Below are 288,358 nucleotides of genomic sequence, written 5' to 3'. Positions count from 1 at the left end.
AGAGTGCGTAGAGTTTAACAGAGAAGACATTTTACAGGCAAATATCCTGGTCGATGGCGTGAAAACCGGTGATTTTACCACTACGTTATTGAAGCCTTTAAAAAAAAATATATAAGCGCTGTTCGATGCGAAGCAGCCGATGTCGTGGAATGAGCAACGGAAGTGGACGGCTTCTGCTGCGAACTGGAGGGCTTGATCATTTGAAGCGGGGGGTTTACTCGTGCGCGGTTTGTTATTCGTTGTCCAGGACAATTACAACTTGGGATATCACAATAATTGCGGTTCTACTGTCCGCAGGGAAATGTGCGGCGAGGTGTCTTTTCAGCCGGTGCATTCCATTTGCTTGGTGCAGGGGCGGATCCAGCCACTCATTTTAGGGGGGGCGGTCACTTGAAGTACAAATGAAGAGGGGGAGGGTGACTTTTGTTTTTAGTAGTTACTATTATCAAAGGAACCCCGTCAGAGCATAAATACTGTTAATTTTTGCTCACAGTGGTTCTACTCATTTGTTCTAATCAGTTTTATAATCTTAATGAATTTCAAGAAATACTACAAATATCCGGCTACCATACTTCAGATGTAGGCACATTTTGCTGTGCTAAGCCTTTGTTAGGAATCGGGTTGCGTGGCCGGTGCGAACACGTGTTGGTGTCGTGCCGGGAAGTCATCAGGACAAGTCGATGTGAGAAAGAACGCTGTCTTTATACAAGTATTTACATTATCCGGATCACAGTGAACAGGCACGGCGCTTTCCGGTGCACCGGCACCATATTAAATGAGCCGATTGACGTCCAATCATTTTCCCTCTTTCGACGTGGCCACCAGAATTCCACTAATTCTTGGATATTTCCGGGGTCATAATGATGAGCACATACCTGCACTTCAAAAGTGAATGTCCGATTGATAACCAAGCATTACTGCAGATACAATGGGAGTTCATGTACGAGACTGCAGAAACAATGCCACAGAAATATGTGCAGCTAGAGCACCACGACGTCTGGTTGGTAGATTTGGGAACTTCTACTGAAAGTTCTAATGTGAGCGATCCAATGCTACAACACAAATTCCAACCTCCGTCGTCCACGATTTCCGTTGGCGAAGCGATCAACAACTTTTTCACAGTCAACAGGGATGTCTCTGTGCGTATGTAGCAAGGCGAGGCCGGTCAGGCGTGTCTCACTCATCTGTGATCGCAGCCATGTCTTTAAGCGGCGGAGCATAGAGAAGGATCTTTCGGCGCTGGCGACGCTGACAGGGAGAGTGGCCAGTATTTGTAGTAGTGCTTTGATCGAAGGAAAGATGTCGACGTCGCACATGCAGAATGCTTCAACAGCAGTTGCAGGGATGTCGGCTCCTTGTTCTCTTTCACGCTTCCACTTTTCCCGCCATAGCCGCAGTTCTGCTGCAATAACACTAGCACTTATTGGGCCGTGCCTTATGAGCGATCCATACCGCTGGGAAATCTGCTTGACTACTTTTGCTTCGTCTTCTGATGCTATGGTTCAGCAGCTGGGACGGCAAAAATAGGAAGAGCTCACAAACTCCAAAAGTATCATAATTGAATCTCCATTGAATCTCCAAGAAAATTCTTCGAACAATAAATGGATACACACAGGAGATTGCGCAATCACTGCTCCACTTTCTCATCTTCAATCGTGCGTGGCATCGTTTTAACAAGTAAAACAGCGAGAGCAACTTCAACGTGCAGAAGCATCATAGACGACGAAAATTAGCAAACGGCGCAGTGCTTAGCCATATTTACGTAAACCCTACAGGGGACTTTCAGCGGAATACTTTAAAAAGAACTGTTCATCGTGTAATCGAAAGAATGAATCACAAAGCGCGTAGCGACATGATGTTGTGCTAAGCTTGAGCAAGAGATGCTGTATCGGCTTGCGATAATCAAATCGCTTGTACTTTAGCAAAATTATTTCAGTCATTGTGACATTGCTTCACTACCTTTGAAACTCCCCAGCATAAAATCGTGGGAAGTGTTCATTTCATCAATATGAAACAACACATGCTCGTGTTCTTTGTGAACGCATGTTTAGAAAAACGTACCTTGAAGTTTTATCATATGAATAACCTATACTTGCTGCAAAAAGTACTTAATTCAATCACTGATGCATATCGTCGTAGCGGGTTCTATAGGATTTTGGTACATTGCTCGTAACTGCGTTAGAATGGTCAGTATAGTAATTACAACATCCAGGGTATGCTTGGCTAAATACTGGCGTGACTGGCATCTCGAATACTGCAGCTAGCAATGATAGGCACTTTTCAAGTCTTCATGCGGATATCAAATCTAAAGTTCTAAACGCAAGCTATATATTTGCGCGTGGCCAACGCTTACCTCGAGTCGTCAGGATGGGTCAAGTGGCTACTACAGTACCAGTCGTCAGATTCATGCGACTCGGCCGACGAAATCACGTGCTGGTCATGTAGTGAGCACGTGAGTGTTTCGTCACCTTCGACTACATGTCACATCTCCTTCAACTTGTGCCGCAGTACTGAACCAACTGAACCACCGAACCTTCTTGCCTCGTCGGCTGACGAATGACGATAAAAGCGTACACACCGATCGGTTGCTGGAACTCAAGTATCTTTATTAAGCGAAGAGAAATGGTGACCCCCCCGCCCCCCCTTCCCCTTCCTCCATGGCGGCAGCGCAGGCGTGGAACACGATATCTCACGTGTCATACATCCGGCGGGTCAGGTAACGCGAACCGCCCGAGCAAGCGTGAGAAAGGCACCTTCAGTGAGCCGTGAAGTGCGCGTCCACTACACTTCTGTTTATTTTGATAGAAACAAAATTGGCCGCGTATCTGCTCCTTTCGTTGCAAATGCCGTCAAAAGACGATAGTCTTTATCGGCTTTTGCGAAGTAAATGCCTCCCTTCGCTTTCCCTCTCACCGCTCATGTTGTTCCTCTTGCGTCGCGCTCCTCCCAAGGTAAAGATGACAAAGGTGTGCTTAAATAATTTGAAATTTCGCGCGTTCCACTGCTCCAAACCGGGTGTCTCGATGCGAACGCTGCCGTATGGCGAAGACGGGCGTTAATCCAGGCGCCCTACTTCAACGTTTATAGAACCGCGTTTCCCGACTCCACGTGCGTTGCAAGCAGAACGTGGAACCTATCTAGTGGACCTTGCGTAACTGTTGCCGGTTGATTTCTTAAAATGTCGCCAGAAGCTATAGTGGCGCGGGTGACAGCAGGCGACGGCGGAGTGAATTCTTTTTCTGCAGTTGATGAAGTATTTAATTTCGCAAAATCAAGCATGTTTGATTTTTTTATAAAGGAACACTGCAAATATCACTTCTGTATTGATTTGTTGTCTCATATTTGCGTAATGTCTTGTTCTTCTTCAACAATGTTGGAAAGTATGAACATTACACCGGACATAGACGGGTAGATGTAGCTGTGACTATATAAGACTATTGCGCAGGGATTGCTTTGCTTTGGCCGGGTGGCTGTATCGAGTCACAGACAGACAGACGGACAGACAGACAGACATACAGACACACAGACAGTAAATTGGGGAAAATGACATAGACCACGTTTTTATACACTGCTGGATGGCGGTTCACCTCTGGGATGTTATGCAGCGAACTTTACACAAAGACTTCCCACTTACCCCGCATGGTATACGGTATTTACCTACAGAGAATAATAAAGGAGTCCCCTACGATTCAATAATGCTCCTGGGCCTTCACAGCATATGGAGGGCGCGCATGGCGTGGCTCCATGGCGACGTGGATGCCCGACCGGACCGGCAGTTTCTACGGGAGAGTGTCACGCAGTTCGTTGAGGGGCTGAGAGTCCAGCAGCCAGTACCAGATTGGTTGGATTTTCTAGAGCCGTTAATTTCTCTGAAGTGATGAGTAAATGACAAAGCCTAGCCGGAGGCACGGCTGGTATGTTAATGTCGGTGTGTGTTGTGCCAAATGCAGTGTGGTTATTTTTGGGTTGTAAGTGTGTGTCTGAAGACTGGTAATAAAGAAAAAAAATTGGTTTCTGGCATGGCGAATGGCAATCCACCCCCAGCGTTTTTGCCAACGTAGCCTGGACAACAACCCCAGTTAGGTATCTGGGAGCCCCCCTACAGTTTTATAGGGATAGCGAACCATATTGGCGAGAACAGACAAAAGGAACTCGCGCGAAAGCGGACAAATGGAAAGGGGCTTATTTGTCCACGTTTGCTAGGGCGACCGTGTGTAATTTGTTCTTAGTATGCAAACTGTGGTATGTGATGCAGGTGTTGCACTGCTCACGCACAAACGTGCAAAAGTTGCATAGAGTGTTCGCTGTTTTTGTTTGGGCCTCTAATTGGGAGAGGTGCAGTCGTAACAACCTTTTTAGGCGTGTGAAAGATGGAGGAGTGGGACTAGCGCATTTATTTGTGCGACAACTAATAAATAGATTTCTTTTTTTAGAGAAGTAAGGGACCCTTTTCTTCGTACAGTGTGTCAATTAAGGCTAGGCAGGGTTCTCCCCGATTTTGTGATTACGACTGAATACATGACGGGAGGTATCTTTGGATATTTTAAGGAGGTCGTGGCCAGCGTAAAGTTTTTAAACGCAAGATTTTCAAAAGAGTATTTAAGTACGGTTGCGCTTAAGAAATTGTACCATGATATTGTCGATGTTGTGTTTCCTGTTCCCATGTACAGGGCTATGTACTTTGGAAGGCCCGGTAGCGATGTGCTTAAGAGGGTTAAAAGAATGCAGATTCAACCAGGGGTCAAATCCTTTATGTTTAGGTTACATACAGGAACATTATTAGTATGAACATTTATGGAAGAAAGGGGGTTATTCGTACCATGGGGGACAAATTGTTTTAGTTGTAAATCCCCCGAGACAATAGATCATGTATTTTTGCATTGTTGGGAGGGAGTATATTTTTGGGATGTGCTACAGAGGACATTACACAAAGATTTTCCACTAGATCCTCACGGCATACGTTTCCTTGCAATAGACAATGAGGATGGAGTGCCTTACGATTTAGTCACGGCACTGGGTCTCCATAGTATATGGCGCTCTCGTACAGCAAGGTTGTACAGTGATGTTGATGCGCGATGTGCAAGGGAGTATTTCAAAGAGAGCATTGGGCGATTTGTTGAAGTTATTAAGTTCCACCAGGAACTACCTGATTGGCTGCCGCAAATAGAGCAACTAATCAATATGAGGGCATTTTAAATGGGCAAAGTCAGCCCTGTAGTGGCTGGCAACTCCACCTCTTGTATGTGTACATATTTGCAATGTTGAGGTGTAATCTGTTGTGAATTGTCAAAGACAGGCAATAAATACAAAAAAATACATACAGACCAAAATTTCTGGGTTTAAGTAGCCCAAGAAAGACTATCTCTCGTCTTTAAAAACAGAGCGGTCTGAGTGGCTGTAGCAATCCCGGCTACGCAGCGGCGGCCGCGGCTTATTGCACCGTCTGAATAAATACAAAAACACACAAAAATGTGGGAGGTAACTGCTTTTTTTGTTTCAATCTCCTGAACGACAGCATGCTCGAAGAAAACGGGGGCAGAGAGAAAGCCAAGCACGGCTGCTCACCCCGCCGCTCCGCGTAGCTGTCGATTAACTTGCGCCGGTTCACGGCTGGTGCACCTGCAGCTCCTCGGTTTGTGAGGGTAAACCGTGCTTGCCTAGCTCGGTTTGCGATAACCACAGTTAGGAGACTAACTTCGGTTATGCCTGCCGTGTAGCTACCTCTCAATCCGTGAAGGCCGATCATAACAGCCGTTCTAGCCATTCGGCTTCCTCTGCGGTTAGGGCAGTCGTGCCGGGGCAACCTGACCAAGGAGGTGGCCACAGGCACTGAAGGGAGGGGGGAGAGGGGGGATGTCGACACAGGCTTTGGGGGGGGGGGGGGGGGCGATCGCCCCTACCGCCCCCCCTCTGGATCCGCCACTGGCTTGGTGTTGGAGTAGGCGGTGAACAGGGACATTAGTTACGAATGTGACCCTGGTCCAGGCATTGGTAGCAGAATACTGGCCTCTTATTGTGAAAATGCAGTCAAATGATGTACATATTACAGATGAAGCGACGGCGGGTCTGGCGGAATGAAGAACACTGACGTGGCTTTTACGTTGTACGACGGTTGCGGACATATGGGGCCAGAAGCACGTAGTGTGTCTCGGATTACGTGATGTTTCGGGGCACGCTAGATTACTCGCCGCATCGACGCCAGTGAAAGAGCAGAAATCAGTGCCACATAGAAGGGGGGCGTGTACCAGGAGTAGTATTTCCGAAGTGACAGGGATATGAGTGAGGTCGTAAAGCTAGTGTTGTGTTCGTGCTTCGGTGGCAGGGACCAATGTGATGAAAGCAAACCTATATATTTTTAGAAAAGCTATCATACTGATATGTGGGATATTCGAATTCTGTTGTTTTGTAGCTACCTTGACAGATGTAATTGGCATTGGCACATGATTGAAATGAAGTGAAATTCAGGCTGCAGAACAGCGGATGCGATTGTCTGTTGGCTATTCCATTGGGGGAGTATCGTCTGCAGGTTCTTGCTGCACTGAAATGTAAGAGTCGGTGTGAAGGCGCTTGCCGTAAGTGAAGGCAACCCGCCAAGTTGTATTGTAGAGTCCTTGCGGGACAGGAGGTCCGATGCTATCGTTCATGGTGCAACTGTCGTGGACCTGAGTCACCAGGGGTAAAGGCGTTTGAAGAGCAATGTCGGACACCAATGGTGATGCCGCACCAGTTTGCTCAAGCAGCTGTTGTTGCACAAGAACTTGTTTGTATGCTCTGAGGAGGCCTTGTGCGCTCGGCACTTCCCTACCGAAGTAGAAGCTAGGCCTAACCGCGAATAAGAGGCTGTGCGGTTGGCATGCTTGCCTTTTGGACATTGCAGTATTGCTTTTTAGCCCGTTCTTCGGTGAATAAAGGTATACCTGTAGTGACGGCTACGATGGCTTTGTAGGACCCGACGTTCAAGATACGTCTTGTGGGCCAGGAGAGCAACTACAGACTTGGTTATTCCATCAGGATTCATCGACATACCCTAGGCCAGCCCATTAATGGCAGATAACTCGAAACCCACGTTTCGGGGCAACCATGGCACTACGTTCTTCGTCCCTACAGGGAAGAATCTCATCAGTGGAATAGCAAAAGGAACCCAAAATCACGGACAAGGAATGAATGGCCCATGTATACACATTAGATGCAAACAACCTAACGAAACTTCAATGAAGCATGACACATCAAAGTGCCAAGAGTCACATAAAGTTTTTCACAAAGGTTCACGCGCACAACCGCAACGCCATGCATCACCACCTACCTACTTTTTTTCTTAAGTGAAGAGGTGGCATCAGAAAACAACGCTTGTCTGTTTTTTAGTAGTTTTGTATACCGCTCAACTTCATTGGACAGCTGATATAATTTTTGGTTGACTGCAGGTTGCTTACAAAATCTTTCTACATACTTTTTGCCTTCGCGCAGACGAATCTACAGTAGCACCGGTCCATGGTTCATACCTTCCAGGGACACTTGGTTGTGCTTTAAGTGTACCTACCAGATTCGCCGAGATGACATCAGGATGATCTTAGGGGGGGGGGGGGGGGTAAAGGACAGAAAGTTCAGGAGAAAGCGAATGCAACGAATTATAGGCATTTTAATTTAGTTACAGCACAGTAGAAATTAAACTGTTTCGTCCAAACTACTTTCAAGCTACACCACTGGTCAGTCGCTAAATCTTCAACCGGGCTGACACCGCTCTTTTAAGGAAGTTCTGGGAACACTGGCGAGCGTACGATGTTGGCTCCTGCGACACTTCGCGGAAAGAACGCCACTGAGCGTCGTGTTGGACATGGATGCTCGGAACTGCGTGCAATTTTCTTCACTATGCTGAACTACCTCTTGCATTCATCGTTTCTGTGGTACTGAGCATTCCAACTGCGCGAATGGCCGGCTATGTTTTTTGAGCTCTTCTCTGATAAAGATCTCAATTGGAGTTAGATTGGATTGGGTTGGCACGTAGCTGCGGCCAAAAGGTTTTGGCCCCAACACGGGTGAGTATTGGGCATATTTTTATTTCATTCGTACACTCGTACAAAAACATCGAAATTCGCGAGTCTCGCGGATAATTCGGGAAATCTGTCACGTATGTTTCCTGTTTTTATCTGCAGTGTTGTCTTTCAGCAGCTCCGATTGTTGATGCCTGCCTGCTTCATTTCCCTGCGTGGTAGCTGTGGTTTTGACTGTAGTATTACCTCATCTTAAAAATGATATTTCGTACTCATATCTTGCCGGTTCGGACCTGTCGTGTAGGTATGACCTCCTCTTCAAATGGCAATTTGTCCTGATGACTTGCCGGTTTTAACCTATCGCGTGTTTAGAAATGCTGTTGGTCTGGCACCACTGTAGTTATTTTCTGTCAGCAACGACTGCACCTCAGCATCAAATTCTGCGTGGTGACGTTGCGGCTGTCTCTGCGATTGACTGGCCATTACTGTGTTTTTGGGCATTGGTCGAAGGATGAATGTGGGGCATCTTTCATCGAGTGTGTTCTTGGATACAATATTGGGCGATGGCGGAGTTTAGTCACATGTTTCAGCCGGATGGCGTGGCCTGCAATAGCATTGGAGATATGGCTACGGTTGCTGCAATTGAAGCATTCTCTTGTAAATGCTTGGCAGTGACGGTATCAATGCCACCTCCTTCTATATCGACCACACGTCGGCAATGTGCCTAGGTAGGTCCTTTGGGGCAAGGAGCCACGGGGTAACCCGGAATACGAGTATGGTTAATTCCTAGCTCGAAGGCAAATCTGTCAGAAGTCGCGAAGAGGAAACTTGGTGTGTCGCCTATAATGTTGTTTTGTACTCACTGGCACGCGATGGAGCATGTCTTTGCGTTGTTGTTGTGGGAGATCTCAGTATTAAGTTATCTTGTGAGGGATTCGCGTAGCCTGGCCCAACGTGATTGACAAATGTCCTTCCAACAGGCGTTCGCGTGTTCCATACGATGTAAGGGCCACGGTAATTTCCTCTTCCATAGAAATTTCCTTCAGGGCTATGCCTGCGCTGCCAATTTACCCAGTACATTCCGTTACAGCAATTAATCGCTGCTTCGGTTATCTCTGGGTGGAAACATCCGTACTGATCAATATTGGTTTTTTCTTATGATGATTCGTCGAAGCGAGCTTGGAGCCTATGGACGAGATAGTAGTATTTGTTAGCAGAAGTATCTCTGTCTGAAAGCTTTGTTGATTCTATTGCATGTGCGATTCTATTGCCTTGTTTTGGAAATTTCTTCAAATTGGCGGGTTCATGTTTCGGGGCAAATTTTTAAGTGCGAATGCACTTGCGACCCTGAATCACGCGTCCACCACCGTCCGTCCATCCGCACCACATACCCACTTAGGGCGATTGGCCAAGAAGAATTCTTTCGCATCACCCGTGCATTCCCACTTACTTGGCACATACCCGCGTGGGGGATTGGCCATGAATCGGGCGTGAGGAGGGCTAATGCACCCGCTTAAAGGAGTACTGACACGAAATTTCAAAGCTGAGATCCGCTCTAGCAATCAAGTACAACGACAACACAAATAGGTGTCTGTGCATGGCACATACCCACGTGGGTGATTGGCCAGGAATCGGGCGTGAGAAGGGCTAATGCACCCGCTTAAAGGAGTACTGACACGAAATTTCAAAGCTGAGATCCGCTCTAGCAATCAAGTACAAGGACAACACAAATAGGTGTCTGTGAATAAATGCATCTTTCTTTCTTTGTAGTTGTGTGTGTGTGTGTGATCCCTCTTTCGCGAACATTACCGACCCGCGCAAATTCAACTCATGCATTCGCACTTACACACTCTCCCCCTCGGGGAAGTGCGAGGGAATTTTTTGCATTCCCCGAAAGTAGGCTACGTCAGTAATGCGCGGTGTCAATCGCTCCGTTAAATGGCCGCCGTTCTCTGCTCGTAAAGAAATACCATAAGCTTTGCTGCTATGTCTGCCATGTTGCATTCGGACGGGTAAGGAGCAATGTCTGCCCACTTGCCAGCGACGGTGTTTACGTCATTTAAGAGAATCGCTTTTAGCGAATAGTCGCTGTTGGCCTCCTCCAGTTGTGAGCACCATCATTAGCTCTACAAAAAAATGCACACTGATTTTTAGTGCAGAGCAGTGGATTGAGACCTCATTTCAAGACTCCATTGGATCTTCCGACCTCTCAATCCTGGTTAACCAATTTTTTCGGGAGTTCCAGGTCTTGAACGGGCAAGAGCTGCCTTCAGCTGCTTTTATCTCTCCTGCGGTGCTATAATGCCTGGCCATGTACCCACAATTTCCACATTAACACTGGGTAAAGTCGGTTTACCACTGCAGTCGGGGCAAGCGTTTTGATATTGTGGATACATAAGGCTGTACTTAGATTTCAATAGATGTTCATTTGCATGCGTTTTCGTAATACGCCTTCCTCTGTGCTAAGTTCTTTATATATTTCTGTCATTGTCGGTTTCTCGTTGTACCATGAACCCGAGCGCGACAGCGCGTTTAGTCGCGGTCTCATCTAATAGGGCGATCGGATGGTATGGTAGGGCAAGACAGGCGGTGCAAGCAGTAGAATGCAGTCTCGACGGGACGGGACTTAGATGCTCGCCGACGAAATCGGAACTGCTGGTCACAGCACCGAGCCGCACTCGCTACGGAGTCCAGCCCAACATCAACCTCCACATGGCGGACGGGAGCACCATACCACGAAAGGACACGCTGCGCGTGCTCGGCATGCACATACAAGCTAACGGCACCAACTCGCACACGGTTCAACGGCTTTTACGCAAGGTCACTGCGGCAATGACGCTCATCCGCAAAGTCGCCACACGTCACGCTGGGATGCCGGGGGCCAGTGCACTACGGCTAGTCCAAGCGTTCGTGGTCAGCCAGTATATGTCGCGGCCTACCACAACTGGACGGCGGCGGATACCCAACGCATAGACGCGGCCCTCCGCCAGGCATACCGCGAGAGTCTAGGACTATACGTTCTAGATGCACTAGAACGGACCGTCTCCTTGAGCTGGGTGTGCACAACACACTCGCCAGATTGCTGAAGCCCAAGGCATGAACCAGCTAAATCGCCTCTCAAGCACGCCCACCGGTCGCCACATCCTCGACAAAGCAGGACTCCGCCCTCTCTACGATCCCCCACCGCAAGCACAACCCCTACCCCCGGTCTTCATTCGCCGCCTGCACATCGCGCCCATTCCGAAGAACATGCACCCGGGCATCCACGACGCTCGCAGGAAAGCCCGGGCTAGAGCCCTCAGTAGACTGTACGCCAACGACGAGTGTGCACGATACGTAGACGTGGCCGCATACCACGCCAGACCCGGGCAGTACGCGGCAGCGGTCGTGACAGCGACCACGGGCATCACAGTCACCGCGGCCAGCTTCCGAGCATGCACACCGGCGCAAGCAGAAGAAATCGCCATCGCCCTCGCCGCAACCGACCCCTGCTGCGCAGTCATCCTCAGTGACTCAAAATAGGACATACGCAACTACGGTACCAACGCTGTCGCGGCAATCGCGGCACGAATTCTCAGCAACGCTTCAGGCTCTACCACCCGACCCTTGAGACTGCAATGGTTCCCCGCACACGAGGAGCAGGCCCCCGGGGTAGACCGCGCCCGCAACCACAACATCACTGCGGACCGGGGCCGCTCGCGAACTCACCAGTCGGGCGGCCCTCCAGGAGAGGTCTCTCCCCACGCCCCTGAATCCCGGACGGAGATCCCATGAAGATGCGCCCTACTCGCTACCTACACCATCACACTAAACTTTTTTACACCCTTTTAGCCAAAAAGGGTGTAGCATAAGTGGAAAAGGGGTGTTGGGAGGCCTTCACACCATTTTTCTTGAGTCTCAACACCCTTTTCCTAGCTCTACGCCTTTTTTGTTTAAAAAAAAGGGTGTTGATCAACTTCAACACCCTTGGTTTTTCTTAGGGTGTTGAAAGGGTGTGGAAAAGGTGTTCAGCTGTTCATTGAATAAGGCCATGTTCGGATGCATAATAGCACTGTAAAGAAGAAGACATCCCCTCGTATACTCCTCTCCTCGCAAGAAATTTCCAAACGCAAAAAAAAAATAATTGCTCTTATGCAATGATCGCTCGTTTCCTTATTCGGTGCACCACATGCCCCAAGTTTAGCTTTGGCACGTGAAACACCAATTTGAACCTTCAAAATTAAGAAGACTGTACTCGTGTGGCGAAAAGGATGTTTACCAACTGCAACACGCTGGGCTTTCTGTAGGTTGTTGAAACGGTGTGAAATAGGTGTTCAGTTGCAAAAAAAGAACAGCGGAGCTGGGGGTTGACCTAGTTTCTTCCGGTGTTGCTAAGTTTTGTTATGTTTGCTAAGCTTTAGAATGTTCTTGCTAAGGCAGGATGACCGCTCAGGGATGAGGTCAAATTTAACCGGATTTTACAAGGCTGTTCCAGTATGCCCCCCTCCCCATTTCCAGGAGATCCAAGAGGGAAACAAGGTAGGTCGGCCTCCAGCGTTGCTGTTTCTCCAGCCCTGCACCACTATTGCAAGCTGCGCGAATTTTTTTACCTTTTAGAATCCAAAAAAGACTAGTACCTTTGAAATGGTAAAGTAAGAGATAAGGATACGCATACGCCCCTTGTGCTCACACACTAACAAGCTCGAAAGCCGACTTCACTGTTATAATACCCTATCTGCGGTGGTGCACCCTTTACAGGTGCCCCAGTTCTTTTTCTTTGTATTTTTTTGCTAATGCCACCGAAACTACCTCATGAAGCTTAAAGAGCTTCACTGGTAATAAATTATGCCAATTCATATTGCTGTAAACATCGCGAGCTACGACCCCCCCCACCTCCCGCTTGTAGAGAATGTTCAGTCCGCCCATGTAAACAGGTACAAAATGCCTCCAAAATGGGAGGTCTCTCCACCTTTTTTCTTCGTTGGCGGTTTTTTCTTACACCCTTTTTTTCTTTACGCCCTTTTTCTTAGTTTCGAACACCCTAATTTGTAGCTTTACACCCTTCTGGGAAAAAGGGTGTTGAAATAATGAACACCCTTTTTGAAGGGTGTTGAGGTGGCAGGGAAGATTTGTATGGTATTTAATAAAATTGTATAAGTTACGGATCAGAAAAACTACCGCGTAATTAAAAAGTTTTTGCAAATCCGCGTGTTGATTTGTATATTCTCGTAGTAAAATCCATACTTCCAAAATTAGCGCTAAAATATCAGTTTTTTGCGACAAGCCCACCGACTCCATCTGGGGGCTTTCCTCTGCTGGGTATAAAAGCAAGAACAGCACATGTATTGCTAAGTAAGTGTGCACTCCCTGTACCGCTTGCATCCCGTGTTCCAACTGTAACTTGTACCTAATGGCTGTTTGTGTTGAATGCTGCGCGCTCCACCGTTTGACATTGCCTCTGCGCACGCCATCACCTCAAAAAAAGGGTGTGAGACTCAGTACCCTTTTTTTAGTGTGTTGAGCATCCTCAACACCCTTTTTTAAAGGTGTTGAGCTCAACACCCTTTTCTCATCCATACACCCTTTTTTTGCCAAAACACCTTTTAAGGGTGTTAGCCATGGGACAAGATTTTTACACCCTTTTCGGCCAAAAAGGGTGTAAAAAAGTTTAGTGTGACTATGGCACCATACTACGGTGGTACCGAGACACCAGGAGACGGTTCCCGGCCCCACACCCCAACCTCACTCGAAGCGAGGGGACCCTCTATCGCCAAATACAGACAGACTCTGTGCTCACACCAGTACTGGGCCGCCACATAGCCCCCGAAATCTACGAGACATCAGAGTGTACCGTCTGCCGCGCCACTCGCGGCACGCTGGCCCACATACTACAGTGCGCACCCCAAGACCCCGCACCCTCAAGCATCCGACAACTACCAGTAACAGTGCGAAGAGCCATCACCTCGTCAGACTACAACACCCAGAAATTAGTCGTCCAGTGCGTCCGGGCGGCCCTGGAGAGGCAGCGGGTAGGCGTCGCGAGCCCCTTGGGGCCGAGCGCCGGACGCCTGACCTGAAGCTCCTAGGGCTGGCCGGATGACGCCATCGGCGCCACCGGACCGTTACTAGTCAATAATGTCTTTTCTCTCTCTCTTTTTTGGACGGACTGACTGCTTTCTGTGCTGCTTATGTGCTCTTGGCCCAATCGCACTTTTTGGGTGACGCTATTGTATTGGTGGATACTACGAGCAGAAAAACCAGGCGAAAGGAGACACTACGCTCAAGCGGACAACACCAGGCCTAGGCCACAGCACCCAGGTGGCAGATAACCGGAACACTGGTACGGGGAATCTGTGGATGCTACAAGACTTTCCCATGGATATTATTTCATCATCATTATTATACCGATAAGGGAAAAACATGTGCAGAGCGAAAACTTGTCGGTCATCGAAAACAATTGCGACGACGCGCAAAGAAACGAAGAACCCATTCAATGAGGTTATTAGAGTGCTGGTTAGGTAACCAGTGCATTTTGATTTAAAAGTGGTCACAAAAAGTGTACCGCAAATGAACCCATGCATATTTGGCAACCACAGCGGCGTCATCGCACTGACAAGATGCGCCATATTGTCTTCAGAATTCGATTGACGCAAAAAAAGCACGTGCCACCGCTTCGGGTAAAGATATCGCTCATAATGGAACGTTCAATTGTGTCGTCGCTTCTTGCATACGACACTGTGTACGTGAAAATATTTCAAGGAGCAGTTTGCGGCTTGTTGCGCAAGTGCGTGGGTCTTTGTCATTGCCTGAGATTCCCGCGTGTGCCGGTATCCCGAAAAAGATCATAAGACGTCCGCGCGTACGGAGCGTGCCGACTGGTTGCCAGATATCTAAAATGACCTAGGAGGTTTCTTCTGGTTGTTTTATAGGGCGTACGACGTTCATCGAGTCTGCAAAAAACACCGATTCTTTGAAATGTTCTTGCGCTTATAGCCATTGAACAGCTCGCTGAGTGGCTCTCAGCTCGTTCTACGGACCATCCGTCTCCTAATGAAGAGACTGGCCAGATGACCCGGTCTAGGGCTGTTTAGAGAATAAAGTTTTCTCTCTCTCTCTCGCCCACCTCAGCGGTCGCGCTGTCGACGCTTTTCATCGCATTCTGGAAACACGAAGGCAGCACCCGCCCGCTCAGTGACTGGGTCAAACGAGCCGTCGGTGGAAATTGCGCCCACCTCCCCGCGAGGGGAACCCTGTGTAGATGCGACGCATCGTAGGGTTCACTTGGTGTTTCCGTTGGATTGATTCTGAAATCGCGTGAAACGTGTCGCGAACGCGTATGTTTATTATGTTTTATGATTGTTATTATGTTTTATTGGCCAATCTTGGTCCATCTCTCTAAGTGGTATGCTTGGGGCTTCGCTGTCGCAACGACCTTTACTCCATCATTTTTGCTGTAAGTGGGAGCTTCTTCTTTTTTATTGCAAGTGTTAATCATTGCCGCATCATGCGTTGTATCAGCAGCATCTTGACGTAGTTTGAATGAGTCAAGGATATAAGGCGCGTTCGTAGCATTTGATTCTGTCTCGGTTTTGTGGCGCAGTGGGAAGAGCACCATGTACCTCGTGTTCCGCCCACAGGGTCGTGGGATCGGAACCGGGCGCCGCTAACTATTATTTTTTTATAGTGTAGGGGGAGGGGTGTGGACGGACAACAGCGCCGTATGGAGGGACAAGGCGAGCGAATGAGATGCAGTCGCGTCTAAAACCCTGAGAGCGGTGTCGTAATCCTTATCTAGCCGCTTAAGCGCCAAGTATTCTCGGTCCAGTTTTCCTTGCCCGTCGCACCAGCCGTGAAGGCCGGTGTGGTGTCCAGGGACTGGAGCACGTGCGGGCACATCTATTGTCCACGTTGCTTGCAGGAACTGCCGTCTGGGTCCTTACGGTTGTTTGAGAACTTGCTTTATGACGCAACATCTGGCTGGTGTCACAGCTAGGGAATAATGCTGCGCTACATGCCTTTCGGCAAGGTGAGGTCGGCAAGGGTGTTTATGCCAGCCTCTGTGTAGAGGGCCAAGCTGGGAGTCCGTGATGAAAGGCCTAGTGCTATTTTTATGCCCCACCTTTTCAAAACCTCGAGCTTATTTGCTTGGGTCTTGGTAGGGCAGAGGTACGGTAGGACGTATAGTATCCTAGACTAAATGAGTCCTCGGTGTAGGCGAAGGAGCGTCTTGGTAGAACAATCCCACTGATAACCGGCGCACCGTTTGGCTATTTCGAGAACTCGTAGAAAGGTATCTCGTAGTTTGCTAACATGACTTTGGTTGGGTTGGCTTGCGTTGGCTGAGGCCCAGTATGTGGGCTTTAAAATCTATGAGCATAGCTTGGCCATGAAGGTGGTGTTGGATGTCCAGGGGTCTCCTCATACGTGTACATACCATGTAAGTTGTTATTTTTTTGGTGTAGAGTTCAGGACCGCGATTGCGAATAAATTCCACTGTGACGTCAATACCTTGCTGGATGGTTTGTTGTTATGTTAGAATATCACCTTTGTCGTCGAGACTGTCAAGCAATCGGCATAAATAGTAGTTCATAGCCACAGAACCTTGCAAAGCACCCTGGGAAGGTCAGCCATCAAGATGTTGAACAGTATCAGGCTTAACACGGCACCCTGGGAGACAGCTCGCTCAAGCAATTCCCGTTTGGCTACGACGTTGACATACCCCCGACAAATCGAAAGAGCATTGCGTCCCGCTTCTCACTTTCTACTCGGGTAAGATGGACAGTCCTATATCACCAGATTATTGGAAACGGGCGCACCAATGTAACAACGCTTGCAGAGGATAGCGAAACACAAGAATCACGCACAACGAGCCTAGAAGTAGGCGCTGGCTGCACGTAACCCCACAACCTTCACAACTAGGACGAGGGCAAAGGCAAACCATGCAGGTGCACAACGACGTGCACACGTGCACATCAACGAAGTAAGACTAGGCATGGGTGAGCCTAAACGCCGATGGCGTGAGTGCACATCTAAGGCAACAGGAGGGACAAAGCACACAGCACAGCTATCAGCAAGTGTAAAACTTTCGCCTATAACAAATGTAAAACGTTAATAGTCTCCCTCTATTTAAAAAAAAACAAATTACGATCGAAATAATGAGCACGGATTCAAGATAGCCTATGTCAAAAGAGTAGAGCTTCGATGTGATATGTGCGGGAAAAAAATTTGTTAAAGGCGAAGAACAATATTTCTCGTGGATACGCATTATTCCACTCTATGCCAACGCACAAAATGGGTGCAAGATGGCGCTAATTTCTGTACAAGGCAAAAGGCTGAGCAACCGTGAATATTCATTCCGCAGCAAATTCATCTCAATAGTTCTTACACGTCATATAGTTAGCTGGCATCATGAGCGAGATCATTTAACGCGGAACCATTTAGGCAATTAAAAAAACTCTCGTGTTGTGGACTTTAAGAAGAAGAGGTTATCATCTTAGCGTTAAGAGGAAGCTATCGTCATCGTAATTGTGAAGACGAAACGCATCACGTTCAGGGAATCTTCGACGCTCATCGGATAACTGGACGACTTATCACTGGCGAAATGAGCGAGATAATGGTAAGTCCTAGAGTATGCAAGAGAACGAGGGGCTATCGTTCATTTTCCGCCTGCAAGAAAGAGAAACCAAGTTACGAGGCACTGTGATGCGGTTCCATCAGCACAGCAGGGGTACCGTAGTGTCCCTATGAGTTGTTAACTCCGCCTATCATCGCTTTGTTAGGCCACCTTCTGTGTACCCGCAAGGTGAGGTAGCCGCGCTATTCGAGTGTATTAGTTTAGAGAAGTGTGGCTCTATGCTGTGGCACGCCGCTCGTAAAATGAGCCGTATTACCGCTGTCGTTTCCCCCGAGTTGTGTTTCGGAGCGAGAAGCTGATTTCTGATGCTTCGATTTCTGATGCTTCGAATAATACACGTTACACGTTGGGCACTAAATATCTCGCCGGCCAGTGCTATTTACTTATGCGACAGTTCCGCCGGAGCATCAGCTTCCTCGTAACGTAATTATAAGGATGCGTTCAATCTCACGGCAGCAGTGAGAATTACCTCGAAGAAATTCTCACGGCAGTCTCAATTAAAGCTGGATGGCCTAAAATTTGCTGAAAAATATTACGTCTCAAGGTAACCTAACAAAACATAACCTCCCCGAATCTGGCGTAACCTAACTAAACGCGTCATAACCTACCAGAATTCAGTCCAACTGCAACAAACCTAATCCAACCCAGCCGAGCGACACAGAGCACAGCCTATATTAAATATAATTCAACCCATTCTAGAAGTCCTGTTCGCAGATCTTTTGATATAATCAAAATCAGAGTAAAAAAGTAATACCAAAATCACGATGACCGAAGTATTTTGAAACCTAAAAAAAGAACTGGATCTGAACCTGAGCCTTTTTTCTTAAAACCAAGTACTATACCCCAGCGCTGCACGGGTAGCTGCTAACACGAGTTTGTACGGAATATTTGTCCCATAGATCCTCCGCGTGACGTGCTTGCGCAATGAGAGGCGACTGTCGTGAGAAATGTCTGACGGTAATTCTCACGGCTGCCGGGATAATAGACACTACCTATCTTTAAACAAGCCACAACGCGAACTCCGAGTTTATTTTATTAAAAAGATTAGGTGTTTTATACTGCCCTTAGCGCTTGTCCGACAGCAAACTACGCGTTATCCCCTGAGAAATTACTCATTTGAAGCCAAACTTTTGATTCTACTAAATTATGTGTTTCGGGACGTCAGCAATGACGTATCAATGGGAGGTATTTGACACGAATGTTAAGTTTGTTGACCAGGGCTGCAGCGGACTACGAAACGTTTATCGTTGCTTCAGGTACCATCCTTCCTCTAGATCGTGCCACAATACTGGTCAACGTCGCTGTCCGCACTAGCTTTCTTTTGGACCGAATTTGCAACTGTCCTATTTTTGTTACTGTTGATAGTATTTGTTTCTTGAAACATTGGATACGCTCTACAAACAGATCGTGAAAGACAATGTCGTCATGCAATCGCGGTCGTCCTGTCTCTTCTTGTTGTTATTCAGTGCTGATGCGCACTTTTACGTCTAAGTATAAAGAACCAAGTAACCCAACAACAAGCTTTTCTCGCTTATGCCAATTGGCCAGTGTCGTGTGAGACTACTACGAAGCTTCGGACGGACCTGCAGCTATAATCGGCATAGTGCGCGCAGTACGCACTGTTGCCCCTAATTTTGCGTGTGCGTTCATAACTTTCACTGTTTACCACGCCATTGTTACTGTTATGCAAAGAATATTCATTACTGCAATCGGGAATAGCTCGTTCGGCAAGCTAATAATCCCTGCCCAGCTTACGTTTGCTTTTGCCTGCCTCAGGCAATCGCACAGGTGGCCATTATACGTTATAGGGTCTAGTGCGGGAAACGATCTAGTGGATTGCGTGGCCATTCTATATTTCGGAAATATAGAGCTTACGTGAGGGAAGTTTGCGCTAAAATTGCTATCAGTCTTATTCTAACGAAGCAACCTTTCGAATGGACCAAACTTGCATATTGTCTCCAGGGCCCCTTTACGCAGCCGTTCGCATGTCTGTCGGTAAACGTGCAGTACTAGTCGCGTATGCTGATATTCCGGTGAGTGTGCATGATCCCAATTGTACTTAACCGTATTTCATTAACTTGGAACTATGAAATCTTTACTGGACTCGATCGCGAAGCGAAAAACTACGCCCACCTCCCCTCGCGGGAACTGTGATGCGACGCTGAGGGCGTTCAAGCGCAAGCGGAGAGCAACCGTCGACCGGAAGGCTGCCGGAGAGCGGCACACCGGTTATATTCTAGGCACTATATATGCGCAGCGCGCCCAAAGGAGAGGAAACCGCGGTGAGAGAGAGTACTGCACATGCGCAGCACCGCGCGCAGCGCCGCCCACCGGCGGAGTGAGGGCGCGCTGGGCCGCACACGCTCTCACCTGGGCACGCGCCGGCGCCAGTGCGTCTGCCGCGGCTATGACGCAACACAATCCAACACAATCCACTTTAATCCAATCCAAATCCAATCCAAATCCAATCCAATCCAATCCAATTCAAGCCAAGCCAAGCCAAGCCAAGCCAATCCAATCCAATCCAATCCAATGCCCCTCGCGAGAGAGGGTTCGCTATCGGAGAGGAGAGCGGGAGAGTGGCTGCGGACAACGGACGCACGCGGACAACAACGGACGCACGCAGGAAGGACAGGGCCGCCGACAAGAGATGCTCTGAGCGTCGCATCTAAAAAGCTGAAAACCCTTGTCGCGACCCTGCTGTCTGCACCGCAAATATTGTGAATGGTGAATAGTCTTGTAGCGCCTCGGCCACGCACCACCATCTACTTTCTGAACAACCACTCGGCAAGTTCTTTCTTTCGCCTCTAATGTGCGCTAATGGGCGCACACCTGCACGGGAATCACACCGCCATAAAGGTTCCTTCAGGAGCCCTTAACACGAAGTCAACGTTGAGCCTTTAGGCATTCGGCAAATTTATCTGTTGCATGCTTCTGCCATTTTCTGCACCATTGATACCGAAATTTCTATCAACATATGTAGCCAATGCTTTGCTTAAAAATAACTTTTTCATATTTACCCCTACCACTACCATACGCAGCAAACCTGCAAGCAAGCTCATTAACGCCTGGCAGTTGGTATGCAGGGAAAATAGGTCGTCACAAAAAAAAATTACACCGTTTTCCCGAAGGGAACTATGTGGTGATGCAAAGCAGAATTGTTAGCGGCCATTCAGCTCATCGGACGGTGCAGCGTGTCTCAACCGAAGCAGCAACTGAGGAAGCGACGCGCGGACCGGGTTTATTATATAGAGAAGATGGAGTGGAGAGGAGGAGATGGGAGAGGAGACGCGCATGCGCGCTTATCGCGCAGCTGGCGTGTTGCCGTTATGTTGAGTGATCTGGTGTTTAGTGCGCCAGAGGGAATTCCACGTCCGGGTCCACACCGGTGGCAAAGGCACGCAAGTACTGTTGTGTTACGTGAGTAGGCGGTGGTGCTCGAGGCGCCGAAACTCGTCCATTATGTTCTTGTCGATGTTGTCGTCTCTGTGGTAGAATCGGTAGTCTCCGTCAGCGTTGTTGAGGTAAAGGTTGTTGACGTTGGTGCACCGGCCGAGAGCAACGCACATGCCCTCGTCTTCGCAGCTTTGTCTTCTTCCCCTGCTTCTTCTTCAGCGATTCCCCTACGGGAAGATGACGACGGGGGTTGAACGCGAAGCTATCTCGTGATGGATTCTTTGGTTCGCCAATCCCTAGGGGCATCCTGCCAAAATAATTATCAGAAGCGCTGCGGACGGGGCGAGAGCAACGTACACGCCCTCCTCTTCGCAGCTTTGTCTTCTCCTTCTTCGTCTTCAGCGGTTCCCCTACGGGAAGATGACGACGGTGGGTGAACGCGAAGCTACCTCGTGATGGATTCTTTGGTTGGCCAGTCCTTAGGGGCATCCTACCACAATTATCATCAGAGGCGCTGTGGACGGGGCACAGACGCGGGTACATCCCCCCGAGCAAGAGACGCTAACATTCTCCTCTAAAGTTATAGTTCGTCGTTTCTATTGACGTACAGCTTCGCGTGCCTTCGTTGTATCAGTAGCTTTTTGACGTAGTTTGAATGAGTCAAGCACATAAGGCGCGTTCGTAGCACTTGCTCCTGTCTCGGTTTTGTAGCGCAGTGGGAAGAGCGCCGCGTACCTCCGGTTGCGGACAGGGAGTCGTGGGATTAAACCGGGCGCCGCTAACTATTTCTTTTTTTTATAGTGTAGGGGGAGAGGTGCGGACAACGAACAGACGGCGGACATAGCCCCGAGCAAGAGATGCTTTGCATCTAATAGCACGTTTCAGCTTCAAAGAAGTCCCGTTGCTTTCCACGTGATTGCGTGAGTGCTTTTCTCAAGGCGGATTGTGCTCCTCGCACCAAAAATTGCTTGTCCACAAAATACATACTGCTCGCCCAAAAGTCCAACCATTCGTGGCCGAACCCGTCAGTGAACGGAAGTACACTGGCGTGGCGTTGTGGTGCGCGAGATTTAGGCTTTTATTTCATTGGAGAAGAGTGGTGGTGCAGTCGAGCCATAGCCCGAGCATCGAGACTTACAAGACATTGATTGCTTGATTGTGGGCAATGATGCGCTGGAGCTACACCTGGCCTTTGCGGCGCGCCGTAGTGGAGGGCTCCGGAATATTTGTGACCCCCCGGGGTTGCTTTTGGCGTGCCGAAATCTCCACAAAGGAGACAGTTTCCATTTTTCGCCTTCAGCTCCAAAGCAGCCGCCGAGGCGGTGATCAAACCCGCGTCCCCGGACGCAGCAGCTTAACGCATTTGCAACTGAGCCACCTCGGCAAGTTCCTGCAAGAAAGAAATAATCATGGGCTTTGCTAGATCCTCGTCGCAGCCATGGAAGGTTTAGCGGCCGCTTGGCTGCTACGGACGTTGATTGGCAGGCGGTTGAATGCTACGACGATTTTACGCAGGGAATGTCGGGGCTGGAGCAGATGTCGGTGGTGGAGGGCCGAGGGGCGAATCGCGGTCGCAAGCGGTTGATCGTCCACGTGGGCCTCGGGCTGATTGTCCTGCTGCTAATCATCGACATCGTGCTGCTCGTTTTGTTCTTCACGGCAAAGTCCAAGAACACCGGGAAGGCCACGATGGCCGCGGCGCGGCGGCGGCTGCGGCACACCGGGGGAGTCGTGAACCGGGCAGACGACGACGAGGCCTACATTCTTCTGGTGAGTGTTACGAGTGCCTTTAAGTTGCAGAGGACTATGCTTCTTTAGGCCCCTTTCTTCCTTGCTTGCTTGAGGAGGCGGATGGCCCGGCAAGACTTGATAAGACAAAGAATCACGTCTAACTTTTTGACGACACTCAGGTTAGTCTGGAGAGGATGATAATGATGACAGTCGTGCGTCGGGACGCATGAAACATTTTAAAAGGATTTTGCCCCATGCCCGAAAATTTTGAGGCCAGAAGGTACTTGAATTTGAATAACACGCCGTCTTGTTACTTGTAACAGAACTGATTTAAGACGGGAAACTGGCGAATGCAATTTCCTTACTCAGAGTCAAAAGACAGTTTGTTCAGACTTCAACATCAAAAGTTTCTCGAAATATTTGAAGGCATGAAATTTGTGCGACGGCGTATAAAATGTGTGCGATACGTTACCTAAAAAAATTACACCATCTTCCCGTGGGGAACCCTGATGAGGATGCGAAGCATCGTAGCGGTTCCGTGTGGTTCCATTGTGTTGCCGTTATGTTGAGTGATCTGGTTTTTACTAGCGCCACAGAGAATTCCGCGTGCGGGTCCACACCGGTGGAAAAGGCACGCAAGTACTGTTGTGTTACGGTGAGTAGGCGGTGGTTCTCGAGGCGCCGAAACTCGTCCATCATGTTCTTGTCGATGTAGTCTCTGTGGCAGAATCGGTAGTTTCCGTCAGCGTTGGGAGGTAAAGGTTGTTGACATTGGTGCACCGGCTGAGAGCAATGTACACGCCCTCCTCTTCGCAGCTTTGTCTTCTCCTTCTTCTTCTTCGGCGGTTCCCCTACGGGAAGATGACGACAGTGGTTGAACGCGAACCTATCTCGTGATGGATTCTTTGGTTGGCCAGTCCTTAGGGGCATCCTACCATAATTATCATCAGAGGCGCTGCGGACGGGGCACAGACGCGGGACATCCCCCCGAGCAAGAGACGCTAACATTCTCCTCTAAAATGATCAGTTCGTCGTTTCTATTGACGTTCAGCTTCGCGTGCCTTCGTTGTATGAGTAGCTTTTTGACGAAGTTTGATTGAGTCAAGGACATAAGGCGCGTTCGCATGCGCAGTGGTGGAGTGGACGTCGCACAACGGCAGAGGGAACAGGCGCGTCCATAAGCTGCTTCACATATAAAAATGCTTGCATCGAGCTAGGCATACGTCATATTGTATGATAAAATACCCGGTATCAGGTCCCATGCGAATAATTTCACAGTGACGCTCTCATTGCTGTCGACCTTCCAGATTTGTTCCATGGCAAACGTGCACCCCGGGTTTATATTTCCCCTCCATCCCGAATCCACTTGTTTATAAGTATGCTGCACGCTTGAGGCTTCTTCCGTGTCTGCGTCACGTTCGTCTCCTCCACAATATTTGATAGTGTGCAATCAGAGATATCGCTTTGGCAACACAGACCAGTGGTGTGCGCTTGGTGGTAAGCAAGAGTTTTCGCGGCTTTATCGCAGACTATTCCCAGGCTTAACGGCGGCGTTCTTGAGGATGGATTTGAGATTATGGTCAACGCCAACCTCATGATCTCTCGTGGTGACGTGTTCATCTCTTACTCTTACAACGCATGCAGGAGGACGTCTCTCCGTCTCCACTAAACACGACGTTCCGACGCCAGACGGAGATTCTGTGCAACACCTCGGGTTGCGTGTGGCTCCAGGGCTACCTGCGCCCCCTAGGCTCGGTCGACGGCGAGGGTCTCTACCGCAGTGTTCGGGCAGCGGGTCCTTGCGACGACTTCCACGAGCACGTGTGCGGAAAACAGCGCCACTCGGTTTACAGGGACGGCGTGGCCCGCCTCATGAATGCCGTGCGAGACAAAGTCTTGGGTCAGTCTGAAGTTGGCCTCGTCACCAGAGGCGGACAGGAATCGACTGGGCGAGGAAGCAACGCGGAGCAGGAGTCGAAGCTCAACTACGGGGGAGTACTGAAGCGTTGCCTCAAGGGCGAAGCCGTGGTCACGATGGACGATGTATTCCGGTGAGGTTACTGTGGGAATGCACCATAACTGATCGTATGGTTTAATGGCGGGGTTTCTTGGCAGCTCACTTCTGTGGTGGCATATATTTTTCTTGGTTGGTTTCGCTGTAGCGAGTGCCAGGAGGATAAGGATGTACCGGGTAATACAAATGAGGTCTGTGAACGTAAGTTCCAAAGAACGAATCAACAGACAAAGACAGTCACTGGCACGCAGACGATAAAATTTGAAGGATTTTTTCTCAGTCGGTGATGTTGGCTGCGTTAGTTCTGTCATGCTCGGGGAAGATAGGGAAGTGAACAAGGTGATGTTGTAGTTGCGAACGTCCTAAAAGACTGCGGGATACAAGGTTATCAGGTGCTTTAAAAACGATTTAGGCAGTATTCCGGATCATATTTCGCGGCTGATCTTCATGGAGAATGTTATGAAATCCAGACCACATACTCCGCACCAATACAATTTTTATAAAAAGTTCGAAGGGATCTGCAGCGGGTTCATTCTATGCACTGATATGAGGTGGTGCCTACAGTGGACGCATCAGGTAGGACACTGTTGTCATCTCATTGTCATCATCATCATTATCCTTTGGCACGTTCTCTTCCTTTCGTCGCTGGTGCTAAACAGTGTGGCCAATCGTCCTTGTTTTCCTACATGTGGGCTTTTGCGGAACCTGCTTTGCACTGAATCATTTCCTGTTTGCCTGAACACCATGTCCAAACTAGTCGCGTGATACTGAGCACATATCTCTAACGCACGCTTCCTAGTCTAAGGCCACAACCCTTTGGATATGTTGACTTTTAGTTCCCTGAATCAATGAATCTGAGGTGGTGTAAGGGTTTACTGCACATCTCGTATCCCGGAGGATCCTCGTCCAAATCACAGCCAAGACCAAACTCACGCAATATTCTTCGCAGCCTAACATGTTTTATGAAAAAGAACATCGCGGAAAAAGGCTGCGACACAGGATAGAAGGTACACTGGGCGATGCGCTTCTTTGCGCCCGTTTTTCCCGCAGCTTTATTGAATGATCTATCAAAGCCCGACTAACCCACTTTTTGTCGTGCTAAACCTAAGCGGTTTCTTTGTTTATAAGATGCCTAGTACACATGCGCGACGGGGGATGTGATTACACAGATTGTTCTAGGATGAAATAAGTTATCGCGTTTGCTGCGCGTCTCCGCCTTGTTCGCCGACTATTCGCAACTACAACTTTACACCACCGCCCCGACGGCTTGACAACGATGATTTACTGCGTCTGTACCCTTGCATAATCTTTCTTTGGAAGCTTGATTTAGTCGGAGTGATCAACAGTGATGTCGCGATTCTCGTTCTTCTAAAAGTGGCGTTCCAAGGGCCCCTATGACTGTCAGTGAAGCCAATCTTCCTGTAAACACTGATGCGCCCACGTGAGCGCAAGGATGATATTTTGAGCGTGCTCTAACAAGTGTTTGCTTCTAATTGAATCAATTTCAAAGGATCAGGAAAGCTTAAATTCAGTGGGGCAATCGTTTTCTGCATATCTAATATTTCAGGTTAACGTTGAAAGGAAAAACCCTGGACAAGCTCAAGAGCTTTAGTTTGATTTGTGGAAAGATCAATAGGTGAGGGCGGCGTAGCATAAGTCGTGGGCACCAAAACTGACACTAAAAATAGCGTGACCCCATGTGCACGAAATGACAAAAATCACTGCTTGGAGCTACAAAACGATGCAGTTGGCACGACCATATTGAAATGAAACATAGTTTATGTACTGGGTATAGCTCTTTGGCTTTTATGGATAAGACTGAGTTGCTTATGGAACACCGTCAAATGTACGATGGGGGGATGGTATCACCGCTTCTTATGTAAAACTTCTGCCGGATGGGTTTAAGTGTGGCTTAAACCAGTCCTGTCACTTTATCCCAATTCGGTTTGAAAATACTGCCGAACATAGGGAAGTGTCTTGTATGCGTCGGACTGCCCACCTTGGTCAAGCTAGGGGCATGGTTTGCATATTGCGATGGGACTGGCAATGCCATCGACCGGTAGGGTACGTCACGATTGAGACGCCTGTATTAACACCCAGCAATAGTGTTGCACTGTGGCTTGATTGAGACTGGCCCTAATTCAAAACACCTTACACTCTCCCATCCTAAAAGTGGGCAAATCAATATGTACTTCGGGGCAGCTGCTAGCAGGCGAGTTTCTCGGGTTCTTTGCGTGCCTGGGAATACGTGTTCTGGTGGCCACCCGGCTCTCAGGGGTAATCACTCTGAACTCAGTATATGTAGATCGCTTCAATGCGGGAGTATGATTGCAGCATGCATGTAGAGGCCTTCGGAAGACTCTCCGTTGATGGCGGCAAGCACCGAATGGATCTTTCTTTGAACAGTATTGATGACATACTGTTTGTCAGCTACACCCTGGACATACCTCTCGCACTAGGACGGGGGGTAGGAGGTATTTTCACGACGAAAGTACCGGCGCTTGTTGCCTACGTTCTGTCTTAGCCAAATTTTACACATAACTGCGTTTAGATTTTTTTTCGAGCAAGCTGCAAGTAGTGGATGTCTTGGGAAGGCGCGAACAATGCACGAAAAAACTCTTCTCCAGGGCTTGCGTGGACACCGATGACGGCACCTGCCCCAAGTCGCTACCAGATGTCCCACTGCGAATTACCGAAGACTACTTCCGGGAGAACCCTTATGCAAGCGTTACTGACTACGCTTCCTTTATAGAAAGGTGAGAAAACGAAGCGTCTAGCAAATTAAGCATGGAGCTACCCACAGGGTTTTGTACCTATAACTCTAAAGATCACAAAATCAATCCGCAGTCGAATCCAACAGCTCCAGAAAACCCCAAACGAATGAAATGCTCCACCTAGATATTAACAGCGGAGCTGTTGTACAAGCCGTAAGTTCGATGTTGCAGGAAAATATACTGCAGAAATGTGGGGCGCCCGTGAGCGCGTGCCTCGCTTAGACGGCAGAGGCCCCGGCTCATGCAGTGGCTTCAGAAAAAAAAAGAAAGTACTACAGCATTGTCATGAAGCACTACCCCCACCTCGTTTCTTATCTTGAGATCTCCTGATGGTTGACGTTCATTGGCGTTCTTTTATGTATTATGTAAGAATTTATTAATGCTATGCTTCTATTGTTTACATTATGTGCTCTCTTTGTGTAATTTTTTTTATATAGATATTTATAGGACGTTGATGAGCGATGACATGTTGCCCACCCCTGTAATACTCCCCTTGGGGGAGTGACAGTATTCTGTAAATATAATGCTTTGCATGAGGAACACGACCATATGGCTGCATATGACGATTTGTACTACTAGTACAGGGCAAAAAAAAAACACCGAACATGTAATTAAATAATTTAGAACTTGTACAAGTGCTCGGGGATTTGTCCATCAGTGCTTACGTATAGAGAAATCCTACAGCTTCGCTATGGTTGAAGCATTTCGCGGCTTAGTACAAACTACGCTGGTTGAGGTGGTGGAAGTCCAAGATGCTGAGGATGACTTTGCGTCCACCACTCGAGTTGAAGAAGACGACGACCTCTGATGGATATGGTGATGACTGCTATCACCGCAACTATGTAAATAGACAACGGTGGTGAAACTGCACTATGTGTCTGGCAATGATAACCGAAAATAGCTTAACCTTTCAAGCCTCAAGAGTTAGTGCAAGCATCACTGAATGTGTAATGCAGATGTGATGCGGCAATACAAAACAAGTTTTAGAATGGTCAACCCGAGGGCTACCGCCAATGCACCTGATGCGCTAACACCCATAAGGCTTACCAGATTCCGCTTTCGATACGCAATACGAGTTTTGACATCTTTCGGACAGACCTGCTCCTGTGTGCTTGAATATCATTGCTCAGGGCAGCACCAACAAGAAATGCTCAACCATTCTGTCAGCACTGTTTTTAAAGTAACCTGGAAATACACTTTGTAAGCCATAACGTGTTCCCACTCACCTCGTTTAAAATAAGGGTGGGGTAGTCAAGCTTTCGAAACTACAGAATAAAGTGCGCAAATTAAAGAGTGCTAAAGCCCAAATTATCAATGCTTTCACAGGATCGCTCCCAACGTGCACTTGAAACATGCTACACACCTGGATGCCGCTGCTGGGCCCAACGCGTCCTCCAGAAGTCCCCTGACCCCCGCTTGCCGCTGGGTGGCGCAGTCAGCGCGCTGCCACTTCCAGCAGAATCGGCGGCTGAAGAGCTCATCTGAGCTTGACCTCTACCTGCTCATTTGGAAGGTGCTCTACTTCGCGCCACTTTTGGGAAACCAGGTGAGCTCGTGAGCAGCGTGATTTACCTTATTCTTCTATTAGAGATGTCAGGGTGCTACATTCATTTACTCGTGTGCGAAAGAAGCATTCTCGCAAGAACGACTCGTAGTTGCGCTTTTCCTTTCTCAGTTGGCTGAAAACGCCCTCAGTTCGTTGAAAACGCTGTAGTGACTTTTCTCCCAGTTATCACCACCGAGTTTTGGTATCGAAACTAGAATTTTCTGCAGCCCCAGTGGTACAAGCTATACAAACAACAATGCCGTTTTTCTTTTGTTATCTTTTTAACCAAACAGACTAAAGTTGTTTATATTGTCTTCAAATACAATATACAGTCAAGTAGATATATACACTACAAAAGAAAATGCCGTAAAAGGCACTGTAGACACACTGCCATGTTAATTGACCAATTTAAATATACTAATCCGAAATAGTTACCTATGTCTTCAGAAAATCCGCTGACCATGACTCAGATATACCATTTCCACACCCAGATACTCGCACCATTGGAACCACTGCAACGCCAAACCTAAGTGACATACTCTATTGGAACACACGCGGACATTAGCTTTAAGGGTCGACGCTATGGTATTGGGTGACAATATTACCCCGAAATCAACCCTATCCCAAACCATTTCCAAGAGCTGTGGGAGAGTAAACTCGCCAGCTGCTGCCCCGGCAGACAGGTGCGGCTGATCTAACAGGCAACGACCGAAGCGTGCTCCACTGCGCCCTGGGCGGAGGGCTCCACCCACAGGAGTTTTCTCAGTTCGATAAAGTTGTATTTTCTGTATCTCCTCTGGAAGGTATCCCTGTGTTGTGAACAGTTTTCTTAACCAGAACTCGGGACCATGAGGCGTGCCTATAGAGGTTGGCAAGAATGGATCGAAGCAGTTAGCAGGATAGCAGGAAGACGTGCTCGCACGCACACACGCGCACTTGTAATGGAACTGTCACCCGTGGCCACGCTGTTCATCCCGACCACCGCGCAAGTGTTATTGCTGTAACTTTATTTACGACCATTAGCGGTGCCTGACTCTCACACTGGCGTTATATCTTGTTTTCAATGCAGTTTGGCGAGCTGTTGGTGCTGGCGTACAAGCAGCCACCTGATGCTCACCTTCAGGCCTGCCTGCGCATCGGTGAGGATGTGTTCGGCAGGGAAACGGTCGAGATTGTCCGGGCGGTGCTCGCGGAAGCTGTTCCAAGTGTGAACGACCGGGTGCTTAACTTCATATGGGAAGCACGAGAGGCAAGTTCTGTACCTAACACCGCGCGTTCTCTGCAACAGTCCTAGAACGGTCGCAAATTTACGTACTCTGCATTTTTTGTGAATTTCATGATTGCCATGAGAACCTCCAATAACATAAATATATTGATATTGTAGAAATCATCGGTACACCTGTGCGGCGACCATAGAAGCCGCGCTTAAACGGGCGTCAAGACAGTTTTAAGGTACTGATACCTCGACTGGAGAATGTAGTTTCATTTTGTTCAAAAAAAAATACAGCAAAGTAAGCTTTCACAAAACCATGTCCAGAATCTAGAGCTTCGTTTTAAGTTGCAAAACTTTTCTGCAGCAGAGCAGTTCATTGTGTGGGATGTGGTATCGCAGTGATCGGTGAGAGTGCTTGTCGAGATGTGGATCATGTTTACATCGTTTGGATGCTGCTAGAGGCACTTCGTAATGTTTTTTGATTCCCCAATGTACATGAACTGACAATCTGCACAAACAATGGCATCGAAAATTACCGAGTACCTCTGTTTTTGCAGTTTGTCCTGTAAATTCACAAGTTCATACCTGAGTTTGCGGATCGCCACATGCACTGTTTGGGGGTTGCACCAGCGGAGTATGCGGAGCAGCGCCTCGCTTACGTCGTCCACCTGTGGAATTGCCGCGTTTCCTAGACGCCAGATGTCGACAACATGCGTAGGGCAAGTGCGTTGCCGTTTACCAGAGGCGACGAAAGCCTCAGGTTAAGTGCACGATGAAAGATCGTGGCGCACTCGTCTATTGTCTGCCACCCAGTCTTCTGGCTGACCCGAGATCGTCTCAGCTCAGCGGTGAAGGTAGGCCACCACAGACCGCTTGTGCTCCAAAGTGCACCTAAAGAAAGTGCAGGAACCCACCCGTGGGCATCTTTTCCTGAACACCGTTAAGGAAAGCTTCACCCCGCCACTATTCACGTGGTTGTCTGGGAATGCCAGACGCCCGTGGGGCTCTTCCACATCCGTGATAAGGATCAGCTGTTCCATTACATTTAAGCGAGCTGTGAACGGTTGAAGCGACACTTTTGGCAGCACGCAGAAGCAGTCGACGATGCAGCGGAGGAGTGTCCTCGGTTGCGGTTCATAAAGAGGAAAGTCCGTGGCCCTGGAGTGTCTGCGTCGTAAAGTTGGCGACTGTAATGGAAATAGATGCACCCATCGTCGCTCTGTGAACTTGCTTGAAGAATTTCTCGTGGAACCTGAAGTATGTGTTTAACATCCAAAATTCAGCAACCACCAGAAGTGATGTACTTCGACTTGGCTCCTCTTCGGTAGCTTTGGCCCCGTACAAAGTACACGAAACATTCACAGCCAAGTGATTGCGAACGCTAGGAAAATGGTATTTTATGTCAAATGACACCATCGGATCGGAGACGTCGAGCTGCAGGTTTCGAACCTTTTGAATGAAGTCCTAATTGTGGCGGGCACTGGCTCGGCTTCTTCCAATCAGTGGGGTGACGACGGGATGCAGGATACCAGAGAGACTGTGGTACGGTAAACGGGTGAAATCCACCACTGGATCCAAAGGTACACCAGCTTTGTGCAGCTTGGGTAGAGCCGGGTCTGCCGGTGGTGGACAATAGGCGAGCGCACCACGAGCTTTCATCGTGCGTTTACCCTGCAGCCTTCGTTGACATGGTTCGTCATTGGACGTCAACAATTCGCAGCAATTCCGTACTCCGATCGTACAACGGGCAAACAGCGCATGTGCCGTCCCGCAAAATAAGGCATGAACTTTTGAACGTGAACAACAAAAAGAGAGGTATCCGGAAATTGCAGACGCCATTCTTTCTGAAGGTTGCCAGTACGTATACACTTTGAGAGTCGGGAGCATTTGCGCAGCTTCGGGTGGAACATCAGAACGACGCAAGCAAGACCAACGTGTCGACAAGCGCCCTCGCCGAGTACTGCGATACAACATCGGACGGATTCAGAAGGTCTGCGGCACAGGCCTTCGCAATAGAAAATGATGCTATGTCACGCCTGCATTCCGAGTCATTTTACATACAAACGACGGAGCACACACTTGATCGGACAGCTAGAAACCTGCCACTAGTCTGCGCAGAATCTTTGTACTCGGAGCCTGTGTTAAGGCGCCACACGAGGGCGAATACAGATACGGACGACACTGGACTTGCAACTCATTTATTAGAAACGGACTCCCCTGGCTAAATACAAATTTCCTTCGCTTTCGCATGCGCAGTAAAGCCACACCCTACTCAACAAGGAGGCAAGCAAGACAGTAATCACAATCTTACACGTGTTACGGTTCGCTATGAAAAGCTACTTCTTTTGTGGTCATCACAGAGGGTTAACGGACACATTTTTACCGTGTTTATATATGAACAAGGCTTCGATAATCTCCCGCTCGTGCCTCGTCGCACCACGCCCCACTATGGACATGCTTTTTACATCTGAGCTCCAACGGCTTTGGCGCACATGTTCTGCCAAGTTGCTGCCCCTACTATTGTTGAGGCACGTGCGGTGTTCGCGAATTCTTTCATTAATACATCAGCCCGTATGGCTGATGTACACGTTTTTTCAGGACAAAGGAATCGAATACATAACACGGTCTGCGCAGTCAACGAATCTTGTTCGATGCTGCGTTTGGTCGAACTTTTGCTTGGGCTTCTTGTGTATACGAGCACACAAGCGAGAGAGCTTGACGGGGCGAATACCGTTTTGAAACCATGTTTTTGGGCTCCCCTTCTCATTTTGTGAGAAATTTCGTGGAAATAGGGCATTACTTGCAACTTGCAGCGTTCATTTTCCGGTGATCCAGTACTTGCGGGGGGATGATTGCACTTCCTAGACAAGGTTTCGGCCACCGCATGCAAAAGTGTCTCAGGGAACCCTACGCTAATAAGGTGTTCCACTTTCTGGCGAAAGCTTAGTTCTATCATGAAAAAACCGCTCTTTCTCAACGTGTTGGAAAAGAACGTGTTCTCAATGCTGCGTTTTGTCAATTTTGAATGAGCGGAGGGAAATCGCAAAATACCTTGTTTTGAGGTAGGTTCTTACACTCAACACAGATGTTCGTCTTTGCAAAAAGTTAGTCTCAAATCAAGAAAAGTAATGGTGTTTTCCGGGGGTATCTCTTCCGTGAGGTTTAGTTGCTTTGACCAATTTTTAATAATGGCCATGACGCTATCAGCCACATGTAAAAGCAGGTCCTTATTACTCAATTTTAAAATAATCAAATAATCGTCAACATATCTAAAAATTCTAATCACACGTGTTTCGTCAAGGGCGTCTTTAAGCATGCCGTCAAACTTGGCTAAAAAGGCATGACATAAAACCAAAGCAAAGCAGGAACTTATCAGGATGACTTTATTTATTACAAACAAGGAATCACCGTATTTCACTACTGTAGATGAGAGATGTGTGTTTAAAAGCTCAAGAAAGGTCTCTGTTGATAAGCCGCAGCCATTTTTGAAAGCAGCCGACCCACAGGTATCTAAGTTCACGCACTGCCACGAAAAGTTCGTTCTGGGGAATTGAGTAAAACAGGTCTTCGATATCCACCGAGAATGCTGCGTTGCCTGAAGCCAGTCCATCAGTGAAATCTTCAACCACTGTCAGCGAGCTCTTCACTGAAAAAGGGTCCACCGGTTCCAGTAGTCCAAGTGAGCGTTTCAGTAACTTTCCTATCAGATTCTGCCAACACCCTTCTACTATCACAATTGCCCTGAACGGGCAATCCCGTTTGTGAGTCTTACCAGCAAAGAACGCTTGAAAGACGTTTTCCTTGCTTTTCCTAATTTCTTTCTCGAGGTTGGATATGTTCTGTTTGTTTAAAAATTCAAAGGCTCGTGCTTTTGCCTTCTGCAGTTTCACACTGACAGGCCTTAAATGTTTTCGCATCGCCTCAGCGGCTTTATCAGAAAATGAAGCACATGAAGTACGACGAACCCACCTTTTTTTGTCGGCTTGTACTAGGCTGAGCCGATGGTGTTGGAAGGGCTTTACCACTCGTCCTAAATCCAGTTTCTAAATCCAGGTCCTAATACATCGGCGTTACAGAGTGGCATGGGCTCTTCAGTGCAGTTGCCTAGCTCAGTTAAGATATCAAACAGGTTTTCGTTGTCGCGCTCTGGTATTTCCAATTTCAACGTTTGCTTTTCCTGAGTTTTGTCCACAGTCAAGAAGCTGTGACTAAATGTCCTTTAACTAATTTTCTTGTTTATCGCAGCGCTCCTTTATGGTGACATTTTTTGCACGCAACTGATTATTTTGCTCCCCTACTGGTTTTAGGTGGACCCTCATTTCATCATACTTCTGACCAATACATTTCAGGCTGGCTTTTATTTTCCGTACGTCTGTTCGAAATACCCAGTCTATCGAATGTCGACAGACCTCCAGGTCCGCTTTAATTTCACTTCTGAGTTCGTCAATTGCACTGGACAGTTCCGCGCTTACTTCGGTCATGGTAGCACGAAAAAAGATGCGGAAGGAACCCTAGACGTAACGGCAGAAGTGGCGTGGCAGGCGAGAGCCCATTTATGTCAATGACAAGTATGCTAGAAACTGACCTGTAGCAAAGAAATACTTGTGAGCTTGTGCAACCAGCAAAAGCCGCACGCTCCAATGCTGCCGAGTGAGGGAGCCTTGTCGGCGCCTCAGCTGATGTAGCAGCTCCGATGACGATGTTAGGCACACCCAGCTGACCCCCGATGGCTGCTATCTTTCACGGGATCGGAGTGCGATGCTCCTCGTGTACAGCCCCCTTAGAGTTTCAAACTAATAAACACTAGAGGGAAATCTGGTGCCATTGTCTACATGAGCCGCGCTTCAGCGAGCGTTCCGTAATGTACCGGGCAGGCACGTTCCACTTATCCTTGGCATGGCTCATGAACAGGCTGAAAACATGGCTCTGGCTGCAAAAAGCAACAATATTACTGTAGAACATTCATAAAATTTGTTTTAGTATTATAAAACTGAACCCCCACAAAGAATAATTTGTCAATGATTATGTACAAGCTTCATGCACGATTAACAAGAAAAAATGTTTCCTTTTTTGTTTATTTTGGCTCCGAGACACAGAAGAAGCCATATGGCTATCTAAGGCAAGTAGGCGAGGAACGTCGCCAGCGGCAATGGCGCCGCCCAAGGCGGCCATGACTGCAGCGGCGGATTTCCCTCTAGTATATATTAGTACGAAACTCTATGATAGCACCCACTTGTGATCAGGCTGTCAAGCAGTGGGCAGTCCTGGCTCGATGAAAACTTTCGGTTGGCTGGCCTGTGCCAAAGAAATACTTGTGAGCTTGTGCAACGCGCCAAAGCCGCACACGCCACTGCTGCAGAGTGGAACCTTCTCCTAACCCTGCGTGACGTACGACAGTCAGTAGAGTTTCGAAAAGGCTTGAGCTACAAAGGTTCCGCCGTGAACAAAAAATTTGGAAACAACACGCACCAAACCAAACAAATAGTAGCGGATAACACAGTAAATCTGTTTGTTTCCCTGGGCTACTGAAATTTACAAAACAAAGCAAGTTTAAGCGAAGAGCAGCAAAAAGAAGTGCCCAGAACTGCTGGAGCCTGCCCGGTGGTGATGTGCTTATGATAGAAGATGGAAGTGGCTTGTGTCGCGTTCTACGCCACTATCTGCCTCCTCCTACTCTCATTTCCGCGATGCTGCGCCGCGCCCTCTCCCCCTTTCCGCACCTCGAACGCAAAACTCTCTCAATACTCTGCCGCACTGGGGCAGCTGGAGCCTGTTGCCCTTTCTGTCTATTGATATTTTGTTTTGCGGACATTTGCAGGCAAAGGTACCCCTTCCCCCCTACGAACGCGTGAGGAAAATGCATATAGTGCCCAAATGTAAACATCATCGCTGTAATATTCTTTGACTAAGATCACTAGATGCCCATCGTATTTATCATATTGAGGGCTAAGCATCATGTCCCCAACAACGATGAATATGGTGATTCGGCCCTTTCATACCAAGGCAACCCCTACTTCTTTGACACCGCCTCACCACGATATGCCTGAAACGCACCTCATGGCAATACTGCAGATTGTGCCTTCATAAAAGGGCTCGTATACGTTCTCTTTGGGCATCACTTTGAAGCTTTGGGTCAATTGTGTTCGCTCTGGACTGTGTAGGAAAGCTGGCGGATTCTTCGTGCGGTATCAATGTGTGCTTGAAGGACGAATTTTGTATATTTGCACAGGGCAGTTCTTTTCGCTTACACCCTCTGCGCTGTTCCACAGGTTATGCGTTTGAAGGTGCCTGGTTGGATGGAGCGAGCAGACGGCGTCAACGAGACCGGTGACGATGCACCGAAGAGTACGAGTTGGCCGACAGGCGAGCTGGCTTCCGAGCAGCTGGCCATGCTCGATGCGGTCATCGGGACAGGCTCAAACGTCACACATCCTCATGTTACCCTCTACTCGTGGCAGGCAAGTAGTTGTTTTCCAGGGGTACCGAACCGTGCAGATGGATAGACTAGGGGCGCAGTTCTCGAAAGCGGCGGGTGTCGTTTTAAAGCGACGTGGTGTTGGTGTGGAGTCCTGTGCCGGGGCGTCGCTTGAAGACGCAGGAAAGTGTAAAAAAATCACGTCATATCCACGGAATGAATGATGATAAGTGGGGCGAAGCTCGAGAGTGGGAGATCATCGATAACCCTAACTCTCCCGTGAAAGTTTGCCCATTACATCATTAAGAAAGACGTAAGACTGTGTGCGTACATTGTACAAATCAACTTTTATTTTGTTCTTTTATTTTGTTCTATGAAAGAACTTTTATTTAGGGCGAACTTGTGCCCGAACAAGGCGAGATGAAACGAGCAAAGGTCCTTGCGTCTCGTTCGATCTCCGAGAATGACTGCCTGCGTTCGTGGCGTGATCTCTTGCGTGATCTCCCCCTCGCAGTGCACGTGCGCTCGCGCCTCCGTTGGCGAACACAGACAAGCTCGCGCTCCCGGTGCCGAGTTTGCGCTGCCGGTTGCAGCCGGTTCTTGCGCGTGCAACGCGGCCCACTTTGCGACATCTCCGAAAGCATGCGGCGGTCACGTACCACGAGACACAAGGGATGGACACACCCATGGCTTTAGGAGCTTCGCCCCTAAAAACATAGCGCGTCCCTCTGGTACTTGACGCGCTCCTCGTGGAAACCGATGCGCGCGTTTGCACGTCGATTTGCGTGAGGGGCACGGCGTCCGTTTTCTACTTTCCCGCTTCCCCAAGCAGCGCCCCGACCCAAGACTCGATGTATTTGCACGCCAAAAACGCGGCGCTTCAAAACAATGCCCGCCTATTTAGCGAATATATCCACTGGGGGCCTTTTTCTGGCGCTATATTTTACGATCCCTAGGGCAGAATACGTTGTAGTGTTTGTCTCTAGGACTGCTCGCGTGACCACAAATGTAGAACAGGGACTGCAACTGTCTTTGAGAATGGTGGTCTTAAGGGATTCGGAACTCTGTTTGGAACATGGTTGGAATCAGCTGTACACCCAAGTTTCGCAAAGTGCAGTGTGAATTTTGGTTAGGGCTAGCTGCCTGTGATTCATAGATTAGTATACCCCAAAAAGGGCGACAACCACAGAAATACGTAGCCGACGCAGACTCTACGTCTTCGTTTGCTTGTCTGCTTTTTGTGGCGTACGAAGCAACGGGGTGTTCTCGAAGCAACGAAGTACGAAGCAAAGGGGCAAAGCTCGAAGTTAAAAATCTTGTTGAGCGAATTTTACGGTTTCAATGGCGCAACTTGCTAACCATTTCTTCCGAGACAGAGAGTGAGGGCAATAATTCTATTGGGAAAACCTGGTGGTTCTTGGCGTCAGAAAAGAGCCTTCGGAGTCTTGCAGCATCCTCGCGGAGCTGGATGGCCCAGAATTGTCCCGCTGGGTCGGAGCTGAGTTACACGGTCTCCTATTGCTCCGCATGGGTGATTCTGAGTGCCGGTGTAGCCGCCTGCGTGCAAGCGCATTGCATATGTACTAGGTCTGCCATTTGCTCACATTTCTGGCAGTTGTCGCAACATTTTTGTGAATAGCAGTAGCTGTAATTAACCCGTAAGACGGGTTGCCTCTTATTGGGTGACATGTGAGCGTGGGAAAACGGGCCCGTTCCAGTCGATAGTGATTTGTTATGTCGCTGTAGGAACCGTTTCATGAGACATTAGATACCACAATGACCCAGAGCACCTTATGCAACCCATAACGGAATAGAGCCCGTTTGTGCCCGTCTCCCTGCGTCGAACGGGACGTTGCCTGCCTGCCTGATTCCGCTAATCTGTGTCCTTTCCTCGAAGCACGTTTCATTTGAAATCCACATTGCACCTGGTTATCCACGCCGCTTGTGCTCATAAAGTTATCCCGTGTTTCGATTTTCTATCATTGGCGAGTTTTGATTGATTGTAGGGTTTAACGCGCCGACGCAACGCAGGCGATGAGGCGTGCCGTAGTGGAGGGCTCCGGATTAATTTTGACCACCTGGGGATCTTTAACGTGCGCCGAAATCTCGTGCACACGGGCGTTTTTGCTTTTCGCCTCCATCAGAAAAGCGGCCGCCGCGGCCGGAAAACGAACCCGCGACCTAGTGCTCAGCAGCTCAACATTGGCGAGTTTTACTGATCCTTACGAGAGAAGAACAATTGTGGCGAGCAGGCAGTCTTTTTTTCGTGAAAACAATCGTGATGCATTCTTCTCAATGAAGGAGGATGGCCTGCTAAACTGGGTTGATATGTAATGTCGAACAAACGAACGAACCTATTCGTTGTCTCGAGCACTGGGCATGGTGACGAGGGGGACAAGTACCTTCGGACTATTACCTTTGCCTCGAAGAGATGAATTATCTAGCCACACATGATGTTTCGACGTGCCAGCCATGGGGCGACTTATTTTCCATCACCATGGGGAGCTGAAGGTAACCAACCTAACTTCGCGGGGGCATGATACGAGGAAAAAAAAACGGTGGTGTGAGGGAAAGCAAGGGCGGTGGCGTTCGGAGAGCGGCTGATATGTTGGAATAGATTAGAGTTTAGCGGACTCAAGCAAAATCAAGCAAAGAAAAAGAATCTGTCGGGAACGCGACGGAGAGACGAGCCGAGACACGCCTGAGCGCTATGCCATGCACCCAAAAACTGGGGCGCCGTTTAATTCCACGCTCGTAGCGTTCGTGGCTGCTTGCGCAACGGCGGTGCGTGGCCCGCAAGTATTGCTTGTTGCTCAGCCCCAGCGCAATCGCTCTTGCAGCGCCGGCTGCGGCAGCAAACAAACCAAGCCGCTGGGTCGCCGCCAGAAATGTAACCACCATTCAATATTTTTCCCAGCTTTTGAGGAGGATTGGAGCCTACAAAGGGCCCCATTGTGCATTGTGGCGTTACTTTTAATATCTTTCAAACGAAACTCATTCGTATTAATTGTAAGAAACCATATCTACAATATACAAAGATTGTGTTATCTTTCTGTTTCTTACACACGATTTTTGTTTCACAAGTGCAAACAAGAAAAAAAAAATTCAGTGACGACCCCTGATTGGTGTGCTGTATAATTATTGCGGAATAACTGTTAATACCATGACCATTCTTTTACCCAAATATAAATGTGGTCGTACTGATTCGAAAGAAGAAGCTGCAGCGGTGGACTTGAACACCTTCCACAATCGGTGAGGGGGGAGTGTTGAAAACTAGGTAGTATATGTCTTCAATAATCCTGACTGGAATGAAACAAGAAACGCACGTTCCGCAGCCCACTGAACTTTAAACTTTTTGACCCTCTTTTTGGCCGAAAAGGGCGTAAAAATCTCGTCGCAATGCAAATATCATTGAAAATGGTTTTACTAAAAAAAAGGTGTAAGGATGAATAAAGGGTGTGCTTGTGAACACACTGCATTAAGGGTGTAAAGGTGTAATACCTAAATTAAGGGTGTGGGCAGCGCAGTTACCCGCGAACTTGTGGGTCGGCAGAGCATGCAGCACAACAAAGAAAAATTCAATTCGCACAATTCTCACTTTATTTTGCACGATAACTTTATTTACGCCTAAATAAACAACTTACGTAAGAAGGAACGCAATATTCAGTAGTAGGACATGAAACGTGGTCGGTTGCAACTTTACTACAAAGGTGACAATGAACATGCACTGACGAAAGGGAACATATTTAAAGTAAACGTAGACATAGTTGTCTGGTACCCAAAGTGTCTCAATTGGTCATTTGGAAAACACTACACTAAAAAAGGGGGAGAGAACTCTGACAAGAAAAAATGATATTAGGAGATGACAAAAGAAAATCAATGGGCCTCAAATGCCAGTGCCAATCTCGCATAGATGCAGCAGATAAGAGGAAATGGTCAAACAAAACAGAGATTTGCCGACAATTTTTTGTTTAAATATGAAAGGGGCCGTACCGCTTCGAAGGGAAAAGCGGTAGTTGTGAACTTGAATTTCTTCGGCTCAATATCCTCCTATCTAATCAAATAAGAAACACTCATTTCACACCCTTTCAACGCCCTGAAGAAACCAGAGGGTGTTGCAGTCAGCCAAAACCCTTTTGTGCCACGCAGAAGGGTGTAATACTACAAATTACGGTGCTCCAGCCTGACCAAAACGGTGTATCGACTTGCCAACACCCTTATTACACCTATACTAACCTCTTGGGTGATAATGGTGTAAAAAGGTATAGTGTGAGCCTTTGAAAACCCCACAAAAAACCGAGGGTTTTTCAGTAAGGGTGTTGGAACATAAAAAAAGGGTGTAATATGACCTCCATCCCCGTATTGACAGCTATTCTACGCCATTTTAGGCAATAAGAGCGGGAAAATTTTAAGGGGAGTATACATAGCGGCTTGTATACTCAGTGTAGCATCAGGAGAACGGGAACGTAGCCAGAAATTAAACCGGCCGTTCATTTTTTGATGACGTAGTAACGTGCTATAGAGAGACAAATGACGGCGTGTTGCATACAGGTGCGGTACATGGAGGATGGGAAGACCCTGTTCGTGCCCCCGGGTTTATTGGGGCTGATGATCAACGTCTCGTCATCCACCCTCGATCCCGTATTGGTGCCCATACTAGGCAGGGTCGTCATCCACGAGATGATGCCGAAACGTCGTGGTCTTTACGCTTGGAGCGGGCGACACCAGCTCCGCTTCGACAAGGTTGTGGACTGCCTTGTATCGGACCTCAACGTCGCTGGTACTGAACAAGGTATGTATTACACAAGACAATGGCGAAGGGAAGAAGGAGATAGTAGAGTAGTCCGGTCCTGGACATTGTTGGTGTTTTCGCTGGCTCAGTCATGGGGGGAGCATATAGTTTTCGAGGGAATTTGCACATTCCACCAGACTATCCGAGGAACTGCTGAAGCCGTACGCGGGCCAGCCGTTCACTTAAGCAAACAGAGACGAACTTGCGCCGTTCAAAAACTGGCATTCAAAAAGCTTCATAAGTGCTATATCAAATCGTTTGAGGATATCGCCTAACCCATCAATGTAAATTTTTATGTTGTAAAATCGACTGGTATAGCCAGAATCTTTGTTTAATAAACTATATGCAAAATTATATGACCTTTAGCTTGGCGAACAAAGATACAAAAAGAGTTAGAATAATTGACGACATATGTTCCGCGTTTGCCTGAAAGGTGCATCCCTCACTCATGCTCCGAGTAAGTAAAGGTCAGTAGAAACAACACAAGTTGAATCAATGAACTTTCATAGCTCGTTACAACTATCAGCAAAGAGAACCAAGGACCTGATAAGAACAAGTCACCTTTATCTGTTGGCTTAAACCTCACGTCAATGAAAGAGATACCATTGCATTTTGCTACTTTTCTTAGGCGGAAAAATGTCGCGAATAAGGGGGCTTTTCTGGAAAGCTGACCAGACAAGGTCGCGAAATTTTTTCGCGAAACTTAGGGAAATGTATTCGTCGTCAGAAAGATTTTCTTGTTTAGGGCTTCAAACTCAGTGCACGAGTTTGTCAGTTAGTGGGCGCTTTGCGAAACGAAAATGTAACACGAGGTGCGTACTGCGCTACCATCTGCAAGGCTTTGCAAAAATTGCCTAATGGACATTGTAAATAATACTGTATGTATTAGTTATGAACTGTAGCAGTTAAGCTAGCAGGCATAAGACCGCAGGGAACGTTCTTGTGCGGCAGACTCTTGAGACTTGTCCGATGTGCGTTTGCCGCTCTTCACTACCTATGTTGAAACATTTAAGAGCTGTAAATGTCACTGCCATTCAGGAGCATAAATGGCCAACGTGTGTGAAAATTTGTGACTGGCGCTATTCTTATACCATGTGCAAGCTGATGAAGCAACGACACCAGTGCACATGCTAAGAACACACCTCAGTGCTTTAGAAATAATGGTTGGCTAGTCGACACGCCCCTTTTAAGACATGCTCAAGCGGTGTACAGTTCGTGATGTGGCTACAGTCGAACACTAATTTTATTTTGACATACGGCACACAATATGTTGTCAGAACAGTGGAACCGGCGTCTTGAAACCACTCTAATGCATGGATAACATTCTGAGGGGTTCTCTGTGCGGATTTAATGGTGCAGACGTACGCGATCTGTCCACTGAAACTGCCCTCGAGTTTGGCGCACTGGAGCCTCTGCTGATGCTCTACAAGAGGCGGCTGCTTGAAGTACTGGGCAGAGGAGTCCGGCTACACCGCGACTACAGCAACGCCCAGGTCTTCTTCGTACTCTGGGCGCTTGGACACTGCGGAGAGCGCGACGCTGACGCTCTTGTGAACACGGCGCTCCGGAACTCTGCGCTGTTCGCAAGGGCCTTCCAGTGTTCCGTGAACCACGCCATGTGGTTGCAGAAGCCATGTTCGTTTTGGAACTGAGGGCCACGTCTGTGGTCTTTGCGGCGTAACGCCTAATTTTTATTTAGCTAGCGCTGCGTTTTTGCAAACCCATAATAGAAAACGCCTTCGAACTGTTCTTTTGAAGCAATATGAATAGTTATAGGTAGAATAAACTACTAAATTGATCCCCTTCAGTCCCATTCTTGCCAAAAATAGCACTTGCCTGCACTTGAGAGCGCACAAGTAAGCAATTCGGTGGACAATACCACGACATCAGCTTCAAGCAAACTATATACCGCTTTGCGTGAATCATGATGGCTACTTAAATAATCATGTTGACGTATTTTGCGTCTGTGTTAATGGCGGTTTTGTGAGTGTTAACACTGTTACGCTGTTACGGGGTAGTGCTCGTGAAGACGGGCGCATCACGAAGAATGAAAACGAGTGATGCTAGTGCGCATGGAATTCTTTTTCCACCTGCATTTGCAGATGGAAAAAGAAATTGTTCGTAAAAAACGCTAATGAACATCTGTGCTGTGACTAAGACGAGCGCATGTCAAGGGAACAATAAATAGGTCATGGTTTGGCTACTCCAACTACGAAATATAGCATAAAGGCAAAATGCGTGCTTTATAGCTGAGCGCAATACTGCTGTGTGGGTTACACTCTGCTACACTAACAGCGGGGATGGTCGGATACGCGTGCGAAGCTAAATGCAGCGTTTTCACTTGAGTCGTTACGTGCCAAACGGCAGCCCCAGCTTGAAGCACGAATACATCTTTGCATGGGCACAGGTTGACTATCTGAGACCCCAAAATGTAAATTGCAGGCCTGACGGCTTGCGTTCAAGCTTAACATTAAGTAGCTTGATACTTGAACTTGCGACTTAGCGAGCAACGTCATTGCTTCGTCAGTGGTTGATAGTGTGAGTCATGAACTTCGATGTAAATACCCCCGTGCTTTAAAAACCACCGCTTTCTCCCCAGTATTAATGTTTTGAGGAGAAAGGCACCGGAGAATCTGTTTTCTTGGGTGAAATTTCGCTGTTTACAAGCTAGTTTTCTGTACTTTGGTTTAAAGGTAGTAAGGTCCCTGTTAGCAGAATGCCCTAGATAACCATTAGTGCAGCCGGAACGTGATTTTCACGAAATGAACTTTAAAATGTTTTGTGTAACATATAATGGTTTCAATAAACTTTTTAGTTGCACATGAGACTGCCTATCTGCTTTGAAGGCGAAAATGTAGCGATACTCACGAACGACGTCTTTATTGACACATAGCATTTGCATGTCTTTCTAAGTCTGGTTTGTTTTTATTCTAGCATGAATTTCTTAGACAAGCTTCTTTCTTATACACTGTGTTTACGTCTATTTCTTCGCTTTTCTTTCGTCGTCTTGGTTTGCAATCACGTCACCAGGAAGACTGACACACCACAGCACCCCTAGAATCATGGGTTTTAACGGCTGATGTGCACTTTTTCTACTTACGCGCAATCAAAGTTAGGTGTCACGCTGCGAGCACTAGTGAAGGGCTTCAAAAACAGTTTTGTGAATTTGGCGGATTGGGAATATCAGTCCCTCGAACCTCTCAATTGCGGGCGAAACCCCCAAGCGGGCATGAGCTACTGAGAAAAAGCAGCGACGAAGACAAGATTTCCCCTATAACTGCTCGTAATGTGCTCTGCTAGCACAGAATAAAAAATCTATATCACAGTTGTTAAAGTATCGGGCTGCTGCTGTCGATACCCGTGTGGAAATCCCAGTTGATCACACGATTGTTTGATTTATTTACTTTTTAGTGCCACGCTAATTTTTTGACTGGAAAACAACAAAAATGGGCTTTTTTGCAGATATGGCAGTTAAGTGTTTCCACCTAAATATGTTCTCAAAGTACTTTTCTCTGTGCTCCTCACAATTTCGCAATGATGCGGGTTTGATTCCGGGCCGCGGCTCTCAGTTTTTGAGCTAGGCGAAAAGCGAAAACGCTCATGCGTTTGAGAGATCGACGCCTGTTAGATATCCCCAGGAGGTAAAAATTAATCCGGAGCCCTCTACTATGGCGCGCCTCATCGCCTGTGCCGGCACATCAATACTCACAGTCAACCAACTCTTCACACCTTGCCTATGCTTTTTCAGCATGCAAATTTATATAGCTTATCCAGAAAAATGGGCGCAATACATAAATGATCATGTGGTTTAACGCACTGAAGCGACACCTGGACTACGCGTCGCGCCGGATAGGAGAGCCGCGAATTAATTTTGACCGCATGGGGATCTTTGATTTGCGCCGAATGATTGACACACGGGTGTTGTCGCTGTTTCGCCGACAACCGAAAAGCAGCCACTGCGGCCGGGAGTGATCCCGCGACTTTGGGCTCAGCAGCACACAACCATACCCACTGAGCGACAGCGGGGGCGCATTAGAAAACTGAGCCCTTGTAAAATCCAACAATCAAGCGTATATATTTAACTATTTACCATAACTTTAACACTAGTCCCAAACTGCTCGTGCATGTCAATTACTTACCAGGAACGAACTACTATTTATGTTCTCGCCTTACATATCGACTTATGTAATTCCTCCGGCCCTTTAAGACTTGAAGAAATGAAATGCAATGAAACCATAGTAGCATTGGAAATCATTTCGGGCCAGCACTCAACTTGAAGGATTCCCTTATGTCGCCCACTGCTCAGTTGACTACGGCCGCTCGATGGAAACAAGACCTTGTTTCCATCGAGTGGCCGTGAGGTTATGCTTCTTAACAAATTGAGTCAGCATTTATAGATTTCTTAATTTTTGACCGTAAACCTCAGTGCAGATCAGATGAGGATTTGTGGGTGCGTCCTGGCACAGAGGGGAGAAGAATTTTGCAGTATTATGACGGTATCTGGGTAGGTAATAATAAGGAAAACCAACGCGCATTTGTTAAGATAAAGATGGTTGAAACGCGGAACTTCCTTCCATGGAACACGAAAGTGGAAGTATAGATTAGAATCTGCTTCGACTATGTCCGAATGGCGGAGTCGGCAAGGCGTCGGCTATATAACGCGAGGGACCTATGTTTCTTCCCGTTTGAGGCGCTTTACGATGTTTGCTGAGACCCATCTTTATCACGTGCCATCAAATTGTGTAGAGTAGGCTTTTGTGCAGTTTGTTTTTCCATACAGTCTCCATTTACCCGGCACTCCTACTTGCTCGTTCTGCGGAGGTTACCCAAACATATTCCGCACAACATGGGCCTGTGATCGACATCCAAAGTTGACCCCCATCCCGAATCTAACTCTAGCAGCCTGGGAGGCACGTCTGGCTGACACCAGCGCTGCGACACAGCTCCTGCTGATGTCCAGAGCGGAGGAAGCCATGGCCACGGCTTCCCAAGACTTGCGCCCTGGACTAAGGAGGCCTAGGAAAATAAAGTTTACTTCCTTCCTTCCATGACTGCGTCAAAGAAAGCTTCGTGTTAATCTTCTGAAGTAGTGGTAGGACACAAAGAATGAAAGATGTGACGAAATGTTTACAAATCTTTTCGAGGTGGCTATGAGAGAATTGCTGCACTGCCTAAGGTCGAGGCCACAATGAATGTTCACGTGCGTTAAGGAGGAGCCGATAAGTGAATAACCATTGAAATTGGTGATTCAGCGGATGATAATGAAGGGTTACGGACCGGCTGTCACCTAATGAAGCGACTGTGACACGACAGCACGGAGTAGGCTTGTATAGGTAATCGTTTTTTTTCCTCTCTCTCTTTCTCTCTCTCTCTCTCTCTCTCTCTCTCTCTCTCGAGGCAGCCATGACAGATTCCGCGCTGGCTATACCCTGCCACAACGTCTTCGTCAGTGGTTAAGCAGGCAGCGGTACGCTCTGCTGACATCATCGTATTCTCCTGACCGGATTATTAATCATAATAATGAAAGCCTCCCGCGACCTAACTCTGCTTACCTACTTCGAAAGGAAAAGTTTGCCGATTATCGCTTTTTATTGGTGCCTCGTGTTTGCCTCTTTCAATAGCGAATATTCTGTGCAAATGGCAATTTTTGGTGTCCGCAGTTCCACATACAAAGAAAATGCCGAGCGGTCTTGCGTGCGTTTTTCGTGGTGACCACCCATCGTCCCCGCCACACGTTTGTCAAGCGAAGCATACTAACCTTAAAGAACAAAAAAAACATCAACAAAACAAAACAAACAAAAAAAACAAAAACTCCTACGTTCGGTGCAATCGTGGAAACACTTGCTCAGAACGCAAGACTCCACAGTTCTCCGTAATTGTGGCAACGCTTTCTCGGACCGACAAAGACACGTCCTAGCGGACGCCTCTCAAAGGTGATATTCACTGATTATCACTTCCAACAATTAAAGAAGGCCACATTTATAGTAAAAATGATTGATTATTGGTCGTGTCTGCAGCAAATAGTAATAAGCAAATCGTTTCCAATCGTAGATTTACATCGTCCTGATGGGCATGAAAGTTGCGTGGAGCTTCGCTACATTCAAGTCTTATGCGTTAGTTTGAGCTTCCTTCATTCTTTTTTGCATTAGTTTTTGTCTTCTGTAGTGAATCACTGCGACAGCCAGGCGGCCCGAGCCTCACGCCGCAGCTTTCCTGTAGTCCGCGATTTGTAAGTGCTAAGGCACTTCTTAAGCGACCCTGAACCTGCGTCCACCGGCGATGTCCGCGCACGTGGAGATGGGCGCGCGCAGCCTGGCCGCTGACATAGCACATACCCACGTGGGGGATTGGCCAGGAATCTCCTCGTCTTCCTTGGCAACGGGGGGAGATGGGCGCGCGCTGCCTGGCCGCTGACATGGCACATACCCACGTGGGGAATTGGCCAAGAATCGGGCGTGAGAAGGGCTAATGCACCTGCTTAAAGGAGTACTGACACGAAATTTCAAAGCTGAGATCCGCTCTAGCAATCAAGTACAACGACAACACAAATAGGTGTCTGTGAATAAATGCATCTTTCTTTCTTTGTAGTTGTGTGTGTGTGTGTGATCTCTCTTTCGCGAACATTACCGAACCGCGCAAATTCAAGTCGTGCATTCGCACTTTCACATTCTTCCCCTCGGGGAAATGCAGGGAATTTTTTCCACATGCAAGTGTTGTGCTCAATTGCCATCATGTTCGTTCGTTGCCGCGTTAGCGCAATGGTTAGTGCAATTGACTCCAGCTCTTTTGGAAAGCCGGGTTTAAATCTCACACAAACCCTAATGCGGTTAGATTAATTTATTTAATTTCCCCTAACAGAGGCGGCAATGTCGATACATTTTATGCTAGTAGAAAGATGACGACTGTCACGTTTCTCGTTCGATGAGGTATCCAAGGCTTTCGCCTGCCGTTATCAATCACAATCGTCAATCACCGAACTAGGTCATTGCCGATGCGCCATTATGGGCACTTCCAAAGATATTAATTTGTACCAAATATTTTTATTCCTATTTTAAGTAGCAGATTTATGAAACAGGGTTGCTATTTCAGGAGGCCAGAGTTACACCGAAGCTCGCGCAAAGCCTAGCGGTGGTAATAATAATAAGCAGACGGTGATATTTCGAGGCGGGGTAAAACGCTTGAAAAATGCGGATTCGTGCTATTTCCTGATTACCGAGGTGACGTAACCGGTCTACGGCAGTGCGCTCCAAGGGTGCCGACTAGGACGTGGTGCATTTTTCAGTGTGTTCTCTCTCTCCACCATTGCACCGGTGGCTAAGGGGGGCAAGCAAATCCAACTACTTAACTTTATTTACTTATACTTTGGTAATCTGTATTTCGCTAGAAAGTTCACGCATTTTGTTCATTTGAGGCATTCATAAGAGCTTTTTTTCTGAAAAGTTTCGCCCTAATAAGTAGTTTTGCCTCCGGTCCAAGGCAGTGGAATCACGCGACTACTACCGACTGGCAAAAAAGAACGCGCGAGTTGGTAGAGTGCCATATTCAAAATAACTGCTGCTCGGTATTACGTTATCGTGACTCTCCGACCACATTTCGATGCAAAATTACCTCGGGGCACTTAAGATTGCTTACGTGATTTAAAGGCGTATGGCAATGATGGTTGACAGCTTTATTACAGATACATTGTACTTGCGCTTTTTGCTGGCTTTCATTTCTTTGTCTGTTGACGTGGATTACTTTTCTTTTCTGTCATAACGTGTTTGCGTCAGTTTCTGTTCTTTCATTTCTTCTTCTTAGTGCGGGAATCACGTCAAGAAGCAGGCTGAAACACGCCTCAGCCTCCCTAGAATGTGGTTTCTGTGAGGGTGGTGTGCAACTGTCCTACTCCCATGAGATCATGCTCAGGTGTCACGCGGCACGCACTATTCTACGATATTTACTTTTAAAATGCACAGTATTTTGAATTTTTTGAACCGGACCCTTTGAACCTTCTCCTAGCTCGCAATTGCGGGCCAATTCCACAATTGGCCATGTGCCACGAAGGAAGGAATATCACCGACAACGGCTTTGAAAATTTGTTTTCGTAATTTTATTTTGCCCTTCGCCGCTTTTGTTCGACGAAGCCCTCCACAGTCGTTTGTTTTTCATAGAGTTCAGTCTCCTCACTTCCCACTCCCGCTTGCCCTCCCGCTGTGGTAGCGCGGTTACTTTCTCAACTCTCCCCTTTACTTGCTTTCACTGCTCTGCTTCCAGCGATACGATGTTCAAACAGAACAAAACGCGCTGAAATGTGTAAAAATCGCGTCTGAGAACAGACACGCACCGTTTATTGTATATGTGTTTATATAGCTATCCTCCCAGTAACGTTTTCACAAGAAATGTGTGTTATACAATTCCTCAAGGGAAACTGTCTGCCGCGCTGGTGATAAACAAAACTCATGGTCATGCAACGCTTCGTTTTAGATGCGGAGCGTCTTATGTTCGGGGTTATGTCACGCGGCGTCGGCGGTGGTCCGGCGTCCGCACACCACCGTTTCTTGGCCAATCCTCCATGTCTTATACTCGGGGGTATGTCCCGCGGCGTCGGAGGTGGTCCAGCGTCCGCACACCACCGTTTCTTGGCCAATCCCCCACGTGGGTACGTGCTATAGAAGAGGAACAGCAACAACAACAACAACAACTCCGGTTGTGCTTGCGCTTGACTCCGTGATTCTTCAGATGAAGTAGGATGGAAGCAACAGCCCCGTCAGTGAGTGTGCTAACGCAATTAAGTGAGAGCATCAGCGCAAACACCAAAAGCAATTACACCCAACTACAATCCACGGAACGTGTATCGATCTAGTCTTTACCAACTGCACCGGCGACGACTACATACAACCGCTGCTACGAGATCCAGCGACTGTGCACTTCAGCGTCATACTCAAAGTAAGAAGACGTGCAAACCTAAATAAAGACCTTTAGATACCACTTCAATCTCGTCTCACTCGCGTATATACGCATACAATAAGGAAAATTACACCCATCTCCCCGAAGGGAACCATGAGTAGGATATATGAGCATTACGGGGTTCACTACATTTCCACCAAATTTGGCTAACGAACATAATGGAAACGCAAACGGAACCCCCATGACGCTCTGCATCCTACTCTGGGTTCCCTTCGGGGAGATGGGTGTAATTTTAGGCTGTTTTGCGAGCAGACGATAAATGACTGGCGAGTGGCGATAGTCAATGGTGCGGTCACTACCAATGCTTCCACGGAGGCTGCCATTCGCGTAAAACTGCAGCACACACAACAGTTGCTCCGCGATGTTCATGGAGCGAAAGCGGCTCTAAGTCGTCCCAAACAGGGTCCGTGGCCAGATGGCTGCACAGCTAATGCACAGTACGTTTCGAGAGCTAAATTGAGCTGGAAGTTCCTCCGCCGTGTAAAAGATCTCTCCAAGAAGACGAACAGCCCTTTCGACACAGGTTTCAACATAAAGTTTATTTCTCTCTCTCTCTCTCTCATGTTAGAAATATGCCGGCTACAGCGACCATGGGCGAAAACCGCGACAAAGCAGCGGCCGCCACGAGCATGACAAGTTCAATTCGGCCGTGCAAGATCTTTCTCCAGTTTTCTCTGTGTTCTGATGTTAATGAAACCCACCCAGCCCATTCGTGAGCACGGCGTAGAGAACGAAGCCACACCCACACATGGCGTCGACTTTGTCGATGGCGTGAATCGTAGCCACGAAGTCGTCATATGATGCCTACTACAAGCGGCAAGAACTTAGCACCGAACAAAAATGAAACTCCCAAGCCACTGTAAGCCAATGGTTACACAGTCTTGGGGATGCTCGGTAGGAACTGGAGTTCACTCTTGTGCGATTCAGTACGAGCGGCCAAAACAAGATTTTCCCACGGGAACCACTTTCATATACCGTGAAACACGGTCGATGACAAATGACACATTTCGAACGTCTAAAACGCACTCGCCAATCCTCAAACACGCTTTTGACACGCTGCATTGGGACTGAAGAAGAACGGCCAGGGAGCAAAAGGCGATGGAGGAGGCCGCCGTCGATAGAAAGCCAATATATTTACATTATGTACAGGGAACCGTTCATCTATGCAGCCATCTCATCACCTCTCCTAGTCGTCGTCGTCTTCTTCCGGATACCCGTCTGTTGAGCTCCACGCCTGCATCGTCTTCTTCGCCATCGAAAGACTCAGGATTCTCCCGCCCGACAAGTGAGTGCGAGCCAGAAACCCGAAATCGAACAAACGTAATCTTATGGAACCGAGCCCTGGGCGATGATATTAGGTCAGTTTATCGTTCGTATCCAGCTGTTGTCTGACTTCGTCCTTTTTTCTTATCTTCAGTCTTCGCTTTCCTCTGCACTTTGCCTTTCTTCTACCCTTGTGTTTTTCCATAATGGCTACGTCTCCGGGTGAGTTAGAGGCACAACGTTTCCGGTAGTCAAGAATGCGCACTGACTTCAGGTGTAGTTTCAGTGACGTCTGCATTTGCCCCTAAGACAATGTCCTCCAGGTTTCTTCCACAACGTACCACAACGTCCTGCAGGTTTCTTCACTTTCCGAATTCGTTTAGGTTCCTGGGTTATCGTCGACTTCTTCATGACGCAGCAGCGTCCTTCTGTCATCTCTTTACTGGAGAAGTGCGGCATTTTAGAGTAGCTCATTGGGCGATGCGAAGGTGCTTGATCGCCGCGAGGGGTACGAGTTATTACGAAGATCGCGGGTTGGCAGTTCGTATCTTGTGACACTTACATTGTGTGGCTGTAGCAGCTGCACTTTTGTCTCGGCTGCCGGGCTCCCACCGCAAGCACTCCTTTCCTAGCCACGCACTTCCGAATCCTGGTCATACGTGTCTCTTAGTGATGACTGTGCATTGCCCGCTGTAGTTGTCTCTACCTCAGTAAGCAGTCCGCCAACATCCAGACTCTCTTGTTTTCCTTTAGTTTTTATCTTGTTTTCCTTGTGATAAATCGTATTCAGGTAACCCTTATGGGTTAAAGTTGCTAGCATTGATATGACCAATAAATACACAAAAATGACTGATTATGGGTTCGGCTAACAATAAGCCAACCCGGCGTGGTGGCCCAGTGGCTTAGGCATTGCGCTACTGAGCACGATGTCGCGGGTTCGATTCCTGGCCGCAGAGAGAGAGAGAGAACAACTTTATTTAGCCACACAAAACTGCGGCGACTACGTGCCGGATGGGGTGGTTCCCTCTTCACGGGACCCATATGCTACCGCGGCTGCCTGGCCCCTGGAGATCAGGACGAGCTGGTCTTCCAAGGCGGGGCTGGTTAGCAAGGTCTCCCATTGCTCGTTAAAGGGTGTGGGAAGGGTGATTGAGGGTTGGGTAAGGGGTGGAGGGATTGCCTCAGCAGCCGCTTTTCTGATGGAGGTGGTCAAAATTAAACCGTAGCCCTCCACTACGGCGCGCCTCATCACCTGCGTTGCGTCGGCGTGTTAGACCCCCCAATCAACCAACGATCACTCAAACTAACCATAAGCTCTAAAAAGGGCGATATGTAACAGACGGCTCTACATATAACGAGAAATTGCTTCTCTATCAAACCCAAATGGGTTGTATGCACTGCCGTTGTATGCACCATGATTTCGCCCAAGCGTCTGTGTTGCTCAGGCGACGCCGCAGTGGTTACGCGGGGCTCCACGAGGTGGCAGTAGTCTGTGCTAGCGGCAGATAAATTGCAGCTTATGACAATGGTGAGCTGTTTGGTGTTCCAATCTATCCCCCCCCCCCCCCCAGAAAGCGAAGTAATACTTCGACGCCAAATATTGTTACGCGAAGCACTTATCGCACCACACGGTTGAGATCGCCGCCCGACTAAGTAGAACAGTAAAAAGATCGGAGCCCACGTATCCGTCCAATATGCGTCTGGATGGACCAAGTCGAGTGCGCATGCAAGTGACAACCGGTTGCTACTCAAGGTCTCCCACCTCTTCAAGGAGAAGACCAGAAATATTGCTGCCGAAGTGTCGGCGCAGAGGAGCCAACATTTTCCGACTTAGGTGATTTAGGCCATTTTAAGTGACCTGATCACTTAAGGGAGCCAGCTTAAGTGATTTCTTAAAAGGAGTCTTGCGATTAGACTGCTCTTGTTCCGGCTGGGCAGCGCGAGCACAGCGCGGCTCAGGAGACCACCTCGCGTACACTGGCTGCTACGCTACTCTTCTGCCTTATTCGGCACACGCATGGAACATTTGTTTAAAACATTATTTAGTTATTAAACTCAACCACGCATCAGAGTGCAGTTGTGGGGTCATCCGTGGTCGCAGGCAACTGCATCGTCGGTCCCTTGCACTCCATGTGGCTTTTTTTCACAGCCGTGGTTTCATCCTCCGTGGTTGCAAAGTGGTCGAGGGAAAGTAGAGCGCCATGACATAATGTGAGGGCAGGTATTATTAGATTTGTCCATGCCACTGCCCAGAATCGGGTTGAAACGCGGCAGGCGATGCACACTGGTGTTGTTTTAAAGATGCTGGGGCGAAGCGCATGCACAGGCACAGCGGGAACGATCATGGAGGTCTTCAGGGTTGCCAAGGGACGAATTCAACCTCTAAACTTTGCAGTGAATACAATATCTGTTAGTGAAAGGAAAGCAAGGCGGGAATATTAGGGATGATATATTTGGGAAGAACGACCTGCATAATAGAGACATAATGTAGCCAATCCGGCGAATGCATTGGAGATAAATATTAAAAATAAAGTGTGGGATAAATCTCAGCCCTCACCTCCCCCACCCCGTCCCAAGAACTCGAAGGGTAAAATGTTCCGGCAATTATGAGAGGACATTTATTACTCACGTTGTCCCGTCCTGTCATTAAATAATTAATTCAAATAAATTTTAGAAAAAAAGGTATAATAACTGTAATGGACTGGTGTTTCTTTCCAGCGTGATTTACTGCCACTTAAAAATTGATCGCCTGCGGGAAATAAGAAATCGTTTGGACTCCTTTATGTAGTCATTTTTATAGCTCTAAAATGACAATAATAAGAGTGATAGCTAAAGATATTTACGATAAATAAATAACAAAACTATCTCATATCCAGAACGGACACCTGCGACCGTTCCACATGGCCTGGTTGACAGAACACTGAAACGTCCGGGCGAAGAGAGCGCTGTTCCTCAGAGCGCCGTTAACAAGTGCTTGGGCCTGGCGTTCGCCGCAGTGCCCCAGCGCCCAGAGAACGAAGAAGAGTTCGGCGTTGTTGTAGTCCCGATGGAGCCGGACTCCTTGGCCCACCTCCTCTAGGAGCTGCCTCTTGTAGAGGGCGAAAAGCGGGACCAGCACTCCGGACTCGAGCGCTGTCTCCTCCGCGAAGTCGTGAATTTCTGTAAGGAGCATATGGTGACAAGGCAAATCACAGACGAAATGATATCTTTGACTTCTTTTATTAAAAATGCTGTATATATTTGGAAGATCCACTCGGGAATTAGCTATGGAGTCTGAATTAGACAAGAGGACATCACACTACACGCAAAAATTGTCTCCCTCAAGGACATTGTTCAGCCGCAGAGTAGCCTGGACAATCTGCAAGAATCACAACATTTTTCGTCTAAGCAGATCAGAGAACACCAAAAACGTTTTTCGACATTCCCAGTTGTTTAAGCAAGCTTCTGGGCAGCAGCAAAAGTCTTGTGAGTGAAACGTCGAAGCCCAGAAATGGACCGTGCACACGTTTCCTGGCCCAGTCAGAGAAGCAGCTGGAGCTCATCTAGAAACGTTTGCTCCGCTCAAGAGAAAGGTGCAAATTCTGGTGAGAAGTTTGATTTCACAGAGGCACGGACGGTGAGCTCGCTTCACTGTTATCCAGGCTGAAAGCGGTAGAGATATGACTATGTGCATTCTCGATGTCAGTACTTTTCTGAACGCTCTGGAGGAAACGGCGGGAACATACTAGAGCGGATGAAATGCTACGCCTTCTCAGCAGAAGAGCCAGGAACAGCCAGGAACAGTCCATAAAGGATGACAGCTTCGGCTCTAATGGCGGCTGACAAAATATCTCTGCCGGGTTACAAAAAGAGCTACCATCACGCGCGAAGCAAGTCTCGCGAGGCACGGACAAATCTTGACGCCACACAAAACTACAAAAATGAGCAGCTGTACTGAGCCGCGTCAAATGTCAAAATCTGCCTCTGCCCATGTACACAGGAGACTGTAGGAGGTTATTTTCAACGAAGTCCGCAGGCTTATTCAAGCAAGTCGGTCTTTTAAAGAAATAGTAGTGAAGGCATCTCCTAAAAAGCAGTCACCCTGTTCGGCGACAGGGAAGTTGTAAAGGAAAGTCGCGTTGATGAGGGATGCACCGAAGGAGTAGGTGGTTTGAACATTTCATTTTCTGGAGAGAGGACTCTGGCCTTCCACAGGAGGAACGAAGGATGCAGAAAAATATGCAGAAGGATCAAACCAATAACATCCTCCGGTCAGATTAGAGCAGCCTATCTCTTTTCGCATTTTTGCCCGACTTTTATCAATTGCAAGGGCGTGGGGGGGGGGGGGGGGGCAAAAGTTCGTTGAGAACGCATAAAAACCGAAGGGCACGCACATTAGACACAGTTTTCACAACACCAGGCACATAGGGCGACATTTATTTACAGTGATGCCAATATGAAAATTCCCTCCAGCAGGAGGCAGTTCATTTAAGGCGGTGAGCCCAAATTGTTCAAAACATGTAATCGAAGGTAATTTGAACGAATACCGCAGGGCAGAGACACTCGCCATCCCAGAATGAAACGGGAACTCAATTCGGAAGCTTACGCCGAGAACACTACATTCCGGCTTCCTCGCAATGGTTTTACCTTGGTGCAGTGGAGGGGCCAAGAGTATTGCCGGATGAAGACTCACGTACCCTGTCTAGTCCCGGCGGTGTCAGTTGCAGTCGCCGCGCATTTTACGAGCGCGTCCAGGCGGCGCTGATGGCGCCAGAGCCAAGCGTAGGGTCCCCGCGGCGTGGGCATCAGCGCCCGCAATACTGGCCGGCCGATCAGAGGCACCAGCACTGGTTCGATGGTAGATGACGCGTCGAGCAGGAGCGCTAGCAAACCGGGAGGAACGACCAGGGTCTTGCGCTCTTCAACGTATCGCACCTACGATACAGGACGGATGGATTAGAAGCGGATATGTGGGCTAGGCAACACTTTTCCATGGGAGCAGATATGCTATTTACGAGAGTAGCACCACTCGCCACTTATTGCTCCAGTCGGTGTTGCGTTACCAAACCGAATAATGGCGTGCAGTACTTCTTAATCCTCTCGCCTGTACTCCAAGTGAGACAGCGTCAGAGACATGTTAGCATAACGGCTGCGCCTCAAGCGTGTGCAGGAGGAACTAATGAAACGGATTCGGCAGACATTTCCTGTTTCATCGAGGGCACAATATGTGTCGTATTCCTGGGTGCGGAGCAGACCGCAGGCCTCTTCTAGCGTTTTCACCAGCGGCTACTAGATGATGATATTGACCATAAGCATTTGCAACTACAGACTAAGCTTTTTACCGCCTTATCGTCTAAAAATGTGTCGTATAGTGCAATTAAAGTGACGGGTGATTATTCCACCCGTTTTTAAAAGCTCGAACCCCCTAAATTGTAGCTTTACACCCATTTTATGTGGAGAAAGGGCGTCTACCAACAGCAACATCCTCCGTTTGCTGAAGGGTGTTGAAAACGTGCGAAATTGGTGTCAGTTTATTACGCCCAATGTTATTACGGCCACATACTTTGTTTATATACTACCCTCTCATGGATTGTGGAAGATATACAAGTCCACCGCCGCAGCTTCTTTCGAAGAATACGACCGCCTTCAATATGAATAGAAATATTGTTATTGTTTTATAATTTTTACGCAACAATTACGCTGTACACTATTCACTAGCAGTCGCTCAAAATTGCATTGTTGTTAGTACTGATTGAACTTCAAAATTGTGCCGTGAGTCAAAATAATACCACGACTTTTGCCTCTTGTATATGTGGTCTTCTCCTGTAAATTTCGTTTAAAAGGTATCGAAAAACAGAACTCTGAGTGCACACTCTAAACTGTTTGCTATCTCAAATCTTCAAAAACCAACTGCGAAAGGTGTTTCAAGTTTGCTGTGCAACCATATTTCCTATTGGCTGAGCACACCCTAACACTCTTAAAAGGTGCTTCGTAGGTGTGATTAAGGTGGTGGGAGGTGGTTACACCGTTACTCTTTTTATTGCGACACCTTTATTTCTGCTGTGGGTGTAAATACACCCAGCCTGTGGAGCGAAAGGAGTGATGGCTGAATAAAGTCCCTCGAAAACATCCGCAGCTGGTAGAAAATATGCAAATCCGCCTTTGTCCCCCTCATGTAGTAGCCCAGTGGCTTCCTCCACATCTGGATAGGATTACTGTTGTTCTATTAACGATTGCGTCGCCATAGTTGTTGCTACTGATTGGTGCTACAATGCACCATTGTGTAGAAATGAATGGCCTGAACACTCTTTTCTTCGTAGTAATAATGAGACTAAAATTTTCGTAATCAAGTAGAATGATAACATTAGAATTGCGCAGACTTTTATTTGTTTTCCCGTATCGCAAACTTTAAATGTTTTTGAAACGTATTGAAAGGTGAGCGCACCGAATACTCACACTAGCTGTTTACATTCTAGTCCTCCTCAAAAGCTGTGAAAAGTGCCGCAAGGGGGTCACACTTGCTTTTTCCAGCGAAGCATTTTAGATGCGACTGCATCTCATTCACTCGCCTTGTCCATGCAGCGTCGGCGTCGTTGTCGTCCGCCCCTCCCCCATTCTCCTCGCCGCGCGAGCTGCGCTCTCCGCCGCTCACCCCCTCTCCTCTCCGATAGCGAACACTCTCGTGAGGGGCATTGGATTAAATTCGATTGGGTTGGCTTGGCTTGGCTTGGCTTGGATTGGATTAAATTGGGTTGGATTGGATTTGGATTGGATTGGATTAAAGTGGATTGTGTTGGATTGTGTTGCGTCATAGCCGCGCCACGTTGCGTCATAGCCGTGGTCGTTCCAGCACCGGCGTTCCGATTTCCATCGATGCGTTGAATGGAGCCTAACACTTCTGCTATCGCCCACGAAACCGTAACAAGCACCGATCACTGTGATAACAGAAATGCTAGCACCACTGAAGACAAGGTTGCGAAGCGGCGTGAACGTGATGCTGAACGCAAACGATTGAAGCGAGCAGCCGATTCCGAACTTCGTGAACGTGATACCGAACGCAAACGGTTGAAGCGAGCAGCCGATGCTCGCTGTGGCGTCGCATCTCCACAGGGTTCCCCACGCGGGAAGGTGGGGTAATTTTTACCTCTACCCCCCAAGGGTTCTGTCGCGACCGTTGGTGTCAACAGAAAACTCCCGCGAACCAATAAAAGAAGTTACTGGTACCGCCGGAATTCTAACCTGGAATGAACAGAGGAATGGAGCGAGAGCCTGTTGTCGTAGTGATTGAGCTACGAACCCAAGCAGAGACGTGACAGATATACGAGGCTCTCGCCGAGATTATTTGTAGGTTTAGCCCCTTGCATTCTCGCTAAATGCCACGTTATAGCATCATGCGACCGCTTGCGCAACTGTGCGCTCCACCCATGGCACGTGTAGCGGCCGTATGCACGCTTTCCGCATGCGCTAGGAGCAAGAAAACTTAAAGGAAGCTGACACAAACCCATGAGCTTTCTTGCCTCCATCGGTGGCGGCGGAGGGGGAGGAGGCGTGAGACCGTCTACCACCGGGTTTGGACTTCCTTTAATTGAATGATAAATAAACGTTTTCGCTCATTTGCTTCACTAATTCAACTCAACCAGGCAACGTTCATGAATCATGCACTGATTGAACCTTAGCAAAGAATATGTCATTGAAGTAAGAAAGGGTTGGGTTAGTGCATTTCACTTGTCTATGTTTTCCGTCCTTCTAGAGCCACGCGTGTCTAAATTAAAGTGGTGTCACATGGGTAATCGTTGTGGGCATAGTTTAAGCTTAGCTTTTCAACCAGCTTTACAGGGTGGATTGGCCCGCATTTTTGTTGCGCCAACACCATTTTGCACATAGAAAGGTTGGTGAAACAATGAACACCTATCTTGGGCGTGTTGAAAGGGTGTGAATTAGGTTTTTAATAGTTAATAAAGATCCATGAAATTTTGAGCATACACACGACGATATTTTCCCATTTCCTATAACGGTTGAAAATTGTCTGTAAATCCGCATGCTGATTTGTATATGCTGACACTAACACATACAATTCCGAAATTAGCGCTAGAATACCTCATTTTTTTACCAGCCCACCAACTCTAGCAAATAACTTTCCCCCGCTCGCTATAAAAGCAAGGAGGGAATACGTGTTTGTAAGGTCAGTATATATACACACTCGCTCTCTGTGGGCATCCGGCTCTACTAATTTGCGGAATATCTGCATGTTGAATGTATCAGTATGACCAGATGCGCACTCAGCTAATCCACATTGCCACGAGTAGCTGCGCTTCCCACATTTTTTGTTTAGCGGCCTTACACTCTTATTTTATGTAGTTTAGAAACAAACTTTTTCGTGAGCCCTAAACCCTTTTTTAGTCAAAACACATTTAAAGGAGTGTGTTATGGAACAGGATATTGCCGGGAACCATGTATAAGTTTATTGTTTGTTTTTGCTGCCAGGCCATGCCCGGCTGTGTTATCCGCGTCCCAAGCGAAGCGCGTCTTCCATTCTTTATTTTTATGCCGCACGGGCTATCACATTCAGATAAGCAGACTGTCTCGCCCTAACGTCACTAGCCCAGAATGATCTTTGATCTAGAAGGTTCTGGATGCACATCGACGGGTCCAGAAACACACGCGCCAAGAGATAAAAGCCTGCAGAGCAGACGCCATGACATTCGATTCGGCAACACCAGTTTACTTACGTCACTTTGTTGATTGCTGTACTGCCGCCTTGTATTCTTTGAATTGTTAGGGAAGCACAAGTTCGCTCCAAAACAACTTGTTTTTCTTTAAGACAACTGCGTGGTCTTTGGCAACGTGACAATATTTACGCACTTTTCGACCAAAAAGGACACCAAAATGTTTAGTGTGATATACTTGCCTGCCAGGAGTACGAACTCATGTGTGGCTGCGTTTCCACGGAGCCATCGTACATAATTGCCTCAATAACGTCCAGCTGATCAGATGGAAGCTCGCGAACTACAGGACTGTTGTCAGTCCGATTGCCAACGTCCATCTGTAGCATCCAGGCTGGCACTAGCGTGCGCATCACCTGCAGTTTTTGTGGTTTGAGTGAGTGGGCGGCAGTGGTTTCACCATAACATCTTAACCTGTATTTCGCACTGGTATTTCTACAGTTGATATCTGCATTAGGAACATGGGTAACGCAAGTGCACCATAAAATACTCGTGGCCTGTTATGCATTCTGAAACGGGAGCTTTGCTATCTACTTTAGAACATGCCTGCAACGAAGAGAACTCCGTGCACTAGCTGTTGCGGTGGGAGGCTGGCGCCTCGGGGCCCCATCGCCATTTTGCAGCCCCCCAAAATATAGCCCGTATGCTGTATGCAATCATTTTTGTTGTGGCCATGTCTAGGGTACCAAGCGCAATACTCATTGGTATTAAACATCAGCCCTTGAACGGGACAAGAAAAAGGGACAAGACTTGGAGCTGACTAACAACGACGAGTTAATTGCGCCGCAGAGGAAAATACCCCCTAAAAAACACAAAAAACCACGAAATTAGAAGTTAAAGATAAAAGCATTCAAAGCACCGTCATATCTACACAGAGAGAACATGTGGCAACCTGGCAGTCTTCGATACATATATTCCAGCTCTTTTGTATTCTGTCTGTAAGTTGTTGTGTGGCCTGAAGCTCGACATGCATACGCAAAGTATTGGACATAAGCAAATGCCCCCTACATACATACATGCATGAATTGCTGCACGCATGCATTCATACAAGCCTGCACAGTTAAATTTCCTCCTACAGGGCTATAATCGTAAATTCCGTTTGTGCTGGAGTATTTTCATGTAGGACTTCCTTAAAAGGTCTCCTAAAGTCTGCTGACTTGGCAGAGGGCGGAGAAATTCTCTTTAATTTTCCAACCCGCGCTCCCATTACTCTTTTTTGCAGCTACACACTGACAAACATGTATAAAAGGCCAAGTAGTTCTCCCGCTCCTGTCCCGTTTAATTCCTTTCAAACGAAGGCATTGGGCGGTACAATAAAGTTTAAAAGTAAAGATGAACATTTCTCTACAGAGTTCTCACTCCAGGAGCCGTTCCGTAAAAATCATTGACAGTAAACATCTAATCAATGGATCGTGAGCAAAGCACAAACAAAAGTGGCAAACGGGGAAGATCGGCACTTGCCTGCCTGGCATCCCACAGAAAGGGCTCAACAGTGTCCCGGATGCTGCCTACGGCCTCTGTCAGTGCCACGTTAGCAGCCTGAGCCGTCTTTCTTGGAAACACCTCTTCGATGATATGGAGGCAGATTTGGAGACGGGACGGCCGGTAGTTCCAGTAGGCGAGCTTCACAAGGCTTCGCATCTGCAAAACGAGTCAATCATTGTCGCGGATGAATAGCGCTAGCACAGCTTCATTTGTGCAGAATGAGTGAGTGATCGAAGGGATGGCTGACTGCATAAATGAAGGAAGGAAGGAAGGAAGGAAGGAAGGAAGGAAGGAAGGAAGGAAGGAAGGAAGGAAGGAAGGAAGGAAGGAAGGAAGGAAGGAAGGAAGGAAGGAAGGAAGGAAGGAAGGAATAAGCTTCACCTCCGTCTTTCGGTTGCTTTTCTACAATGTGACTAGAAGAAAAAACCCAGCGAGCGGAAAGCCAGGGCATATGTAGGGCAACAATCATTCCTTTCAGTTTGACGCTGGGTTCATTTGAAGCCACTGGCGTCTACAAGTAACAGTAAATGACGTAAGATTATTCCTGCTGTTTAGCTGAAGATAGAAGCTACTGTTACAAGCGTATACGAAGAAGAAAATTCCGTCGAAGAAAGTATGACTTGGCGAGTTGCTAAGTGTCAGGCTGGCAGGGCTACGAGGGAACACAGTAAGAAAGACAGACCGCTATCTTTCTAATCTGTTACTGTTCCCTTAATCATCACTGTTTCACATTGGCCGTTCAAGAACATCAGTGATTGTTATGGCAGGACCATGACACAACGCCCTGTAAAAGCTGTAATACTCTGTGCACTAACCTATGATGGTGTTAGGTGAGCTTCTTGCTTATGTTATGGCGGCTAAAACCCTTATATTGGCACATTTCGTTTGGGTAAATGATTCATGAATGTTTAAGATGATATCGGTAAACATGCACAATGTTCCCTATCATGTAACTACACGGCAAGATCCCGGCACTTGCCTGCTTTCCCATGAGTGGCGCAAAGTAGAAGACCTTCCAAATCAGTTGGTACAGAGGAAGTTGTTCCAGTACCGTGGGCTTCGTACGTGTAAGGTGACAGCGGGCGGATAGCACCACCCAGCGGCACGTACGTGCAACCCAGCGCTTTGATAGGGGTGTGGTCTCCTCTTTGGCTTGCCGCAGGTGGATGTGTCCTTTCAGGTTCAGTCCCGGAGCCAAGCTGTCGAGAGATCCGTATTGCTACCGATCTGTACGGTGCTCAGTCTTTAATACACGCGGCCTTGACGTGGTATTATGCAGATGCAGATGCAGACGTAATAGAATGCAGGCCTTCTATTCGTCTACCATGACAAACGTGTCATCCCTTGACATCAATTTGCAATAAGAAAATCGTCCTTACAAGTAATTATAGCGGGAAGTTATTATAATTGTTAATTAAACCAGCGCAATAAGGAGGTACATAATTTCAAAAACAGTACCACTTTAATTAGTCACAGTCACACATGTCCTCAACATTTGCGATGTACAAAGTCTCTGTAAACCACAACTACCATATTACTCTACCATTGTAAACACCGTAAAACGAACTCGCAAAGGTCCGTACATTTTGCCATCCCATAAAAAGTATTTGAAGAAATCATAAAATACCCATATCGCCATCCTTGGCGATGTAACAAGCCTTCTTTGTCCTCGTTTTATAGTAAACATCAAGAATGTAACCCAGCGTTAACCTCCCCAAACGCAATCCTAAAGCTCAATTGTCATCCTCATCATCATCTGCCTGCCTAGGTACATTGCAAACCGAAGGTAATCCGCATCGACCTCCAGCCGTTCTGGTCCTGTACTGCCTAGTTGAATCTCCGAATGCCAACTTTCCTATTCCCTGCTATATAGAGAAACATCTTCCCTTCCTTCTAGTCCCCTCCCTGCGTAGCCACTGTTGCAGTGGTGATCCACCGTTTTTATGTATTCAGCACTACAAGGTTAGGTTAAGTATACTTTTTTTTTTACTTCATATATGAAGTGTTCAGTCACAAGTGTAATGACAATTGTTTTTCTGGTCCAAGTAGACTGCTTGTTGTTCTTAAACGGTTTTCTTTATGTTGCTGATTATAGTTGACCAAGCTTTTCTCAAGGGTGTTTAGGAAGTTATCAAGTTCTGGCCCAACAGATCATAACTTGCAGTGCCTGCTGATTGGCTAGCATTCTTTGTAGGAAGGGAGGTAACGTACTGCCAACTGTTTGAATGGGCTGTCCAAATGCTACCGGGTAACACTAACTCCCTGCGGCATTTGTTTTTGTTGCTTCGCTTTAGCGCAGACCTTTTGTTCTTGTGAACCAAGGAGGTCTAGTTAGCAGATGATGCTACTTAGAAACATAGCGTGAAAACGATTCGTCAGGCCAGAAACGATACTGCGCTAAAAACGATACGACATTTGCTACATCAGTGCGGCATTTGTCTTTTCATCCCGTCGTATTGTTTTTATTGCTGTTTTTCTAAGTAGCAGTTTGTGTATAATTGTGGTGTTAGTGTGTCGCAAAAAGCAACGTAAAAGTGATACATAATGCTGCTAAACATTTTCTATACTCTTGCGGTGGGAGCAGCAAAAAAAGCATAAGGCAAACAGCTATTGCTGGACGGGCATCGAGGCGTCTTCACCTCTGCATATGCGCAGCGTAGTCGTCGATGGTGGCGTTGGGCCTCTCCCGAAAGAAGTCATCGGAAGCGCGTGCAGGGGCATCCGGAAATGATTGCGGACAGGCGTCGTCATGTCGATCCTCGCAGTAGGCACTGCGAGTGTCATTACACTTCATTATAATGAACCAGGTATTTCAATTGTGATTTCTCATTTAACTCTTTCAACCAATGAACTCGTTATGGGGTTCGTTAAAAAAAATAGATTCGTAAAAGCACACAGACGTTACTCTTTATTAATAGGGAGTTTTAGTATAGCGGAAAGCACCACTTTAGCGCGCCCATAGCGTTAGCGGGCACGCTAACCGTAGCATAACGAGGCGCTATCCGTTCGCGATTGCGGCCCGCAAAACGTTAACGCTACAGCTAAAACGCAATACTAAAACTCTCTAATTTAGCGTTAAGCTGTCTATATTGCTTCGTCCACAGCGTAGTGGAAAACTGTAATTTTATGCGAGGAAAAACTACAGTCCAATTTACCTATTTTCTCACATTAGGGGCTATAGGCAGCGAACCTTGCTGCCCTTCGGTCTTAATAGTGTTACTGAAAACATCTCTGTGGTTTCTTTCACCAGGCAACGGAAATGAGCTGTGCATATTTGAAAACTGTGAACGGACCCACAACGCAAAAGATCAAGCTACTTGATGAACAAGGTTGTGTAGTGCCAGAAAATGACTGTTGTGTTGCAGTGCAAGAGAACTTCACTCTTTCATTTTTTAAGGACGTTTTATCAGCGCCGCCTAACACCTGTGATAGCTCATTGCCCCCCATGAACCAGATAACCATCGATTGGGTTGGCAGTTGCAAATTGAGAACCTTAAACCCACTTCGCGTGGCACCGATAGAATTACATCCCAATTTTTAAAATGCACTGCAACATACTCGTCACTAATCTTGTCTGCATTTTTTTCGCAGTCTCTGAAATGCTCTGTAATGCCATCTTACTAGAAGGTGGGGAGGGTGGTGTCAGTGCCCAAGCAGAGCAACCCAAGTCAGCCACTCCACTACAGACCCATCACCCTCATATGTGTTTCATGCAAACTGCTCGAAAATGTGATTTATTTCAGTTTAATTTGCTGGACTATAACCGTTTTTTTATAAACATCACCATGGTTTTAGGAAAAACTACTTTTGCGAAACCCAACTCCTACAGTTTACTAACGACCTATTTTCTGCCATCGATCGGGGTTCCTATATTGACTGCGTTTTCCTACATTTCAAAAAAAGCATTTGACACAGTCTTGCATCACTTAATGCTCTTAAAGCTGAGAAAAATTAATATTGATCCCCAAATTCTTAAGTGGATTGAGTGTGCTCTAAACAACCGTACCCAATATGTTAAAGCTAATGAGTGGGACTCACCCACTTCCCTAGTAACTTCTGGTGCACCACAATGTTCTGGATTGGGCCCACTATTCTTATATATATTAATGACCGTCTTAATCATATTTCTTCCTCAATTCGGCTTTTTGCAGACGATTGCGTTATCTACCGTGAAATATGTAGTACTAACGATTGCTTGCAACTTTAAAATGATGTGGACAACATTTCAGCACGGTGTTTTGACTGGTCTATGCAGCTTAACCTCTCTAAGTGCAAACTTATGAAAGTTTCCTTAAGTCGCAACCCCCCCTTTTTTTATCCCTATGTAATTACAAAATCCCGCTCGCAACAGTTAGCACGTACAAATACCTTGGCATTCACATCAGTAGGAACCTTTCCTGGCAAACGCACGTAGATTATGTAACTAACCATGATAATCGCATGCTTGGGTACTTACGTCGTAACTTTTCCTTAGCTCCTGTTTCTTTGAAATTACTGGTTTATAAAACACTTGTTAGGACTAAACACGAATACACTTCCGCTATCTGGGATGCACATTTGTTATCACTCTCTTCATCGCTTGAATCAATCCAGAACCATGCCTCTCGTTTGATCGTTTCCAACTACTCTCGGGCAGCTAGCGTTTCATCAATGCAAGCAAACCTTAACCTTCTCACTTTAACAACTCGCAGGAGAATTCCACGTTTAAGCTTTTTGCACACAATATTCTACACTAACCCGGTCATTAAAAAGGATTGTTTCGTCTCCATCTTAAATTTACCCACGCTTTGACCACAGATTAAAAGTTTCAGTGCCCAATTGCCGAACGAGTTTATGTTACAATTCGTTCTTGCCGAAGACAGCATCGGACTGGAAAAGCCTCCCCGCCTCCATTGCCAGCACCCCTGATCCTGTTTCATGTAAGACACCCATAACTTGCACTGTATAACCTTCCCACACGTCTTTTTAACGCCTTTCGGGGCATTTAGAGTATTGAAAGAAATAAATAAATAAATAAATAAATAAATAAATAAATAAATAAATAAATAAATAAATAAATAAATAAATAAATAAATAAATAAATAAATAAATAAATAAATAAATAAAAATAAATAAATATGTTTACTGCAGCTTTTATTGACGCCACTGAGATGCTAAGCTTGGGATTGCGGACAATTACGCCCATTAGTAGGCCTCAAGATAAAATGCAGACGCCAGGGAAAGAAAAGTTGCAGGTATTCATTAAGGTCCAATGCATTTGAAGCTCAAGCGAGTTTTTAGACTAGATGAGCAGCTGATTGCGAAGAAACGAATACTGCAGGCCGGCTGGAAGAATGCTTAAAAGTATAATAGCATTCTTGTATTAAGCCTTACAAACATCAGACATTATTTAAAGGTGAATCCCTTCCTTTCGGATACGTTGTGCCGGAGACTCTTCTAGACGCCCTTCTTTTCAAAATGGGAATGATTGTTAGAAGGCCAGTTCTTCTAGCACAACTGACAATTTTGAGAGATTCTTTTTGTCACGTGATAAGAGGTGTGGGGCGAGAAAAGGAAGACCAGCCACACCCGAAGGGTGATTGGCCCGAGAAGAAGATGATGGAAGAAAAGATGAAGAGAAAGAAGAGTCAGCTTACGGGATGGCGAGAAGGATTTTGAAGTGACCAATGAAGAAAATACACACGGTGATCAAACAGGAGGAGGTTAGCTGGACCAGCAAATGGGAGCCTCACACGGTAGAATGCGAGGTGAAGAGGAGGATGACGAAGTTGGAGTAGGAAGTGTGGAACGGGGTCTGGGAGGAATCGTGGCAAGTTCGGGACGAGCATCAGGGCTTCCAGGTGGTTATGCTACCCCCGGGACGAGAGCTGGAGGACCGGCATTGAGCCCCCTGAACCCTGAAAGCGCCCTTTCGTGAGAGCGCACCGGCGGCATCGCACAGTCGGTGACCTGTCGGGCCATGCCCCACAAGGCACCAGCGGCCTGGCACCGTTGGCAGCGGGCAGCTCGGAACCACTTGTTACCAGCAGCTTCCCACTGCTGGCCTCCTGCTGAGCCATGCTGCTCAAGGAACTGGTGGCATCGCACCATGGTCATCCAGACCACGACGACCACCACGGGCCATCGCGACCTGCTGCTACGTGCGTCACCGCGTAAGCCAGCCGACGCACCGGGACACGTCATCGGAATAGCAGTGAGTTCGCCAGGCTACAGGCGATAGGACTTGTTTCACTTTGCTATATACAGTCAATGTATTGTAGTGACTTTTAGACTATATTTTTGGTAGTGTGAGGTTGTGCTTGCGTTTGTTGGTGTATGCTGATATGCTTGTTCATTTGTAATTATATTGTGCGGACATCGAATGCCTCAACCCGAGCCTCATTTCTTTGCTGCGTGAGATGCGTGACACTTTAGTAAGGTAAAACCAGCATTCTACTTGGTGGCCTCAATGTCATGCCTTCTGATGATGGCAACGAGGACGACTGCAAATGACTGCAATACCTCGATGAGTCATCTTAGTCTCGAATTTTCGGACCTAACCGGTGAGCGTAAAATTGTTCCGCGCAGATATAGCAAGACTACGCATATGTAAAAATTTCACTCTGAAAACTCCTGATGCTTAGGATGGGTTAGTAATCAGACGTCGTCGACCACCCACCGTGATATGTCGTCTTTTGTGACCACCACATCGCCCCGGAGACATCGTTCCAGGAATCCATCATGGCCCTCTACCACATCCCCGCCCTCGCCATCTCCTTCTCTTGCATCCGCAGGGGGTTCGCCTCTGCCTTGGCCCACAAACAGCGCGCGAACTGCGTCCATGAGACGGGTAGCGCCTTCCTCGAACACCGAATGACGTCGGCCCCTGCACACGTGCTCGTGGAAGTCGTCGCAAGGACCCGCTCTGCTGCCATGATGGCGGGGGGCTGCCGAGCGGAGATGGGCGCGAAGCCACCGGCAACCGGAGGTGTTGCAAACGCTGGGCGACCCACGCAGGTCGGCCGTGTCGAGGCCAGCAGGAGAAATTTCTTCCTGCGAGCGTCCAAAGAACGAGGAAATTTCACCCAGTGACTGGGAGTAACTGGTCCAATAGGAGCACCCGTTATGAATGTGGTTAGAGCCAAGTGTCCTAGCATTACTCAAAAACGTGAGGAGATGATAATACCTCAAGATGTCTTATGGGGGGAGGTACTGCGTCCCAACTTGACAAGGAGGAGGGCATGACAACGTATCATACTCTACTGAAAATACATTTGCCAATCTCACAAATGGAAATCTGGGTAATGACTAAAACACCCATAAACTGCTGAACAATGTAGAAGTAGTACTTTCATGAACAAAACCTCGGCTTGGTAGAAGGTATTTGGAAGCATGCTGTACTCCGTGAGGGCAGTACTGATGCTCAGGTATATTTATTTCGGGCGGCTGCGGCAACATTACACATCGTACTCAATGTTTTAAATATTTTATTACGACATCACGCCGTCATCCTGACTGTCGTATTCATCATAAGAAAACACGTGAGAGAGGTTTATCGATTTCGCTTGGCTTGCGCCACGGCCGACTCGTTCAATAATGCTTTGGAAGTGCGCCTTGAGGTAAGCACCTGAAGGTGTCAGAAAGGAAGATCTCGTAAACCGAAATACGCATACAGGATCAGTGTTTACTGTTGTTTTAAAAAGCCGAATTTGAAAAAAAATCTCATGTAATAAGGATTTTCAAAGATTCTTGTATAGAAATACCCCACTCTAAAAAATGTGGGGAGTAAGTCAGGAGTTGAGAACTTTTCCTTTAGAAGCTATGTGGGTTTGTAATTATACGGTGGTCACACTATCCGCTGGGGACAGCGTGGTCTTCGAATTGTTTTAGCGTAGCGTTCCAGCTCGTGAGGGGTAATCTAGTACTGCCAGTAGAGGCATGGAGAAACAGTTTTAGAACTCTTTCAGGGAATTCAGGAACGCTGTTTTATAGGAATTGTAGGACTCTGATAAAGAGGAAGGTAACCCCCCAGTTAAATTTCGCCTCTCCATCTTCTTCGTGACTGATGAAGACGAAATATTGAAGTTCTTTTGACACGCGAGCCGAGAGGACGTTCTCGACTCGTCTCGATGACCGACGTCCGATGCTTGAAGCGGGTGAGGGATGAGGGCTGCCCTTCTTTCTGGATATTAGGTTTATTTATACTGTTTACATTATTCCAAGTATCTACATCAGGACAAAGTGAGGGTTACATTGTCACTCTGCCCGCAGCAGCCTGTTCGGCCAAGATCTATACCGAAATAGATCTCCTCGACCGACCCTCGACAAAACCCAACTCTCCGGTTTTGATGTCAAAAACCACGCCTCCAAAGGGGGCGTTCAGGAAAGAGCGAAAAATTCTTTCAAAAAAATTAACATGAACCATTCATTGGCCACACGGACCAGCGAATCCCACACATGTCCCCACCTGTGGTCACGTGACACAACACTCTGTCTCATGCACCATTAGTACGTTTCCCACGCACTTTGTTGCAACCGACCAGCAAGTGGAACCTAAAGTCACTGACCGCGCGGAGTGGACACACCATTTCGTTGAACGGGGCAGCATCTGCTCAAAAGCAAAGCCGAAGGCTTAGAGCGGTCTTCGCGCGGCTAACCTCTTCCCGCGTCTTCACCTTGGCGCCTCGTCTGCGCCGCGTCGGCACAATGAGGGAGTCGTTGCTAATCCCCTCCCAGACTAATGGACGCCGCTGCCCGCTGTCTGTCCCACGGGAAGAGGCGCTCCAAGCCCAGGCGACCATGTTCGAGGTGAACGACCCATCAACGAACAGTACCGACTTCGGCTTCGCAAATCCTCAAAAACCGAATGACCGCATACCAACACAGATACTCGGGCTAAGCACCCCCGTCTTTTGCCACGCAAAAGTAAGGGCACAAAACATTCACTCGGCTGCCCCAAACTTCGCGTCTCCGCGGTTGCATGAAAGCAACGCCGCCTGACAGCTACCGGCGGAGGCGACGCCGATACATGAGTCACCGGCGGCTTTCATAAATTAAATTCGGAGCCCGAACTTAACACTCCCATGGGAAGGTATAGCAGGACCGTGGTTTGGCGGTCTATAACTCCATGACAGGTGGATTTCCCTAACTGGTGTTGAGAGTTCTTCGATGCTGTTTCCGAAGGGGCCTTGCAACAGTTTTAGGAATACCTTGACCCTATCCCCAAGAGAGTCCGGTAACTCCCAATAGAAGGACATAACTATGATAGGGTAGGAGTAGTTACTTGATGCTCCAAAAAGTAATTGAAAAAGGGACAACTATTTCAACTCCTTTGAAGCGTTACCGCAACTTCTCCACTTCTTAGAGTGCGCTAATAAGGAACAGGCAAGGCACACGAGGCACACCCAAACCAATGGTATTGGTATTAACTTATAGAAAAGCACTGGCGGCTCGCCATTGACCAACAATGCTACGAAGTATAATCCATACCTTGGTCGTAACCAAAGGTTTGCAATCTTGTACCTCCCGGCATGACATCGATTAGTGCTTTCTTGAAGGCCGCTTTTTAACAGCAGAGTGTTTTTCAGACACAAATCCAGCGGCGTACACAGAAAACCGCTGGCGCACGTGAGCGCCTCACTCCCAGTGACCGGCCGGCGTTCCCTTCGCGAGACTCCGGGCACGACCTTCACACCGCGGTTTTAGCAAAACAAAAAAAGATACCGAGGGTACGCGAGATCGCGCCTTTATAAGTGACCACCCGCCGTCGTCGAGGCTAGCGCGTGCGCTTATGCCTCGTGAGGAGCTGCCGCCTTCACCGTCGTCGTCGCGAAGCGACCGGCGCGCCCCGTGTCCACCACGGCGAACACGTTAGCGTCGAATCTGTCAAGCCATTCCATTAAAATTCACCCGGGGAAACGGCCACCGGACCAGCTGACGAAGAAGCGGTCTATCGAGCAAGGACGCGCTACACGAGGGTTGGACCAACGTGGCTGTGCCGTCGGAAGACGACGACGTAAGGGATGACGATGATTTCTACTGAATACAACCGATTGCAATATTTAATGGGCTTTTCATTACAGTCCCCTCCGAAACGGATTTGCACTGCTGGGGTCCGGCTGCTCCATCTCTACTGGGACCACCAGTCAGTGCAGGGGAGAAGCTAGGTCGAACCAAGGTCTGCTGCTTCTGAGCCTTGCTCCACAAGTGCAAGAAGCGGCAATTTTTCCGTAGAGGTTATTACAATTACACGAGAGAGAAATATGATGCTAGCGTCTATGAGGCTCACATTAAGGCCGTCTGTGTAATCATGGGCCTCTGTCATGCCGCGCGCATGCCTTATTTTTGTGATTGGCTTTGAATAAAACATTTAGGTTGCCGTAAATTCAAACATAGTGGCATGAAGACGCTACCAAGAGTGTTGTGTAAAAATGCAGAAAATGTAACACGGTTTTTCGCAGCTAGAAGGAAAGAAACTAAAGCGCATTCCTTGTAATGAGGGTCTGTCGGAATAGTTGCCTCTGTTTTATAGAAGAGGCCATAGCATATCTAGGCATAGTTAAGAAAGAACATCCAAAAATGCTTAAGAATCCAAAAGTTATGCCAATCCCAAGACAGAGGCTGCACTCTTTCTATAATCCCCCATGAGGACACGGATTCCCAAGCGCCGTTTCTTCTCTAGTATTTTTACTAAGAAATTTTTTTTGTTGTCTTCTAGACTGCCACCACCCCATTTTCGTTCAATGCAAGGATGAACAAGAACGCAGGATTAATTGACACTTCTACGAATGAAACAAAAAGTAAAATAGGATCAACCCTTACGGGTGTGCTCATAAACAAACACCACACAAACAAAACCTGTGTGTTGTTTACTGTGATTATTTGAATTGAAGACAAAATTGGCATCTCACTCAGCTTCATTCCAGACAGAAAAAAGGTTGTTTAACTGAAAAAGCGAATAAAGATTGACCAACGTTGAAATTTCGTGCCCGAATTACGTAATATCGGCTGGAGTGAAGTGTTACGTGCTGGCACTAAAAACATTTTAATAAGTGTGTTAACTACTGGTAAGCATACAAATAATACGACCAAACGTAATAGCGCCAACTACAACATCCCAGGCATGTATCTCAGCACTGGGTTAGGTCGGCGACCGCCAATCGCACAAACAAGATTCCGTGTAGTCGGGGAAAGGTTGCCGGAAAGCGGCTCCGGGGAAGCAACTCGTGAATTTCAACAGCGTAGGTGTTTAAGCTTCAGTCCCATCCTTGCCTCACATCTTTCAATACTCGTCACAGCAAAGTGGAGATGGGGAATATGCTAGGCCAAGAAGCGCGAGCGGAATGTTGCGATGAGGCAAGTATCCGACGAACAGGTAGGGGCAGTGCGCGCCTCAAGGAAAAATGGCTCCCATCAAATCTGTCAAGGTGGTTGGACTGCGAAGCTGTAAACGACCCCTACTACGATGACCCATGCAACGTCACTTTGATTGACGTGGCTTCCCAGAGACTGACACCTGGCGTCTTTACCTTCCATGGTCTACCCATGGTAGCTTCAATGAACTGGATAAGTTGCTATGGCGGTCTCCCTTTTAATGTATGAAAGCGTGGTGACGTCACTACTTGATTTGTACGCTGTTGGTTTCTTTTGAGATTGGAGTAGCTTACGCAACCGTAATATTTCCCGGGAGACACACGCGGGGAGAAAGACGTGCTTGGCATTATTCGCAGATGGTGTTATCATACAATTTGCGATTTGCACTTCACACGAGGGCTTTGAATGAGCGCAGGTGGCAGACCCGCCACTGTACTCTGACAACACCATCTGTCTCCCCATCTCCTCGTGTGGGCGTTACTCAGTCGGTAAGACGACGGGCTCTCGTCTCGTTTACCGATTCGGGTTCGATTCCAGACAATAACATTTTCTTTTACTTAGCATGGAGTTTTCTGCTGATGACGCCGCGGACATTTGCTTGGCTGGTAAAGTTGTACTCCTTCGCAGTAAAACGATTCCCGCAGCCGCCACTGAACTTTATGAAACCATCGTCTATCCCATTGCGCTATCACCACAATCGGGGCGCTCAGTATTTCCTTTGGGTGTTCGGCTAGTTAAGAGACGTCGGTCAACGCTTGGGCGGAAAAGCGAAGAGGAGGAAAATGCTAGGCAAAGAAGCGTGAGGGAAAGTGGCATGGAAGCAACAAGCCGATGAGCACGGGTGGGGAGGCGCGCCACGGCGCAGATGTTCGGGTAGGGAGGCGCGCGTCGGGAATTGGCCGCACCTAGTGATGACGTAAGCTCTGACGTCATTGTGACCTCCTAAGCAAGAGAGACGGTGTGCTCTCAGCTGCACCAGTGTCCGATCTATCTATAAGATGGGCATGCCAGAGAAGTGCAAAGTTAAAGCTAGTGAAGACCACCACCTCCACTGATTGCTCAGTGGTCGCATCTCAGTTGGGAAGTTAGTGGCGGAATCTTTAATATCTTGATTATTTGTTTGACGTTTCTGATTAAACTGTTATTGTTGTTATGTCCACAAAACTTCCTGGTTTATTACAAAACCTTGTTTTTTTGTTTTGTGGCACCTTAAGCCGATACATTTCGCCGTAAGGCGCAACGTGCCGCAGGTGGGCGTCAGTCTGGACTCCACTCGTAGCTCTCACCAGGAGCAGGTAGGTGTCCTCACTCTCCTTCGGGAAGAGGGGCGCGGTTTTGGTAAGCGCGCTGGCGTTCTCCCGCTTCTCGACGTCCCTTTCGATGATCCTGGGGTTTGCCGTGAGCCAGAGGTATATCAGGAGCATGTCGAAGAGGAGCAGTACCAGGACGACTGAGGCTCCCAGGTGAACCATGTAGCGCTTGCGCTCGCGCCTCGCCATGCGTGCCTCGATGGACCCGGTAGTGCTCGCAGATCTCGACGATGGCATGCTTGGGCTTGCTCCCGATATTACAGGCGGCTGCGTAAATGGTATCCCATTGGATATTTGTAAAGGTTTGGGTCACGTGCTATTTCTGTGTCGAGGTTAATTCTACAGGCTACGTAAAATGCTGTGATGAGAAACCGGACCTTTGTAGTGGTGGGTAGGTGAGAACACAAACCCTTATTCTCAAGGGAAATGCAGAATATCAGTCCAGACAGCGTTTAGAGGAGGCTCACAGGAACAGGCCTGGGGGAACGTGCCTATGTGTGCACGTAACACATACATGCATAAACAGGGCATCCAAGCTATCATGCACGAAGATTTAAAAAAGAGCAATGGCGTTACTCAAAGAAAACCTAGTGCACAATGTTTGCAGTACCGTGGAGAACCAGACACTATTTTGTTCGTTAATGAGACTTAACTAATTATTTGTAATTAATTATCTAACTCGAGAATTACGAGAATTATCTCGTGATGACGTACCCCTATATGAAGCGTGCCAGCCAGGCCACAGTTTGCCCTGACGAAGGCAGGTCTCTTTGGTGAAACGTTGGCAACAATCGTTGTCTCCTTGTCTGTACCTTGTACGAAGTTTTCTTTTCTTGTGTTCCCTACCCTCATCCAAGTTATATTCCCCTTTACATATATATATATATATATTGTCACGAAGACCAGGACGATGCAGTTGTCTTCAATGAGAAACACGTTTATTGGAGCGAACTTGTGCTCCCCTAACAACTCAAAAGAATACAGAGGCGGCGAAGCAGCGGTCAACAAAGTGACTTGCACAGGCGATTGTCGTGGAATCGAATGCTCCGGCGTCCGCACTGCAGGCCTTTTATCTTTCGGCGCGTGTGGTTCTCGAAACGTCGATTCACATCGAGAAGATAGTAAATACAAAAAGATTATTCTGGGCTGTTAACGTTAGATCGGAATGCTCTCCCTATCACAATAGATAACACAGGCGGCACAGAAAGAAAGAATGGAACACGCGGTTCCCTTGGCGCAGAGATAACAGAGACCGGCGCAGCCGGGCGGTAAAAGCAAAACACAAATAAACAAACCCAATGTATGGTTCGCGGCAATATATATAGTAAGGAAATGAGGGGCTCGTTGAGGAAATACAGAAAGATAGGTCGGCAGTCTACAATGCCAAAGGAGACATAGGGGTTATTTAAGTACACATTTTTTTAATATACTGAAGAAAGAAAAAAAGAAAAACACGCACCCAGAGTGGGGACCGAACCCAAAGAAAGAAAGAAAAACACGCGCCCAGAGTGGGGACCGAACCCATGCCTTTCGATTATAATCGAAAGGCGTGGGTTCGGTCCCCACTCTGGGCGCGTGTTTTTCTTTCTTTCTTTCTTTCTTCTGTATATTAAAAAAATGTGTACTTAATTAACCGTATTGAAAAAGAAAAGAGCCTAACCACACCCCTATGTCTCCTTTGGCATTGTAGACTGCCTACCTATCTTTCTGTATTTCCTCAACGAGCCCCTCATTTCCTTACTATATTATTCTGCGAAAACCTAGCGAGGGTCTCGGTTCTGGTAGCCTTGATGCCTAGGTAGCATAAGAGGGCTTCACGCCAGTAACCGGCTCATGACAGGCTGTAGACGTTCGAGTCACGCCCCGGGGGTTGAAAAGAAGGTCCCCTTCTCCCCGTGTAGTCAGAGTGGCGCTGGCTACCACCCTCAAGAGTCAGATACACTTCTAGTAAATATAATTAGCCCAGAAAGTGAAGGAGTACACAGTCGCCCAGATAGCCGAATTGGTAAGGCATTCGACATATAATCGAAAGGCGTGGGTTCGGTCCCCACTCTGGGCGCGTGTTTTTCTTTCTTTCTTTCTTCTGTATATTAAAAAAAGTGTACTTAATTAACCGTAGTGAAAAAGAAAAGAGCCTAACCACACCCCTATGTCTCCTTTGGCATTGTAGACTGCCGACCTATTTTTCTGTATATATATATATATATATATATATATATATATATATATATATATATATACATATATATATATATATATATATATATATATATATATATATATATATATATATATATATATATATATATCTGTATTAGAGAGACAGATAGAGAGACCCGCCGCGGTGGCTCAGTGGCTAAGGCGTTGCGCTGCTGAGCACCAGGTCGCGGGCTCGATTCCCGGCCGCGGCGGCCGCTTTCCAATGGAGGCGAAAAGCAAAAACGCCCGTGTGCTCGAGATTTCGACGCACGTTAAAGATCCCCAGGTGGTCAAAATTAATCCGGAGCCCTCCACTACGGCGCGCCTCATCGCCTGCGTTGCGTCGGCGCGTTAAACACCACAATCAATCAATCAATCAGACAGATAGAGAGAGATAGAAATAAGGGCATGTTGTGAAGAAACCCAAGAGGAGAATATAGTGGGTGATTTATAATCGTTAAAAAGGCACAGATTCCTGAAAGAACGTAGAGAATAAAATGCCCGAAGGACGGAATCCGAACCCATGACCTCCAAAATACGCCAGTGATGCGGGCTGTGTTCCCCACTACTTTCCCGGGTATTTATGTTAAGGCAATTGGTTCCTGCACTTAGGGGTGTTAGCAAGCGCCAGTCTGACTACTGTGGGTGAAGGGGACCTTCTTTCGAACCCCCGGGCGTGAGTCGAGCGTCTGCGACATGCCGAGAGCGGTCGACTAGAGTTGAGCCCTCCTAAGCTATGGCCCGAAGAGTGCCAGAACCGAGACTCTCGCTATGCATTTAGCGACTCACAAAGGGAAATGAGGTGCTGGTTAAATTAATAGAGAAATTAGCGTAGGCAGGCAAGAAAGCCAAGGAAAGCAAAGGGGAGGATGTGGCAGGTCACTTACTATTGTAGGAACAGGTACAGGTTATTGAAAGAAAGTGAAAAAAAACTTTATATATATATATATATATATATATATATATATATATATATATATATATATATATAATGTTTCTGTCTGTAGGTAAGTACGTATGTATGAATGAATGTTTGGATGTAGGCATAGATACACACATCCATGCATATATACCTACATATGTACATCGATTCATCCATACATGCATGCACACATAGATGGATACACCGACGTGTACCTACATACACACACACACACTCGTATATACATACATATATGCATAACGCATGCATGCGTGCATACGGAACTACAACCATACATAGATTAATACGCACACGCATACACACCTATTCTCATGCAGACACATACGCATACATACAGATTTACACGCATGCCTACATACAATCGTATGTTCGTCATACAAACGAAAATATACCGATACACGTAGTACGTATGTGCATAAATATTGTCACGTGCCAAACCGTGGGATGACACCCTTATCAAGTAGGACGGACATGCCCAATTCTCAGCGTTGGTACGGGCCGTTTGATGCGGCACAGCAGAAGACGACGAAGCAGCGCGTTAGCTGGCTGCTCGTGTGCTCGGTTCTTCGTCGCCATATTGCTATCCACCAACCGGTGCTCTTTGTATGTTTCCCCTGACAAATTAGGCACCTCGCCTAATAAACACCTTGTCCCTGCGTCTTCGCGAAGACAACTTCCCTGTGTCCCTGTTTTACAGGACGCAACACTGGTGGAGGGTGAATACGATACCCCGTACGCCCCCGGACCTTCGCCCGTCGACACTCCGGTTCATCGGTGTAGCCGCCGGAAACTCGGCCTTCCTCCAGAAGAGGGCCCTCTCTTGGAGTCTGTATCAAAGAGGCACGCCTCTCAGCCAGAGGTAATGGCGCAGGTGATGCCTACTACAGTGACGTTTCAGCAGCCCCGTGAACCCACGCACTTCCACGGAGAGGATTACGAAGATGATGAAGACTGGCTTGAACAGTTCGAGCGTGTGGCTGCATTCAACCAGTGGAGTGCCACCCAAAAGCTCCAAGAAGCCTATTTTTCGCTTGAGGACGGTGCAAGAACATGGTTCGAGAATTGGGAAGCGAGCCTGTGCACTTGGGAGGACTTTCGTCGCAAGATTCAAGCGAAATTTGCGAATTCTGACCGCCGTGAATAAGCAAGCACAGCGTCTTCTGGAAGCACGGATTTAGAAACCCAACGAGAGGGTAGCTTTATTCGTGGAGGGCATGGCCCGTCGGTTCAAGCGAGCCGGCCCTGACATGGCAGAATGCAAAACATTACGCCATTTTATGAATGTTGTAAAAGCATAGCTTTTCACCGATCTCGTCCGAAATCCGCACGTACGGTCCAAGAATTCATTCGCGAGGCTACTGCCATTGAGAGGGCCCAACAACAGCGTTCCCGACAATACGACCACATGGGCGCCAAAACATCGTCGAACATCTCTGCTGTCATGGCCACGGATGAGGACAACCGCCTTCGGGATCTCATCCGCGCGGTGCTGAGAGAAGAGCTCGCTAAGTGCGGCATCATCCCGTCGTGACCCAAACAGACTTCCTTCACCGACATAGGGCGCGATCAAATTCGCAACGCATTTTGCCTACCAGCAGTTCAGCCAGCGTTGCCGTGCCCAGTCTCCTTTGCCACGGCTCTAACTTTCCAGGCTCCCGCCGCAATCACTAGATCTGCCGCACCGCCTCTTCCATTCCACCCGTAGCACACAGCCGAATGCTGGCCACAACAAGCTGTTCCTCTTAATGCCCAACAGCAGTTTCGTGATAACTCTTCGGTCTGTCCGCAACAATACCATCGTTCCCAAGTACGCAAGACCAACATATGGCGAACTCCCGACCACCAGCCGCTCTGCTTTCACTGTGGCCAACTAGGGCACTTTTATCGCCGATGCCCCTATCGCGAAATCGGACTGCCTGGATTGCCAACCAACGCTGTTTGGCCCCAATTCTGAGAAAGACCGGTCGCCATTTCTGACTACCTCGCCGAGCGCCGAGCTACCGAGGCATTCAGACGCGGACTTCCTTTCAAGAGCTCCTGTTGGCGCTCCGTCGATCGCGTTCACCGTCCCCAGCTCTCCAAGGTTCGCCCAGCCGCCACAGTCCTGGAGGGCCACCTACCCGGCGGTCCCCGACGCCACCACGGGGAAACTAGATGACGCAACCTTGAGAGGCAAGGTTGCCAGTAGTCGAAGCTCCGAAGGCCTCCCTCTACGCCGGCCGTTGGGGAACCGGCAACCCAAAACTTCGACGTCGACGTGAACGCGTCGGCCGAACTTATAGTTGTTCTCGATGGTCGCGAAATGACCGCATTAGTGGACATCGGGGCGCTCTACTCGATAATTATTGGAACGTGGAACAATATACCCACAGAAATTTGCAAATCAAGTAAGACATTTCATTGTTTCCACAAAGCACTTGAATTATATATTCTTAGAGGCCTGTGTGTCTAATAAACTGTTTAACATATGTTTCCTTTGTATAATTGCTGTTGAAGATATTTGTAGGTCTCTAATCAATGAAGCGGCATTGCACGGTTTCTGTTTAATGTTTTGTTGTTGATTCTCTTAGGCACGTTATAGATTGTTCTAAAATCTCTTCAACTGCTTCTTCAGTTTTTTAATATAAATTAGGGATGTAATGAGGTCCCCCCGACAGTTTTCAATTTCTGGACCATTTTCGTTTTAATACTCGCTTATGTTATCCAAAAAGAACCCCCCGCGGTGGCTCAGTGGCTAAGGCGTTGTGCTACTGAGCACGAGGTCGCGGGCTCGATTCCCGGTCGTGGCGATCACTTTTCTGATGGTGGCGAAAAGCAAAAACGCCCATGTGTACGAGATTTAGGCGCTCATTAAAAATCCGTATGTGGTCAAAATTAATCCGGAGGCCTCCACTACGGCGCGCCTCATCGCCTGCGTTGATTCGGTGCTTGAAACCCTACAATGAATCAATATCCGTGAAATAAACTTAAACCCGAACTCGCACGTAACTGAGGCATTCGACGCAGTCCTAGTGCTCCAATCAAACTTTACGTTGAAATTGAGGCTTTAGGAGCTCAACCAACACGTGGGCTGTGAAGCGTACTGGTATAGAGAGCCGCTCGTGAGTTGAGACGAGCTGTGGATGTTAAATGAGGGCCAAAATGTCGCTACAGAGGTTCTTTACTGCAAATGTGCGTTATGCTGCCGAGAATCGAATAGCCGGCTCCAGCTTTCATCCTTCCTACTAGATACACCAACGATGCTTCGGAAAGAAAATCTAATACCCAGAGAAACACATCTCATTGAGGCCTGCACGCCCTATATACCAGGAAGCGTAGCAGTAGTAGCAATAGTATTGGCATTGGTAGTAAATAACATTTATACAGCGGAGTGCTGTTCGCTGAGAGGTATAAATAGTTAAAGCGCACAAGGTGTTAATAAAAGTTCGACTAAATCTTTTTATGCGCAAGGGAAATGTCTATGAAAGAAGGGTTCACGGGCCTCAAGTGTAACAGAACTCCTGGCTATCTTACAGAGCGGCAAAATTTTTCAACTCACCACCGCTGATAGTTGGCTCACGCCCCCCATGGTGGTACCGTGCATATTCTCCGGTTGAAGAAAATGATGTCCTCAAGATCAAGATGAAGCAGCTGTCGGTGGGCGACGCCGGGTCCTCCGAAAATACTTATTCTTCTTCGTCTTCGATTTCTAGAGGATCACAGAAATGCTTGTTGAAAAAAATCGCCTTTCGTTTATTGTGTCCTTCTCTTATCGTAAAACTGAGGCGTGCGATCAGCGAAAAAAATTGTCATTACTAAAAATATTTACTTAATCCCACGGCGGAACGTACGAAGACGACGCTTGAACTTCTGGACTAAGAAGCCATCCCCACGCATCAAACTGTTCAATAAAAGTTTTGCTATCTCTCTCTCCCAGGGGCATTTTTTCACTTCGTAACGTCCAGTGTGTAAGTAAATTCGCGTGGTTAAAGGAACCCGCCCAATTATAGCGCCGTCTATTGGACGCACTATGATTTTGTGTATTTTACCCAAGTTGTGTTGGTATCGCATACAGTGGCTCCAAAAGCTTAACTTGAAGGAAACGGCCAATTGTCCTGAATGTTTTTATGCCGAAAGCTTGCTTTCGCCACTTAACATCAGCCTTCCGGCAATTCTTCCGATGTTCTCTGATGTCGTAACTTGTTCTATGTCCCTCGACAACGTTTTCCCAATACCGCCAAACTGCTATCCACACGGATACGAACCGGGCCTCAACCAGGGCAGAAGCCCTTACCACGCTTGAGTGTGCAACGAACTTCCAGTGCCAGGAAGCAGCATAGTGTACACTCACCTTGCCAGTGCAGCAACAGCCTCAATGGCCGCAACGCACTCAACGGCTGCCGAGCCACCTAGATGACTTTGCGCACGAGTGAAGTGCGCGGCAGTGTTTCCCCGCGCGCGTCAGTGTGGTTACTTTTGTGGACAACGCGTGCACATCTTTGACCACGAGACGTAGTGAACCAGACTGGGGTGGGGTGTGAGCGCCCGCCTATGCCACCATAACTAGGTAATCAGTAGCGCCACCTTCCATGACATTACGCCGATACAGCTCCAGGCCTAAGCAAGGCCTGGGACGTGCTTGCTTCTTCTGTTGTTCTTTTGTGCCCACCGCCGGCGTACTCAGTCGTGTCCTGCAATTGGCAAATAAACGCCTTCTTTTCAATTATTCCACTTCGCCTCGCCATGATACTGATACTAGCAGGTTGGCTGTACGAGCATTTGGAGAACTTGCGCTTTCATGTTGTAGTGGGAAAGAATGCATCGGAATGTGCGGAATGGGCAGGCGCGGCAATTTTCAGCCCTCAGCTTAATTGGTCATGTCCTTATCGTTTACCTGACTTTACTCTTGTATTCAAATCTGAGTTTTTGCAACAGTTTTGGCTTTAAAACGTTACGTCCACGATATTTATTCGCAACTGTTATTTCAGAATTCCTGCCGGCATGTATCATGTTATTATCTCTAAAAAATTAATTACTCATTCGTACCTTCAATTGCCTCGTGCCTCTCCATTTCCGCGACATCCGTCTGATTAGCGTTCCAAGTGACCGGGGCCTATGGCGCAATAAAATGGCTGATTTTTTGGCCACATCATCTTCAGTTAACACTTCGGTATACCTCAGCCCTGCTCCATTTCTCCTGGCTCGAGCAAGGTTCCGCAGATACCAATGGCTAAGGATAATACAAGAAGGAGCTATCACATGCTTGGACGACTACGCCCATCTAGTTCACACTTCAGATGCGCGATTTGTGAGTCCCTCCAGTGTGAGGTCACCTTAACGAGCATCAGATGTAGCGTACCGTAGCTTGATATTTATTTGCTCCGCGCTTGTCTCACCCCCACCCGCTTTTGTACTGCTTGCGCGGAAAGAGAAACAAGTGATCACTTTTTCTTCTATTACGCGGTTTTTGTATTATTAGAAAACGTAATTGAGCTGCGCGAGTTCAATGCCTTGACCTTGCCCTGTCGTTGCTTGGGTTACTTTAATTCGGGGCCACATGCGTGGGGTTTCGTCACGTGATTGCGGCCATTCACTCATATATAGCAGAGACCTGACGCCTGTCTTGTTCACCCGTGGAACAATTGGTTTTTTCGCCTATTCTCCTAGAAATGTCATCAATCTCTGATTCCTCTCCCGTTGTATTGTATATTTCTCTAACTGTTTCCCTAATTCAATTCAAGGTGGGCGTGGGTGAGGCGGGGGGTATGTGAAATCCATCCCATTTCATGGCCAATCCCAAAAGTCCAACAGTAAAGAAACAACAACAACAACAAAAGAACACGCCCATCAGACATCTAGAACTGCACCCGCTTCTACTCAGCTTGTACTGACCATGGCACAGCTAGTGCTACCACAACAAATGTGGGCTCAACCACACTACCTCGTCGGCCGCCTACAGTTTCGTGACCCGGACTAGCGGTTTCACCATGGCAACGCACCGCTGCTTCCCTAGCCACAACAGGGATGACGGCACGCGAGGAACGCCACTCGCACTGCCATGTCTACTCGGGCTGACCCCGTTTGGCTCCATCGGTCGCCACACCTCGTGGTACGGGATTCGCACGAGCCATTTGTACGTCAACAATATCCAGTCTCAGGATATCAATTACCCCGTCACCTTACAGAAACTACCCGCTCACCTCACTGAGCGCATCCAGCTGCTGGCCCCAGACCCTAGTACGTACGACGATCTGAAGGCCGCTGTCTTAACCCACAACGGTATAAGAACGCAGCGGACGACAACGGAAGCTAAACTGACGCCATCATGTACCCCAACACTCCTTCCAACAGGGCCTATAGATTCCACTTCGTCGGAATGTCAAGCATCGCGCCTCCAGGAAATTCGAGCCACAGCTACGACTATCAGCGCGACTTTGGACTCAATAGTGCATCCTGACACCTTACCATAGGTGGCCGCATCTGCTACGCAGACCCACGCAAGCATCGGTTCCCCTGATACTCTTAGCTGGGAACCTGCACCGCATTTGCAGGGAACGGCTGAGAGTGATCTCCAACACCACTCTACTCCCTGTGTACGACAGCACTCTCCCTCGCCTCAGGATGTACAGCAGCCTCAAGCAGCCAACGACAGCTCGAGAACCTCGGAAGTCCAACTTACCATCACAGCAGACCAGTCTAGCGCCGACAATCCCCACGTCCTACCTACGACGGCAAGACCGGAACAGGGATTGCGGGACAAGCTTACCAACAAAACGTCGCTGAACCCAGCATGACGTTCTCCAAGCCATCACGAGACGCGTAACAAATTGGCCACCAGACCTCGACAAATTGCCTGTTGCCCCAGAACTTATGTTCGGCGCTATAACATCTTCTCAGCTGCGTGACTATAAGCAAGGCGCACAAATCTGTCACGCCAGACTGGAATGAGACGTCACGGCAGAGCAACCACAGCTCATCATCACAAGTCTCCACTCTGCCACCTCTTATTTCGTGTTCGCAAGTTGCATAGCCAGCGGTGAAGCCACCATCATCACGACACCGCCCACTAGCGCAGATATTTGGACTACCCTTACACTGCACGGCGGCTGCTCTTGTGCCTCCGGTTCAGGCGTGCTGCATGTTGACACCACCTACTGTAGGACCAATAGCACCAGTTTTACCCACGCGTCCGCTACCGCACTCGCAACCTCGACCACCAGAGGTTTCTCCACATCGTGGGCGTTACCTCGATGCCGACTTGGACCGCACCGTTTGAGGAACTTCTGCCATTTATGAATGCCGACTGCCCTCTGGACTCTTCCTGACTACGGACAACCACTGTATATACGTAGATGTCTCAAAGCACTTCTTCTTAGTTCCTCTCTCTCCCCGAATTCACCGGCCGCTATGTACTTTCAGCCTTTTTATGCCCTGCCAAACTTCCGCGTTGTTTACCGCACGGGAAAAATCATGTTTTTGTTTTATGTGCGCTTTACACTAAAATAGAGTGCTGTAGTGCCACCTTTATCATCATCCGCGCCACAATCATCATCATTGTTAACTGGCTCGCGGACAGAACATGCCCGGCAGACATCCATAACGGCACCCAGTTCTGTTCCCCTCGTACTGACCATGCCACAGCCGGAGCCACAACAATAAACGTTGGCTCGGCCACACTACTTCTTCGGCCGCCTGAATGCGACGTTTTATAGAAATGTAGTGGAAAGACCATAATCTTCTGCCGCCTCTCTCCGCCCACCTGTCATACTCTTGCCCTCCATTTCAGACCTACCCCAAAACACACAGCGTAAGTAAGCGAAAACCAATTTTAGTTCCACGCCTAATACCGCTCGCGCCATCTAGCAGAACTTCTTGGTACTGTTGAATTACCCACACTGCCTCAAGGACCAAGCTTGCGCGAGCTCTTTTCGCACTTCGGCGCATGATATAATTTTCAACTGGTGTTTTAACCGCTTTGTTGAAGGAAAAAACATTGAGAAAATTCCGATCTCTCGTGATCGCGTGCTCCGTGGCGACCGCGGAGTCTCCGGCTCGCGCAGCAGCTTCAGCCAAAGAAAAGGAAGGAAGCTCACGCTACCGCGTTAGACTTGAAGGTAGCAAAGCTGTGTCGAACGTTCATGACCATAACGAAAATGTAAGTGCAGGGTTGCAGCAGATTTACTTCTTTGCTGCCGCAAGTACTTTTACCGCATTATTGTTGGCATGAGTGTGAGATTCTTACAATTTTCTTGGGAGGAATAATCATTGGAACGCACCTTGGAGGGCCGTGCGCCATGACGTGTCTTTTTCGTTCCGAGGAGGTGCTGCCATGATAACGACGAAGGCTGGAATTTTTCGCTAACCTTGACCAATCTTCTTAAAGGGACACTGAAGTGATATGTAAACATTGCGGGATTACTAGCGCAAATTGTAGTCCGGAGTCCCCAGGCCATGTTTCGACCACTCTGGGCGCGTTTACGCGATTTTATTTAGTAGAAAAATTAATTCGAAAATGCTGTCCTCCTCTCTTTACGCTCGCCCATTTTCTGTGGCGTTTTCGTGTGAAGTCGGCAGGAGCCGAGCTCGCAATTGGCTGCGCTACTACACGGCTCCCCGGCCTTCAGGCAGAGTCAGTCGGCCCAGCGTTTCGTCCGCCGGCCGCCGACGGGTCGTCGCAATTCGTTCGCTCAGTTGAAATGAAGCCAGGACACGTTTGTGAATGGAAGAATGTGCCTTTCTTTACTTGGTTAGTTTGTACACTGTATCTAGCTCCAAGTCAAGGTCGCTTTACACAAGCGCTGCACATGCGCACATGCGACGCTTCGCTGACTGGTACGCAAGTAGGAAAATATAAGGCCTCTTGAAGGCGGGAGAAGAGTCAGCGAAGTCAATATGGGTACTAAGGAAATAAAATCAACTGATATTTTTACCGTACAGCGTAAAACTAGGTTGCGGAAAGCACTTTTTTGCGCTGGGCGAACAAGCGCAGCGGTCAGCAGCACGACTACGCATCTGCGAACGCTTTTCCGTCTAGGAAATGCAATTGCTAGACGTGATATATTGTGGAAACTTGGGGGATGCTTACTGCACGAGCGCAAAACAAATAGTCACCTAAGCTGCTTGAAATGCCAAAACGAAATAAAAGTGTAAACTGGTTATACAATATATACCTTATATTAGTATTGTTCGGACAGCCCGCCCCGTGGCCGTGTGGCCTAATGCGCTGGGTATGTCGTTGCAAGTGTTTTGCATGTCGCGAGTTCGAATCCCCGCGGTTGCGTGCTACTTTTTCGTTTTCGGCCGATGTTTTCTATACTGAGTTCGCCTTTTTTTGGGCCGCAACTTTCATTGCTTCACGAACTAGTTCACAGAACGCGAGCAGGCTGGCACTGGCGCGCTAGCGAGTTCTCGTTGGCGTGATGTTGCCATAAGCACCGACTGCTTGCGGGCAGTGGGCACAGGCCAGAATAAACAGACCTTTCGCCTGGTGCGAACACGCTTTTTACGATACAGGCATGAGTGAGGCAAGCTCCAAATATGGGGGAAAAGCGCATGGCATTTGAGCGTCTGCGGGGACGCGGAGGGCGTTCATGCACTTAGTGGTAGGGAAACCTGCACCGATAACATCAGCGCCACAAAAGACTGCGGAAAGGGAAATAAGTTTGAGCAACCTTGATTGGAAAAAAGCAGAGCAAAAGGTTTCCCCCCAGACAGCAGTGGGCCCGGACGGAATACCAATGCAACTGATAAACCTACTTGGACCTAAAAGTAAGGAATCGTTTATGAGGGCAATAGATAAGGTAATAGAAACCAAACAAGTACCAGAGGACTGGTTAGAAAGTAGGATGAATTTAATATATAAAGGCAGAGGAGACAAAGCCAGTATTGATTCATACAGACCACTCACAGTAACGTCAGTGGTGTATAGATTCGTAATGCAGGCGATAAAATCAGAAATTCAAGCATGGATGGAAGAAAATGAAATACTTGGGGAACTGCAGAATGGATTTAGACAAGACAGGCGACTGGATGACAATCTGTTTGTGATAACGCAATGCATTGAAATTGCGAAAGCACAGAATAGACTACTATAGATTACGTTCTTGGACATTAAAGGGGCATATGACAACGTAAACAGAGAACGGTTGTGGAGAATGTTGAAACTCCAGGGATTAGATGACGAGTTAGTACAGTTCCTTATAGCAATCTATAAAGACAATAGAGTGCACCTTACTTGGGAAGGACAGAAATGCGCCCAGCAGGTCAACATCCATCGGGGACTGAAACAGGGATGCCCTTTGAGCCTAATACTGTTCATGCTTTACATGGCAGGGTTAGAAAAGAAACTGGAAGAAAGTCAACTAGGGTTTAGCCTAACTCATATGCTGCAAGGCGAAGTGGTACAACAGCATATTCCGGGAATGTTATCCGCAGACGACATTGTTCTTTTAGCTGATAACCAAACCGATATGCAGCGGCTAATAAATATTTGCGGCCAGGAAGCCACTGACCTCGGGTTAAATTTCGGTGCAGAAAAATCAGGAATAATGGTTTTCAATGACGCTACCACCGACGTAGTGTCTATCCAGCAAGGCGAATTACCTAGAGTCAAGGAATATAAATATTTGGGAGTGTGGATAAACGAAGGGGATAACTACTTAAGTACTCACGAGGAGCAACTTAAGGTTAAGGGAAAGCGAAACGCAGCTATAATGAAGCATAGAGCTCTGTGGGGGTATAACAAATATGAAGTAGTAAGAGGAATGTGGAAAGGAGTAATGGTTCCGGGTCTCACGTTTGCGAATGCTGTACTCTGCTTAAAATCAGACGTTCTATCACGCCTTGAAGTAAACCAGAGAACGGTAGGACGTCTGGCCTTAGGCGCGCATGGAAAAACAACTAACGAAGCAGTTCAGGGAGATATGGGCTGGGCGTCGTTTGAAGTTAGAGAAGCTCAGTGTAAAATATGCTTTGAGATGAGGTTGAGGGCAATGGATCAACGAAGGTGGGCAGCTAAGGTTTTTAGGTACCTATACTTGAAAAGCGTGGACACGCAGTGGTTAAGAAAGACTAGAAGGCTAACGATGAAATACGGAAAGAACAGTGGGGGATCCAAAACAGCCAAGGTAACCAAAAAAGAGACAAGGCAGATTGAAACGAATAAATGGAGGGAAAAAATGGAAGCCAAAACGTCGTTAGAGATGTACAGGGCTAGAAGATGAATATCAGAAAAGAAAATTTCTACGATAATTCCCAGGGCAGTGCTTTGCTTTTTGAGGCTAGAGCAGGTTGCCTGCGAACTAAGAGTTTTGTGGGGAAGTATTCACAAAATGATGGGGTATGCGTGGTCTGCGGAAAAGAAACAGAAACTATGCGGCACATCGTGCTAGAATGTGAGGGTATCCATCCAAATCTACATGAAGGGAATATTGGGCTTTCAGAAGCCCTAGGATTTAAGGGTGTCACAGAGGAAGTTAACTTCAAGGCTGTCGAGGGGACGAAAAGAAGATTAGAATGCTGGTGGACCAAAAGCAGAGAGGGGAATATTGCCTAGGACAGTTACCACCTGTAACAGAAAAAAAAAGTATTTTGTGCCTAATAAGCTTTTTGTGCCTGCCCTGAGCAGCACTAGTATTGAACCAAAAGTGTAAAACATAGGTGTATTAGTCTTTTTTTGGTAAGATGACATGTCATCACCCCGATACAAAGGGGAAACCAATAGAAATTATCATCATCATCATCATCACTGCGTAGGCCTCGGCTAGTGAATCCTACGATTCCAAGCCGTCCTGGGAGGCTTATCTTAGGCATTTACAGCTGACAACATGGCAGAAGCGCAGTACGATGATTACTGAGATATTGAGAATGCCCATCCAACAACGCCATCGGTTGTGTTTTACAGAACCGAAACCGAAACTTGTTGATTGCTAACCTTGGGCACCGTCCAATCACGATGCTCCCTCCTCCCAACGTCACAGCTTTAGTTGGTGCGGCCGCTGCAAACCGCGCATAGTAGTTTTTCTTCTTTCGCGCTGTGTAAAATAATTACCGATTTGTCAACCGGATAAACGATGAAAAGCAGGCTAATTTGAGCCAGTCTACGCAGTGCAAGCAAAAACGGGAGCTTGACAAATTCACTTCAGTGTCCCTTTAAGGGGCATGTTTGGCTTGAAAAACGTGCGCGGTTGACGCTGGGCGGTTGCGTGCGGTAACTTTGGCCAATCGGCCTAAGCAGGTATCCTTGGCTTGACAAACATGCGAAGAGGCACTGGGAGGTCGTCTTGGCGCACGCACACACGAGTTCTAGGCATTTTCTTGGTTTTGTTAACTTCCGGACGGTCGCTGGGAGGGTGGTCCTTGCGGCGAGCGACCGGCTCACCTGCGGGTACTGGGAAATTTCTTGGCATTTTTGACTCCGGACACAAAACAAATTACGATTTGCAACACCACTTCACTGTCAAAAAAGACACCAGCGCTGTCGCGAAGCTCTACCGTGCATCTAAAAAAACCCAGGGCTAATGCTAAAGTTGAAAGAACACTCCGATTGCAATAGGCCACTCCAACCACTGTATTCTTTAGAAGCCATTATGAATAAATGGTATCATGGCTACAAGTATGCCAGTCCTTCCCGAGACGACTTGTAGATCCCACCAGCGCTACCTCGAGTAGATGCCGAAGAGCTGGTGGAAGTCTACAAAGCTGAGATTCAATTGCCTCCACCACTCGCGGTGATGAGGACGTCAACCCTTTGATGCATAAGACGACGAATTCTAGCACAGCTGCAATGCAAATAAACACTATGACACTGAAACCTAACTACGTGTCCAGCAGTGCTCACTTACAACAGCTTCGCCAATAATGTCTTGCACGTGAGTGGAAACTTCCCTGGTGTTTTTTTTTATTTCTTCAAGCAAATATCAAGCACCCATGTATATTTAATTACAAGAAGACTGTGAATACCACTTGTGTATTGTTGTTTTGCCTTAAATATGTGTAATGTCTAATTGTCTAATGTCTAATGTCTAATGTCTAAATATGTTTAATTGGGGGCACGACATCCTCAGTCGCTCCATGTTCACCCTTCTAACGTTCCAGGTCCTAGCATGCTGGCTCCGCGTCAGTACTGGCCCGTCCTGGATCTACAGCGGGTGACTGGACTCTGCGAAAACGAAAGCTCTTACCTCGTCGATGCGCAGTATCCAGAACACCCAAATCTGGCTCGCATTCGAACCTTCGACTGGCAACAACCGCCGTCAACAACGTCAGAAGTCACGGGGCCTGAGCGCGGCGTATATAACCGGTGCGATACCCCACCCCCCCAACTCTGGGCACGACATCGTCAGTCGCACCATGTTCACCCTTCTAACGTTGCAGGTTATGTCTTTCAACCACACTAACGAACATCGCTGTAGTAATCGCTGCGTTATTGCGGGGTCATGCCTTGTCGCCCTGTACTTCCACTGTATCGATTGTGCCTGTTATCGCATGTTCGCGCAAAGCTTACTGAGCCAGTACTGTTGCTACTTAGTGGAGACGTAGAGCTAACCTCGACCCCACTAAGGAAATCACAGCCATTCTAAATTCGAATAAAGAACTCCAGGATCAACAGACTTCCACAGGCGGAGAATTCCAAAGACTGAAGGAAGCCCATGAAATGCAGGAAGGTACAATATCAACGGTGTCCTGCAGGGTGTCTAAGCTAGAGGCCATTCACGAACATCCTGACGCCGCACCTATCACTGTCGAGTCAGGCAATCTAAAACAAGACATTGCAGCTCTCAAGGCTGCAAGTGTTGATGTGAATGAATGAATTAGAATTTTATTGGCGCAGCAGCCAAATTTGGCTATAATCGGAGCAACCGACTGCGCAGAAACAATTTACGTTTCCTTGGAATTGACGATAATGAAAAGGAAACGTGGAAAGAGTGGGAAGATACAGTTTTGGCGTTCTGCAAAGAAAATCTGTCCTTTAAAATCTTCCCGAAAAGTATCCAGTGAGCGCATCGCATCGGAACACCTTCGTCTCAAAGAAACGCCCCATAATAGTTCAATTCATGAACTTTAACACCAAAGAGGAAATACTGTCTTGCGGGCCCAAACTAAAAAACTGTAACTTTGCAATAAGAAACAATTTTGCCTGTGCCAACCGTCTTGCTCGCTCAAAGCTTCTAAAATTCATCAGACCAGCGCAATGAGCATTTAAACTTCGTCTTGACAGTGTTAGAGATGAGGGGCCCTTGGGTTTTCTGACTCGTTCAGGCCCGCAGGTCCCGGCTCGGCATGGTGTCGGACTAGAGTCTCGAGATGACTGCTTAGGAGGAAACTGTAAAGAGGTTTATTCCACATGATGACAGTCGAGACAGGAGAACAAGAATAAGACGAATACAGTCGTTTAAATAGAGTTCGTATTCCCCAGATCCCTGGCTAGGGAATTTAACTTCACACAGGTTGTCCAATCAGGTGGGCAGTGGACGACACTTGATGTACCGCCCACGACATGAGGCGTGGCTGATGCACACGGACCACTCGGTCGATGGAAAGGGTGAATATCCACGTCATCGATCGTGTCTTGTGCAGGAGTTGCACCACTTCGCGCAAGTCTTCATTTTGGAGGCCCCGTGAGAACGGAATTTCAACTCGGCTCCCAGCACGCGAAGACGAGCGACCTCCTGCTCTCGCCGATGGTTGGAAACCGAAGAGCTTGGGCACTTGAAACCGCAGCTTCCTTTCGGTGGACCCTTCTTTCATACGTGTATGAAGGAAAGAAGTGGCCCGCAGCGTCCGGTGAACCGAGGCCGCCCCTTGAAACCGCCGCCGTTGGCGCCAGGGTTTCTTGCCTCCTCGTGCCTCTGGGTGATTCATCCACGCACACCTTGCTCTAGGGCTTGCGAGGAATTCCTGTGTTGGCCGATCCTAACAACAGGGTGAATGTAGGCAAAAAATGGTATTATTACGATGCCACCTCTGACTCTGTCCTAGAATGTGCGAGACAACTTGAAAATCTAACAAATCCACGATTCAACCACTCACCCTACCGGATACAGTAAATGACGTGATTCGCCCAGCCCCAACCCTCACGACACCCCTTGGCATTTGTCATACTTGAGCTTTAGCAATCTATTCCTAATACCTAATACCAAAGCGCGACCATGTAGATAGTTTCATATGTGACGCAAATGCAGACATAGTCATCCTAACCGAAGCGTAGCTACATGATTCCATTCTTGACCGCGAAATCTTTCCGCTTAATCTACGACCGAATAGGTCGTAGAGGGGGAGGATTCTAATTGTTGTAGAAAACACTGTAGACTCGTCACTTATATGTCATGACGAAGCAGTCGAACTAACCTGGGTACGAATTCCTTCCCACAGAGCAAAAATCATTATCGGCGTATCCCACAGACCACCTGACAGTGAACCGACCTTTTGTAACCTGCTCAGCCACTCTCTAACCGCCATCTCTAAGATGTATCCCGATGCTTCCAGCGTTCTTTCAGGAGACTTTAATTTCCCTCACATTAATTGGCCTCAGCTCTCCATGCCAAACAGATCCCCATCGAACCAAGCTAACCACTTTGTCAACCTGTCACTCGATTTAAAGCTTAACAAGTAATAAACTGTCCGACTAGAGGTAATAATACGCTAGATTTGCTATGAACAACGCGCCCCGATGATGTTCCAAGCGTGGCGTCATTGCCCGGCTTGAGTGACCAAGATTTACTTCATATTAACATAACACTGCCATTAGGAAAGAAACTCCCACAAAAAAAGTAATAACGGATTTGAACAAAGGGACTTTTGATGCTAATAATGATGAGCTTGCTAGTTTTTCGGCGACGTTTGTGGCTCATGTTTAGCCCACTCTGTGAACGCTAATTGGGCGTTCTATAAAAACAACCTTGTTGAACTACACAAACATTTATACCAACAATAACCCTATCCGGCGACTGATTGAATCAGTGGTTCAGTAGGCAACTGAAATCCATCCTAACCGAAAAAACCGTGTCTACAGCCTAGCAAATCACAAAAACAATCCGGCCACATGGGAAAAATACCACGCGTTCACCAAACAGTACATCCCCGCACTTACCGAAGCAAAAAGCAAATTGCTTTCTTCTGATGTGCTATCAATTCTTAAAACGAATCATAACAAACTTTGGCGCATCCTTTCACCTAAGTCTAGGTGCGAACAATTCCAACTAACAAGTGCTGATGGTGAACCCATATACAGCAATCAATGTGCAACCGTCCTGAACAATTATTTCACCTCCGTGTTTACCTCTAGCTCCGACACCATCGCACAACCAGAACCTTCTTTATGCGACACCTTCCCAGATGACGCGACACCTTCCCAGGAATAACCAGCTTAATTCGTAATCTGAAGCTGTCATCGTCGGCAGGGTGGGACAAGAATAACAGCAAACTGTTAAAAAACACCGCACACTTCTCAAGCCTAATACTCTATTTATAATTTACAGGGTCATTTTAATCAGGCGTCGTACCAGATGATTGGACGATTTCCCATATTGTGCCTATCTTCAAAGCTGGTAACCGCTCCCTAGCAACCAACTACCGCCCTATTTCCCTAACGAGTATTCCTTCCAAACTACTTGAGCACGTCTTATCTTCTAATTTAATAGCTCACCTGGTATCTGTTAATTATTTTTACCCACACCAGCATAGCTTTCGCAAACACTACTCATCTCAAACACGGCTTGCAGAATTCACCCACGACTTACTACAACAAATGGACAATAACCTTCAAGTAGACGCTGTATTTTTAGACTTCTCAAAAGCCTTCGACAGTGTTAACCATTTACTTGCAACACTATCTACCTTAAACATTCCTTTTAACTTACACTCATGAATCGAGCACTTCCTCAAGGGAGGCACACAATTTAACACTGCTAATCATCACGAGTCCGATCTAACGAGCGTAACATCCGGTGTATCGCAGGGGGCAAGTCTATCGCCTCTACTTTTCCTATTTTATGTTAATAACTTGCCCTTAAACATCACATCGAGACTCCCACTTTTTTGCAGACAATTGCGTTTTGTACACAACGATTGCCGCCACTAACGGTCATAATACCCTGCAACCTGACTTAGACACCATCTCCCTCTGGTGTGACAAATGGCACATGCCATTATACTTAACAAAGTGCAAACCACTGTCACTCACACGAAAACATGTCACATCTTAGCACACCTACCATATCAACTCTATTCCAATCAGCTCAGTCCCTTCATACAAGTACCTCCGCGTGCACTTTACCTCATCGCTAACTTGGGCAAAGCATATCGATACCATTTGCTCTGAAGCCTCTCGCACGCTCGGGTACCTTCGGCGCAATCTGAAACTTTCTTCTCCTGAAATTAAAAAAAACTAGCTTACGTAACCTTCGTACCACCAAAACTGGAATACGGCTCAGCCATCTGGCATCCATCACACACATATGTAACCCTTCAGATTAAAGCCATTCAAATCCGCGCCGCACGTCTTATCACATCGCAGCATTCCAACCATGTCAGTATCAGCGTGCTGAAGCTATCCCTCTCCCTCCCGACTCTTTATTCACGCCACTTCATTACCCGCCAGTGCCTCATCCACAAATTCTTTCACTGGCCACAATAGCGGCACGCTTTATTGAGGCCACTTTAGAGAATTTAACAGCGTTTAAATCACAGTCGCCCAATAGCCCCCATTACCAACCGTACATCCGCATATAGCTCATAATTTTTTTCCTAACGCTGTAACAGCATGGAACGCGTTGCCTGACGACTTCGCCACATGCACTGATAACAACCGTTTTAGAGATGAACTAGAAACCAATATTCTCACTCAAGATTAGCCCTTACGTTCGACTACTGTAACACATATTTTGTGCAAAATGTATTGATCAACTTAATCAGTGTGCTGCTTCGACATATTGCTAACTCTATAAAACTATGTAACACTTATTTCACGCGTGTTCCTACCTTAACCAATGTTTTGAAGTCTGGTGCTTTAGCACATTTGGTTTCTGCGTATTTTTTGAGTTTTCAACAATATCTAGGTTCATTTGTATTTCTGTATACAATGCTTCATGACACCCCCCTTAGGTAATGCCTTCGGGCCTTTAAGGGTATAATAAATGGAACGAAATGAAACTAAATAATGTTTTCTTTTTCCAGAACGTCTCCGAGAAGTGTAAGGTGTGTCTTCATATTTAGTGGTTTGTAAACGTTTTCGCATATCAACCTCTCGTTCAAGTATTCCCTTAACGTTTCGCCTGAAGGAGCTTTTCATCCTTGGTGAGAAGCAGTTCCTCAAACACAGGTCAAGTGCTTTTGTTTCTCTGCTGGAAGGCGAGTAGCCCTAACGTTCAAGCCAGTGTGCCATTGTGGATTCTCTTCTGTAAGACATATCCCGATTCTTTTGATGCATAGCTATATATGCGGTTGTATAATAATACACATTACAATTCCCCATGCTGCACATGTTCAACGAGGTTGTGCGGACCATTGTCAGGGGCTGTTCTTACCTGTAGGTATTGCACATTAATGTTTTGTATCCATTGTTTATAGTGGGAGGTTCTGCCTATTTCCAAATAAGGGTTTTCTAAAAGACAGACTGATATACATACCCGCATACATACAGACAGACCAAAATGTTTGGTTTGAGTAGCCCATGAAAGACTATCGTCTATAATAAAATTAGGGTACATTGTTCAGCCGCTGCGAAAGTGTAAGGGTGGTGCTACTGTCGTTGTTTCGCGGTTTGGCATACCATCGCCGTCAAACACATTTCATTATCTTTTAACATCTACGCTATCCTGCAAAAAGGAATATGCAGAGGGGTTTGCCGGCACGCGCTCGCCGACATGCTACTCTGAGAGGAGTGAGAGAGTGAAAAAAGACGATTGGAGATTATGGAGAGCAATAGTAAAAAAAGAGAAAAAAAGTGATATGACCTCTATTATGGGGCGGCGCATTGAATAGAACTTAACATGTATAGGCACCCCCTTGGCTTGTGCGTGGAATGTCGTAGAGAAGGCAACGTCCCCCAAAAAGTCAAATAATGCGACTACAGCTTTTTCCTGAGAGTAGAGAGAGTGCTGCGGTCTAAGGTTGAGACATTTATTTATCTGCTGTAAACGGGACATCGATTCAGTGTAAGTAGTGTACTGCAACACTACATCTTGAACGGTTTCCGGAAAGCTACAGTTGCCGCAAAATAGGTTTCGAATTTCGCGCACACGTTGTAAGTAGGAATTTGAAAACGCTGAGTTAGGCGGCAATGTTTGATACAACATCTCTACTCGACAGAGTAGTCATTCTGACCACCACACTTTCATGTGTGGGTTTATTCACTGCCCGAAATTCTGATCATGCTCTGAACGACGACCATAAGCGGTTTTGTTTTCTAAGCTAGTTCTATGGTGATAGCTGAGGCATCATTTTTGCGAGAAAAAAACTTTCTTTCTACGTAATTTCTAGGCCCATTCATCCGTTTCGGCATTCCAAAGGCACCGGAGCTTCTGAGGAGTCACTGAAGTGTTAACGATGCCAGCTACGTATCCGAGACGATCCTGATACTTTACTTCGCGGGGAATATGTCCGCGAATCCTGACGCAGCTAGCAATACGGTGGCCCTGGAGAGGGGCTTTTGAATCCGAGAAGACCGTACACTGTTTCGATGCTTGTTGAGGGATGTTCTGAAGGGCCTCTTTAATCCCATGAAGCTCCGCCGCCTCGGACGAAGTCTTTCGCTCAAAGCACTGCCACGTTAGCTCACGGATGTTACCAATCCATGCGTGCAAATGTGACCTCTTGCAGCGTAACATTATTGAATCTGCTCAAATTTAACCAGAAACGCAGTTTTCCGGTAGGCGCATTTTTGTATAAATGACAGGTATAGTATGGTTTCTGCAAAGAGGCGACAGAGTTCAGCGCGAGGTGTCCAGCGGCCTCGTCTGCACTGTTTAGTTGAAATTGAAGTATAATTGTTTTCGTCTCGTGCCCAACGCTGGTATTGTCACTTTGTGCCGGTAGGGCAATTGGTGCCCTATATAAAGTCGTAGCGTTACCTGAAACCGTACCACTTTCAAGGACAAGCAGCAAGCTTCCGCAGTGGTACCACTATATTACCAGCACTAAATGAAGGCCGAGACACATTCGAAGGCAGTTGTTCTCCGCTGCTTCCAGCTGCTTTTTGGTTGTAGGGGACAGTTGCCGCTAGACCAGAGGGCAGTAGAGCTATAAGCCATCAACAAACCCCTTGGAGAGGCCCACTGGAGACAATCAGTCCACAACTCAAGGGGCGAAAGTGAATCACAATACTGTTTTGGATGCCGTAAAACTTTGCGTACCGATTATTTTTACTCCATGAGCCCAGGAAAGAATAATTATAACGTATCCTTGGGTTCGTACATAAAGTAGAGGCCGGCCACGGAGGATTAGACGATATAAAGGTTTGTTTTTGCGGGTGAGGGAATTACAACTCTTCCTTCTAAAGGAAGATTGAGTGATCTGGGCGCTAGGTATGCAGATATGCAAGCGCCTTAAGGAGCTTCGGGTGTGTTACCCGACGCCATCTAGAGGAACTACAAACAGAGATATATGTGTGTTTAGTGCGTGAAATTCAAAAGTAACGGATTGAAATAAATCAAAGTAACATTCAAAAGTAATGGATTGAAGACAGCTCCTTGAGGAACTTCTCTTTACTTCATAGCATGGTGTTGGACCTCCCTCTCTGCACGTGAAAAATTCAAGCCCCTGATCCTGGCTCGTATTCTGCTCATGTAAACTTCCGCCCGAGCAAAGTGCAAAAACTGATTCTAGGAGTTCATCATGATAAACGGGGTTAAATGGTCACGTGATATCTAAAAACACTCTAGTTCGTATGTGTGAGAAATTTAGTTTTCCATTTAAAGACAACATGATGGCAACCATGTTCTGAACAGCCGATCGATTTGGCCTTAAGCGGTTTTTTTCAGGTGAGCAAAGATTTTTGTCTTCGACGTACCAATTCACCTCTTGGAAGGACACCTTCGCGTTGTGAGCAAACTTTGTTGATATCAAACTTAACAGACCGCCACCTCGGGTTTGTCTGTATAGTCGAAAGCTGCGGCAAATATAAAGACCAAATTCTTGGTTGCTTCTAAGCCCCAGGTTTCCTGTAGCAAAATAACGTCTGGGGAAAATTGGGAGCACAAACAAAGTAAATCCGTAAAGCCTGCCGAAACAGAGCGACAATTCCACTGAATAACGGTGCAGTATCAACTATAAGACCCTCGTCTGGATATATCTTCACATGTAACCTTCCTCTTTTATAAGAGTCAATAAACTTAATCTTCTTAATAACGTTTCAAACCCCTATGATTCAGAGAGACCGGCTGCAGCAACTGCAGCCTCTAATATCTGATCCTTGGGCTTTGAAACAGATTTACCTTTCTTGGATTTTGCTTTTGGCTGCACTTCCAGTGTTTCGGTACTAGGTGATCCGGAATGTTTACTAGACTGATGAACAGACTACATAGGCCAAGCCTGAAGCTCCATGTCCGAGTCTGAAAAGGGCGAAAGGGGGGGGGGGGGCAAATACTCTGTGTCAGCCATAGGACCACGAACAGCCGAAGTACCAGCCTCAGCGTAAGTAAGATGTTCGATCCACGCACAGAAGTAGTGAGAGTAGACGAGACTTTAACAGAATCCGAGGCAAGATTAGCTGCTGTGAGCAGCGGACCTTCTGGGGTGGTGGAAACTTGCTGGATCACTTGGGGAGAAGATGCACGCAAACGCGCAGGGGGCTGGAAATATGCCGCCAGCTGAGTCACCACTGCGCGAGACCCGCACTCGATTATGCAGGAAGTTAACTGGATGATTACTGAAGAGACACCCTTCTCAACAGCCGCTGCAACAACGGAGGCAAAAGCTTGGTCAGCGAGAGAAGGCTGTTGCAGCTTGGCAACGACTTTTTCCACCGTGGCAACAATGGTACTCACTACGGCTGCATCAGCGAGTGATGGAGAGCTTTTGGCAGTAACTACAGCGTAAACATGTGTCCTTTCTTTGACAATGGTGACAGCATCCCCGCGCGAGCAGCGACGCTTACCCATTACCTCGACAACTTGGATTTCTTGAGCCCTCGCAGGGCAATTAGAATAGTCAGCTGGGTGTTCCGTTCCACACAAACAACAGTTGGCATCTTGGGCAGTGCATAGCTCGACAGAATGGCTCTCACCGCATGAGCGACACCGGGGAGACGATTTGCATGCCTTGGATGTGTGGCCAAAGTGCCAACAGCTGTGGCACTGAAGAGGCTGGGGAGTGAGAGGTTCCACACGGTAAATTAGTGGCCATACTTTAATCTTCGAAGGACAGGCGGTCCCAACCAATGTAGCGATGACAGATTCTGTTGGCACCCTGTTTTTTTCTACAGCACGGCTGCAACGGTAAACTGAGATTGGTTGGTTGGTACCAAAAAAATGGCTCGTACGCACTCAGGGGAATTGGCCAGGAAATGGGCGCTGAGAGAAGAGGAAAAACTGGAATTTGGATTAGAAGTAAAGTGAATAAATACACGAAAAAGGTGAGTATAAACGGGAATAAAAAGATAATAAGTAAACTGCCAGAAAATGAGGTGCGGTAGCAGATAGACCTCACCAACTACAAAATCAACACATATGAATAAGGAAAGGATAGGCCGAAGGACAATCGTGGAAAGTACGTAAAAAAATAAAGAAGATTCGGCCGAGAAGGAGAGGCAGTGAGCAGGAAGGCAGAGGATACAGGCGCATACATGTTTTTAAGAGCAGCCCGCAATCTTGAATTAGCGGCTAGCACGGTAGACGGCGTGATTCAAAGATGAATGAATGTACTGCGCGGCAAAGATCCCCGCGGCAAAAACCCAGTGCTGTCGCCCCGAATGATAATATTAGAGGAACAGTGATTGGGTGGGCCAATTAATTAAAAGGGTTTTCCAGATATCTTTTTCGTATGGAGGTGAACCGTTGGCAGAAGAGAAGAAAATGTTCTATAGTCTCTAATTCATTGCAAAATACACAAAGGGGTGAAGGGGCCAGATGACAGCGGTGCAAATAATAATTTAAATTTGGTACGCCACAGCGAAAGTTAGTTAGGCTAACTTCGCATTCGCGTGATTGGCTAATCCGGCACTTCCAGGAGAAGCGGAGGTGCTCGAACTCTGAACCTACGCACGCAGTTTCAGCCATGCTTTTCAGGAGGCCTAATCTGCGAAAACGTGCCGAGGTGAGGACCTTATGTGCGGCAAGATTTCCACCACTGGGCCCTCCAGTGCAAATCCCGCCAACGTACTGCCGATTCGTTAATCCAGATGCCAGCGTGTCCAGGCACCCACACCAAACGCAGCTCTCGTAATGATGTAGGCAATAAATAATTAAGGGCTCTACGTAGTGGAGAGCTATTTGGGGACGAAAGAGCAGTGCAAACTGTGAGAGAGTCAGTGATTACTATTACATGTTGTTTAGTAGAATCTAACTTTCGAAGGGCTAAGATAATTTCTAAGTATTCTGCATGAAAAGAGCTAGTGAAATCAGGTAGTCGGAGGGAAAAGGACCAATCTAAACAGGAAGAAACAATATCTACGCCTGCCTTCTCATTACGGACAGAGGCACCAGTGCCGATAATGACGTGACCAGGAAAACCTGTAAGGTGATCCTGCAAAATGCCGGATAAGAGATTCGACGGGAGCAATTTAGCATTCCTGGGGAAAATTTCATCGAAAGCTACATCTAAGGATGAGACATCACGATTAGGTACGGTAACAGACAATAGGGCCACACGTAACGGGTCTAGTAATGATTGTGCCAATATCACTTGTGGGCCTTTGAACCTGGGCCATGTGCTGCTGAAAAACAACGACGGCCATGTTACAAAGGCAGTCTGCGGTCTGGATATGGGCGACGCCATTGTTCTTAGGAATGCATCAACAGTGAGGGCGTGCGGGCGGGAGACTAGTGTGGGAATTCGAGCTTCCATGTATAAAACGTTTAGTCGCACGTAACGTGGGAGACCCAGACATAGTCTGAGAGCTTGCCGTTCTAGCATTACCAGCGGCCGAAGTTTGTAATGTGCGCTTCCTGAGAACAGCACACATCCAAATTCAAGCATTGGTCGTACATACATTCGGTAAATCATTATTAAGGTGTCACAGCGCACACCAAATTTCTTGTGACTAAGGCTTCTCAATAGCGAAACACACCGCGCACCCTTAAAGAAATATATTCAATGTGCGGCCGCAATTGAAAGTGTATTCGTATATTATTCCTAGGTATTTCAGAGAATTGACCTAGGGAATGGTTTGCTGGCGGTAATTAAGGGAAATGGAGACTGGGCCACCCACCGGAAAGACAAGGAGAGCACATTTGTTCACATTTAGGTTTAAGTATAGACCATATAGCCAAGCCTCTAGAGCGCATAGATAGGTCTGAAAGCATTGGTACAATATGCGAATGTCTTTGGCTGACGCAAAGAAAGCGATGTCGTCAGCGTAAACGTACAGCTGAACGCCTGGGTGTATTGGGATGAAGCTCATCAGAACGTTAAAAAGCACTGGAGACAAAACAGAGCCCTGAGGAACACCGCGGGCTTGACTGAATACTGGGGAGGACAGACCTTGCTGTGAAAAAAAAATTTCTATTGGTCAGAAAACTGATAATCTAGGAGATGATGTATTTCGAGAAAGGATGACGCTTAAGCGAATTGAAAAGAATTTGGTACTCAACGCTGTCGTAAGCCTTCGCAACATCCAGGGCCCCCCTCTTCGTGAGGGGGCCAAATGAATGCGGCTCTCAAAATCAATGTGGGCAGACCAAATTGAACAGCCCGGCTTGAAACCTATCTGTTTGGGGCTTAAGATGTTGTGGCAATGCAGGATATTTTCTATTCAAGTGAGTAAAATTCTTTCAACCAGTTTTACTAAGTTCGACGTGAGAGCGATGGGTCTAATATTATCAATTGTAGAACCCAAACCTTGTTTTTTAAGGAGGGGAACAATCTTAGCCAGCCGCCACTCAGGTGGAACCCACGAATGCCGTAGAGTGGTTGGTTAACCACGTGTAGTAGGCAGGCGGGGGATTCGCTGAAGAGAAGTTTCAGCATGCGAACTTTAATGTTATCAGGACCTGGAGCCGAGTCAGGGGTTCGACGCAATGCCTTCTCGAGATCTTCCATAATGGCTTTCTCAAAGTCATCCTGACCACATCCTGTGAGGATTGGTGGCACCCCTGATGTAAAACGCGTATGTAATCCTAGAGCAATCCGGTTCAGAAAATCTTGAATTTCATCCAGGGAATTGATAACGGAATCAACATTCTGATCGGGAGGAGCCACTTTCCAACTGCGTAATAATTTAAACAGAGTGCTTTTTCTCCGCGGGTCTGAAACTGAGGTGACATTACCATTTTTGTTATCATTGTCGTCGTCATTACCTGAGATAGAGGTGTGCTACCGAAGATATCACGTGTGGTGCAAGTGATGGCGTCACTAGTACATATCTGGTAAAACAACGCGTCCGTATCAGTTTAGCCGGGCGAAACATGTAGAGTTACCTTCGAGTAAGCAATTTAATGCAGTTATTCCCGTATGTTGTAGAAAGAAAATGCCCCGAATCAGGTCGTTGTTTAACTGCAGCCCTCATATCGTGGAAAGCATGCCCTACACATTTGCCACCATCATCTTATTGTGCTATACAACAAGATGCCTGCTGTTTTTTAGCAATTTTTGCTTGCTCACAAATAATGTACTCACGGAAACCTCGGTAAACCGGTAAACCCGCTATGGCCAATTCCCATGAGCCAGCACGTGCCTTTTCTTCCGCGCACCAGCGTCGCCATTCTCGTCTGGAGCCACAGAAGCAGCAATGGGGCAGAGGAAAAGCCGCTTCGCCCGTCAGACGCCCTCGCGCTCCCCCTCGATTCCCATCCGGCCTCGTGAGGATAGCTTGCCAGGTGGAAGCGGACCGGGCAGCATCGCCGTCGTAATCGGTGTGAGTGGCAGAGGCCTCAGCCGAGAGTGGTAAGTGACCCAGGCGAACCATCACCCGCGTTCACGTGTAAAGGCATTCGCGCCTGCGTTTCTAATGCCGATAGTAATCCTTGAACAACGTTAAGGCACAAAGTGTGGTCTGTCTCTCTCCCCCCTAAATCAGCCAGGGATAATTTTGGGAGCCACGGACAGCTTAATCGTTCGTGTTCCGGTGGGTTTCTCCAGGTAAGGTCGTTGACTCCTCGGGGCCATGCATGTCACTGTAGATACAGCACTTGCTCACAAGCGAACCACCAGTAGGAGAATAATGCACAATAGCTGAAGTTGTGACTCAGCTGTAATTGAGTCATAGTGTGGCAGGGGTGAACCACTAGGGGATCACACACCGAGGGATTGCGAGTTCTCCACGGCAGTAGGTGCATCGGCCACTGAGCCTGCGGCGCGTGTACCTTGAAGAGTGCGCCACAAGAGTTGAACTTCTGTTGAACTGCTGTGCCATAAACAGCACTCTTAAACTCATTTTGAAATCTTGCAAAATTTTTGAAAAACGAACAGGGAAAGTTGAGGTAGGGTGGAGGGGCGTTAGCTGGACCGACTTGCGAAGCGGCATATAGGTTGTATTCACTGGCGTGGCACGCATGCGGGAAACTATGCGCATGCGTCGCCATGCTGTTGCTCAACCGTCTGTGGTAACAAGGCGACGCCGCACAAGTTGTGTTAGTCTCCACGAGATGGCAGAACTTGTCCTTGGCCTGACGAAGCACAACACTTGACAACTGCGAGCTATTCGATGTTCCAAACTATGCCCCACCGAACGCGAAGTAATACGTCGATGCCAAATACTGTAACCTTCAGCACTCTTCGATCTGCTTATCGCCAGACACGGTTGAAATCGTCGCATGACTATGTAGAGCGCTAAAAACGTCGGAGTCTAAGTATGCGTGCAACTGCATTGGGATGGATTAAGTCGCGTGCACATGGCAGTGAAAGCCGATTGCCACTCAAGATATGTCACCTGTTCGAGGACAACAAAAGAAATATTGTTGCCAAAAATTTTGCAGCGCGGAAGCAAACTGAAGGAATTTGTTCAAAGTTCGCTTGCGACTCGCCAGCTCTTGGGCCGGCTCGGCAGTGTGAGCACCACGCGGCTCGGGAGACGTCCTCACATGCACTGGCTACTACGCTACCATCGTTTCTAAATCGGCCTGCCAGGGAAACATTTCTTTAGAGCCATTTCGTTTTTGTACTAAACCACGCACTAGAGGGCACTTGTGGCGACATACGGAGCTGTAGGCAGCTGCAGCGTCGGCCTCAAGCACGCCGTGTCGCTTTCGTTTGCAGCCGCGGTTTCATTCTCCGCTGTTGCGCAATGCTGGATGGCAAGCAGAGTGCCACCCCATAACGTGACTGGTACACTAATATATCTGTTGACGCCAACGCAGATATTCGGGTTGCAACACGGCAAACGGTAAACGCTGGCGTTTGTTCTTCGAAATTCGAGCGCAATTCGCATGCGCCGCCACAGCTGCCACTGTCATGGCGCTTTTCAGTGTTGCCCAGCGACGATATCACCCGCTAAACTTATCAGTGAATACCATCTATACGGGACTGCATTTTTAGCAACCAAGGTCGCAGCTTCGCGCTCTTATATTCATCGTCCATATAACCGAGTCCGGACGCTCGTCCAGCGCTGTGGGAGGGCGAAGACGAATCCGACGGGGGCGAAAAGCAAAGGCAAAGTACTACTTTGAGAGGGGACTCCTAATTTGGGGAGACGACCCACCCATCGCCCTTCGTACCTTCCCCATGACACATTCACGCAATGGAAATAAAGCGTGGAGGTGGGACGCCTCTTTGGGTTGTGGGTAGACAAGCCGCGTACTAGTCTTCTTTTCATGCCTTCAACAAATGTGGTTTCGGTAATCGGAGCAGGGGTACCCTAATGCCTCTTCCCCCATGTGTGTGGCGTGCAAATTTCCCCCACCTATTCCCCTGCCTTCCTAGTAATGCGCGACTAGTGGTACTCAGCCCTCAGGAGCTCGATCGCGTTTACCGATACGCCGTGTCTAAAAGGCCGTCGGATGCCGCTCCACCTGAAGGCTGCTGCCGTGGTTACCGATAAAACTCGAAGTTTTACGTCTATGCTAGCACATGGAAGAACAGCATCTATCGTTGTAATGTAGGGTATCGGTCTTCCAACCCTAACGCCTAACGAGACGCTCATAATCCCATTGTGGCCCCCTTTTTCTTTTGTAAATTTTTACTTTCAAGTTTAATTTTTATGGTTCGAGTTAGTTTTCGGTGTTTTAAATAAACCCTTTTTCGTTCGTAAGGTTATGTAAGATTAGGTTACGTTACGGGGGAGAGAATACCGTAGAGAGAGAGAGAACACCGCTAGAAGCTTTTAGTGGAGTGCTTATAGTACGATCGGACGACACTCGATAAGCAGCCTTACAAATATTTTTATATTTCCAAGTTCACCTCGTAATCTCCAACCAGAAAACCTGCAAGGGGTCGTTATTTTTGGGAGGTGTAGGGGTAAGTGGGGAGGTAGACTCGACTAAAAACAACTAGATGACCGGTATTCGCAGTCGTGACCTCGTGCGCACTAGCACTGCTACGACTAGCGGCAAATAGTTCGATGGTTCCGAAGATGTGCGCAAAGAATATCCTGTCCTTTGCGCAGGGTCGTGCCTGAGCTGAGTGCCGACTCCGAGGCGGCTATTTCCCGGGGCCTGTTCCACTTGGGCGTAGACCTTTTGCGAGAGCTGCGCCATTCGCCAACCGATGACGGCAACGTGATCGTCTCCCCGTACGCCGTGGCCAGTAGCCTCGAGGAACTTCTGGTCGGTGCCACTGGAAACACGGCCGACCAGATCGCCGTCGCCTTGCACATTCCACCAGGACAGCGGGTGAGCAGGGCTTAAGGCGGTGGTACAAGCGCTTGTCTGAAACGGTGCGCACTCGCCCGCATCGGCTCGCACGAAGCGTTGCGGCCCCGTAGCCTCAGTATAATATTGGTGTGCTGCTAGTTCCCAGTCGAGGTCAAGAAGCATCTGGACGAACAATGTGTCTCATTGAGCAGCATTACGCAAAACACACAAGTCGTGAAACTTCCCCTCGGCCCCATGTATCAAAAAACAGTCTGCGGTCGGCCCCCATGCGCAGGGGCATGCCAGGGGCAAGTTAATAGCTTGTCATCTCTAGAAAGCACGCTGAAGTAAAATTGCTGCAACTCTCTCATGTGATGCTGTAATCCTTTAAGACAAAACCGCGGACAGATCAGGAAACATTAATTTATTTATGCTTTTTAATTTTGAAAGCACGATTACTAATTAAGTTGTGTGGCTAGGTTAATGCTCATCGAAGTTATATTTTGTCTTGTAAATGCCGTGCCATTACACTTGCTATTCAGCTTCAACAAAGCCGGGGTGGTCACGTGGCACGATTTCTGAAGCCGAGTTTCGCAACTGTTGTATATTGAACGACTGAGCTGCAGAGTGTCCTATAGTGAATGTGGTCAAATATATTTTAAGGCTTAATGTTAAAACCTAATGTTCGTTCACACATGCGGGAACAAGTTACTCGCCTCCGTAATGCCCGCAGCTTGGAAACCGCGGCAAATTGAGCTGTCGTCTGATATCTTCTCCAGGCATCTTCCCGTCGTTGAAAAAAAAAAATTACTTAGAGTGAGAACAGTCGGAATTGCAGAGCATTGATTCGCCATAATGGGTGGTAGGGCCGTTATCCACTCACTGCTACCAGTCATCACGCTCTTCGCCGCCCTGTCTCACTCCTCTCTTGATGAATGTGCAATGAAAATTTCCCTCTTTCTCAATAGGCGCGCCCCCTGCCTGAAACTGCGCCAGCCGGAGTTCTGTTCTTTTTTTGCTTGCTTTAATTTCGTATGCTGGAGCTCTTTTGCGGTATTTGGAACGCGCCATTTTTTTCTTCAGCGGCTGGACCTTTTCTGCGTCATTTTGTCTTGCGAGGTCGCTTTTTCGCTTCCTATCGCAAAAACCAACCCAAGGAGCGTTCTAACTAAATGACCACGAGGGCTGCCGGTTATATACACATATTTTACCGGAAATGTACCTGCAGTGTTCTTTGCGCTAAACAACGGAGAGATGTATGACAAGCGCCAGTGGTTCACGAGGTTCGACCGGTTGTGACTATTTAAACTGCAAAGCCTTAGCGATACTCCCTGACGTCGGTACAGAAGGCTCTACTTGGGTCCGTTATCTCGCTGCGTCGCCTGATTCCGGCAGTCGCTTGACATCGACCGTTAGCGAGCTACGACGACAAGGCGAGCCCACCAAGTGCTCTGCACTCAAAACATCTCCATTTTTCGTTCTCGACTCGTGCTCACGCGCAGGTGACCAAGTACTTCCTGGATCGCGACCGGCAGATTCCCACCCGGCGTCACAGCGACCCATGCAGGCGGTTCGACATGGGCTACCTGAACAACGTGCACAGAGACCAGTGCATGCCGACCGTGGAAACCTGCACCGAGGCCGACGAACTGCTGCGACTGGACTACTTCAGCTGGGACTTCGCCGAGGACGCCGAGCAGAGCAGAGTCCAGATCGACCGCTACCTGCGACTCTACGCCGGCTCCTTCAAGCCCGGCGAAATACTGCCTCAAGGTGCGGGCAGTTTCTTAGTCCACGTCCAGATTCCTAGTCCACGCGAAGTAGTGTTCCCTTTTTTCGCTGCTCACACTGTTGAGGTTGCTTGCCTGAATTTCTGCTAAAGAGATTTCATTCAGCGGATCTGAACCGGTCTTCGTACGTGGAGAAAAATGGATGCATATCTGAATGTGAAAGCCAGATGTTCCCGATTGTACGAAAATCCGTAGCGGTCGTTTTTGTGTAATGCAGGAAATGGGCGCAGCCGTGAACGGTAAAGGCACATTGAAATATGTTGAACTTTGTGTCAAAGTGCGTATATGGAATAATTTTGATGATGGAATTAAAATATTTTAACAGGAAATTCGGTACAGTGGGGTTTGTACGGTAACTGAACTCCGGTCTGAAGAGTTGAATCCGAGTAGCGTACCAGGACGCTAAAACAACTCGTCGCCTGCCGTGGAGAAAGGGCGCCTGGAGCGGGAGGCGCTGTCGCGATACTGCATGACATGTGGATGCAATGGCACGTGCACGTAGTGGCACGTAAGAAGAACGGGTGTTTCTCCGCCATGTAGAAGGATGATTCAATCGATGTTGTACTTACATTAAAAGAGAGCTACCGGACTCGCGCCTCCCCACTACTGCAGCTTGCGTTTGAGCGTGTGTGAAGAATTTTACAGCGTCCGCTTCAATAAGAACGGAGAAATGCTTTTGTAATCACACACGTAAGCAAACACGTTTCTCTGGGACATCTTGAAGGTAGCGCACTTAAACACGGACACTAGTGAAAGAAACGACAAACCACAGCGCTGACTCACTAGTGTCCTAGTTCTTTCGCTAGTGTCCGTGTTCAAGTGCGCTACCTTCAAGATGTCCCATATGCATTACCAACTAGCCCAGTTGTCACTTCTACTTTTCTCTGGACTTTTTGGTACCATTTGATGAGACATCTTTCTGGTCAATAAACAAATAAAATATCAATCAATCAAGTACTAATGGAACAAATCAGTAAATATACTAGGAAATGGAAGTTAACGTCGAATATGAATGCTAGCCAGCAGTGAAGAACGGACAGGAGGAACTAGGAGGTCCAGTTCGTCAGTTTTTGGGGCAAAGAGGAAAATTTTGTAAGGTTTGAAAGCAACGAAGCACAAAACAGTGCAAACTGAATGCCGCCTCACCGTTGAATCTCGTAGTGGTGCGTGAAGGATCGGGCGCCGAGACAGTTCAACGAGGATGTACTTGTTTTGCTGCAGATACGTCCAAAAACGATTGATTTCTGCCGGGCGTACCGCGTACCTCCTTCCTCCCTGTAACCCGTCCTGCTGTTCTGCTCCTCTGTCACTGTTCTTTCATGTAGCCTGGCGAATTGCGACGGATGAATATATAAATGACGCCCGTTTAAAGCTATGACAAGTTATTACTGAGTGATTAGTGGTTGATAGCAATAATTAGTAGGGAAGCAGTTCGAGCACACAGTCGAAATGCATAGTCTGGATGGTTAGGACAAGTTGGGGGCAGCCAGTGTGATTTTCGGGCTAGCCTTCCATGCAAGAAAAAAAGATTATTTTGGGCGGATTGGGCGGGAACAAAATAAATCACGAAGGATTTTGATCCAATCGAATATTTAACGATTAAGGGGGATTAAAATTTAATAAAGGGGAATATTGTGCTATTAAGGTGCATTAAAATCGACCGAGCTACAATAAACTGGAGTAAGTGGCGTTACGATGACTTATAGATGGTACAATAGCATGGCTTGTGGATGTATGGGTGTGTGTATTATGGGTACCCATCACAACAGTACACGATTTCAAAGAACGCACGCAGGCTTATGCAAACTTGGCATAACAGCCCTTTGCTTTATAATTCATTCAGCCTTCTAAATATCATATACTCATGAAAGCCTTTAGTATTCATCCGTTATGCCCAGGGGCGTAGGGAGGGGGGGGTGCTTATGGGGCTTCAGCCCCCCCCCCCCCGAAATTTTGACGCGCTGTCATGCACGGCGACCAAGGCAACCACCTGCACCGGAAACCATCCTAGGATTTTGTCCAGAACCCCAGGAGTCCTGTCCGGAAAGCGCACCAGCTCTCCCTTGGTGGCCCGTTTCCCTCCTGGTGGTCATTAAAGTTTTGAGACGGCGCGCGCGCTTCGGGTCGCCGACAGACATTCAAGTCGACAATTCTACGTCGCTTTGTCGAGCGCCCCCCCACCCCACTCTGTGGCCGCGCACGCCGCCACACACCGCGCACGGCACTTATCCCTTTTTCCGCCGCCGATAGGCGACTAATTGTTTCCCGACGGACCCCCATTCTCGTTCCACGCGCCCCGCCGTCCCGTTATTGCCGCCCTCGTTGTCAGCCAGACGACGTCGCGTTTTCAGGCCGGAAAGAAGACCACACGTAGCCGGCACGAGACACGCGACTAAATGACCTGCGCGACCCAATGTTTCTAAGCCTAGATCCCCAGAATGACTGGCGGGAGAAGCCCATTCAACCGTCTCGCGGGGACACCTGCAGGCGAAAACAACCCTTCTACCCGCGGTTGGTCCAAAGTGCTCGGGATCGCACAAAACGAGGGCCACCCAGACGGCCTCGTTAGTTCGTCATAGCCCTCCCCGCGAATACTTGCCGCAGTTCGTCGACCTGCCCGATACAGCAGCGGCCAAGCCTACCACTTCCCTCAAACCGAGGCGCCGACACCGGGCGCTGCGGCATCATTACAAACAAACGAAACGATGCGCAGCGCGCGTCCCATCTTTGAACCCGCCCCGTGGCCGCCCGCGTCAAACCCAGAGGCGCGAAGTAATGCGTTTCCGTCTGCGCTCCGCGCTGTCCATTCATCACCGCATCCCAATCGGCGGGAAAAAAAAAGAACATATGACAGAATAAACGAGCAGCTCGCGATTTCAGGAAAAGAGGTGCTCGAACTTAACAGGTGCCCTCAAGTGTTTGCACGTGGTTTCGTTTGTTGTGTTTTACTTAATTGTTTTTCGTCTTTTCCTTTTTTCTAGTGGTGGGAGAGAGTTACCAACGTTCCGGGGTTACGGGGGCGTTGTCCGCCGCAGTTTATGCACGGATTTGCGAATGCAACCATCCAGATCACCACGAGATGCTGATTGGCACGTGCGTCGTGGGCGGAGCCTAAGTGACCGATCAAAACAACGAGACACGACGTCTCGGGGTCGGATCCTCAGGGTTTCACACAAAGTTAGCTGTCTGATACGCTTATTTTACTTCTTACTCTGCTCAACTTCAACTTCAGTCTGCAAATATTTTTTCTTTCGTTTAAATATACTTTTAAAGAAACCTCCCCTACAATCGTCGTCGTCAGATCATCAGGGAAGATAAGAACCTTTAGTGTAAATATTCAACTTAATATGTCTTCGGAGGTCATCTGTCTGCCCTTCAATGCCGCGTAGCGACTGCACGGAATTCGGCGTTACAATATGTCACAGAAGAGGATATCGACATTTTTTCCTCCTACGTCCAAGCGTCCGTGCCAAGACACTGAAGGCAGCAAAGGTAACTATGCTATTTCTTTTACGGGTTTTCTTGGGTTCAATGTATGGTGCGTAAAATGCATGATCTTGAAGCCTAGAATCGGGTTTTCGTAGGCGGACAGGTATTGGCAGCTACGTTTGCAAAATAGCAACATTATTACTGATAAACCAGTAGTCAAGTTAGGGGAATAAGATGCATTATTTGCGAAAGTAAGCGTTAGCATAACCAACATGTAACAGCAACTCTTTCTCATAAAAGTCAGGTCTCCTGACTTTCATTCGTGGAGACATTTGTTTGCATGCATTCTTTTCAGTACTGAGACCTTTTCTGTATATGTCCTATTTTTTTCCTTCAGTCATGCAACTGCTTGAAATTCAATCATGTTCGGTTTCGAAATCATTATTTCGATGTTGTCGCTGCCTTTCTTAAAATGTTTTCGCCACGCCGGCGTACAATGCCGACGATGCCAGCAGGACGAAAAGCACTGTGGATCAAGCCTTGCGCTGTCTTTTGTCCTTCAGTCGCGTGATGAGACAACCCTCTTCCCCCTTCAAAGAAAAAATTCCTCTCTTTTCAAGAACACAGAGGAGCGCTCCCTTCCATGGTTTGCATAAAAAATCGAAAAAATCGCTACTCACGCTAAAACAAATGTCCCCTTCCCTGACATGCAATTTTCACGTCTGGTTTTGATCACGCGTAGGATTGAACAGGCCGGATAACCACGGGGGTGACGGAGCTATGACGAGGCGCAGTCTAAAAAATTTGGTTTTTCTACAACTCGTATTGAGTTTGTCGCCACTGCACCCTTAGCCTAGGTGGCACATCTTACGCTGTTTCCCCTAAACACATATAGATTCCGCTTCTTAGTCCGAAAACAGCTTCTAAGTCACAAACCGGTGAACCAGCGCGTTACGCTGAGCATTGCAGGAAACACCTTACTCGCGCAGGCCAAAGGTGCAGTTTCACACACCGAACATTATGCTACTTATATACATGGCGGTAGGAGCTTATAAACAAAGATGGCGCATTATTGGGTCATTGGGTATAGCGACAAGAGAGGTCTGCTGTTTATTTTTTTCCCTTGTGGTTTGCGCAGGTACTGGTTCAAGACAAAAAATCTCTACTGACACAAGAGACGAAGGACTGGTGCCAGAGCCACATCTGGAAACTCAGAAGCTTGCGTCTGTACCGTCTGTACCGACAGGCTCAACATGCTCATCTGGTGAGAATTCGCACATATTTTTCTTATTCGTTCAGTTATTGTGCACAATTTAGAAACAGATCGCTCATGTATCGAACCACGTATAGTGATATCAAATATTTAACTCTTTCAGATGCGCAAACGGTCCTAACAAGCAAATTTGACATAGGGCTGCACTCGAATTACTCAACGATGGAAGACCAGACCAGATATCAGCTTCTGACATCTCCGTGGATTCCACCTCAAGGATACAGATTCAAATCTACGAAAGATTTGAAGCAAAACCGAAGATTTCAGTCGGCATGGCTCGATAGATATCGATGGTTGAGCTACTCAGACCTTCAACAAGGTGCTTTTTGTCGAGTGTGCGTCCTGTTCTGCGGGCCGACGTAGGCAATGTGGCTTATCGCGAAAGATTGTACAAGTCGGAGGAGGCTCGTCTCTTTCGAAATCATTATTTCGATGTTGTCGCTGCCTTTCTTAAAATGTTTTCGCCACGCCGGCGTACAATGCCGACGATGCCAGCAGGACGAAAAGCACTGTGGATCAAGCCTTGCGCTGTCTTTTGTCCTTCAGTCGCGTGATGAGACAACCCTCTTCCCCCTTCAAAGAAAAAATTCCTCTCTTTTCAAGAACACAGAGGAGCGCTCCCTTCCATGGTTTGCATAAAAAATCGAAAAAATCGCTACTCACGCTAAAACAAATGTCCCCTTCCCTGACATGCAATTTTCACGTCTGGTTTTGATCACGCGTAGGATTGAACAGGCCGGATAACCACGGGGGTGACGGAGCTATGACGAGGCGCAGTCTAAAAAATTTGGTTTTTCTACAACTCGTATTGAGTTTGTCGCCACTGCACCCTTAGCCTAGGTGGCACATCTTACGCTGTTTCCCCTAAACACATATAGATTCCGCTTCTTAGTCCGAAAACAGCTTCTAAGTCACAAACCGGTGAACCAGCGCGTTACGCTGAGCATTGCAGGAAACACCTTACTCGCGCAGGCCAAAGGTGCAGTTTCACACACCGAACATTATGCTACTTATATACATGGCGGTAGGAGCTTATAAACAAAGATGGCGCATTATTGGGTCATTGGGTATAGCGACAAGAGAGGTCTGCTGTTTATTTTTTTCCCTTGTGGTTTGCGCAGGTACTGGTTCAAGACAAAAAATCTCTACTGACACAAGAGACGAAGGACTGGTGCCAGAGCCACATCTGGAAACTCAGAAGCTTGCGTCTGTACCGTCTGTACCGACAGGCTCAACATGCTCATCTGGTGAGAATTCGCACATATTTTTCTTATTCGTTCAGTTATTGTGCACAATTTAGAAACAGATCGCTCATGTATCGAACCACGTATAGTGATATCAAATATTTAACTCTTTCAGATGCGCAAACGGTCCTAACAAGCAAATTTGACATAGGGCTGCACTCGAATTACTCAACGATGGAAGACCAGACCAGATATCAGCTTCTGACATCTCCGTGGATTCCACCTCAAGGATACAGATTCAAATCTACGAAAGATTTGAAGCAAAACCGAAGATTTCAGTCGGCATGGCTCGATAGATATCGATGGTTGAGCTACTCAGACCTTCAACAAGGTGCTTTTTGTCGAGTGTGCGTCCTGTTCTGCGGGCCGACGTAGGCAATGTGGCTTATCGCGAAAGATTGTACAAGTCGGAGGAGGCTCGTCTCTTTCATGCCCGCGTGGCGGTTGGAAACTCTTCGGATGAGTCGGGTAGCTGCAGACACCTTAGCGTCCAGCTTGCATTCCATAATTGGAAAGCAGCCGAACGACAGAAGATTGATGCCATCATCCGCAGGACATACAAGGCAGCACTTGGACTATACGTGCACACCAATACGGACAGGCTTTTCGAACTTGGCGTCCACAACACGCTGGACGAAATAGCTGAGGCCCAACGTACGGCGCAGCTTGAAAGATTGTCACAAACAAGAACGGGATGCTACATCCTACGACGACTCGGCCTCCGAGGACAGGAGATGCAGGACAACAAGGTCCCAACATCGCTCCCACAAGATCTGCTGCACAGCCTCCACGTGCCTCCAGTTCCCCGGCACATGAACCCAGAACACAACCAGGAAAGGAGACTCGCAAGAGCAAAGACACTCACAGCAACGCACGCCACGGATAAGGGCGCTTTCTACGTCGATGTAGCCCAATACCCGGGCCGACCAAACGCGTACGTCGCAGTTGTAATAGCCGCCGTCTCTGGTGACGTATACACTGCGAGCAGCATGAAAGCCAGAAGCGCACACCACGCCGAAGAAATGGCCATTGCACTTGCAATCACCAATCCAAGATGCACCACTGTGCTTAGTGACTCGAAGACGGCGATCATGCATTACGCTACAAACCGTGTCTCCCCCAGTGTTGTGAGGGTGTGCGGGGCCCTACCCCCCAGAACGACACCAGTGACTTTGAGATGGTTTCCGGCACACGTGGGTCCACTGGACTCACGCGATGGACACGGCAACCGCAATGAGGAGGCGGACCGGGCAGCGCACGCGCTCACCAGCCGCGGCGCTCCTGAGAGTCCAAGCCCCCGATTTGCGACGCAAGTGCCCGAAGAAACGGAGCCACTCACTGCATATAGAGACATTCTCGAGTGGTACCGCATCAATCGCCGAACTTTCTCACCACCACACCCTAACCTAACTAGAAAAGAAGCAGTGATTTATAGACAATTACAGACTTGTTCATTAATGACTCCAGTGGTAGCCAAACACATCTGCCCAGAGGTGTATGTTAGTGATATGTGTACACTATGCAACAGAGAGAGAGCCACCATGGCCCATATCCTATGGGATTGTGAAAATCACCCGCAAGAAGCCAGAAACACTACAATTCCGCCAAGATTCATGGACGCCATGAAGAATGGAAACTACGAAGACCAACTCCAGGCTGTCCAGCTGGCAATGGCTGGCCTCGAACGCCAACGGCCTGCAAGCGCCGCCTCCACGGAGGTTGTGTGAGCAGGCCTGGCAGGGGCTCAGCTATTGCGACGTACTAGCCGCGTCTTCACAGCAGGCTCTAATAAAGGTTGTTTCTCTCTCTCTCTCTTCTGCGGGCCGGAGGTTGGCAAGGGCCAACATGCACGCACTGGAGCCCTCGTGTCTAAGCCTTTCCAGAAATGGAAGCACGCTCTCGAAATCTTTGGTACGCACGAAAGCACCAAATATCACCGTGGTTGTCAACTGGCGGCTGATAACTTTATCCAAACGTTCTTAGGAAACGCACCTAGTGTGGTTGATCAGCTGGACCAGGGCAGACAAAATCAAATAAGAGAAAACAGAAGAAAATTGCAGCCTGTTGTTGAGACAGTTCTTTTTTGCGCACGGCAGGGTCTGGCTCTGCGTGGCCATAGGGACAGCGGTCCTCTGGACTTGAGCGCCGTCTCCGCGGAAAACGAAGGAAACTTCAGAGCGCTACTTCGAATGCGAGCCGATTGTGGCGATACAGCTCTGAAGGACCAACTGGAGGGCTGCCCCAGTAATGCCTCGTATTTAAGCCCAGCGGTACAAAACCAAATTATAGAAATTTCTGGCGAAGTCATCAAAGAAAGATTGGTTGCAAAAGTAAACGCCTCAGGCTGCTTTGCAGTACTTGCCGATGAAACTACAGACATTGCTGGAATTGAACAGCGTACCGTTTGCGCAAGGTACCTGAACAAGGATACCGACAACATCGAAGAAGTGTTTTTAGGCTTTGTGCCAATACAGGACCGAAGCGGCAGAGCCCTTGCCGACACAATTATCAAATTTCTCATTGACCTAGGAATTAACATGCAACACCTTCGTGGCCAAGGGTATGACGGCGCAAGCTCTATGGCAGGTAGAACCAATGGTGTGCAAGCCGTCGTTCGCGAAAAATATCCTACCGCATTGTACATACATTGCGCCAGCCACTCCCTTAACCTAGTTTTGTGTGCGGCCTGCTCCATTACAGATATCCGAAACTGCTTTGGGACGCTAAAGGAAACATCGAATTTTTTTCGGAAATCTGCTAACCGTTCGCACGTTCTGAGAAAAATGATAAGTTTGATGTGCCCAGAGTCCACAAGGCAGCGGCTTCTGGGATTATGCGAAACGCGCTGGGTGGAAAAGCATGATGCAGTGCTTTCATTTGTCAGTCTTTTTGAAGCGGTGATCGCAGCACTAGAGGAAATTCAAGACAATGGCAGTGGTGAAAGTTCCGCTCAGGCGAATAGTTTGGCGTTGGCACTTCTGTCACCAGCATTCCTCGTGAGCCTGCATGTGGCAAAGAATGTGCTTGCATTGACTCTGCCGCTGTCAAAGAGGCTGCAGTCGAGCAGCATCGACATGAGCGCCGCGATGGACGACCTACACTTGGTACAGGAGACTATTCAGAATGACCGAGACAGTGCCACTGCCTCCTTCTCGAAAATATTTGCACAAGTGCAGGCCGTGGCAAACAAAATGAATGTCGAAATCACCAGCCGACGAGCCGGCGTCCGCCAGCAGGATCGTGGCATTGCATTAGAAAATCCAGAGCAATATTTTAGAAGAACCGTATTCATTCCATTCATGGACTACGTGTTAGCACAGTTGCACCAACGGTTCGAAAAGCGCAGGACAACATTAGAGTGTTTTTGTGTAATTGTGCCATCCGCAATACCACCACTGCAAGACAATCGCGAGAAAGCAGCGGAAAACCTCGTCGCTAGTTTTCCACAGGACGTGGACGCAAGGGCTGCTTTGGGAGAACTGTGACTTTGGTGGGCAAAGTGGATGAACAAAGCAGCAAACCTCCGCCCCAGCACAGGAATAACTGCCCTCTCTCACTGCGACTGCCAGTTCTATCCGAATGTGCACAAACCGCTTCAGATTCTAGTCACCCTTCCAGTGACAACTGCCACCGCAGAGAGAACATTTTCGAGCATGAGGTTGTTAAAGAACTACTTGCGCTCCACGATGTCCCAGGAACGCATGGTTGGCCTAGCGCTTCTGTACGCTCACAGAGACGTTGATGTCAGCGTATCAGAAGTCATTGACCGCATCGCTAAAATTTCCCACCGAGTAAGCTTTGTCCTTTAAATAGAGAATCAGTAAGAAACCATTGCAAGTAAAAGAAACGATGTTAGTTCTGCTTCATAAGAGTGTAATTGTGGTAACGAATCATTGCACATTAGTTTTAGAAACCACAGAGATTGCTTCCGTTCACTGCAACCGCCCACATCATATTCTAGGATTATCACGAAATTGGAAATTAAAATTTAACAAGCACGTCAAGTACGAATCGCCCACCTTGCTCTGGAAAACCTGGTTTACGCGGCGTTTTTCAACAAACCGTTGCTCTATGGGCTATGTTCAACTAAATGTACCGTCTGCGACTTACGTAAAACTTTTGTCTTTTAAACTTCTGTCTTTTGTCATTCTATTTATGTCAAGTAGAGCCTTATTTTACATCGGGCACAACGCAATTGTGTTCACACTAAAGCACCTTTCAAATACACATTTTGTTTAATATTTTAAGCATTTATGCTTCTACCCATTTTACCCATATGGTCCTGTTACATCACGACGCTAGTGTTCTAAAAGCACATTACAATTTCTAGGGTAATAGTTTTATTTTTGCCTGGGTGCACTGCGTTTCTATGTGTGGGGTTAACCTCATGTGCTCGCTGAACTTTATTCTTTGTTGGCCTTGTTTTATGTAATATGTACACTGTACAGTCACTGTTGCTTAAATATGTGCGTTAACTGCAGCTTTCCGATTTAAGTATCTTGTTGCTAGGTTTTCTGTATAAATGCGCACTTTGTTGCCAGTGAAACTTTTGTTGCCGTCATCCAAATATAATCGTCTCGCTTTTTTCTCCACAAGTGTACGTTTTGACTCCTTTTTTTCTGTGAATAATCTTGGTGGAATTATCCGCTGTACGCGACTGTTAACAAGCTGCTCCTACGCCTTATAATGGCGTAAAAGACAGCGGCGTTGAGATTTGTCCCTAACCGTCGCATGTCAGCAAAAATGGAAAAAAAATTCTTGAATGACAAAGCGACATTAAAACGTCCGCCCGCAAGTTGTTTCGTGCTTTTCACGTTTATAATATCCACTGCATGCAATCTTTTGTTAGTTTTAGATGAATGTAGTTCTTTACTTCTGTGTCTTTTGCTTTCATGTTTGTTAAGGATATCTGTTTATATTTTTACATATTTCTTTAAGTGTTAGTGGTTATGTAGACAAAACAAAATTGCATGCAGTGATAGCAGTTCTGCAGCAATTCTCGGAACATACGAATACATTTTATGAAGAAATATTTTATTTTTCTTGTTCTTGACAGTACGACGGGTTCAATAATTCGTCCCCAACGTGTAACATACATTGTTATCAGTTAATAGTTTTGTATTTATTATGTATAATATACATAAATACTTATTATACATATTTATCATATCTTCAAAATGAGTACCTCACGCGAATGGATGGAACCGGACTTTATCAATTCGGAAACCAAGTGGTAAATGAACTTCTATTGCCTTGTCTATGTTATAACATACTCTGTCCACTTTGCTATTGCTGATAGCAACTAGTGAGTGTACAAATTATGTTATTGCCTTATATGTGTATAATTTCTTACCATGGTTTTCTTTGTACACTGATCCTATGTATATTTTTTCTTTTTCGATCCCCAATATGTAATGCACTTCGGGGCCCTTAGTGTACCTAAACAAATAAATAAAAAACATATTTTTAATCGAGGTCGAGGTGCAGTCTCAGCCCCCCCCCCCCCCCCCGAGCAAAATTTCTGGCTACGCCCCTGGTTATGCCACCCATTTTCGCGATAGTTCTTTCATCAGGTGCGCATTTTGTTTTCGTAACAGCGATTCCCGTCGGTATGTCTAGTTAAACGAAAACTGGTGCTCCCGGTAATGCACTTTTCTGGTGTTATGTCGTCCGGATTTTATTTCGCGCTAAATGATGTTGACACGTTCGAGCCGTGTAAGCAGTTTGAGTAGTGTAAAAGCGGTCTACCCTTACGGCATATTCGCGATTTCTGCGGAGGCATCTGGTAATGGTCCTACCAACGGCGATTCTATGCACTGGAGACGCAAAGAATGGGGATGTAAAGTTTAATGCTATGGTAGTCTGTGTACAAAACAGTCACATAAAAGATGAGTATTACAGTACCCAGAGCCGCGCCACGGCGTACCTGAAAGACTGGCCCGACATGTTGTTGTACGCAGGTCATGCTGCAAGCAACGCACAGTAAGTTTCAAGCGCAATAAAATTGCTTATGCTTGTGTGTGATCGCCATACGTCATGGTAACAATAGGCAGAAATTGGGCAGAATGTGTGCTTACGATCTCAAGTCTGCTTCATCTTCAAGGAGCGATGCAGACAAAACGCACGCTCGGTTCATTCGAGAGATTGCCATGTTAAAATAGCTCTGACACCACTTTTACGCACACTTGGCTCAGATCAGCTCTGGAATTAGGGGAAAAGGTGGTTGAATCCTCTTTCACAGGAACTGGTAAAAGATGAAAGTGAAATGTGCCTTCACAGGAGCAGATAAATGTTGATTGTGCGTCGATATGAAATTGCACATCGCTATTTATATTAGGTCGGTATGGCACCGTTACACGCACCAACGTTAGACGCTGGATTGCACGTCCCGTAGCATTGCGTAAATCCGACTGAAACCACAGCCGCTTGAAAAATGTGGAACGATACCGAACGAGTTGTCAGCAAATCATTCGGTGAACACACGGTCCGCTGCAGCGAAAAGAGCATGATTTGCGCATCTACAGGTGCCTTGTGGGTGTGCTTGGCCACGGCCGCCCGATAAAGAGGACCTGCATTTAATCGAGCGGCCGTGGCTTGGAGAGCGACGTCCTGCTGGCGGGTCGCTTCCCCAAACGTGCGACCACTTCGGCCATACTCCGTGGCGTGCACGCTAGACGGTTGCATTACGACGAGCTCAGCTTGTGGAACGTGAGAGGAAGGGTGCATACCTTGGACTGTGAATTGGTGAACGCGTTCCCTTTTTGGCTGGCGTGTCTCTCATGGCACCAAAGCAGTCACGAGCCCGACATTCGCCAGCCGGCGTCGTTGGCTTACAGCGGCGCTTAATGCAACAGTTTTGCTACAGGGGGCCATCATGTGAGAAGCAGCGGGCAATGGTGGTGCCTCAATTGGCGCAGGTCCCCCGTAAGCGAAGCCGCTGGCATTAAGGCGGCAGCTGTCGGTGCTCATTAGCGTCATGAGGCACTTCTTCGCTTCGCCTTTCATAGACGGCAACACTACCTGAATGAAGAAGGCCATAGGGAATGATATAAGGCGCGTTCGTAGATCTACTTACGCTTGGGCCCGGATATGTTGATGGACTCCGGCATACACCCAAAAGGAACAACGCAAAGCAGCGTAACATGAAAAAGATTTCACTTTCAATGTCCTCCCGCAATGGCATCGGATAATGTTCACGCAATATATTTTTGTTTATAACTCTTGAGTCTATGCATATGCGAAAACTGCCATTTTTTTCTTACCGCAACCAAAAGGCGCACCTATTTGGTAAGCTCGTCCACTTTCACGATGAACGAGGCCCCTTCCATGCGGTTCAGCCAACGGCACCTTTTACACAGGCTGCACAACTGGAATGGCGTCCGGACGCAGCACCATCTCTTACTGTCGCTTTACGCAGCCAGTTCCTTGAAACAGGTGTGGAAACACCAGCTGGGGAGAGTTGTGTGCGCTTGAGTTCACCGAAATCACCGCAGGAATCAGTCTGAACGCACGACATGCCTTTAGACAAAGGATTGCATGCCCACCTTTCTTCATAATAAAAAGCAAAAAGACATCCCCCTCGCGAGGGGCACGATCAAATGCACAGCATTTCCGAGGGGGTGCGCCGGCAAGTCGTATCTCTTGATCGCGGGACCCGTGTCGCCATCTTTTGGAAGCGCGGGACAACTTGTGGCGCTTTCGAAACAAACGAGAAATGAGTGAAGGATATAAGGCGCGTTCGGTGCATCGAAATCTGTGTCGGTTTCGTGGCTCGGTCGGTTGTGCGCCGGGCACCTTGCGTTCCGCCCGCGGCGTCATGGGTTCGAAACCGGGCGCCGGAAACTGTTATTTCTTCCTGGCTGCGGACGCGGACTACGACAAGGCGCGCATGCGGACTACGACAGCGCACGCCAACGCCGCGTGACATTGTGAGTTACTAAAATGCTATGCATTTAAAACGTACAGAGCTACCATCCGGGTCTCCCGTCTGGCTTGGTTGTACAGTGGTACCCTGATAATAAGACTTTCAAGGTACCGTGAGAAAGCGTCATATGACTGTGGTGTCGTACGACCGGGGTGCGGGTAATGGCGGCCTAGTAGTAGGTTTCACGCGGCAGGTGGGCTAAGAACTCATCTACACTACCATATTTAGCGCACTCGCGTGTGATTTGTGAAATGTTTAGCTGAGATCTCCAAGTTAAAAAAATTACACCATCTTCCCAATTCGGAACCCTGAGGGGATGCAAAACCGTAGAGTAGTAGCGTGTTAATTGGTTGTTAGAGTAAAGACACGTGTAAGGGATGTACAACACAAGAAACACACACAGCGCGCAAAAAACAGAACGAAAAACGGAGGGATGTACAACACATGTGTTGTACATGTGTTGTACATGTTGTAAAAAAAAAAAAAAACAGGACGAAAGACGGAGGGATGTACAACACATGTGTTGTACATCCCTCCGTCTTTCGTCCTGTTTTTTTTTGCGCGCTGTGTGTGTTTCTTTCAAGATGATTTATTTATCTTTCAAGTTTATTTGCAGAGCAGAGGGAGTGGAGAGGAGGAGGAGCGCACATGCGCGTGATTGGGGAGCTGGTGGAGAGAGGGGAGAGAAGGAGCAGCGCGCGTAGCCCACAGGTGGTGTGGAGGGGAGGAGCAGCGCGCGCTAGCGCACAGGTGGTGTGGAGAGGAGGAGGGGAGAGAGAGCGGCGTTATCACAGCTGTTGTGAAGAGGACGAGAGGTGCAAACGCCGGACGACGGAGGGTCGACTAAGAGATGCTTTGCATCTAAAAGCAACGGCTATATGTTGTGCAACCCTCTCCTCCATGGCGTCCGGCTAGCAAGCCAGCAAAGCCACGCGCGCTGCGCGACACCCTTGCCGTCCGGAGCTATATATAACCCGCCAGCCCTGGGCCTTGCGCCAGCTAGATAAGACGGACGGGGTCCGGCAAATTAGGAGAGGAAAAGGAGACGGTGAAACTGCAAAGGCTAAGCGAAACCACCGATAGTACAATGTGGAGATGGCAAAAAAACGGCAATGCCGTACATGGTGGAGACACCATTGAACGGTCCCGTGCCGTCGCTATTGGGTCGAAGTGCTCAACACATAGCTGTTTTCGTTTCCCATGATACTGAGGAATGAAAAATCGATAAGATGATTCAAAACTTCGCGGATATACCGTGTTGCGGCGAAAATTATAGCCCGGTCTTGCTACAGTAACTCAGCGGCGGCCATTGATTGACCCAAAATGACGGTGCCAATGTATACGTGGTTCTACCCTTGCGGCGGACGCGCGTGCACTAAGGCACTCAAGCAAAGAAAGGTATTTTAGCTCCCCTCGCGGGAACCCCTGTGTAGATGCGACGCATAGGCGGAGCGACAAAGGGACCGCGTTTTATATCGCGCATAACGTTGAGGGGACTGCGTAAGCCGGTCCCCGTCGATGACGACTTTGGCGTACTTGTAAAGCGGCGTGGACTCTAGGTGTTTGAGCCAAGCGTGGATGTTGCTTCGCCGGAGAACGGCACACTGGTTATATGCGCAGCGCGCCCGAAGGAGAGGAAACCGCGGAAGAGAGAGTACTGCAGATGCGCCGGCCCCAGCGCGTCTGCCGCGGCTATGACGCAACGTGCCGCGGCTATGACGCAACACAATCCAACACAATCCACTTTAATACAATCCAATCCAAATCCCATCCAAGCCAAGCCAAGCCAATCCAAGCCAATCCAATCCCATCGAATCCAATCCAATGCCCCTCGCCAGAGAGTGTTCGCTATCGAAGAGGAGAGGGGATGAGCGGCGGAGAGCGCAGTTGGCGCGGCGAGGAGAATGGGGGAGGGGTGGACAACGCCGCCGCCGCCGCCGACGACGACGACGACGACGACGCCGCCGGAGGGACAAGGCGAGTGAATCAGATTATCTGCATCTAAAAGGAGTGAGTGACAACACGACTGACAAGCAGAGAGCAGAGGTATAGGGAGAGAGAGCGTCATGAAAGGAAACTTGGATCGAGGGGGCGGGGAAAGCGGCTGTTCGGTCATCGGCGTGGGATGGCGTCGTATCTATTCGGGCTTTCATCGGCGGAGCGACGGGAGCTTTAAATTCACGGTCCGCCTGCCACCTGCACTTCAAATTCTCGCGGATGGCGTTTTGGCGTGCTGCTGCCGCGTTGGGCCGTCGCAGGTTAGCTTCCGCTCACGAGTACCCGCTGCTTGCTTGCGTCTTCTCAGCAGGTGTTTTGGCCCGCCTATGGACCTTTGCACATCAAGCAGCGCCAAACGGGGTCTAAGAATAAAGGTGAGGACGAGGCGGCGGAGTGGCGTAAAACATGTGAAAAACGCCGGCTTATCCGTGCTAGGGTCCGTCGTATGAAGCGAACCGCGTGCACACCAGCGTCGTGTCAGGGTTTTTAATGCATTGTTTCTAAGGGGAATTTTCCGGGACCGCAGTGATCCGTCGTAAAAAGCGGGTCGTCGTAAGTCTGGGGGTACGTAACAGCTGGGTTTCACTGTAACATTATTTCATCATTGCCAATGGGTCTACACGTTTCACCCAATCTGGTACAAACCTTGAATTCTAATCCTCCCAACAAACGGCGGAACACTCTCGTGGAAAATCTGCCTAGCCGGCATTCATTTCACGTCGCCATGGAGACTGGCCATGCGTGCTCTCCACGTACTACGGAGGCCCAGCAGCGTCAGTGAAACGTACAGTACCCCATTCTCATTTTCGATATGGAGGTTCTAAATACCGTGTGGGTTTAATGGAAAGTCTTTATGCAGAGTTCGCTGTAACGCACGGCAGTAGTGGACCGCCATTCAGCCCTGTTTGAAAACATGATCAATGGTTTCTGGTTGCTCATATGTTGCTCAATCAGAGCCCCATTGTGCCTCTAACCCGTCGTTGTGAGCTACGTTCTAACTGTGTCTCGGTATGCAGCTTAAAAAAAGTTTTGCCCCCACTGGCACAGGCATTCTTCTGACTCTTTTTAGCACATCTTTCCCTGGGCCTCCACAGTAGAAACATCGGTACCGCGGTGCAGAGAAGAGGCTATCGCATACATCCTTATACAAGGTCCTACGTGAGATTGTATTCATGTATTTCAAGGAGAAGTTTTGTAAAGTTAAGCGCATCACTTGATATTCATTTACGTTCGCAAACACATTCATTCCGCGCACAATAATAGACTGGAATAACCTACCACAGCACATTGCCACAGAAGCTAACCTAACAAAATTTCAGGACTTTTTAAAAAATGAAGTGACCTAATTCTGTTCTTGCTTGCATATATTGACCTTTTTTATTTTTTGCTGTGCTTGCCTTGTAGTTATATGTTTTTTGTAGTTATGTGTTTTAAAAATTCTTATTGCTTGTATTTTTTTTGCTACGTTTGTAATTTATCATTCTGTTAGCACCCATTCATGTTATGTTCGATGTATGCGCATGCTCCCCCCTATGTAATACCCTCCTACTGAGGGCCTTTAGGGGTACCTGAATAAATAAATAAATAAATAAATAAAAGAAGCGAGTCAACAAGAATTTGGTTGGTAACGCTATTTCTCTGAAATGGCCAACAATTCCTCGCTACACCCGACGTGATGACACCGCGAACTGCGGTAGCGCTTCACATTAGCGCACCTGGCACACTGCTCTCAAAAAAAAGCTGAGCAGGGCCCTTGAGAAAAACAAACCGGTTCACCGATTGGCGGATGAAGAGATGCATTAGACCCAACCCTCCATCGCGTACTGTTCTGAAGAGGTTGTCTCTCCCGCACATTTCCTACGTCGACACCCAAATGAACACTACGAATGCTCGGTTAATTCTTTGCCCATTGATGCGTGAGTACTACAAACCACAGCTTCGAAAAAAAGAATAAATTGCCTACAGTTGTCCTTGAAACATGGAGAAGTTAGCTGCGCTCCATTTCCCCCCTTTTCTCGTATTTCCTGCAATTCCGCCCGCCAGCATGGCTCGCTGTCCCGGTAATTTTCGAGTGGCGCCCCCTGTCACTTCAATGGCCTGGTTACCCACTTGACATACGCGAAAAGGCTGTGTTTTTAGGCCGGCGGCCACGTCAAACCCCAAGGTACTTGGACCAATTGGGCGTATTTTATATTGCACTGCTTAGCATTGTCGATTTTGTGCGTATGCCGAAGTGCGGCAATATATACGGACAATGGCACTGTACGTGTGTCGGTGTGTCCGGCATTGTAATGTTGCTCCTGTGTGTCCAAATCCGGCAAAAAATAAAAATAGGTTGATAGCGCTGTTGGCTGAGCGCTTTGTACTTCCAGTCAGCGAGAGACTTCGTGACTCGAAAGCGGGCGCAGCCGTTTCCATTGAGATTTTTCTGTCGATGTCATTCTATGCCGGATATGACGTCAGTGAGATCATGGTTTATACCGGCATAAAACACTTTTGTGTTAAAAGAGAATGGCCATTCATCAAACTATAGCTTTATTTCCCGTACCAGAACCCATGAAGTATTATGGGAACTTGCGCGATTGCCTCAGGCCGTCAAAATCAAACGCAACTTAGGCAGTGCCTAAAAGCTTATAGAACAAGCTATTTGCGGTTATATTAATTGCCTATTCTTGTAATGGTACCGATAATGGTGTGGTAAACAATGAAGGGCTCGCGTAAACATAGAAGCAGTAGTGTGCAGTGCGCGCGCTATGCCGGTTGTGGGTGCACCCCCGTCCGTCGTGTTTAGCTTACTCTGGCCAACTAGCATAAGCGACTTTATTCTCTGGGACTCTGTTTGTCGAGCATACGCAATGTTTCACAAAACGATTACTATCGACCGCAGCAACACTTAGCCACGTACAAATCCAGTCAAAAACAAAGTGAGCGGGGACAGCAGTCCAGAGCCATGTCGTGGCGCCATGTTTTTGAGGACAAACGATAAACCAGGCAGCACAACACATTTGGCCATTCGCTGCCGCCGTAATCACCGTACTAACAATCTCGCCAAGTACTTACCTCGATGAGTCTTGGCTGACGCCACAAAACACATTGTTTAGAGGGAGACATAAAATTGTGCTTTAAATTGTTTGATTTTTAACTGAAAAAATCATCGTTTGCTTCCTGACAAGTGCTCGGCAACTATAAAACACCATATATTTCCAATAAAACAAACTTGTATTGGGTCTCCATCGCCCCTTTCAACACTAATCCCACAGAGCCTAATGGGCGCTCAAAGTGGGCGTAAAACGCACGACATAATCTAAGCTCATTGGTTGACGTTCATTGTTGTCGCCCTAATGTAAGAAGTTCGAGGTCTATGCTACTCAAGAGGAGAGGTCAATTCGTGCGACATTCTCTGGTGTCGTAGGAACATGTCACATCTATATTGAACCAAAGCTAAGCGTTACCTAGTGGGAGTAGACGTACGCTTTAGTTTTCGCAGGCATCCCAGTTTGTTGGTTACAAAACTCCTTCAGAAGCCTCGGGCGGGGAGCTGACACCCCTCCGTGTACCATTGTTTCGCAGGGTGCATTACGCCCACGTCACAGGTGCTGCTGGTAAGTGTGGTAGACTTCCTGGGCTCCTGGGCGCAAAAGTTGGACCACGCCACGCCCGTCTCCAAGCCCTTCTACGAATCGGCCGAAGAGCCTCCCACCATGGTGCCGACGATAAGCCAGACGGGGTGCTTCCGCATGGCCACATGCGACGAACTCGGGGCCACCGCACTCGAGCTGCCCTACCGGTCACCCGCATCGACGGCTGAAAATGCGTCTCGGGGTGTCTCGCCGCCCTTCGGTGCGACGACCACCAGGTGAGCGTCAATTGGTTGACTGGACACATCGGTTTTTTTCATTGGTTCTTTTCTAGTTATCTAATTGCTACTTCTGTAATAAGCAAACCATAAAACTAGTAATATAGTAGTAATATGTACAAGGAATTGTCCTGTTGCTTGCGCAAACTGTCGAGCTTCAGGTGTTGACTTCAGGACCAGCCGCGGAGGCTCAGTAGGCAAAGCGTTGTGCTTCTGTTCTCCCGGACGCGGATTTGATCCCGGACGCGGTGGCAGCTTTGCTAATGGAGGCGAAAAATGAAAATGCCGGTGTGTTGAGATTTGGGCGCTTATTAAAGGTTCGCAAGTGGTCAAAGTTAATCCGGAACCCTCCATAACCACGCCTCTCATAGCACAGGGGTAGCTTTAGCGCGTCAAGCCCAACAAATATGAATGTGAATCTACTACATCCCAGTGAACCTACCGCATCACAATCCCACCATCAATCACCTGGTAACTTCAGGACATACACCCCCTGTGGAGGGCATTCTTAGCCTCAGATTCGGTGGCCACAGCTAGCTGTTCATGAACTGTTGTCAAGTCCTTGCACTGTCTCAAGATCTGTGCTCGAAACGGCCGCTGCTCGTAGAATAGGTCGTTATCGTGTCCTATGTCCGATGTGTGTTCGCAGCCCACACGAAGTGCACAAAACCAGTGCGTCCTGTTCCAAGGAATGCGGAAGTGCCTGTTGCTGAACCAAGGGTGCCAAACAAGCTACATTTGGATTACATCCAAAGTGGGATACATTAAGTAACTTTCCTATAAAGATGTTTTTAAAGTGCGCAGACTAAGGAAAAATACCGAAGGAACTGTTAATGCTTGGACGCGAAGCCCTGTTCCTATAAAGCATATTTTATAAGCGGCTACTCCAAACGATTGCACCTTTAAACTGGATTGGAATGAAAATATGGCACAAGCCAAAAGATTTTAATGCTTCATAACAAAAAGAAACAAAAAAAAGACAGCTTGACAGTAAATTCTGAGAGCATTCCTCAAGAAATCGCTCGTGTTAATGTTGCGTAGGGTGTCGTAACAACATGCACACGCACGCAGGCACAGAAACACACTCGCTCGTACGGAGAAACAAACAGACAGACAGGAGAGCTGTTTGCTCTTTGTGGGATGAGTACATCGGAAAAAAGAAAAAAATTATCAGATCCGTTGTTCGGGCTTTCTGTGCTTCACGGCTGAGGCCTTTTGTCACGAGCTGCGGCACAGGGCACTGCTTACGTCGCATGTAGAGCCCCCCCTCCCCCTTTTTTTTTTTACAAAATACTTGGAGCAAAGAGGGCGACATGACATCAGCTGGCAAATTGACATCGGGGCTCATAGATTTGGCAATGTTTATGTGTACATGTAATTGCGGTCAAATGAATCCGGTATTATTTAACGAAATGTAAAACATTACTCCGAGTGTCACAGCCTATATGGTAGCTTTAAATTTGAGTTCAAGATGAACTGAAGGACAGGTATAGGGAAAAGTGATTCATAAGCCCAGCCTTTTTTAAAGATGAAAGCCCTAGGTGAATCACTCTGCGAAAAACCAGCGTTGCAGTCGCACGATCAGATGGGATGCCCCCGAAGGTGGCATCCCATCCCATGGTGTTTTTTTTTCCTTTTCCAACTGGTCGTGTGTCGGGTTCCAGGCCCATCAGGGAGCAAGAAAGTTCGAAGACGCAGACAGAATGCAATAACATAGTGTTCCAACTTACGTTGCTGCCAACTTATTTTATGTCAGCCAAAGATACGAACCACCCAGTTTTGCTAACATTTACCGTCAATTATGTCCTCATTGCAGAAAGAAAAACCCCATTTCTCTTTCTAACGAATTAAGTGCTTGGACATTTAAAGGAAGTTCTTAAAATCTCTCCTCCTATGAAGAGGTGCTTGGCACGCAGGAAAACAACGACAATCAAGCTGTGTTTGGGGGATGCAGTTTTTCTGGAGTTAAACAGCAATGATGCTACTAAGGAGTGAGACAAAGATCTTCGCCAAAAGGCAATGATCACTTGTAAAAACGACTTGTGAAAACGCATTGTAAGTCAGAGCCGTCATGCAATGTAGGTGGCTTTTTGCCCTTTAAATGCGAAGCGCTTAGGTGCCTATTCAGCGAGAAACCGCATTTGTCGTCCTGTCAAGAAAGTGGCTGCCGCTGCAAAGCGTAGAAAACACAAGTGTCCTGATGAGATTTGAACCGCAGTCTTCAGAGTCGCAACTCTGTGCACTATCGCTCTGCTATTTTCGCTTTTTTATTATTGCATTCGGCTATCTCCGCATGTTGCCAGCGGTAAAACATAAGTAGTAGTTGTTGGTCCTTTCTTCATGAAGCATACCCACCTGGGGGTTTGGCCACGAATGGGAGCTTTGCGGTGCTGACGCGGCCGCTTCACAAAATTCACAAAAGTAGTAAATGGAAATGTGAACAAAATGTGGGATAATGCCGGATTATGGCAATTGAACGTTGTTACACGTGGGTACAACATTCAATGAGGGCAGATGCCTGATTCCAGAGTAGCTGTGGTGCACGCCAGTCTACTTGCTCACTTAATCTGTGCTGTAAGGCGAAGAAAACAAAACCGAGAGACGTAAACACGATGTAGCAGAAAAGAAGCCGGTCGAAGTAATTCGCGCCTAAAGAAAAAAAATGTAAACATCTCCACTCAATGGGTGATGGCGCGGGTGCAGAGTACGGGGACTCGAAATGACATCCAAGTTGCTCCCCGAGTGACATCCGATTTGCACCCCGACCGTCATTTGATTTGAGCCGTGAGTTGCACTTTGATTATTCCCTAAATGAAACTGCAACTCACGGCTCAAATGGAATTTCGCTTGATATTCACTTGATGGCGGTGGGCGCACGGATCCAAGGGGACGGACATTGGGAGGTGCTAAGCTACTCCGAACTGTTTCAGGCGAGGGAGGAAGCCGTTTGACTCTCGGGCACTAACTCAAGGTTTTAGCCCAATATGGGTGAAACATTTTTCTTTAAACTTCACGCTGGCGGGCTACCCGTAAAGACGTGGCAGAAAGAGAAGGGTTTGTACCTTCCAGGGGGCGTTCAGAGTTATCCGTGGAAAAATCCCGAGTCGATCGAACATGTGTTTTTAGAGTTTTGGGATGGGGTATTTTTCTGGGACGTGCTTCAGCGCACATTAAAGAAAGATTTCCCGCTAGACGCACACGGAATCCGGTTTTCGCCCATCGAAAGTGAGGATGGTGTACCGTACGACCTCGTCATGGTTCTGGCCCTGCACGGAATTTTGAAGTCGCGTATGGCCATGCGCCATCGTGATATTGGTGCCAAACGCTCTAAGGAGTATTTTTCTGAGTCCATTCGGTTGCTTATTGAAGTATGGAGGGCTCAGACCAAGCCCCCAGAATGGTTGCCAGTGATGAAAACATTAACAAGCATGAAGCAATTTTAGATGGCTTTCTGTTACCCAAGCGTCGGTCAGCAGTTTTATCAATGTAGTGTTTTGTTGTGGGTGTTTGTATTCTCAAAGTAAGGCAATAAAGAAAAAAAAAGGTCGTATCCCAATGGGTAAGACGACTGACACTAACTCTGTCTGGTCTACCAGACTGAGGCTCGAATCCTGCCGGTGGCTGTGTGATTTTTTCCGATTGCAAATGCTATCCGCACGGACGCGGACGGACATTGTGCGGCCCGAAGGTGCTCTGCACCTAAACACAATAGCAAATACGAGTCTGCACAAAAGGAGTTGTCGATAAGTATTACTCGGCTTTAGCCTTCAAATTACACATGCAGACTGAAGTGCCCCGAAGATTTTTTTTTGTATTTTGTGTGGCATCATCACAATAAATTAGGCACATTCTTTATTTTCTGCATTGCTGCGTTTGCATTTTTATAACTCCAGTGCCGAGACGAGCTGGGATCCCGAGTTTTCGCTGGTCATTCTTCTTCCCAACGAAAAGGACGGACTGACCAAGCTCATGGACAAGCTGAGTGCCTTCACGCTGCAGCGTTGCCTGAGCCAGCTAAAGTCGAATGGGCAGGTTCACGTCAGCCTACCACTCTTCAAAGTCAAACAGGTGGGTCACTACAATCGTTACACGGCTTCTAGAAGTGGCCCCGAAGCTTACTTTAAGATCTCCGTAACGCTCTCCGAATGCGGTGAACGACCGTGCCTTGAGAACACCGATGGCTCCGAGGTACAGATCTCGCCTCGTATGCCGAATGTGCCGTGTTCGATTGTGCTTACCACCGGGCACCCACCGATTTTTAACAGGGAAGTGTTTTATTCCCGGAAGCAGGAAGACTTCGATGACGTCATATACGTCACTGAAGTGACGCCAGTAAAACGAAGCCAGTGGGTGCACCCTTGCACATAGGGTCTTCTTGCGGGGAAGCAACCGTTAGTACTAAAGAGTACGTTATACTTAGGGTTGTTCGTTTTCTGGTTTTATATTTGAATACGAAAGTGCTTCAATGCCGCGATACCCCAAGATTTCACTCACGTCATATCCGTCATGGAAATGGCGCCAGTACACATTTGACGAAGCGACCCGCCTGCAGTACGTCACTCGCCAAGCATACCCACAACACAGCCACCGACCCGAAAATCATGCTGAGCTGCAGATTTCGCTGCACATTTCACTTTCGTGTTTTACTGATTCCTATGACAGGGGAAACAACCAGTTTTTTTGTCTGTGGTGTTGATTTTGTACTTCCCATTTGCACACCGTTTTTTTAAACGTCCTTGGTCGAGTGTGGACCTTTGGAAGGGAGTACCACCTGAAAAGCTGCCCTTGCCCATATGAGGGATGCATGACCCCCGTCTGGCTGGCGGTATCCCCGACCCTCTTCAACATCTAATTCCTTGGGGCAAAGCAGACTGGCCACTGTGCCCTGCTACAGGTGGCGGCTGAATTGAGCGTCCACCTTGACTGAGGAAGTCAGCCATGTGCATTCATTTGCCTTGGTGGCGCCGGGCACCTACCCTTAAACGCTATGAGCGACTTCCGGATGTGGGTCTCTGCCCTTGGGCGGAACTACAACGCTTAGGTAGTTGGCCAAGCTTGAACTGGAAATCGCCCCTATAAAATTTGGCGGCTGCAAAACGCACTTTTTTTCCCCCTGTGGGTTGACGAAATATCTTAGCCAAATACTACAGCCCCACGCTAAACCTAACACTTAGAAACTTTACCGTTTCCCAGCGTTAATCTAATTCGACTGTTCGTATGTTGTCCTCGGTAACCAGAAATTAAGGAGTGGAGAGAAGCATGGCGATATCACGTTGTGTTCGTGTGTCAGGATCAATCGCAACTGAAGTCCTGAAACGGTCAACGTGACGTGGGGCACTTCATCCAGGAGGCAACCACCCGAAGCAGCAACGTGGGCCTGTGATGCTCCTGATATCCCCACAACTGTCTCCCGTTTTTCGATTACCTTCAGCGAATTGACTGCTCGCCAGCGACCATTGTATACTTTGTCAAAAAAATTTCAGTAAATCGCTCGACCCATTAAACTGGTTGTGTAAATCCAGTAAAGATGACTTCGACCCAAGGGAATCATGCAGCTTGTACAGCAATCTTGCAGATGAAAGGAAATTCTACTGGTGTCCTGGTTTTCCCGCGCCGAGTGTTGATCACAGCTTCACCATCTCAGAAAAGTCACGCTCTATTTTCTTTGGAGACCCGGAGTCAAGACGTTTTTATTGCGAGATGAATCTAAGCATCGGCAAGTCGACTTTCTAAAGAGGTGTCAGTTTAATGATCTGATGGAAGCTAACAAACCGTAGTAAATTCATCCGAAGTCACCCGTTACATTATCATAAAAGGCGGCTCGCCGCATACTCTCTATTGCCCTGAAAAAGCTGTTTAATTTGGCTGTGTGAAGTTTAAATTCCTCGCTTGTGGATTTAAGCCTCACACAATGTAAAAGTTCGTGAAGGCCCAAAACGTCTTGTTGGGAGATGGGCCTCAAGTGACATCGGCTTCAACACGATAGATGCAAAAATTGAAGGAAGGCCAGAAGCGAACAAAGAACAACAGCCGTGTGCGGATGATCAAAAATATTACAAATGTAATTATTGGATGAGTAGTAATGCGAATTAGGGCGAAGATGCGTTTGATATGGAATTATCATGTGAGATGAAATATGTATATAGAGCAGGAAGAAGAAAAGTGATGGCAGGAATTATTACTGCTTGTTAGTAATGACTGCTAAGGTGGTATCGGTAGAGATTATGGTTGCACGACTTGAAGTTCCGGGAAATAAACGTTCAACGTAAATTACGACCGATGAAGGTGGATGAAGCATGGCTAACGTAGGACTAAGCCGAATTGGAAGAGGAAATGTATACTTCAGGTTATTCAGATAGATTAAGGAGGATTAAGATGAATTACCATGGATTAAGGTGCATTGAGACTGATTAACAATAACAAAATCGCGTGGCTGATGTGTCCAAGTGATAGTAAAACTACCGGACAGAATAATAGCCCGGGATTTTACCCTAAAACATATGAATATTTGCGTGGGCCGAGAACTCTTTGCAACGTTGCTCCCATGTGGAGGTAACTCGTGACAACTGGGGTGTTCCTCTCCACCAGGTCACCGACCTCGTACCTGCCCTCTCGGCACTGGGCGTGTCTGACGTGTTCACGGAGCGCGCAGAGCTGTGGGGTGCAAAGGCTGGGAAAAAGCGGGTCTCTGGTCTGCGCAACGCTGCCGCGTTCCGGACGGCGCACGCGGGCGGACGCCGCCCCTGGGAGCAAAAACGGCTCAACCAGAAGCGTCGTCCAGTAGGGGCTGACCTGGCCGTGACGTTGGCGCACGCTGTATACTCGATCATCAAGCCGCACCAGCAGCCCGTCCACTTCATCGTGGACAGACCCTTTGTTTTTCTGGTTATACACGTACATCCCGACACCCTGCTCCTTCTGGGATGCGTGCGAAAGATTACGTGGTGATGATAAAGCTTGCCTGGAGCTCTCACGAGACTTGTGCTGGGATGTGTAACAGCCTGCAAAAGGCCTGCCTTCTAAAATGCGTTTTCTAAACAGAATCCCATCTTTCTAGTTTGTTGAAACGGTACCACAAGTATGTGCCGTTTTCTGTAATTAGGACCGCTCAGGAAACCTTTTGTATATTCAGAGGATAATGAAGATTTTTTAAGAAATATTTGTGAGTACTATTTGTTCCATGTAGCTTTGTCATGACCCCCATAGGCTGGAAATAAATTATTGTGTTTTTTATACGACGATCAATAAATATTTCTCGGCCTTAGGCATATTTCAGTGCACCCTCCTTCTGGGCGATGTCTTTTTCACGACGCCACGTACTAGGTTGACGGTCCAGGCCTTTTTATGAGTCTACGCTGAATGCTAAAATCCGGGACCGCCAAGTATCAGGAAAACGTCGGCAGGGTGCTGTGATTTCGACCTCTGGCAAGACAGTGTGCGTGGCGTACTACAAAAATTGCCGTTTGAGGTAGTTAGTATGGGTAAATAACTTAAGTAGGGTGCTACGTCCACCTGCAGTGGTCGAGTGGTGGCGGCTTCTGTCTTTGGATTATGGGGGATGCTGAGTTTGGGATTTTCTCCTGTCGAGACGGTAATGACTCGGAATGTCAGCACACGTGAGTAGTAGTTCTGTTCTCGGCTCCACAGTCGTTTGTGGGTTCCTCGTGAGTAATCGCCCAGGGTGTATGCGCGGGCCGCTATGAAATTATGTAAAAGAACAAAACGTTAACGAAGTTTTATACACTGCCCTTAGAACACATTAGGGCTGAAAACATTTTGTGATTTCCGATTTCCCCCGGCGTAACTACTGCCAACTCATTAGTAAAATATGCTTAGTTGAGTACCCTCCCCGCTGTAGAATTCAGCAAGGGACAGAAGGTAACGTAGTTGGTGGATGAGACTAAGGGGAATACTTGATGCGTGCAATTTTTGTGTTGAGTCCACCAAGCCTAATTTTTTTGGGAGAGGCACAAAAATTTTCACAGTCTTATGTGACCATGCCATCGTCCATCCTTGCTTCAGATAATCAGCTTCCTTCATATGTTAAACTGGGGTATCTCAGTCTATCACTTCATTATCGGCACGAGCATGGCTCTTGAAAATATTCTGATTGATTGTAGTGTTTAACGCGCCGACGCAACGCAGGCGATGAGGCGCGCCGTAGTGGAGGGCTCCGGATTAATTTTGACCACCTGGGAATCTTTAACGTGCGCCGAAATCTCGTACACACGGGCGTTTTCGCTTTTCGCCTCCATCCGAAAAGCGGCCGCCGCGGCCGGGAATCGAACCCGCGGCCTCGTGCTCAGCAACGCAACGCCTTAGTTGAAAATATTCTCCTGGTCGCTGAAGTGCCGACTTGCTTGTACTTTGGCGCAATATGATGTCGCAAAATGCCTACCAAAACAACACATTCTTCATAGACGTATTGTCTATGAACGATGCCTTGTGGAGCTCACGTGCATACAAGATGGAACGGCGGCTCTGCTTAGTTTTCTTTCCCTAAAGACTGCCATTTTTAGTGAAACGAGTTTAATAAAACTCGTGACCGCAAATGCCCTAACCATAAAAATTCTGATCGCGAATGTATCAAGCGTGGCGGTAGAATTCGTCACAGCGTCTAGAACGAGGTCAACGGCACGTGACGTCCCGTTCCTTTGTGCGTTTAATCCAGAGACTTCCTGTACGCACCGTGCGGCATCTACTCGTTCACTCAGAACATTTTTCTTCGGAACAAATGTTCAATGTCTCTAAGATCGTATCTATGTTCAGTTTAGCTCATTTCGCATTGTTTTCGTAAACAAGGGTGGTATGGCATATTTTAGATCGGTTTACGAGCGGACTGCATCTTGTCAATTCAATTCAATTCAATTATGTTTCCTCAGAAGTCCATTCTTTGAATAGTGTCTCAATAAACCATGTTTTATTAATGTGCTGCATGCTGCTGAAAGTGTGAGGCTTGTGCGTGTATAGAAACGGAATATCACCTCCGGCGGTGGTGTTACTCCAAAAAATGTACAGAAATATGTTCCCTTCAAATCGGCAAAAATATGAAAAATAAGTAGTCAAACAAAAATATGACCAAAGAGACATGGAATGCAATATGTAATTTAATTAGATACAACAATTACAACAGAAATGACAAAAGGCACGCTGATGAGAAATACCGGATCACTTCAAGGAACGATGCGGAATTTCGTTTCCCCATTGCATTTTCATCCGTGTTTGACGCGCTTTCGGAAAGTATGTTTCTCGTTCGAACCTCTAAAATAAAGACCTGTAATATTAAAGCGCGGGGACAAAATATTGGAATATTCAGCATATAAATAAATTCACACACAGTGCAATGTTTGACGTAGAGTTTATGGATGAATTGTCATTCCTCTTTCGAAATTGCGGAGACACTTTTTTTTCAGAGGACAGTAATGGACGGTGGCAAGCGAAAAGCGTCAAAAGACTGCATGTGCGCCTTTTGCGTTGAGGCCCATTAAACAGCAGATAAAAAGCTATGATATTACCGATGCGCGGCTGCACAGGCCAATCCACACAGGCGTTGTAACCGTATTATCTTGTGCCCATACAACGTCACAGTTTACTTACTGGGCGTTGGCCACTTCCTTCAAGGTTATCAATTCGTTCGTGGTCGCGGTATCCACGGCGACGGGAGCCGTCAAACCACGCCTGGGTCAAAACTTCCCTATACCCGAAGTCTCGGTCACAGTGTGCAAGAAATCCTGCTCCGCGGACAATGTCTGCCTGCGTTCCCGGTCTGTGAACTAAAACGTAGAATTCCTGTCTCCCTTAACTTGGGAGTTGCAGGAGTGCGTCTTAGTTGAGCTTGCATCCTATTCTGCACAGCCCACCGGAGATCCGTCGAAGTCAGTTTTCCGGCTCTCGTGGTGGTCAAGTGCCGTTGGAATGAGGTCCTGGGTGTCAGATTGGTCATCGGACATAATTTTATCTTCGAGGTTGAGGGCACCACAGCGGCCGCTGCTTCGGCACAGGTCCACTGTTGCAGCCTCACACTTGACCTTCTGCCACGGTTTCTTGGTCAGCATGTCGTTGAAGCTAACCGTGTCTTCAACAGTGAACATATCGGGGTGATTATTTATCAACTTACTGAGCGATCTGTCCACATTGTTGCCTTTGGAGAAGGCCCACTCTCGATTTGCACCGAATGTTATGAACCTATATTTAGACTGCATCGCTCCACTCCTCCTTTTTGGTGGACAAGGTGCGGTATGGTGTCGCAATCACCACCTCCTTTGTCATTTCCGCTCCAGAGCCGAGCACCAGGTGGAGACGAGAGGCTGTTGATGGAGGTGCCGGTGTAGTTGATGGCTCGTAACCTGGTTTCGGAATCCCTGGGTCCCACCTTGGCGTGCAAAATGACGGAGTCGCCCACTCGCAGCCCGGAAGAAGGCAGGCTGGCGTTGTGGCCACACTCAAAGGACGGAACTTCTAAGTAAACTCTTTTCTTGATAGGAGACTCGAGAGAAATGAACCCGTGGAGGTTGTATATGTAGTATACGGTGCCTGTGGCATCAGTGATGCAGGTGACGTCCTTCTCGTCCTAGTAAGCACTAAATGAGTACACACGCACGCACGCACGCACACACGCACACACACACACACACACACACACACGCACACACACACGCACGCACACACGCACACTCTTTCACGGTTTCCTGAGAGTTGGCACTAGCGGCGCATGTTGAGCCTGATAGAGGTGGGATAGTTGACCTCGGCGAGTAGCGTCCACGGTCAGTTTCAAGTCTCGGCATGCCTCTTGTTCCGAAGTTCACAACTGCCGCTGCTTGAGTCATCGCTGATGGGCCCGCACGGTGGACGCTTGTAAGTATATTGCAAATTCAGCCTACACACCCGAAGCACTTCGCAAGTGGTATACCCCTCACTTTCCCCCTCATGCCGTTACTGCCGTACCACCACTCAATGAGACCTCACACACGTAGTTTTGTAGGGCCCAGCTTTGGCAAGGCACCGTAACGTCAAATCACCCCAACCACATTTGGATCCACAACAAACTGATGCACAACTATTATCTGAAATTGCAGTTTATTCAATTAAAATCGGTATAGCACAGGTTGTTTAGGTGGGTACCCCCCAACGAACGGAAAAACCTGCACAAACTCCTGACTTTATTGCGATAACTATTGATTGATTGATTGCAGGGTTTAATGCGTCGAAACAACGCAGGCGATGAGGCGCGCCGTAGTGGAGGGCTCGGGATTAATTTTGACCACCTGGGGATCTTTAACGTGCGCCGAAATCTCGCACATACGGGCGTTTTTGCTTTTCGCCTCCATCAGAAAAGCGGTCGCCGCGGCCGGAATCGAACCCGCGACCTCGTGCTCAGCAGCGGAACGCCTTAGCCACCGAGCCACCGCGTCGGGGGCGATAACTATTGCGATCACCACGAAGTGGCCCATTAATTATTATATTATTGTTATTATTATTATTATTATTATTATTAATATCATTATATTATTAATATTAGTAGTAGTAGTAGTATTATTAGTATTATTATTATTAATATTTGTTACGCACCCACAGCGCCTTGCCGAATCACAGCTGAGGCATGTACAAAAAAGGCACTCACAAGTACTTTACAGAAGCGGGAATCGAAGATTCAAATAATTACAAAGCAATAAGAAGGGCATGTATACATTTTCGATAGGAATGAGACACACCAAGTGAAAATGCAGTATTGGTACGATAATCGAAAAAAGGCGCGTGTTGCAAAGCTGCAAAAATACAATTCTTATATTACAAGGAGAAATTACAGAACACTGAGCGCACTTGAAAGGTGATTTAAAAAAATAGCAAAACTCCCTCTTTAGCAAACACATGACCATGTTAGTTTAGGCCTTCGAGTGACAGAATTGTAGACAGAAATGTGTTACTATACTCGGTGACAACTTAAGAACGGCACCAGAAGTTGCCGCTGTTCCTTATCACCGTAGCCGGACGTTCCTCCGCGCGGCGCAAGTAGGGCGTTACTGGGAATATTTTGAACATGGTGTGAGCCGTTCCCGTGATTTTTTGGACTTAATATGCTTATAAAGTACTTCAGTGACGGCAAACAAACTGCGTGAGACAAGGCAGACGATATCACGCATTCATAGCAAACCCCTTTCAAAACGCGCGCGCATTGAAATCACGGGTCCGGCGCTTTGGCGGAGTGATACACTACATGAAGTGGGGCCGTTCTTAAGTTGTAACCGAGTATAGAACGGTGTACAAACACTGAAGAAGGTAATATGCTCCACCGATGAATGGTTTTATGGGAAATGAGTCAAGGAACGCACTGGATTTACAATGTATCTCACGAACTTCATAAATCTGGTTTGTGCGGGCGGATATGTAATGAGGCGGGAAAATGTACGATTCCCGCGGCATAGCAATACGTGAAAAGTAATCTTTATAAAACAATATCAACCAAAATACAGTTCTACAATGTTTAAGTAATTTCCAATTCAGTAAGTTCAAGTGGGTATTTCTGATAACATTTGTCTCTTTTCACAATTATCCTAACAGATACGTGGATGCGAGGCCTTGAACTTTTGTCCAATTTTGCTGTATCAACAAGGGTTGACGCGTCCCATACCTTGCAAGCATATTCGAGTATAGGCCGTACTTTAGTTTTGCGCAATAGTTCTCCGGCAGTTTGCGGGAAGGAGCTTGTGTTGCGTCGCAGAAAACCCAATGTCGTTGAGCCTTACGGGAAATATAATCAATGTATCTATGCCAGCACAGTGTAGATGTAAAGTAAACTCCTATCTATTTAAACGCACTTACACACTTTAATGAGCAATCTCTTATTTTGTAAATTGGGTAGCGGACATTTTCTTTTCTCGTAAACTTAATGGAGGCAGTTTTTTCGGGGCTTAATTAATGGCAGATTTCAAGAACTGGTACAGTTTTTAACCCTACTGAGATCAACCACCATTTTTTTTTATTTTCTCTTACCCTCCCTCCCCATTCCTTTCGTCCATCGTGACCAGTGGTCATCCTTTTCTAATAACGATTCTCTCTCTCTCTCTGTCTCAACACGATCGAGGAAGGCGGGCTCTGCCACCAAGCACAGGTGCTTCGCAACACTACCGCAGCACGCGCTCACAGTTTAACGGTGCGCTGAATCGTAAAAATACCCTTATACCCTTACACCTTTATCCCCCTGACATTCCCTCAAGTGTTGTCTGTTTCCTCACAAATTTAGCCGAAATTCCCGGTCATTTTCTGTGGTAAGCCAGGTAGAATAACGGCCAAAAAGAGGAAAGAAAAGGAGGCGGAGAAGGTGAATGATCCAGTTTTGTGTACCATGAAAGAGAGGGAGAGAATAGTCTTTAAATAGCCACACAAGTGCGAACCAGCCGCGATGTCAGTGTGCGTCTTCGTACGAGGGAGGTCTTCCAGGGTCCTCTGAAGGTGGCGGGCTTAGCGGGGGTGCATAGTGTGCAAGATGGAGGCAGCCAACTGGGGGACTCACGGCTTTCCATATTGACCATGAATATGGAATATCAGGTAGAGAGGGCTGGGGCGAGAAATTTAAGAGACGAAATATCCCTTATAGATCGCCAATATTTTTATTTATTATCCGTATAGCTGCCGCATAATGGACATTGCGGAGGAACACATTCCTAGTGCAGTCCAACCATCAGAAGAAGAAGAAGAAGAAGAAGAGAACGAAAGAGCAGGAGGCGCCCCGTCGGAGCAGTCATCGACGCTTGCTTGCCTCCCACCTCTTCTCTCAGAGGGTGCCGCCACCGCCCGTCCCTTAGCGACACGCAGAGAAAGTAAGCGGAATGCAGGACCGGCGCAGGGACCGAAGCCGGCATCGTCAGAATCGTCGCCACGGGGAGCGCAGTCCGTCGTCTCCATCGCGGCAGAAGTGGCACCTGCCCCGAAGGGTGAGATCCTCGCTGTCCCGCTCTTCTTCGATCACCGAAAGGGGCCGTCGCTGGATGGTGATCACGGGAGCCGCCTGGTTCCTTGCCGCGGTGGTGGCCATCCTGGGAGGCGTGGGAATCGGCGCGCTAGCCATGCGATACGCCGACTACTTCCAGCGGATCGCGTGAGTCTGTCTTACTACGACTGCCTGCGACGCCAACAGGTCATTTCGTAGATTTGTATGAGGACACAAGGGAAAAATGTCTTGTGGCAACTACAGTGTTAGAAGCCGTCTTCCATTCCTGTTGGCCTTGTGCACCTCAGAGTACGTGCTGAAATACATTAAAGCCGAATAATAATAAGAACGGGAAGCGCATAATGAAAAGTCACTGCCCATTCTGTGTAGCAGACGACAAAACAATTGTCAGCGTTATGTTGTCGTTTATACCACATGATATTCTGTTTTCAGCTACTAATAAAATGACTGCGCTCGTCGCCTTCCGTGGCGAAGTGGTAGAGTGTTGCCTTTTTGCGTTAACGCCCTTGGTTCAAACTTGAGCAGTTATATATTTTTTTAATTTATTTTTTGCTATAACCGGTTCTCTTAAGTCAATTCTGCGTATTATGTCGGTAAACAAGTGTGGATTCGTAACTTTTAGATTGCTTTAGACGAATAGGGATCTACTATACCGCAGTATGGTCCACACAATAAACCTGAACATTACGCTCTCGTCTGGCCCGGAGAATAATGCTCTACATTATCCCTTGTTCGCGATCATCATCATTCACTGCTGCACAGAATAGGCACTGCCTAATAATAAATCATTATAGGAATGAGCAGCGAAATAAATTTATTTATTCATTTTGAGTACCCTCAATCGCATAAGAATGGAAGAGGGGAGTGGGTCTTGGGAAAAAATAGAAGTAAAAAAGCGGCAAAAATGTAACAGACTACATATGCTGGTAGTACAGATAACAAAAGTACATAAGAAAATACGCTAGTGGTTCTTCTGGACGGATGTGTAGAAATATTCGCGTTCTAAACAACAAGCGGAAAGCATTTGCCGGCTACAAAACAAACTACACAGTTTAAACAGCATTACAGAAGAAATCTGCAAAACATCCGCGCAACAACAGTTATTGAAGAGAAATGAAAATAAGCAACAAGCAAGAAAAATAACATGAGCAGAAAGAATATCACGTGGAATCACTACACCCGACAAAGGCAAACAACGACCGGTGAAAAAGATTTGAATCGGCTATTGATGTCATATCACCGAGAATGCGATTCCATTCGGTCGAGGTTTGTGGCAAGAAAGAATAAAAAAATAACTTTGTGTGGCAAAAACTGTTCGCGACTGTCGGCACGTGAAGAGCAATAAGATGGCCTTGCAATTTGTTCACTGGCTAAGCACTGGTGGTGATAAAAATTATTGAATAAGCACAGACGGAAAACGTTTCTTCGTAAGGATAACAGCGGTAGTTGCAGAGTTAACTTCATTTGTATTGCGGTAGCAGTTCTATTTGTTCAAGTTCTAGCAGTTCTATTCTATTCATTTGTGTCGCGCTAGCAGCGGCGTTATTCTGAACAAGTTCAAGGGTGTTTTGCAAAGAAGTTTGATTGGGATCCCATTTTGAGGGGGCATATTCTCATTTCCGTCTTACAAGAGTTTTGTAGAATAACAGCTTTAAAGAAACCGGAGCTTTGCGGAAATTTCGGCGGAGGTAGCCTAATGTGCGGTTGGCATTACTGGTTATGTACTCGACGTGTGCTTTGCATGAGAGACTTTAAGATACAATGACTCCTAAATAGCGATAAGATGAGACGGCTTCCAACTGGGTGCCACTGAGGTTGTAAGCTGAAGGTGGTTCGTTTTGGCGACAAAACCGCATTAATTTACATTTGTCAGGGTTTGAGTGCATTTTCCAAATTTCGCACCACCGCAGGATACCATCTAGATCTGAATGCAACAAAAGCTGGTCAGTATTATTTCCTATTTGTCGATAAAGGACGCAGTCGTCCGCGTAGAGATGGATACTAATTGAAACGAACTTCGGACGGTCAATGATATATATTAGAAATAGTAGTGGGCCTAAAACTGAGCTGTGCGGCACACCTGATGTTACAGAAATCAAACCGGAATCGTAATTGTTTAGGGTAACGTATTAAAAGCGGTCAGTGAGGAAATATTCAAGCCAGGATAATCATTTTGGATCTATATTCAGAGTGGAAAGTTTCAATAATAAACAATGGTCGACTTTATCGAATGATTTTGAAAAATCTAGAAATACAGTCTACTCTGGATCTTTTGTCTAGTATTGTATGGAAATTGTGTGTAAAGAGCAGAAACTGTGTTTCGCATGAATATGAGCGACGAAAGCCATCTTGAGATTAAACAAAAAAAAAAGAATTGTATTCGAGAAAACTGAAAAGTTGAGTGTACAATACGCGCTCCAATAGTTTGCAAGGTACGCTTGTTAACGAAATGGGGCGGTAGTTAAACGGAGAATGTTTGTCGCCTGATTTCAACCGAGGGACAACCTTCCCGATTTTCCAATGTTTTGGAAGCGAACCTGATTCTAATGATTGCTGGAAAATATTTGCTGAAAAGATGGGCGAATACATTTTAGCTTGTCTTAGGAATTTTGAGGTAATGTTATCGGGCCCGCAGGACGATGACAATTTTAAGGATTCAATAAGCTCCACTATTTCGGCCGGTTCAATGACAATAGGAAGCATTGGTACAAAATCAGCCTGTGGAGGGCTGAGGCATTCATTTGTGGAACTTGCGGTCGAAAAGAAATTTGAAAAGACGCTGTTCAGCACTGACGGACATTCGGCGAGAGATATGGGCTGACCTAATTCATCGTTAAAAGACATTGAGCTGCCTTCCTTAGCATTTACTATGTTCCAAAACTTCTTCGGATCACGTGCCAACAAGCTGGGCAGCGTATTATAAAAAAATGTTTTTTTTTGCAGTCGGGAAAGACTTTCCAATAATCTTCTTCAGCAGCTTGATAAGCAGTCCATTTTACAAGCCGTTATCTCCGCCAGTGTATGGACATTCGCCCGCCATCTTACTGAATAGTGAATGTGTCGTTCGTTTTTGTGTTATTGTGCTGTGTGTTTCTTCTGAGTTGGAACATTTCCTTCAACCTTACAAATGCGGAACAAGAAGGGGATTGGGCTTAAAGGGGCCAGAATTACAAAATACACCTTTCGTTCAGTCCAGAGACTGCATTTACTATCCAAGCGTGAGTTGAACGCAGAGTTAGACCGCCAGCTCAGACACTACGGAAAACAGATAATGCAGTAGTTCCTCGTCAGACAGTTTCTCGCCGCGACATTACGACGCTTCAAGGACCCGAATGTGCCATTGGCAGTCGACCAAAGCCGCCGCCGAGCATTCTGAGCGTGCGATGTAGTGGTGCCTCTAGTTACACTTTAGGCTAGCACTTTATTGCTAACTCGGAGTGTAGCACTGCTAACGTTGTTAACAGCGTTCTTCTGACACGGCACTGCGATCATTGGTTAGGGCAACATCTGAAAATTTTTTATGCTATTTACGTTTTTCGGTTGGAATACGTCTTTCGCCCCTTGACTTCTGTTGAGCCAGTTGAGAAAGGCAAGTTCTTACAGAAATAAACAAAATGGACTTCGTAATTCTTACCTGATTTTTTTTTCAACTTAGCCTTGAGTGAACTTAACAACCAGGTAAAACAACACTCCATTCAATAGTTGCAAACAATGCGATGTTCAATATTTCTTTCTGGACATGCTTAAAGAATTATTTTTCATGTCTTCGTCTTTACACCCTCATACTTGAGGCCTGGGTGTCTTCGGCCATAGCTAAAGAGAAAGTTCAACAACGGTCTGTCCGAAAGGTACAGGCCCAGTATCAAGCGTCTTAATTTTTAAAAGCGATCTAAACACTTTCTGTGGTACCATCCCACGTATTTACGTATTTAGCTATTTCCAACTGGTGGTTTTGGCCTGCTGTTGGCATGGCAGGAAAATATAAGAAATGGGTTGGCGTTTATTCTAGTAAAAATTTGTAAAAATGAAATTCAGAAGCAATTTCAACTCGATGACAGTGTAGCCACGAAGCAGACAAGATAGCACCCACGCAAGGCGGGTCTGGTTTTGCTGGTGGGCCGTGTATTCGAGGCACTCACAGCAGAGTGCCTAGGTGCACATGGATGGGGAAAAGTCAAGGAAAGACTTACTCGTTCAGCCGGAAAGTCATTGCTCTCGTTGGTCATGGCTGCCCGAAAAATCTTGGATTATTAAGATGAACAACATGGTTCTGGAGCGCACCTAAATACCTGCTGTTGCATGGACACATTCACAGATAAAGAAAGAATGGGGAACTGGTGTCTTCCTCTCCCCTGAATTTTCGGTGGAGCTCATCGCTGTCAGCAACAGGAAACGTATTTCAATCTGCCTCTCCAGCTCTATTACTTCAAGGCATGCTGCTAAAATCAATACGTTTAACTGTATAAATGTAATTGAGGGCGTAATGTCCCCGTGATCGGGACCGTTCCTTCAAAAGAAGACGACGAAAACGTGCGCAGGACCCCGCCGCCGGTTCACCCGAGGATCCACCGGAGCCCGCGTAGAATGGACGCCGGTGCTGCCGCCGCCGCCGCCGCCGCCGAAGTGCCGTACCAGGACTCGCCGGGATTCGTCAAGAACAAGACCACAGAGACGGCACCGGTCGAGACGTGCGACACGGACGTCTGCCTCTGGCAAGGTGGGCGCATTGCAGTGGCGGAGGGCGTGCCTACTGTACATAAAAAGTATACAGCCTCTGTCTAAGATCAAGAAAAATCTAAGATGAAAAAAACCCCGTATCCTGCGAAATAGCATTGCATTTCTCATCTGGTTGGTTCTAATGAGGCCAATAAGCTTGCAGAAATGTCTTTAGAATTGCTTAAACTGCACGTTTTTCTCATTCTCGTTGGAGCTGTTCTGTTTCTTCCCCCTTGCAGACAATGTATTATACCGTGGTTTCATTAACTTCCATTTGTTCGTGTTTTAAGGCTCGAGTGTGCGCATAGCCTTAAACAATGCTCAATATTTTCGCGTGGCTTACATTCCCATAAAAGGCACGAGTGCTTCACATCCCTAAAACATTTTTATACGACGTGTACATATGTTCGAAACGATGCCACATTCGTTGTTCGCGCTGCGAGACGCAACCCTATCAGTGGGCGAGTTTTGGGTTCAAACGAGGCGACAATAGAATTCACTTGTGCCTGACGTGTTCGGATGCGACAGTGGTGAGATGCTGCTGCCGTCGCCGACGCCCGAAAGAGCGTTCAGGAAGGGCACATACGCGTCACTGGAAAAGCCCTTGTTGACGTTAGAGCACTCTACAAAGTCGCAGATGTTTTTTCAAGTGCCCTAAGCACGTTATTTTCTTCCAGGAGTGGTCGTAACAAGTTCTGTAGAGCGCAGATGAGCAAAAAGAAGCGAAAGAGAAACAAATCACTGCATGAGGCACTATCTGCCACCCAGCCCAGACGCCGCGGAGAAGCGGTGGCTGGTGGCGCGGCCATTAGAGAGCTCGACGCGTATAGAGTGCCATCAATATTCAGCAATAGTGTGTGATATATTTTACATCAGTCGTTTTGAGGACGTTAGTTCGACCTCTACCCCGATCTGTAACGTTGCCGTCAGCAACAAGAGCGGCACCCATCTTACGCTAGTCAAGCGAAGGCGTGGGGACGTACTTCATAGATTAATAGGATTACCTCGACCATGTGCTTTCGTTCCTGTCAACGACTAAAGGAAGGATTTCCTGGAGGGCCAGCTGATGCGTTGTACTTCAGTGAAAAACAGCTGGAAAGATTGGACAAGAAAGGACGAGTTTACATTGTACAAATTCAGTGAATCCTTCCTTTCTTTGGTTGACTCCTTCGCGCTTTTTTCGTTACAAGGGGTACAAGGAATTACTGTGGCATCAAATCGATAAAGACTACAAGCTATTGATGCAGGCTTCCCTGTCCTTACGTGCTGACGTGTTTGCCCGCTGGGTTTCGAGCACGGCGTTTCCCGGTTACTTGCGGGGCCCCGTTGCTTAATCTTTAGCACTTCTCAGCCCCGCTTCTGAAGCGTCAAGAGCCGCAGCTCTTCTTGAGACGTAGACGTCCTAAAACGACACCGTAATGTCACTATTTACGTTCACACGAGCATGAAATGTCGTCTCTGCTGCCGGTGCGAGCGACGAGGAATGGAAGCGCGGCGCAAAACTATTCATATGCACTGACGTTCCCCGCGCTGCGAGTATTGCATGTCAAGACGGAGGACACGGTGCCGACTCCGCGCTAACCGCTGTTCTTTTCAGGCCCGACGTGCAAGTGTCACAGCCCATCTGCCTCTTTCATATAAGACTACGCTTCTCTCGCCTTTTGACAATTTCTCGACATTTCCGCGTCATCTCGCGCCCAACAGTAGTTACGCATCCGGCGCGCTCTGGGTTTCCAGCAATGTGGTGATATAAGCGGCATCTGTTTGAAATCGATCCCTGGGCAGCTTCGTACTCAGAGGAAGACATTTGTACCCGGAACACGCTTGTACTTGGCTTTGACGGGTATACGTGTCCCGGTTATTATGGTTTGTATGCCTTTCTGATGAGGAAGCCTGTCACCGAGACGCACTGCAGGAAAGCCAACTTTACCAATGGGTTCAGCAAAATGATGATGATGATGATGATAACTAAATGCACATCAAGTGGCTGAAGTAAAACAACGCGTCCCTTGGTCCGAATTCAACAAGGATCCTTCGCGTTATGAAGCCGGCGACTACCCGAAGGCGCCATTCCAACGAGGTCAAAGCAACTTGGATTTCGGACATTGACTTTGACTTAAGTTACATGGGAGAAAGCTTCGCGTTTCAACCAGCTCTCTCGTAAAATGAAAGGAGCTTGGATGTCTTCTCACAATCGACACAGAATATTTTGCTCCTTTTCCAGTATACCCAACACTCACTTAAACAGTCAAGAGATGGCCAAAGAACATGTTAAAGAAACACAAGCGACGTGTGATGCTGTTTATAATTGAGCGTCAAACAAAGCCAAATATAGAAACCACAGGATACAAAAATGAAAGCTCGCACATTTCGTCATTAGCTTGGAGGCCTGCTCTAATTCGAAGGCCGGAATGGGCACGCTGAAAAGCCGGCGAACAAGAAAACACCGAAGCCCAGTTTTGGGTAGAGGCTTATCACCAGCTTACATTGTACTTCATTGAAGTGAGATGTTATTACCTCTGCCATTACTACCGGCTTGACGCTGCTCCTATATCTACGTCACTACAAAACGCGTGTTCCACAACACTATTGCTATAGTACTGTTGTCAATGTAAGGGGAAGACCTAATTTGCTTTGTATATTTTTATTCACGATGTCGATTGTATAACACGTCAGAGCGCTTGCAAGTGCAGTTCGAGGGCTACGCCGGGGAGAACGAATGGTCTCCTTTGAACACACAAGCAATAACCGTAATTTTTACATTCCGCAGGATGTTCGAATTCGATAACCACCTCTTGCCGTGGCTTTGGTGCTTTGAAGCAAAGGCTTTGGTGCTTTGAAGCAATGGTGCTTTGAAGCAATATTCTGTGGGAAAACCGAGGTCTAACGTGCGTGAAAAGAACTATTTCAGATGCCGAAATAGACCGACTTCGGTGCGCACACAAAAAATAAGCTTTTACACCATGAAGTCTTCTGAGCCGCCCTCTGCAATCTCACTCCATTCAAAACACAACCGAAGCTCCGCAACTCTGTCTGCTCAAGATGTTCATTAGTATCCTTATGCAAGTGATCAAATACCTTTTTTAACCATGACGCAAAGCGTTCGGATCTGTTTTTGCGAGATGGTACTCTGTGTTGTGACATGGCGTACAGGCCACTACTGTAACCCATTTACCTGAGACTGGCCTGAGCCCGCGAGCTGAAGCAGGGTGTTCTACGTCCGAGGCATCAATGTCTTGTAAACACAGTATCAGCCTCGGGTGCGTAATTCCCAGTTTGATCGTTTTATTTCTCTTTTTGAATACCACACAAGCGGAGACTTCTCCGACCGACAGCTCTAATATGTCAAGGACAAACCCAGTGAAGGACAAACCCAAGGACAAACCCTTCTGTCGTTATGTGACCTTCAATCTCTGCCAATGTGAAGCCACCGCCTCCGTTGCCTGTAAAGTGAATACGTCTAAGCTCTCATTCGCTCCAACAGGAGAGGGGCGGAGAAGGGATATGGCGAACGATTCAGAGGACGTGCTACCAGAAAATGATAAAGGAGGCACTGACCGCATCTAAATTCCCTTTGCGTAGCGCCTGGTGACATAGTTTTATATAAATATATACTAGAGGGAAATCTTTTGTTACCGTCGCGTTCCGTCGTGGTCACTTTACTAGCCTACGTTACTTGCCTATCCACATGACTTCTTTCCGATCTTGAATCCAAAACGAACAACGAATGCAACATTGTTACCTTGTTCGTCCTTCATAAAATTTTGGAATCCTTGACAAATAACTCTTTTTGGAAGTTTATTTCTACATTAATTCAGCTCCTTTACATAACCTTTTGCCGTAAAATTGTTGATTTTTCAAAGCCCGAGACAAATTTTCAGCCTCTTCTTGAGCCATGCCAAGGACAAGTAGAACCTGCCGCCCGGAACATCCCGATCGCAAATCCCAGCATAAGTCGTGCTGGGAAATTAGGTGGGCATCCTGGAAAATCAGGTGGGAATCCTGGAAAATCAGGTGGGCATGGTGATGAATGCTGGCAACTTTCCTGGGCAAGGTTTTTGTAGCTGGGAGTAGGTGGGAACTTTGGCGGTAGGTTAGGTGGGCACGGCCGCTATCCTGGGCAATAGTGGCGGCGATCGCTGGCCAGCGCGACCCACCAGAAGCTATCCTGGGCAATAGTGGCGGCCTCGCTGGTCAGCGCGACCCACCAGAAGCATGCTGGGTTTAATAGTCTTGACATACATGGCCGAAGCTAATTTACAAAGATTGAGGCGAATGCAGGCAAGGTCATATGAGCGCGTGATAACAGCGGTGTAGAAAACGGCAGTGCACGTGGATTAAGTGCGGTCGCTGCGGCCGAAACGCGAGCCTTGCGAGTGTTCGAAAGCAGTGGAGGGCACAGCCGCAGTGCTCATCACTACGGTCCGATCATGTCTGTACGCACATGTACGTACGTTCAAGTGCTTAGCGAACGATTTGTATACTTCAAGCTTAAGACCCACTAGAGAATCTACGCCTGATCTAGGGGCTTTACCGAAGCCTAGAAACGAAGCGTCACCATCGCAGGCCTGCGTGCGCAAAAGCTGGTGACGCGAACTCGGCGAAAATATCAGCGACAAGAATGCTACGCCGAACTTGCTCATATTCGAGATGTGCCGTTTTCGATCCAACGTTGCTCGCACGGCCGTCAAGAGCGCGCACTACGCGCTCGCAAGTTGAAAATCGCCCTAGCTTTCCGATGCGTGAGGCGCCACCATTATTTCCACATTCAATGCTGAGAAATTACGTTGTGTATATTAAACAAAATCGGCAACCACCTACGAACCTCCCTCAGTGAATTTGCGTAGATTTCTGCACTCTAGCGGCTGGCTGTCGATTTGGTACGGCCGTTAAGCATTCACGTCCTGCACGCCCTGCAAGCTCTTCTCTGTTTCTTTGCAATATAATTGATCAATTACAGTCGATCAGCGAATAGCTGGATTCTCAACCCAATTACATTTTCTTCACAGGTAAAAGCCACAGCTGTGATCACTTATATCATGTATTTAACATAAAGAACTCATGACAGACATTCATTTTATATATGCTTTATTTGCACTTCAATTCTTTCCATTTTATTGGGAATATAGAATGCTAAAAACATGCATACACAATCCAATGCAATGGAAACCATTCAACGTATGTGCTCCTTACACTTGTTTACTAAAACATATTTATACATTTATAAATGCCCTCGCACATTTACATATATTTACATATTTACATTTGCATATTTACACATGCATATTTATACATTTATAAATGCCCTCGTACATCTGTTAGGCACTCTTGCCCCCACCCCCGAAATGGCCGAACTCGCTACGCACCGCTACGATTCACTGCAAACTGCATTCAGATTACCAATAACCATATGTTCACCCTTCCCATAGAGGTCAGACACTCCCCAAATCGTGCCAACACTTCACGTGGAGTCATCACAGTGGAGCCTGAAGATTCAAATGAAACAATTTTGAATTGGATCCACTGCGAGCAAGCGGACGTCTAGGCGGCGCAACGAATAGGCAAAACAAATCGAGCAGTTCTGACTTTCGACTCCCCTACGATACCACACGTGGTTAAATATTACATGGCTATAGTTAAAGTGTCGCCTTGCCAGCCAAAGAGAATGGTCTGCTTCGCATGCCACAGCATCGGGCACATGGCGAAGTACTGCCCGCACCAACCGGTGTGCCGCAAATGTGGGCGCAGTCATGCTGAAGCTGAGCCATGCGAGCGCACACTTTATTGTGTGGCTTGTAAAAAAGATGGTCATCTGGCGGTGGACCCCACGTGTCCTGCCCACACTGCCTCCCCCGCTCATACCTATTCCAAAGTGCAAGATGGAGTATCCTGGGCGGATCGTGTACGTTCTAATGGCTCCTCGAGCACCAACACTGCCGATGGACTTGTGCCTCCCCCAGCTAGCGCTACAGCGGATCCCCCACCTTCACTTTCGCCAACAAGGGATTCAATTCTGCAAACCGTACTATCCCAGCTTGATAGCCTTCGTTCTGAACTCCACCTGCTTCGTGAAGAGAACGTGCAGCTCAAGGCGGAACTTGTAGCATACCGCCAAGGGTCCCATACCGTGCCCGCCCAAACAGCTCCCTCAAGCACAACAACGGCTCTGGCTCCTCCGATGCCTCGCTCTGCGGAAATCTTCCTCAACAAAACTATTGCTAACGCAGCCCTCACACCCCACATCATCAGAAAATGTATTCACCCGGCAAGATCTCCACCCCCTTACTGCCCCTACTATCAAACGTCAGTTTTCGCCACCCTCAACCACTTAATCTGGCACTGCGCCGCATTTTCCTTGTACCGCCCAATACCAACGCTTTGCCACGTGATTCCTCTCAAGACGACCCCCCCTTCGAAGACACTAATTTTCTCACAGCCCTAGGGGAATTTGCCTAGAGAGTGGTCTCTCGAGATTAGTGTAAGCCAAGGCCTACCCCGGTCGTAGTAGTTGACTTGACTGCACTCACATGATCCCAACCCTAGCCTGGCTCTGCTGACCGCAGTGATCTCTTCTATGGCATTCAAGGACCCACCATTTGTGCTACTCGGCTACTCCTCCCTGCCTCTTCCCCATCTTCCCTTATTATGGTCGCATGGCCTTCCCTTTGAAATAAAGGATTACAACAACAACATGTACTTTCTTAAACACCCTCTCTTGCCTCAAAAACCCAGCCATTCGGTTCCCGGCTGCGGAGGTCGCTTTTCTGATGTAGGCGAAAAGAAAGAAGCGCCCGTGTGTTCAAGGTATCAGCGCGTGTTAAAGGCACTCAAGCGGTCAAAAATTAAGCCCTCCACTACGGTGCGCCTCATCGCCTGTGTAGCATCGGTGCATTAAACCTTATAATCATCAATCAATCAATCACCCTCACTTGCAAAAACATTACCTCAAAGTTCTAAAGGCCGCGAAAAGGTTGTAAGCAAGTTCTAGTTAACACGAGGTCGCGGGTTTGATTCCCGGCCACGGCGGCCACTTTTCTGATGGAGGTGGAAAGCAAAAACGCCTGTGTGTACGTGATTTCGGCGCACGTTAAAGTTCCCCAGGTGGTCAAAATTAATCCGGAGCCCTCCACTACGGCACGCCTCATCGCCTGCGTTGCATCAGCGCGTTAAACCCTACAATCAATCAATCAAGTTCTAGTTAAAACGTCTCACAAAAAAAGTTTGACAATACAGAGTCAGAATTAGTTTCACAAGAATGCAAGAAATGTTAAAAATACTTTGAAGAATATATGCAGGTAATAAACATAATAACAACACAGCTAGCAGTTCAATTTAAGGCTGAGCACGACGTCGCGGGTTCGATTCCCCGTCGCGGCGGCCGCTTTTCAGATGGAGGCGAAAAGCAAAAACGCCCATGTGTACGAGATTTCGGCGCACGTTAAAGATCCCCAGGTGGTCAAAATTAATCCGGAGCCCTCCACTACGGCGCACCTCATCGCCTGCATTGCGTCGGCGCGTTAAACCCTACAATCAATCAATCAGTTCAATTTAAGACGAAAGGTATGCACTGCTGACCACAACTGGGGAGACACACTCCCTTGCCAAATTAATCTCTCTCAATTTTGTTTGGGAGGTCGCAAATGAATGTTTTTTCTACCTCCGGGAAGTCTACAAAAAGGCAGGTGTCTGCAATCTCTGTAGGCAGCAACACTTCCAAACATGTATCGTGCGACAGGAAGCATTCCTTTATGTGTGGCACAAAAGAACGGACATCCGCAAGCACAACAGCTCTACACAGGAGCACAATCTGGCTTCTTTCCAGACACAAGATTTTTTCGATGCGCTTGTACTCCCTGTCGCATGTCCTCACAAAGGTTGTGTCGGACTTCGTAGGCCTTTTGTAGGCCGCGCTGTGGAAAACCTGCCTTGCTTGAACAAAGCGTTCATATTGCAGGGCCCTCGTGACAGTCGCCCCACAACGTTCATGAACAGCCCTTTGCTCCTCTCGGCTACGAGTAGTAGGCTTGCCCACCCCCAGAAGGCACAGCCCATCATTCACACGAAGTGCGTTTTTCACATGGCTGTACCCCAGGAATTCTTGGGCAAACAGTTTCTCGCCGAGAGGTAGTCGAGGGCTGTTGATCAGTTGATGGAGCTGTTGGAACATTACCACCCTTTCAGTGATTTGGTGTGGCAACCCCTTGGCGGCTGACACCTGCCGAACTATGGCTCCATTGCCACCCTCGAACACAAAGGCCGAATGAGCCCAGAGTGGTCCCAGGGAGCGCACGGAGTGGGCCAGGTGCAGCAGCGCATGGACATTAAATGTCAAGAAACTGATGCCATACAGAGCCTGGCATCGTGACACGAAGCTTTCCAGAAGCTGTTCTGAAACAAATAAAAACACGAGATATTCGTACTACTCAAAATTCAATTTGACCCAAGAATGTAGTTTTAGAAGGATCCTAGCTGTAATGTTTCCCTAGCCCACAGCTCTCTCTATAGCAGTATTTCTTGACAGCTGTTGAAAGCCTTTGCTAAAAACAGACATCAGACAGTTGCAGAGTTGCAACTCACTCAAAAAAGGAACATCACCTCCTATTATTGTATTTGAGAGCACCAGAAATGAAGGAGAGGTCAGGGCTTGCACGAATGAGCAAGACATAAGCCACTAAAATATGACTTATTTCAACTGAAAGACCAACAATCCAGTATAGATATTAAGGCAAGTAATAATCAATTACGGTGCCAAATTTGCAACAAAAAAATTACACAGAAAAGCATGAAGGTACTTTTGTTGCTCAGAAATCAACAGAAATAGCAAGCATTTTTTCCTCTTATCTGTATCGCTGTTCCATGGTGTCGCATATTGCGAACAAGCAGAACATTCAAGCAGCATATGAAGTCTAACCTACCATGGGATATGCATTTTAATGTGAAAGCATTAAATGACCCATTAAACGAAAAAGACAGTGTGGGCAGAAGTAGTCACAGGAAGTTGTAAAATTGTTCCCAACCCGTGTGCCTAGGAACCATTCGACAGCCCACGCATTCCACACCACAAGCTTAAGCTCTGCAGTAGCAAAAAGTGGTCATCTATGTAAGTACACTATAAATAAAGTAAGGAAGTGGAAGAACGGAGTGAAATGAGTGAACAAAATGAGCCAAACAAGGAAGCGAAATTCCCCATTGCCAACTGTTATATTACAAATTTGCACGAATTAGCTTAACGTAATACAAAGGAGACAGACCAAAGCCATTCAAAAGTGTTAAAGTAAAAGCGGATCCCTAAGTAAGAGGACAGGGCCCTTCGACAATTCAATGCAGAAACAACAATGCGTCACCGGCATTCAGTCAGACGTAATTGGTTTCTTGCATGCTTGCGTCTTCTCTGAGCTTTTCTTTTAATTTGTAAACCCTTTTAGTGTGTTCCATGCAATGCGATCAGATTTTATTGAGTTTAACGAGAAGTGAAAATTTACTTTCATGATTTTTTATGCAAGAAATCCTTGCTGTCAAAATGGCTTACCTGCAACAGACATGTAATACATGCAACTTTATTAAGATGCTCTGGTGATATATTGGTGAACCAGCAACATTAGTATGGCAGCACAGATAACTCCCTGTAATCTGTAGTGCCCTATTAAAAAGCAGCTTTTTCAGCAATACGTGCTCTGCACCCATGTAGGAATAGCAGGGCTTTTTGGGAAGTGCAGACTAACACAAATTAAACAGCCTTCACAGTACGTAATCTAAAGCCCTGTGAATTCTCACCAAAAGTAAATCAGTTGGCAAGATAACTCGAAAAAGGGCATGACAACACACTGAACCTTATAGCAATATGAAAAATGTAAGAAAAATAATTCAAGAACGAGGGGCTAAAGGCAGTAAAGCATGCAAAATGACCCTTCGAACTACATACCTGCTCTGTCAATCTCGGAAGAGGAAAGCTGCTCTTGCAGGAGTGTGTGGAGTGCTTCCGTGAACTTTGCAAGGTGCCTCCAGTAAAATATGGAGAGAATTCCATGAAGGCACGGCACTGCATAAAACAAAATCCACTGCCTCCACTCCGACGCCTTCCAATGGCATCGTTCTTTTAGTGACCGAGGCAGTCTGGTTACGCAGTGCGGAGGCTTGATGGCCAGCAATCTCGCGTCAATCTTCTCGAGTGTTGAGGGGTCCCCTGCACAAATATATCACGAAAGAAATTGTAGACTTTGCTCAGCAATGTGCTATTTGTTTATTTATGCAGATACCTACATTGTCTTCATGGCTATTTATGCATGTAGGAGGGAGAAGCAAAGGAGAATACAAAAGAAAAATAATACAGCTGTCGCACATAGAGATTGCATTTCTTTAACAGTAGTTCTTGAACAAGAATGTTGCATACATTTGCATACAAAAATGCTGCCCATTATTTGCAGGCACCACTGGATATAACGCGCTTAGAAACAAAATCAGAGGGTTATTCACACTGATTTGCTTCTCTTGTCCCCCCAAAAAATTTCTGAAACTGGGACTGTTAACAAAAACCAAGTGCTGTTTTTGCCATCACAAATTTTTTCCGTGCCACTTTCTTGCTTACAACTGATGAACTGACTTATGCCTTCAGACTTATGAAGGGAAAGAAAAATAAAAGCTTAAAATAGCCTTTCACGTTATGGATAAAGCAAATTCGTCACCACAAGAACCAGAACCCCAAATGGCTGTTTCCATTTATGCCAAAGTAGGCGCTCAAATATTTCTGTTCAGGTTTTACTTTTTGCTGTGCTGTATGTAACAAAAGATAATTATGTCCTCAGAATGGAGCACGAGACATTTTCTTGTAGCAGTGAATGAGCCAAGCTCGTCTTTGGCAGCGACAATAAAAGAGGGATGGGCAGAATCAGCTAGTATGAGCAAAAATGGGCATCTGTCGACATTTCGGTGCATATTAAAGGTCCCCAGAAGGTCAAAATTAATACAGAGCCCTCCACTACAGCACGCGTCATGGCCTAGGTTTAGCTTGGGTGCATAAAACCCTACAATCAATTAAAATGAGTTAGTATATGGGAGGCGTAGAATTTTGCAGTAGTTAATGGCACAAGAGTTACCCAGCTACATAGCGGCAAAATATGAGTGGTTAGAAATAGTGAAGCCCGCATATACACACGTACTTACTGTCCAAACAATGCCTGCCCACAAGGGACAATTTGATCAAAGACAAATAGGCACTAATAATGTATTCAGAAATCGTGTTAAAATCGGTGCACGATAACCAATAGTATTTGGAAAATTTACTGACAATTTTTTTTGTTCAGATCAGTTCATAATAGGTAATGAATTACAACTCACCCATTAACGGCCAACTGCACTCGAATTTCACCTCGACCAAATTTATTTTTAATGCGTAGTAAGTACCCACCCCGAAATCAGCTGGGACACAAGTGGTAGCCCCTGAAATGGCTCATTTATCAGCCAGAAGCGTTTAAAAAAGCTCTGCTGCAGACCACGCTGCACCTGCCGGCGGATCGCATAAACAGCCACAACGTGCCTGTGACGTTCCAGCCGACGAGGACTTATTCCTCTGGCCAGCCACGCATCTGGAGAACCGGTCGAGCTCTGCTGCGCACGCTTCTCCATTTGCTGCCCCGTGCGCGCGTAGAGCTTGCGCGCAAGACTTTCTCCCGAGCGGCTAACCGTCCAGCCCAAAACTCTCTCAATGGTCTGGCCGCTCGCTGGACATCTGCAGCATCACTGCAATGGCCGCGCTCTCCACGGTTTCGGTTTCAAAATCGTCGATTTTTGCTGAGCACTTGTGGCGACCATGCGCGTATTTCAGCTGTGGTATATTACATGTTGCTTTCTTTTTCCGCAGACAATATGGAAATAGGGTTTCCAGGAGGTCAAAATTTTCAGTGCAGTTGGCCTTTAAAACTGCATAAAGTGTTACCAATTATGAATTACAGTGCAATTCATGGCCTAGATTTTAGTTTCAGCTGCTGAGAGCCCAGAAGCAGGTGTGGGGTGCTACAGAGGTTAGTCAATGTCAACCAAGCATGACACAAGCTATGTTCTTCGCTTTATGAGCATTGACGGCAACCTTTCACAACCACCTGTATGAACTTCCACCCTAGCTCAAATAAGACAGTCCCACCTCATTCAGTAAGTTCAGAACTCCTCAATGTCAGGGCAGGCATGGTGAAACAGGACAAAGACATCATGCCCCTTTAAAATTTTTAGCTTCTGCCGTTATTTTTGTCCTGCATGTGTTTCTCAATCTTAGTCCCAGCTAATATGCATGCTAATACGAAAGGGAAGGGACAGCCCAATCCAAGTTTGACCAGCTGGAACCTTGTATGTCGCACACCGCCATAAGTTTGATGTCAAAGAGCAGCTGAGTCGTGTCATTCCCAGGCCGCCCAAAACTGCAACAACATTATTGATTTCAAACTGGATCTGTTTGACGTTTACAACCATAGGAAGGCACCATTGCAGCTCCTACACTCAGGGACAACTTTCTCTGGCAATGCAGTTAAGGCTATAGAGCCATTCGGGACAACAAACTCCCAATGCGTCGGAGGCGGCGGCAGGGGCGAGTGGGGGGGAACTTACTAACTTGACTAGCTTAAATCGGTATAAATGGGAATCACTAAGCTCACATGCTGAATTGTTTTGCTGTCTGCGCTTATGTTGCGCGGTAGCGTAGCCCCAAGCTGGCAAATCAGGATGGCTTGGTACTGCTGTATCACCCTTTGAAAGACACTCCTCTCCATTTTCTTTCCCGTGACTCACAGCCGGGCTACAACGGTGGCGTCCGCAGCCCTAGCCCGGCCGTGGCTGACGCTGCTGATGCGTTAGGGATAGCGACCCAGCGAATTCTGAGTAACGGTTGGCAGAATCTCTCGTTTCACTCTTTGTAGAGCCACGTGTGTGAATTGAAGTGACGTCGCATGGGCAATTGTTGTGGGGGTAGTTGACAGCTTTGCTTTCCAACCACCTTAAGAGCGTAAATTGGAGCCAATTTTTTTTTTGTTCCTAGTGTGAGTGTGTGTGTGTGCTTTTCCTTCTTTTTTCATTTGTTACCCTGCCTTTATTCCCTCTCTCTCCTTTATCCCTCCTCTTTATCTTTCTAACATCCCCTTCCCCCACTTCCCACCCCCCAACCAGCAGGCGTTCCGGTGGCAGTGTCCACCCATAGGCATTGAATTACACAGGCTGGTGTACGTTCCTTCCAAGTTTATGTCCAGTTCAGTATTCCTTTAAGGGTAATTGGTCTATGATCAACGTAAACGACAGGAGCTTCAAGAAAAAGAGTGCTAGAAACCACGACAGAAAAAACTGAAGAACGACGAGACACATGCGCTTTGTCTCGTCATTCTTCAGTTTTTTTGTCTGGTTTGTAGCGCTCTTTTTCTTCAAGCAATGTGCACCAACTGGCCCAACGGCTAGTTTACTGAAACAGGAGGATTGCATTTACCAATTTAGAAGTTCAATCCAGAATTGGAAGACGACAAAAAAGTCTCCGTCAGTTGCCTAGTAACACCTAGGAGGGCACAGTGCATGTATTCCACGCTGAAGCCATTGACAAGGTCCAGACCTGCACAAGGAAAAGTGTAAATAGAGGCTGTATTTACACTTGCCTGTTCATACAGGCAAAAAGTCTGTGACATCAACAGGCATGAAGCCTGTTCACTCGAGAAAGTAAAACCTACAGTAGCAATGCACAGCCTCAAGAAAAGTTTTTAGCAAATGAACATGAACACAAAAAATAATTTTATATGCAAAATCCTCAACGCAGTTTTATCAGCTTTAAAAAAATGTAGTGAGACACATAGAGGAAAGAAAAGCTTGGAAGAGACCCCTAGCAATTCCTGGGAATTATAAAATGTGTGGCGGAAAACATACACCTCAACATGTCAGTGGCTGACTTTAGAACAGCCACTTCGTAACGGCATTAAAGCGCTGGTACACAGAGGCCATCTTTCGCGACTTGGCCAACATTCAAGGGTTCATAGTAGTGGACAACTGGATAAAGTAAAAGTGCAGGAGGTTTTAATTGGAAAGCAAACCAGAAGGGCAATAAGAGCCCCCTCAAAATGACATCTCCGGGTGTCCCACAACAGGCAATCTTTGCCTTTTTTAAGTTTTCCTTTCCTCCACAGTAAGGAGTCGCAATTATACCTAACACAAGTGCTATCAGAAAGGACAAAAACATGGCTCGCATGCATGGCTTTAAATGAATGTTGGTTGGCTTTTAATACATGTTCTGAAACACTGCAAGGACGTCATTAAAAGGGAAAGCACCAGGAGTTATAGATCCCTTTTTACCCCATCTTAATGCTCCTTCTAAATGTAAAATGAATCGAGCTTGTTCAGTGAGCCACATGTTCAGCCTCCTATCTATACTATGCAGCATAATGTTCATCATGTTCCATTATTCCATTCAGCAAGATTTTCTAATGAACTAGTCATTGAAAGATTGGAAGTGTTGGGTTGATTTCAGCCTTTACTTCGTTTCATACAACAGAGCTGACAACTAAAAAATCAAGTAGCTTACCTCGCAGGTTCATCAACGCAGATGGCCCTTTTATGCCGTTGACAGTGTCCTTGAACACAACAGCAAGTTCCATATTTGTTGCAACCGTTGCTGATGTTCTGGCTTCCGGCGGCTCTGTCATGGTGTACCGCATACTCCCTTGAGGCATAGTATAGAGAAATAGTGAATTAGATAAAAACCTTTGAAGTACTTTTCACATGCTGCTACGCCAACAACTGTGGTAGCTACCCTAGCCGCTGCAACTTGCCTGATACGTTCCGTATGGGCTAGTTTTGAGGTAACAGAGAAAGGAAGTATTTTCTAACTGCATTAAAAATTTGTAACATCATCCTGAGGTCTGCATCTTCAGTTTCTTGACTAAAAGAACATGACAAATTATACCCCTCTGCGAGTGAAGCAGCTTTTCAGCTTCGTTAAAGGTACAATGACCTCTGCGCTGTCTTATGTGCAGCTGCACTGTGCTATAAGCCCACGTGGTTTATAACTTTACTATTTAGTTTGAGTCTAGAGCCTTAGTTTATCTGTACTGGGTAGCGGAACAGAAAACTTCATGTACTGTTTGCGGCCGCTGCACCAATTACCCCCCAATCTCCAGCGATGACTGTGCTGGCGCCACCACCGCTCTCTTTAATTGTGCTGTCCTCCAGGAAATAGGAGAGAACTTGTATCTTTAGGACTGTGTTAAGTACTGCTGAAGGGCATGCTATCATAATGAAGAAAATACCACAGTGACCAGTGACATCTCAGTCACTTTTCACATACTTTCATGCTATCTCAACTTTCAAAATACTGATCCGTGATCATTTTATGCCTAGTATCAACTTTTCGCTTCACACAGAGGTCTGACGGGCTAAACACACTAAAGTTTTGCTTAATTTATGCCTCAGACACCAGCTAATTGGCATGGAGGATGGTGCAAGTGCAAGAGCACTTTTGAATGCAAAATTTTAGTTTTGAAAAGGAGTGTAAACCTCCTAAAAAAATCATAAAATGTTCTGTGCATCCTCAACCTTAATCTCGGTAAGTAATGAATAACTCAGTTCAACATGACCCTGACTCTTTCTTTAAAAATGGTGCAACAGCAACAATGTATAACAGAGCCAAAAACAGAAGTGCAAACATTACACCAGCACAAAGGATAGGAGCACCCGCAGGTTCATTTCTAAGCAATCATGCGTTAATGTGCTCATGCGTAAGAGAGCTAACGGTTAAAGAATGCTCCTACTAACCTGCAATGTGCTCGCCGTGGATCAAGCACCATGGGCAACCAAAGTAGCCGTTGAAAGGCACCATGTTCAGCACAGCCGCCCTAGCTGGGGCGTCAACAGAGCAGCTCAACACGACTGTCCTGGTGACATGTGTGTGGCTCATGTATTCCCATTTCAGCGGCCTTATAGAGTTTACTTCTGCAACAAACTTGCTCAGGAACAGCTGCATGTTCGGGTGTGTTTTGCCGAACCAAAGGCCTGCTAGAACACAGTTCTTAAACCGCAAATGAGGAGGCAGTTCATTTACAATGAACTGTACAGGCCAGACAGATGTCTTCGAGGATTTCCAAACTGGGCTCCCATCGGTGTTTACGGTGAGTGTCAGATCGTCCCGTGTAAGGCTTCGTTCTTCCTTCAGTCTTGCATAACATTCGCTGCTTGTTATGTCCGTTATGTTGCTTGCGGGCTGGTGAAGCTTCTCCAAGTTTTTATGTAGTTCTGCTTTCGTTTTCTCAATTAAGAATCTTACTTGCTTCTCCAGGTTCAGCATTACAAAAAATGAGCCCCGGTCCCTCAGCATCTTAACTGTCTCAGAGTGGTTGCACACTGAGCAATGAGCCTCGTCCAGGTCCACATTCATTTCAGCACTGCACTGCTCGCATACGTAATGGTACTGAACCACATCTTGGGTCTCGTCAGACCACAGTTTTCGGAACAAGTACATGCTTGGGGGCAGAGCATTTGCTCCAAAGAGGAAGTTGATCAGTTTCGTCAGGTCGCCCAGCGCTGCCCACGACAGCCCGTGCGAAATGGCAAATGCCATTACAGCAGCGATTGCGCCCGTTTTCGTCACCTGTGAGTTTGGTAGAGTTTGGCCATCGAACTTCGCAAAGCCTGCGCCGAGTAAATCATACTCGTCTGCAAAGTCGCCTTCAAAGTCGCCGATGGTTTCATCCTCGTCGCTCGACTCACAGCTGTGCTCCGAAACGTAATCGTCTTCACAGTCAGGTGGAACTTCATCGCGTCCGCTATCGGCACCGACTACGATGTAATTGTTTTCCGGGTCGTTAGGAGGTACCCCATCGTGTTCACTATCGGCGCCAACTTCTGGAACGGTGCTCGACGCTGTGGTGTCCGTTGACGGATGCTGGTGCCCCATCTCGGAAACGCTAGCAGCTGCTGTTTGAAGCGCAGCGGCATTTTCTTTCGCACGCTTGTAAAAAGTCGACGCCGGCACTTGAAAATAGTTTTCCGCGTCTAAATACTGTTTCCTCCGCTTCCTAACTTTGTCCGACATCGCCACAGACGCACTTGCAAGGGAGGACAAAGAGGATTAGCTGCGTCGAGGCGGTCTAGGCAGAAAGAAATGCGAAGTATTTTCAGGAGGTGGAAGTACAGACGTGAGATATGGTGTTCAGCAGCACTCAGGAAAGGGATTTTAAAGGCTGTTCCTTTTGCAACGGGTGGTTTCGTTTCGTTGGTTTTGTTTCGTTGGTTTCGTTTTCTGGTTTCGTTTTTCCTGCTCGCTGTATTTACACTTACGATATTCTCAGTTTAGCGAATGAACGCGATAACCCAGGTGTATTTTTTTAATTCGGCGTATGTTTTAATTGTGAGTCATAGCTAATAATTTTAATAATTGAGAGTGGCGATGCTCGGATCAGAGCCTAGGCTCTGATCCGAGCCGAAATTATTGCTAGAACTAGCTAGTTCTTGCAATAATTTGCAAGAACTCATTTGCAAGAACAAAAAATTTGTAAAAACCTAACGCTCCTCAAACGCAAAAGGGCGTGCTGTACGGTTTGTTGGTACACTAACTTCAAGAAAACACCTCAGACGTTGGGACTAAACAAACACACAACACAGGCGCTGTGTTGTGCGTTTGTTGCTTAGTCCCGTCGCCTGCGCTTTGCCTCTTCCATTCCTCCAGCTTTTCAGAGCTTCCCGTATTCATACTTTCGGCCGAAAGCGGGACAAAACACCGTCTTACAAGCAGGCTACGGGACGTCGGGACCACAGCCGCAAAACAGAGACATGACCCGCCTAAATCAGCAAATCTGGTCACTTTAAATTTATGCCTACTGCTATTTTAGACGTATTTTGAAAACGTTTTTTCAGCGTCCACACTGTTGAGGCCAACATCGGTTGACGCCAACCTACAGGTACTAGTCGACGCCGTCCTATTCTTTGGGTGGAAGAATGGAAAGACGATTGGAAGTTTGGCATAAAGTAAATTAGGTTGACTTGTCGTATCGAAGGAATGGAGATCTGGAGCAACAGATCTTTGGACTGGTGTACGCGGACAACGTGTACTGTTGATGGCAGATAATGCGGAAGACCTGCAGAAAATGAACGACACGTGTAGTGAAGAACGTACCTAGGCCTAAATTTTAATCCTCAGTAATCGGAGTATATAACGAAGAATTAAACTAATAGGACGCCAATGAGGATTCAAAAGAAAGCCGAGTCACTAGGGATGTGGCTAAACGAAGGAATATGCTACAAATGCTAATGAAGAACATGTTAAAATGAAAGCATGAAAGGAGGACGAAACGTGAAACATCGAGCGGACAGGGCCAAATAATGGTGCCGGTGCTCAGGTTTCCGATTGTCATATTATGCTTAAAGTTATTTTCCTGCCGGGACTGGAAGTTAACCAGCTAGAAGGCAGTCATGTAATTAGGACAACAAATATGCGGTGGTACAGGGGGATATGGGCTGGGATTCTTTCGAATCCAGGGAAGCGCAAAACAAAATACGCATTGCAGAGATGCCCCGAAATTTAGCAGACAAGATGTGGTCAGCCAGAGCGCACAGGTACCTGCACCTTGAAAATCGCAGGAAGTGAACGCAAAAGCTCATGACCAAATACAAAATTACCGGGGAAAATAAAAAAAATCTGGGATGGTTACAAGGAAAGTGAAGGAAACATGGACGCTTTCTGGGCAAACGAATGATAAACAAATGATTATGGGGTGCCAAAAAGCAGGCAAACAGGAAGTCAGAAAAAAGAACTTTTGCGGCAACGATAAATGCGGTGCGTTGCTTTTCGACACTAGAGCTGCAGCTCGTGTCGCCCCAGGATGAGGCAGTGGTCGTGGAAAAGTTGAACCACATAGTAATGAAATGCCGAAAGATCCAGCCAGCAAGAGGAAGTCCTCCTTAATGAGGCAACGGGTTTCACCGTTGCTGGGACAGCACTAGGCATTAAGCATTAAGCACGTTGATAGGTTTGTTTGGGAGAAAAGGAGGGCCAAGTCGACCAAGGGCCATTGCACCCTGAGATAGCGTCATACCAGCCGGAGTTTATTACAAGCGAGTAAGGGAAACGAACTGGAGGAAGCGGCTTTTCCTCGAATAGTGGCATATTCAACGCACACCTGGGAATGTTAATCGCTCGCTTGGCACTCTCCCCTCGGTGTACACACACAGATTACGTGCCGCAGCGAGGGGCTTTGTGCGAGGCCAGCAAGTGTGAGATGGAGCTGCAGCGTGGCCACTGTCACCCCTGAAGAAGAAGCCGAGCCGGCTTCGAAACGTCGGGTTTTCTGCCTTTTGCATTGTATTGGTTGGAGCCTAATAAAATCTCAGTTCAGTAACTTCCCAACCAGACAGAAGTCTGTCGAAATGTTCACTTTCAAGCGAGTAAGCATGCGAGTATGTGATAGGCAAGGTGGCGTATGCTGTCACCCCGATTCAAAGAAGAGGTCAACACGGATCATCATCATCATAAAGCAAGTTGACCTGTGAAGCCTTCCATAGGGAGGCACACCAGTGAGGCATACCAAATTCTTTTGTGGCTTTTGTGCGTCCTCCATGCTTTTGTGGCCTAGCAGCACCGGCAGGACAGCGCAAATCCTCCCTGTTCTGTGACAGCGCAAAATTCTCCCTGTTCTGTGACAGCGCTTCCTCGTTCGCCCTTGGATTGCTTGGAGCACGTTAACATGCTCGCGTACGTCAAGTACGATGACAATTTCAAGTGCATCCTACCAGTTCACCTGGTGAAAGGTTTTGCACCCAAAGGGGAAGAGGACTTCGATCCTTCCAAGAAGATCCAAGCGTTTTGGATTAGCGAAGATCGGAAAGTGGAGGGTTTTTACCCAGGATTTGTTCACGCCTTGGCAGGTAAGCAAACACAACACACCCTCTACTGCCCGCAAAAAAAGGTTTTAGTTGGCATTTCTTACGACCGTAAACAAATAAATATGCACTAATTTTAAAAAATCGCGCACGCGACCTGCCTATGCAACGATCGTAAGATGCGTCCAAAGGAGAAAAAAAACAAAAAAACACGGAGGCCTATAAGACCACGGCACGGTGACACTTTAATATCATTCAAGTAGATTCAGTTATGCAGATCTGTAAATTTACTAACGCGGTCTGTTAGCGTGCAGCCCTGAAAGCATACGCAGCGACAGCGAAGACCTAGGTGAAAAAAGTAACGCAATGGGTACCGCAAACCGACATTGTGGACATGAGTATTTCGATTCATTTAAGGAGTTCAAGGTAAACGGGAAACCTATTCATACCTGTTACTTTTCAGACTCGCTGGTGTCCATGCGGACCAAAATACAGAGTATGAGGGAGCCATTCCCACGAATACTGCAAGCTGAAGTGCCGAAAATGGGCAAGAAAAAGGTGGGTTGTCTGTGTGTGCAGCCAGTAATGGTTTGTTCTCAGCATGCAAGTTGTGTGAGAACATTTGTAACTGTAAAAAAATACACCTAAACGTGAAAATACGAGCGAGATTATTGAATAAGTAAGCGTGTACGCGAAACATTCATTGCTTTATTTAGCTGTAGAGCAAGTGAATTACGTACTTTCTGCAACCTTTAGGCTGTGCCAACAGCCAAGGAGGCCAAGAAGAGGAAGCTGGAGGCCTCCAGCACCCTTCACAGGCACATTCTGGAGGATTTCAACACCTCGCAGAATGCATCGGTTTGTAAATCTTTTTATCGTAGTTCTATTTCGAATGGGGCAAGGCATGAAGCCTGATATTTGATTGCCTTGTTACCCCTGCTTGAAAAACTGCAGAAATTTTGGCCAGTTTTGTTGCATGTTAATTTTAGCATGGCACCATTGTATATGTATTTGACATAGTGGAATCCCGCCGACCGATGAGATTTTCTGCATACAGGAGGAAGCTATAAGTGGGTAGCCATTCACTACTTTATAACAAAGGTCCTGGGAAACTATAAGTGCATTTCTACCTATTTGCCTATCTTGTGGAATAAATGGCTAAGCATAGTTTATACAGTCGAACCTCGTTGATACGTTTCAACAGAAATACGTGAGTGAGATACGTACAAAATGGGGAAACGTATGACCCGCCGCAGTAAAAAAAAAAAAAAATCTAGAAACAGATGTGAGCATCTAATCGCCTTTTTTCACGTGTGCATGTCTATCAACGCCTGCATGCTGCGGCCATTTGAGAGCAAGACCTCCTTTTCTAAACACTGCACTTTTGTGTGCACTGTGATTGTCCTTCGCGTGAAAGTAGCTCCGCACCGCTTCCAAGCTGACTACGGCCTGAGCATATGTGGCCGCGGGAGACACCACCTCTTTCTTCTTGTCGTTACCGCCACATTTCTCAGAGGCTTCGCCCAGTGCCAGCGCTGCTTCATGGCACGATTCCACCACGATATATTTGAAAGTTAGCATTTCGCACGTTGGGACGTCGTTATACAGGCGATAGAGGCAGCTGCATTACCATGCGCTGCAGGAAAACCGCCACGGAGACCCAGGCGACCCGATTGTGGCTCGGCACCTGCTCATTGCGCCGTGGGTGTGAGACTGAGTCTGCATGCATGTCAGCACATTTTTTGTTCACCGTAAAATGTACCGTCCAGTTGTAGTTCGATAAAGTTTTTAAAACTTTGAACATACTTACCAGGAAATTGTGTTATCCAGGGATGTAGTAACCGGGAAAAAAACAGCGTAACGCTATGCGGCATTTTAAGAGTTCACAATAGAGAGCATAGTAAGCAGGAAGTTGTATGAAACGAGAACGTATCAACGGAGTCTTACTGTATATCAAGGGTCCAGTGTTCTAAATACCCACACAGTGCAAAACTTAACAAAATGTCTCTATGACCAGGTCAAGCTAAATAGAGTTAAGCAAAGGAAACATTTCATTTAAGTTGCCCTTGCCAGTCCATCCTGAAAACACCTTGTGGGGGCTTTTTAATTTTCAGCCCAGTAAGTCACGGGACAGGGCTGTGTCTGAATTGAAGGCTGCCCTCGACCTCTCGGAAAAGGCTTTGAAGAGGGAGAGGGATGAAAAAGAGGAGGCTCAGAAGGAGGTGAAGCGCCTGGCGGAAGAGCTTGAAGAGGCAAAGGCCATCAACGAGAGACTGATGGTGGCGTTGCTGGACAAGATTGGTAAGCACATATTTCTTATTACTGTGTCAATCCCAACTTTAATGGCAACAGTACCTAGTTCTGCTTGCATTGCATCCACTCTGCCAGTCCAGTACAACTGTTGCAGGCACAAATGATACATGTACAGTGTAAGGTGTACTACTTGTTGCAGCAAAGGGGGAAGCTTTGGCCAGGTGGTTTGTAGTGTTATTTTAACAGCGGGGTAGGTCAGGTGAAAAGGAAAAAAAAACGCGATGGACGCTGACTGACAACGAAGTTGCAGTTGGGTAGCTGCGTAGTAGTGCCAGATATGCATTTTGCAACGCAAAAATGAAACCGAAACTGCTGGAGACTGGCTTAAAATGCCAGGTCCGCTTGTTAAGCATGCGGGGGACATTAGGAATCGGTTTTGGGCAGAATAAATTTACCCATTCTTCGAACCAATGCCCACTAGTGAATAGCTAGTGGCATTTTTAAATAAACATCACTCCAAAACGTTGTCAGATAGCAAAGCTGACAACATAATTTGACATTTGACTTGCTAGGAGCCTTTTGATCGAGAAAAGTTTTGGGCAATGCAGCACAACCATAAGCAGCTTGCCTTTTTGTCAAACACAGCAGCGACACCCCCTTTCATAACTTGCACCTCAGCTCACAAAAAAAGCTGTCAAAATCTGTCACCAGAATGGTAAATTTAAACTGATTCTACAAGTGGGATGCCTAGACTTGGAGTGCATTGGGTTCATGAGAAACATGTTGAAATCAGTGATATTAAGCATCGATCACTGGTGATGTATTTGTACTTAAATAGCCAACGTAGTGAAAGATTTCAGGTTGCAGATAAGGAAATCTATTTAAACAGAACCTTAAATTGCAAGATCTGTTTAGTTCATTGAGTGCCTTTTTCCTAATAGGCACCCCTAATCTTGCTGTTCGCTTCAGCAGAATCACTGTGAGGTTTGGTTGCATTTGAAGTTTTACCTTTTTGTTGCAATTGCAGAAATAGCGCGTGACGAGGCACGTAAGCTGCGGCCAGACCCCAGAGGCGAGGTCATCGCAGAATTCATTCTGCCACCGCCACCTGGTGCAGGTAATGGTTGTGTTCACGACTAGTCCTTAGGTGGTGCTCAAAGATACTTTTTTTTTGCAGCCAATGGGGACGGTCCGGGACAGGACCTGGTGGGACAATACCCAGGTATGCAAAAAAATATGCCAGTATCATCTCTTCTTTACAGTGTCAATGTTGCTAGCCCTGTTTGGCTGCAGAACATGATAGCTTCCAGCAGATACCTCTCAACAGATATCACTATTTTCATTTTTTGAACTGGAGGTACTATACTCGGTGACAACTTAAGAACGGCACCGGAAGTTGCCGCTGTGCCTTATCACCGTAGCCGGATGATTCTCCGCGCGGTGCAAGTAGGGCGTTACTGGGATATTTTGAACATGGCCTGGGCCGTTCCCGTGATTTTGTGGACTTAATATGCTTACAAACGACTCCAGTGACGACAAACAAACTGCGTGAGAAAAGGCAGACGATATCACGCATTCATAGCAAACCCCTTTCAAAACGCGCGCGCACTGACGTCACGGGTCCGGCGCTTTGGCGGAGTGATACACTACATGAGGTGGTGCCGTTCTTGAGTTGTAACCGAGTATAAATATTTTGCCTCCTGCCTTGCTTAAGTCAGAAAAAGATGGTGTTATTATTTACCCTTTTGGAAATTATAATGGTGTACTAGTGCATCTACAGCAGTTGTGTATACTTGTCCTGGATGTAGTGCTTTAGGTTTTCGAATATTTTGCAGAGTTGCCAGAAGTTATGTCACGAGGGGAAGGGCTCATGCTATTCTCGAAGAAGCCAGATAGTTGGTGTGAGGGGGTGGCACACACAGCGAGCTGTTTGAGTCTTTGTATCTTGTGCTCCTGTATGTCATTAGAATTTAAATTGCTACGACTTTTGGCCTTGCTTGTTTAAGGAAGTTAATTCACAGGTTCTACCTGTGAGTGGTCTCTGCTTAGTTTGTCACTTTAAATAATCACCATGGTTTGATGACGGGCTTTTGAAGTACAGTAGACTCTCGATAAACAGAACTTCAAGGGACCGGAAAAATTAGTTCTGTTTAACAGGAGTTCCGTTTACTGAGAGAGATGTTCTAAGGTTCAAATTTATGTGCGTACACACTTCTAAGGGCATTTCATGGAAGTCTAACCACTAGAAAGTGGCTGCAGCTGATAGTTTTCAGAAAGCAAGAAAACTACAAGAAGCGTAGGCACAGCATTCACAAAGTTGATTTGGCAACAATGAGTCGCTGTGCACTACAAAGTGCGTCAATTATTTTTGTTTGAGTCCTTGCAACTGCATCTTCACGGAGGCTAGAGGCCTCAACTTTGTGAGTGCTTACGAGCCACCGAATTTAGAATACGGCAACGTGGTAATGAAGGACGAATAGCACAACGATGGCACGAACGAGGCGACAGGAGGTGAGCCCTGTAGCCTCGGCGTCTAGAATCGAGACCGAACGACTGGAACTGCGATGTTGCATTCGTTGTGCTAACACGGCTAACCACTTACGAGACGAAGCTTGCAAGGTCAACAAGGCTAAAAAAGCATGGAGGAAGAAAAAAAAAAAAAAAAAACAAGAACGAAACAGCCGGAACCGTAAAAAGCTGATTCTCATGCCAGTGGATTTCACAAGAAGTTCCATTTCTGGTTCCGTTTACACGGTGATGCGGAAATTTTAGTTCTGATTACCGAGAGTTTTTTTACGTTATCTCAATACAAAACCAACCAAATTCCAGGCAACTGTTCCGTTTAAGCGATTTCCGTTTATCAAGATTCTACTGTACCCTCGTGTTGCAGGAGCACGTGTTTCTGTCTCAGCTTGCATTCAGTGCGTTTGTGTGCACATACACTGTTGTTGCAGAGGATGATTGCATCATCCCAGGTTACCAGGGGCCAGCTGCGACTTCAGAGGACCGTGAGGTGGCTGATCGTAAGTTAGAATTTTTTTCTGGTAGTGCATAGCATGAAATGTCGATGTTTTTACATATCTCAACAGCTCCTGCATCTGTACGTTGTTAGAAATGAAATTGCTGGCCGCCATAACTTCCAGTCTCGCTCATTCGAGAAATTTACTCACAAAGGTTACTTGTGAGCAAGTTTATTTGTGAGCAGTCTCTGCATCGGTTTGTATTTTTACTCATTAGTATTTGATGAGCTACTTTTGAGGCACCCATCGTGTTGCTGGAGCACGTGTTTGTCTCAGCTTGCATTCACTGCGTTCATGTGCACATATACTCTATTATTGCAGAGGATGATGACATCATCCCTGCTGACCAGCTGCCAGCTGAGATGGCAGAGGAGTGTGAGGTGGCTGATTGTAAGTTAGAATTTCTTTCTGGTAGTGCATAGCATGAAATGTCGATGTTTTTATACAACATCTCTACAGCTCTTGCTGATGCGTGTCGTTAGAAGTTAAACTGATTGGTTGATTGATTGTGGGGTTTTACGCACCGAAGCTAGACTTGGGCTATGAGGTGCACTTTGGGATTAATTTGGGCCACCTGGGGATCTTTAATGTGTGCATAAATCTAGAAACATGGGCATTTTCGCTTCTTGCCTCGATCAGAAAAGCAGTCACCGCAGCCGGGATCGAACTTCGCATCCTTGGGCGTTAGAAGCGAGATTGCTGGCTGCCGCAACTTTTCAGCCTGGCTCATTTGAGAAAGTTTGTAAAGTATACTTGTGAGCAGTCTCTGCACAGTTTTGTAATTTTACTAATTAGTATCAGATCAGCTGCTTTTAAAGTACCCTCATGTTGCTGGAGCACATGTTCCTGTCACAAGTTGCCTTCGCTGCGTTCTTGTGCATGATACTGTATCATTTCAGGGAATGATGCCGTCATTCTTGGTGGCCAGCTCTCAGCTGCGACGGCAGAGCAGCAGAAAGCAGTAGGTGGTAAGTTGAGATTTTTTTTTCTTCTATGCATAGTATGAACTCTCTGGCAGTTCTTGCTAGAAATCTCGGCAATACCTGCTTTATTTTTTCGCTGGCTATATCAATATACCGCTCAGACCATGCCTTGTAAATGCATTACAACAAACAACTGATTCAGTCATAACAGAAGCTGCCAAAATCAGTTGCCCAAAATCAGTTGCCCTTTTGCTGTCACGGACGTACCGGTATGTTTTCGCATTTCCCCTCCGCAGTGTCACTGACGTACCGGTACGTTCTCCACTGTGCGTTCGAAAATTCGCGTTATAGCGCCTGGACTGTACGCACCATCTGTCGAATCTTTTTAGTAGCTTGTATTTTCACTCGCTAGCTCTCTGCAATGGTATATTGACGAGTACGGAGCGACCGCACCCCGCCTTTGTTGCTGGGTGGGCTTGGTCGCTGCGCACGCTGTACTGTCGGGATGAGTGACCATGTGATTACTGGTGCGAGGGTTGTTGTTCTATACGCAACGGGTTTCTAAGTTTTTTTTATTCTGTTCCCGCGTCTGCTACGGCGTGCCAGGTTAGCCTAGTCTCTCCAATAGACTGAATGACTCCTCGACTTCGCTCGCTCACTGTGCCCTCACTTGCCACTGTCAGAAGCAAATGAGGTTGTATGAATGTTGTATCCCTTTTTTATCTCTATCTGCCATCATGATTTTGCAACGTCATTTCTGTGCGTTGTGCGAGCTGCTGAAAGTGCACCCTTCATGCGAGCGGTTACTTTCGTATGGCTGACCGCGCGGGGCCTTCGACTGTGGACAGGGGCGATGGTTCTTCCAGTTCCAGTCCGAATACGAGCTGAGCTCGGATTCGCATTCTGAGAGTTTTTTATCCGAGGAAGGGGTGGGAGTTCTACAGCTTCAGATTATGATGTTCCACAGCTTCAGATTATGATGTTTAAACTATTAAATGAGGTTGTAGTCCCGGAAGCGGGCACGGAAAACTTAAAATATCTTGAAGAAAGGCGATTTCTCACCTACGCTCGTTCCTTTCGACGCGTTACGTTCCGGACGCTATCGCAGTCAAATAAATCACTATGCTCCTTCACAGATATTCCGGAAACCAGGCCGACACTGGGGGTGCGTCACGGCCAGAAACAGCCAGCAGTTAAAGGGTTAAAAATCTTTCATTTATGCTGTAACGGCAGATAACCTACTAGTAGAGATGATATGTTTATGCTTTTTGTCATGAATTTTGCCATCAGCATTGCTTTATCTCTTCACTGTAAACTCACTGCCAAGCCAGAAACACAATAGTACAAGAGTTAGCTGCTTTGTCTTGAACACATTTTCTCCAATTTCCTGCAATTGTGCATAATCAGCATTCTGATAAATAAAGCTTTTGCGCTGCCTTAGAGGGTGAGGATATATGCACTGCACTATAAAAGTGTCTAGTTTTACAACATGTGGGTTTGAGCTAGTTGGTAATTTATTATAATATTTTGAAGCGCCAAATATTTAGACGGGATGAAAAGGACAGCGCATGTCTCTGTCCTTTTCCTCCCCTGTCTAAATATTTGGCACTTGAAAATCTCTTTTGTTCGGTCACAAGCACAATTGCTCCTGGCCACATTCCTTGAGCTTTATTGAAAAAATGCATTACAAAGAAAAAATTCTGAAAACCCGTTTCGATGCTCCGGGTTCTTTTCACACGACGAGATGGCTGAACAAAAGCTCATGCAGTAATGTTGGTTTGAGCCAAGGTACATCTACTCATATAGCAAATGTTTAGCCCAGATGTTTGTTGCATAATTTTGGTGCAGCGTGGTAATTAATCTCTTTAGGCAGGTTGCTATTCTAAGCACTAAGTACAACTTCGGGATTCATGGATGCATGTTAAGGGCCACCAACTCAACGGCCATTCAGCTTTGAGACCATAATAACGCTGCAACCTGGTTCAAGCAGGGTGATTAGGAGGTAGTCATACTGCTGTTTGCAGCATTGTTGAGAAAAATACACCACTAATCCACAATTGTTCGTTCTGTGTTGGTTATTGCATTTCAATGCACAATTAAGTAACCATGCTAGCTGAACTTTTTTTAGGAGTTTTTGTGTGCTTTGAATGCAGTGCATCTATCTGACCATTACAGTTGCATTCAGGTGGTGATACCTCAGGCCTTATTCATATCTTTAGCTTTTTTTTTTTTTTTTGCAGTGCCAGCAACTTCTGCACGGCCGGTGCCCCCTGCAACTGTTGCCAGGCCACAGTGGCAGCGCGTGGTCCCCCCTGGGCCTGTCGTCAGCACATTTTTAGTTGCAGATGGGCAGGTAAACAGCATGTTTTCCTTTCTCAATGTGTATGCTAATGAAACTAATGAAGGCACAAAAAGTGCCAAATTAATGTTCAATTTGGAGGTCCATATCATTTGCCTTTAAAATTGCTATTACAGCTCAAAACAACCATGTGTAGATCCAAAAGGATTGATTAAAAAAATGTTTCTGAGGTAAAAAAAAATTTGACTGTGTGTTTGTTCGAACTAATGAAATTCACTTTTGTCAGGTTTCAGTTTGGTTATAACAGTGCAAAGAGGGGGCTTCAACAGTGAAGTTATATAAGGTATTATACAGGGCATATAGTGAAGTGTACTGAGCCTTGGCATTTTTATTCGATGGAGAAAGGCCAAACTAAAATGCCAATTAAAACTAGCCTGCCAGTGATAAAAAGTAGCTGCATATAAAAAACTGGAGGTACAGTAAAAGCTCGTTAATTTGAACTCGAAGGGGACCATAAAATTCTTCAAATTATTGGACGGCCGCTAAGATAAAGTGACATTGTGGCACACTGTGGGAAGAACACACAGAAGCCACCTCTGAACTCGTTATCGCGAATTATTAGGCGCTACTACACGCTTGTTGCACACGCCACGTGATCGCAGGCCTAGATCAGCAACTGCGACCCAAAGAAAACCTGCAATGGCATGCGCCGGAGCGCAGGCGCCGGTGGCACAGCGCCCGCTGTGGAAGCAAAATAAGGTGTCGCAGCAGCTATGCTGTTGTTTTTAGTTTCGTTTTGTATCTCAAGTAAATTTGATTAGGTTGGGATTTGCAACACATCCAAATCACTCTCAGCCGACTTCTTCGGGGAGCGATGAAAACCAGGGGACCACAGTTCGAATTAACTGTTGGCTTAAAGTTGGGCAATGCATTGCAGGGCCAAATATGAGTTGCGCAACACGAAAGCAAAACTGAAACTGTTGTGGAGGGTTTGTGAATGGCCCTGTGGCTTTTAGAGCTATAACACGTCCTACAGAAACATGCGCAGTGGCAATAAAACTGCCTTGAATCACAAACTATGTAAACTGGCGCTATTTGATATTTTCAGAGGATTCACATCTGATTCACCATTGGTGCTTTTGATAAAAAATGCTGATTGGCGATAATTACATGTGGTGCACCTTTTTTTTGGGTAGCTGTGATGTGCGGCGACCACACTCAGTTTTTACACTCATGTGAAACGGATTTGTGTCAAATAAAAATAAAAATACCTGATTTTGAAGGCGCATTTTCTGAGCTAACCAGAAATAGTTGGTTTGCTTAGAAATGCTTCGAATGTGGTGAAAACCTGGACTAAAGCTATGGACAAAACTGAAAAAATTTGTAAAAGCAGGAAGAGTTCATCGGCCCAAATGTAAATGTAAAGAATCACTGCATATTGCAGAGCATTGTGGTGGCATGTCTCTGAGCTCTATCTCTCTGCATCAAATGGTATATCGCGATCCTAGTCACGTGATTTGGCCTGCTAGTAAAATTAAGGTCCAACATCAATGCACCCCCATTATAAAGTAGTGAGATTGTGAAACTCAAATGATTAGGGAAGAATTTTATTTATTGCTGTGACTTGTTTTGTAATTGCAGGTGCAGATTGGTCCTGAGTTGACCATGCCGGAGCCAAAGTGGCATTGGATTCTGAGGGGCACGACCGATGGCAAGTTCACCTTGGACTTGGCACGCCACCTGTGGAGCCAAGAAGAAGCTGCGGAACGCAGCTTGACTGGGCAGGCGTGCCGCAGCATGACTGGGGCAGCCCAGAAAGTTACGGCCTCACCGGTCAAGGTGGAAGTTGTAAAAAGTATGGGAGTATAAGTATATCTCTGTTAAGAAAGTAACGAGTGATTATTATCATGAAATAGCAAAGTAACACATAAATGAGCAAGTTAAACCAATTTTCAAACTTATTCTGCATAATGCACAGATCTGCTTGAACGACTGGTGGTTTACAAAGACGTGCAAGTAGGCAGTAAGCTCATATATTTTCGATTGGTCATTCTATAGGGTTTGTATTGTATTGTTATGAACTCAAGTATTATGAACTCAATACTCAAGAAAGTATTGTTATGAAGTCAAGGGTATAGAAAAAACTTTAAGATCCTCAATTTCAGGTTAGGCTGCATAGTAATTTAAGGTTTAAATCATGGTATAGCTTAAAACTTTGATGAAGTGCATAAAATTTGTGGAGTGGAACCTTGTTTGGGGCCTAATTGCACACAAAGGTGAATTAGATGTGCCTCTGATTTGACAATAATGTGATCATCAGCTGCTTATATTATGCCACTTATGTGCTAAGAAACAAAAACCATCAGTAACCCATTTGCTTACAGTTGTTTCTAGTTTTCCTTTTTTTTTTTCCCCAATAATATGCTTCATTTTTGTGCTGCTGAGCACGAGGTCGCGGGTTCGATCCCTGGCCGCGGCGGCCGCTTTTCTAATGGAGGCGAGAAGCAAAAACGCCCGCAGTGTCTACGAGATTTCGGCGCACGTTAAAGATACCCAGGTGGTCAAAATTAATCCTGAGCCCTCCACTATGGCGTGCCTCATCGCCTGCGTTGCGTCGGCACGTTAAACCCAACAATCAATCTATACGCTTCATTTCAGCACCTTGTATTTTACACAGTTATGATTTTATTAGGTTATCGTTTCAGTTTATTTTTAGAAAGTGTGGAGGGGTATACGTGGTTTTCATGTTTCTTTCAGACTGCTTGGCCAAATATGTGGAGCTCCACCCACTGCCCGAGCCCCCTGCGGACGTGCGTGTCAAGAATGCGCGGAAGTACCTCCGCAACTTTTTCACGGAAGCGGGTCGCCAGGGCAAGCGAGTCCGCCTGCCGAAGAATGCGCAAAAAAATAAACCTGTGGAGTGAGCGCAGGCCTTCACGTTACTTACTACACATTTGGCAGCGAGTGTCTGCAGCCATACGTGTATCTATGCATGACAACTTGCACACAGAGGAGACAAATTTATGCATCGTTATTTTGTCGTGGGCTCCGAGCTATAAAATTACTCATTTGGACATGGCGGCTTTTGCTACTGAATGTTCCGATTCATGTGCTGCTCAAGACAATTATATGTTCCGAGTATTTTTAAAATATAGGTCAGGTATATAGTGCTACACTGGGCTCAGAAATGCTGCTACGGCCGCCATCCTGTCATTCTACGACCCAGCAGGTTTTCATTCCCGCCATTTTCACCGCCGTACCCGGCAGCTTTGTGCCCACCATTCGTCCCGGCCTACCCAGCAATTCTGTACCCACCATTTTCACCACCGTGCCCAGCAGTGCCCTGCCCACCTAAGCACCCGGTATTCAGTATGGCGGGGATCCCACTACAATAATTCACTATTTTGGCCGGCAGCAGCTTCCGCCACGCCCGGCGTGGCGGGATTTCGGACAGGGATGACGGAACACTCGCGGATGCGCCGCTCGCCCTAGACAGTGGCGCCGAATTTCCCTCTGGTATATATTAGTATGAAACTTTATGCCTGGAGACTGCTCCGACCAGCGTCTGTATTAGGTATTGTGGTGCGATTGTGAGCGAGTCCGCTGCGCACGTCGGCGCAAAAAGTTCGTTTGCCCGCGTTCAACCCCGGCAATTGTCTTTTTTTTTTACTGCCTTCGCCCAGGCCGTAACTTGTACGAGAAGTTCAACGAGTGGGTGAGCCCATGCAACGACTTCTACAGCTACGTGTGTGGCTCCACCAACTGGTATCGGGACAGTCAGCGTATCGACACTCGCCCCTACCGCATACACAGCCCGGGCCAGCTCATGCTCGACCTGGCTGACTTGGAGAGGCGTCTGTACCGGCTGCGCGCCAAGCAGTACCGGGAGCAGCCAAATGTCTTCACAAACCAGGTTAGCGCAGAGGAACTCTAGTTACCTTTTCTTGTAATATAATTCACTGACTTAAGGAAAGCTATTTGTCGTAACTGATTGGTTTGAAAACATTCCAGCCAATGTGGTGCAGAAGCTGAGACATTACGCCGCTAACTAAGCGGTTGGAAGTATAATTGAAATAATAAAGTTTGTGTTCAAACCGCTCAAGCTAAGCCCGGGCTACTCTGCTTACAATCGTGGAGGACTGCGGTTTTAATTTGACCACCTGTTCGTTTACGTTCACCGACCAGATTTACGGGAAATCCCACAAGGTGAAGTAAGCTACGACGAAGGAAATTTTGGCATTCACCTTGATGCATCCATCTACGTGCGCTGAAATCTCGACACACTGGCGCTTTCACTTCTCGCCTCCGTCATAAAAAACGCCTTCTGGTCCGGAATCAAGCCCACTTCCTTGGCCTCAGTAGCACAACGCTTTCCCCACTGAGCCACTGTGGCGGGTGAGGGTACGATGTGGTCGCCCTCGAAATTTTTTTCATCGCTAGCATGTAAAATGATAACGATTGTTATACTTAACATCGACGTGCTTTAAAGTACACAAGATGGTATAAAACTTTCCGCGTTAGCCGACGAGTAGCTTGGGCGCATTAAAACACTGTTCGAGGACGAGGACATGTAACGTACACGGGAGGTAACTTAGAATGAATACAAATGCAAGAAATAGTTCAAAAATAGACAAAATGATACAATCAGGAGTGTTAACAAATAGATATTACGAAATAGAGCATTTAACTAAAAAGAAAAGCATATGAAAGACAGAGTCCCACAATAATCACCGTCCGGGCCGGGCGATGCACCTTTTGCCTGCCCCAAATACAAGTCTTTCTTTTGATGATTCGTTGAAGTCTCTGACTCATTCTTACTGCACTGGTCGGCGAAAGCCGCACATCAGACGGCCACCTCCTTCATCCCCTGGGCCCTGTAGATTCGGTGGGGTTGTTTGCTCGCTTGGGTCGACTTCCCATATCTTCTCACAGCGCACCCAATTAAGCAAACGGTGAAAACGAGTGTTTCTATTAGACTTCAACGGGCTTTAAAGGAGCCATGAAGAGAAAATGCAACTTCGTTTAATTTGAAAGAACTAGAATTCAGTATCTTACTCAGCTCCATTACAGCCACAAAAGTTGTTTTTTAACGAAAAAAATGCAAGAAGTATTGAAAAACTTTCAAATTTCGCGCCACAGTGACGTCTTATGAGCAGAGTGACGTCGCATGAGCCAGCACTAAAAACATAATTTTCAGTGCGTTAACCGCACGTTAGCATTCAAGTGATGCGGTCAAATGGAACTAGAAGCCCCATTACAGACTTACAGTCATGTGTCGTCGCGACAGGTCAGTTAGGCGGCCGCCAATCGCACAAACAATGTTCCGTGACGTCATAGAAAAGTTGCGGGAAATTTTCCAGGGAGTCGCCACTGCTGCACACGTTTTCTTTAATATCTCCGTTATTTTTTCGAAGATTGCGATGATATTGGTATCATTGTTATCGGGACTAAGCAGTCTTTCTAATAAGCCCAACTTGTATGTTGTCTTCATGGCTCCTTTAAAACGCAAGAGATGGTCTAAATTTTTACCTGATAGGAGACGAGTAGCTTGGATGTATTACAGATAATTTGAATTGTAAGTTTCTATTTTCTTTCGGCTATGCAGCTTTCATGCTTTGCAGTCTTCCACGAAATGCAAAATACTGCGTGGAAATGTTTCTTTAGGTCTCGTATACAGGTTTACAACGCGTGGACATCATCGCTCCATAATCACACGCCCAGTCGCATAACGCTGCGTGCAAGTCAAACAACTGCGCTAGAATGAAGATTGCACGCCGGTCTGTAAGCAACAAATTTGGGGAAAGGAGGCAGTTTTACAGATTGGATGGTCGCATCGAGTTGATTACGCAATTTCACTGCGCGCTAGAGTTAACTCGTAACACACACGGAACAAAGCATTCCGCGAAAGGGAGCTTTACACTCCTTGCAACAAGCAAGTACTTTCGCCACAATCGGCACCCTTGCATATGGCAAATTATCACAGGAAGTGAAAGTAGCTTAAAAATTTTAATTTTGCGCTAGATTGTTTTGACCTACTTATAACGTTTTTCTGTCTACGAACTGAAGGCTAAGATTCCCTTTTTAATATATGGAGGTGGTACACAAAGCAGTGTGTGTACAGTCGCCCCAATTTAAGCCCGTCAGTGACACCTGTGGGAGCACACCTGCTCCTTCTCGTTACAGCGAGAGTCGTACCTTTTAACTATCCTCTTATCGCAAATATTCTCGTATGCAGCATCCTCATTATTATATGGTTGACTTCGCCGTATCATTAGAAATACTTGCGCTTCGTTATCTACTTTTTAAAGTTCAGGCCGGGGTTATCATCACACCAAAACTACGTGTTTGTAGCACAATTAAAACTCCTTGTCGGTGCTTCGTTGCACCTCCTTTGTCTTCTATCACTGCTCTCACGAAGGTATTTTGTCAGCCGAGCACAATTCACACACGGAAATTTTCCGCCCGCATTTTAGATTCCGTAAAGCAAACCCATTTTTATCTTCTTACCGGCCGGCAAAACCTGCAATGGTCAGAAAACACACGCTTCATGCGCTGTGACTTATTTGCCGAATTTCGTGTCTTGGAGGTCAAAATGACTGCAGTTCAGCCTCATAAAGTCTCCAATAAAATGGCATTACGGTGTCTATACACTTGAGCTTTCACTGTCCTTTACAGTTGCTGTTCTTCCTGAGCAACTGCACCCGGCCGGAGAAGAATGAGTCGGCGTGGGTCACGCTGAAGAAAATCTTCACCGAGAACATGCTGGAAGGGTGGCCCTTTAAGAAGGACCCCAAGGTTCTGCGCATCTCGGACACGTCCATGGTACTGGACAAGTACCTCGGCCTGTTCGCCTTCGTCAAGGTCACCCTGCGCAAGGAATTCGAGGACGACGATTACGAGGTGCATCTCGAGGCGCCCGACACTCCACTCAAGCGGCACCAGCTGCTCTACCCGAACGAGTCGGTGGCGGACTACGCCAAGAGGGTGCAGCGGATCCTGTTTATCTTCACAGACGCCAGCATGGCAAAAGCTGCCGAAGACATCGTGCAGCTGGAACAGAGGCTCTTACAGCTCAAGGTAAAGATGGAATGTACCGCATTCGACGTTTGTCTGCGGTGGTAAACCGTACCATTGCTCAGACCGTGAGCTTTCTGGGGGTTCGCAAAAACGTTGTATTCGGCGAAGTCATCCAAAGGAATTTGAACTGGTTAATGCTTTGTTTGTACTTGGGAGGAGGAGAAATAGCGAGGATATGCCCTTTCGCTTCTTAACCCGTTTAAATATAGAAATAGAAAGGCAGGGCAAAACCTATGGGAGCCTCACATAGTTTTGCCAGGTCCTCAGAACAAGAGGTGCCAGAAAATCGCCAAAAGCAGCGAGGAGAGTCGCCACCTTGAACTCAACATTTGAAAAGTCGCCACAACGCTCAACATTTTGCGATTCCATGTAGGGTTGCCAGCTGGGCGATTTTTGACTGGCCCGGCCCCTATTTTTTTCGACAGCGGGCCGGTTGTCGGTCCGTTTACGCACGTAAAATCCCAACCTTTGGAACCCTGTTTAAGCCCCTTTAAAACCGGGCGTCATTGGGCGGTTTTTGGGCCATCATGCCTGGATTTTTTTCTGCGTTTAATAAGCGCCAATTGAGCAACTACGACGGTAGCTATGTGTTGTTACGAATCGGCCAACGCCGCCGTATTTTCCCGCATCAGCCACCACGTGGGAATCGACCACGTGCGCCCGCGTGTCGGTGAATCGTACTTTCGTGTCTCGCCATGCCGGATCAGTCACCTCGCTTTGCAACGCGCCTCCGGCGGCTGCCAGCGGCACGCCCAGGCATTCTCCACGACGTTCGCCACACCCTTCAGGCACCTGCGCGTCGGTGAGTCCCGCCTTGACATCCCCGGCTCAGACGTTTCGCTATCGGGCGATCAACATTCGATAGCGCGACCCCGGCACCTTTCAAAGACACTCTCTCCCCCCCCCCCCCCTCTCGGACGCCACATGGGATGAAGCCATGGATGACTCACGAACTATGAAAAGAGCGTGTGGGTGTCTGTGATGTTCGTGGCGTGTTACTCTTGGGGGCGTTTTTTGGGTATAAATAGAAGCAGCACAAACGCTGAAATTCATTCCTGTCTGAGCAGCGAATCCATGCGGTCGCTCTGCTCGTGTCCTGTATTGTAACCTCGCCCGTCGGGGCATTGTATGTTTTTTTTTGGCTTCGGCTCACCTCTCGCTATGAAGTAAACAGTTACGTTATCCTACTGCTCTGGACTTCTTCACGGCTGCAACAGCGGCTGGCCGCTCGCATCATACACGCTACCCATCTTATGTTGGAGGCCACGGAGAAAGGATCGGGCGCCCCCGCCCGGTCGCAACAGTGTCGAGAAGCTACGCAAAGCATGCGAGCAGAGAAAATATTCGGGCGAGCGCGCTTCCTGTGATGGAGGGGACGAAGGGGAAGAAGTCAATGTTTTATTCACTTCAGCACAATGAAATGACTCCGTGGCAGCGGGTGCCATAGTATTACTAGTATTACATAGTATTGCGCAAGCACGTACATATGAACATCAAATACATTATGCGATATGCATTGCACACTTTTTTAACGTTCGTTTCGTGGGTTCAGGTGCAAAGAAGATCTTTTAATGGACGATACGTGTGCGGTTACTTTTCAGTGCACCACGTTCAGAGCAATAAGCAAAAGTTCAGTCGCTGCCAGGAGAAGCGTTACGCTGATTTCTCTCTAGAAATACACCAATTAAACCTTCTAATACGCACCCCCTCCCCTGCCCCCCGCCCCCAAGAAAAAGGCCGATGTTTTTTTTGCGGGAAACGTGGAAAGCCTATTTCTATGGCATGCGCAAGAGAAGGCAGTAAGTTCCAGGAGTAGCTCAGCTTGATTACAAATATTGCTCGTTTGCTACGGTTCGGAAAAATAAGTTCTTTTCCATTGTCTTCTGAGAAAGCTTATATTTTACTTATCATCATAATCATCTCCGACTTGCGTTCGCTGCACACTGTTTTTGACCGCTTTTACTGCCTCCTCACATTTCCTGACCAATTATAATTCGTACAAAACACTCCCCCCCTCCCTCCCAAATGGTACCTCGAGCATCCGTGAACAGCTTAAACATCACACTTCAAACTGATGGCCTTGCTTGAATTCGACGCGATTTTAAGTCAGATGATGGATATATTGTAGTGAAGATTAGCAGCTATGCTCCGCAAAAGCATCGGAGGCGTCATTACCCACAATAGGTCATGTTGACCAGTACGAGCAGCGTCATCATCGGCAAACAGACTGTCGGAAATCCTCATCGCCATCGCCTAGAACGACGGGGTTCACTCGGACTGCTTCGCTCGGCTCGTGTCTGCTTCCCTGGTCCGCGATTCCTGACCTCTCGCCTTCAGAAAGATCTTCGGCAATAAATCACCTTTCAAGTGGTGGAGGAGCCGGGGTCACGCCTTAATCCTGGAACTCCGGAGCCGGAAGTTACCCTCGGCCATGAACAACCAACCGAACGAGAGTGCTACGCCCTCATCGCCGACGGTGATGTGCTACGGTGCTATGCAGCGAGAACCTCCATTCTTCAACGGAACCGATAATAACGACGCCGAGGATTGGCTGTCCGTGTATGAACGCGTAAGCACTCATAACCGATGGGACGACGCCATGAAACTGAATGACGTCGGCTTCTCTCTGAAGGGCGCCGCCGAGTTATGGTATGGGAACAACAAGCGCGACTGCCGGACCTGGTCTGAGTTCAAGGTAAAGTTCCTTGCGGCCTTTGGCCGTTCAGCGGTGCGCAAGCTTGAAGCGGAGCAGCGTCTGCGTGTTCGAGCACAGCAGGCTGGCGAGAACTTTATTAGTTATATTGAAGACGTCGTGGACCTATGTAAGCGCGTCGACCCATCTATGGCGGAAGCTGATAAAATCAAACATATTTTAAAAGGCATAGATGACGACGCCTTCCAAATGCTTTTGTCCAAGGACTTGAGCACGGTTGCCGATGTCGTCAAGCTGTGCTTAAGCTTTGATGAGCTGAGGAAGCAACGGGCCCTCACTCGAAAATCTCTTGCACGGGATGGCTCTGGGTTGAGTTTGGCAGCGATTTCCGCCGATTCCGCGCTCCTTACGCAACTTAAAGACTTCGTGCGTGAGGAAGTGGCGCGACAGCTGTCCCTCCTACCCTCCACGACGACGTCGGTGTCCGCGCTAGAGCCTGCCCTCAGAGATGTCATCCGGGGTCAAATTGCTGAAGCACTTCCGCCGCCGCCTCCGCAGTACGTGCCAGTAGCTGCGCCAGTCACTTATGCCGAAGTCGTCACCAGACCATTGCAGCAGCCTGCCGTGACGTTCCAGCCGACATTCCCAGTTCGACCTCGCGTTCCGCCCTCGGTGCTTCCTCAACCTCAGTTCGTGCCGCAACCCCGGAGTGTATGGCGTACACCGGACAATCGCCCTATCTGCTTTGCGTGCAGAATGCCTGGGCACGTTGCACGCTATTGTCGTCGTTGTCCGCCGTCAGCCTGGAACTCTGCGCCTGCAGACTTCACTCAGTCGCCTCAAGTCCATGTGACGCCACGCTCGTCGTTCCCGACCTCCTCTTCGAACCGCGCCACCTTTACCGACCACCGTTTGCCGTCACCACGCCGTCGCTCGCTCTCCCCGATGCGGCGCCGTCCTGGTCCCGGAGATACGGAAAACTAGTCGCCGCAGTTCCTGAGGCACGAACTGCGTCTACGTCGAAAAGTCCAAGGCCTCATCCCCTTCCGTTCCCTACCAATGTCATCGATGTTGTTGTTGAAGGCATTCGCACATTAGCTCTGGTCGACACAGGAGCCGCCATTTCCGTTATTCACGCTGATCTCTGCCGTTCCCTTCGCAAAGTAAAGACGCCTCTGGATGGACTATCACTCCGAACCGCAAGTGCACAACATATCGAGCCAGTGGCTGCATGCACGGCTCGGGTTGTTATCCAGGACGTCGTGCACCACGTTGAGTTTATAGTGCTTCCGGCTTGCTCCCACGAAGTAATATTAGGATGGGACTTTCTCTCCCGCAATAACGCAGTGATTGACTGCGCACGCGCACAAGTGGAACTTTCAGCCTCTTCTGACGCATTTTTTGACGACGACCATCCCATCCACGCTGCTAAACTTGTCGTGGCAGAAGACACTCACATTCCGCCCTGTTCTTCTGTATGTGTGCCTATATGCTGTGTGTCTGTGACTGACGCCACGGCGCTGTTTACACCATCTGACACGTTTCACCGCCGCAACCTTTTTCCACTGCCGTTTGCCGTTCTGGATTTCCACTCCGGGGGAAGCGCCATGTTCATCACGAACACATCGACCGTACCGTGCGCACTCCTAGAAGGCGAAACTCTTGGAAGTCTAGAACATATCGATCCTGGCCTTATTTTCAACGTTGCGGATGGCGTGTCACACATTGACATCGACGGACTGAATCCGTGTTCGTCAGATCCAAACTCAGCGACTGACGTGTTTCGTGCCTCCGTGGATGATGCTCTAGACAGCACCCAACAAGCTCAACTTATGGCTCTACTTCAGCGATTCCTTTCGTCTTTCGATTTGTCGCACAACGCCCTTGGTCGTACGTCCACTGTGGAGCACACAATCGACACTGGAAGCCATGCTCCCCTTCGGCAACGGCCGTATCGCGTCTCCCCAACCGAGCGTCGCACCATCGAGCAACACGTCGATGACATGCTCCAGCGTGGCGTTGTTCGACCCTCAAGCAGTCCCTGGGCATCTCCTGTCGTTCTCGTTCGAAAAAAAGATGGCTCTATTCGATTTTGTGTAGACTATCGCCGCCTCAACAAAATCACGCGCAGGGACGTCTATCCTCTCCCTCGCATAGATGATGCTCTGGACTGCTTGCAGGGGGCAGAATTTTTCTCGTCACTTGATTTAAGGTCCGGGTATTGGCAGGTTCCTATGGCAGACGGTGATCGCTCGAAAACGGCATTTGTCACACCTGATGGGTTGTACGAATTTAATGTCATGCCGTTCGGGCTGTGCAACGCCCCTGCAACATTTGAACGCATGATGGACAATGTTTTGCGCGGCCTCAAGTGGAAGATCTGTCTTTGCTATCTAGACGACATTGTCATCTTTTCCGCCGATTTTCAGACGCACCTTCACCGTTTGGAGCAAGTTTTAACATGCCTTTCACGGGCTGGGCTCCAACTTAACCTGAAAAAGTGTCGTTTTGCCGCCACGAAACTTACCATCTTGGGTCACGTTGTGTCCAAGGACGGCGTGCTTCCCGACCCAGCCAAGCTTCGCGCTGTCGCCGAATTCCCGAAGCCAAACAACATAAAATCCCTTCGGAGCTTCATCGGGCTTTGCTCGTACTTCCGGCGCTTCATTCGCAACTTTGCTTCCATCATTGAGCCATTGACGAAGCTCCTCGGTGGTGCCCGTGACTTGCCTGCCTGGTCTCCGGCCTGCGACCACGCGTTCCATACTTTGCGCCGTCTCCTTACATCGCCACCCATACTTCGACACTTCGACCCTACAGCGCCCACCGAACTTCATACTGACGCCAGCGGAGTTGGCCTTGGGGCTGTGCTTTGCCAACGTAAACAAGGTTTCGACGAATATGTCGTCGCCTATGCCAGCCGCACCCTAACGAAGCCAGAATCCAATTATACAGTTACCGAGAAGGAGTGCTTGGCCATCATCTGGGCGCTTGCTAAATTTCGACCATATCTGTACGGTCGCCCATTTGATGTGGTCACTGACCACCACGCCCTCTGTTGGCTGTCTTCTTTGAAAGATCCGGCCGGTCGTCTGGGGCGATGGGCGCTTCGCCTCCAAGAATATGACATACGAGTAAAATACAGGTCTGGTAAGAAGCATTCGGACGCCGACGCTCTCTCCCGTTCACCCGTACCTGCTAATCTATCGGACTCTCCGGGTGACCTGGCTTCCCTTGCTGTGACTGACATGGCAGCTGAGCAACGGAAGGACCCATGGATTGTTGCCCTTGTCACCTCGCTCACCAATCCTTCCCAAGCTGTAACGACAGGCGCTCTCCGTAGGCAAGCATCTCACTTTGCAGTACGCGATCAGCTGCTTTATCGACGCAACTACTACTTGGATGGCCGCAAATGGTTGCTAGTGATTCCACGGCATTTGCGGTCCGATGTTTGTGCCTTGTTCCACTCTGATCCCACATGTGGCCATGTCGGCCTACTCAAAACCTATGAACGTTTGCGTCTTCGTTACTTTTGGCGCGGGATGTACAACTTCGTGCGAAAATACGTTCGATCCTGCCAAGATTGCCAACGCCGAAACTCGCCGGTACCTCACCTCTGTGGTCCGTTACAGCCGCTGCCTTGCCCAGTGAAACCATTTGACCGTGTGGGCATTGATCTGTACGGACCGTTACCCTGCACAACCGCCGGCAACCGCTGGGCTATAGTTGCCATCGACCACTTGACGCGCTATGCTGAGACCGCCGCTCTACCAGCTGCTACCGCACGGGACGTCGCCTCGTTTCTCCTGCGGCGTTTTATACTCCGTCACGGTGCGCCTAAGGAGCTGCTCAGCGACAGGGGCCGCGTATTTCTGTCTGACGTCGTCGCGGAGCTTCTTAAGGCATGCAGCGTCATCCATCGAACGAGCACTGCCTACCATCCGCAAACGAATGGCCTCACGGAGCGCTTCAACCGTACCCTCGGGGACATGTTGTCCAAGTACGTTGCGTCTGACCATGGAAATTGGGACCTTGTACTCCCTTACGTGACGTACGCCTACAACACCGCCATACAAGCGACGACGGGTTTTTCTCCGTTTTTCCTCCTATATGGGCGGGAGCCATCGTGCATGCTGGACACGATCCTTCCCTACCGCCCTGATGTATCCGAGTGCACGCCGATTTCTGAGGCTGCCAAACACGCCGAGGAATGCCGCCAGCTTGCCCGTTCTTTCACCACTGAAGAGCAGGAGCGACAAAAGTCCATCACGACTGGCGAGCCCGCACCCGTCTTCGGTCCCGGTTCTCTCGTGTGGCTCTGGGTACCCACCAGGACTCCTGGCCTGTGCTCGAAATTCCTGTCGAACTACCAGGGTCCGTACCGTGTTGTTGAACGCACTTCCCCGGTGAACTACGTCGTCGAGCCGCTAACACCTTCCCAGGATCTCCGACGCCGTGGACGTGACACAGTGCATGTTGCTCGTCTCAAGCATTATTATGACCCGCTCGTCTCGCCATCACCTTGAGTCGCCAGGATGGCTACCCTCTTTTCCGGGGGGTGATTGTAGTGAAGATTAGCAGCTATGCTCCGCAAAAGCATCGGAGGCGTCATTACCCACAATAGGTCATGTTGACCAGTACGAGCAGCGTCATCATCGGCAAACAGACTGTCGGAAATCCTCATCGCCATCGCCTAGAACGACGGGGTTCACTCGGACTGCTTCGCTCGGCTCGTGTCTGCTTCCCTGGTCCGCGATTCCTGACCTCTCGCCTTCAGAAAGATCTTCGGCAATAAATCACCTTTCAATATCAAAAAAAGGGGCATTACGTGTTTCGGATTATGCAGGTAAGTAGAAGTGTACGCTGGTGTGTTTTAAGTCACACTAATTTCTTCGGACCTGTTCTTTCTTGTGACATATCGTTCCCATTTGCTTGTTCTGACTGGCTTCTACTTTTATCTTGATTATTGAAAAGCACGGGACGACCAAATAAGGCCCATTTCTTAAATGCAAGGTGTCAGAAGAGCCCAGAAATATATAATCATTAGCGCTCGAAAGAGCCAGAATGATGCCGAGTCGCAGCACTAAAATTTCAGTCACAATAGGCCTCTGAGAGTCGCCAGTTTGGCGACAAATCGCCAAACCTGCTGATTCTGCTCACATGACGCATAAAAGCGGGAACACACTTTGGCGATGACAAGGCAGGATCTTATCCTTTGCCTGGTGTTGAACGTCGCGTGAGAGTACTTCATATGTCCAATATGAGGTACTTCGCAGAAGATTGCTTTACAATCACGCCTGCGAAGTTCAAACGACCACTGTAAACTTGCCCTGAGAGTGCTCGAAAGCGTTTCATGCATACACTACAAAGTAGGTGACTAGTAGATTCGTCAGATTCGGGTTCGCCAGCAGGGTTTGTTTGTTTACTCTACCGACCCATCAGGTTTGAGAGTACAACAGAAGGCACCATTACAAAATATTCCATAAATAAACGCGATAAAATTGTAATGTGGGTAACGGACAAACCACAAATGTAGTTGTAACAAGGAATCATGAATGTTCGATAATGTGTCCGCAATGTAGCTTTAAGTTTCTTGACGCACAGTTGTCGAAGCATTTTCCGCTGATATTAACTCCATAAGGCAATATCTGCAAATAATAAATGTTTCGTGTATTTTCTATTAATGCGGAACTGCCTTTTTATCCAGCCAGGTTACATGGTACCCTCTCTGCAAAGAACGCGAATAGTTGCCGAAATTTTGTCTCGTTGCCTCTTCTTCTGTTTAGCAACGCTTCTTCTGTTTTGAAAGATTGTGCTGAACACATAAAAAAGCACGCATGACACCATAGTGTGAATAACTTGTGCCTAATTGCCAAAACTGCATTCTAATTGCCTCTAACATCACCCGTAGAAGCCAGCATTAAAATGAGGCAAAACATCCTTGCGTGGCACCAGCGGCTAATGCCCAATGTAATTAAGGCGCCCGCATGTCGTGACAAGCGCATCTGCTCTTTTCTAATGCCTTATAAATTGTAGGCCTTATGAATTAGCACCACTCTGTTGTAACATTTTAAAATGCTGGCAGGGTGGCTTAATACTTTAAAATATCTGGTGTTAGCCTGTGCGTCACACAGCGGCTTGCTCCCGCAAGAGAATACTGACGCCACTTCGCACTTCAGAAGTAAAGGTAGTTCAAGGTAAAGGTGAAACAGCACTTCCCCTGGCACTGAAATATGTCATTCGATGGACATAGCAATGGATACAGTACCCCGTGTAATTGGCCGTTGCGTAATTATTAGGCTTAGGCGATATTTTATTTTCAAACACTGCAGGTTGCACTGCAGTCCTACCGGGAGAAATGTTAGTGTAGTTGTTTTAGTAGCATTCTTTTTAAAATAACAAACATTAGTGCACTGAAAGATTAATTGTGGTAGCACGTTCCATTCTGCAGTTGTGCGGGGGAAATGTGACATCGTAAAACGGTTAAATCAACTACACTAAGCACGTACAGCTGTAAACAGATTCAATCTGGTTTATCTAAGCACTGCAGAATTAATATACATGTTTATACGTGAACCGATTATATTATTATACGAAGGAAAAAAAGTCAGCTTTTTAGTCTGGTGACGCAGGTGGAGCGGTTCGCAAGTTCAAAAGTTTCAAAGTTCGAGATAGTCGAATGATCGGTATGTCGAACCAATAGCGCGACATTCAATTCTGTTTTAACTCAAACAGCACAATGCAAAAATTTTGAATAACTTTTTGAAGTGTTTCGAAGTCAGAAAAAGCAAGATTTGCAACGCGGTTTTCCATTAGCGGCGGCGGGCTTTTCTGCTCTGCTACGTTGGCGTGCGGCTGAGGAACGTGCTTTTGAGAAGCGTCCCTCAACATTTTGGGAATTGCGCCAACTCCGGCCTTGTGCTTCTCTCTTCCCATTGTAATAATGTCGCGCTCACCCTATCCCGGTCAATATTCTATAGATAAAGACTAACTACATACTGTCATACATACCCCGTACCTGTTCTTGTAAGAAATGGCGCGAAAGTTGATGCTTGTTTAAAGCCTGTAATACTCTCTTTATGTCTGCATCAGAAATAACCAGATGAATTTGTCTAGCTTGGCACTCCGGGACATCGAAATAAAGCTTTCTTGTAAAAAAAATCCCCCCACCTCCCCGAAGGGGATCGTGCGGAAATGCGAATGCATTGGGTGCACAGAATTCTTCTTTGCGGTATCGTTGCCGCGAGGGATTAGACTTCACCGACTTCCATCGCTATCAAGGCGCCAGTCGGCAAGCAGTCACGGAGAGGGGCGCGCGCTCCCTGCATTTATATGCGCAGCGAGCGGAGAGGGGTACGCGGAGAGGAGAGAGAGACCCGCGCCAGCCGGCGCGCGAGCTCTCTCTCCGCCCCGAGATCCGCGATGCGAGCGCCCTCACACGCCGAGCGCGCTCCTCCTCTCCCCTTGCCCTCCGCTACTCCGCACCTGCTCCGGTTGCTAGGCGCGCGCCACAGCTGTTGCTAGGCGCACGCCGCTCAACGACGCAAGACAACCCGCGGCTAAGCAATGCATTCGCATTTAAAAAGTGTTGCGCTGCGGTACTTGCCAAGCTGGTAGGCGGACCGTGAGATATCATGCACTTTGGCGAATTTTGGTCTCTTGATGCGAACTTTTAACAGCAGAGCTATTTCAGCCCAGCTTTATGCTGCCGTCGCACGAACACACCTCGCAGAGCGATGCCGTCACTTCGGGTTGCGTAGCGGCCCCTGGCGCAACTATGCATACTTTTGCGTTCGCTTCACACGCCTAGGCATGGCTTCGCCGAGCATTAACGGCGCCGGTCAAGCCGTGACGTCACTGCGCAACACGTGGTATAAAGGCTGGTGTACAGTGACGCCGACGAAAGGAGGGGGGCTACAAGCTCTGCTGTTTCTCCAGCGATGCAGGAGTACTGCATGTCGCGCAAACTTTTATATGAAATGCACTTCGGTGAACCATGGCGTTAACGGCGCAAGTGGTTTTTGGAAACAAAATGTGTCTGTTGTGATTGCTGTCTCGTTCCAATTCATGGGTTGTTGAAGTTTCTTTCGCCGTTTGGTGTGGTATCTGAGTCATAGTTGAAATTAAAATTGACAATGCACTTTTTTCTTGCGTGATGAACTCGCTCATTTAAAGCCATACACCACGGAAAGGAAAGAAATATCATCGCACTAAAATGCATTAACAGCGGCATTCAAAAAGCGCACAGGAGAGAAGGGAAATCGCGGGGCATTTTTTTTTATTCGGTTGACTTGACAACAAAACTTTTCAAGGAGTCAAAAGCTATCCAGTGGCTATTTAGAAATGCACGGATGGCACCCATATTTCTCAATGCCTCGGCGCGAAAGAAAACGATGTTGTGACCATGCGCGCTGCGCAAACAGGACTTGTGCGCAGCTATTGTGCGCCCCCTCATGACGACACTGTTCAAAAAACGTCAGGTTTCTTGTAGTACCTTAGTTTTACCAGGCTTGCTGGCGTTGGGACAAAATTTTCCGTACTGTACCTGTATTAGGGGAATTCGTGCTGCAGTAAGACATTAATTGGTTAGTGCCAAACTGAGATTGCAAGGTTTGCAAGGTGTTGGAGACGCACCGCTGAAAAAAATTCACCCCACCTCCGCGAAAGGAATCGTGAGGAAATGCAAAGGCATTTCTTTTGCGTGAGAGTACTTTACTTGACGGCCACGTTGTACTTGACGGCCACGATCACTGCCTTGTGGTCGGTAAAGTGCACAGCCAAAGGGTCTTTGAGAAGCATGCGGGCGTGGGAGACTGGGCGAGCGTCGAGAGGAGAAGCACCGAAGCACCGCGCCTACCCTCGCCTACACTCTCCCACACACGCTGGAGCTCCGGCAAGCTCCCGCAATGCGAGCGCCCTCACACGCCCGAGCGCGCTCCTCCTCTCCACTCACTCGCCGCTGATCCGCCCGCCCACCTGCTCCAGTTGCTAGGGGAGAGGAGGAGCGCGCGCGCTCGCAGCTGTTGCTATGGGAGAGGGGGTGAGAGCGGAGAGATAACACCTGCGGGCGCGTGGACGCCGCACGGCGCCTGACATGGCTCGACTAAGAAATGCATTCGCATTTAAAATGCCTCTATTCTGCAGATGCCGCGGAGGTTCCTGCCCTACGACAACCGGACAGCCACCATCAAGGAGCTGCAGCGACGCAACACCTGGCACTGGCTTACCTACCTGAACTTCCTGCTCGAGGACGCTGGCGTCCAGTTCCACCGTCAGTCCAGCGTGGTCGTCCTGGACCGCGAGTACGTCGGCCGCCTGGCCCTGCAGCTCAGCAAGTACTCCAGCAAGACACTGTTGAACTACCTTGGCTACGCGTTGCTTGTCAAGTTCTCGCCGCTTCTGCCCAGCGACGTCGACTCGCTCGTGCCGTTGAGCCACAACAACCACATCGCAACGGTGTCACACCGCCTCCAGGGATGCGTCCACATGCTGGAAGACCTGTGTCCCTACTGGGTTCGTAAGATGGCACGGATGACGCTCAGCCGGGAAAACGTCACCACGCCACGCTGGCACTACGACGAAGAGATGCACAAGCTCGTCTACCTGGTACGGGAGAGTATGAAGCAGACCGTGCAGCTTGCGACGTGGCTGAGTCAGGCCGAAGTGGACGCAGCGTCGAAGAAGCTGGAGAAGCTTCGGGTCGACTTCCTAGCTGCACGAGAAACGGAGCAGCAGGTGAACGCTTACTACCCGCAGTTCGTAAGTCCGTTCCCTGCTGACGACGCGCTGCTTGGCTACTATAAGCTCCTGAACGAGACGATGTCCTTTTACTGGATCACAAACTCTTCGTTCGACATGGATGCGCGCTACCAGGTGTCATCGCTTGTGGCGGGAGAGGTTGAATACATCGCGGAGCGAAACCTGCTGTTCATTCCACACGGTCTAATCGCCTTCGCCAGCCATATCTCGGACACCTTCGATCCCCTCTTCGTCCCATTTATTGTGCCGGCCATTTTGCGAGGGATGTTCGCGGCCATCGACCGCCGAGGATCGACCGTAAACGTTCAAAACCAGGTGGTGAACTGGTGGTCGAACTCGAGTCGATCCAAGTTTGCGTCTAAGCTGCAATGCTTCCAGGACCAGTACGCCGCGGAGATGCAAGATCACTTCGGCCTGGACATTGACGACGAGTTCTTCATGGACGAGAACGTCGCGGACAACGCTGTGCTGCACCCTCTGCACGATGTGTTCCGCAAGGCCATGCATCTTGCCCGACGAACGCCGAGAGATTCCCGAGTTCCAGGGTTCGAGTCATTGACGGTAGACCAGCTGTTCTTCGTCAATTATGCGGCAGCCCACTGCGACGGCTTCAACGCCAATAGATTTAGGCGACAGGTTATTTACAAGGACTGCGTGCCTGCGGACCTGCGAGTAAATGTGCCCCTCAAGAACTACCCCAAATTCTCTGAAGTGTTCAAGTGTCAAAGAAATGCGCCCATGAATCCGGAAAACCGCTGTGAACTTTGGTGAACTAATCATACAAAATGCGGGCGTTCTTATAGCCCTCTTGAAATTGCATTTTTTGTGGGCTAGTAAATTACCAGAGAGGTAGGAGGGCGTAATCATAAGGATAATGTATTGAATGTATGCATGATAACTGGCTGTCGCCGCTTTCATGGGGTAAGGTATTTAGGACAACCTGGGAACCTACAATTAAAGCTTAACTCTACGCATTTACACATTTGCCGAGTTCCATCTGTTTTGTTTTGCTGTGTAGGTGTGGTTTGTAAAGCGCCAGGTGAAAAAAAGATAAGTTGCTACCCACCCCCCATTCACATTTGCGTTCACGAAAAATCCACATCGACAACGTTACCACATTGTTTAATTCTCGTTTAGGAAATCATAACTGCGCGTCATTTATTCCAAACGTTTTTACTAATAGCATCCTCGATTAACCGCACCGGTGCACACCGGGGCACACCGGTGCGCCTTTTCATCCTCGATAAACCGCACCGGTGTGCACCGTCCGTCCTCGATAAACCGGGGTGCACCGTCGCGGGGCAATTTTCGGTTGCACCGCCGCGCACCGAGAGAGTCGACGGTGCGCCGGCGTGCAGTCCCGAGATGCATCGCGGACGATGCCGGCAAAGGAGCTTCCTCCGCCGTCTGCTGCAGCGACGGCGCATCGCCGCACTCGTGTCAAGGCGGACGGAGCTGTGTATTGTTGCTGACAAGGATGGCGTGCTTGTGAATTCATCGGGCAACGATGCGACAGTCTCCGAACGGGCGGTAACAACGGCCAGTGATTGTAAATGAGGACGCGAACTTAGTGTACTTCAAAGACGGTTGCATGCATTGCCCGAAACTTGGGGATTGACATTCGTTTCGTTCGATCGAATTATCATGAACTGTTACCGGAGTGCCTAGACGATGAAGACCTACTTGTTTTGCTGTAACGGAAGGGCGGAACAAAAACGAAGATTAGAAGCAGCTTGTATGTAGCTGTTTAGTGGAAGCGGTGGCGGTACGTTGTTCCGCATGTGTGACGGATTTAAGTTGTGCGTACATATAATCATTGGCCTTCAATGAATACCACTTTCAAATAGCGTTGTGTCTCATTACAGTGCTGTATTGTTACTTGTGAACGTTTTTATGAGTTGATTTCTTAGATTAAGAGATGGCGCCTGGGTAGAACCGCCCCGTTTGTCCTCGATCAACGCTCCGTGCCGGTACGCACCGTCGTGGGGCACTGTGCACCGCGCCGGTTTTGGGGGCAACACCGGTGCGTGTTTATCGAGGACGCTATAAAACACTGTTGGAATAGTGAACCGTGACCCACGATCCCGAGCCGATGCGCGCTAGGGGGAGAGACGCGTTGCGGTGAAACCGGTCCGGCGCTCCGCTGGTTCGTCGGCGCCCTCTAGAGATGGCCACACCGGTCCGTGCGTGGCATAGGCGCCATGGATGCAAGAACATGTTCGCACGGAAGACAGAGAGAGAGAGAGAGAGAGAGAGAGAGAGAGAGAGAGAGAGAGAGAGAGAGAGAGAGAGAGAGAGAGAGAGAGAGAGTACGATCTGAGCTCAGGTCTGGGTGACTTCGGCGGAACAGCGGCCGCAGGGGACCACATTTATCCAGGTGGGGAATTTGTTGCCGCGGGCCGTGAGTGCCTGCCTCGCTGCGCGAACATGTTCGCACGGAAGACACAGAGAGAGAGAGAGAGAGTCCGATCGGAGCTCAGGTCTGGGTGACTTCGGCGGAACAGCGGCCGCAGTGGACCACATTATCTCAGGTGGGGAATTTGTTGTCGCGGGCCGTGAGTGCCTGCCTCCCGGCGCGATCACTACAAGGACGGCGTGATTCCTGGATGCCGAAGAGCTTTGTGCTCGCATGCTTTTGAAGTTGCCAAATGCCGCTGTGCTTCGGCAGTGCAGTCTTTGTTCTCGTATCAGCGAACCTCGCTGGGCTGCCGCAAGTGCGGCCCACGTGGTTTACATGCCGGGAACGGGCGTGGTGGTCTCCGCCGGAGTGCTGACAAGGTTACACCTAAAACTCCACACATTACACAATACCGGCAATGCAGTATTTACCGCTTGTTATTTTGTAGCAAGCTTGATAGTTGCCCTTAAAACACAACACTTCTCCAGGAAAGGGTGCCGTTCATAGCATTACATTCAAGAAGCCCCATTGACAGGCTTAGTGCATTTGAAAGCATCAGTTACACACAACTGAAGAATAAATAACAAAAATGAACGATTCGAAGCGGTGACAAAATTCCTCATCCGGAGATTACTGATCGGCCTTCTAAAGGAACACATGTCGGCCGCATCAGTTCAATTTCGCGGCACCATGCTTCGTGCTTATATAAGCTGTTTTGTACAATCAGACCTTGCGCCGAAATGATTACATGGACTTGCGTGAAGAAAAAACTCATTTGCGTTCGCTCCTCGACTGTTTTTTTTACCTCTGTGTGGTCTGCAGCGTTGCAAGTCGTGTATGCTCTGCTTTGAGCCGCTTTAATGCCTACGTAACACCGGTTCAGGAATATTTGTCAATTATTCCACACTCTCCGACTATTTGCAATGCTTCTGTAACACACATCAATCCATGGAGGCATCCGTCTCTACTCATCTCGCTGCAACGTTCACTGCTGCCGTAAACAGCTATAAAGAACACAAACTCCGCACAGTTAATCACACAATACTAGACACGCTGCACCTCCCAGTTCTTCTCGAAATCTCCGCGCAGCACAGGGAGCACGACAGGATGCCTATCCTCACGTTACTTGCGTTGCTCTTCAAGAAAAGCCGTATTTCGGCCGAGTTTGTCGCCACGTAACTAAGCGATGGCAGTGACTGCAGCAGGTCGACGAGGTCCTCTTCGTTCAGTCCATGGTGCTCAAGCGGGTGTTCCAGACGCAGCTCCACGTTCTTCAGAGAGGTGAGCGACGTCTTCGAAAACCCGCGGGAAAGAAACATCCGGGAGACCTCGCTGGAGCCAAGTTTCAGGTACTCAAGCTCCGGACATTCGCACAGAAGACTCTGTAATGTCAGTGGTGTCGCCCAGGTGACCCGCAGTGCCACGAGGTTTCTGAACGCACTCGACTTGACTTCTTCGTCGAGGACGTGGCAGTGGTCGAGAGACAGAAGACGCAGCGTCTTCTCCCCGGTCTTGGCAACCTTCTGAAGTTCGACGTCCTTAAAATTCTTGAGACTGAGAGCACACAAATCAAACTTCTTGAGCGCTGGTACGACACTTGAGAAAGGGCAAAACTCGGTGGTGTCGGATTCGAACGTGACAGCGAGTTTGGATGGTCCGGAGAAGTCCGTTAGGGCATGGAGAGTGTCCGGAGAGTCGGCAGCGAGGTACACGAGGGCTGCATCGGGACACCATTCAGCGGCGCTCTTCACGTGGTCTCCAGTGGCCGGAGTGAATGATTCTATGCGGCTGTCCTGACCATATACGTGCCCGCCAAGAACAAGGACGAGCTGTTTACCGATGGTGGCACGCAAATCCTCGTTCTCCTGGGCGGCGTCCAAAGTGGGTAGAATATCAGCTGTCAGATATTGCACCTGCACAAAAAAGAAAGCGAACTCAGGTACGTGTATCCTCCACAAAGTTCGAAATGGTTCGAATTACAGGGAGTATTGGGAACGGATCGCTGTTTTGGAGTAAGCCGAAACTGGCTAAAACTCACCAAGGTCAAATAATAAATATTTTTTGAACCACGGAAATCATTACATTTACGTAATTTGTCATACATTTCGGTTTAACTACATCTCTCATATTGCGAATAACCTCGAAAGACGATAACGTTCCGGCCAGGGGGGGAGGAGGTCCAGGCCGCCCCCGAAACTTACGCTTGCCGAAAAATGACATGTTGTTCGGTCGTTCGGCGCAGTCTCTGTTCATTTTTATTTTAACACGGAAGTGTTTTATGCCGGGATACAGCAAGATGTGAATGACGCCATATCCGTCACGGAAAAGGCGCCAGTACAAGGGACACTGGAGAAACCATGAAAAAGTTTCGTTGACGCGGATGCTGCTTCCGCTTGGAGAGGTGAAGCTAAGTAGCGCATCATGACGCTAACCAGCGCCAACAGTTGGCGCCTGGATCGGGCAGCGTAAGCTGTGTTGTTTCTCAGTGCGATGACCCGTAAACGCGCCGCAGAAAGGCAACGACGTCGACGGGCGAATGCCGCGAACGTGCGCTTGCGGGAAGTGGAACGCGTTCGCGCATTTGCGGTCCAAGCGGCGAGATCTGTCTCTCGTGTTCCACAAGCTGAGCTCGTCGCAACGCAACAGTCGGCTCCACACGCGACGGAGCATGACCGAAGTCATCGCATCCTTGTCGAAACGACCCGCCTGCAGGAAGTCGTTCGCCAAACACACCCACAAGATAGCTCCCGACCTTCAAATCATGCTCTTTTCTGTGCAGAATTCGCTGCACATTTCAGGTTGGTGTTTTACCTACTCATATGAGAGAGGAATCAACCACAGTTTTTTAGTTTATTTTCCCGGTGGCAGAACTACAAATAATTTCATCTTTAGGTCGCGATTTCCTCAAGGGTAACGAGGCCATGCACGCCGCTGCCGGGGCTTATTCACACCAGGCCGTTTCCCAGGGGGGACAGAAACCCTCGTCATCATCATACGAGAGGCGTGTGAGTGAGTGAGTAAGTAAGTACTTTATTGAAATCGCCTGCTGTGGTGTCACTACTGCAGTTCCATGACGCGCCCTAACTCATCCTGTCAAAGACCCTTCACTCGGCAGCCGCCTCTCTCTGCTCCCTCGAGGTCCTTGAGCCGCCCCTGGATGGGGGCCGAGCCCTGTCGGCTTTCGACCGTCTTCTGCCTTTCAAGGGCCACCAGGATCAGCTGGACGGCCTGGAGTTCGCCGTTCTTGTCGTTTCCCCTCGCCGCAGCCTCGAACCACAGCGGGATCGTTATTGCTGTTGGCGCTTCGCTGGGCCTTGCCGTACAGTCTCACAGCAAGTGAGCTTCAGTGGCTCGCGCACTGACAAACTTTGCACGTGTCGTCCTCGTGCTGTTCCGGGCACACGTATTTTATGATGACCGGGGTCCGTAGCGAACCCGTCTGCATCCTCCTGAGCACCATCGCCTGTCGGGTCGGGTCGGGTGGCGCCATTCTCCTCCTGCTTAGCCTGTATTTCTTCGTTATTTCGTATATATGTACCTAGCCTATCCTTGCTTTCTCTCCACCATTTCGCAGACGGGTTCGCTACGGCGGCGCGGCCTATTAACTCTGGTGCGGTCGAGTTCGCCGTCTCATTGTGGTTTTCGTAACGTTCCGAGACTTCGTTCCCGGCGTGGGCCGAAAACCACTTAACTGTCACTTGTCTGTCCTTGAGGTCCAGCGCGGCGAGCACCCGCACTGCTCCACAACATGCTCTATTTTTGGCATAGTTTCTCACTGCACTCTTAAAGTCACACATCACGATCTCGCAGTCCGGATCTGAGATGGCTAAAGCAATCGCCACCTCCTCCGCGCACCGCGCCTCCTCCGTGCGTCCGCTCGTCGCGGTGATCGTGCCGCCGCTCTTGGCGTCGATGACCACCGCTGTGAACGCCTCGCGCTCTCAAAACTCTGCCGTGTCGACGTACTTCGTCCCCGACAGCTCCGGGCCGGGGACGACCATTGCCTTGGCTCTCGCCGCTCTCGGTTCCCGGTTGTGTTCGGGGCTCATGTTCTTCGGAATGGGATAGACTGTCGTTCTCCTTCGTACCTGGCTCGGGATCCCTCCCGTGCTGCCGTAGCCGTCCTTAATCGAGTTGGTGCCTACGCCCAGTCTCTTCGGGATGGCTCTTCCAGTTTTGGTTTCCGCGAGCCGCACGAGCTGCGCGGCTCTCTGTTCCTTTCCGATATCCCCGAGCGTGTTGTACACGCCGAGGTCAAGCAGCTTCTCGGTGCTCGTGCAGTCGAGGAGTCCGAGTGCCATCTTGTGGGCCTTGCATCTTACTGCGTTCGTCTAGCCGCCGGTCGTACGTGGCTGCCACGTAGTTCCTCTCTTGATCTCCCCCACCTACCCTCGGTGCCTCCTCCCAAGTGTCTTTATTACCGTCGACTCAATTACATCCTTCGTTTCTCGCCATCCTACACGCCTGCACGCAGCAAAAACAGTGCAAAGAAGCCGGACGATAGGACGGGGAAGTTGCCTAACCCGGGCGCTGTATTCCTCCTGCAATGAACTTGTTCCTTGATATGATTGATTGATTGTGGGGTTTAACGTACCGACGCAACGCGGGCGATGAGGGGCGCCGTAGCGGAGTGGTACGTGCGCCGAAATCTCGTACACACGGGCGTTCTTGCTTTTCGCCTCCATCAGAAAAGCGGCCGCCGCGACCGGGAATCGAACCCACGACCTCGTGTTCAGCAGCGCAACGCCTTAGCCTCTGAGCCACTGCGACGGGTGCACTGGTTCCTCATGCTCTATTTCTCTTCCTCTGTCGCCTACCGCGTTGTCCTGATCTGCAGCTACTCGTACTTTTCCCCGTACCACTGGACGAAGAGAGCCTGCCTGTATGGTTACGGATCGGCTCCTTCTTCAACGGCTTTTAAACCGTGTTCGCTACCACCCACCTTCTTTTAGTGATACCCCGCTGCTTGCTAAGCGCCCCGCTTCATTTTAATACCCGATTTCCCCAGTTTCATTGATCCGCGGGGCTGTTTAGCCCCATCACCGCCACTGCTGCCTTAGGCCTCGCAGCTATCATGTCGGCGCCGCCGGCGCTACTGCGGCCCCCTGTGCTGGACTTGCAGCCGGCGTCGCTACAGCCTTCTGCGTCTACAACACCAGTCATCACCACGCTGCCCCCATTGACCACGGCTTCGCCGCCACCGACCCAGAATGTGACCGTCCCTCGATCACCGGCGCCAGCCCCCTACGACCACAGTGCTCGTGACTCCTCGCGAACTGATTTTTCGCAAGGAGACCACGACGACGAGGAAATCTACGACGCCGAAATGTCGGCCCCCAACGAAAGTTTGCCACCGCGCCACACCGAGGAGGGCGTTGACGACGACGGAGACGAGGGCTGGATCGTCGCGGGAAGGAGACTACGCCGACGCACCGCACCGAAAGTGGGTGAGCCGGCTTCTGCCTCTCCCGCAGCCTCAAAGCAGCATCAGAGTAGTTCTAGCTTCGCTAGGAAAGTTACCACGCGACTGAGCAAGGCAGCGCGCCTACCCGTGCAGCTACCGCGCGGCGAAACCAAAAGTATCCTCCGCCCGAGAGGCGGACTCAACGTAGCTCGCACGGAGGCCAAGCGCCTAATGTTGGCCATCTTTAAGGCCGCGGGGACCACCATGCAAGAGTCGAGTCAGGACACCATTTGCACAAACGCCACACAGAACGTCATTATAGTCAGTACACCCAGCGACGACAGAGCTAAGAGGTACGTACAGATAAAGCAACTCCAGATAGGCAACGCCGAGTACGAAACGTTCGCGTACGTATCGGCCCCCGACGGCACTGTAAAGGGCATTATCAGAGGGATAGATACGTCCGAATCGTATCAGGACTTACAAGCCAACATTGTCAATGCGGCCAACCCACTAGCGCTCGAGGCGCACAGGATAGGTAACACCTCCACAGTGATAGTGGCCTTCGATGGCAGCAAGGTGCCCAACTCCGTCAAGTACGGCGCTATGATAGTCAAATGTAGCCTATATCGCCAACACCACGAGTTCTGCCGTTGCTGCGGCAAGCTAGGACACCGCGCGGACGTATGCCCCAACCCGAAGACCAGGGTATGCCTGGCGTGTGGGAAGCGCGAGCCAGAGCCGAACCACGAGGCCACGTGCAGACCCCATTGCAAACTCTGCGACGGGGCTCACGCAACGGGCGCCACGGGCTGCACGAACCGTTTCAAGCTTCCCCACGTGGTGGCGCAGCGTCGCGGGGAGCGCGCGCAACGACAGAAAGAAGCAGTAAAGCAACAAAAGCAAGCCCCCCCGCGCAAAACGGCGGAGAACTTTCCAGAGCTGCAAAGCGGGAACGCCCCCTTCGTGACACCGCGGGGCCAGAGGGGCGGCAACTTTAAGGCAACGACGTCAGCAGCTACGCCAATGTCCGCGTCAACGCGAGCGAGCGGAACAATGGAAAATAGGAGAGTGCAACTGCACCCGCCAACCGAAGTGACGTGGGCGGCGATGACATCGGGAGCGGGAACAATGGGCAAGCCGACCCGCGATGGCAACAACGGCCTCGGACGCGATTCCGCGCTCGAAAGAGAGATACAAAGTGTAAGGCGTGAAAACGCATTACTAAGGGCCCAAATGGAACGCCAAGAGGATACCATCGCGGAGCTGTGCCGCAAGCTCGAGAAACTGTTCGAGAAATGGCAACCGTCATCGTCGCCGGAGACGAGCGCCCCGACATCCTCTCCGGGGAGGACGACGCCACCGACGGCCGCCCGCTCGCGCGTGAGGATACCACTCGAACCGGTCGAGGACGCACAAGACGACGACCCTTCCGCAAACGAAGGCGCAAACGTCGAGGAAATGCACGACGACATGGAAGCCGAGAACGAGCCCGTCAAGAGGAGGCGCGCGCTCAAGTCGAAGGCGCGAGACGACGCGCGGCAACAGTATGTAACGAGGGAAGAGCTCCAAAGCTACCAAGACGCCACCAATAGACAGTTTGATACGCTCAACACCCGGCTATCGGCAGTGGAAGCGGCCCAGGCGGAGATGCTGTCGAGCTTCAAAGCCCGGTCCGACAAGATAGAGAACATGTTAGCGGCCCTGTGCAAGAAGCTCACGTCGCGATCGCGCTCAACAACACCGTCACCCAGACCGTCCCCGTAATGACGACGACGACGACGCAACCGAAACAACACGACCTCCTCGTATGGCAGTGGAACATCAACGGCCTGCGAGGGAGGAAGGCGACGCTCGCGCAATACGTAACGCAAGCGGAACGCCGACCGGACGTGATCTTGCTGCAAGAGACTCACAGCGAACACGCCCCGACACTGCCGGGGTACCGCACCTACGCCCTAGCACACCCCAAGGGCCCGGAACGCGGAGCCCGAGTGAGCGGCGGGGTCTGCACGTTCGTCAAGAAAGGCATAACAAGCCTGGAGCATACGCTCGCGCACACCGCGAACGTCGAGCACCTAACAGTGGAGCTGGTGGTAGGCCGCGGCAGCAAGAAGGAGCACGTCTACGTCACCAACGCATACGCGAAACCCCGGTACGCGCAACAACGATATGGAACAATCGTGGGGAAGCTCAAGCGGCTTGCCGAAGACCACACGACGCTGCTCTGCGGCGACTTTAACGCGCCGCACACGGAATGGGGCTACGGCCACGACACGGCAAAAGGAAAGAGTCTGCTGACGGAAACGCAAGCGGCCGGCTACCACCTCGTCAACGACGTTTCCATCCCGACCAGACACGCCCCGACGTCGGTGCACCGGGACACCAACCCGGACCTCGCCTTCAGTAACAACGCGAAGGTGAAGTGGAGAAACACCACCGAGACGCTCGGCAGCGACCACTGTCTCCTCGAGCTAACCGTTCCGTTAAAAGGCAGGGCGAGCCCCAAACGCACACACAAGCACACAGATTGGAACGCATTCCGGACCAACCTCGCGAACGTACCCAGCGTCATAGACGACATAGAGAGGTGGACGGAGGCGATCCGCCGGGAAGCAAAGAGGGCCACCACCGAGCTCGAAGCCGAGGACGAAGTCAACGAGGTAGGCAGCCGGCTCGCGCACCTCATCGAGGCGCGCGACTCGTTGAAACACCGATGGCGAACTCAGAAGCGCAACCGAACGCTTCGCAAGCGCGTGGCGCTCCTTAACAAGGAAATCGAAAAGCACTGCGCAGCGCTCAACCACCAACGTTGGCACGCCGTATGCCAAGAGGCCGACGGACAGTTACACAAGAGTAGGACTTGGAAGCTGCTGCGCCACCTCCTCGACGAGAGTAAGACCAAAGGGGAGCAGCAGCACGTCCTGGCCCGCACCCTCCTCAAGGCTCGCAGGGAGCTAGGGGACGACGAGGTGCGGCGCAGACTGGACGCTAAGTACCTGCCGGCCACGCCGCCGACTCCGCTACCGGACTACGAGGGCGAGCCCAACGAGGCGCTTGACGCCGACATCGAAGAGTGGGAGGTGCGTGCGGTCCTGCAAAAGCTCAACGGCAAGTCGGCGGCCGGCCCGGACGGCATGTCCAACAAGGAACTACGAAACCTGAGCGACGAGGCCATCACCGCGCTCACGACGTTCTACAACGCGTGCTGGCGGAGCGGCACCCTACCCCCCAAGTGGAAGGAGGCTCGCACGGTCCTAATACCCAAGCCGGGCAAGCCGCCAGACATCGAGAACCTGCGTCCCATCTCGCTCACGTCGTGTGTGGGCAAGGTGCTGGAGCATGTACTACTTAACCGATGGCAAAGGTATCTCGAGGACGGCGAGCACTATCCCAACACGATGCTCGGCTTCCGCGCGGGCCTCAGCACGCAAGACGCCATGCTGCTTCTCAAGCACGATATTATTGATAATAAGAGATCCGTCGACAACGCCGCCATCCTGGGCCTGGACCTAAAAGGCGCCTTCGACAACGTTCGCCACGACGCCATACTACGGCAGGTGTCCCGCCTCAACATGGGAAGGAGGACGTTTGCCTACATTAGAGACTTTCTCACGGCACGCACAACGACCATCGTGGCCGGAGACTTAGAACTACCAACGAAAACGTTGGGCAGCGTGGGCACGCCGCAAGGAGCGGTGATCTCTCCGACGCTGTTCAACCTGGTGATGATCGGGGTTGCGGAACGCCTCGGCAGCGCCCCCAACGTCAACCACACAATCTACGCCGACGACATCACCATCTGGGTGCCGGGCGGCAGCGACGGAGAGATCGAAGACTCGCTCCAGTGCGCGGTGAAAGCGGTCGAAGACCAGCTCGAGGGAACGGGGCTGCAATGCTCCCCCGCCAAGTCGGAACTACTAATCCTGAAGGCCCCGCGAAGCCCCAAGAACGGGAAGGCGGCAAACATCCAAGTGCGCACGGGTGACGGGTCGGCCATACCCGAGGTAGAGACCATCAGAGTCCTCGGACTACACATCCACGAACACCGACGCAACGCTCACACCGTCAAGCTACTGCAAATCAAAGCAAGCCGAGCACTCGGCCTCGTCAAGAAGATTGCCAACAGGCACGCCGGCATGAAGGAACGCAGCACGCTGAGGCTGGTCCAGTCGTTCGTCATAAGCCACCTGGCGTACGTGGCCGCCTTTCACAACTGGACCACGGCCGAACGCAATAAGCTCGACGCTCTCATACGCCGGGCATACAAAGCTGCGCTGGGCTTATACACCCACACAAATACACAGAACATGCTCGACTTAGGCTTGCACAACACGCTGAGCGAGATCATAGAGGCGCAAGCAACGGCGCAGATAGCCAGACTGGAAACGACGCGCACGGGCAGGGCCATCCTTGTCGCGGTAGGACACGAAACGAGGCTGCGAGAGAGCAAGAGGCGGCTGCCGCTGGCGCGCGAGGCCCGCGACAGCATCCGCGTCGCACCGATCCCACGGCACATGGATCCAACAGAGAACCATGAGCGTCGCCTGGCCAGGGCTCGCACCCTGGCAGAGACGTACGATGACGACGCCGGCGCCATGTACGTCGACGTGGCCCGATACCCCGACAACCGCCGACATGCCTACACGGCGGCGGTCGTGCAAGCAACCACCGGCAGAGTCGTCGCGGCGTGCAGCGTGCGTGTCGAGACGGCCACGGAGGCGGAGGAAACGGCCATAGCGCTGGCGGCAACCGCCAGAGGATGCACGACGGTGCTAAGTGACTCGAGGGAGGCAATCGCCAATTTCGCAAGGAACCAAGTGTGTGTGAACGCAGTGAGGGTGTGCGGGGCCCTGGACTCGCGGATGCCGATAACCTTGCGATGGTTCCCGGCCCACATGGGCAGCGTGGGACCCGTTCGCAACCGCAACGAGGACGCGGACAGGGCGGCGAGGGCGCTAACCGGACGCCCCGTCGGCCGGCGCGCCGCGTCACCTCGTGCGGCCAAAGAAAACAACGACGCCAGAGACGACAACGACAACGCAGAAGACGAGGGGGTGGAAGAACAGGAGCCCGCCCCGATTACAACGTATGGAGGGGTCCTGGAATGGCACAGGGAGCAACGTAAACGCTACCCTGCGCCGCACCCGGACCTCACCCGGCAGGAGGCGGCGCTCCTCCGACAACTCCAAGTGGGAGCGACGTGGACCCCGGTGTGGGCCGTGCATGTCACGCCCGAACGATACATCACGGACCAGTGTGCGGTGTGCGGGGCCGCGAGGGCGACCATGACCCACATGATGTGGGATTGCAACGACGCGGAAGCGGGAACGAATATACTACCGCCCCATCTCGCGCGTGCGGTGCGAGAGACGGACAAGGACACACAGAAAGCCGCCGCGCAGTTTGCGCTGGCGGCGATCACACGCCAGCAGTCGCGGCCGGCACCCCCCTCCTAGCGAGGGAGTGAGAGCCACCGTGACCTTTTAGCCGGCGAGTAAAGATGTTGTTTCCCCCCCTCTCCCCGTACCACTTTGTCACTTACGCCGGTGCTCCTCCATTTCACGCCTCTTCCATTGTAAGTCTCCTACCTTTCCCTTCACCGCATCCTCCATTTTTGTAATTTCATCATCCACTTCTAGCCGTCCAACTCCCTCGTACCTTGTCTGTTCCTTTCCATCGTATTATTTCAGTCTTTAATACCTTCTCCCTCAAGTTCTCTTTACCATCGTCCATTCTACCTCATCGCCCTTATATTTATCACTTACCCAATCGCGCGTACCTACGTCCATCTGCACTCATATATCGTTTCCAACCTCCCGCTGCAATTTGTGACCATTTCTCTCTTTCCCCTCCTATCCATCTGCCTGTACAACTCGTCCTCCTCTGTTTGCCCCTTCCACTACCCTCCCTACCCCTTTCCTCCTCTTTCCTCATATGCCATCACCACCTCTTATTCCCCCTCCCCCTCATAATAACAAACTGCGATTGCTCTCCTTACCGACTACCCAGTTCTAACTTTAGTGTTAGCTTCCCGTCAGCCGCTTTTCAAAGTGCTTTGGTGTAGGGGCGCATGAAGAACTAGATGTAACGCCTAACGAGCAACGGGGTGCCCTACACGCTGTGCTGTGTCGTGTCTTGCTTCTGTTCACCGCATTCTTGTTTTTCATATTTTGCCCACCATGTCAAGAGAATAACTACCCCTTCAGATGAGTCGAAAAATATTGGTAAGTATGCTGCCCGTTCCTATTCGAAACGCAAAAAGGCGGTATTTAGTATAGAATCAGTAAATCGGTATCTTTACTAAACTGCCCAGAATTGTGCCACGTCACTATTAATGACGTCACTTTTAGTGCGTGCTTCCCAACACTGATAATCAGTACGCGAGGACGATACACTCACGTTCGGACAGCATGCCAGAAGGTCGTTGACGGTCTCGCCATACAGGGCGAGCCCCGAGTCCTCGTGGTCCCCGAGGTTTCCCTCGAGATGCGTGAGCGGGTGTGGCTCAACTCCCTCCTCTCGGCTGCACAGGAATATTTCCTCGCTGTCGCTCAGGTCGTGGTTCAGGATGATGCGCTGGGCTTGCGGAAATAGCTCCAGGAGGTCAGAAAGCGGGTTCCGGTTGTGGTACAACTTCACCGCGGGCGTGCCCTGGAGGATTTCGGCCACGGCTTCGGCAAACTCCGGAATGGACCTGGCAGGCAATGTAATGAGTGATGATTGATCTAGCTGTTGCTTTGTAAAACGGATTCAAAAAGCACAGTCGCCTCCACATTCCTGACACTCCAACAACAGTAAGGCCGTTAATGCAGCGTTATACAGTTATATCAGCGTTATATCACTGCTGCCTGGTTTAACCTACTTTGGAAACTAAATTCCAAAGCCTAATACTACTGGCTCACTTTCCCATTCAGCCCTGCTACGCGTTAATACAGCGTGTCTGTTTGTCTAAGGTATATTGCGCTGAATTGTAATGGCTGTATGAACACGAGGAGCCAAATACAATTTACAAACTTTCTGCTGAAATACAGTGGAATGTTGAAAAACAGAACCGGCGTTGACTGGGAACATCAGTTCCATATACCAGGATTTCCTGTCACCGAATGGTACACTTCAAAAGTTAAATTATTCATTTACATACGGTCTCAGCGTTGCTTCAGATGATCAAGTTCATCATAAACAAGGATTGAAGACAAAAGGCACGGAACTGTAGCGTTTTGTATGCGTTCACGGAAATGAAAACATAGCGTTGCCAGTCGCTGTGCGGCGAAAAAGAGTCATGTGACTACAAGCGGCTGAAAATTTCAATCTGACACTTCCAAGCGTTTGGTAACCCATACAAAAATATTGTATGGTCGGCTATAGAAAATCCTTTTTATGGTCGGCTTTAGCTATTTGGCCCAATATTCTTTAGACGTTTCTATGGGTGTCTTTAGCGAATCGTATCGCCATTCCTATGTGTGTCTTTAGCTTCTTCTATAGCCAGTTCTGTGGTTGTCTTTAGATATTCGTATGGACATTCCTATGGGTGTCTTTAGGTTCTTCTATACCCGGTTCTATGGTTGTCTTTAGCGATTCGTATCGCCATTCCTATGGGTGTCTTTAGGTTCTTCTATAGCCGGTTCTATGGTTGTCTTTAGCAATTCGTATCGCCATTCCTATGGGTGTCTTTAGGTTCTTCTATAGCCGGTTCTTTGGTTGTCTTTAGATATTCGTATCGACATTCCTATGGGTGTTTATAGCTTCTTCTATAGCCGGTTCTATGGTTTTCTTTAGCTATTCGTATCGACATTTCTATGGGTGTCTTTAGCTTCTTCTATAGCCGGTGCTATGGCTTTCTTTAGGTGTTCTTTCGATATCGCTATGGCTATCATCATCATCATCATCATCACCAGCCTATCTACGCCCACTGCAGGGCAAAGGCCTCTCCCATTATTCTCCAATTATCTCGGTCCTGTGTCAACTGTGACCAATTTATCCCCGCAAACTTCTTGATCTCATCTGCCCATCTAACTTTCTGGCGCTCCCTGCAACGCTTGGGGCTATGGCTATAGAAGAAGCTAAAGGCACCCATAGGAATATCCATAGAAATGGCTAAAGACAGCCATAGAAACGTCTAAAGATAATTGGGCCAAATAGCTAAAGACAACCATAAGAAGGATTTTCAATAGCCGACCATACGATATTTTTGCATGGGCTGCAGCCAGGAGAGAATCGCCACTTCTTGAAACACAGCGACAGCAGCAGCCTCTGGGAAATTATTAACACGCTGCCATGCCAGCATATAGCCTTGCGGATCTCTAGAACTTCTCCTGTGGCACTTAGGTTGTGTGGCTATCTGCATTCTGTAATATATGCTCCATGAACACTTCAGCGATATAGGGGGAGTGCAAGGTTGCGACTGCAAACACTTCGCCACTTTTCATTCACAAAAGGCTTAAACAAAGGCAAACAAAAAAAGCAAAAACCAAGGGGTTTATTCAACCCATTCATTACATAAAGGGCTACTATCTACGCTACTTCGCCGCCACTAAACTGTTGTTCACATACGCCGATCGAAACACACAGCACACGCATTCCGACACTCTGGCTCACGCTTACGTCATTCGCTCGACAGCCACACTACGCGGCACATTTTCCACGAACGCCCACCGAGACATATATACCTACAGGTGCTGGGTAGTCCACAGAAAATAGAACACGCAGAAGTCGTTCATTTCACTCAGTACTCAATGCACGAAGTTGCAAGTATGGTGGCTAAAATGGAAATGCACTCTTAATTAAACAATGAAGACGGTCGCACATAATACAATAATAAAAAAACGTTTTCCAAGTCCGTTCAATTAGTTCCTTGTACGTTTTCTCACTTCGCGAAAAAATAATTATATTTGTCTCATCACCGCGGCAAAATCTTCACTTCTGTGTACATTGCAATGCCCATGTGGTGCAGGGTAGCTTGGAAACGTATTCTTGAACACCAAAAAAGTCCTGCATTTCTCGCACAATACAGCCTCTTCAGTTCGTAAGATCACTCACCCTGGTGTTTTGCATACGAAGAAATTCCTGTCGCGGTATCGCAGGTATCCATTTTCGCATGACTTCGGGTTGATGTTAAATTTATCGTAACACTGTCACCGTAAACACCGAAATTTCCGACAGCGAAAAGCGGCACATTTGCTTGGCGTCACACCATCAAAACGAACACATTGCAGTCGAGTCGTAAATTTCCAACATTAGGCAACACGTGCCATGCCCGCGCACATGAGCAAGGAGACGAGATGTGGCTGACTGAGTACATCCTGGTATAGGCAGGTCCATCGCGCTAGCAAATAATGCGGAGATACGTGCCCATCTTTCGACCTTTTTCTAACTTGTTTTCTGGTAATGATTTTATTTGGCAAATACAACATCGCTTAACGTTTTGTTTTCTTCATCCGAAAAAACTATATCTGTTATCAGTACTCAGGGAAAATTTTCTGCCACTATTGTTGCTGCCTCAGTGGCTAAGGCGTTGCGCTGCTGAGCACGAAGTCGCGGGTTCGATTCCCGGCCGCGGCGGCCGCTTTTCTGGTGGAGGCGAAAAGCAAAAACGCCCGTATGTACGAGATTTCGGCGCACGTTAAAGATCCCCGGGTGGTCAAAATTAATCCGGAGCCCTCCACTACGGCGCGTCTCATCGCCTGCGTTGCGTCGGCGCGTTAAACTCCACAATCAATCAACTATTGTTGCTGCGCGCACGAATACTAACACAGCACGGAACGCCTGACCCTCTTTTCCACGAAAACTTCCCTTCCCACGACCGGGCTACAGCGTCGACGCGCGCGGCACTCACGCCGCACCTCGCCGGCCGGTCGTGGTCCCCTCTACCTTTTCAACGCTTCCCAGAACTTCCGTTCCCTGCCTCCTTCGGTCCAGCTTGGGTCGCTCTCCCCCTTTCTCAATGACTAATTTCAAAGTGAGCTCCGCGGGAGAAGGAATGCGGTTGTTCGCAGATGCCACCATATTTCTGACTGCGCCCGCAGGAACGGGGGCCGCGGAAGTTCGACGCTGAGAAGGCCGTTTTCAGAGAAGCCCGCTTTTTCACTTGACCGCGGCAGCGAACGGCCGCAGAGGAAGAATTCTCTGAACTTATACGTCTTTCGGTCGACGTTCATTCGCAAGCTTTGCGGACGCACAGTATCCAAAGTTGCAACCTGAATTTGAGCGTTAATCTGTCTGTAGCTGCCTTTAATCGTACGTTTCCCGTATTGTTGGTATATTAGGTACCTAACGTTATTGAACAAAAACTTTCATATAACTGGCCGATGAACCTCATCATCGTTATTCAGTCTGTGTGTAGATGTAGCTAGGTAAATCATGAGTGTATAAATTACGCGTCATAAGTCATATTGGAACCAGCGGAATAGAATTTAATGGTGCGCTCGAATTATACCTTTATAGGCTAACACTTTTTTATTAGCGGCTGGAGACTTAGAGGCTTATGCCACTATGTAGTTAGCTAAGGAAGCTTTTATGGATGCAAGCCTCTAAATTCTGCGCCAAACGCTTTCCTAATTCCGGCTAAATGTTGCTTAATTGTCACACGTCTAAAGGTTTACAGTTATATATTGCGCTGTAGCCAGCCGCAGAAACTTTTATGGGTGCCTCTCTTTAGCTTTAGGGCAGATTCTCTCTAATAGCTGGCAGAAGACAGCTGAATGGTTCCAATTATGTAGGCTTAGAGCTAGACAACGGACTATATCCAGCCAAATGAGCTTTTATGGCTTTCTCTGTTTAGCTTTAGGACGAACTCTTTTCAATAGCTGGCAAAAGACAGCTCAATGGTTTTGAGTCTGTAGAGTTAGAGCTAAAAAACGGCCTATCATCAGCCAAATGAGCTTTTATGGCTTTCTCTCTTTAGCTTTAGGACGAACTCTTTTCAATAGCTGGTAAAAGACAGCTGAATGGTTTCAAGTCTGTAGACTTAAAGCTAAACAATGGTCTATAGCCAGCCAAAAGAGCTTTGTCGAGGCTGGCCTATAGAACTAAAGCCATAGATTTTTGTTTAGCTGGCTACAGTAGCCTGAATAGCTGTGACTCTATAGACTAAACACACTAGGATGTTCTATAGTCGTCTAAAGAGAATTGTATGTTTTACATTCTTTAGTGCAAGATGCATATAAATTCCCCCGCATTTCCCCGAGGGGGAGAATGTGAAAGTGCGAATGCACGGTTGTCGGCCTGCTTGCGGCGCTTGCGCTCGGCCCCCGCAGTCCACCGCCTCGCCGCCTTCTCTTCCATCTCTTCCATCGGGTTTGTAGTATCACGTGTACACCACGCAGTTATCAAGCCGCTATAACGCCGCTGAGTCGCCAACGCACGCCGCTGACGACGTAGTTTGAATGCGTTAAAGATATAAGGCGCGTCTAACACTAGTATCACCGTCGCGTCCGTGGCTTGGTCGGTAGAGCGTCGCGCTGCGGCCGCAAAGTCCTCGGATCGAAACCTGGCGCCGGATGCTGTTTCTTTTTCAAATATTCAAATATAGAGGAGCACTGCGGACGCCAACGCCGCCGGCGGTGGATGGTTTGAGGTCGCTTATAAAGTGCATTCGCACTTAAAACTTCAATAGCTGGCTATAGCCTAATTTATGCACTTTTATGGGGGACCATAGAAGACCCATAGGCGGCCATAGCAAACCATACATTTTTGTATAGACGCCCATAAGGCATTTTTGTATGGGAAAGAAAAAAGTTAAACCCTGGATGCAAGGCTGCACAGACGACTTTACTAACATTTAAGGCGCCATAAACGCCGCCTATAAACGTTTTCACTATTTCGTCTGTGCCGGTAATCGCATAGTTATTTCCAGCCCAGAGTTGCACAGCGTGACCTTCCTGGCGTAGGAGATAAGCCTTACAGTTCTTGGTTTGCTTTTATCGCTATTTTATTAGTATGTATGTGCTTTTCTTCTTACTGAAGCTGAAAATATCGGGCCAAAAGCCGCGATAACGCTCAAATTCGGTTATTAGAGTCCAGAAGCAACGCTAAGACCAATACAGAGACGGGTGTTTCTCATCGACGTAAAGGAGCCCTTTTTTGGCTCAGGTACTGTGTAGCCCCAATTTAAGTACAGTCTACTCCCGTTAATACGAAGTCCACGGTGACAGCAACTAACTTCGAATTTCCCGAACTTCCAACTAAACAGAAAGCACAACCGCAGCATTGTTACCAATTCACAGCCAATCTCCCCTCTTAATTCCGTTCAGACCATTGACTTACCCCTCCCAAGCCGAGTGTACGACGCGGGTTGCCATTATAGTTGAGACTTATTCATAAGGTCAGATCCTTAAGCCTCCACCGCACAGACTGCTCCCACAACCGTCTGCGCAACAAAAAGCGGCTGGGAACCTCAAAAGAAATACACTCGCTGGCGTGCGGCTCAACTGTCCTGCCGTCTAATCGACTGGCCTGCCGTTTTATCAATGTCAGAAATCGAGCAATTTGTTCCATTGGATTGCATGTAAACTTTTCGGGACGAGCACATCACTTCCAATTAACCGAATTTTTCAATAAAGCGACTTCGAATTATCGAGAGCCGATAGTACTGGGCGCGCATGTTGGCTGTGGGGCAGAAGATACAAAAGATGAAAGTGCTTCAAGGTGCCTTCAATTTTGTTCGAAAAAAATCGGATTGTTAGCAACACTGGCTGCGCCCATTCAACACTCACAACCAGCTGATCTGTTTCGTTTCACGGGAGAGATGTAACGTTGAGAATAGAAAAACGGGATTATACTAGAGTTTTAGTCCTTGCTGATGCAGTTTGATTAAGGTGTACGTGATTGCGTGTGTGTTTGTGCCTGTGGAAGAGAGGACGAGTGAGGGATACTGGAGGATCACTCGGGATTATTCTCGAATGCGTCGCCTTTTTCTGCCCAATATCAGGCTTCGACAGGACTTCCACAAACAGCCAAAGGACTAAAGCTTGTTCACTCCCACGTGGTGATTTTGTTTTTGCTTTTAAAGCGGAAGCTTAGTCGAACCAATGGCGTCCTGTAAAAAATGTAACGCATTTTCCCACAGAGGGTTAGGTTGACTAAACAGCTGAGATCTCTGGACACATTGCGCGTGCGTGACACCGGGATTTGATTGTGTCAAAACACTAACTTTAAAATCCCAAAAAGTAAACGTTTCTAGACAAAGCAATATAAGCATCGATTACGAAGAAGGAATACGAAGTATACCTTTCTCTCATAAACCACGCATCGGCATACGTTTAGATCGTTCGTAGATGAGTTTACAAAGTGCGCGAAAAATCTTCGCATGTGGTCTTTCTTTGTTTGCGATTTGGGTCTTTCAAGTTTTGATGATTGATTGGACGAACTTTTAGAGAACTGTTTGACGGACTTTTAGTGCTCTTTTTATGTCAGAGAGCCTTCGGGCTTCTCTCAACTTTCTCTAGGAAGGGACGATAAATTTTCGTAGAAAGCCTAATGAGCCTCCCTCAGCCTATTTCGGGTGGAACAATTCAAGCCTCACTGCACGAAACCTCATTATGGACGCCTCATGCATGACGAGTTTCGTATTTTTCCGTACCGCGCGCGCAACACCTGGGCACCAATTCTCCAAAAAAGGGGCGTCGTTTAGAAATGCGTTCTCGGGCTGGGGCGCCGCTTTGAGGGGCGGAAGAAGGCCGAAAACCAGTGAGGGGAGCTCTGTAACCAGTACTTCCCTCACCGTAACACTGTAACAGTGTAACACTAACTGTAACACTAACGCTGTGCTGTAACACTGTAGAAGCGACACGCAAAACTACGTATTGCCCTCGTTATAGTGCCCCCCTCACTCGTTTTCGTCCTTCGTCCGCCCGTCAAAGCGGCGTCCCAGCCCGAGAACACGTTTCAAAATGACGCCCCTTTTTTTCTATTATGGGCCCCTGATGCGTCGCTTACCCGAAATTCACAAGAGCGGGGTTTCGCAGTTGTTTGGAAATGAGTTGGTAAAGTGAATTCCATCCGTAAATAAAAATTAGTCACCCACCCAGCACCGCAGTTCTAATTCGAACCAAATGCGTAAATTAAAATTATCGCCCTACGTGTTTTTCGGTCTAAACATATCACAGCTGCTATGCTTTACGCAGTAGTCGTGCGTCATTGCTTGCTTTGTGAAAGACGCTTATTATTTTAACCCCTCCCGCCCATTCCATTCCGATGGCATCCTGTTTCCTTTGGCAAGCTGCTCCCTGTAAGGAGGTGGTCTACAGGAACAGTCATTTGTTCTTCTGAACATCTATACAGCGCTTCATAGCCAGCGTAGACTGGTAATGCCAAAGCGCTTGCAGCTGTGCTAGCCGCGAGCGAAGAATGCGTTGTCCACATGAGCTTTCCTGCCTTCCTCAGCAGCCTAGCGAAGATTGTGGTCGCCACACTAAGGGAGAAGCAATACTGTACGCAGAGTGAATGGCTTAGACCCTTGCATACTGCATCGCACACTCGCAATCATTTGCGCGCTTTCATTCTTCCTGCCTACACCTTCGTTTGCGATTACAGAGATGAGCCCGGCGAAGTTGTAAACCGGGAGCACTTGACTGGAATGAGAAAAAGTTTATTTATAAGTCTTTTTTGCGTGGTTGGGCGGCACGCCAGTGTGGTCATGTGGTCTTGTGACTCGCGCTGCAGCTCACGACGGGGTAGAGCACGGGTTGCACCTTTGGTTCAGGGCTCAAACGGCCTCTGCTGCTTTCCGTGCAACCTGATTAAGACCGATCTAGGCATCTTCGTGCTCAAAAAAGGTGTTTTTTGCACTTGGCCGAGCATTTTTTGGGGCGAAATCAGCGTTCATTTTTTACTCCGCAACACTTTGCGAAACCGTACGCAAGGAACGCTGCTGCTGTAATATTCGTCATTCTATAAACAACTCTACGTGACCGCGCATAGGGCTCTGGTTTCTTTAGAATTGAAGGGATAAGGTTACACACGTTATCAGCTGATGAGCTCAAGCGTTGTAAGAATGACGATGTCCGTGGCTTGGACATTTTGCGGCGGTATGAAAGGTGACAACGGTCATGCCACTACTTGGGAACGCCTATAATTTGACATAATATTTGATTTTTGAGGACAGATTTGTCAGAAACGTGCTGAATAATATCGTTTAATTAAAGTTACAACTAATTCCACCACCCCCGTTAATTGCCTGACCAATATTCTATGCGCGACACTAGAGCCTACTTCGAGGGAACGTGGAAAAGTACAATTGTCCTACTGTTTGCAATTCGCACTGCACTTCGTCTGCTTCTGACGGCCGTTATCATCCTGTGGTACCGTATCTTTTTCTCGTAGATATCAACGCTATCCCTCGAACTGCTGCAGTTCGGCGCAACCGCACAGAATAAACGTGCCGCGGCAACTTCTCTCAAGCTTCCTTTAAAGGGGCCATGCAGACAAAATTTATGTTTCGTTGGTTCGAAATATTGCTTCCTTAGGATAGCACTAACACAGTGACACCACTTTTAAAGCAAGCTTCACTCAGATAAGCTATATTACTTGGAAAAAAGGGAACGGCCATGCGACCCACTACCTCATTTTCCACACTAGACCGTATGAGTTATTTCGGGCAGCTGTGTGATTGGCTGAGCCGGCGAAAGCAAACTTAAGTTAGGCAGGGCTTACAAGCTTCCAGAGCGACGTATTTTTGTTTAAATGTAATGTATACGCATTTTGTAGCAGTGAGAATGGTGGGAAAGCCATGGAAGCTACGAAAGCACACGTAAACATAGAAGCACCACTGCGTGCTGGTGTTGGTACGCCCTCTAATTGTTATTGTTGCACAGGAGTCCTGCTCTTTGTGGTTGTCTCACACGACACTGGACAACTGGTGTAAGTGCCGTTGTCTTACGTGACCCTATTTGTCGATCGTCCCCTATGTTTCACAAAATGATTAACTGTAAAAACAACAAGCCAGGTACAAATACGGTTAGAAACAAGGCGAGTGCGGGCAGCGATATGGTGGCGCCATCTAGGAGGACCGACGGTAAACAAGGCGTTTCGATGTTTGCTGCAGGCTAAAGAGCGCACTAACGTTCGTTTGAACACCTGCTCTGGAAAAGGTAATGCAGACACCAGGAAACATGACATTAGCGGGTGAATTTAAATTCTGGACTAAATGATTTAATTTCTCATTTCATAAAACACTGTTTGCTGCTGCACAAACGCTGGGGCACTACAAAACATCAAGTCGTTCAAGTAAAACAAAGGTATTTTGTCTGTATGGCCCGTTCAAGTGTGGCGAGTGCCTTTTACGCGTCCCTCATATCCTATATACGCTATTAGGCTGGTTATATAACTTTCTGGCGTAAATGTGACGCGTAAAACAATGAATTTCGGTCCCAGTAAGAGGGAACCCACCTGAAAGCTTCGCAGCCTGCAAAGGTAGCGAAGGCATACTGGAGCCCAGATAGAGCCTGCCGGGCTGCGACGAGGGCGTCCTGACCCATCCGCAAGTGAGTGCGCAAGGTCAGGAGTTCGACTCCCTCCGGCAGCTCGAGAGTCTCCGGCCAGGGTTCAACCAGCCCGAGGGTGATGTGGTCCGTCTCGCGCTTCAGTTCGTCGTCCCATTGGACCAGCTCGTCACACCACGCCGGCATGTCCACTCCGAGAAGAAGCTCAGCGAAGCCTCCTCCTTCCCCTGCAGAGCACAAGGTCATCCTCCTCTTCTGACCACGCATCACGTATTTACTATCCGTATCCGCTTAGAGGTATGTAATGAAAGAAAACGGGGATGGCACCAGCGAGTGTATTTCGGAGCCTAAACTGAAGGAAATGTTTCTGGAAAACTCCAAGTGCAGAAGGCTATAAAAGAAAGCTCATCGCTTTCATGGTGAATATTATGGCAAAGATGGAGACTAGAGTTGTTTCTTCGGAAGGGAGAGCTGAGACCTATAGACGATGAAAAGCACTGCACTCGGGAGCGGGAAGGAAATGCCTGTCGAAGATGGCCGGACGTTTTCCTAGGGACACGTCGTCAGTTCGTGATCTGCAGGTATGCCGCTGCACTAGCGAATTGCTGAGCTGGACAATTTCCCTCTTGAAATGTGCAAGCTTCGTAGGCAAACTTGATCAGTGAAGATTTCCGGGCACTCAAAACCGTCGGTACAGTGAGAAGTTCTCCCTTACTGCAGCCATGAAAGTACTGTATTGCGGTGTATCCCAAGCCAGCCAGAGATCGCAACACTGCGGAGTACTTGCCAGGCCAGAAGCTTTCACCAGTGGGCAGAGGGCGGCTGCGTTGTTCATGCTGACGTCACAGGAATGTTTGTTGCGCCGGCTGTCCGACGTGAACGAACCCTTATTGAGTGCTAACGGCATCTTAGACCTGCTGTGCATTGCTCAAACGACGTGCATTGAACTTCTCTGCATGCGCTAGTGCTCTACACTTTAAGAGAAACAAGCGTCGACCGCCCTTGGGTCAGAGGCTGTTTTGAGGGCTATAAACCGCGAGCGTTGGAGCCTCGGAAGGAACGTTGTTTGGCCACAGAAATCCGTGTCGAAGCTGGGTTATTATTAGAAGGATCGGTTCGTGGGGCGGTGCGGGCGTGCTAGCTTGTGCCGTGTTTTGAGGTGAACGCATGCTGACTCCTCCGGACGCGCTGTTCGTTCTGTATACAGTTCCTTTACCTCCACTCCAGTGTTTAAGAAAAGGCACTTGCAGTATATTTGCATAAGCTTCCCAATGCCGGCCTCACTGCACTCTTAGGCCCTACAAGGCAAGAAACGGTTTTCTATCCGAAATAGGTTAGCTAGAATGTACGCTTAATGGATTACTGTGTTTATTAAATTGCAACTGACTTTGGAGAGGTATTGAAAATTTATTTTCGCATTCATGTTTTTAGGTGCTAGAGAGAGAGAGAGAGAGAGAGAGAGAGAGAGAGAGAGAGAGAGAGAGAGAGAGAGAGAGAGAGAGAGAGAGAGAGAGAGACAAAACATTTATTCGAGCTTTCTAAAGTGGGAGTGGTTCCCTGGTCCGGAAATCCATCAAGTGAGCAGAGAGCCTTCGCTCTGGATGCCAGGAGCTGCTGGACGACCAGACGGTCGCTGGTCACCAGGTTCTCCCACAGCTCAGGGGTGGGAAGAGGGGATCGGAGAGGTGGAAGTTTGGGATTGCACGCACACTGTTTTATAATATGAGCTAGAGTTCCGAGGTGCTAGATGTTGCCCATGGCTTTCAAATTATTCAGAAACATGTTAGGGGCTTTAAACACAATTTCTGTTAAATTTGCAATACTTCTGTTGTCTAGGTACGGGAGTGACATAATGCGCAATCATATAAAAAGGTAAATTGAAAATTTAAATACTGCAAATTAGTATGAATTACTGACCGCTTGCATGTTAGCTGCAATTGAAAAACGGCAGTCTTGTACCGCCCATACCACGTACTAGCCCCTCCTTTTTGTCTTTCCCGCCTCTCATTCTCGACTCTTCCCTCTTGCTCCTATCATGATAAACAAAATACACGTTCCTTCAGTGCAATTCAATTTTCCCGTATTCGCACTGCCAGCGCACAATAAATTGAGGCTTTCTGTTACTGTTGGGCTTGGTGCGTGGCCTCGATCTGGAGGCTCGAGCGCGAGCTACTTCATGCGTTTTTGGACGAACAAATTGTTTGAAACGTGTTTTTATGCTCTTATTCTAAAGATTTTCCCAGGTCTTTTCAATTAGTAGAGCACTGTAGTATCATTTATGTACTTACGTTTGACTCAAATATTACTACAGTAATCCCTCGTTGTAACGAAATCGCTTTACTCGAAATATCGGTTTATTCCAAATTTCTTCTGGTCCCAACCCAAACGATGGCATTTTAGGCCGTACTACTCGAAGCGCACGAAGAGCTGCACCCGCTGAGAGTGAAGTGGCGAGCGGAGGCGTCGCCGATCACCGGTGACCCAGCGGCGAGTCAGGCAGTCAATATGGCGGGTTAACAAGCTCGTGTTTTCCTCGGCGATTTTCTCGAGCCGGTCATGCTTGATTTACGCCATCTCACTTATGACAAACAGTCAAAATGCATGGTAAAGGGATTAAATTTTCTTCATAGACATTGGTCAATGGCGTGTATTCGACGGTGCGTGAACACTGACAATCGAAGCGCAGAATTAGAAGTGTCGTCGAGATTCGGGGCGCCCAAAAACTCTTGTTTTGAAAACTTCACGGCTGCACACCTTGAGCAAAAAATGACCAATATTCATGCAAAGCCGTTATTGCAAAAACAGTAACTTTTCATGATTTCTCTGTGTACCTTAATGAGCCGCCGGTTAATTGTTTGTTGAGATCAACAAACACAACTTCAGATTCGAGCAGCGGAATTTGCGGCGCTTTCAAGAGAAACTCTCGTAGCGTTCCGTGACCCCCCCCCCATAGAAGTAGTGGCCACTGCCTTTCCTTCCTCATTCGCTCTGAAGCCTACGAGGCGTTCGGACGCAGTCACTGCTTGGTCATATTGGAGCGGGGGTTGCTCGCGCCCGGCAAGAACATGAAACAGCCAGAGCTCACTGCCTTTTTTTTTTACCTGATTAAGGTTTTGCTTCCCTGAATATATTGTGTTTTGACTCCTCGCAGTCGTGCCGCAATTAAAGCTCAAGTTTTTTTGAGTGGTCGCTTATATTAAAATACCGTTTATAACGAAATTTTTCGCCGTCCCGCTGACTTCGTTATAACGAGGAATTAGTGTATCTTTTTTTGCTGTATTGAAGACTGTGGAGACATGAAGTAAGCTACCAGATTTCGTTGTTTTGAAAAGATTTTCTCTAGACTTAAGATTGAAGGTTTCCTTGACCTTTTGTCCGGGCGGCTGAAGCGACAGACAGATAGACAGACAGACAGACAGACAGACAGACAGACACAGACAGACAGACAGACAAAGGTAAAGGGCTATAGAATAAAATAAAAGCCCAACCCGCACCACGACAGACAGACAGACAGACGGACAGACAGATAACAAATTTCGTGCTTTGGTAGCCCGACAAAGACTGTCGCCTCTAAAAACAGCACCCAGGTTTGCAACGATGGGCTTTGCATCAACAAAGTATTTACTGCGTGCGAACACGAGGTTTCCAGTGTTTTCACGAATCCTTGTAGATTTGATCTGACGTCACACTTCCCATTGCACACCTTTAATGGGCAATAAACAGTTTCAATAAGCTAGTTGCACGTTTGCGCACCAAAGTGTGGTTGTGTTTTCAATTAACTCCTCAGTTCAATTAACTCCTCAACTTCAATTAACGTTTAATTTCCTCAGTGTAAATGTGCAGCGAGCAATTTGTTTGAGTTCCAACTATGCATCAATTTGTCCAGTTAGGGCTCGCGAAAAGCAAAGGGTAATGGAATGGGGTACCCACAACAAGACAAAATGCAAGGAACGTTTCGTCCTCGGTTTAGGAAGTTTGCTATAGAATTGGCAAGATAAACGTTCTTCTCAACTGCCCCAATACATGAAAGAGCGAAGTTTGTTTAGTTGAGGTTGTTGGCACACGAGCCATTGCGGGCAGCGGTCCGAGTTGAGCAAGAAGCACACCATTACCTATGCGCGTGTAGTGATGGCACGGCAGACTAATTGCAGTCGTCTATAAGTTATTATTCTTAGTTCGACAATGAAGATGTTTACACGTAAGATAACGCGGCAATTAATTTTTGAGGGACCCTGCAACACTTTCGATAAGCGCTTTCACTCTTTCCTTCGCGTCTGGCACCACTCCGAACGCTATAGTTATCGCCAGCATGGAGCGGCACTGCGCGATTTGCTCGTCGCACCAGATACGCCTTCCATTTCTGCTTTGTTATCGTGGTTTTTTTTAAAGTTGCTATCGAAAAGCGTTCATTGCTGCAACTGTAGAAAAACCGCCCAACAGCCACTACATAGCCTTAATGACGTCAATCGAACCGTCGAAGAACATCAAGACCGGGAAAGAGAAAAATCTTTTGAGCCAGTTTACAAGTTATCTGATGGGCATAGAGCAGTAATGTTTGGCTGAGGTACTTTGCGACCCCCTAATCTAAGTACCGGGTCTGTTAGGTGACTACGTCCTGCAAGCATTTACGACATCAAAAAAAGTTGAAAAAGTGTTGCAAGGTCCTTCTTGAACGAATCAGAACACACTTTCTTTTTTAATTATGTAGCATGTAAGACACTCAAGGATTCCTGATACTCAGAACAGTACTTCAAGCCTTTTACTAGAACAAAAAGAGCTGCGTCTAGATTGCCGTTTCATGGTAATGTAAGCACTACCCTGAACTGACTTCTACCGGGGCACCGGCGTTACGCAAAAAAATGCCGCCTCTCGAATTACTTCCCTCTCTCCTATGTAACATACCTAACCCATAACCAAATGAACAAAATTAAATAACTCAAAACACCACAAACTAAGCTAAGTCGTAAAAAGTTTAACTACTACTACAGATGTAAAAAAGGCAAATGAGGTCAGAGCCGGATTGGAATTACCAACATTGGTAATTCCAATGTTAGAGTTACAAACAGTTACAGATTTCAGTCGTTAGCTGACGGAATGTTGTTGCGACCAGCTCAAGGACAGCGAATGGGGAAGATGTCTGGTATCCTCCGTCTTTAGACGGGGAACTTAAGTGCCCACGTGGTAAACAAACATTTACGCATAAAGGGGTCTCGAACTACGGCTAAATGTATACCCAGCGCAAAATACAGACTCAGCCTTTTCGGGGAAGCAATAATCGTCTGTAAGGAGAAAATGATTCCCAGAATAGGTAGATCACGCTATTATATCGGAACGCCAATCGGCGCCGAAGAAGCGGGGGAGAAGAGAAATATCGAATAGAGCATTCAGGATATGCGTGTTTAATATCAAGGAATAGTGTTGTCAAGGCCGCAATTATTTGCTTGCTTATAATACTGTTAGCCACTGTTGAGTATTAAAAGGTGAGTTGTGAAAACCATGCCTTAATTCCCGGAGCACAATTTCGAGAACTCTTGAAAAAAGTGGTACTTACGTCGCATGTACAACCAATTGAGCCAGTCAGAGAGCACTTACGTAACACCTAGAACCCTCGGAACTTAAGGCGTAACACTTAGAAGAGAACACAACCGCTTGTTAGCAGCTTGCGTAAATTTGGGAGGGAACGTTGTTCTATTCACTAATTAGGCGGGCACGAAAATGACGACTTAAATGTACCCACTCGCGGTGCGCGTTGTAGAAGGAAGCATGCACAATTTCAACATCGTGCAGTTCTATCTAACGCTGGGATGGAGGCGGAGGTACCCAACAATTTCTTAGCGGGACTTCCTGAACGCTACCTTTCAGACATTGACCGAATGAATGAACAAAGTATTTAATGAGCAACAGACACTGTTGCTGGGGCACCTTCCCCTTCGGAGGGGATCCTCAGTCCGGGAGCCCCTGGCCGAAGGCTGGCATTCCGGATAACACGGATTCAGCTTGCGCTGTTTGATACGTTAAAAAAAGAAGACAAGTATTGCACCGGGACTGTAAATTCATTCCCGCTCGTTAATATGTGCACCACCGTGTGCACATATTAAGGTTTTTAACATAACGGTAACATACTAACAGTTTTAATAAATCAGGTCTAAGAAGGGTGACTAATAATATATCGACTCCATGTGGATGTGGAAGTTCAATGTGTATATTACATAAATTCAGCGCCCAGTAAACTAAGCACGAATGCTCGGACTATAAAAAAGCGCCGTGTGCTATAGCAGGAGACGTAAAAAACGCAAAGGACCTCCAAACTATTGTCACTGGGCAAGAGGGGAGGAGAAAAATTAACAATGGTTAAGTTAGTTTGTTAGTTCGCAGCTTATAATTATGTGTGGGAGGGTTATGACTGCGAGACTTTTTAAAAGTTTTTTTTAAAGCTATAAGGTCAACACGGCCCGAATCATCAACCACAGAACCAGCTGAATAGAGTAGTATTCGGCGATTGCGAAAACGTCAAACGCACTAAAATGGTGCATTGTAAGCTACGGCTAAAAGATCACGGTCGGTGTTCAATAGCGTTATTGTGTGTTGCTACGCAATTTGGTGACTTGAGAAGTTGAGAACATCGCAAGGTGGGCAAAATTATAACCAGCCCCCCCCCGCCCCCTCCCCCCCACTACGGCGCGCCTCATTCTGCGGGTGTAGCTTTGTGCTCCAAACCCCACAATCACATCGAGAAGATGAGAACAGCGCGGGATGCAGGGACAAGAACAGGGATTGACACACTCCCAGCGATGTTGAGGGATTGTTGTTTGTTAGTCACGTTTCCGTTGTGGTTCAGTTTTCAAGGGCAAAACCTTGGACACAGTTCACCCGCTTCATTCGGGTTTATTGCGATTCCTGCTTAACCAACTCCACGCCGCCGACAAACTTCAATTCGCTCTGCCGACAACGATGTCTACCTATACATGTAGAAACTGCCATCCTTGGGAATAAGAAAAACAAAACGTTTATCGGGGAAGCTTCATCAGTCACTAAAAGCTGGCATTTATGGTAGGTGGAAGGTCATTGAAATAGATAAGAAATTTGTAAATACAGAAAGAAAGTGGAGAAAAAATGCCCGCCGGGTGGGATCCGCACCTACCACATCCTCCCCTTTGCTTTCCGAGGTTTTCTTGACTGCCAATCCTTATTTCTGTCTTCATTCAACGAGCCCCTGATTTCCCATTCTCATTCGCTATATGCATAGTGAGGGCCTCTGTTTTGGCAGTCTTAGTGCCATAGGAAGAATAAGAGGGTTCAACGCTGGTCGACCCCTCTCGACATGTCGTAGACACTCGGGTCAGGTCCCGGTGGTTAAAAAGAAGGTCCCCTTCACCCCGAGCATTCCGAGTGGCGCTGACTACCACATACCCCAGACAGTGGAGAGGAAAATAGCCCCGTTGGTAGCGTAATGGTCATCGCACCAGGCGCGTATTCTGGAGGTCGTGGGTTCTGATCCCACCCGGCAAGCATTTTTCCCCACTTGCTGTCTTTCCAAATTCTTAATCTGTTTCACTGACCTACCACATCCTCTCACTTGCTTTCCGAGGTTTTCTTTAATGCTAATACTTATTTCTACATACTGTGATCATTTGTGTGTAAGCTACGATAGTGCTCACTTCAAGGACACATGGAAGGTGCCTGCTACTTTCGTGTCCAATCCACCTTGCACTCCGTCTGCTTCTTAAGACCATTATCATCACCATGTCGCACCTCATCTGTTTCTCATACCCATCCACATCATCATTCCTCGGGCTGGTATTCTCGGTTGCCTCTCGGAATAAACGCGCCGTCCCGACTGACTCTGCGACGTCTCTTCTGGGTGACGGCTGCCTTTGACGTCTCCCTCAATACATACATACATACATACATACATACATACATACATACATACATACATACATACATACATACATACATACATACATACACACACACATACATACATACATACAACAGAATTTAAAAAAAAAATAGTTGACTTGTTGACTTACGTAGCGAAAGCCATCAGAACATGTACGGGTAGCCAGAGCACCCCTAAACGCTGCAGTTGTTTTGTCAGTGTTATTTACACACACACAAAGACGCGCACATGTTTGTGCGGGTGTAGAGTGGGGCCGTATAACTGCCAATGTCGGGTGTGCGCCACTTAAACAAATAGCTGCCGCACTGGCGGAGCGCTAGTATCGTGTTACGAGCGGGAGAGACAAAGAACCAACAAGTAAATGAATGACCTTCCCGTCTGCTTTGATGTCCTCCGAGCGTAAGAAACCGGCCTTCGAGCTCCGCGCGAGGGCAAACTTGCATGACGCATTAGTATTTTCGAGCAACGCTCTGGTTTATTTTTCTATTTTTATATTGGTCTTCTTGGGCCTCAGTTGCGAGAGCTGCGAAACCAGCGTCCCGGTCATTTGGCAGTTTGCGTTGACGTTGCGAAATATCGGCAGCGCCGGCGCGAAGTAGCAAGGAGCGGAGAGGGGGGGTAGCTAATGGTAAGAATTTACGAGCGCTTCCCTTCCAGGCGGAACGGCCTAGTGGGGCGAGCCAAACATTCGACGCATCATTTTCCGCGGTTTCATTACAATGGGCTATACATAGGCGCGTTCAAACTGCGGGTTTTTTTTTTGGCCTGCCGGTCTTTTTTCCTCGTAAACACATTTCGTGTCGAAGAAAAGGCAGACGGAAGAGTTTGTAACGGTTACTGGGTGGTGTATTTCTGGTGTGCGAATTTTTGAGGGGATCGTGAACAAAATACATCTTCTTTCAGTTTAAGAGAACTGGCCTTTGGTAACTCACCTAGTTTCACTCTAGCGGCTAAACACGTTTCAAAGCAAAAGAAACGCAAACAACACTGAACAGTCAAGTTTCCCGCTACAGCCACGCAGTATTGGCAGGAGTGACGTGTAATAGGCCAAGACTAAAAGCAAAGTTGGCAGTGCGTAACAACAAGTTAAACTTCAAGTGCTACCATCAAACCAAGTTTGAGACCGACGATAATCCCTCAGTCATACTTATAGGCGGTGAAGGTGCCCACCAATCCCGAAAACAAGATTATGTGACGTCATAAAGCCACAGCGGGGTAGTAGCTGGAGAGCCGCCACTGCTTCGCACGTCGCCTTCAATATCTGAGATCATTTGTTAGTTCGTGATCAAACAGGCATTACTGTTATTGGGACAAAGAAGTGTTTTTAATAAAGTGAACTTATATTTTGTCTTCACTCCCCTTTAAAACGAACACAGTGGTTTAATCTATGAAAATGTTTAGCTTGGCGTTATTTCTATTGCATTTTATCCCATGCTAGACTGACGTATTTAAAGGGGGTACACTGCTCTGGTTTATTTGTAATGTACATAAAAAGAAAACAACCACCGCTGCCTTTGGTGGCAGATTCAAATACTATAGAAGTTACGTTAAATGATCTTACCCACTTTTCTCGTGCTCACTCTTCAAACATTTCAATTGACTCTATACTCAATATGTGTATTTTCTGCCCACTCGTTTGTCTGTTTTACTGGTAGCTGAATTACAACTAGGGCGAGATAAAAACCCTTTTAGGATCTCCGTTATCTATCAACGCCGAAAAACTCAGTCGGAGAGCCTTGCAATTTTAAAGGGATGTGTTGTACGCCTTTTAGAAATACTGTAAAGATTCCCGCACGCTACTGTGAAATATGCGCTAACACCGATTTGAAGTGTGAACGCCGGCGAGCGCGACAGTGGCACGAACATAAAAATTGACATTCGTGCCATCATAAGGACGACAGAGGCCGATGGCCTACGCGTACTTCGAAAATGGGACGGGGATTTCCAGGATGACGTCACCGCGGCTGCTGAAGGAAATACGAACGCAACCTGCAGTTCAGGTTTCACTGCTATATTTCGTACCTCGCTCCCTTTTGTAGAGCACCGTCTCACCATATCGTGCTGAATGCCAAAGAGTTGTTAAGAGGCACCGCTTACGTGACTCTTAGAGACGAATCTTTTTAGGCTAACTGAAGTCGAAAAATTACGGTCCGCCGGCTCGTCTGTATGCGTACAGTTCTGTGACTCGAATCAGCCGGGCTGTTAAGGTGAAAGAATGCTTGAATAGAAGGTATATATACACAACACCGGTCTAAAGTAACAGAGTTGCTGGCTTCGCTCATACATTATTGAGAGCAAAGGACAACGCAGGTATACTTGAGTACAAATATGAATACACAACCGAGAGCACCAGCGTTCTTTGTATTAAGTGTACACTTTGTATTGGTTTTCGCTTTCGCATATTAAAAAAACAAGGTGGCGAAGAGAAGCGGAGAGAAAAGCAAACAATAAGAAAAAAGGGCTGGGCTGAAACTGCTGTAAGTGTAAACGAAAAGCAAATAGCAGAGGACAATACGAGTGGTGCCCGAAAGGAGGCGCGTGAGCAGCGCGAATGCGCGAAAATTGATCTGAACGTCATAAGAGAAGCGATATATGGAAGGGAAACAGAGTTCCGTGGCAGGTGAACAGGGAGATGGACTTGCAGCCAAGTAGACAGGAACGCGATTCAGTGTTTCGATGTTTATTTCTTTTTGATAGGGGCGAAGCCTTTAAGGGGCTTAGGCTATTGACGTCTCGTGTCATCGTCGTAACCGTCGTCTCATGTAGTCACGGTATTAACACACCAGGAAACTCGTCCACACCGCACGCTAGACCGTACGCGAACTAAAAAAAACACAGGCACACGCGTTTCAGCCTCGCACTGGAACGCTTCGTTACGCGTACTTAAAAAAAAAACACCGGTCCATTCGTTTACGCCTCGCGCAAGGACGCTTTGTGCTTCAAATACACCAGACTTTTACACCAAAGCTGTATACCTCGACCCCCCAACGTTTCATCTCCGCTGGCAAAAACGCCAAGGCGCCAAGAATGCACTTATACACTGCATGCTTCGCCCCTCTCGAAGTTTCTCGTTGGCCCGAGATTTTTGTTCCATTTTATGTTTTGTTTCATATCTAAAAATTCTGTTCTCCTCCAACCCCGTAACAAAAATATACTGGTTCGTAGAGGTTTGTGTTCGCGAGCACGAAAAAATAGGATTTGTGAATTTATACATAAAAACACTCACAAGTCGAAATTATGCTAAAAACTTAATTTTTTCTTGCGCGTTCACCCAAACAGCGGCAGGAAAAGTATTCCTGTGCTTCACCGACGGCTGAGTACGGCTATAGGTGGGGTGGGGTGTTGATGCCGCACGCTGATAATGGAAGCTGGCATTACTGTGCCGCGAAACTTTATCTTCTGTGAGCAAGGATGCTAACGCAGGAAAACACACCGAGAGCGTAAGAAAAAGTATAATGTATCTGAGGATTCGTAACAATGGAGACTTAACTATGACTATCTCATATTTCGCGTTGTTACCAGGGTGGTTAAATCCCGGTATGGCTCGTTCGTTACATACAGATTCGTGATAGGACGAATCCTGATAGGACTGTTTGTCACAACCGAAGTGTCCTCAGAGGATACTTGCACATGGGCTGCTTATCATAGAATGACGCGATGATTGTTTTTTTTTTTAGCTTGGGACGAGTAAAAAGAGTGGGGTGCAAATCAGGCCCGGAAAGATAGAGAGTGCTGCCACCCGAAAGGAACGGAAATGGATTCGAAGAGGTGCAAGGATTAACCCTACTGCATGCCTTATCCTACACGCAAGCTCTTCCGGTATCCTTGTTGGTAATAGAAGAACACTAATTATGCACACGAGCGTCATGGTGATGGTCTCAGATGGTAAAACAAACAATGCCGGAACGATGAGTGCGAGCCATGTCATTCGAGTCGCAAACTATCTCCACCTTTTTGACACATGGGCTTGTGCTGTGGACACGTTCAACAAATGCTAGCCTGCACCGGTACCCAGCGAGCGTTATGAGTATCAAACATGAGAAAATTTCTCGTCTTCCCTTCATTGACGAATGGTTGCAAACTATTCCTCAAACTATGGCAGGTTTCTCAGCAATGATTGGGTGACTCGAGCCTGAGATGTCTTCACTTTTTCGCCCGTATTGGCTAAATATTTGATTGGTTGGCGGAAGAATAGCCAGGCTGAAACATTTTGAGCAGAGGCACACATCCGGTAAATAAGCCAGCCGGCGCGTTACTGTACCAGGAAATTCGTTGATAGAAAAAAAGACTGCCCTCCATTCACACTCACCACAAAGCATTAAAACAAGGAGAAAAACTAAGCAGCAGCGCAAACGCAAGAAGTTGGCAGTGTTGGTTAGAACTACGAAACAAGAGATATTTCAAAACGAACAGACACAATGCGCCATCACTTGCCTATTTTAACTGCAAAATGGTTCACTGTAAGTTAAGGTTTACTCACGGCTTCTGAAGGCAGCCAAAATATGATGCACGCCGCCTTGTTCACCTCATCGCACAAGCGCCGCTTGTCACAAACTGGTGTTCGTCGCCGAAGGCCACCCAGCGTTCATCCAGGGCGCCGCGACGGATACGCCAGCGCTTGGGTGCCCCGGGGCGCCGCGCTTCACGTGGAAGCTGACACAAAGGGAAAGTTGCCAACAGCCGCGACGCATCTCGCCCGTTCAACGTAGTCAACACCCTCTACAAAGCAAGGAAGCCCCATAGTCGGGTAGAATAATCATTCGTTTTTTTTCAACTGTTATGACAGAGGTAAAACATCGCCATTGCACTTGAAAAAGCTTGCGAACCAATTCTCGATTAAAACAAATGTGTAAGAGGGGCAATGAGGTAACCTCAGGGCTTGCTTTTGACTTATAGGTGTTTTGTGGCACGCAGTCACCACCAAACGACCCCAACATACGGCGAAGGCCCTTGGCGAGTCTTCCGGCGTGGTTTTTCCGCTGGGGCAGCGGCACACCCCATGTTGCCTAAGAGTCTTATTTTGTCTTCCGTAATGGTTCCTTGAGCAGCGTCACGCAAGTATGGGATTCCATCCCAAATGACGACACCCGGTGAATGCTCCATTTTCGTCTAGCAGGTGTTGCTCAGGCGGGGCTACCAAAGGAAGCAGGCGGGGAGACGCCGCTCTGCGAGCCGATTAGCGGGCGGTTTTCTGCGGCCGCACACAAACATGTGATTGCAAACGCGCGCTGTACGTACGGGCCCAGCGAGCTGAAGAGACAACAGGAAAAGGCAGCCCCCGAGCACGGTATACTCCGATAAGCCAAGGACCCACAGCGACGCGATCGGAAGCTGCGAACTGCATGAATGGTGAAACAGAGCGCGACTTCCGGGCGCCGGCGCCGGAAGGTAGAGAGAATAGCGCTGCCACGTTCAGATAAAAGAGTGAGACGAAGGGCGAACGGAAATCGGGATGAAACTCGGTTTTATTGACCTCCGAAGGTCTGCGTCGACGGTGACTCTTAGTGCGGGATTGACCGTGAGTTCTCGTTTAATGTGGCGATATATCTACATCACGTAGAGGGTGAAGAGTAAAGCTTACAGAAAATATCGCAGCGTTCAGTTGCTTGGGTACGGGATAATGAAGGATGCGAAAGCAAAGAATTTACTTTCCCGGCATGCAGCGTTCATTATTGATCAAACAAGTACCAAGAGCGCCCTGGTTTTTGTTGCACTTTATTGGGGACTTTTGGAAGCGTCACACCCACTGCCTGGCGAAAAATGCTGTCCAAATTAAGATATAGCAAACACAGAATCAAGGCAGCTAACACTAACGCGTAAGACGTGAATGAGCGGCGGTGTATGCAACCTTCAGGACCACCACGACGGTTTCAGTCCGCGATTGCAGCCGAGTTGCTTCTTCTTCGCTGTTTCTATAAGCGTGAGCTTCCTTCATTTTGTTGAAAGTGATAATCATTAGACATCACCTGGTCTGGCTTACAATGTGACTTGTCCTCGTTCCGAGCAACCGTTGCCAGGGTTACAGCGAACGCTGGAGTCTCGCGTTGCGAGCAAGTGTACCCAGAATTACGGCGAACGCTAAAGCTCTTTTTTTATATTTTCCAATATCCCCATGCGGGTATGGTCAGCTTGATAAACGTGCACCTGCAACTCTGGGCAGTCGCCGCGAGGTACGCACACACGAGTACTAGGCATTTTTTTTTTTTGCTGCGAACACGAAAGCCGAACGATTTGCTAAACAGCTCCGCTGTTGAAAAGGACAGACTTGTTTCTTTTATTATCTATTCGTTCCCCTACCGCTTACCACGTGGGTTGGCCCGTCCCGAGCTGGAGGGGAAAATAATCTATCATCCCGGCTCAACAAAAAGGATGAGAACCAGCACAGCCAGGGACACTTCTCGAGAACTTTCAGCATTACTGGGCACTCTGGATGTGTTATGGCCATCCACTGGAGAGAATCTTGGATTGGATCATGATATTATAGACCTTACAATTCGTAATCTCAATTACAACGTCAAGACAGCAGTCGCTCGTCTCACTAACTGGGATGTGTTCCGCAGGGCCAATTCCTCTCGCTTGATAGACCCCAAGCAACATTTATCCGACTGGATCGATGGCATTATTGCAACAGTCAGGGTAAACACAGAATCCATAATTACTTTCTTCCAGACCCCCAGCGTGGATGCTGAATTCCATGTCGGGGAGGTCCGTAGGAGCCCCACAAAGCGATGGAAACAGGAAAAACGGAACCGCAAGTTCCGGCTAGAATTTCAGGGTTTAACAAAGAAGCTACTGTATACGATATTCACCTATGCAAAGAGAATCGGCTCCATTCATGTGACAGCTTCCAAGGTACCCTTGCCACTCGCAAAACACTCTCAAGCAAGATCGAGACCCAACGCAATATGACCCGAACCCTGAACTCCTCCAAATGGTCTCCTCAAGACCTCATTCATACACTCACGGATAATATCTGAACACCCCGCAACTTCACCTCACCTCCTTGCACGGGATCGGCGAACAGTGACTAAGATAAGGACTTTCAACTACACGAAATGGAAGCAGCTTTGTTCAAAAGCAATAAATATCGCGCCCCTGGACCAGACCAAGCCACTTACCGCCTGCTTGCCGACCTGGACGGCGGTTCGCTGGATTACCTTCAATACTACATCAATTCACACTGGAGCTCAGGCCACCACCCTCATCAGCGCAGGACGACGGAAGTACGATTCAACCCAAGCCAAATAAGTCCCCTCATATTGATAACCTAAGACCAATCTCTCTGACCACCTTTGTGGGCAAGTAAGTGAAAAATTGATACTAAAGCGCCTCCAACCCTTCCTTGAAGAAAAAGGCCTTATACCCGACTCAATGTTTGACTTCAGGAAGCATCTCAGCACGCAAGATGTTCTCCTTCGAATTAAAGAAGTCCTCGCTACATCGACTCGTTGCGCCCCCCGGCCCATTCTTGCCTTAGACTTAAACGGGGCATTTGACAGTGTTTGGCATACCTCCATTTCATCCCTCCTCAATAGAACAGGATGCGGACACCGCACTTACTCATACATTGCAGATTTTCTTACTCATCGGCCAACTATTATTCGTGTAGGTGACGTTAAATCCCAGCCTGTTGCTTTGGGAAATCAGGGCACACCTCAAGGTTCAGTTCTTTCCCCACTCCTTTTCAATCTCGCCCTGCTAAATTTGCCCCAGAAACTTGACGCCATCCCTCACATACATCCCGAACTTTACGCAGACGACATTACCATATGAACAGACGCACACTCCATGGGAAACATCCATGACTGAGTCTAACAGACTACCGACGTCGTTCACAACTATGCCTCTTCCTTGGGTCTTCAATGCTCCCCAAAAAAATCTGAGCTTGTCATCATCCGTAAACCTCCACCTATTCTACAGAAAGAACCAGTCTGTATCCACCTCGACGGCAATACTATACGGCCGAGCTCCCAACTTAAGATTTCAGGCTTCACCACCCAGGCAAATACATACAACAATGAAACTTTACCTAAGCTTTCCAAGGCTTTTAACCAAGTCTCCCACATGTTTCGACGCATTTCTAACCACCGTCATGACATGACAAAAAAGACATGGTCCGACTGGTCGAAGCTCTCCTTATCTCACGTGTCAAGTATGTCACACAATACCTGATGCTCTTCAAAACTGACACGGGCACCATTGACCAGTTTTTACGGAAAGCTTTCAAACAAGTCTTGAATCTCCCTCTGAACACCTCCCCGGCCTATCTTTTACAGCTGTGACTGCACAACATGGTGTCAGAAGTTATTTAAGGCCATTTTTATAGGCAACGTCTCCGGCTCACCCAAACACCAGGACGGCTTAACCCTCCTGATAAGGCTTCACGTCCCATGGCAATCCACTGCCTCTTAGCCTCTCCCTTATCACTGCAGAAGTGTTATCCAGGTTCGTCCTTTTCTAAAAAAATATGCAGACTGACCTACATCAAGGCCGCCCAAAAGCGCGAAGTCAAGCGCACGAAACCATCCATGAAACGCGTATAGATATCTCCTACATGGACGTTAGCACCTACCCCAACGGACAGAATCAAGTAGCCGTAGTCACCACCAAAACCACCCTCGTAGCTTCTGCAGCAATCGAGACGTCGTCGACATGGATTTCCGAAGAGTTCGCCATCGCATTAGCCTTCATTCATTGGAAGAACCCTGTCATCATCACAGATTCTCAAGCAGTCTGCAGAATCTTCCTAGCAGGGAGGGTGGCCCGCTCAACTTTGAAACTACTGTAGCAGCATCAACCCTGCTGGAAAGTCACCCTCGTTTGGACTCCTGGCCATTCCTCGCTGACGGACAATGAATTTCTCACCATCAAGCCTGCACCCTGTCCCTCCGGGCTAGTGAGGATACTGCACTGTCCGTCCCTCCACCAAATTTTCAAGATATTACGAAATATTACCCATTCGAACGACACCACTTCCCTCCTCCACATCCTAAACTCTCAAAGGAAGATGAATCAGTACTTCGCACACTGCAGAGCAATACCTTCCTCACCCAAACCGCCTCCCTCGCATTGTTACAAACGCAATTCCCGGCCACATGAAAGTTCTGCTTACAACCCGGTACTCTTCCCCACATCATATTAGCGTGCGAGCACAACCCCAACCTCCCCCCTCTTCCATCCCAACTTCCCACCCTTGAGCTGCGGCAGAACCTGGTGACCAGTAGCGACTCGGATGTCCAGACACTTTTGGCCTTCAGAGCGAAGGCTGCCCGCTCATCACAAGGCTTCCTGGAATAGGGAACCGCTCACAATACACTGGCTCAATAAAACGTTTTTCACTCACTCACGCGCTCCCAAGCTAGACATAGGCAGTCATACATTCTAGAGACAACGACAAGCTATCCGACCAATATCTATCACTTATGTTGTTCGGGCGTTTGCACGTAGGGGAACGGTTTCTATTTGCTGCTGTTCAGCAAGCTTTGTCACTCCAGTATGTCGGTTTGAGGGGACACAAACCATAACAGCGGAAATGGTTTGAGGCGGTGGGCACAAGTTGTTAGACGCTTGTGCTTTTTCGGCGAAAGCCTTAGATGTCTATACTTCACGTGACGCGTTGTTAATTCCACAAAATTGTTGGTGCAAACAATAGGTGGGCGAGCTGGGGAGCACTGGTCGGGAAAGCGTAACTCTGGGCAGCAATGGTAACTCTGGGCAGCAACTCCTGCTTGGTCCTTAGAGGACTGCAGTATGTACTAAATAAAAAAAATTACGCCACAAGCCTAATAAAAGCCCACCATACCATCTTGCAAGTGTCGAATCGGGGTGACTGTGGGACAAGGAGGATGCTTCTGGATAAGTAACAAAAAGAAATCAGAGAGGGATCTACCACGTTCATTAGTCTCGAATATCAGGCGGCAGGAGAGGTTTATAAAGTAGTGAACGCATTCTTCAAAATGTCAAATCTAGTGCTTGCAGGTCATCCCCCGTTCTCCATACCCTGCAGCCCGATCTTAAACTATGTTGTGCTGCCTGAGTGTTTTAAAGGTTGATTCTGGAGGCATAATTTATACACCTCCTACAGCAACTGGAAGAACAGATCTAAGAAATTATGCGACCTGCTGTAGAGACAGAGAGAGAGAGACAGACAGATAGATAGATAGATAGATAGATAGATAGATAGATAGATAGATAGATAGATAGATAGATAGATAGATAGATAGATAGATAGAGAGAGAGAGAGGGAGAGAGAGAGAGAGAGAGAGAGAGAGAGAGAGAGAGAGAGAGAGAGAGAGAGAGAGAGAGAGAGAGAGCTTTAACAAATATTGAAGAGGTTAGTCCCACAAACCACGGATCTTGCTACTTCGGATGGGGGTGAACATAGCGAGGCGAAAAAAAATTAGCAGTGGCTTACCTCGGCTATGCCAGGATATACGTAGCGTGAGCTAAGGTTTAGCTGGTTATTATTAGCTTTCCTGGTTGTCCAGGATTAGCTTGATTATCATGCTTACTTCTGCTTCAATGACACACACGCGGTATACGCATTCTGTGACACATGTATATTTATAAATCGGCTCCGGTGCAGCGTCACCAATCGCCCCAGAGCTAAGCTGGTTCCACAGGCGCACGCCGGTATTGCTGCGCAGAAGGGCTTCGCAGACGCAGAAGCCCTTCGAAATAACGCAGAAGGGCTTCAGCCACACAAGAAAAAAATTACGCGTACGAAATGACGCAAAACAGCTTCAGCATTAGGAATGAAAGCAATCACAAAAAAATTGGGCGCGTATCTGCTCCTTTCGTTGCAAATGTCGACAAAAGACGATAGGCTTTATCGACTTTTGCCAAGTAAATGCCCCCCTTCGCCTTCCCGCTCACCTCTCAATTAGTTCCTCTTGCGTCGCGCTTTACCAATGTAAATACGCCAAAGGTTTGCTTAAATCATTTTTAATTTACCGCGTTCCACTGCTCCAGGCTGGGTGTCTCAATGCCAACGCTGCCGTACGGCGAAGACACGCGTGAATCGAGGCGCCCTACTTCAACGTTTATAGAACCGCGTTTCCCTACTCCACGTGCGTTGCAAGACGTACGTGGAACGTATCTAGTGGAGCCTTTAGTAACTGTTGCCGCTTGATTTCTTAAAATGGCGCCAGAAGCTATAGTGGCGTGGGCGACAACAGGCGACGGCGGAATTTTTTTTTTCTGCAGTTGATAATTTCACAAAAATCAAGCATGTATGATGTTTTATAAAGGAACACTGCAAATGTCACTTCTGTATTAATTTGTTGTCTTATATTTGCGTAATGTCTTGTTTTTCTTCAACAATGTTGACAAGTATGAACATTACACCGGACATAGACGGGTAGATTTAGCTGTGGCTATATAAGACTATTGCGCAGTAAGCATTTTATTTTGGCCGGGTGGCTGAATCGATTCACAGACAGACAGACACACCAAAATTTCTGGGTTTAAGAAGCCCAAGGAAGACTAGCTTAAAAGAACAGAACTCCCGCTGGCGCAGTTTTAGACAGGGGGCACGCGAGCACTGCGAAGGCGAGAAATTTGAAATGCAGCAGCTAGCGGATAACGGCGCTGCGGCCCAATATGGCGAATCACTGCCCTGCCCTTCCCACAGCTTTCACATTGGGTGGAACGGCTTTAATTTTTTTTGTTGTGCTCTGCTGTTTTGCTGCTGCCCGGGTCGTGGTGCCAGACGTGTGACAATGTCGAGGAAATGCAAGACACTCAGTTTAAAAAAAAAAAAGTGGAAATTTTACGCACATTCCAAGTGAACCTGAAGAGGAAGAGCTTGGACTTGGCAGGCGAGCTCGGTTTTCCAGTGTCAGCGTTCAACACAACTGTCGGTCAGCAAGGGGAACTTCGAAAGAAGCTGCAAGTTTTCGACCCTGGTATGAAGCAAACGTGAGGTGCGACACATGGGCAAATGAAAAATTGGCTGGCGATTACGCTACTCCCTAATGCGATATTTGGGCGCAGCAGCAGTGCACCGAGGCAGCACTCACTCGTGGGTTCTCTCGACGGCAGCGATGATGACCCTCTGCGTCGGCGGCGCCAAGTGCATCTCAGGAGGGGACCGCGAACTTCGTCTTAAGTGAACGCACATCATAGACACCCGCACGCCCCCCTCACGTTTTCCCCAAACGCCGCCCAGTCGAGCACGTCATGCGGGCACAGCCTACTGCCGCTTCCCCTCCCCCATCACACACTTTTGGAGAGCGCTGTCTCGCGCCGCCACGGAGAACCGCCCTCCCCTCCATGTTGCACGACACTCTCCGCCTTTGCTTTCTTTCATCGTTCGCTTTTTCTTTCACTTGCCATCGTTCACTCGGTTACGCAGACAACGTGGCTCAGCCCTGAAACGGCCGTCAAAGGGCTTAGCCCTAAAAAACACTCTGCTTGCATGATTCAATGACGTTAGGGCGGCAGGAGTCAACGTCGATGGGCCATTCCTAAGCGAAAAAAAAAATGGGGCCACCCCGACCTGCGAAAATGGCTGTCCAGCGCACCTGTTCTAAACCACTACGCATGCTGATGGGGACGGGTATGAAATGTTCCTCGTTGTCTCGGTGGGCTTGTTGCTTGCACTCGGCTTCTCTGGCGGCTAATTCTGGGCCCTGATGCATGCGCTCTGCGCATTGGGCAGGGTCTTTTGGGTCCTGCCTAGCCAGACGCATGTGCTGCTAGCCCTCGAACGACATCAATACCCGTCCGATTTCGAGACCAACTGCAAACCTAATCTTTACTAAAACACATGAAGGGGGGGGGGGGGGGCGGTTCTTATTGTTCACCGGCGCCATATCATCCATCACGCTGTTTAGATGCTTGTTTTGTGGTTTTTTTTCTTCATACGAATACTGAGCTCTGCAGTCTTCGGCTGGGTAGCCTCGCGCATGAACTGACGCAGGGCGAGAACTGCTGGGGGTTTTGTTTACAACACGAAATGTTCCGACCAACCAGGGGCTAACAGCTCCACTGTAAAAAGGTGAAGCATCGCGCTGTCGTTGGGCATTGAAGACTTCCAAGCGTCCGGCGGCTGGCTTCACCAATGGAAGACACGACAAAGATTGTCGCACAAAACAGTGTCAGTCAAAGCGAAAAATGCCGGCAGCTTTTTGTTTACGTTTCAGAAGAATTTACTAGTTAAAAGGAAGAAAGTTCAGCACAAATTGACCGGATATTTCAATGTTGCTCAATAAAAATAAGTTGCTGACAGAGTATGCATATTTTCCTTCTTTTTGAACCTTTTTTGATAATAGGGTTGCGCCAAATACGTTCTATGTCTCGGTTCCCCTGAAAAATATCCCAAAGAAATTTCACTTTATGTTTGTTTTCTAGCCCAAGGGTAACAGAGGTGAAAGAGTGATGAATAGGTCTTTCAAGAATGTCATCGATTTTGCCAGAAAGGAAACTCAATATTCGTCAGTCTGCTCGCTGCATCAGTGATGAGGCGGACTGGCTAAAAAATATTCACAGAATAAGTGCTGTGCGACTTTTGTTATCTTCGAGACCGCCCCATTTTTCGTATCTTCAAGACTGCCAGAATAAGCGTTGTGTAAGTTTTGTTATGGTGAAGACCGCGCATCTATTTTCTTGGCTAAAGTCACGTCGAAAATGGCGAGGGGGATAATGATTGTGCCTATTTTTGCTCACGCTGGCACAAGAAAGAACGCAGCTGTCGGCCCTGTAACGCGCTGGTACGAAAAACCAGAATTATTCTATGACTTGTTGGGACTGGATAATCGGAAATATAAAGAGTATACGATAGCTAGTGCTGGACCCTGTCAAAATGTATCCCGTGCCCAATATCCCGCACAGCATATAACCTACTGGCGTAAACTGCAAAGATAGGAGCTAATAGAGACACCGACAAGGCGTAAAGTTTCTAGCGATATTCCGGGCTCAGTTTCACCGCCCAGAGGCAACAAGCATGTCTGCTGCTATCTAGCGATACCATGCGGCTGTTTGGTAGTGGCCCTACTTTATAGTGTTGTTTTCTTTGTGGTTAACCATGTATGTGTTTCGTGGTTTATTGAAGTCAGCAGTTACATAAACGGAGCCCGCGGAAACCGCCCTCCCTATTGCATTATTCGCAGCTTTTTCATTTTGGTTTGTTTCTGCTTCTTGCATTATGTCCTTATGTACTGCCGTGATAGGCGGAATGGGGGTGAGAAGATACGCGCAGCCACACGAAAAGCAGAAACGGCTTGAAGATAAATGGCCCAGAACAGGAAGGATAAGTAGGATGAAGGATACGGAAGCCGGAGACAGAAATGGCGCATAATGAAGCACAGTGAAGGGGGGATAGTAGTAAATTCGGCGATCTTCAGCCTTACTAGATTCAATGAAAATAAGTGGCTCCTCCACTTCTTGGCATTTGCAGTAGACCACGCGTTAGAAGCAGGGAGGTATATTAGCGCCTACCGTTAAGCGTTACCGTGAGCTACGATGCATTACTGCTGTCTTAAAAGGTGGCTGTGGAAAGCTTTCAGTCTCTCTTTCATACCTGGAAGCGCTGTGGAAGAAGACTGCCTATAGCACGCATTTATTGGCTAAGATTCTACGGCACTTAACGTGCCGGAGCTGCTTCTGGGGTATGTGGCGCGCGTATTGCAGGGCTCCTGATTATTTTGACCAACGGCAACGCGCCCTGAAATTTCGACAGAGAGTTTTCCTTTGTATCTGAAAAGGAGCTACGGTGGGCGGGATCACACCCGCGTCCTTGGTCGCAGTAGCACAATGCCCTATCCAAGACACCATCGCTGCGGATCTCATTCAGGAGGTCATATTATGTTTGGGTCCCCATATAAAGTCTACATACATACTTACCAATAGAAGGACCCTACGGGATGTCGTAATTTGTCGTGCTGAGGCAATGTCCTACTTTATAGGTGTGTTTCTAGACGAAGCATTTACTAGAAGCCGCACCGCAACAATGTTGACAATCTTGAGAAAAAGTCATGCACGGCCCGGGCTAACGACGAGGATGTTGAACGCGAAGTTTTGTGATGCATTCCCTGGTCGGCCAATCCCACACTACGAATATGTGCTACACTGGAGGTGCGCGCCACTCCTGCCGAAGACGCCGACACCAACCACCTGCTATGGACGTGCCCTTCACTGCGGGCAGCGAGACCCGACACCTTCGCGGCACAGGCCTGCATCCGGGAAGACCCCCCGATCTTCAGCGATGGCTGTGGGGGCCCCACCACCGCTGTCTTCTGGACTTCATCCGGGAAACGGGTGCAAACTTGTACCTGTAGGAACTTATGCCAAGGGGCATACTGTCGCAATTAAAAAAAAAAAAACTCTGGGGTATGCTCTCCGTAGGCCTAACGTTTCGGTTTCGATGATGATGATGATGATGATGAAAAAATTGGCCGCGTATCTGCTCCTTTCGTTGCAAATGTCGTGATAGCCTTTGTAGACATTTGACGAGGAAATGCCCCCCTTTGCTTTCCCGCTCACCTCTCATGCTATTCCTGTACCGTCGCGCTCATCCCAAGGTAAACACACTAAAGGTTCGCGCAAGGCGATTTGAATTTACCGCGTTCCGCTGCTACAGGCCAGGTTCCTCGATGCCAGCGCTGCAGTACGGCGGAGACGCGCGTGAATGAAGGCGGCCGACTACAAGGTTTATAGAACCACGTGGCCGTGCTCCACGTGCGTTCCAAGCAGAACGTGGAACCTAGCTAGTGGAACCTTTCGTTGCTGTTGCCGCGTGATTTTTCATATGCTGCCAGGAGGCGGCGGTTTTCTGCAGTAGATGTAGAATATCACTTGCTGTCGAAAAACCACGCATCCATAAATTTTTTAAATAAAGGAACACTGTAAATATCCCTTGTGTACTATAATTTCCTGTCTTATATTTGCGCAATGCTTTGTTCTTGTTCAGCAAAGTTGACAAGCATGAACATATAAACCGGGCTTAGACGCGCACATTCGTCTGTGAGTATATAAGGGTATTGCGCAGTATATATGTATGTTACTTTGGCCGGCTGGCTGAACCGAGTTACAGACAGACAGACGGACAGACAGAGAGGCATACAGACCGACCAAAATTTCTGGGTTTAAGTAGCCCAAGAAAGACAATCGTCTTTGAAACTTTATTGTCGTCTGTGTTCCGACTGAGACACTGCTTGGGAGTGGCAGTGTCCTCGGCCCTTTAGACGGCGTTCAGAAACCCATGGGTTCTGGCAATGTCTCCCGCCAGCTGGACGACTGCTGTTTGAACGTCTGGTTGGGATCTAAGCAGCGCGGCCTCCCATTGCTCGTGTCTTGTAATGCATACGCCTGATGCGGGTGTCTATAGTTTGCTGGGACACACCCAAACCATGTGTGGGAGCGTGGCGGCAGCATCGCCGCACCACTTGCCCTGATCTGCGCATGTATCTAGAAAGTTGCGGTGACACAGGGTGGGGTGTCGGAAGTGTTCGGTTGTATCCTGCACCATGCAACCGATTGCCTTTTGTCAAGGAAACTCGCTAAACTTTTTTTGTAAATTTTTGGACAAAAATGGAAAAAGGGTGTTGGGAGGCCAGTACACCTTTTTTCTTGAATTTCAACACCCTTTTCGTACCCTTTTTGTATCCTTTTCGTACCTTCGTATTAAAAAGAGTGTTGACCAACTTCAATTCTCTTGGTTTTTTGTAGGGTGTTGGAAGGTTGTGGAAGAGGTATTCATCTTTCGGTTGATTAACGCCATCATGCATGTATAATTGCACTGTGAAGTACCAGAGATCCTCTCATACCCTCCTCTCCACCTCGTAAGGAATGTTCAAAATCAAAAAAAAAATTGTTCGCGAGAAATGATCGCTCGTTTGCATGTATACGGTGGCCTCTTTGCCCAACTTTAGCTTTGGCACGTCAGTATCAATTAGAACTCTTAACATTAAAAAAAGACAACATTTCTGTGGCGAAAACGGTGTTGACCGAAAGCAGCACGATTGGCTTCCCTTAGGGTGTTGAAAGGGTGTGTATGTAATAGGTGTGCAGTTGCCAGAAAAAAAAATACGGAGCAGGGAATTGACCTTTCTTATTCCGGTGTTGTCAAGTTGAACTACTTTGTGCTTGGCTTTCAAAAGTTTTGTTAGGTTTTGCAATGTTCTCGCTAGGCTAGGCTAAGTGCTGAGGGGCGAGGCCAAGTTTAGCCAAATTTTACAAGGCTGTTTCAGTGTGTCCCCCACACTGACAGCGGGTGCAAAGAGGCAAACAAGCTAGGTTGATCCCAGCTCTGCTGTTTCTCCAGCCTTGCACTACCAGTGGAAGCTGCGCCAATTCTTTGCGTTTTGGAATCCCAAAAATACTAGTACCTTTTAAGACGTATACCAATATACCAATAGGTCCGCATACGCATGCGCCCCTTGTGCTTACACTTGAAGAGGCTCGAAAGCCGGCTTCACTGTTATAATACCCTATCTGGTGTGGTGAATCCTTAACAAGCGACGAAGTTCTTTTTCTTGGTAATTTTGGCTAACACCACGGAAACTAGCTAAAGCTTAAACAGCTTCCCTGGTAATCAATTATGCCAACTCATATTGCTTTAAACATCGTGAGGTACAAAACATCATTCCGCTTGTAGAAAATGCTCAGTCCACCCGTGCAAATGGGTATGAAATATTTCGAAAGTTGGAGATCTCTTGCACATGTTTTCTCAGTTTGCGGTCTTTTTTTACACCATTTTTCTCTACACCCTTTTACTTACTTTCCAACATCCTAATTTGTAGGTTCACGCTCTTGTGGGTAAAGGGTGTTGAAATAATGAGGGCGGGGAATATTTGTTTGGTATTAATGAAATTCCATGACTTATTGAACATAATAGTACCTCGCGATTAAAAAGTTTTTCCAAATCTGTATGCTAATTTGTAACTGCTCACATTAAAATACACAACTGCAAAATTAGCGCTAAAATATCTGGTTTTTGCGAGATGACCACCGACTCTATCGGGGGGCTTTCCTGTGCTGGATGTAAAATCAAGAACACATGTATTTACAAGTAAGTATGCACTCGCTGTACCCATGAACCTCGTTGGTTTTATTGCTCAATTCATTTGTGACCCAAGACTGTCTTGTGCGCGTTCAATGTGTCTGTATGTCATACTGCGCGCTCCGGGAATCCACATTGGCACGGGTAGCTGCGCTGCCTACACCGGTGTTAAAGGAGCCATGAACAGAAAATACAACTTCGTTTTATTTGAAAGAACTAGGATTCAGTATCTCACTCAGCTTCATTACCGCCACAAAAGATGTTTTTTTAACGAAAAAAAAGTAAGAAGTACTTAAAAACTTTCAAATTTTGCGCCACAGTGACGTGTTATGAGCAAGAATGACGTCATACGGGTCAGCAATAAAACATAATTTTCAGTGCGTTAACTGCACGTTAGCATTCAAGTGATGCGGACAAATGGAACTAGAGGCCCCATTACAGACGTGCAGTCATGTGTCGTCGCGACAGGCCAGTTAGGCGGCCGCCAATCACACAAACAAGGTTGCGTGACGTCATAGAAAAGTTGCGGGAAATTGGCTAGGGGGTCGCGACTGCTTCACACGTTTTCTTTAATATCTCCGTTATTTGTGCGACGATTGCGACAATATTGGTACCATTGTTTTTGGGACTAAGCAGTCTTTCTAATAAACCAAACTTGTATTTTGTCTTCATGGCTCCTTTAAGCAACCTTACACCCTTTTTTAGGGTGTTCACACAAACACCTTTTTTAAATCCTTACACCTTTTATTAGCCAAAACACCTTTTAAAGGTGTGCGCCATGGGACAAGATTTTTACACCCTTTTCGCCCAAAAAGGGTGTAAGAACGTTTAGGGTGTGCGATGAATGGCTGGAAGTGTGTGTCGGCCCAATCTATAATGCTGGATAATTTTTTTATATAAAGCCAGCCCATCCCTCCCACTCGCCGTCGATCACGGCACGTTGTCTGTGAAGTCGGCCTGGTAGCTGAGTTCTAGAGCTGCTTTGTGTGCCATTTCGTTTCCCGGGAGAGACGGTCCCATGGTGTCTATATCAAAAGGCTATTTCGTGAGGGTAGGATTGGTTTGCTTTGGATTATCTTGACTGCAGTTTTGAATATCCTTCCTCATGCATAATTTCGCAGTGCTGTCTCGGAGTCGGAGATAATGGTCGTGGCCGACGTGCCCGCAACGGCCACAGCGATGGTACCTCTTCCAATTTTGGGATTACGTCTGTGACGGAGCACGACGCGACCGTATTGCCCTGCTTATTTACTACAACAGCCACTGCCAGTACTAGTTGCAGTGGCACTGCTTGTGAAGTACCATGGCTCGGGCCAGCCGTCTCTCTTGATGATGCTCCGGATGCCTATTTTTTGGTAAAGGTGCCACTACTAGATGTACGCGTAACTCGTCGCTAAGCAAAATTTGCTCTGTGTTGGTCGGCGTATGAGATGTGGAGGAGATATAAGATGGTTTTTCCGGTGGAGCTTATCGGTACTTGCTGCTTGGCGTTTGTTTCGACCTTGTGTAAATGGAGCAATCGGATAGACGCCGGCTTCATAACGCGAGGGACCCACGTTCAATTGCGGCCACGGGAAGCGTTTTAGTGGCAAACCACCTTAGGGGCTCGGGCTGTCGGCGTCTCATGTCGTCGTATTCTGATGTGGTCACGATACTAAAACACTGGGACACTCGTTTTCCAACAGCTCGCGCTAGAACGTAACGCGTACTAAAAGATCACGCTGGCGCACTCATTTTCCAATGCCTCGCGCTAGAACGTTTTATTTCCATGGGCAAGAACGTGTACTAAATAAACACACCGGGACGATCGTTTTCCATCGCCTCGCACTACTTCTTAGCATAATTTTTAGCTTGCTGCTGTGTGTGACACGAAGACAACTCACGGCCAGTCTGTCTCACATTTAATTGCTTAAACCGGGTTCAACTCAATAGAGCGCGCACCGGCTCAGCAAGCGCGCCTTGCTGCTCTCACCGGCGCTTCTCCGGCGCCCAATCAGCGCGAGCCGTGTGGCAAGATGACACTCGTAATCTTTAAATACACTTATACCCTGCATTTTCTCCTCTCCCTATGTTTCATGTTATTAGGGAGGCCTGGGATTGTTTTTTTCATTTCACCCACGATCATGATCATCGTCAGAAAAAGTGCGCGTTTCTGCTGGTCGTATTGGCGTACAACGGCAACAGTGAGGACAATACAGCTTCGCTTTAAAAAAGGTCTGATGATTCTTTTGTGCTGCGCAAACCTCGTCACTTATCGAATTTTCATAAAATGCATGCTGTGTACTTCTTGATAATTTACCGCCACCCACCTTCGGCTATAAAGATGACCTCACGGCGGCTGTCGCTGTTATTTGGCAGTCACGGCGGCGAGCGCTGGTGCACCCATGCTAAACGTACTCTGCAACTTTACAGGTTGGTGCTTCAGTGTTTGTACAAAGTTGTTACTTGGGTTTTTTGCTCTGCTGCTTTTACTGCAATTTGATTCGCCATGGAGCGTGTTTGCAGTTTCTATACTTTTTTCATGCATACTGTTATGTTTGTTTTAGCGTGGCTTTAGTGAAAGTGTTATCTTAACACACAAATGAGCTCTCCCACTGATTCAGTTTACGCGAAATGGGGCGACGCTTTCGAGGATGATGAGCCCTACATAACATGCTGCGATTGTTCGGGCCGCTATCAGTTGGGCACCCGTTCTATTATCTCTGAAAACGCGTTTTCGTCGACGCGAATAAACGAGACGACTGCAAGAGAGCCTGTAGATGTCCTCAGTGCCGGAAAAACAAGCCGGGGAATATGCCTTCAAAGGGAAAAGAAAATGGGGATGCCACTGCTGTCATGTTGGCCGAGATAATTAGAAAACTAGATAGTTTGCTTTCTTTGAAGGAAACAGTTGCGGAGATGGAACAGTCCATAAAACATATGTCTGATAAGTATGAAACTGTTCTTGCGACGGTTGCAAAACAAAACACAGAGATAAAAAACCTCAATTGATGGTTTTTAAACTTGAGAAAGCTGATCCTTCTAATGAAGTCCTGTCTGTGACAGCTGCACTAAATGAACTAGAATTTAAAAGCAGGAAACTAAACGTTGAAATTTATGGAATAAAAGAAAAAGATGATGAGTGCCTCCTGACCGAAGTTAATATTATTGCCTCTAAACTTGGCGTTGATCCCCTCACTGATCAATCCGTGTGCGGGATCCACAGGCTTCTGTCCAAAAGAGGCAAGATTCCTGCAATGATTGTTAGGTTCACTAATCAGGCTACTAGAGACAAATGGCTTGAAAAAGGGAAATTTCTACCGTCACTCAAACTCGGGCTTTTCATCAATGAAAATCTGATGACTCGAAGCAAGACGCTGCACAAAGCTGCACAAGATTGGGCACTCGACAACAATTTCCGTTTCGCTCGGCACCGCAACGGAAAGGTGCTTGTCCGAAAAGAAAGAGGCAGCCGTGCGCATCACACAAGAAAACTTTCGGATCCGTAAAACTGGCAGACTAAAACAAGCCAGCTCCTAGCTACTTCGCTTCACATGCCGAGTTACGATAAGATACTCCGCTCCAGGTATCTCGAATTTGTTCCTCCCGATCATAAAAGGGCAATACACTGCTTTCACGTCAATGTCAATCTGCCAGAAACAAAGGCAATGAACTGGATGTATTTTTTTGCAAATTTGAACTCTAAATTTGACTTTATTTTAATAACTTAAACTTCGTATGATCAGTTTTCTGCCCCGTGGTGCTTGCCTAAATACCAATGTTTTACTGGATACACAACAGGATTACGTGGTGGAGGTGTCAGCCTCGTAGTTCATGATACAATACCCATGAATCGTATTGGTGAGCTTTGCTATGTAACGAGTTACTTCGAGGTGTTATCTGCGTTGGGTGCCCAGACTGTGTATTCTGTTGTTTATCGCCCGCCAAACAGCAATAAAGACAGTTTTCTTAACTTCCTTGAACAGTTCTTTTCTTATGCGGCTATGGATGAGTATAAAGTGGTCTGTGGGGGGGGGGGGATTTCAATATCAATACATTAGCTGACTGTACTGCAACGCGTAATCTCAATAGTTTGTTAGCATCATACGGCTGTTTTAATGTAATTTCCTCCCCAACCAGGGCTACGTTATCCACCTCCACCTGCATTTACTTCTTTATTGCGAATTGCTCTTCAAATATCGTCAAAGCCGGCGCATTGTCGTACAGCCTAAGCGATCACATGCCCATATTCCTAACTGTAAATCAAAAAGTAAAGAAACACAAAACTTGCCCTTTCAAAACTCAAGTTATCAGGCAAGCTGAACTGGAAAGTTTCCGTAGTCAATTACCGGAACCTCACTGGGAGGACGTTTTTACCGCCCACACAGCTGATGCGGCGTACGATAACTTACAAACACTTTTGACGCCTGTTATTCCAAGCGTTTTTCTTTACGCACAGTCCGCAATCGCTATTATAAAATTCGCAAGCCGTGGATAACGAGTGAGCTTTTCCATCAAATAAAGACAAAAAGCAAGTTATATTCATAAGATCACGAATGTTGGCCGATTTCAAGGCTTTTAAGAAATTCCGTAATAAAATCAACAATGAGCTCCGTCAAGCAAAAGCGCAATATTCAGAACAGTCATTTCACTCTTGTGAAAATAACGGTCGTAAAATGTGGCAGAGAATTCATTATTTGCTGCAAAACTCAAACGCTCACACAGATATACATATTATGAAATACGGCGCTGAAGTAAGCGCAGAGTCGTTACCAAACACATTTAATCACTATTTTACTACTCTTGTGAAGCCATCCGTGAACCTGAATGCTTTGTGCGGCAACGCTTACTCGTGTTCGGATACAGTTTGTCTTTCCCCCACAAACGAAGCAGGGATAACGCGTCTATTCTGTCAACTGAAAAATAGTAAAACGTTAGACGCTATAACAACCTACAAATCAGACCAGTCAATTATGTTCTAAATATTACCTTCCCCCTATCCTGACCAACGTCTGCAATTTATGCATTACGTCTAAAGTGCTTCCCAGTAAAATGCAGATAGAAGAAAGGTTGTAGAACAGACATGTCAAATTACCGCCCAATATCTATACTGCCAATTTTTCTAAACGCTTAGAAAAAATAATCCACAACCGTATCTTATATTTTCTGGATCATAAGGGACTAATCAATGAATAGCAGTCTGCTTTTCGTAAAAATATGTCCACTCAGGTTGCTGTACTCGAACAAAAAGAAATCATCCTAAACAACTTCGAACGTCGTTTGTTGACACTCGGTGTGTTTGTGGATTTTAGTGAGGCTTTCGACTGCATCAATCATTCGCTGTTGTTGCAAAAACTTGACCATTATGATATCCGTGGCTTTTCCCAGCACCTTTTGAAATCGTATCTGCAAAACAGAGTCCAGTTCGTCGAAATAAATAGAGCATCGTCTAAACCGCGTAAATAGTCGCTGGTGTTCCTGAGGGTAGCGTACTAGGTCCTCTTCTTTTTTTCATATATGTGATCGACCTTGTTGACATTGACTCAAATACTGAGTTCATTATTTACGCTGATACCACTCTACTATCGTCTTCTGATAACGCTGACAAATTAGTGTCCCTTGCTAATACTGCACTTGCAAAATTGCAGAAGTGGTCCAAGGCAAACGGTCTAACCATTAACTCCAAAAAACAAAGGCTATACTGTTTTATGCTATAAACAAGAAATGGTTTCTGCAAAGCGATATTAAAATTGGTTGCCAAACCATTGAACTTTTAGATTCAATCAAAACACTAAATATATTATTTGATAAACACATGTTGACTACCTTGTAAGTAAACTTTCGAGAATCATTGGTATTGTTTCTGCTCTGCCTCAGATACCGTATTGTATTAAACTGCTAATTTACAATGCTCTGTTCGCTAGCAACGTAAACTACTGTAGCCTGGTGTGGGGTACTACTACAGTCGCAAATATAAACCAAATCGATCTCTTCCAGAAAAATTTCCTTCGCGCTCTTTTTAGGTTTTCGTTCAATGCCCCTACTGAGCCATTTTTCCCTATAAGTCAGCTCTTGAAAATTCATAACTTGCTAAATTGCCGACTGGCAACTATAGTTATCGAAAAGAACAAAGATCTGGGAGTCCTTTCTTAATTCGTTGACGAACTTGAAGCCAAAATTGTACACTACTCTACTCGTACACCTGAGCACTGGATTGTACCGCAGCCTAGAACCCACTATGGCATCCAGTTGTTACGGTCCCGCTTACTGGGACTAAACAGTCTTGTTTATGAAAACATTGATATAAGTTTATGCTCCTCAACAGAAATGTATCGCCACTCTTAGTCCTTGTGAGAAATAACACTGTACAATTTTTCTGTCTGTTTTTCGTTGATATCATGCCTTGTAATCCACTGTAATTACACTTGTGACATATCGCGATGGTAAGGTGTACTTGTTTATTTTTTCTAAGTTGTACTTAGTTTTCTATTTATTTTTTTAATTCCCCTCTCCTCTTTATCTTTTTTTCAGTTGTTATTCAGTGCTGTTGCTCCGCTGCTGCCTGTGAACATGGATTTTAGGGCTAGCCAAGTTGCCTTCCCGCAACCTTTTCCTCTAAACATACTCCATAAACTGTACTTCTTTTATGGAAATAACGTTATTTCATTTATTCACACCTTTCTGCCTATGAACCAGGTGACTAACTTGTGGTACTTGTATTCCACTCATATTACGTCTTTAGAAAGCAGCGTTATGGATATTTAAATATGTCTCTCCATATTCACTGTCAAAACGTTTGTTCATTCACAGTCAAATCAGGCCGGTTCTTTAGCTTCGTGTTTACCACTAAGTCGTGTTAGTCCACTAAATCAACCAAAGCAAGTCGGCATTTACGGCCGCTAGTCTTAGAAAATCGAGGGTGAATTTTCGTTCTGCCTTCGAAGGCAGACATTCATTTGCACCATGAAACGACGCGTACCTATACGGTCAGCGGAATTGCAGCGTACACTGGTGTGAATAATAAAGCATTCTTTCTTGTGCCGTTATTTTACCTTGAAATGAACGGGCCGCTAACATCAGTGCTTTTTAAAGCTTGTATGATTTTCGTTTTCCTAAAAAAAGTTTCATAGATGAAATCGCTCTCTTAAAATATTAGTGTAGCCGACGTACTTAAATATGAACAACACATGGAGCAAGCGACAATCATAAATTATGTTTCTGAATTTCCTTGTTTTTTTTCTCGGTAGGCGCAAATATCTTTTGCCAGTGGTTTTTACATTGTTACATTTAAACTTGTCGATCGCAGTAGTTTTCTCAGTTATTTTACTTACATGTTTTGTGCGATGATTTTAATGAGCTCATCACTGTCTTTGCTCTGATGCTTCGAATTTTTCTCTCTGAGCACATATGTATACCCGTACATCACTTTTTATGGTTTGAATGGGCCGACAACCGGCCTGTTGCGACGGATTCAGTCGCAGAACGCGAAGACGAAAGAAACCCCGCAGAAGCGGGAGAATGGACGAAGCAAAGCGCGCGCCGCCGCCGCCGGGGGCTGTCAACTGGGACCACCGGCGGGGTCCGCGCGCGCGCCACATATGGTTCTTGTTTACCAGGGAACGTGGCCCCCTCTCCCTCGAAAGAAGGGACCGCGGCGGCGGGGAGCGGGGGGCAGTTGGTTCGTGAAAAGCATGTAAGACGGAACGGTGTAACCTTCTGTACTTCTGTATAAAGAAATCCTGTTGTTTTCCTTTGCACTCGAACGAGTAGTGGTGTTTATTTAACGACAGCGACCGAAAGGATCTACAGATATTCGCTACTACAAAATTTTGGTGCCGAAACCCGGGATCTTTAAAGATGACCGAACTGTGAGTGCATCGGCGAGCAACAGGGATCGACTGCTCCGTTGAACGTGGACGACGATCGACATGGAGCTGCAGAAGAAGAAACGAAAGACTCTGCGGGCTCAAGTAAGTCGACTCATTGGCGAAGCAGAAAAGCTGCTACCGCTGCCTATGCCAAGTGTCGAGGAACTTGAAGTCCTGATCGAACGTCTGCTGCTTGTGGAGGCTCAGCTGAAAGATGTGAACGCGGCAATTGAGCCTTTACTGGCCGACGAAGACGCAGAAGACGAGTTCACTCATGCCATCGAGTACAGTGACAAGATCGTAACCTGCCTGGCGAGACTGAAAAGCAGGGTAAAACGAAGCTGCAACAATAACTCAGGTGGTGGCAACTCCGAACAAGGCAGCGACGCAATAAGAGCAAGGACAGCAACGGCGGCAAAAGTCAAACTCCCAAAATTGGAGCTTCTAAAATTCAACGGAAACCGAAGGAATTGGCAGCCTTTTTGGGAGCAGTTCGAAACCGCCATTCATAAAAATTCGGACTTGGCGCCATCAGAAAAGTTCAATTATCTGAGGGCTGCGCTGATCGGAGACGGAGCAGCGGCAATTGCGGGTCTGCAGCCAACATCGGAGTGCTACGATGACGCCATCGACATCCTGCAGCAGAGGTTTGGAAACCAGGGGGCGCTCATCCAAGACCACATTGACAGCCTGATGAACCTAACACCGGTCTCGTCACCACGGAACGTCCGAGCACTGCGTCGTATGTACGACAACGTCCAAGCTCCCCTCCGAGGCCTGAAGGCGTTGGGTGTGGGAGAGGAGTCGTACTGCGCCATGCTGTATCTCGGCCTACTTCGCGCACTTCCATCCGACCTGAGCCTGGATTACAACAGAAAGGTGACATCGAGGAATGCGGAAGAGGTCAGCTCTGCGGGAACATTGAGCAGCGATACCAGCTCCGAGACTTCAAAAAAACCGGTGCACCTCGGCATGCTGAGCGACCTTTTGAACTTTCTCCGCATCGAGGTAGAGACCCTGGAAAAGTCCATCATCGAGCGACCTGACGGAACTGGTAAGCCTCCATCTCGCTTCCCTACGCATGAACGTGACAAGAAGCCACAGCAGTTTGTGAAGTCACGACAACCATCAGCGGCCGCGCTGCACGGCACAGTTAAAGGGATGGAATGCTTTCTGTGCAACTCCAAAAGGCATGCCACAAAAGACTGCACCGAAGAAATCCCTCTGACAGAGAAGAAACGCATGTTGCAGCAAGGCAGGAGGTGTTTTAGGTGCACCATGCCGCATCATACAGCGAGAATGTGCACGTGCGTACTGAGTTGCGGCAAGTGTCACGGCCGGCACGCTACCAGCATGTGTGACCCGCATTACACTCCGCCTAAACGGATCTCTGACCGATCGGACGACGCGAAAAAAGAGAAGAATCCGAACGAGCCCGTCAGTCTCCAGACTACAGAAAAGGGCAGCGTGAGACCAGCCGTTCTATTGCAAACCGTAACAGCATGGGTTGAGAGTGGCAGGCAGATGAAGTTGGCCAGGCTAATGTTTGACAGCGGCAGCCAACGCACCTTCATAACGGAAAAGCTGTCACGGGAACTCAACTGCAAACTCCTCGGAACAGAGATTCTGGCGGTTGGCGTGTTCGGAGGTGAAAGCAAAGAACGCACCTTTCGGAGGGTTCTGGTAACCTTGAGAAGCCGACTGAATGACAAAAAAATTGAGATCGACGCGCTAGAAACGCCCAAGATCTGTGAGCACGAAGTTCCCAGCCCTGATGAAAGCATTCTGATCAAGTTAGATGAGATTGGCCTCTCAGTTGGGGACGATTTGAGTGGACAGAGCGATCGAGACGTTGACTTGCTGCTGGGATCCGACCATTACTGGACTGCGATGACCGGACGGATCCACCGACTGACGGAAAGTTTGACTGCGGTGGAATCCGTATTCGGATGGGCAGTCCAGGGACGAACGGGGTCACGCACAAGCAGAATGCATTGTTCCCAAGCGATCGTGCTGAAGGCAACGGCGCCAGATCTCGAGTCTTCCTCGCTTCTAAGGAGCTTTTGGGAACTCGAAAGTGTGGGAGTCACCGACGCCTTGGATGACGACCCTCCGGGGGAACATGTTAGGCGAAACTTTGAAGCCAGCATCACTCAGTCGAATGGCAGATACGAAGTTGCCCTCCCTTGGAAGGCTGACGTGAGGCTCGCCGACAACAAGCAGGTGGCGTTAAACAGAATGGAGAACGTGAGGAAGAAACTGTCAAAAAACAAAGGTCTCCTCGAAGAGTACGATCAGGCAATTCGGTTCTATCAGAACAGTGGAATAGCAGAAAGGGTTGATGACGAAGGTAGCGATGAAGGAGCAGCGAAGGTGCTGTACTACATGCCCCACCAGGCTGTAGTACGAGAAAACAGCAGCAGCACAAAGCTCAGGATTGTATTTGACGCTTCATCCCACTGTGCAAACTCAAAATCTCTGAACGACAGCTTGGAAAGCGGCCCGAACCTTAATCCGGATCTGGTCGCCTTGCTCCTGAACTTCCGGACACATCCCATAGCTTTGGTCGCGGATGTGGAAAAGGCCTTCTTGCAAATCGGAGTGAAGGAAGAGGATCGTGACGCGCTCCGATTCCTCTGGTACAAAGACCCTCCGCGACCAAATGAACCAATTCCGGAAATCGAGACTTGGCGAATGACGAGGGTGACTTTTGGAACGACTGCAAGTCCGTTCTTGCTGGCCGCTACCCTTCAGCACCATTTCCAAGCTATGGAGAGCGCCTACCCAGGCACTGCACGGACGCTAAGGAAATCGGTGTACGTTGACGATTTGTTGACTGGGGCGGCCAGCGAGGCAGAGGCGAAGCGACTGTATGCCGAAGCGAACGAAATATTCATGCTGGCAGGCATGAGACTCCACAAGTGGGGCTCAAATAGTGCAGCTCTAACAGGAATGTTTGAAGAGAACGGCGGCGTTGAAAGAAACTTGGGCCAAGTAGCGAACGTGCTGAAAGTGCTGGGAATGACTTGGAAACCCAAGCAGGACTGCCTGACCTTTTCTCCGGACCAAGTGGTCGAGTTCGCACAGCGCGGAGGAGACACAAAACGTTTCGTTCTCCAGACGACAGCGAGATTATACGACCCTCTCGGACTCCTGTCACCATTTGTCGTGAGGGCCAAAATCCTCTTTCAGGAGATCTGGAAACGCAACCTTCGATGGGATGACGTGCTGCCAGAGCAGCTACTGAAGGAATGGATCGCTTGGTGCGATGAGCTTGCGAACCTGAAGGAAATCAGCGTGCCGAGGTATTACGCCACGAAGCTTTTGGGAAACGTGACCCATCGAGCGCTGCACATTTACGCAGATGCCAGCACGGTGGCCTACGGAGCTGTAGTCTACCTCTTAACTATCGACGACACTGGAGCCACAACGACGACACTGCTTCTGGCAAAGGCCGAGTGGCGCCACTGAAAGAGGTCACCTTGCCCAGGCTTGAGCTGATGGCCGGCTTGATAGCCGCGAGGCTGTATAAGTACGTCAAAACGTGCCTCGACATCGAAGTGAACGAGGTTCACTTTTGGACCGATTCATCGATTACCTTGCATTGGATAACGGGAGACCCGAGCAGATGGAAATTGTTCGTCCGAAACCGCGTGCGAGAAATCCAAAGCCACTCTCTGGGCGCGACATGGCATCACTGCCCTGGGAAGGACAATCCGGCCGACTTGATGACACGAGGTTTGAGGGCATCGAAACTGGTGTCATCGGATCTTTGGTGGAGAGGGCCGGAATGGTTGTCATTGCCGGCGACGGATTGGCCGAAAGAAAAACGCACTGAGCTCCCACAAGACCACCTTGGGGAGCGGCAACAACGGGCTGATGTGTTAGAGATTGCCACGGAGCCATCTGCTGAACTGCTCGACATTTCCAGATTCAGCTCGGCGTCCAAGGTCAACCGAACGACCGCTTGGATTTTCCGCTTCCTCCACAACCTGAAGTCCACGGAAAAAAGATCGGGACCCTTGACCGCGACGGAGATCCAAGCAGCGCGAACACACTGGCTGAGAAAGGCGCAGCAGTCGGCGTTCTCGGCTGACCTCAAATGTGTGACCGAAGGAACCAAGTCTCCACGTGATTCTCCCCTCCGAGACTTCATCACCTTCATCGACGACGAAGGAGTGCTTCGGATCAAGAGCCGCTTTCACTCGGCAAACATGACTTACGACGAGCGAAGCCCCGTCGTCTTGCCCAAACAGCACAGATATTCAACGCTGCTGGCGATCGACGCCCACCGACAGGTTCTGCACGCAGGAGTGAGAGACACCGTCGTCCAGCTTCGTGAGAAATACTGGATTCTGCGAGGCAGAGAAGTGAAAAAGGTGGTGCGTGCATGTGTGACGTGTCAGCGTTTCAGTGCTACACCGGGGTGCGCGCCAACGGGACCTCTGCCGAATGATCGGACAACCAGAGCAGATCCGTTCGAAGTGATCGGCACTGACTTTGCGGGCCCACTTTATGTGAGAGACAATGGTGTCACGCGTAAGGCCTATATAGTGCTATTCACCTGAGCGGTTACGCGAGCTGTGCATTTAGAACTGGTACATGACATGACAACTGCTAGTTTTTTGTTAGCTTTCCGCAGATTTGTGTCCCGGAGAGGGCTGTGTCGCGTCGTGTACTCTGACAATGCTTTGACATTCAAGCGCGCCACCAAAGAACTGCTCGAACTGTGGAACGTGTTGCGACATCCAGACGTGATCGACCACTTTTCTAGCGCAGGGATAGAGTGGAAATTCATTGTCGAGCGGGCACCATGGTGGGGAGGCTTTTACGAAAGGCTGGTGCGTTCAGTGGAAGGGGCACTGAAGAAAGTGATCGGGAGGAAAGTTTTGGGCTGGCACGAAGTGGCCACCATTTTGACAGAAGTGGAGGCGGTGATAAATTCCCGTCCCCTCACGTATGTATACAGTGACGTGGGAGAGGGCACCCCCCTCACACCGGCCAGCTTTCTCACTGGGAGGCGGCTAACTACACTGCCGACGGAAGTCGCGCAGCAGCCTGCTTCGACGCCCGAGGCACTCCGCGTGTTCTGGAGGCGCCGAAAACGCCTGTTGAACCAATTCTGGGTGGCATGGGGAGCCGAGTACATGCGAGAGCTAAAATCCGCCTATGCTACCGACAGGAAGGAGTCGCCACCTCCCAGAGTGGGCCAGCTGGTGCTCATTAAGGAACCGGCACCGCGCTTGCTATGGAAGCTTGGAAGGATCGAAAAGGTTTTTGAGGGACGGGATGGTAAAGTGCGCTCGTGCACAGTAAGAGTGCCACGCGGCGTCGTGTTAACGCGCCCAATACAGCTCATTTACCCGCTAGAGATGGAATGTGCTTGAGCCCATTCGGTGGGGAGTGTGTTGCGACGGATTCAGTCGCAGAACGCGAAGACGAAAGAAACCCCGCAGAAGCGGGAGAATGGACGAAGCAAAGCGCGCGCCGCCGCCGCCGGGGGCTGTCAACTGGGACCACCGGCGGGGTCCGCGCGCGCGCCACATATGGTTCTTGTTTACCAGGGAACGTGGCCCCCTCTCCCTCGAAAGAAGGGACCGCGGCGGCGGGGAGCGGGGGGCAGTTGGTTCGTGAAAAGCATGTAAGACGGAACGGTGTAACCTTCTGTACTTCTGTATAAAGAAATCCTGTTGTTTTCCTTTGCACTCGAACGAGTAGTGGTGTTTATTTAACGACAGCGACCGAAAGGATCTACAGATATTCGCTACTACACGGCCAACGGCTTGCTGCTTGTATTCGTTTCTGTGAAAGCTAGTCTCAAAAATTTCAACTTCACTTTTAATTTTAACTACTTCACCGCTGGAGGGTCGTCATTTAGTTGCTGAGGGTATAATTTTAGATTGGCGTGGTGACTGCTTGTCGTTGGAATGTCTCGGGTCAGCCAAGCTTAATAGATTGATTTGATAGATTTTGAGGTTTAACACGCCAAACGCTGCACAGGTGATGAGGCGCGCCGCAGTCGAGGGCTCCGGATTAATGTCAACCACCGTTGTACTTTTAACGTGCGCCGAAATCCCGAACACACGGGCGTGTTCGCTTTTTCAGCCAAACTTGTATACTTGCTTTACAGACTCTAAAGAGACAGTCAAGTGTATTTGTTGTCTAAACATGCAATCTCGTATGAAATCTCTCAAATGTAAGCTTCTAAGACCATAATTTTAAAAATCTCTATGCATCTTTTGCGACAACAGTAAAATGTACTGCGGGGACTTCACACTGATTTGCAAATTATTTTAGTGCTAACTCTCACCGAACTTCGTATTTTGCGTCTTTATTGTAACTTTCTTCTTCTACGTGCGTTGCAATGAAGTTTAAACTTATCTGGAATTCACTCCGAGACACCCAGCGGAAGTGAGCGGGTTCTCGGTGTATGTAAACGGATGAGAAGGATATTCCGAAGGGAAACGCGCGGTTGAATGCAGGTTTTTCGAGAAAAAAATGCGTCGTGGCGCTTAAAAACCGTCGTTTTCGTGCCATAATTAAAGATATGCCTAACCTAACCTGATATGAATTTTTATTTATTTATTTATTTATTTATTTATTTACTTATTTATTTATTTATTAAAATGCCAAAAAAATTTAAACACTGCATTATATTTTCAGACTACCGCAATCTAATCGCACAATATTTATAACGTCGAGGACAATACCTTAAGCTCTTTGCTCTGTTTAATACCTTTACATACAAGCTTTTTTTGCTAGCACATATTCTAATGAAATTACATGCCTATTGAACTTGTTCGTGAGCTCCACAAACGATGCCTCACGGTCCCCCAATAGGATGTATTTTTATATTGCCGTTTTTGTACACCCGCTTTGCTCTTCAGTCTTCATGCCATGTTGTCCTTCGATGCGCAAAACGCAGAATTTGCGCTTAGTTCACCGAGAAGCTTAAATTGACTAGCGCGTGATAGCACAAAGCCTGCACGGATGGAACAAAAGACAATTACGTGGAGGCAGGGAAACTGGGGTTTTCGCTTCCGTAAGCTTCAAGCCTCACATCATTATAACCGAAATATGGGGCATTTTTCGATGCCTTCCACGCTCAGCTCTAGACGGGGTGAAATGAAAGCGCCCTTAGACGCAGCTGGATATCACTGCATCGCAGAAAATGTGGCGCTTTTGGTGCCTGGAATTTCGCTTGGTTTGAGCCTTCTTTTTTTTTTTTTTGGCGCAGCGAGAAGTGGTCATGCGAGCGCACCGCCGTCGTTTTCCAAATTTAAAGAATCAATAGGACGGTAAAGACAAAAAAACGCGAAGAGAACCCTTTGAATGCGGCTGAAGAGAAAGGTACAAAAAATATGGCTCCATCTGGAAAACTGCCAGAGAAGTATGGTACTGGTTGAATCCACCGACCGGGCTGATGTCTCTTTTCTCGTATGCTTATGAAGTTAGCTTAACCCGCTAATGCCAGAAGAGGACGCCCTGAATGATAAAGTCCAAATTTATTGCTCCTATTCATGCCACTTGGGCTTCCTTTTTGGAATGAGGTTATCACATCCTACCCTGTACGTTTTCCAAACCAAACTTCAGCCGCATTTAAAGAGAGTTGTGAATGGTATCGTTGGTCGTTTGAAATGGTGGACGTCTTTGCTTTATTGCGATGATATCACCGTTCCTGCGCCGGACTGCGGCTCCAAGTCAGTTTAAATATATTCCATAGCGCTCCCTCGAAAAGGGTGACCTGATTCTACAAAATGAGGTACTTGGGGAATGGCGCTTGCACAGTAAAAATAGAGCCAGACCCGGGAAAGATGAAAGCGCCGGAGGCTATTACGCCGCTGACGACAGTCATTCAAGAACTTTCTCGGTTATGCCTCTTTGCTGGTCTTGTGGCTCACGACAGTGTTCTCAACTAACACTGTAATAAGGGTCCCAGGTGAGATTATGTCACACAACACCGTTCGGCCCTCAACGCCTCGGTTTCCCTTTATTTTCACCTTTGATGTTTTCGATTAAAAAGCTCCCGGTGGACTTCATATCAATACCGGTGGCGTTGGCTTCGCTGTACATCGTGTCGCAAGTAAAAAGAAGAAACAAGGACACCCCTTACAAGATTTTCTAAGGAGAGCCGCCCCACATGACTTTTTTAATTAATTCATATTCCCTAACGGTCACTGAATTACGAGGATAGCCATTTTACGTCTGGTCCTCTAATTTTTAAAGGCAACAAGCCGAGTTGACTCTTGGTTATTTCCCGCTCATAGTGTCAAAAAGGCGCTGATAGGGGAGCGATTGCCAGCCCACCATGCAACGCCTTGTGGGCCCGTTAAGTAACAACAACAAAAACAACAACAACAACAATCCTCTGCGTAGGCGAGGCGCCTCCTCATCGAGCCTCAAAGCCTTTACCAAGCACCGGAACTGGTATGCCGGGCTGTCCTCCAGGTCATCCAAACGTTCTGCTCGTGTGTCTACGGGGGGTGCTCACGTTCTCAACGGAAAAAGCACCTGTTTACGGGATTCATCAAAATAAGTCATCACGGTGAAACGTGCACGTCTTCGTCAACACTAAAACATTCATGGTTCAAATTAGCGCTCTAGAAGCTTATGCACCCCTACAACAGTCGCCGAGCTGTGGCCTTAGAGACAATAAAGACAGAATGGGCTCACAAAATGCACGAGCCCTATGTTCCGAGATGTCCTCGTGCTTTACGTTAGATGCGATCATGATTTGTATCTTTACGCAGCTTCCATAGCATGTACTGTACAAAAGGCTCAGCACAAATTTACCCGTGAGACTTGCAATCGACTTGGTGTATGGTAATGCGGCCAAGGACCTACAGTATGTCTTCTCATGTTCAGAAGTTCCATTTTCCGGATAATTCATGTGCATGGGCCAAGCGAAGTTTTCGCAAACATTCTGTCGAAATATCTGGCTTGCTGCTTCGTCAGTGCCCACTGGAAATGATTGGAAAGCGACCAGATGAGACACAGCTGAAGCGGTAACAGCTTTTTATTCTGAACTGATGACGTGAGATATATCTATGAATTTAAGAATAATGCCTGTTATCTTTGTCTTGTCCTGTTTGTGCTCTTTCATCTTTGCTTACGCTTTTGGAAGCAGCTTGTAGATACAACTCTAAAAAGTTACCGTAAGTGGTGCTTTAGCTTCACTTGCGCTACAGCTGAGTTAGCGATATTCCACCGACGGGTCCAGCTACATGGGCAAGACTGGCACTTACTCTGCTGAGTGTTCCAACCTGGACGTACTTCTCCTTCTGCCCTTCTGCCAATACTCAGTCCAGTGACGTTTATGTTGGGTTGGACTGCCCCATAGCCCCATAGCGTTACGGTGTTCTTTTCCCGGTTACTACGTTCCTCGATAACACAATGTCCTAATAAGTACGTTCAATATTTCAAAATTTGTGTCCAACTACGACCGAATTATACGTTTTACGGTGAACAAACAACGTGCTGACGCGCATGCGGACCGAGCCTCAGCGCGAGTGGCGCAATAAGGAGGCACAGAGCAGCCATCCGGCGGCCTGGGTCGCCGTGGTGGCTTCCCTGAGCGTTAGGCTTCCCGGAGTCATCTGGTAACGCGGATTCCTTTAGCGAACGTCGCCTGTACCACGGCCGCTCGATGTAAACTAGGTCTAGTTTACATCGAGCGGCCGTGCCTGTACAATGACGTCCCAGCGTGCGCAACGCTTATCTTGCAATAAATCGTGTCGGAACCACGCCATGAAGCAGCGCTGGCGCCGGACGAACCCTCCGAGAAAGATGGCGGCGACGACGGCCACATATGCTCAGGCCATAGTCGCCTTGGGGAGCACCAGCCTGGACGACCGGCTTCGGCTGGCTCAAAGGGCTGTCGATGCTGCCCGCGCTCAAGGAATCCTGGACTGAGGACGCCTTCTCCAAGCTTCAGTACAATCACCCCTGTTGATTTGAATAAACGTTTATTCTCTCTCTCTCTCGGCTTGGAGGCGGGGTGGAGTTAATTTCGCTTGAAGGACAATCGCAGTGTGGACAAAAGCCTGCAAGGTTTAGAAAAGGAGCTCTTGCTCTCAAAGGACAGCTGCATGAGCCAGCAGACGTTGGCAGATATTTACAAGGGAAAAGGCCTATAAATGCTTATGGTCCTCTCTCGACTGTTTTTTTGTCTGTGGCGGATCATTCGTTTTTCCAGACTGTAGGTTCCGCCCTCTTGTTTTTTTAAACGGATCAAAGACGTTCTACTGTACCAATCACATGAAAGCGTATGCTATAAGAACTATTGTCGTACGTTAGTGCTGTTAGCCGTGGCGCGCTAACTTCATTTCGGCAGTACTCGTGTTCTTTAGTTATTTTCCTCATGTGTGCGTTGTTTTCGCAGTTTGTTCTCCTTTCTTCCTATATGATGTTGGTGCTGCAGGCGTAATCGTTGTACTTGCTATGACACACTTCTGTAGTCAACTCTTCATACATATTTTTAAGTGGCCCGGGCAGGCCACAGTAACAAATGTTTCTGTAACTTATCACTTTCTGCGAATAGGTACAAATATTTCCTGTACTTTGTTTCATACATTTTTGTGTAATTGATGCTTCATCCTATTGCTATGGTCATTGTACGATTTGTTTTCGCAATGTACCATAATTTACAGCCTCTGTTATCCGTGTAATGTAGTTTGGATACCAATTTTAATTTTATTCTCTGTAGTATTTCGAGTTTTTTATTGTTCTTCACTCACCCAGCTTTTTTACTGGCTGTTTATGTGTCAGCCGCTGATGCATTTCAATGCGACTTTTTTCCCCCTCTCAGTGCGCCAGCACGAAGGTTTCGGCTGTTTCTCGGCACTTTAATAAAGGTTGATTGATTGATTGTTTGATTGATGATTGATTGATTGATTGATTAGTAGTAGTAGTAGTAGTAGTAGTAGTAGTAGTAGTAGAAGTAGTAGTAGTAGTAGTAGTAGTAGTAGTAGTAGTAGTAGTAGTAGTAGTAGTATAAAGAATCATAGTAAATTATTGTGAGAGGAGAGAGTGAGAGAGAGAGAAAGTCGCCTGCTTGCATGCGACGTAGCTGTATCGCTCTCTGGGTAACATAGTCCATCTTAGTGTTTCGCGCTGTCTACAGTTATTTGAGACAAATCTGAACGTACAGTTTATTTAAGAACGGTTAGGAGTATCATTTCGTTGCTGTCCCCCTTTAAATCATGGGAAACTTAGCTTCTTCGACAATGAGAATCTGAATTTGATTCACACCCATGTTTAAGTATACATTTTGTCCGTGTGTAGGACACTCTTGTGTTTTAATTACACGAACTGTGCTGGCTCTTTTAGAGTATTTCCCCATGGCCTCTACAGCGATTTTTTGGCAAACAGCCCCACTCTATTCAGATCATCTTTACGCGCTTACGAGTACCAGTATAAAGTAATTTTTGATTTGCATCAGCACACCACACATGTCCACCTGGCACCAATTTGCTAATGGGCAATAAACATCGAAAGTGATGGCAAATAACCCCCCCCCCCCGTAACGTTTTATTTAAACATCTTTGTGATTGCGATGGTAACCAACATGCAAGGAAAGAGATTCGAAAGCCAGGAAGGTTCATCTTTGAGTAAATTTATTGACCACAAGCTGAAACAAAAAGTAAACGTTGTCAACATTCACCAAAGATCAGCCGGTTTCATTGCAGACACTATGATACCAGAGATGCAATTATGTACATAACTTTACACCACCCTATATAATTAAGTATACAGTAATACACACGAAGGTACTCTCTTGTCCGACGATTCATTCGGGATTGCGGAGAGGATGTAAGTATTCTGCGGGCAATAAGAAGCCGCTTTGCACGATACAGTGTCATTACACTATAATACAAGATATACACCCGGAAAGTGCTCGCATACGACTAGAACAACTGGAAACTCGAATCCCAGAAGCACTACAGTGGCGGCCCACAAACTCAAGTATCGAATAACTGTGAACAGTGGCATCATCTGTATTTTTCTGATCACATCACGATACAAAAGGGAACAGGAAGTTCATTTTACTGGGCACGCTCTCTTGTCTGTTGCTTTAAAAGAACAACCCTAAAGCTAAAAATGATTCCGATCCGCCTATTCGTAAAACCAAAAAGATGGCCAATAACCGAGGAAAGGACTCTTAGTTTGTGGCTTTGGAGTGACTGACTTCGTTGACGTCAAAAGAGAGATGGATACGCTTAGTTGAAACTTACAAAAAGACCTTTTAAAAGAACAGCTATTATTTAGGTGGAGTTTAAGCCTACCACGAGAATTGGCGGCCACACTACCCGCCTTTTTTCCGTATGTAACAAATGTGTAGAAATATGGCCCGTCAGAGAAGCGACCAAAAATTTTGAAAAACAAACACGTTGCATCCGGAAAATAGCTCTGTGTTACAGCATAAAACCTTTTCTGCGAGCCACTTAGGCGGCAACTATGAAAACTCTATTATTTGTAGAGGCGGCGGATTCAGCAATAGTTGATGACGCCAGCGTTCTATGTCTACATCGGCAAGACTTTAAGTGCACTGGTTACAAGAAAATTTTCTGTGTGGCTAATCACAGCTTAGCACGCGCTTTCCCTTTAAATATATAAATGTCTGAGAATTTCTGGCCCTCTGCTTCCTTTGCCACATATAAATGAGCTGAATTGATTTGACTAAAGCCGTTATATTTTACACACAGTTCCAACTGAGCGCAACTTCACAATGTCGCGCAGACTGTCAGTATTCTCGGCAATGACGGCGTATATCTGTACGGTGACAAAAGCCTAATTTACATCGCCGTTGCATTTTTCAGTTGTACGAAGATTATTACCCAGAAGGTTACGCACACAAAAAAATGTTCAAGTAAGAATATTGAATTACTTTTTCGTGGCTTACAGAACTCATTGTCGCCGGTGCCATGCTGGACCTTAACTGTACTGTTTTTAAAATAAGTCAACAATGGCTTCTGTTCAGAAAGCCCGCTACTTGTGGAAATGAACAGGCATTAAGGTCACAAACCAAATGAAAGCACGTCAGGATTCCATTTGTGAACTGTTAAATACCACTCACAACCCAGATATGCTACTGCAGCTCAAAAACATCCAGTCGTTGCATATTCGTGTGCTGAAAATCGCATGCTTGGTGCTCATGAATACCTTGCTCTAAAAGAAGTAATCAAATAATTGCGGGCTTAAAGTTCCGACTTTACGGTGAACGACAATTAGCTCAGCCCAGTTAGCGTCGGCCACACTGATATAGACGAACAAGCAAGCGGCGCAAGCACACGCGCTCAGAAGTCGTGTGCCACAAAGCCGCCGAAGAGGGCAACAATTCATTTAACGTGTACAGCAACAGACATATCAACATTCTTATAATGTGTTAGGCGAAGTGATATGACAGGTTTAACAGGCAACGCACTAGAACGCTAGGATTCTACAGCTGTCCAGAAGCCACAAGAAAGAATCCTCAGGCAGAAATGCTGAAAGCTGGCTGTCCAGATACCACATAAAAAGTTAGAAGGGCATGTAGACCAGCAGTCAACGTGTCGTGGGTTGAAAACAAAATGTTGCTCCGTTTTTATGTGCGCAAAAGCTGGTTGTCAATGCATGTCGGGGAAAGACTTACAACTAAACGTGCGGAGTTCCAAAACAACGGTGGCTGCAGGCAGCCATTGCAAGTGAATGAACACTAATTACGTAGTTTTCCATAAAATAAAATATTCTGATAGGACACACAAATATAGTAATATTTTAGCAGTAATATCATCTGAGCGCAAGGTGTATGATTTGTATGTATGAATTGATGGTTATGTCGTTAACGTCAGTTCAGTAAGGCTCAGCAGGCATGCTAAGTACATTGAGGCTCAGATGAAGTTCCGCAGGTGTCAAAGAGTTTCACTACTGCTGCGTGTTTTTTTATTAGAGAAGAATGATCATAAACCGAATGCTTTTTTTTCTAGTCGAGGAATTATCTCATCACAACATCCGTGTGATGAAACATTAGAAGGGGAAATTCTTTTTAATCCTTTCCACGTATGTGGCAGCCATGTTTTTTTACAAAAAGAAGACAGCACAGCTAAAACATTTTTGCCTGTGGTTCAAGCGCTATGATGCGGTTCCGGCTACGTGAGATCAGTATGAAGCTGGAATGTTCGGTTGTCGTTAGTATGGAAGCGTGCGGCAGCGACACGAGCTGCACAACAGCGGCCGCAAACATGCCGAGAAAGTGCAGCCGACTTGTCGCACACGAGCGTAAAAACGCAGATAACTGACAAATGTCGGCTTTCCTTCAGCTTTCCTCGGGCACCAACAAACATCGACGTAAATGTCAGATGCTGGTATCATCCACATATTTTGTTCCCCCCACACGCAACAAAGAGGCACGCCTTTTGAAGAACACTGGTCTCACTGAGATTACACGAAGTGCAGGAAAAGACATTTTTGCCGCGACGTAAGTTTTGCGTGCAAATACTTTTGTCCTGACAGAACTGTATTATAGATAACTTAAAGGTCCTGATATATCTGACGGCCAATAGGAGGGAAGAAAGAATGTCTGATAGTAATCTGGAGAATATGAATGTGCGGAAGAAATAAACCATTACATTCTGGAACCGCAAAAAATAAACAGAGAAACCAACACCCCCACATTCTGCCACAAAAACCTGGCAGCTGAAGGTGCTGCTGAGGTTCCCGATATTCTATGTATGAACAAAAAACTGAACAAGCTCGAGATTTCACGCAAAAATGTATGATATTTGGAGAACATAGTAATTATTGTCAGAATTGAGTAACTAATCTCTATGCGACCTAGTGGTTGGTGACTGCGTCTGCAAAGCTCATTCATTCTAATGTAGTTAGCCACAAACATGTATGTCAATTTATATACCTCACACACAGTATTTTAATGGCCTCAGAAGAAATACTGAAGCTGCATTCACAGAATTAGGGTTTAAAAACACAAACAAAACAACACGTGGGGAACATTACTAAGGGTCATGTTCAGCAAACAGAATAGGAGACAACACGTGTGGGAGTCAGCGCTTTGTGTTTAAAATACCAGCCACTGTCTTTTTCCACTTGTCGCTACGGTGTTACGTCATCTAGGCCTCGGTACAGTCGAATTTCACACAACGTACTAAGGAAGCGACAAACTTACCCAAGCTTCAGTCGGTGCTTGCCGTGCGACACCAAATAAAAATACAAACTCAAGATCAACGCGGTGTAAGAATAAGACACTGCCTTGGATAGGGTGAGCCACTACTTTGTAGCTACATCAAAGTATTGACTTTAGGCGAGAAAAAATAAAGAGCGCCTGGAAAACTAGCCGAGCTCCTGCAGCTCTACGTTGCGGAGTCGTCTAGTTCGACACATGGCACGCTTGGAAGAATCATTCACGGTTCTTACTTCTCCACGAAGTAACGCCTCACAAGCAAAGAACTAGCAGCTCGTCGTGTTTCTACAAAATCTCAAAGCATCTCAAAAATAAAATATTGCAATTATCGGATACGCTATCGCACAAGACACACCACACCATGAAATCTACAATACACTCTTTTCTTCAAGAAGCGCGTTTTATTCTACCTACGAGACCTTCTACCGTAAGTATAACGCGCGGCCTCGATTTCGGTATACAAAATTCGACATAGGGCTACAGCCTAGTTCAGCATGTTTCAACTCTGTAGTAGAAGAGACAGCGCAGCAAAAAAGTGCAACTACGAAAACGTAAAGCATTAGGTTTTAAGCGCGCAATTCAAGAGATCTCAAAGCAATCGGGTGTAGCTTATACGGCGCGTGCATTCAATAGGAAAAAATCGCAATAGCTTGCACTTTTATCAAGCTTGCTCTTCCTTATAAAACAATCTAGTTAGTTGCTACAGAAATGAAATTTTCTCGGCAAAGACCGGGCGAACGTAAGCATTTCGGTGTTGTGCAAGACTATAAGCTAACATGTTTCCGCAAGCCTCCTGTGCCCTAGTGATACAAGCAGCCAGGCGCAATGACGACTGCACTGCCGGCAAGCGGAAATTAGTCGTTACTTAGGTAGAATTATCCTAAAGCACCACATACCATGCTCGGGATAATGTGCATGTTCCACACCATAAAATCTGATCTCTTTTCATGCTAGAAAAGGAAGCAGGTAGGGAAAATACCAGATTAAAAAACAAATGGCGGGAAACGAGATTTCCAAGCAGGCTGGCTACATTCAGCGCACTCTTCCAAAAGGATCTTTGTTTGCGTTCCTAATGACCTGTCGCAAACACCGAAGCGTTTAAGACCCCATACCGCTTCACGAAACCGGACATGAATTCAAATGCCCGCCAAGACGGACAAAACTCATAACAAAAATTTACAGTATAGTTTAAAAGTGAGAGTGAGTTGTGCTGAAATGATTTTAAAGGAAAAATGATGACAATGAATTAATTATAACACCTCTGGAAGTATGTTTAAAAAAACAAAAATGGTATCACTTATACTAGCGCGTCACATGCATCATTAAGGCGAGAAGTTTAGTTGCAGATATACAAAACGGAATAAATACAACACAAACGTCATTATTAGTGCACTTGCTGTTACAGCGTTGTTTGCACACATATCACTTTGTCCATACCTAGCGTCCCCCGAATACACACAGAAATCTCGAGAAAATACCTTGAGAACGTTTCGCGGATCTGAAGGTACAAATATCGAGAAACTTCAAGAGGTTTTTGCATGAACGGTGAAAATGATTTATATTATTGTTACAGTTGCTTGCACAAAAGTTACCAAATCCCCGAAGAGCGCCGAATCAATAAGAAATAAACAGAACATCACCTATGTGTCAAAGTTCGTGCCCGAGTTATCTGCTTTTCTTTCAGACGAGCGAGCGAAATCAGATCATCAAAAAAATGTTGTTGCAATTCATTTTGAGAAACATTCTGCTGCTGCGGGCTAAAGGCGTACGTCAAAAATACGAAATCGGATTGGCTATCTTAAATGCACCTTCCCGCCGTTTTCTTTCATCGACTAACACGAATGCAGCTTGAAGGCCGAATAAACAAAGGTTCATTTCACAAAACGCAACAAACTTTAAAAACAGACAGATTGCCTTTTGTGAATAATTCGGCAAAGACGGCCATTTTGATTACGTGAAATGGAGAAGTAGTGGTAGCAAAACAAAAAAAAAGACAAATGCGGTGGTACATCGCGTACAACCAATAAAATCTTATATACACGTTTAACGTCTTTCTTGGACAAGCACATACTGAACGAAGACGACGAAGGTATACTTCTTGAACAATGGCACGATGTAGGGCCAACCAAGTAACAACTGTGCCGGAAACGGAAGACGACTCTTCGCGCCCCACGGTGACATCGCGGAGAGCCGCTCCAAAAGTGCTGGGAGAGGGGTGGCCTTGGATATTTTGCCTTTGCACCTTCGAGGCCTGAAATGGAAAGAAAAGAGAACGAACTGTGTGGGTTAAATAGGAAAATAGTTCCAAAGACCTCGAAAATCTACTGCTGGAACTTTGTAAACATGGGCACGCCAAGAGGTAAGGTGAGTGTTGGTGTTGTTAAAAAAATTAAACATCAGTTATCTTTGTTTCTATGGAAATAAAGCTCTTGTCTGCTTGAAATGGTAAGGGGGTGGCGCTGTCGTGCGTTTAAAAAGATAAGTGGCTCGACATAATTGTTTTTTCTGTGATTGGCTTATTCACACATGTAGTTCATTTTCATTAATGTATCTTGTTTTCACTTTGCCGAGGGTGGAAAATTTCAACCGCGTGACGTAAAATTACCACGGAGCCGGTTGCAGTATTTCTTGTGCTCCTATCCTCCCTTTTTCTGTGGTCCTAAGTGCCACATCGTGCGCATTCACTCCCACTAAACCTCCATACTTACGACACTCATGCCCTCATGCTCAAAGAAAAACTTGCGATAAACACCGGTATTGCACAAATATTTAACCTCGAGAGTCGAATCTGGTTTTCCAAACGCTCAGTATGATTAAAAAGCCCGCTCAATTCAGAAGAACAGCTTCGTTGGCTTAACGAGGTGGTAGCATATCTGAGCTTCCACTACTATCTGAGCGCTGACGCAGACGCCGACACGGCGGATGTTTTGAACCATGAAGAAACCGTACACTTAGTTAACGGCACACAAGAGGTGTCAGAGTATGCTGACCACCCAGGAACTGCTGAACCTCCTGTGCCGCTCCAGGCCAACTGATGGGCGCTTCTGACTTGCTTAGTCACTTTGCTGGGGCTCATAAGGGAACCAAACAAACGTTAAACGCACTTCGATACGAAATATCTGTCCGCCCACTTTTCACGAAGCGAACGCAGGCAAAAATAACAGGGCTTTTTTGCCAGGAAATAACACCCCCCTCCCTACTTTTGGCGTTTTATTGGTATTATTTTCCCCTCGGACTTTTACGCAGTGCTAAATTATCAGCAGGCGAGCGCCGCGGCCGCCGCAGCAATGAGGTCATGGTAGCTACTGGAGGTCGCCTCCCATTGGACATCGAATTCATGGAATCAACTGCTTGTGCAATTACATTCCCGATTTTAAGAAATTATCTATTTAACGAGATTATTCTCTGTTCCCGGTGACTTCGTTAGGTCGGGTTTTAACTGTATTGCGCCTTTGCCGGCTGCTTTCAACGATTGAAAGCTCGGCTCGAAATTTTAGACCCAGCAACTCAGGGCCCATATTGTGAGCTCTTCAAATAGTTTCACTCATTACAATCTCCAGTGCAAGTTAAAGCATACCATTCACCTTATTTGCATGTGTGAACGAGGAGGGTACCACTCCGACCATCGCCGACGAGCGGTGGTTCATATACCCAAAAGCACGGTGCCACCTTGACGCTAACGCAAACTTTCTACGAACCAAGGGTTGCTAGTATCGTGCCAACTTCAGTTGCACCGGGACCATTTTAAACCCTATTTTAAACCATGACCAACCGTACCAGCAAACGGCACTTGATCTCTCTGCTGGCACTTGTCAGTAGGTATATTTTCCTTCGCAAAGTCTTTTGCCAAGCAAAGCCCGCTGTGCTGCCCTGCGGATAAGGCAGAGCCAGCAGCCAGGTATGTCCCTACCTGCGGTGGCTCAGTTGTCCTGTCCGTCGGTGGGCTCCTTGAGCGAGTGCCACTGGGCGATGGGTCGGCGCGGTGAGGCCAGCATGTCCATCCAGTGGCGGAGCTCGGTGCCCGTCGCGTTGCAGCCCAGCACAACCTTCCCGATGGGTTCCGACGTCCCGATGCGGTCGTAGTCGACCACCGTGACGACCAACTGCACCTTCTGCGAGGTTCAGAGGGGTACAAGGATGTGAGTCGGAGCCCAATACATTCCCGAAGACTGAGGAAGAAAGGTAACACTCACCTGTATTTGTTCGAACGGGACTTCGAAAGTGAAGGACTCGTTGTAGTAAGGGTTCAGGGTGCACTTCTTGATGCTGGTCTTCTTCTTCTTCAGCCTTTTGCCGTTCATCATCAGTGCAATCTTCACGTACGGATCTGAGAACAGAGTAGGGAAGCAGTTTACAATTTACCCTGCCGCAAAAATAAAAATATTCCTTTCTCTCTCCATCTCCCTACCCCCTCTCTTTCCCTCTCTCCCTGTCTACATAAACACTTCTATATACGTTAACAAAATATTCTGTACTCTAAAGAAACAGAACACTGAATTCACCGAAGATCTTAATATAATCAATTTGTGAATCGTTTACCGCCGTCACGCTTATTCGCCGTTTAAATGAAATCCTTATTTATAAAAGAAACCTCATTCTAGCAGCTCTACACTTCAAGAAAAGTCTTACGATATTCGTATAGAGTATTTCCCACTTACAGTCAACGCGGTTTTAACGAAATACCCGCTATGAAGAACAAATATTCATTTCCCTGTGCCATTTGTACTAAGATATTTATGTTCAGATAAAGCGAAAGGTGCATATGACGAAGTGATTTTGCTTTGCTGATGTGTTCATTATGAGGGGCTGGAGTGTACTGCAGCTTCAACTGGCAACCAGTGGTAATGTTTTTCTCTCTTCCCGGAATTACTTGCACTTATACAGAAACAGAACTCAAAAGATGGGTTTATAGAGGTTGTCTCGTAGCGCACTTTCTGTGTTACAATTTTTGCGAGGTATTTCTTATTAGGAGAAAGTTTGTTACGGACACTAATTTACCCCAGTAATAATAAACAAACTTTTTAAATGTGCTTGCGGAATACTCGATTAAGCGGAATAGTTATTAAGCTTTTGAACCATGACAACCACTAGCCCGCTGCGAGCTGGGGTAGTGGGGCTTAATTTGCGTCATTTTCAAAACAACACCTTTTAAAGCTAGAACTAAAAAGTTTCGCGCTTCGTTGAGGCATCTAGTCAGCAACCACAAGTACTACGTTTAGTAGTAAGAATCGAAATGCTTAGTATCAGAGTAACGTGAAAGGCTGTTGCAATTATAAATCAGTATGACATCGTTTGGAAAATTTATGCGATAGTAGACGTGACTACCTAGTGTTCTCTTCTTTTTCACTTAACAAATAAACTAGCCCTTTTCGCAAAACAGCGAAATAAAAAGTCCCGTGGGTGGAACCACAACACACAGCCAGAAATAATACATTGAAAGATTCCCCTCCGTGTACCTTCGAAGGCGAGTAGCAGGACGTTCCTCGGAAATCCCGGATTTATGGGCATCATATATAAGAAAAAAAATCGTTAGGGGATAATCTTACGTACCGGAGAGTCCTCCAACATCCATCTTCTTAAGGTTCTTGGCTTCCAGGATAACTACAGTCAGCTTGCCGGCCGTGGGAACGTAGCGAAGTGAGAAGCAGATGTCACCCAGCTTGTTTTCCTATTTTGTGGCGGGATCCATCACGTGGGCACGGAAGAAAAAGACAGAAAAATGCGGGACAACACGATTAGCGCAGAGAAAACAGCACAAAAAGTGAAGAGCTGTGCCATTTATCTTTCTAAAAAACAATGTGGCAGAGCTGAAGCCACCTCGGAAACCTCTGTAAACACGAATAAGATTGCAGGGCCAGGCACACCAGAAAGCAGATTACAGCGCGTTCGCGAATGTGCAGCGAAAGCTTCATAGCGACACAAAAAACATGGCCTTTTGTTGGTTTAAGAACATTGACTCTGTTTGCACACGGCTCTTATCTCTGCGAGGCACATTTCACTGGTTTCTCCAGGAGCTCCATGCACTGGGGGGTGGACGTTAGGTTGAGAATTGGTTTCGTGACACATACAGAAGGTGAACGTTGAACGAACCTTGCGTTCTTTGATAGGACCATATTTCGAGGCCATTGTGCGACATTTTCTTAGCTTATTCTCATCTGCCTTGGTTGTTTTTTCGAATATACTTTTAGTGTTTTTTGCAAAGAAGGCATGTTTCACGTTTCTTAACTAAATTAAAATATGCACTGTAGCTTGAAGGTTTGATAGCATTCATTCATTTAAACTGCTTCCAACATAAATGGCTGATATAACCGAGAGAAGCATTTCTTAAAACATCAAATAAGAAATAAATTCAAGTGCATCTTTTCCTTGAGAATCCCAAGAAGAACACTGGCTGTACGACGAAAAGACTTAAGAAAAAAAAGCACTTTTAGAGTTTTTCCTATTGCGAAAAAAATTCTCCGCCCCAAATATTTCCGTTATATGTCGGCCGCTCGGTGGCAAAAGTTATGCATACATAGAAATAACGTTGCCACGTAGAAGTATCCAGTTAAACAGCAATAGGATTTAATCTGGATGCAAAGAGTTGTTGTTATAATTCGCGGTTATAAGCAGGGAAGTGAATCTACCCGCGGGAAACTAAGCTGCGTGAAACAAAATATTTTCGGTTAGGAAACTAAAAAAACCAGTACGTTTACTTGATAATTTTTTTCCGTTCAAATTACAGCTATAACAAAACTACTCGCGCACTAATTATCGCTATATAAGTATTAAAAATAGACTCGCAATGAATTGGAGTCAATGTTTTTAATTTAAAATAAATATGGAAGATTCTTTAGTTTTAGTCACACCAATTTTGACAGGCCACAAGTGACATCACACATTATTAAACACCGAACGTACATAAAAGACATAGAAGACTGCATAACCATCATTGTTGATTGCCAGTTTTATAAAAAAATTATTGCCTAAAGGAACGTCGGCACTGGATCTCCTGTTCGTACTTTGCACAGGGGAGCCGTCGCTTTTACTGTTGGAATGCTGTGAACACTGTTTAAAGGCACGGGCACAGTAAGACAGATCTTAATAGACTGTGTGAGCACTACCACACATGGGTGGTTGGCCGCTCCTTAGCCATTCCGCAAAAGGTACCTTTTCAACGAGGCTAGAACATCGAAGCGGTAGCCCTATGTTTTTTTTTTTTCAAAGCGCAGCATGACTGTGTTGTGGCAAGGTTGTAACGTTGGAGAAGTGCAGGGAGCAATTGTGTTTTAATCAGTAGAGTATTTGATTTTGTGATGTTTATTTTGCTTTCGTTACGAAATTGATAAATTAAGGGCAGAGCTGCACACACACACTTAATTTTAGAGCGTTGGCACTATTACCATATCTACACAGTCAAGGTATATTTGTAGTCAAACGCGTCAGCAACGTGCTATGATAGGAGCGCTCTGCATTTTTAAGGCATCAGTTCGATCGTTATATGTAGGTCCTATAATTAGTGAGTAAAAGAAAACAAATATCAATAAAGTTTTTTTCATTCGGTAAGAAAAAAACGAAATGGAGGCGAAAAACAAACGTTTCGACTCAAGCCCCCTCCGACAATCGTATTTTACTTGAGCATCACGATCATGCAACCAACCGCATGCCATAATATCCTGCGATCTGGCTGCTGAACATTACAACTGTTGCAAATACACATTAGCACATGAAGAAATTGACACAAAATACCAACACCATTCACAAAGTACACTTTGAATAACAGCAGAGTTCAGGTAGGGGAAAGTGGCTGAACATCACCATTCACAACGCACACTTTGTATGAGAGCAGAGGTTTGGTAGGGGAAAGTGGCTGAACATCAACTACGTCACAAGACGACACCATACAGACAGACATCGAGGAAGCTCTATAGAGTGACTGGAGCGATGCGGTGGTCACCGGCTTTTGTTTTTGTCACGGAATCGTTCCTAAGCCGGCAGGGTGCTCCAGGGAACTCCGACTGTGACCCGAAATAAAATGGCTTGGAGCATGCCATCATGCAAAGGCTGGGATACAAAAGCGTTGAGATCATGCACAATGCAGTGGTGAAACGCGGAGTATATCTGAAGCATTCTGAGCGAGCGGTGAGATCTTGTTTGTGCCTTGGTTCCTCCTATTCGGCATTGCCCTTCGAAAGTTACCCTTTTCAGCGTAAAAAAAGGTTTATAGAATTTCTAAAGCACTAAGAAGGGTGATATCTTCTCTGCCAAAGTGCTTCGCTTGGTAAGTAATTGGTGCGACGGTTTGTTTTAGCTTGAAATACGTCTGCCTTGAACAACCCCACGCACCGCTGAAAGTTCTTTTTTCGTTCCGTCGTTTTTTCAGGAGTGGTGGTCACAGTGTGAGGAAACGTGGCCATACATTTGCGCAGTGTGCTGTATCGAGGATTCAGATTGTGCCAACACGACACTGGGCAACACAGCGAGCTCCCACCATAGTAGTAGTTGACAGTGGATGCACACAACCAAGATTTTTTGGTCGTTGCATTTTCTGTACTCAGTAATTTGCGTATTTTGAGGACATTGGCCAAGAAGAATGAACACAGGTAGATGAAATAAAATTCACTCTTTGGAAAAGCCGTATCAGTAATCATGTTCCCGTACAAACATCGAAGCGTTTTGTGTAAGTAACATAACAATATTTTAAATGATGTGATTCCGCTTAGATACTTTGAAGAAACATGTCAAAAAGAGACGTACACACTGACGTAAATGCAGTCAGACAGATAACGTGTTTCATGCTAAACGAGACGCCAACTTATGTACTACAAGCAACACTGGCACAACACGTTCACAGACGGTAAAGGGAACGGTTGTGTGCGTACGAGCAAGTGAATTAGAGACTAAACGCAGAGACGGTGAGGACAGTGACGAGATGCGACAGGCGCAAACCCTTCCACTCAGGATGAACAAACTCGCCCCACAACATGTTCAATTGAAGCAATGGAAGCTGTTCAGACGCATGCTGGGGGCACCGGCTTCGCTTACAGTGACAGACATAAACCTAAAGCTCAACCATTGTGGCAGCGTCTGATAGAAAGCTTATAAACTTCTCCTCATGCTTACAAGCCCTTGCAAAAGCTTTATATGCGTCCCTGAAAATGTACATTTTTTACCTCAAACGAATCTTTTGGTAGAGAGGCTTCAAATTTGTATTTGATAGCGCTTTCAAATCCCTAAATACGACGTTCCACCAACTAGCACGACACTAAGCTTTGCTGATGTGATAGAGCATATGGAACATACAACCCCTAGAAGTTCCCAACAGATACGGGTACACTGAAAGAAAAGACACGAAGTGCAGAATCGGTCGAAAGCTCAAAGTAAAAACCTTGAATATTTGCGAAACGCACACGAAGTCTTGAAAGTGTTCTACGGAAACTATGTTTTGCGATTGGGTGTGGTGCTTGTCTGTCAATCTACCACAAACAATCCTTGCTATGCTCTTTGCTTACACTGATATAACACGGTGAAATCAGTCTGTATACTGCTCTGATAAAAGCAAGTCCTCTTGCTGAAACGTAAACAGTAACATTGGTTGTTATTGTTTCTCTCGTGTGTCGATCATTTCACTCCTGTTACTTCTACGTGTTTTTTAAGTTTTCTTTGCTTTCAGATTATATATACGACATGTATAGGTATATCTGGGCTTGGCTTCCTGCAAAAACTACCAAAATGATACCTTGGCGCTTACGTGTGTATTGTGCACACCATTTCGAAGCCCATTTGATGGTGATTACGGGAAATATCAACTCACATTGCAGTCTTAAACATAGAAATCACTGCAATTTTTTCCCCGCGCACGAACTTCCCCACTAATTCATCAAAATGCCATCTTTGAGAGGAATACAAGGCGAAAACCTTCATACCTTCATGTTATTGTGTAAAAAGAACAGCCATACCACACGCGAAAAGGTTCGTGAGGTCTCTACAGCAAGAAACGACGGCACATGCGCGAACTCATCTACGGTCGTGATCCGTAGGAACAGCAAATTTGATTCAAGGTTATGGCTAGCCCCGAAATTAACGGGAGCACAAATGACGAATAACAGCGTCTGCAATGTGCTATATGTTGAGCTCTTATACCTAATTCATTTACAGCCTGAACAAGATGTCGCTGACCATGCTCGGCCCTGTGTGAGTAGCTTTCTAATAAAGAATGCCTCCTTTAGCAACCCTTATTTGTATACATACGTATGAATATTTTTGTACTATTATGAGCAATATGAAAGGAAACACAGGAACGCGTAGAACATACCCTCAGACCCAGCTCTAAGTGATACGCAGCGGCCGCCGTCGGAAACAAACTGGAAAGGGAGACGCTGTTCCAACAATCGTCCCCATTCTCGCCGTGCGTCTTATCGGCTGTCCGACGATGCTACATTATCGACGAAATGACGTAGGCTGCTGCTTAGTAGAAATGCCAGCGCGGTGGGGGTGCCAACAGGAAGTGGAAGAGCGCCCTCCTTTCCCCCTTTGGTTTTCACAGCGCCATCCGCGTATCGCTCCGAGTCTGTTTCGAGGCTGTTTTCCACGTGTTCCTGTGTTCCGTGTCATGTTGCTCATAATAGTATACTCCGGTTTACGTATGTTTTAAAGTTGACGTAAGAAATTAAAAAGCATTTATCCTGAAAACCCCGAACAGGAAAACACTTTTTCAGCAACAAACAGATAATCAGCGCCCAATAAACCTCGTGCATGGGGAGTTTGAGTTCACAGCAAATGTCTCGAAGAGCCTGAAAATACGTTTGAACTTATAACAGCAAGCATGCGGTCTTTTTGGCTATATTTTGGTGAATGACGCAACAGTATTTTCTGAAATATCTTGAGTAAACGGGTTTCTGAATGTTTGTTATCAGATTGAAGTTTCACCATGCAAACGTAAATTAAAGAGGGCGCGTCTTGTTTCTCACGTCGGCCAAAAAACAGACCGCGTACCGGAATTTTCAAACAGAGACATTGTGCCTAATATTGGCACGCAGCAATACCAATGTGACCTGCAACAAATGGGGCACATTTCGTTCTTAGCCACCTTTTTGGGAAATTTCTTCTCTTATTTTCGGCAGCCTGCAACAACATTCTCAGGCATACCTGCAGTAAAGACGTTCTCGCTTCTTGTACTCTTCCTTTCAGCAGACCTACTTTCCTCGGCATTATTTGTGGCAAAGAGATGACGAAACAGAAGCCTGCAAGTTTAACTCTACAGCATCTGAGTCGCATTTGTGACAGAATGTTCAATAATGCACCAGCCCAATGCCTCCAAACATTTATCTTCGCTGGGCTTCAGGCCCTGTATACATATTCGGCACGTGCGAGTGCGAATTAATGTTTCAGAACCCAGCCTAACTCGCTCAAGACAATGCATGCAGTTCGCAAGCGACAGGCAGCGTAAGCAGTCCCTGGAGAAGTTGGGTAACATCCACTTCGTTAATAACTCCGTGCCTAGAGAAGTGTGCACTTGTACTTACGCGTGGCTCGAAAGATGGTCCCTTTTAAATGATGCAGCGCGAAGGCCGTACACAAAGACGGATCAGTCTTTGCAGCATCTCTCTGTCTTCGTCACTCCGAAACACTAACTAGGGCACGGAGAAGTGGATGACTTCTTATAGAATTTTACTTGTCACGAGTTCCGCAACCTGTACAAACTTCTGCTCAGAAACGGGACTAAAAAATTATGCACGACTGTCGGTATTTGCCTGTTGCGCGCATTCTGTACGGAGTTGTCGAATGTAATTCACGGTAGGCAGTCGGTAAACCTAACGCGCCTTTAGTCGCGCAACGATAGCACACCTTTATTGTGCAATCTTATATCGTTAATGGTATTCAACACTAAAAAATTAGGACTTTACAGCGCTTGTCAGTAAACATGTGTCATTAGGGGTTCATTAAAACAAAACTAGGTCTTCGTAGAATTCGTAGCTGTGCCTATCACTCAAGCCAGGCCTTATACTGCTGCCTCCACTTACTACTTCTACAGCATGAAACTTTTGACGCTGTTACGGCAGCTGCATGTTGGAAACCACGCATTATATTCCAAACCTCCTTTGTTTTTTTCTGTTGCAAACTGCGAAGTATATTCGGCACTTCCTTTCCTTCCTGTCCCCCACTTTACGAGAAGCACAAAAAGGATATTTTGCTGTGACCAATAGAGCACATTTGGGTAATAGTGATATTAGGCACGTGATTTCAGTTGAAAGGAATTGAAAGGAACAATTGAGGTATCATTACCATTATTTTATTGAAAGGATCCATAGCCTTTTATAACTTGCTGCATTTCAGTTCCCGAGCCGAGGAGATTTATTTCTTTGAAACCGACTGCCTGTATTTCAATTTCTCGCAACCCATTTTTACAGTGATCTCACTAGGGGCACAGTATAGAGCAGTAAGGAGCCTTTTAACCATGCGGTGGAATTAAAGGGATGGAAAAATAATCTTCCGCATTTGTACAACTGCGGATGTTTTTATTGCAGATGATTTTGCTCGTGGACGCCAATCGCACAAGTGAGTCCACGGCACGTCACAGTGGCCACGGAAGAAATCTGTTTGCGAGTCACCGCTACTAATTCGGTTTTCTAATTATGCAAGCTAGTTGTTCGAAGTGTCAGTCAAAATTGGCAGGATTGTAATTGTAACACAAAAACCTCTCCAACTAATGAAACTTTCAGTCAGCCTTAGTGATTGATCTTTAGTAGTCTGCTCTGTCAAATGGCGACTTGCGCACCGTCACGGTACAATATTACCATTTCAGACGAAACCCTAGCCTGTACATTTTTCTGCTCCTGATTAGTTCCTCTGGTCTCAGTCGTTACTTCGGTATAAGTAAGATTTAGCTGTTCGCTCTTGCCAACTGCTGTGTAGAAAAAAAGGTCGCAACATTCCCGCGCGTTGCGAAATCCTTCATGTGCAGGGATGTCCAGAAAGATTAGAGTCAACATTGTCCCCCCAAAATCTGTGGCGCGAAATCTTCCCCTGCGTGGTTTATTACTGGGGCGTCAAAAACTGTGAAAAAACAGAATTTTCGAGTGCGTTACGTACCCAGAACAAAATCCGCTACTTTCTTGACCTATCCTGGCGAATTCGATAGTCTGACAGTCTGTTACACGGAGGAAAGTAAAGCTTACGAGAGGCCATGACATTAAGTATTGCGTACCACGCCGCCATTTTCGGAAGTCCCCCTTTTGGGGGCGAAGAACCCTAGGGGCTCGGGATGTCGGCATCTCCTGTCATCGTTGTCTCATGTCGTCACTCAAAAAACAACTGTATAATAGATAAAACCGGTTCAAAATAACCTAACACCTATAAACCTAAATTGGAATGCAGGAAGAATCAAGATTTAATTGCAATTATAAACAAAAATGTGTTAAATTCCGTCTCAAAACTGGTTTCAAACGCCAGGTTTTCTCCTGTGAAGCATATTTGTTAGCATGCTTCAGCGTTTGACACGAAGACAATTTACGGCCAGCTTTCCTCTAATTTAATTGCTTAAAACCGGTTCAACGCAAGATAGGGCGTCTCCACCTACGGAAACGATTCCTCTGCCCACCGCGCTTCTCCAGCGTCCAGTCAGTGCGCGTTGTCTGGCGAGAGAGATTTACAATCTTGGAATGAACTTATACATTGCATGCTTCGCCCCACCCAAGGTTTCACCTCCTGCACTCTCGGTAGTCCCACTACTGTCTGCTTCATTCGTTCGTCTGCTCCGACCATTGGCAGTCCGATAGGCCACGCATTGACGTAGAGCACCGGTAGACCGGCCTTCGTTGCCGTATTTTGAATGCGGTTGCCAGTGGCCTTTTGAGAGCGTGAAAAAGCAAGTAACTTTTTCCAGAATTCTCTAAATGTACCAGTGGTCAAAGGGGCCTTTCCTTAGGTTTCCTTCCCCAATGGCACGTTACGTATTACAGTGCGTATGATGGCACGACGACGGTTAAACGAGTTCCTTAGGAACTTGTTCCACGCGCTCTAACGTATAAGGTATCGACTTTAAATTGCTTCTTTGGTGTAGAAGCTAAACTTGCTGGAATGCGTGACATTACGACAATGCAGTACCCGTCTGTAAAGCCGCATCGATTAGAAGCGAATGATTACTTTGGAGACAGTGCTATCTTTCAGCATTGCAGAAGTTACCCTACCTTGAGGCGGCCGGCCTCCGCTCAGAACGAACGGCCCGTGCTTTATTGTTCTACTAGGCCATCCCTTCTTTCCTCCCACTGAGAAGAGTTGAAGTTTGCACTGGCCGTTTAAAACAAATGCGTCGTTTCTATTTCTTGTTTTCACAAACAGCGTTGCGCACACGCGTGATTACGTTTTCATGCAACCGAGCTTTCGACAAAGGTGCGGGTGTTTACAATTGCTCTTTTTCTATTAGTGACCTTCTTTCCTTGCGTCGTCGAATCTAAACCCACCCCTGCGGGAGAAAAGGCGCACATCGTGCTACAAAAATATGTGCATAGCCATTTTGACCAGTCACGGTGGACTCGCCGCTGAGCTCGGGTGAGCTGCATGAGGCCTAATGCAGTCGTCGAATGCTATCGTTTCCTCTGTAATTAATACGCCGCGGGACATGTAAATGGGGTTATGAGGACAAAGTATAAGTTTGCTTTATTGAAACAATTGTTTTATGGTACCCTTAGCGCTTGTCCGGAAGCAAACGATGCTTTATTCACTGATAAATTGTACAAATTCAGGCGAACTTACAATTCTCCCGCTTCATTATGATTTATAACATCAGCAATGACGTATTGTGGGCAAGTACCTAAAACCAAAGTTAGTATGTTGACTGAGGCTGCCACTATCTGCCTTACGCGCCTTTGAGGACCTTGATTACCGTCCGCCCGCCTAGAAGTCCATTTGACACCGGTGAATGACCGATGTTCGCAGTCGGTTTGCTTCTGACCGGACAGGTTCCTGCTGCACTCTTATTGCTGTTGATAATAATCGTTCCCTGAAAGCTTGGGTATGAATTAAAAAAATTAAAGCTGTTCCACTAAGTGTGAAAGCTGTCGGAAGTGCAGAGCAGTGATTCCCCTTAATGAGCTGTAGCGTCGTTATCCGCTCACTGCTGTCACTCAATGGAATACAAATTTCCCGCCTTAGCAGTCCGCGTGCGCCCCCTGCCTGAAACTTTGCCAGTGGGAGTTCTGTTCTTTTTGTGCTTGCTTTTCCTCCCGCGCATGCCGGCGTTGCGCGGTAACTTTTTTCTCTTACTATCGTAAAAACCCACCAAAAGAGCGTTCACAACTAAACAAACGTGGGTGGTGCCGGTTAATTACGCATGCTTTGCCCCTGACGTACCTACAGTATTTTTTGCGCTAAACAAAGGGGAGATGTATGACAAGCGCCAGCGATTCACCAGTTTCAAACGCTTATGACTATACAAATTGCTTGGCTTTTGAAGCCTCTGGGTTACGCCGCGACGGTGGAACGGCGTGTGGCTCTACTTGGGTCCAGCGAGCAAAGCACGACGACAAGGCGAGCCCCTAAAGTGATCTGCACTTAGACAGGGTGACTTAGGCGGCAGTGTCGCTTATGCCAAAAGGCCAATATCACGTCATAATAACCGAAAGCGCAAGACGGCTCCTTATGCAGCGTAGGCTCCTTAATAAGTACCGCGTGGCATTAACTGCTGCTGTTTACGTGCTCGTTCGTAGCATTCATTGTTTAATCCGGCATAATTACGGACACAAAGGGAATGTCTACCTTTTTAATTTGGACTAGATTTTGCTGCCACAAGCACCCCAAAACACGCCATAAGTTCACTACGGAAAAGTAGCAGGTTAATCCATGTATTTTCTCGGTTTTCCTTGTCATATACCTGTTTTGAGCGAAGTATATGTTAAGCGTTATGTTAGTGTTATTCGAACGAGGCACTTTCCAAATGAAATTAACTTGCATTTTGTCCTCAGGGCCCCTTTAAGGCATGCGGCTCGTTAGGCCTGCCGCCCTCTGGCGGCGCCCGGTGCTCGCCAAAACAGCCCCACGGGAAATTACTTAGTGTGTGAGTACGTGAATATCACGCTTATTGGCCGGAGTAGGGAGGCCACGTTTCATATGTTCATGGATCGTTGCGGTGGGTAGCACGCCAGCTGAAGGGATCATCTCTTCGTTTGTGTTGATTTGAGGCAGGGTATAACTACAGATTTTATAGTGGGGACTAATATAATATGTTCCAATAATTTTATAAAACTCAGCTGAATTAGCAGTGGGTAGTATCCTGCGGTGTGTTTTCCTCTCAAGTAATAGAGAGTAGCCGTATAGGAGTGCTAAAGCTGATAAAATTTATTTGTTGAATTGGCAATTTATTTACTCACTTGCATCATACTTACCCCCCTAGATCATTTAGAAAGCATGTTAACGAGTGAAGAAAAATGGCGGGTGAAATTTATGTACTTCTACAATAAAATGTTTCATTGTTAGACTTACGAGTCCAGTTCTTACACTGCCAAGATTGTTTGAACAAAAGCGTTATATATCATGTGCGTGTTGTTCCACGAGCTTTGTTTCCATAAAATGAGATCACATGGTCCGGCACGCCAGTTTCAGCCCCCCTACGACCCGTGCACTGCAGGAAAGATCTACATTTTCCTTGGAATCTGGGAGACAGGCCTCCAGGGGGCACAATGTACGATACGAGAAATCTAATTTTTGTACATTTTTCCCGGGCTGTCAGAATGTGCCAAGAAAACAATTTCGATTCAGGGAAAAGCAAGTGCAAACACGTGTATATGACGTATTCGCACAAGAGACGCGCTTAGAGAAGTCCGTCTGATAGCTCGTAAATAGTTTACAAGCCATTTCGCAAAGTGATCACAAAGCTTAGATATGGTATTCACTTTAGTTTGTGATTCAGTTCTTCTTAACGTGAATAATCACCCGAATCTCAAAAACCGCATGTATACAAGAGCCTTACTTCCTTACAGTATACAGTAGTTTGGCAAATATAGCCTTTCCCAATTAAACTCATTCCTTCCCCCAAGGGACGACACAGAGGTTCGCGATACCGGAGCAATTAACTCCGAAAATTTAAACTTTTTTTTGAGGGGGGGCGGGTTGACAGAGTCTATATGTACAAAACAGGAAGCCACAGTCCTAGCACTCAGGGGAGCTATATTCCAACAACAGTTGCCTGGATCGCAGCGCTCATCATTAGATAACCACAAATGAAAGGCCCTACAAGGCTTGCTTGTGAACAAATTTACGTCATAGCCGCGTACAAATCAACCCTTTTTTAACTGAGTAGGAGAAATCCGGATGCTACAGGTGTTGCTGAAGGAGCCCGGAATATAGCTAATTAGTTGGATGTACACAAACGTGACAACTGCTGTAAAATTGTTTCGGAGGCCAGAAAAAAAGAGCATTCCAACACTACACAAGGATATTCCAGAAAAAATTGAAACAATCCGGTGAGTGCGTCACTCCTTCTGTCTCTATAAGTGGACATCAGTTTTTCATGACCTAATCACAAAAATAAAAATTAGAGGCGTGGAATATTTCGGCGATAGCGAGGCATGAATGAACGCTAAGTTTGGAGATACAAATATAACAGCTCTTAGTTTCACGGAACTTTCAACCTACAGTGAGTGAATAAGATACACGGCCAACAAAGAAGGACGAAGAGCTCATTTGGACTGGAATCGCTGACTTTGCTGATATAGAAGACCTTGCAGAGATTTCACAAGAGTCCTCCCCTCCAGCCGTACTAAAACAGCCTTCAGGGTGATACTTCTGGATTGCACAACTGCCGGTAACTTGGCAGCTTTGGAGTACCTATAGCCAATTACCAGCCCCAATACCAGAAAACAGCAATGCTTGAACCGATTGCTCAGCACTGGGGGCAAGAAAGAGTGCCCGAATCAATGGATACTCTTTGTCGGCATGCTCGATGGACAGCTTCCTGTTGATGACGTCTAGTCGCATCACTTCAGCGCACAAGATGTGCAAGGAGAGTCGAGACAACTACCAAGACACTTACAGACGACCACTCCGAGGCGATAGGACTTGCAGGGAGTTCCATGCGATTATTCGGTCATGATTCCCCAAGGACAATATAACATTGTGATTGTCTTTTAATACTCGCCGAAAGTCGTAATTAAGCGAAGTTTTCAGTACCACACAGATATCAACTGTAGCCCGCCCAAAATTCACCGCAGGAAAGAGATTTTTTTCCAAACGATAATGATGGTCGTGGTTAGAAGTGAATAAAAGAAGTGCTTCCCTTGGTCGGAATCGAACCTCCGTCCCCGTGGTATCAAGCCTACGTCTATCCGACTGCACTATTGTGGCATGGTCGAAGCAGTTTGTATTTTTAGAGTGGTACACGGACCTGCAAAGTTAGATAGGAAATGCAGCCCTCCGTTTAACGAGGGTGATGGTTGAACGCTGCAGAAATTCTTGGAATGCCCGTATCAGTAAAGCACTGGAGAGCACAATCCCGGTGCAGTAAATCGTCCCCATAAAAAACAGGTGTTCGCATAAACAGCGCACAGCCTTCCGTCACACCTTCGACCCATAGCTTCTGGGATGGTTCGTTTAGCGTTGAACATGATATTTGCCAGTTTTAGTTTCCCGTACGTAGAACCTTCATATGCGTAGAGATTTCACGGGTGACCAGCGCGCATGCTCAGAACGCAAAGGGTCTGCGTGAGTCTCACGGACGTACATGAGATTCGCATTTTTACGCTGCGGTCTTCACGTTGCTTTTTGTACGTAGGCTCAACCAAAATGGCGGCGTCCTGCCTGCCCACTTTTCAGCGATAGAGAGGCAGACAGAGAGAGAGAGAGAAAGAGAGAGAGAGAGAGAGAGAGAGAGAGAGAGAGAGAGAGAGAGAGAGAGAGAGAGAGAGAGAGGAGACGTTTATTTGAGCTTTTTGAAATGGGGCTGGTTCCCTAGTGCGGGAATCCATGAGGTCAGCAGTTCGCATCTTCTTAGCTAATCCCTCGATGCGATATCGTACATAAGCGGTTGATTTCGCTTTCAGTCTACCCATTCTTGCCCCAACATGACGTTTCAAGCGACAAATAGCTTTCTCTTTTCAGGCACAACGGCAATTTTTACCTGTTAAGCCGGACAAAATAGTGTTTGCGGCCGTCATGAAACGGTCTTGCGAGATCACGAGTGGGGACAGCAGTGTCTGTGTCTGTTAGTAGATGGCGCTAGGAATAACACGCGGCAATGGGCGGAGAGCGCATGCATCCCCGCACCTTACGCGTGGCGTGCGTCACGCCCGTGTAACCATACGGGTTTCAAACTACATGCACGTGGGCTACGTATACTTATAACGTTTGCGTACGCGAACTCTGTACGCACCTGCAACTAACACTGTGTATTGGAAAGCTTCGCGTTCCACCATCTTTGTCTCCTCGACACACAGTTCATATTCTTTCACACGAAGTGGTGTCGCAAATTTTACACATAAAAAAACCTTGTCATGAGATTCTTCTGGCTTCAGGAACGCTGTAATTAACATAATTTCTGAGATTCATAAACAGCATTGCGGGCGTTTTAAAATACCGGTACGTTCTTCGCAATGCGAAGGCGGAGAGAGTTGGAGAATATAACATCGTGTTGGCGGACATAACATCGTGTCGATTTCCCATAGCGAAACGGATGCCCAACGAGAGGGTAAGCCTCAAGACTTTGCCTGCACATTCCGATATCCCTACCTTGCCTGCAAATGTATGTAAATGCTGCGCAATGGACCACGCCCTGAATAATCATTTCGTGATATCTCTTCATCGCGCCTACAGACACATAGTAGTCTTACCACACACGGATAATCAATCAGGTGAATTTGAGAGCTATCACCCGAAGGTCGCAGGGCACTACGGCGTACAGCTGCAACAAACAATTCGTAGTCGTGTGCTGGGCGACATTGTAAATCAACCACTATTTCTATCGACAAGGGCTACGTACACTGTTGGAAAAAAAAACGTGCTTATAGGCTTCAATTTAGTGCATTCTTTTTCCGCCAATTCTTACGAAATTAGGAGAAAAGTAAGAACAAAAGGACATTTCATACTAGTTTTACGAGTTTAATTGCACTGTGCAAGTAACGATTGCAAGAACCGAACTCTCACAGCTACCTGAAAAAGGATATGCTGCACTAGCTTTCAGCAGGACCCTAATAATTCTTATCGTTGACGCGCGAAAAGCCAGCAAGGTGTGATCGCCATGTGCGGGGTAGTAATAGACAACGACACCGACGACGCCGTACTGCAATACTTCTTTACAGCTAACAAAATTGCGAGAGTCTTAATGCTTGTTTTGAGCACCACCAATAAATCTCACACGATGGAGAAGTTCTCTGGTGAAGGACACAGCAGCAGAACGTGCTTCTTTCACGCAACGTCACAATTACGTTGCGAAGTTGGCCGCCTCTTTCCTACGCCTATTTTTTATCCCTGTATTTCATAATGGCACCGTTACCTGCCATCATCCTTTTTGCGTGTCCCTTGGAAGATATCCTTGGCTATTGGCCACATTTCATCAGGCACTTCTAGAAATCCGCCCAGCCTCATACTTGCATCATATGCTGCCTTACAACGTTCGCACAATTAATAATTTCTGGTCCCATGCATCGCACTTACAGCCTACCATATTCAACTTTCTATTCCTTCTTTTAATAG

General features: G+C 47.4%; 7 protein-coding genes, 1 non-coding gene and 1 pseudogene across 12 annotated transcripts in view; 6 read left to right on the top strand and 3 right to left on the bottom strand.

Annotated features, from left to right (window-relative positions):
• Positions 1 to 76,527: 76,527 nt before the first annotated feature.
• On the top strand, positions 76,528 to 76,599 carry Trnai-uau (transfer RNA isoleucine (anticodon UAU)). Its single transcript has one exon. It is a non-coding gene; the product is annotated as a tRNA-Ile (tRNA).
• Positions 76,600 to 127,619: 51,020 nt separating this feature from the next.
• LOC144141791 (iris-like) lies at positions 127,620 to 135,014 on the top strand. Its single transcript, XM_077673284.1, has 3 exons — positions 127,620 to 128,055; positions 131,949 to 132,123; positions 134,644 to 135,014. Exons 1-3 carry the CDS (start codon positions 127,901 to 127,903, stop codon positions 135,001 to 135,003), a joined length of 690 nt encoding a protein of 229 aa, XP_077529410.1. The 5' UTR covers positions 127,620 to 127,900; the 3' UTR covers positions 135,004 to 135,014.
• A 13,052-nt stretch (positions 135,015 to 148,066) lies between these two features.
• LOC144143158 (uncharacterized) lies at positions 148,067 to 161,482 on the bottom strand (annotated as a pseudogene).
• A 4,928-nt stretch (positions 161,483 to 166,410) lies between these two features.
• On the top strand, positions 166,411 to 172,405 carry LOC144143157 (uncharacterized). Its single transcript, XM_077674960.1, has 8 exons — positions 166,411 to 166,591; positions 167,010 to 167,104; positions 167,303 to 167,404; positions 168,661 to 168,847; positions 169,827 to 169,916; positions 169,977 to 170,021; positions 171,754 to 171,822; positions 172,141 to 172,405. Exons 1-8 carry the CDS (start codon positions 166,411 to 166,413, stop codon positions 172,239 to 172,241), a joined length of 870 nt encoding a protein of 289 aa, XP_077531086.1. The 3' UTR covers positions 172,242 to 172,405.
• Positions 172,406 to 177,785: 5,380 nt separating this feature from the next.
• On the top strand, positions 177,786 to 195,704 carry LOC144143156 (neprilysin-1-like). The gene is made up of 4 exons (XM_077674959.1): positions 177,786 to 177,912; positions 178,725 to 178,954; positions 181,717 to 182,118; positions 193,916 to 195,704. The coding sequence occupies exons 1-4, from the start codon at positions 177,786 to 177,788 to the stop codon at positions 195,299 to 195,301; spliced, it is 2,145 nt and encodes a 714-aa protein (XP_077531085.1). The 3' UTR covers positions 195,302 to 195,704.
• Positions 195,705 to 196,572: 868 nt separating this feature from the next.
• On the bottom strand, positions 196,573 to 231,395 carry LOC144141074 (uncharacterized). Of its 2 annotated transcripts, none has more exons than XM_077672588.1 (4): positions 231,155 to 231,395; positions 218,719 to 218,998; positions 208,735 to 209,029; positions 196,573 to 198,841 (listed from the first exon to the last, which is right to left on the bottom strand). In XM_077672588.1, exons 2-4 carry the CDS (start codon positions 218,955 to 218,957, stop codon positions 197,963 to 197,965), a joined length of 1,413 nt encoding a protein of 470 aa, XP_077528714.1. In that variant the 5' UTR covers positions 218,958 to 218,998; positions 231,155 to 231,395; the 3' UTR covers positions 196,573 to 197,962. The 2 variants fall into 2 exon arrangements, with proteins under 2 accessions (XP_077528714.1, XP_077528715.1); XM_077672589.1 differs by lacking the exon at positions 231,155 to 231,395 and adding an exon at positions 226,805 to 226,825.
• Positions 231,396 to 252,582: 21,187 nt separating this feature from the next.
• On the top strand, positions 252,583 to 255,993 carry LOC144143155 (uncharacterized). Its single transcript, XM_077674958.1, has one exon. The coding sequence runs from the start codon at positions 252,583 to 252,585 to the stop codon at positions 255,991 to 255,993; it is 3,411 nt and encodes a 1,136-aa protein (XP_077531084.1).
• A 257-nt stretch (positions 255,994 to 256,250) lies between these two features.
• On the top strand, positions 256,251 to 257,909 carry LOC144143154 (uncharacterized). The gene is made up of 2 exons (XM_077674957.1): positions 256,251 to 256,904; positions 257,226 to 257,909. The coding sequence occupies exons 1-2, from the start codon at positions 256,251 to 256,253 to the stop codon at positions 257,907 to 257,909; spliced, it is 1,338 nt and encodes a 445-aa protein (XP_077531083.1).
• Positions 257,910 to 264,120: 6,211 nt separating this feature from the next.
• The window catches only part of Syt1 (Synaptotagmin 1), a 206,589-nt gene continuing 182,351 nt past the window's right edge, over positions 264,121 to 288,358 (bottom strand). For 3 of the 4 annotated variants that reach the window (XM_077672583.1, XM_077672587.1, XM_077672586.1), the window contains 4 exons: positions 273,248 to 273,365; positions 271,891 to 272,024; positions 271,608 to 271,809; positions 264,121 to 269,948 (listed from right to left, as the gene is read on the bottom strand). In XM_077672583.1, the coding sequence (XP_077528709.1) occupies positions 271,618 to 271,809; positions 271,891 to 272,024; positions 273,248 to 273,365 (444 nt within the window). In that variant the 3' untranslated portion in view covers positions 264,121 to 269,948; positions 271,608 to 271,617. The remainder of the gene's footprint in view (positions 269,949 to 271,607; positions 271,810 to 271,890; positions 272,025 to 273,247; positions 273,366 to 288,358) is intronic. The other variant, XM_077672584.1, reaches the window with a different exon arrangement.

Source organism: Haemaphysalis longicornis, unplaced genomic scaffold, assembly GCF_048455015.1.
Source record: "Haemaphysalis longicornis isolate Haplotype H1 unplaced genomic scaffold, Haemaphysalis longicornis Haplotype H1 scaffold_6, whole genome shotgun sequence".
NCBI classification, from domain to species: Eukaryota; Metazoa; Arthropoda; class Arachnida; order Ixodida; family Ixodidae; genus Haemaphysalis; species Haemaphysalis longicornis.
This window is presented reverse-complemented; position numbering and strand designations above follow the sequence as displayed.

Excerpts from the sequence above, each read along its gene's own strand:
- LOC144141791 (XM_077673284.1), top strand. The coding sequence starts at position 127,901 with ATGGTGCCGACGATAAGCCAGACGGGGTGCTTCCGCATGGCCACATGC. Across the intron at positions 128,056-131,948 it reads TTCGGTGCGACGACCACCAG|TGCCGAGACGAGCTGGGATC; the intron begins GTGAGCGTCAAT and ends TTATAACTCCAG. Across the intron at positions 132,124-134,643 it reads CACTCTTCAAAGTCAAACAG|GTCACCGACCTCGTACCTGC; the intron begins GTGGGTCACTAC and ends CCTCTCCACCAG.
- LOC144143157 (XM_077674960.1), top strand. The coding sequence starts at position 166,411 with ATGCTCGCGTACGTCAAGTACGATGACAATTTCAAGTGCATCCTACCA. Across the intron at positions 167,105-167,302 it reads CGAAAATGGGCAAGAAAAAG|GCTGTGCCAACAGCCAAGGA; the intron begins GTGGGTTGTCTG and ends TGCAACCTTTAG. Across the intron at positions 167,405-168,660 it reads ACACCTCGCAGAATGCATCG|CCCAGTAAGTCACGGGACAG; the intron begins GTTTGTAAATCT and ends TTTAATTTTCAG.
- LOC144143156 (XM_077674959.1), top strand. The coding sequence starts at position 177,786 with ATGTTTCTTTCAGACTGCTTGGCCAAATATGTGGAGCTCCACCCACTG. Across the intron at positions 177,913-178,724 it reads CACGGAAGCGGGTCGCCAGG|GCCGTAACTTGTACGAGAAG; the intron begins GCAAGCGAGTCC and ends GCCTTCGCCCAG. Across the intron at positions 178,955-181,716 it reads CAAATGTCTTCACAAACCAG|TTGCTGTTCTTCCTGAGCAA; the intron begins GTTAGCGCAGAG and ends TGTCCTTTACAG.
- LOC144141074 (XM_077672588.1), bottom strand. The coding sequence starts at position 218,957 with ATGCCGGCGTGGTGTGACGAGCTGGTCCAATGGGACGACGAACTGAAG. Across the intron at positions 209,030-218,718 it reads GCAGGCTGCGAAGCTTTCAG|GTCCATTCCGGAGTTTGCCG; the intron begins GTGGGTTCCCTC and ends ATTGCCTGCCAG. Across the intron at positions 198,842-208,734 it reads TTCTGGCATGCTGTCCGAAC|GTGCAATATCTGACAGCTGA; the intron begins GTGAGTGTATCG and ends TTTTTTGTGCAG.
- LOC144143155 (XM_077674958.1), top strand. The coding sequence starts at position 252,583 with ATGGAGCTGCAGAAGAAGAAACGAAAGACTCTGCGGGCTCAAGTAAGT.
- LOC144143154 (XM_077674957.1), top strand. The coding sequence starts at position 256,251 with ATGACACGAGGTTTGAGGGCATCGAAACTGGTGTCATCGGATCTTTGG. Across the intron at positions 256,905-257,225 it reads GCAGAGAAGTGAAAAAGGTG|CGCGCCACCAAAGAACTGCT; the intron begins GTGCGTGCATGT and ends TTGACATTCAAG.